Source organism: Denticeps clupeoides, chromosome 2 (genome assembly GCF_900700375.1).
Source record: "Denticeps clupeoides chromosome 2, fDenClu1.1, whole genome shotgun sequence".
NCBI classification, from domain to species: domain Eukaryota; kingdom Metazoa; phylum Chordata; class Actinopteri; order Clupeiformes; family Denticipitidae; genus Denticeps; species Denticeps clupeoides.
The window spans coordinates 30,570,170-30,822,797 of NC_041708.1; the positions used below are offsets into that span (position 1 = coordinate 30,570,170).

The 252,628-nt window shown below is 43.6% G+C and overlaps 2 protein-coding genes across 4 annotated transcripts; one reads left to right on the forward strand and one right to left on the reverse strand.

Moving 5' to 3' along the window:
* The first annotated feature begins 20,882 nt into the window (after positions 1-20,882).
* On the forward strand, positions 20,883-160,099 carry LOC114784261 (dihydropyrimidine dehydrogenase [NADP(+)]-like). Its single transcript, XM_028969524.1, has 22 exons — positions 20,883-20,993; positions 32,267-32,349; positions 41,857-41,944; positions 47,080-47,241; positions 54,699-54,895; positions 55,384-55,465; positions 56,874-56,961; positions 63,352-63,459; positions 64,387-64,556; positions 66,293-66,503; positions 73,248-73,432; positions 77,614-77,829; positions 104,019-104,183; positions 109,980-110,048; positions 114,334-114,417; positions 125,344-125,464; positions 125,798-125,917; positions 139,566-139,708; positions 145,234-145,413; positions 158,093-158,239; positions 158,851-158,991; positions 159,839-160,099. Exons 4-22 carry the CDS (start codon positions 47,140-47,142, stop codon positions 160,007-160,009), a joined length of 2,700 nt encoding a protein of 899 aa, XP_028825357.1. The 5' UTR covers positions 20,883-20,993; positions 32,267-32,349; positions 41,857-41,944; positions 47,080-47,139; the 3' UTR covers positions 160,010-160,099.
* Positions 160,100-190,438: 30,339 nt separating this feature from the next.
* ptbp2a (polypyrimidine tract binding protein 2a) lies at positions 190,439-201,828 on the reverse strand. 3 transcript variants are annotated; one of them, XM_028968591.1, is made up of 14 exons: positions 201,709-201,828; positions 200,398-200,425; positions 198,553-198,622; positions 197,909-198,090; positions 197,598-197,741; positions 196,311-196,475; positions 196,066-196,176; positions 195,748-195,946; positions 194,936-195,051; positions 193,368-193,401; positions 192,789-192,881; positions 192,318-192,534; positions 192,140-192,217; positions 190,439-191,990 (listed from the first exon to the last, which is right to left on the reverse strand). In XM_028968591.1, the coding sequence occupies exons 1-14, from the start codon at positions 201,714-201,716 to the stop codon at positions 191,861-191,863; spliced, it is 1,575 nt and encodes a 524-aa protein (XP_028824424.1). In that variant the 5' UTR covers positions 201,717-201,828; the 3' UTR covers positions 190,439-191,860. The 3 variants fall into 3 exon arrangements, with proteins under 3 accessions (XP_028824424.1, XP_028824415.1, XP_028824433.1); XM_028968582.1 differs by having other exon boundaries at positions 195,736-195,946; XM_028968600.1 differs by lacking the exon at positions 190,439-191,990 and having other exon boundaries at positions 192,136-192,217; positions 195,736-195,946.
* Between the last annotated feature and the right edge of the window lie 50,800 nt (positions 201,829-252,628).

Below are 252,628 nucleotides of genomic sequence, written 5' to 3' on the forward strand. Positions count from 1 at the left end.
GTGACATGGGTACATAAATAAATAGACTATCCTTTTTTCAGAAGTAAGAGTAAAACATGACTGACCCAGAGGTAACAAATGTTTTTTTTTTTTTAAGACCCAGTGACGCCCCTGACAAGATGCCACCCTGGGCAGAGGTCCATGTCACCAATACCTAAATTCACCACATAATACCCTTTGGCATATACCCATCACAGACCTTTAGAGACACCTCAGGATGCAGTTCAAGCATTGTAATTGGTGACATTCAGAAACATTCCCCATTCGGGATGAATATATAAGAATTTAATTATGGACAATAATGTGATTGTTTATTATAGACGATCTTGAATTGTATCTTGAAACGTATACTAGGTCTTAGCACTTTGAATAGTTGTTGTATTTGCCTTCACTTACTTACTAAAGAGAATACTGAATCCATGATTTAGATGTGTTATAGTGTTAACTGAAATAAGAAATTAGCCTTTAAAAACTTAGGGTGTCTTAATGAGTGTGTTTGGTAGGTCTGTCTTTCATGACAACGACACAAGGTCATGGTCCTCTGAATGTCAAATTTGTATTTGTATTGTGCGTCATTACAGCCCTTGTGTGTGTGTGTGTGTGTGTGTGTGTTGTAGAATGAGGGAATGGTGTACATGCAACAGAAACTCCTCTATAACAACGTATACTGCCACCACCAGTAGGAATGGAGCAGGAGGTGGTTGGTGGATGGGGGGGGGTAAGTGCACGCTCTCCTGATCACATGTGACCCCCATCCTTCTGGTACAAGCCCCCCCCGGCACTTCAGCTTGCTTACGCACCCGTAGAGCATGTGGCATATTGAACGCCCGCCCACCCTCCAACCCCCTCCCCTTCCTTCGCTGTGATCTGGATAAGGCCTCGGTCGTCAGGCCCCTGATTTCTTTACAGTTCATTTACCTTCGGCTTCTGTGCTAATTGTTTTTCAAGGCCCAACATGGCCAGGGACAGTTTCAAAGGCCACGTAATGAGGCTTTGGCACATATTGCCCATTACCGAATTAAAGTCGCTTACGGAGAGCACAGACTGTCTCGGGCAGCCGCCCTCCTCCCTCTGTCCAACCCAATGGTGGAATGGCTGGAGAGTTGGAGTGCCAGACTGGCTGTGCACGAACCTGGCTGCTTGTTTTGGTGTTTTGGTGCATACTCTGGGACTCAACTTTCTCGCTTGAGAGGAGTGAAGTGCAGATGGCTCGGAAGGTTCCATTTAAACTCCGAAAAATTCTGCATGTGCAATTAGGGAGCGAGAAAGATGCAACAAAAACAATGAAGAGGTAGGACACGTCGGCCATAAGATGTGTTTATATTGCTCTTCTGTCGAGGCTTTACCCATAATGAATATGGTTGATTTTCACAAATGCACTCTTCCAGCGTCTTGCCAAATATTCGTTCAGGCGGAGCTGCAGCCAACTCGCGAGCCAAAGGACTAAATGATTGGAACAATCCTGGTGTAGAAGGGAGCAGCTTGGTGCTTAAATGTTTCATGGGCCTTCTCTGATTGGCCAATGGGCAGACCAGGGTGTTGATCTCTCCTTAGGCCTGTTTTTTGAGTTTATGACATGCAACATTATGCATTCTGTAATTAAAGTGAGAGGTTAGAGGTTGTGATGTAACGTCCCTGCCTGCAATGCAGCATGTAGAGTAGAGGCATTCGGGGAATATTGGATGGTATGGAGACATGAAATGGTGGTGTTGGTTAGGGGTATCTCATATGTTTTGTGCTTAAAGAGAATTATTCTTCCTGTGTTTTATCTGAAGTGCCACGGTAAGTTTGTTCAAAAGCAAATGTGAATGGCGTGTTATTTTTCAGCCTTCAGTTGTGAGATTTACTTTAGTTGATTTATATGCCACACTGGGACTGGACAGTTACAGTAAGGAAGGTGTGACCTCTATATTGTTTCATGTCTAAATATATAGATTCATTCAACCTGGCATAGTAAGGTTAAATACCAGGTAATAAAGGTAATAAATGGTGAGTAAGATGGATATTCCAGCATCTGCGTGAGACTTTTTCTCTCCATGTCACTTCCAGCTCAGCTCCAGTTACAACCGTGTGAGAGAGGGGGTGAGTTGGTGAAAGCACAACAGTGATTGGACATTAACTCATGGGGAGGACTTTTGCCCATTGGCGCTTACAGTTTAACAGGCTCTGGTGCATCCGCTGTTCTGGGATCGCAGATGAAGATGCCATAAGCAACAGAGCCTGTTAAACTGTAAGCACCAAATGGGCAAAAGCCCCTCCCTGTTAGTTAATGTCCAATCACTGGACATTTCTGGGCCAATTTCAGAATTTTTATATCAAACCATATTGCTGCATATTTTTCTTGCATAATTAAGAGCTGTTTTAACCTTTTTATAAGCAAATTCTGTGAGAATATAAGGCAGTAGTTAGAATTTTGAATTGAAACTCTGTCACGACCACGAGCTGACGGGGGAGAGAAGCGCAGCGGCGGGACACAAACAGTAAAAACAGGGGAAACACAAACTTGCCCGCAGGCGTGTGGCGATTGCCAGAACTTAAAGTTCACAAAAATTCCATCCCTGCAGAGGGGCGGAAATCACTGGCTTTTTAAAAGCAGTACTGATTGGGTACACCTGGCAACATCAGCTGTGGCCAATCCTGACAGAGCCCCCCCCCCCCCCCCCCCCCCCCCCCTCTAAGGGCTTCGTCCTCGGAGCCCCAGCAGTACCATCAGTGGAGGCGGCGGGGCGGACGGCGGCAACCACGGGGCTCCTGCCCTGCTGTGTCTGCCCCTTGGAGGACCCGGTCCCTCGGTCTGGCTCCCCGTCGTGGTCCCGCATGGCAGCCCCGGACCCTGGGGCCGGCTCCCTGGTGTGGTCCCGCATGGCGGCCCCGGACCCTCCAACCGGCACACAAAAATCAGGGCCGAGAACCCGGAGCCTCCGGCGACCATTCAAGGCACCCCAGGCTGGTGCCTTCTGGGATCATGCAGCCCCTCTCGCTGCACGTCCCTGCTGGCAGAGCGGCCAGCTTCCCTCCCTGCACTGCCCACTGAGGTGGAAATTATAGGCAATTAGCAAGACATTCCCAATAAAGGCGTGGTTCTGCAGGTGGTGACCACAAACCACTTCTTAGTTCCTATGCTTCCTGGCTGATGTTTTGGTTGCTTTTGAATTGCTGGCGGTGCTTTCATCTCTAGTGGTAGCATGAGACGGAGTCTATAACCCACAGGTTGGGCTCAGGTAGTGCAGCGCATCCAGGATGGCACAGTCAATGCGAGCTGTGGCAGAAGGGTTTGCTGTGTTTGTCAGTGTAGTGTCCAGAGCATGGAGGTACTACCATGAGACAGGCCAGTACACCAGGAGATTTGGAGGAGACGGTAGGAGGGCAAACACCCCAGCAGCAGGACTCATACCTCCATCTTTGTGTAAAGAGCAACAGGAGGAGCACTACCAGAGCACTGCAAAATGTACTGACTTCACGAGGGTGGTATGAGGTCCCTACGTCCACAGGTGAGGGGATTTACAAGCATTTATCAGACGCCCTTATCAAGAGCGACTTACAATCAGTAGTTACAGGGACAGTCCCCCCCTGGAGAAACTCAGGGTTAAGTGTCTTGCTCAGGGACACAATGGGTAATAAGCGAGATTTGAACCTGGTCTTCTGGTTCATAGGCGAGTGTGTTACCCCACTAGGCTACTACCACGCTTGTCTGCATGGGTGGCCATGCAGCATGCTCAGCATTTGCCAGAGAACACCAAAAAAGGCAAATTCGCCACTGGTGCCTTGTGCTCTTCACAGATGAAAGCAGATTCACACTGAGCACATTACAGATGTGACAAGTCTGGAGACGCTGTAGAGAATGTTTGCTGACCGCAACATCCTCCAACATCCTCCGGTTTGGCAGTGGGTCAGTGATGGTGTGCGGTAACATTTCTTGGGGGGGGCCGCACAACCCTCCATGTGCTCGCCAGAGCACCCTGACTACCATTAGGTACCGAGATGAGATCCTCAGACCCCTTGTGAGACCATGCTGGTGCGGTTGGCCCTGGGTTCCTCCTAATGCAAGACAATGCTAGACCTCATGTGGCTGGAGTGTGTCAGCAGTTCCTGCAAGAATAAGACATTGATGCTATGGGTGGTAGTAGCCTAGGGGGTACACACTCGCCTATGAACCAGAAGACCCAGGTTCAAACCCCCGCTTAATACCATTGTGTCCCTGAGCAAAGACACTTAACCCTAAGTTGCTCCAGGGCGACTGTCCCCTGTAACTACTGATAAATGCTGTAAATGTAATCTATGGACTGGCCTGCCCGTTCCCCAGACATGAATTCAATTGAACACATCTGTAGAGAGGTCATACAGGCACGTGGAGGCCACACACACTACTGAGTTTGGACATTACATCAAAGTTGGAATAGCCTGTAGTGTGTTTTACATTTTATTTTTGAGTGTGACTCCAAATCTTTGATTAATTTGATTTCCATCAATAATTTTGTGTGATTTTGTTGTTACGTATGAGAACATGTAGAGAACAAAGGATTTAATAAGAATATTTCATTCATTCAGATCTAGGATGTCTTTGTTTGTTTATATATGTCACTCACTTTATCTCACTCACACGTAGTGCATGTTTTTAATTTTTTATTAATTTTTTTCCTCAGAATTCTACAGGCAACACCCCATCATGACAACGTGAAAAAGGTTTCCCTGAGGTTTTGGCAAATTTATTGAAATTAAAAAAAAATCACGTGTACATGTAAGCACGTTGTAAGTCGCTCTGGATAAGGCCGTCTGCCAAATGCCATAAATGTAAATGCAAAAGTATTCACAGAATTTGCTCAATACTTTGTTGATTGCATCTTTGGCAGCAATTACAGCCTCAGGTATTTTTGAATATGATGCCACAATCTTGTCACACCTTTCTTTGGACATTTTTGATGGCAGGGATGATCGGGGGAAACAGGATGCGCCCGAGCTCAAGCTTCCATGGCCAAAGCTGTGAATACTTATTTACCTGTGCTTTCTCAGGTTTGAATTTTTAATACATTTTCCAAAACCTCAAGTAAGCAGTGGTGGCCTAGTGGTTAAGGAAGCGCCCCTGTAATCAGAAGGTTGCCGGTTCAAATCCCGATCTGCCAAGGTACCACTGAGGTGCCACTGAGCAAAGCACCGTCCCCACACACTGCTCCCCGGGCGCTTGTCATGGCTGCCCACTGCCTCACTCAGGGTGATGGGTTAAATGCAGATCACGCATTTCACTGTGTGCCCCGTGTGCTGTGCTGCTGTGTATCACATGTGACAATTTAAAAAAAAAAAAATTTTTAAGCTTTTTTATCACATTGTCATTATGGGTTGTTTCGTGTAGGATACTGAGGAAAAATTAATCCATTTTGGAATGTAACATAACAAAATGTGAAAAAAGTGATGCGCAGTGAATATTGTTCCAGATTCACTGTATATATTTAGACTTTACTTTAAATTCTTTTAAATTTTGCCTTCATTTCCTCAAGTAGTTTTAGTGATTTGCAGCCTCTCACTCTCTGGGTGACAGTCGGTGGGAGTCCTGCCTCTTGTACCCGTATCTAATCATATTACCGCTGGAGCGACATTCAGGTCCCGGGCTTAATATTGCTGACCTACCCACTGTTGCCTTATTTCAGTAATGGCAGATCAATATGTGGAAATTCCTTTATTGATTGACGCAGAAGACGGGGGCACGTGCCGGAGGATTGCCGGCTCATGGTTAACTGCCCCTCATCAGTGACAAAACCCCCCCCCCAAAAAAAACAGTAAATAATTTCCTCTTCAGAATAGGCGACCAGATGTTAGAAAGAGTTAAGTTGCCCCAGCGTCTGCTTTCATGCATGCTAACTCTGGCATGGCTGCACGCATGCCAAGTTTTGGCAGGTCTGGCTTTCTTCTTTCTCTTCTTCCCCAAGCGATGAGGAAGGTCAAGGTAATTTATCGCACAATATGGTGCTTCTATTGATTGGACAGGGAAAGGGCAAGCCCAAATGCTTCTTTAATGGCCATGTGAATATTTTAAGCATGCGTTCCCACCTTAGAATGAGTACAGTAAGTCAGATATTAGGCCAGGCCAATCGCTTAACATCACCATAACAGTAATTAAAAATGGAGGGTTATGGTTATTGAAATGGTGTATGAAATTGGCCTGCGCTGTAAATGTTTCGGAGCTCTTTGGTGTTCTTTTTTTGTGTGTGTGCATTTTTTTTTTCTTATTCTCACACACACACACACACACACACACTTGAACTTCCCTCTGACTCAAACCCTGGCCTCGCACTAATTACTGCTTGGAGCTGAATTTGATTTGCCATTTCCCAATGTCTATCATACATACCCCCCCCATCTGATTTCCTGTGCAGGGCCAGAGTTTGCATACTCCGGCTGCGCAGAGGCGAGTATTGATCTCCCATCTGCTTGGGCCCCGTTTGATCAGTGGAGAGTGATGGAGGCAGACGCCGTTGCTCCCAGTGGAGGCAGGCCAACACACACAGATGGGCCCGGAGCAGCACGGGAGAGGAGGGGGGGCCAGCTTTCGCAGGATCCAGAACCGCCTCTTACTGATGGGGGGAACGAGAAAAAGGTCACGCAAACAGGAGGACGTTTCGGCCCGACTTCCGTTTTTAAAATATTGTTTGATGACACACACCCATCACTCACGTTCCAAAATGGTATCGGGGGTGGCGGCCGGCACCCTTGAGGAGGGACTGCTACCCGGGTGCCTACGTGACATTTATCTTGTGGAATTCACAAAGCCGTTGATGCAGTGTGCAGAGGGAGAGAAGACTGCATGGAGGGAAAGGGGGGGGTTCAGAGGAAACCAGCAGGCCTGTTCTTGTGCTGTGTTTAACATCTGCGTAATTAAGCCGCCATCAGACTGCAGCACAGCAGAGGGAGGCTGCTTTAAAATCACAGCTTGCTTTTGCGGTACGCGCGATTATCGAGCGAATGTATGCATGAATGCCTGGACTTGTGCTCAGTATCGATCCCGTCGGTCTGGCTGCACTGTGTTTAATGTCTGAGGGAGAGGAGAAGTCCTTGGCATTCTGATAGTGTGAAATACAGCTTTGTCATATTATCTCACCGTTGCAGAGCTAGCAAAAGTACCTAAGTTGAACTACGGGTGCCTGCAAATCATTCTTCCTACATCACACTGTGAATAAGATGAGCAGGGAGCGTGTCCTTGTCACAACACCAAGGAAGGGGAGGACCCAGGTGCAGGTGCTTGAGCAATTTACAGGACGAACCAACATATAGGGCCCTACTTTGGGTTAGAGGAGGTGGAAACGGGGAAAGGAAAGGATCACTCACACGGGGACACTCCGCATCTGAAAAATACAATACAACACCACAGTTTACACACACAAGACAATCAGCATGGTGGTTGTAGCCTAGTGGGTAAAACACTCGCCTATGAACCAGAAGACCCAGGTTCATATCCCACTCACTACCATTGTGTTCCTGAGCAAGACACTTAACCCTGAGTTTCTCCAGGCGGAGACTGTCCCTGTAACTACTGATTGTAAGTCTCTCTGGATAAGGGTGTCTGATAAATACGCTAAATCTAAATGTTGGTTTGGACGACACCGGGACTTTCCTGTGACCACACGGCAGGAATTCACAGGGTAGTTCGCAGCCGCACCAACACACAGGTAATCCTTTAAAACTGCTGGCATGGATCGCACTGGGTCTGGACGCCGGGGATGAATGTTACAGTCTTACACGTCCTATTCAAATAGACCCACTACCAATCAAACTTTTGGACACACCTACACATTTATGAGTTTTAATTGTTTACATTATAGAACAAAACTGAAGACACAGGACCATGAAATAACACATGAGAGGGGATGTAATGAACAAAAACAAGCCAACAAGGCAAAAAGTTCAATATTTCTGCCTCTCCAATGCAGGGAGCTTTCGCTTTTTCTCCTGCTACAAAAAAATACGAAATATGTTTCTAGCATTGGATTCTTCAAAATGACCCCCATCTAAGTCTCCATAAACACAGAGTAGGTCCCCCAAACTTCTCACTGGTAGTGTATTTGCTAATGCGTTGGGGCTTGTCCAGGTTTCAGAAGTGTATTTAAAAAAAAAAAAAAAAAAAAAGCACTCCCCACACCTCTAGACATTGGCCATCCACTCAGTGGACTGCGCTCTGATGGACACATGGGACAAAGGGTGCTCAGGGCAGAGTGAATTGAACGTAATGTACTATTGAGAAAAGGGGAGCAAACCACATTCAGGCATTGAGTGTCAAGGTGTCATATGTAATTATGTCACAAATTCACGAAACCACCTGCACATCCCAGCATGCTATTGGTTAAGGTTGAATTTTTTTAACCGAGTGATTAAATTTAAGGAACGTGATCAAAAATGCAGATATCTCAGTTCAAATGGAGTCTGAGGCTTTTTTTGGTGTGAGAATGTAAAGAGCAGAAGAGGGACCAACAAAAGATTTATATTTTTATAACAAGGGCGAAAGGATAGAAAGACAATAAAAAGATATTTGCATGACAATTAATAGTCAGCTAAAATATACAGGGCTATCACAATAATTTTTTTTTTCTACGAATCGTAGAATCGGATAAAAAAACAAACAAGAAAAGCATTCATTTCCAACCCTTTATTCAAAAACAGAACCAAAATCTTTAGAAAGTGCACAAACACGTTGCTCCTTGAGCTGTTATAATAATAATAAAATAAAATACAAAAAAGACTAACACAAAAAACATACACATATATGCTTTACATCTGCCAAATATAGACTTTTAAAAAAAATAAAGTGCCACCTGAGCTGCCAGAACGATAATTTATAAAAAAAATAAAGAACAATACAAATCAGAAAATTTAACAGGATTAGTTTGAATGTCAGAACTTGAATGTCAGAACTTTGAATCTCACACTGACACACACACACACACACAGATAGCAAAAAGTGCTTTTCTAACTTAGTAGTTTTGTACTGATTTCAGTCCAAATCTCAAAGAAAAATCTTAAATCAAGATACATTTACTAGACACATGAAATAGCATAAGAAATTATGTCTTGTTTTCTGATAAAACATCTCAAAATTAAGTGATTGTTTAAAACAAGCATAATTATCTGCCAATGGGGTAAGAAAACTAATCTTAATGAGATATAATCTCAAACAGACGTTTTAAGCATCACTTAATTTTCTCATGCCATTTTTCTTGTCTAGTAATCTTGATTTAAGATTTTTTAGATATTTGGACGGGAAACGAGACAAAATTACTAGGTAAGAAAAGCTTTTTTTTGCAGTGTAGCTATACATGACAACAGATTGAAAAATGAATGGTCCAAAAAAGGCTAGTGAATAAAAACATGTCTTTAGTCTTTTAATGCAAAGTAACTATAGCACCCCTGCTTTACTACTGTTATATCCTCTTTCTGAATGAGCTTAACGACTTTTATGCCCGCTTTGAAAGAGACAACAAGCAACCTGCTGTCAAGATCCCCTCATCTACCGACCACTCGCCCATCATACTCACCTCCTCAGATGTTTGCACTGCACTGAGTCGGATCAACGCGCGCAGGGCTGCCGAACCAGACGGCATCCCGGGGCGCGTACTTAGAGCATGTGCAGAGCAGCTCGCTGCCGTATTCACTGACATTTTTAACATGTCCCTCGCCCAAGCAGCTGTTCCAACATGCCTCAAATCTACCTCCATTGTACCAGTGCCGAAACATTCTAGCCCAACATGCCTGAATGACTACCGCCCTGAAACACTCACACCCATAATCATGAAGTGCTTCGAGCAGTTAGTCCTGGCACATCTGAGGGACTTTCTCCCACCAACTCTGGACCCACACCAGTTTGCGTACCGTAGCAATAGGAGCACAGAGGATGCAGTCTCCATAGCGCTGCACTCTGTACTCACACACCTGGACAAGCAAAACACATATGCACGGATGCTGTTTGTTGATTTCAGCTCAGCATTTAACGCTGTCATCCCCTCTAAGTTAATCTCTAAACTTAGAGCCCTGGACATCAACACCTCACTTTGCAACTGGATTATGGACTTTCTGACCAGCAGACCACAGCATGTAAGGTCAGGCCACATCCGCTCCACTACTGTCACGCTCAACACTGGTGTACCACAGGGCTGTGTGCTGAGCCCCTTCCTCTACTCCCTCTTCACCCATGACTGCCGACCTATGTATGTGTCAAACTCCGTTATTAAGTTTGCAGATGACACCACGGTGATAGGTCTCATCGACAACAACGATGAGACTGCCTACAGGGAGGAGGTCCAGCATCTGGCCACTTGGTGCACAGAAAATAACCTTCTCCTAAACACCACCAAGACCAAGGAGCTCATTGTGGAGTTCAGGAGGGAGAGAAGAGGTTCGCATGATCCCATCCACATCAATGGGATGACTGTGCAGCCTGTTACATCCTTCAAGTTCCTGGGGACCCACATCTCAGAGGACCTGTCCTGGAGGATTAACACCTCCAGCCTGGTCAAGAAGGCTCACCAGCGCCTCTTCTTCTTGAGAACATTAAAAAAGAACAAGCTACCCACTACCATCCTGTTGAACTTTTACCGCTCTACAATAGAAAGCATCCTTACCAGCTGTCTCACAGTGTGGTATGGAAGCTGCACTGTTGCTGAGCGTAAGGCGATGCAGCGGGTGGTGAAAACTGCCTAGCGCATCACAAGGACTCCACTTCCATCCATTGAGGAAATCTAGAGGAAGCACTGTCTGCGTCGAGCTCACAGTATTCTTAAGGACTCCTCCCACCCGGCCCACGAACTGTTCTCTCTCCTGCCTTCGGGCAGACGGTTCAGGCTACCACGGACAAGAACCAGCAGACTTAGGAACAGCTTTTTTCCCAGAGCTGTTTCCTTGCTGAACTCCTCTGCCCCCCCCATACACTCCTGATAATCACTGCACTGTACTATCACTTTGTACTGCACATATCACTTTGTCCTGCACATATCACTCTATGTATATATAATATAACTTATTTGAACTGTATCCTGCACTTGCTGCTTATTGCACTTCTGGTTAGACCTAAACTACATTTCGTTGCCCTGTACTTGTACATGTGTAATGACAATAAAGTTGAATCTAATCTAATCTAATCTAATCTTATTAACGAGCTAACGCTAACTTGTCATGCTTGTCAAGCTGGATGACGGGTAAACATTTACATTTACAGCATTTATCAGACACCCTTATCCAGAGCGACTTACAATCAGTAGTTACAGGGACAGTCCCCCTGGAGCAACTTAGGGTTAAGTGTCTTGCTCAGGGACACAATAGGCGAGTCGTCCACGCGGAGACACAGAGAATAGTCCGAATGCTGTTTCATCCCACCTCCACACCTGTAGGTGGCGCTGTAAGTCCCCGTCTAGTTCTCCTCCGCGGCGAGTTAAACACCAGCACCAGGGACATTACGTTCCTCACTTCAAAACGGAACAAAAGTAGGATTCTATAGCGACTTACCCTGCTGCTGAACTCCCTTCTTCCTCCTCAAACACTCCAACGTGTTTGCGTTTCAGGTGCAGGATCATTGCCGTGGTGCTCCCGTGCCGTGCCGTGCCATGTCGCTTTTGCATATTTTCGCGCAGATTTCTCTGCCTCCGCCATGTATCTGTCCTCTACCTCCGCTCATTTTTTTTTAAATTTTTGCTCCGCGCTGTCTATGAGGCGCCAAACTCTGCTAATATCTGTGCGCGAGAGAGACCGAGTGTGTTCACTCCGCGCTCAAATAATTTTTTATTTTTTTTTATAATCAAACGTCTCCGCGTCGCGCGACATAACGAATCGATTAGGAAATTCTTTGCCAACTCTTTTAGTAATCGATTTTTATCGATTCAATCGATTCGTTGTTGCAGCCCTAAATAACACTATCAGATTTCGTTCTCCAGCACCAAGGAGAGTTCCCAAGTGGGTAAACTTCTGGCTAAAAGACTAGCATCTACTTGCCTTCATAAGGTTACAAGGGTGACACCGGCAACCAGCACTGGCAGCTAAGTACACCTCCAAAAACTACATTCTTAACACCTCTCCGGACACCCTCTGGCCTCAGAAGATTGGCAGAAGGAATCTTACCAAAGGAACCCCACCAAGAGGCATCCATCGGTATCCCGTCACCTTGTGGTGGTGCCTCCGCTCCTCAGGGCCCAGCGGGTCGGAACTCGGATGTGATGCATGTTGAGGACGCAACCGATCTTTGCTCACCAGCAACAGTCTGTGGGCCAGATGGTTCGGCCCCCACTGGTAATTTCGCACTGAATACTTTTGTCTTTGCACACTAGGACATGCTAGACCCCGGAGATGTGGGCAAATGCGTCACAGAGCTACCAGGGCAGCCTGGGGTTTGAGGTAATTGAACTCTCCCGAGGTAAGGGAGTGCATCTGGAGCTGAATACATGCATGTTTGAAATGAAGCGTCGCCGGACCCGAATAAAGAGGGTTTTCTGTCATCAGTGTGAATGAGTAATGCCCGAGATGCCTTCATCGTCATGGTGTCACTGGGATGTGGAACTGTGTGACCCTCAAACAGGGTTTTAAGTACTGGAGCCCTGGGAGAGTCTGCAGGGAAGGGGTTAGTGTCTCTAGTCAAACCAGTTTAAAGTTGTCTAGAACTGTTGATGAGATTGGTGAAAAGTGCATGTGGTAGGCCAAAAACAGTTGCCGAAAACCTTCCAGATGCATCTATGTGTTTGGCTGCCAGCTTTTCCCTCAGACGTTTACAGTATTGTCGTATGGTCACAGCATTACTATGTTGGTTTCATTTTTTATTTTTAATCCTCCAGAAGGGCCAACCAGTCAAACAGGAGGGACGTCAGGGTGAAGACAGTCAGGCGAGGCAGTGGTTCAAACTGCCCAGCAGTTGCCTTTAATCTGGATATGTATTTATGTAAGTGTCAGCGTATTATTTACAAAATTGGCTGAATGACTGGAACGCATCATAACACCATGTGCGATTCGGCAAAAAAAATTATTTTGCACCCAACGACATAGTTGTACGCTACACAAGTACTGCATTACATAAGACACAGGTAACTGCTACTTTCGTTGCATTTATCTGATGAAATGCTGCTTGTTTGTAGTAGTCGTCGATTTCTCATTGAAATGAGGAAATACGTTTGCATCGTTTCAGGAAGGCTCGAGGAAGGGAGAAGGATTAGAGGATGCCCACCCATGGCTAGCTGGGGTTAAAACGCTGACATTCTCCACCTAATTCAAACATGTCACAGCTCCACAGAATCCCCCACAGGGGCTCCTCTGTAAGGGAGTTTGACACAAACAAATTGCCAAAATTTGCCGGTGTTGTGACAATGTGTGGAACTTTATTAAAAGTAATAATCTGATGGATATTATTATTATTATTATTATTATTATAATTACTTGTGCATAGATAATAAAAATCTGCTTCTGAATATGTTTGTAAATGAAGAATTAATTAAGATTTGTATTGGGTAGAAGTAACAAGTATGTTTTACAGTCTGTTACTTGTATTGATGAGCATGTGGTAGTAGCATGTTTTTTTTTTTTTTTTTTTGCAACCATATGGTAAAACGGTGTATGTTCCAGTGTTATTTTTTCTAAAGAATTCTTGTAGCAAAAGCAGATTAGACGCTGTCAAACATCATTAGCATTTTCCCCGGGCCTGGCCGCAAGGATAGATCTATTTCTCTTGTACATTTTCCGCTCGAGGAGAGATGGTCAATACAAGGCCGAACACGGAGCGTTTCTCTGTGCCAGAGAGGGGAAAGGACGGGGAAATTTTGCAAGGGCGAAAAGAAACACATCAAATCATCCCCGTGTTAGTTATTCCTGCTCTACATTTGCTCACTAATAGGCAATTGGTGATGTTAATGAACAATGATGATTGATTCCATGCAACTGTTGATGGGCACAGTAAAATCCCAAACACCTAACTTGTGCCGACAAGTTACACGTTTCTTTTTTTCTCCCCTTTTATAATTTATCTTGTTGACCCTATATTGCAAAACCCCTGGAATTGTTGGTTTTAATTCAATGTTTAATCCTTTTTTTCCCCTTTTCGTTGTTTATTCAATAGTGCTTCAGGTCAATCTGATTACCATTGTGTTTCAGGTTGCGAGCATGCATACATCGATTAATAATGTAGCTGCTCCTCTCTCTCGGTTCTCCTCTCTTTCAATTCTCTTGTTTGTCCTTCTCCTTTGGGGAGTCGTCAGGTAATTACGGCCACTTCTAATCGGTTTGGGATTAGCTTTAACCGAGACTCACCTCCACTAGTAGCCAGGCCACCGACTTCTGGTCAGATGAACCGGTGCCTAGTGATGGAAGGACACAAAGGGGACGAAGGGTGTAGGGGGTTTAGAGGATTTTCTTCTCATGGATGGATTCCAGCAGTTCTTATTAATGGACAACCGCAGGCTTCCAAGGATGCTGTGTTCACTTGTGAAATGCCATTAACCTCTCAAAGTTTACCTAAAGGATCTGCTGAGGATAGAATGCGTCGGCTTGTCCTCCTCACATGCTTTATATCCATGTAAAAAAAAAAAAAAAAAAAAAGAATGAGATTCCTTACAACAAAGAAAAGGGGAGCAGCGTATATATGGATTTTTTTTTTTTTGTTTCAATATGTATCTCATGCGGCGGATTTAACTACACTTTATTAGGTGTGAAATTAAAGAATTAATAGGATGATGTCTGCCGCTGCATAAAGAGGAGACGTTCCATTAAGTGTGAGACACCGGCGCCTGATACACAACAGGGGAGAAACAGGTTCCCCGGTGCAGAGCTTGGCCTTTTAACACTGCGTAGCTCCGTACGAAATGGACTTTCATCCCACACACTGCGACTGTGCATTAGAATTGACGTGACTTCACAGAGCTGGTGGGGCACAAGCCGAGATGGGACAATGACAGTTACGAAAGGAAATGTTTAAAAGCAGCGATATTCCCAGATTTTCTTCTGACATTTGAGTGCAAATGGTTTTATCAATATGTATCCAAAACGGGTAGATTTACGCGGCTGTTATATAGACATTAAATGGCAGAGGGTCATTCGGGTTGAACTCTGCTAATGGTCTGTGCTCAACCATGTGGGAATCGTGTTTTTCTCAAACATACATTTGTACCCAAAGTAGGACATTATCTTACACAAATAAAGTGACCAGGGGATTGCTGTCGTGGGTTACTATGCTGGATATTGACGTTTAGTGATCACATTATGAATGAAACCCTTAAAAAAAGAGAAATATTTATACAGTGTAAATTGTAACTTAATGTAATGTCAATGCCACTTGAAAGTGATTTTTTTTGCTTTCTATCCCCTGAGATTCTGTAAATGACCATATTTATAGAGATGATATTTGTTGACCTGTACTTTTTTCATCTCTTGATAGGTTAGAGGAGGATCACAAGTGCACTTGTATGGTATTGAGTAATTAATAAATGACAAAGTTTGGTGACCATAATTATTGTACTGACAGAGATATGGCCTTTGGAGAGACCATTCAAAATGGAACAGGCACACATGTTTAGAATTATTATTTTATGTTGGATACAAGTTAAATACATACATTATTGAAATGATGTTTAAAATTTCTAACCAGTTTAACTCCTGAACTGTATGAGTTAAGCCCAGTGTTGATATCATTCAGGTGCCATGTCGGTTCTTCGGGGGGGGATAAATAAATAAATAAAAACCAGGCTCGCCCACTGATCTGACACTAGATCTAGGAGGCAGAGCTTTCACTCTCAACCACACCAACAATAGGCCTAGTAGCCAATAAGCCAGTCAGAAAAGGGAAGGGGCGGGCCTTTGGCCAAACAGATCAATACAGATCCAGCAGTTGTTCTTCGTGCAAATGTGTTTCGTGTTTCCCATTCTCACATCGCAAATCGTAAGTCATGGACTGCACATTTATGAAGCCAGGGCAAGATACCAAAGATGTCGATAAAGGCATAAGGACTAAATTGCCCCTTGGAAGCTGGTCTCAAAAGCTCCAGTAACCAGGAGCATGCTTCTGCACTTTGCTGTAAAATAGAACTAACTGTCACAGCATGAATTAGACCGTTTAACATGTATTATTGTTGACTAATAAAAAGGAGACTAAATATGGTTTACAAAATAAAAACTATACTGAAATGTCTCCTCATTATTTTATTCAGTATTTTACTTTCCTGTGTCTCCCATCCGGTCGAACAGATGACATCACTGTCCATCTCGAGGCAGCATGTGAGCTATCTCGCTAGAGTTTAAAAAACCTCTGTCTGAGAAACTAAAGAATGTCATGTTGTCACTCATTATTGATGAAAAGAAAAAGTGAAGTGATTGTCATATGTGATACACAGCAGCACAGCACACAGGGCACACAGTGAAATTTGTCCTCTGTATTTAACCCATCACCCTGAGTGAGCAGTGGGCAGCCATGACAGGCACCCGGGGAGCAGTGTGTGGGGACGGTGCTTTGCTCAGTGGCACCTCAGTGGCACCTTGGCAGATTGGGATTCGAACCGGCAACCTTCTGATTACGGGACCTTCTTACTCAGGAATTTTTCACTATCAGCTCTGATTAAGACAGATACATTTATGAATTATGTGTTTTATCAGTGATGTACAACCTAAAGATATTAAAATATCAGTTTCATTTCTGTTCCAGAACATAACACATTTTCTCCTTTTCTCTCACTGCCCTTCTTTTTTCTTGGTCTGAATGTATACCCATTATCACAATCTATTGTTTTTTTCCATATCTTTCTCACTTGCTCAGTCTTGTGCTTTCCATTTCAATACAGTTCATTCTGATGCCCGTTCCTTTATCAGGGTTTGTCACAAAATTCATCACAGACAGAATTTCACCATTGCACAATTTAAACTATTTATATTTTCCCCCAGGAAAACTGTGACGCTGCACAGAAGGAACGGGTGTAAATACAAGTGAACAGATTTATTTTTACAGCAACAAAGAAAAACTGAAGAAGCCAGGTCGAGACCCCCAAAAAAGCAGAAAGCCAGGATCTGAATTTAACAAGGGTTTATACTCCAAACACATGTTTACAACCATGTTGAGATGCAAGGAAGATGGCACAGAGGGACAACGAGACACCGGTGGAACTAATAAGTGCACATCCCAGAGTCCCTGATGAGTGGCAGCGTCCAGCGACTGTGCCACCATGACCTAAACATGACACAAACTAGATTCTGGCTCATTAATATTATATATGGTAAAGTCGTAAACAAGCAAGGACAAATTATATATCACAGTTTAAAATGATGTGAATTTGATCCTGGAAATACCTGTTCACTAATGCAAGTCTGTCACTGACACAAGGTTCATTGATTATTAGAAAACAATGATCTTGGTTCATCTGCAAATGATTACACTCATTAAAGAAAGAATTAAACTGACCTTCACGCATCAAAAGGTTGCCAGTTCAAATCCCGAATCGTCAAGGTGCCACTGAGCAAAGCACCGTCCCCACACACTGCTCCCCGGGCGCCTGTCTGGTTGCCCACTTTTCAGGTGATGGGTTAAAAGAAGAGGACATTTTCGTGTCCTCATGTGCTGTGCTGCAGTGTATCACAATGACAATTACTTCACGTTCACTTATTCTCTTTTTTTGGTATTAGATTACACATGACGTTTGTAAGTGACCACAAACATTTGAATGGTTTTCTAATTTTCTTTTTGCGACTTACAGAAGCATTGATTTGGAGGCAGTTTTTTTTTTTTTTTTTGCACCAGCCGTGATTTAGGGTGCCATTGTAAAGTGCAACATGCTAAGCCCCTTATGCGTTTGGTGTTTCAGTCTCTCTGAGCCGTACTATGGCAGTGGCCTGTGGGGGTGTGGGGTGCCTTGAAGAGTGACATGATTACAGATTCATTCAAATATCACCCCACCCGGGCACTTGGGTCTGAGCCGAGGAAAGGGGGCAGCACTGATTGTAATGGAAGGTTACGTCGTTTGTTGTCAGGGTGAGAGACGACAGGGATGATAAACCCACTGAACGACAAAAAAAAATAAAAATCCCAGCAAATGGGAAATGCTTCCCGTCTGATTAGGTACGAAACTTTCCTCAGGTACCTCCTTGTACCTACAGAGAGAGAGAACCGTGCTTGGGGACAGTCTGAGTGATAAAAAAAAACTAAAAAAACAGAGTAAGCGGCCTAATTCAGACGCGCTTTTAAATTTTAATTTATTCATAGGTTTAAGCCGCTTATCGTCTTGTGGGGTGTCAAGGATTGGTAATAACACTGTAGTTTCTCATTGAGTGCCGATCGAGTTTTTTTTTATCCTTACTCCCATCCGCCCTGCATTTGCTGTTGCAGGCAGTACGCAACAGCCCGGCTCTCTGTGGGGACGTGGCAGCGACGGGGCGGGTGTCGCTGCGCGCGAAGGTGGACCTACGTGCGCGGGGATTTGCTACGGGCCTAACAACGAGGCAGGAGAATGAATTTGAAGTTCTTTTTTTTTATTTATTTGTAATAAAAAGGTCCTGGACTCCCCCCCCCAGTGCCCAAATGTGCACACGCTCCACTCCCAGGCAAGGCGTACCCCCTTCACCTCCGCTGCGGGTTTCAATTCTTTTGTTTGCATGCGTCTGTTCACCAGAGCAAGTTTGGGCATACAAAGTACGGACTTTAGCCCGAGATGCATCTTGCGGCCTCGTTGGCTTCAAAATTGCGCGAGTCTTAGGTCAAGGCGGCACCAGAAACAAACAGCTGAAAGAAACAAAAGCCTTCAGAGACGAGTGAGACTGCATCTTTTTTTTTTTTTTTGTCCTTCAATCATGAAAAGGTTTTAATGACTTAATTTTTTTCCAAGTCAGTCCTTTCTATCAGTCTCTTTTGAGTAAAAAGAGATGCCAGAGCACTGAGTCACAGTGCACACGCTGAGGAATGCTGGTTTGTCTTTAATTGAAGATGACTTAAAAGTGCAGTGTGAGCGGTTGACTGGGATGTGGCAGTAACCCTGACCGAGCCAAAACATGATGGGCGATGCTGATCTCAGCTTGCCGCCTGTTGGAAACTGTGCCACTAATACATAATACAGAAGTAAAACTGATAGTAGTTCTCTCATGGCACGCTGAGAAATCTTCCATTATTGCAACTGTACCACAGTCCAATATTAGGGCTTGGGTATATGTCCCGGGGCAGTGAATGGCATAGCAGGTATGGAAGTGGACCCATAATCGGAAGGTTACTGGGTTTGTATCTCGGCAACCCCAGGCATCTTTCATGGCTGCCCACTGCTTAGCAATGGTGATGGTTAAATGCAGAGGACATATTTCGTTGTGTGCACCATGTGCTGTGCTGCAGTGTTTCACAATGACAATCTGTTCACTTTCACGTTTACATTTACATTTACGGCATTTGGCAGACGCTGGCCTAGTGGTTAAGGAAGTGGCCCCGTAATCAGAAGGTTGCTGGTTCGAATCCCAATCCGCCAAGGTACCACTGAGGTGCCACTGAGCAAAGCACCGTCCCCACACACTGCTCCCCGGGCACCTGTCATGGCTGTCCACTGCTCACTCAGGGTGATGGGTTAAATGCAGAGGACAAATTTCACTGTGTGTACTGTGTGCTGTGCTGCTGTGTATCACGTGTGACAATCACTTCACTTCACTTTCACTTCACTTATCCAGAGCAACTTACAACGTGCTTTCAAGTTACCATCGATGAAGAGATCAATTCCGGTTCACTAGGACCCCAACTATGAATACAACCTTTTTATTCACTCTGTTGTAGATTCTGTACACAAGTTCAACAATAAGAAAGAAAGTTACGTTTCACTGCCATATTCTAAAATATCCATGATTTAAATGCTTATCCTCTACAATTCTTAGTGTTAAAACTTCAACTTCCAAGTGAGTTTGTGGAAACTTTCCAGTTAAGAATCTGGGGAGAATTTTGTGATAATATTAAGGGATTTTTATTTTCCAGTTAATTAATGGAAATATGAATGATTTGATTTACATCCTGAACAATGTCTGGACTGGTGTTTGGACCCAGTTGATATCTTAATTGACCAAAACTTTTGCTTCTTATCAAAAACATGGACACTGTACATTCAACGGTACTGTACATTCGTGTATTTATTTTTCGGGTGGGTCCAGAGTTGGGCCTAAAGGCCTGGCTTGTATTGGTTGCTCCAAGGATGCCACAGCAAAAGCCAATGAAAATGTCACGAAAGTATGATTTATTGTCATTTTAATGTTATCACGCTGATCAAATAGAAAATTATAAAATTGTGCCCATCCCTGCCCAGAGAGCGGTTATTTAACAGTGACTGTGTGGAAAAATCGGACACAATAGATTCAGTGCTGCAAGTGTGGGTGGCAGAATTATTCATCTAACACCTTTTATTTATTTACTGTTGGTGTATGTGTGTTTTTGCACTGCATAATTACCGATGCATATGTCTCTCTCTCTCTCTCTCTCTCTCTCTCTCTCTGTGTATATATATATATATATACATAAGAGAGAGAGAGAGAGAGATGCAGAGTGGAAGACAATCCTTTCTTTTTCTCCTGGCTTTTGTAACTTGATAGATCAGTTGCTGCTTTGTACAGATGGGATCAGCATTTGCAAGAGTTCCTCTGCCTTTCTGGCAAGAACATTTTGGCAACTGTTCCACGCTGCCCTTAGCCTTGACCTGTGAAACTTTCACTTGTTTACCCTGGGCTTTACACAAGCGCTGTTCTAGTTTTGTCATAATCATGAAGACGTTCGCGCACGTACACACAAACTCACTCACACACACACTGTGTTTTGGCAAGGCCGAGTGCAGGAATCATTTAAGGCGAGTTCTGTTCACTTCCACCCTCACCAACGCTCTCTGTCCTCCTCACCCCTCGTCCTTGCTCCTTCCTCATTGCTCTTCTTTCTCTCTCTACAGAGTATCCTGGCCCTGAACCCTCGGGTGAAGAGCCACACTGCGCTCCACTCCACTGCAGCCAAGCAAGCTGAGAAGAAGCACTGGAAGAGGAACCCTGAGAAGGGCTGTGATGTGAGTTTTGTCCCCTTCACGAGCGCGCACACACACACACACACACACACACACACACGCATGCAAATGCATATTTTCTGTTATTCAAACTAACTATACAGCTCTACAAATAAAATAATTTCTGTTTCATTCCATGTCCATTATATTTGATTAACTTGCTCCTCTTGCTTATAACCCATCACCCTTGGTGAGCAGTGGGCAGCCATGACAGGCGCCCGGGGAGCAGTGTGTGGGGACGGTGCTTTACTCAGTGGTGGATTGGATTTCGAACCGGCAACCTTCTGATTCCGGGGCTGCTTCCTTAACCGCTAGGCCACCACACCAATATAGCTTTATTGTATTTTTACATTTTACACAGAAGGTTGATGAATGTTTTAATCAATCCAGAAAAAAAAAATACAGTAAAACTTGTACAAAGCATGCTGGTATTTTCTAAATCAGCTCATTGTCCTTTTTTATTACCCTATAATAAATGGACTAATTAAAAAAAAAAATCCCTGCATGGGATGCTACAGGGGATCCCAACCTCGTGGGGAATCAGACAGGAGCTGCTAGCAGCAGGGACTTTGGCCCGAGTCCCAAATTAGCCTCTGCTGTGGTTTAGTGAGGTGCAGGATGAGCTGGTCGGGGTGGTCGGGTGTTTGAGGGGCTTGTTGTCTAACCTTTGGAAGCCTCCACTGTGAAGTCCACAGCTGGGCTCTGGAGCTCAGATGTGCGGTGCTCGTATAAACCGCAACACACACACACACACACACACACACACACACACACACACACGGCACAACATATCTACAGGTCTGCAGACGAAAAAAAACTTTTAGTGTATATCAGGTCATGAAGACACGCACACCCACATCAACCACTTTTATAAAGATCTTTTCACACAGACGCAGATGTGCGCTCCGACGTGTAACACTGACAGTCCATCTGAAACACACCACTAAACAGCAGCAGATTCACACAGACACACTTCCAAACACAATTATCTTAGGATTCCAGGCACATGCTGTCAAAGTCTCAGCAATATCTCCCAAGACCAGCGAGTGAGCGGCGTGTTTGTGTTTTTGGCAGGTGCGGACGGTGCCTCGTCTGCCCTCTAAAGGCTACTGAGAGTTGGGATTTATTTGATGTAGACACGAAACAAGATGGAGGTATTTTGTAGGGGAGATTATGCCCTCCCCGCTGACTGCACCGCTGCTACGTACGACTGGCTAATTCATCACTGCGGCTGCCGGCGATGGACTGGGGACCTCATTTAACTCGTCGCGCAAAGCCTGTAGACAGAGCCCCATCCGTCGACGTGGATTCAGATCTTCCCGTAAAAAACCTGGCTTTTGTAACCGGATAGCCTAATTAACCAATGGGACGGTTCAGATAGGCCAGATGAGTATTTCCAGACATGTCATGCATATGTACTGTATATAAATACATGTTTGCACTGGCAGACACTTTCACATTTACATTAGACCTCTGTTCCGTCAGATCTTTACTTTATCAGTGGAATTGGTTTCCGTAGGTTACAATACACATTCATGGTTTTCTTTTTGGCCTGCTGCACAGCATGCAGTGGTGCTTTGTTTTTTTTTTGCGCAAGTTATTATTTGTCATATGTGGTTGTCACGTCCCCATCTAGGGGTTGGGAAAGAAGAGGGGACAACGAAGGAGAGGGATGTGTGAGGCGAGAATACACACCTACCAGGCCGAAGTGAAATATTGTGCATTTATTTACAGTGGGAAGTGAACAACCAACCAAAACCTAGAGTGCTGTACATAACAACAACAATAGCCGACAGGGGGAACCACACCACACACAAGCAGAGAGTATATACAGTTTACACGGAAAAAAAACCCCACCGCACAACCACAACTACCACAGCACTGACCACACTAACATGCAACACAGGCTTTTCTCTAGCTCCCAAACTCTCCTCTCCACCCTCCTCCGGCTCCATAACAAAGGCCCCGTCTGATGGCTGGAGTTGTGACCACACTAACACGAAACACAGGCTTTTCTCTAGCTCCCAAACTCTCCTCTCCACCCTCCTCTGGCTCCATAACAAAGGCCCCGTCTGATGGCTGGAGTTGTCCTTAAATGCTCCTGTCTGATGAGTTGTTAGGTATGATGAGGCAATAAGTAGGTGGAACCATCAATTCCCCAAACTATACCCAGCAAACAACCTGAAACACACACACCAATCACAGAACACCCCAAACCACTCTACTGCCCAAAGGACGTAACAGTGATACACAAATAAGCACTCAGTGTACACAATGAAATGTGCCCTCTGCATTTAACTCATCACCATTTGTGAGCAGTGGGCAGCCATGAAATGTGCCCAGGGAACAGAGTGTGGGGACTGTACCTCAGTGGCACCCTGAGGGTTGGTGGATTCAAACCTGTGATTACAAGTCTGCTAGGCCACCACTGCCCTGCTAGAGTTGAAATGCACTGGCTTGGAACACAAATATGAACTAATACATCTTAAAAATGAGAAGATGGAGCTTTTCTGTAGGGAGGAGTGGGTTAAAGTTCCTACAAATTGATGTGTAGGACTGATTGGGTCACACAGTGATATTTACTGCTGGATAAAGAGGATAACTATATCTATAGCCTCTGGATTGGGTTCTCTTTATTGGATCTTGGATGCTCCATCTTGGATGTTTCTGGGTTTAGTCACAATAATTAGTTCACATTTGTGTTCCAAGCCAATGCAGTGCAACTCTAGCGGGGCAGTGGTGGCCTAGCAGTTAAAGAAGCGGCCCCGTAATCAGAAGGTTGCTGGTTCAAATCCCAAGCTGAGCAAAACACCGTCCCCACACACTGCTCCTCGGGTGCCATTCATGCTGCCTTAGCGGATGGGATAAATGCAGAGATGCAGAAATGCAGAGATAAATGCTGTGCTGTGGTGTCACTAATCACTTTCACTTCACTTAACCTAAAAGACATTAAATGAATAACAGAAGGTGATTGGAATTCACAAGACTTTGCACCAATATCGATTGCATCCCACCAGCATTGTCTTTAAAAGTTTGATTCTATGGTCATTTACATTTAAGGCATTTGGCAGACACCCTTATCCAGAGCGACTTACAATGTGCTTTCAATTTACTATCGATGAAGTGATCAGTTCCGGTTCATTAGGACCCCAACTATGAATACAATCTTTATTTACTCTTGTTGTAGATTCTGTACACAAGTTCGACAATAAGAAGGTTACAAGTTAATCTAAATATTCTCTAAAGAGGAAGGTCTTGAGCTGCCGTTTGAAAATACTCAGTGACTGAGCTGTTCTGACCTCGCGGGAACGTTCATTCCATCACCGAGGGGCCAAGACAGAGAAGAGTCTAGATTAATGTCTTCCTTTTACCTTCAGAGATGGAGGGACCAGGCGAGCAGTATTGGAGGCTCGGAGTATACGAGGTGCTGTGTGAGGTGTAATAAGGGCTGTGAGGTAGGATGGTGCTACTCCATGTTTGGCTTTGTAGGCCAGCATCAGTATTTTGAACCTGATGCGTGCAGCTACTGGGAGCCAGTGGAGGGAATGTAGCAGAGGGGCGGTGTTAAAGATCAGTCGTGCTGCTGCATTTTGTATGAGTTGTAGAGGTCGGATGGTACATAGTGGTAGACCAGCTAGAAGGGAGCTACAGTAATCCAGTCGTGAGATTACTAAGGACTGAACCAGTAGTTGGGTGGCCTGGGTTGACAGATAAGGGCGGATTTGTCTGATATTGTAGAGAAGGAATCTACATGAGCGGGAAAGATTGCTGATGTGAGTCGAGAAGGAGAGTTGGTTGCGGGCTCCAAGGTTGCGGGCTGTTGTAGAAGGTTAGAGGTCCAGTCTGAAAACCATCTTCAGTCAATAATTTTAATTTCAGTGCAGCTGTAGTCAGTTAGTGGGATACTCTAATAAGCGACCAGCCTGCTGGGTTTCATGCTGAGTAAATATCAAGTACCGCTTTTTTGGGGATACTTACTTTGGTCTGAACCAGTTTTTATTTCTGCCGACATAACGCCAGATGGGGGTGAGAGTAGAGTAGAGGAGAAACGTATTTCTCACAGATCATGAAGGCCAGGATCATCACTTTTGAACTCTTTTCAGATGTGTTCTTCACTGTCACTTCACCGTTGCACCCTTTAGGTCTTTTTTTTCTCTCCTTACTGCTGGTGGGAATAACACAGTTCGATCGTACATAACAGATTTATCCTCTTCGTAAAGAAAAGGCAATGACCATTTTAGTGATCCTTAAAATAAGTTTTGCGAGGCCCTGTGGCTTAGTCATAATTGTTTGGTGGAATGGGTTTGGTGGCTGCGCAGGCTGTAAAGTTGGTTTTATAGGGAATCCATGAAGAGCAAATGTCCATTTCAAATGAGGTTACAGACCTATACAATACTATACTATAACTGTAGTTACATGTAAAGTGAAACCAGTGAGTTTTTTAGTTTGGTCCCAAATAAATCTCATGCCAAAGCATGCCAAAATTGGTTGGAAAGTCCATCTACATATGTCTCTACTAATATCTCAATATACTTTTTTTTAGCAATATTTTTGTGCAGGTTGTGATCAAGATTTTGTACTATTTATTGCTTGAAGTTTGCTTCTACCACAACTCATTTAAGATTGATAGTGTAAAGGTGTACAATTCTCTTCACATGTATGATGGTTCCCACACCTTTGTAATAAAATAATTTATAATGATACAAAAAATGAACTAACCAAATAGACTCAACGAGTTACTGATGCAGACATGGCAAGTAAGGCTCATGTTACGTATTGGTGCTTACTGATGCTCTGATCCTTCAGGACACCCATCCTTCGTCTCATCAGGAGCCTACTCAGATGCTGGTGTCGGTCTGCCTTAGCTGTCCTCTGACCCGATCACCAAAGACTAGCTCCGACACCCAGCGTAAACAGGCGCTCAGACACTGCAGTCATTAATTAGGTTGCGTTCTTGGTTGTTCTGTATTCATCTCCGCGGGTATGTGTGTCTGCGTCTGAGTTAATCCTTCAAAAAACACATAAACAGACAGACAGTTGCAGCTGTGAGCTGAAGCCTTGTGGCGGGGATGGATGTTTGGGGTGTGTGTGGGGGGTGGAGAGGGGGCGATTGGTTCGGCGAGAGAACGGGCACCGCCGAGGTGCCCTTGTTCTTGTCTTTCAATAACACCTCTGTTTACCGATGGCGCGTGTTTTAATAATGTTCCCGTGGTTTCTAATCCAGTCTAATGAGCTTCCAGACTGCCTTATGTTCTCATGGATTTGTGACGTGGGTCCTCAGGATGTGGAGGCTGCATTATTATTATTTTTTCCACACTTGTGTTTGTCGGGTGAGAGCTCAGGACGGAGCGACTCTGACATTCTCAACAGGGTGGCCTAAATCCCCCTCTGACGTCTTCCCTGAGTTTTGCAGAGAAAGGATCTCAGACACACACCGTCTGGTCCTGAGGATGAGTGTGTCTGCACCGCCGTGACAGTGACTTAGAGTTGCCTCCCATCCTGTCTTCTCACTGAGCTCTGTATGTGCTCCAATGTCCTCAAGAAGATAAGAACACATGTGGATTTTTTATTTCTGATAGACACATGACTGGCCTTTGGTTACTGAGATTAAAGTTTGATGTGGGATGCATCTTAGATCTTAGCCTTATGACATAGAGGTACTTAATCATTTATAATACATTTATTACACATTTGTTACCCTAGGTCCTTGCATAGCAGTAAAAAAAAGTGTGTGTACGCTGTTTTGATACAAGAGTGTTTTTCTGCAAAGTTTATTATCCACCAGAGGTAATTGCCCTAATGAGGCACAAAGGAAAATGTGGAGGGCGAATATGAAAAGGAAGCAGTGTCCTTTGCTGAGTTTGTCCCAGAAGGGATTGTTTGGTAATTGTCTCTCAGCACCAGGTCAAAGTCAAGGCCTAATAAGAGAATGAAATTGCCAACCCATGTGAGCAAACCTAAATATTTTCTGCAGCACCAAATGTCTTGTTTAACCTCCCAAAATTGTAATCCGGTTCGTTAGTTACGTAAATGATGGGTAAATTACCGCTGTTTGGGGTGTTAAACATTTCGTAATTGGGTTAAAGGCTCTCGGGCTTCGGAATAACATTTTACTGTCCGGCTGGAACTGCCGACCTAATGTTTTTTTTTTTTTTTATTGAGTTTTTCTAAATCAGGCTTAAGCCACTGTGACAATGTGCAACTTGAAGCAGGCAAAGAGTGGTCCTTGAAGATGATTTATAAACCATCAATAGATTATGGGCAATATTTTCCTGGTGCTGTATGAGACATGTCACATTTAGGTTTTCTGGATTTACAGAAATTGCAATTGGCAGAAAAGGACTGCTTACTAGTTATCTATTTCTTGGGGCAATAGTGGCCTAGTAAGGTACCATCCCCACACACTGCTCGCCCGGGCGCCTGCATTGGCTGCCCACTGCTCACCAAGGGTGATGGGTTAAAAGCAGAGGACACATTTCGTTGTGTGCACCGTGTGCTGTGCTGCAGTGTTCCACTAAGATAATCAGTTGACTTTCACTTTTGAAGAGGAGAAACAAACTCCTCATCCAGCCCTTTATTTGTGTGTGTGTGTGTGTGTGTGTGTGTAATTATTTCTAACACCCAAAAGTTTAATCACAAACCAATTTGGGGTAAACCACTATCTTCCCAAAAGTGAATCTGACCATCCTTGATCGTTCCTGTGTTGAGAACCTCACGTCCAGTCCGAAGTGGCGGTCATAATGTGACTCCGTATCATATCTCCCTACGTGTCATGTAGTGCCTGGAAAATAGTGTTTCTAATAAAGTGGCCAGCATTCAAATGTTAGATTGAGTATGACGCCATTAGAAACCAGAAGAAAAAATAAAAATCTCCCCTGATTATGGATGTCACCACATTATCAGTTTTGCCAGGTTTATGTGTCAGTATTGAAGGGAAATAAATTGGGCAAAATGAGGAACGCGCTCCACTCCATCACTTCCAGATAAAAGTAAATGGATCATGTCACTAATAGTCATGCAGTGTTAAGACAGATTGCTCATTAGTCCATTTGCCTGTTTCAGAAGTGAGGAGATTAATTTTTATTTAGGGAATATTAGGATATCAAAACAAAGTGGCCTCAGCGCCTTGCCACAGTGTTTCAACTTTTTTTTTTCATCGATCAATCGCGCTAAGTGACAGTGCCGTGACATGGTGCATCTGACATGCCGGGGTTTCTTAATTTTTAATTAAGGCATAAGTGGTCTTAATCGAGTTTGATCATGCCGGCATTGCATGGAATGGGCGGCTCCCAGCAGCGGGCGCCGCGTCCCGATTCGGGCCGTTGCTCGTTTTGGGGTTGGCGCAAAGTGGCACAGCAAAGTGCGCTCCTGCCTGCCTGGTCTCTGACTTCCTGGCAGAGTTGCAAGCCGCCAATCTACCCCCCGCCTTTGCCTCCCTCTGGCTGGCCAGGCATCAGACCGGTGGTTGGCGCTGAGAGCGGGTAGGGGGGAGAGGCGGTGGGGCTGCGGTGAGGTCGGCCGGGTCGGGGTGGAGTGTGATCGATGGGTTTTATCAGCTGGAACACACAAGCGCCCCCCCCCCTCCAACCCCTCATACGCCCTCTGCAAATGTAACTCTAACCCTCTTCCCTCCCCTCTCGGAGGATTAAGTCGGGGATGTGTGGATTACAACACCAGCCCTTGCCGTCTGTCAGCGTTCCTTCTTTTTTTTTTTTTTGGTGGGGCCTGGAGAGATTATGTTTAAAGGTTTGATGTTAATAGAAAACCTTAATAAGACTTTTCCTCCAAGCAGATTTCCATGCCGCTTAACACACAATAGGATGTACAAAGGGCCCTTTTTTATGCCTACTCAGCTTACTGTATACATTTCCCGGCGCCGAGCAATAATCTGAAGGGCTTCCCCCCCCCCCGCCCATAACAGGCGCTTTCATTTTGTCATGGGCTTTGCATAAAGTAGATTTTCCTAAGTCAGTTATGTGTGTCTGCTCCGGCTTTGTGCGTTTTACGGGTGGCCTTGTGCATCTAATGTTGTTTTAACGTTGTTCGGCGACATGGTCGGGCCCAATATGTGTCTTTTTTTTTTTTTTTTTTTTTTTAAAAACCGTGTCTCGGAAGGGAGGGAGGTAGACGGGGGCAGAGGGAGAGCGAGTGGGAGACCAACCTGTCACATCACTATGCTTAATGGCTCATATTAATCATACTTATTTGAAATGAAAATTCATAACGTGCTCGGGGAACGTTAATCTTGGCTGTTCTAGCCAAGCTGCCATGAATATTTAAGGCGCTGAGGCATCAGATCTGCACCTTGTGCAAACGGCCATGGCGGTACTTACCTCCGCGAAGAAAAATGTGAGAGGTGTCCTGCGGCGGGGAGCCAACACCACCTTAGTCACTACAAGGCAGGTAGTCATGTTGGAGCGATACTACATAGTAGGCAGGCTGACTGACTGGTATGAGTGATTTTATTTAAAGAAATATCGAGTGCAGCTTGTCTATTTATGCCAAATCTCCGCAGAAAACCTGTGTGGAATTAGTTTAACAAATTGTATCGTATTTATCAGACGTCCTTATCCAGAGCGACTTACAATCAGTAGTTACAGGGACAGTCCCCACCCTGGAGCAACTCAGGGTTAAGTGTAGTAAGTGGGATTTGAACCTGGGTTTTCTGGTTCATAGGCGAGTGTGTTACCCACTGGGCTACTACCACCCTACCTTGCTAGAAGAAGGCCTTTTGAGAAAAGAAAAACTGACAGAATTGTTAGAGATGTACAGAACCAGCAAATTTCCATGCCCACGCAATCTTAGAACCCACATCACAGTTTGAGCAACGGCGAAAAAAACATTGTAAGTTAATGCTGTTCAATTAAACTCAGGGCATTTTGATGAAAACCAATTTGCTAATCGCTGAGTCGCCTTCCATGCGCTTTTATGGAAGTGAAGTAAGCATTGGCAAGCGTTTCTGTAGCGTAAAAAGCAGCCTGCCTCTGCCTTTTTCTTACATCAACAACGTGACCTCAGACAAACGGGTTTGAAGAAGAAGTTTGCAAATCCCGACGTTTTTCCACCGGAGACGTCATGTTGTTTATGTCGCAAAGTTATTTGGTCGATTGCCCTGTAGTATTGTGAGAAGAATTTGGCATCTGAAATCAAGTCCAAGGGTTTCATCGTTCCACATTCAACAGACAAAGCTCAGGAATACTTATACTTGTTCGGTGAGCACAGAAGTTATGGTTGAGCAATATATACTTTAGAATAATAGAATCAAGGTTGTACTATGGTTCCAGTGTCTCACGTTGAATGCTGAAAATCACATTTTATCATTTATAGCTGCTGCTATAAATATAGATACTGTACTGTCACCCTTGGCCAATTAAAATACCAGTATGAAACTGTGGGGTTCGTGGGAAGAGGAAAGTTGAGAAATATTATTTGTTGACCCTTGGTCTGGACAAAGTTAAAGCCCCATTGACTTCTTGTAGAAGGCTAAGCATGGGCGCTTTTTGCTCTAAATTGCTAAATGCCGGGGCAATCATCAGAGCTGTCGGGGTTGAGGGCCTTCGGAGAGTTTACAGTTTTGTTGAATGGAATGGAATTGTGCTTCATTTAAACTGGTGTTTTTTCACCTCTCATCAAGCACTTTGTAATGTCAAGGATTTTGCTTTGCGCAGTGTTACAAAAAAAATGCATTTTCAAGGAAAAACAAAACCACAAAGACTAAAAAAAAGGTAAAATATAGAATTGCAACTTGCTGTGCCTCAGTACCGAGTTTACTGGCAAGAAGAGTTGTGGTAAAGCAGGCCACCAAGAGGCCTATGGTAAAAAGAGTTATAGTCTTTCATGACAGAGATGGGATAAACCGTGTGTGAGGCAATAAAACGCACATGAATCAGGCTTTTACAGTAAGGTGGTGAGGAGAGAAACAGCTCATTATCTCAGCTGGAGTTTTGACTAAAGGCATGTGTTGTAAGACCGAACCGTTCGGAAAAGAAGATTCTACAGACTGACGAGTTAAAAGCGGAACTTTTTTTTGCTTCGTTGCCAGGCATTCGGCGAATACACTGAAATCCACGTTCCAGCAGCGCGGCGCTGCGGTGGCCCCATGATGTTTTTCTGGGGCAGGGACCGGACATATCGCGAAGATATCGGGAATTTTGGGGCGTAACTAGTCCAGGAGAAAAACATGGCTGCAGCCCACATGAGCAGTGATACCTGCACCGGCTGTCAGATTTGTGGCAGAAAAGGAAACGGACGCACGACTCAAACAAGAATGGCAATTTAATGAGAATCAGTGCGTAAATAGACCATGGAAGTGAGACTAGTTCTGAAAATTAGACGATTGAACTATATGGAGTGCGTCTGGCGGACTGGACATGGCTCAGAGTCAATATCAGTGGGCAGTTATATTAATTGCAAATTTTGTGCAACTGTCTCTCTGTTAAACTTAAAACCCAATTCATGACAAAGTTGGGGTGTAACTCTGCTACATGCTGTGGGGTGACATTGTCACATATTGTCACGTTTCCCTCCTGGATTGGTAGATTCTACGTAAATTATATATAAGGAAATAAGTGCCTTTAGCGTGATATCAATTGCCATACTGTAAAAATGTCTGTAAATTTCTATATGTATGTTTCCAGATGTGTTTTTCTTCTGTAATAATTTTGATCAAGGAGATCATCAACAGCCCTTAAAGAGAACAGGGAGGAGTAGTCTAAAAGTAGACTACCAAATTTACAATAATTTGTATAACTATGATATGTGTGTGTGTGTGTTTCTTGAGTGTTTATCTGGCAACCATTGGGCAGTGAGCCCGTCAGTGCTAATCGCCTGCGTGTCAATAATAGCGAGCCTCTCTTTCTCCTCCTGGGGTCAGTAGTGATGGAGAGGGCCATTGTCATGACAACAGCACGCCAGCCACCCAGAGATAAATAAATAAATAAGTAAGTGAAATAATAAAGGAAATGAAAGGGGGTCTGACATTTTGTTCTGCCGCCGCGGAGTTCAGCGTGTCAGGAGCGAGGAATCAAGTCGGCTCTTTGGCTGCTGGGCCAGGGCCCATTTGCATGAAGATGAAGGGTGATGGGGAAAAAAAAACCCTCAGTGGTGACAGTGGGGTGGACCAAGTTCAGAGCGTTTGTAAACCCCCCCCAAATCGATACCGCTCATCAAAGGTGGACACGTACCCTGATAAACAAATAAACAACAGACCAACCAACCATGAACCCTCTCCCTCTCTCTTTCTCTCCCTCTTTCTCCCTGTCTTTATCCTGCTGCAGACCTGTGTGAAGCTGGAGAACAATTTTGATGACATTAAACACACAACGCTGAGCGAGCGCGGAGCACTTCGCGAAGCACTGAGGTAAGGACCGGGTCACCATGGCAACAGTCACAGACGTGGCAAAGCGTAAGGGAGGGAGGCAGGAACGGAGGGATCGTTGGGGGAAGGGGGGTTCAGAAGTGGAGGGGGAGTCATTCTTCATTATTGGAAGAACAAATAAGTTTATTGCTACCATTCAGCGCTCCTCTTGGAGGTATTAATTTGTCAGATGAGGATCCCCACACCCGCCGCTGCCACCCGTCCCCAGGGCGCGACTGCAGCTTCATGAGTATCTCAGGCCTGCTGAGCTACTCCGGCATGTCAATGTTTAATTTGTCCATCCCAAGTGCTTATGGGTGCCTTGAGATGATATTAAAAATGGCCGTCAAGCCTTTTGTTATTTTTTTTGTGTCAATGTATGCCAATAATTATGGATGCTTTGTTTCATGCAAGATTTATTGCACATTGCTCTGGGTAAAAATTGCTTACGGAAAGTATTATTAAATGAAAAATGTACATACATTTCAGTCTGATCATGTGTCAAATTTCACTTTTTTTTTTTCCTCCACTGATGTGGAGCAGCACCCAGAATGTGGCACTCTATGTTGAGAGGATAGCAAACCGGAAGCCTGCTGTGGCCGTGCCACGAAATCTTCCTTAATCTCCTTAGCTTCATTAAAAAAGATAGAGTAGGATTACAGTGAACTACATGTAAATGAACGTAATTCCTAGTGAAATTTAAACAGCGCACAGATAAATACATCATCAGGGAGTCACAAACATCAACAAAATAGCAATTAATTGAAATCCCTTTAATGAAGAATTGTCTGTTATTTGCCAGAATTACGACTGCATGAAAAGTGGTAATTGGCTGAGGCCGTGGTGGGGATTACAAACACTGCGATAGGGCAAAATAAGCAGTGTACTGAGAAAGCACAGAACAAAAAAGATAAGTAAGACATGGCCATAAGCAAAAAAAAAAACTAAAAAAATCTCCCTTTGGTAATGTCCACATCCAACTGCAGTAACCCCCCCCCCCCCCCCCCCCCCCCCCCCGCTGATCCGAACAACAAAAATTTGATGAAAGATTCAGGTTCCCTAAATGCTAATAATGTTGAACATCAAAGCCATGAGTGGGTGCCTTTATCATCAAATGATCACAAGAACGCACAGGCGGCAAGTCACAGGCCGCCTGAGCCCGCAGGAAGTTGAATCTTTGACATTTGGCTTCATTAGGCTGGAGGAGGAGGAGCGCAGGGACCTAACGGTTCCGAATGAGCCGCTGATTAGGTGCAGGGTTCTGTTGGTGGTGGTCGCTGCGGTTAGCATTTTGTACGGTAGTGGATTCTTGTGAGGGTATTCAGCCAGGTTGGATAAATTCACAGTGAAATCACACTGGTATTCGGTTGCACCAAAACCTACCATGCAAGATACGATTATCAGTCATCACAGACAAAAGATTGATTCAAAATGTGTTTAATCTTGACCTGGTTACGCATGCTAGTAATGTTTACCATTAGCATATGCAGATGACGTCTTGTTGTTACACACAGCTCCAAAAAATGAAGGGAACACTTGTAACACAATGTAATTCCAAGTCAGTCACACTTCTGTCCACTCAGGAAGCAACACGGACAATCAATTTAATATGCAAAAGTGCAAATGGAATAGACAACTGGTGGGAAAAAAAAGACATTCCCAATAAAGGCGTGGTTCTGCAGGTGGTGACCACAGACCACTTCTCAGTTCCTATGCTTTCTTGCTTTCTGGCTGATGTTTTGGTCACTTTTGTACGCTGGCGGTGCTTTCACTCTAGCGGTATGATGAGACGGAGTCTACAACCCACAGGTGGCTCAGGTAGTGCAGCTCATCCAGGATGGCACATCAATGCGAGCTGTGGCAAGAAGGTTTGCTGTGTCTGTCAGCATAGGGTCCAGAGCATGGAGGTACTACCAGGAGACAGGCCAGTACATCAGGAGATGTGGAGGGGGCCAAAGGAGGGCAACAACCCAGCAGAAGGACTGATACCGCCATCTTTGTGCAAGGAGGAACATTAGGAGCACTACCAGAGCCCTGCAAAATGACCTCCAGCAGGCCACAAACGTGCATGTGTCTGCTCAAACGGTCAGAAACTGACTCCATGAGGAGGGTATGAGGGCTCGACGTCCACGTGTGTGCTTACAGCCCAACACTGCGAAGCACATTTGTCATTTCCCGGAGAACACTAGGAATCGCCACTGGCAAATCACAGATGAAAGCAGGTTCACACTGAGCACATGTGACAGACGTGACATAGTCTGGAGACGCTGCCAGCAACATCCTCCATCATTTGGCAGTAGGTCAGTAATGGTGTGCGGTGGCATTTCTTTGGGGGGGTGGGGGGGTGGGGGGGCGCACAACCCTCCATGTGCTTGCCATTAGGTACCCAGATGAGATCCTCAGACCCCTTGTGAGACCATATGCTGGTGCGGTTGGCTCTGGGTTCCTCCTAATGCAAGACAATGCTAGACCTCATATGACTGGAGTGTCTAAGCAGTTCCGAATGCTTTAGTCAAGGTCTGGGAGGAGATCCCTCAGGAGAACCTCAGGAGCATGCCCAGGTGCTGTAGGGAGGTCATACAGGCACGTGGAGGCCACAAACACTACTGAGCCTCATTTTGACTTGCCAGTCACTAGAAAAAGTCTGTTTTTATGTGGGCTGATACTAATATAATTGTTGAGTTATTAACTGGCCATTTTGACTGTCTTCATTCAGCCTGAGATATTCTCAGGAGAAAGCAGTCGCGTTTGGAGGAAGGTTCCTCCTCTCATTTGGGTTTTGTTCCAGGTCCCGCTCGTAATGACTGCGGCACGAGTCTGTGACATGACTTTAATTGCTTGAGTTAACAGGGTTAGCAACACTTCCCCAATTTCACGCTGCGCAAATCATTTCCTGGACATTCAAAATGAATATCTATAAACCTTTCCGCAGCGAGAAGACCATGTGAGAGAATAAAGCGGGGCAATAACATCAATAATGCACAGATTTAAATGGCATTTTTAAAAAATAATCACCTCCCATTTTTCTGTGTGATTTTCATTGGAGAAGCATAACAGGAGCTGTTAATACTGCGCAAATTCCATCTCACGTGACTTATTTGCGCTTAAAAATGTATAACACTCAACAGGAGCCGTGAACTAGCACCACTACAGTCTCAAGCCAGGAGTACTAATGGAGCGTTTTGGAGACATTTAGGCTTCAGCGTGATTTAGGATGTTTACTCTCCCATGTTCCCGGTGAGAGGGCCCCGTGTTCTGCGGGGAAGCGGGAGCACATGCCCCATATCCGGCGCCGCGGTCGGTGCTGATTGCTCAGAGGCAGGTGGCGCCGAGTGGCGTTGGAGGCGGGGCCGCCTCACTGAGCCCAGAGTGGCCCCCTGAAGTCCGCTATTTCGCGTGTTTTACCGCCCGTAGCAAGAGGAGATCTTGGTCCGAGAGTGGGTAGCTGTTCATCATCATGTCCTGTAGATGTGACACCCAGCATCTCCTTTGCTTGAGATTAAACATGTCCCTCAAAAACACAAAAACACTGCAGCAGCAATATTATCATGTAAGATGTGCAATTAAGGTTTGTAGAATGTACATGATATATACCGTAATATTATCATATTGAAGTTATGTATGGGAATATTTTAGATGTGCTTTGGAAGCTTTAGCCCATTGGTTGTGTAAGACTCAAATTTGGTGAATTTGAACGGCGGATAATCTATCTGCATGTTTGGACTGGTACAGGACGTGGTGCCGAGGGGAACTAAGCAGCGTTTATGAAGTATGCTGACGGCACCATAAACAAGTTTTATTAGGAGGACAGAAACTGGAGGTAATCAGGAGGAGGCAGGATCTTGCAGCCAGTGTTGCCAGATTGGGCCGGTTTTACATTTTAAGAAGAAAAAAAAATCTTGCTGAGAATGTGTGTTGAGGAACCCAGTTCCTATTTTAAACATTGACACATGGGGCAGTGGTGGCCTAGCGGTTAAGGAAGCGGCCCCGTTATCGGAGGGTTGCCGGTTCGAATCCCGATCCACCAAGGTGCCACTGAGGTGCCACTGAGCAAAGCACCGTCCCCACACACTGCTCCCCGGGCGCCTGTCATGGCTGCCCACTGCTCACTCAGGGTGATGGGTTAAATGCAGAGGACAAATTTCACTGTGTGCATTGTGTGCTGTACTCCTGTGTATCACATGTGACAATCACTTCACTTTAAGCTAAATACTTTTCAGGTAGTTTTGCAAGTTTGCTGCGTGTTTTGGCACAAAACCAAAAATGCCAATTAGACTCAAGCAAAACGGGTAGATAATTTGTCCTCTTCAAGATTAATGGCTTGTATCACCCAGCCCTTCATTTCCTTTTTTTCCTGTGTTGGGGGTTGTATCCAGTCTTGTGAAGGTGTGGAGGGGGAAGTGCTCCTCTTCCGGCACGGTTGGAGGCAGGGCCCCCTCAGTCTGAGGGGTAAGACAGGCTTTGCCTTGGTGCAGCCATTAGCAGCATAGCCACCAGTGTCAGGCCTGCTAATGAATGTCAAGACGGGGTCTCCTCATCCTGGGCCAGCCAGCATACACCCAACCACCAACCAGCCACCAACCAACCGCACATCTGACCTAATGAGCCTTGCCCTTAAAATATATATGCGCCCTCACACTCCCGGCTGAGGTACGGCCGCCAGGCTCTGTAAACGGAGGCGTAAATGACTCGTGCACCGTGGCTGGCCATCAGTCTCATCTGCTTTATTTCCTCTGATTGTGTGGCAGTGTTGCCGTGGTGGCAGTGGCCACTGTTACCCTGGGCCTTGGATGCCGGTGACTGATGGAGTTGCCGGGGAGAAGCGCTGGCCTGGAAGCATCCTGGGCCGTACAGAACTGCTATATGAATTTCAATTGGATTTAAAAAAAAAAAAAAAAAAAAGACACAGAGACCTTGGGGAGGACTTTGAATGACCTTTTCCAATGTGGCATAGTTGAGAAATGATAGTTGTTTTTATTTATTTATTTATTTATTTATAATAACACCCCCCCCCCCCCCCCCCCCCCCCCCCCCTATCCCAACCCCCCACAAGATGAACATCAAGGATAGAATCTTGCCTTTGAAATAGAAAGGGGACCGTTGTCCAGTTTTTCATTTCCTTTAATGGGATATAATAAAATGGTTTATTCTGTTTAGGATATCTTATCATGTGAGATCTATTACTTTGGCCTGTACCCAGACCTGCCCTAGAACTAGAGCCTTCGTGATGTTAGAAATACTACAGAAAAGGTACGAGATTCCTCCGGCACAATTTGAAAATGTGCAAATTGTAATCATGGATCACAGTTAAAAGTCTCTTTGTGCAAACATCTGAGTACATTTGAAAATGCACAAACACACACAAAAAAAAAAAACTAACCCCGCTGACACTGGACGAAGAATTCAGAACTTATTATGGCACAAAATAAAGAAACAGCCAGAGATGAAGGAAATCTCAGCTTGTATCTCTTCCTTCTCTGTTTTGCTTTCCATCCCTTTCTCGGAACGAGGTGTCCCTGCTGGGCCACCAGTGGGTTGGCTGTGGCCTGTTTGTCACTGCGCTGTGATCCGGCCCCCACATCTGTCCTGCCGTTTAGCCCAGCTCATTAACACTATGCGGAGCTGTCCGAAACCGATCCCAGGACAGAGCGGCGTCTCTAATTGTGGGACTTGTGTGGGATTTGTATTTGGGCAGTGGGGTGGGGGTGGGGTTGTGCGATTGGTTAAAACTTTTTTCTGAACCCAATTAAAGTGAGGGTTTAGCCGATATGGAGAACGTGTTCATTTAGCCCACCTGTCTGCACTGTCAAACCCCTACATCCTTTCCACGCATATTGTTACCATGGCAGCTCTACCTATGGGCTCAGTTACCTCAGGCCCAGGAGCATTGTGGGAGGCTGGGTCCTTTGTTGGTCTGTCTGACTGCTCGTGCTCTTTCTGTTTTTGCCAGACCACCCGTGTGTAATGTGTGTAGTATGTAGGTGAGGGGTTGAATATGATGAGCCCTGGTTGGGGGTGTTGCCTGGCGTGCGTGCAGACCTCCACCCACTGGTGACACGTGCATCTGCAGCATCTCTGTGTATGTAATGCATACATTAGAAACTCAGTCCCACCATGCGGACATCATTAAAACTCCCTGAATTTACTGTACCTTACTGTACCTGTTATTCACATTTCGTACAGATACGCTCCTATTCATGTCTGTACGCAAATGTGCCAAAATTGATTTACATATATTTGGGCTAAAGGTAGCTCATAATAACATTTATGGCATTTAGAAGACACCCATATCCAGTAGTTGCAGGGACAGTCCTCCTGGAGCAACTCAGGATTAAGTGTCTTGCTCAGGGACACAATGGTTGTAAATGGGGTTTGAACGTGTGACTTTGTGGTCTTCTGGTTCATAGGCGAGTGTGTTTCCACCACCACAGTTAGACACTGATGTATTGCATGTGTGTGTGTGTGGGGGGGTAGGTGTACATCTGTTTACTGCCACAAAGCAGCTTTTCGGAAACCCAGCGCATTAAGGACCAGCGCAAGGTCATAGTTTCAGGTAAATACGCATCCAATTGAAGACCCGTGTGCCTCTTATCAGTTTGGGAACGATGAGGCCGAGACAGAGGACGATCCGACCTGAAATACAGTAATGAAGAACGTCTAGGGGTTGCTGATTGGTTGGGGTAGGTGGTGATGATCCAGTGTGTAAAAAGTTTGCCAAAACTCAATTTATACTTTATCATTATTTTGACAAAAGCTTCTTCACTGCACAAAGGAATAATTCCCTTGAGATTGAACTAACAAAAAGAAAAAAAAACTTCTAAATGCATTAGATTAGATTGATGTCATGAGAGAGGACAAAGTGCCTTTTCTTTTTTTCTTTGCAGTGTTGGGGACAAAAAGGAAGCTCAATTGATGTTTAGAGCCCCAGAGAATTACATGACATGTAGCTATTAAGCTTATTTCCATTCTTGTGTTGTCTGGTGTGCTGGAAGTGTGTTATTCCGTGGCGAATGTAAGAACTAAACCTCAGCTATTTTTTTTGTGTGTGTGTTTTTTTTTTTTAAATGAGTCGAAATAACAATCCTTTACTTAAGGTTTCAAACATACTTAAATAAAGAATCTATCCATATCTGGTGAGTTATTAGTTATTATTTGCTAAACCGAGTTAGCAGCAAGCTGAGCCCCCATGTACCCTAAATTTACTTACGTTTAGGGCTGATTCACTTTCTAAAGATGAAAAAACAAATGCGGAAAACTGTTTGTGGTAGTCCTGGTTGTGGAGAAGCGTTTTTCTCGTAGTGACATCACATAGCCAACAGATATGTGAAAGCAGAAAAGAATTAGCAGAAAATTTGCTGCATGCAGTTCATAAGGCAGCTGGACAACCCTCGCTGTGCACGGCTATTTAATGGCTTCCTGATTAGCGGAAAGAGCGAAGGACGAGTTGATCTTGAGATGATTTGGTTCTGTTGGGTCAATCGGGAACATGGTTTGGGGTGGTAGAAAGAATAATAATAAAAAAAAAAAAAGCCAGCAGAGCAACACTGCGGTGATTTGATTGTAATACGCTCGGCGAATCTACTGTACCTGGAGCAGTGTGCCTGGAGACGAGACGTCTTTGTGAGGCCGGCGAAGGCTACACCTGCCTGAATTGCCGTGACCTAGAGCAACTCTTGAACAAATAAGATTGCCTTTGTGTGTGCATTATTTTTCTGTTGACATTCGCTAAGCACTTGGGCTTCTGGCCACGGGAGATAGATGAGGGTCTAAAAATCTGTCTGTATCATCCGTTGTCTTTGTGTCTTTAATGTTACCTTGAGAAGAGCGGGTTTAAAAAAAAACAAAAAAACAATGGGATTCCTGTCTATAGAAATTCAGCAGGGCCTGCTGTGACAGTGTGGGGAATGGGTTATTTTATCCTCTCCTTCCATTACTCCAGGAAAAAAGGAAAAGAAATGAACACAAAAAAAAAACGGTACAGTGCAGACACTCTCATGGAGAATCTCATGTATATCTCAAAACATCTCATTTCTGTGAGAACGCCGTCGCGCACTGAAATGGCTTTTATTGTAATTTCCCCCCCCTCCCGTACCGGGTGGAGACGTAAACAGCTGAAATTTGAATAACGCTTCTGTGTGGTGTGTAAAGGTACTTTAGTGGCGCTGCACACGACACTGTTTGTAGCATTAGAGACGGGAGCGGGAAGACTTGCTGGGTCATGATCGGTCTGCTTATTTTAATGTGCACGTGTAATAATCATGTTGCAAAGATACAATACAATGCACTGTAGAGTTTATTTGTATATTTAATGTTTGTCTGGGGCAAAGCCCCCATATCCATTATTCTCCGGGCAAGAAAATAATGTATTGTCAAGGCGAGGAAAAAAAAAAAAAAAAAAAGGTCAAGAGTGATGTCACTTGATGATCAACCACCCGGGATTAATAAAACATTTGGTGGGTGCGTTCCGCCCGGCATTCCTGCCAGTCTACCTGGCCACAGCTCTGCAGTAATTACCTCTGCTGTCGGGGTGATAAGTGGTATTAATGGCAGGCCGGTGCACTTTAGTCTGCGCTGAGCTTAGAGAATTGCAAGATGGGATTATTACACACTTCCAGCTGTAGTGTGCCCCGTGTGCGTGTGTGTGTGTGTGTGTGAGAGAGAGCGAGAGAGAGAGAGAGAGCGGGAGGTAAGTCTACATCTTCCCTCACTAGATCTCTTTTCTTTATGTGTAGCTAGCAAAGCATCTTCTCTCTCTCACATCCCCCCCCCCTCGCTCTCTCTTCCTTTCAGTCTTTTCATTCCACTTTTATCTTTTATGCTCTATACCCCCCCCACCCCCCTCCTCCTTCCCCCCCGTTCCTCATGTGTTGAAGAATATCACTCCTCCCATTCAGACGTGTATCATCTGAGACGATCAGCACCCGGCGTTTACAACAGCTGTGTGTTTTTTTTTTTTCTTTCTTCCCTCTCTCTCTCTCTCTCTCTTTTTTTAATAATGTATAATAATGACAGTGAACTAGAACACAGAACAAGGACCCGTCCCCTTTGCTTAAACGCCACGTGCCAATCACGTGCAGTGCTCGGGCAAATAAATAAATAAATGAATAACAACCACAAGACATCCATTTTGATGAATATTTAATTTTCCTTCCCCTAAATGATCCTATTTATCATTTAAAATTGGTATGTCATTGTCACCAATATGGTGTTTTCCTGCTGCTCTCCTGTCAAGCGTTCATGGTGAAGAGACCCCTCTGCATGACCAGGGGCTGGAGATATGTCTCCGGGGAGGGACAAACATTATTTGTGAGTGTTTTTTTTTTCTTTCTCCCTCTTCTGCGGATATGGCCTTGCATTAGCGAAAGGGCAACCCGGTGCGTTAACCAGATGCCTCTCCGTTTTTTTTTTTTCATGGAGCTCTTTTTGGATACAGCGACTGTCGCTCAGGGTTTTTATTAAAAAAAAAATTTACCCACCGTAGATATAATTTTTTGTTTCTTTCCATTGCAGATGCCTCAAATGTGCAGACGCCCCGTGTCAAAAAAGCTGCCCGACAAACCTGGACATCAAGGCCTTCATTACGAGCATCGCAAACAAGGTGTGGTCCTCCCAGACACAAAAAATGCACAATAAAGTCAGAAAAGCCTTCAGGTTCATTTCTGCTTGTCCTTCATTTGAATGCAACGAATGCTTTTTGTCAGACACAACGGCGGGATTCAGCCTTGTGGAGGTGGGGGGTGGGGGGGTGGGGGGGGGGGGGGTCTCCCGCTGCAGGTCAGAACCGTCGGACTGCGGGAGAGAATTAGCCCCTTTGTGCATGCGCATGGCCCGCCTGGTGCATCTTAACAGGAGTCCCCGGGCCGGCTTATTCACACTCAGGCCAGGCAGAATCAATATCCACATGTGGAGCATGTCGCCCTTAAAGGTTTGACCCGTGTCACTCCGGTTAGTGGGCGCCTGTATGAATCAGATGCAAATGAAGGCGTGTTCACAGCGAGGAATAATAATTACCACCAGCCCGTGTCTAAACATAGAACAGATAATCAGGACAGGCCGATGTGCGCAGTTACTTGTCATTTATTACACCACAGTTAGTTCCAGCCCGGCATCTTGATTGGCTGGGGAGACACTGTTATCGCACAATAATGTCACTCTGACTCGTCTCTTTAAATATCATTCCGCCTTATTGCTTTGTTTACAGTCGCAGAATCACATGACTGTTCGCATGTGCTTAGGAAGACATGGCTGCTCCTGAACAGTCATGAATACTTTTTAGCGGTTTGGACTATAGACACGTTATGGCAATTTTTAAACAAAGCCAACAATGGAACGGGGAGGTCCAAATATAATTGCCGCATAAAATTAGGAGTTAAACATTTCTATGAAAGTATAAAAATGAATATAATTATAATAGTTGAGAAAATATTACTCTGTGATTAATCAGAGTTCAGTGTGCTGGAAAAAAATCTACCCAATTGCAGCTCTTCCGATTTGATCATTTGGCCATCTGAATAGTCCACGCAGTTCTTTAAATAGATAGCCCACAACCGCCACCCCCACCCCCCCAGTCAGTAACATGATTTGACGGAACGTTACTAATGGACTCAGCCATTGCAATATTTGACTGTGAATATTCGGTGCAGCCCCAGGCCACAGTAATATGCAGCACCTGACCTGAAAAGAGTTGCACGTATGTTTTAACTCAGACATTCTTTCATTTTGATTCCACGGTAACAATTTTAAAAGCAACATTTGCCTGGCATATGCGGTATAGTAAAGTGTAAATATCCATCCTTTTATTAATATTTGCATTTCATTTCTTCTTCCCCCCTCCCCTTTAATTTGATTTCACTTCTCTTTTGCTGGAATTCAGTGTTGAGTGAGAAGATTAAAGGAGAGACATGAGGGATTTGGGCAGGATATATAAGTTTTTGCATAGCTGATATTCAACGCTGTGCTCATCCTACCATGTTCCTGACTATAAATCCATCTAGTTTTTTTTTTTTTTAAACATTGAGATATTTCTTATATATCAGAAACAGAAGCGTGATATTCAGACTGTAAATAAAATGAAAGGAAATAAAGGAAATTCCGTGCTCCTTGACAGGATGGACACTAAATTTCTTCAAGAGATTGACCTTCTATTGGTGGTGATTTTGGAGATGCTGTCCAAGATGCTGCACAAAAGTTCCCAAAATGTGCTTAACTGAGTCGAGATCTGGTGACCAAAGGTCATGTCATACGATTTATATCACTTTACATGTCATGTGGATGGGCACAAGGCTCAGGATAAAAATGTTTCATTATAGTATATTCAGAAATAGATTTTGGAATATGAAGTATGAAGTCTCTAATTAATATTAAGCAATATACACATTAACAGGAATGACATCAACAGGAATGTTACATAATCAACAATAATGTGCATTCTATACTGACATTGACATTTAGGGCTTTATGCAATATTCATAGCGTAATAACCATGGCATTGCTGATACTTGTCACCTATTCATGGGGGGGGTTGATAGGATGTGAAAAAACATCTCCTGTGTTTTGACACACATGGCTGGAGGGTAGGAGTTGAAAAAGATTATGTCTCGCGTGAAGGATTTGTTGCTCGTGTCCTGGTTCTTGAGGAGTGCTGGGGGGTTGTTTTGGGTTTTTTTTTTTTTTCCTCGGTGCTTTTTATAAGGGTTATCATTTACAGTAACTCTGGGACCTGTGTCAACAATCTGGCACAAGCCCCATCGAGCAGGGGGGGGGGTGTCACTGTTACACCGAAAAATGACAGTGAACTGTACATGTAAGTGTCACGGTCAGAATCTGGGGGAAGGGGGACATTCCGGTTCCGCGGTTGGGTCTGGAGTTGTCGCGTTCCTGATTGTTTGCACCTGTGTGTGATTAAAAATGTGTCATGTCCTCGTCGGGTCGTGGATTGTTGTCCTGTCCCGGCGCGTGCACGTTCCATGTCGTGCCAGTTCGTCCATCCGTCCACCCAGTCGCCCGCGACAGAATGACCCGACCGTTCTGTGAACCGCCGGCTCGCTGGTCTCTGGCCGTGGTTTTGTACGTGTTCAGCGCGGTCCAGGTGCGCGTGTTATTGTTCCATAATGCGGCCACGGACTGTCCGGTGGTGTGCGATGTGAGGCGGGGTAGCTTGTCCGTTCACGGTTCCCGGGCGAGGAAGAAAGTGGCCAGACGGAGAAGGACTGACGTTGTGCCTGTGGTGCCTATTGTGGAGGGGGCCAGGAGTCATTGTCATGGTCGGACTCCAGCGATGGGCACTCCTGTTCCATAGGTTGTATGTTGATGTAGTGTTCCTGATTACCCCGATATGTTCTGTCTGTGTGTGATTATAAATCGTTTGTCATGTTGTGGATTGTCGTGGATTGTCATCTTGTACTGGTGTGTGACCAGGTTGTATGTGTTAGACCCTGTTTGTTCCTAGTGATGCGTAAATCCATTCACACCATCGCCTGTGACAGTAAGTAACGTACAACTTCCAGGTGTGTTGTGCTTATAAATGTTCTAAATGTCAATGTTTCTAAAATGTGCCACTCACTTTAAAACCTATCCCGGTTAAAGAAAAAAGAAGAAGATAATTTGCCCCAGACATCTGAAACATTTACATTTACAGCATTTATCAGACGCCCTTATCCAGAGCGACTTACAATCAGTAGTGACAGGGACAGTCTCCCCCCGGGGGGCAACTTAGGGTTAAGTGTCTTGCTCAGGGACACAATGGTAGTAAGCAGGATTTGAACCTGGGTCTTCTGGTTCACAGGCGAGTGTGTTACCCACTAGGCTACTACCACCCCACGAGAAACAGAGTCCCGTGTGCTGAAGGTTGGCCTGTCTTTATAACGTTTACTGTGTGTGGATTATACGGTGTTCATGTGGAGTTTTTATTGGTGGACCCTTTACCCAGGGCCTCGGTTGGCATTACAGTAGTGCTTGCCTGACGTTCATGGCAACTGGAAACAAGTCACTAAAAAATTATACTAGCACTACTGCATATGCTTGTAACGCATCGAACTGCTAGTGCGGGATCATAAAGCACTCGTGAAACGAGGAAGAAATGAAACTTTGAAGAGGAATTTTGTCGCACAATTCCGGAGCTATATATCACAAGCTTTAAATGGCCGTTTGCAGCAAAGTCACCTCATCAGGTTCCCTCCTTCTTAATACATGTGCAAAAGGATTTGTTATTGACATAAAACAGAAATGAAACCAGACGTCTCTGCAAATGAGACCCCCGGACTCTGTCCATGTACCTTCGTATCTGTCAATCTGTTCAGTCAGCGTTCAGTTGAAACACAATCAACACGCAGCAGATTTGGCAAGAATGTTCCTGCTTTTGTGTCGTCCTTCATCAAGGCTGTCATCATTCCAAACAGTTTCACTTTTTCTTTTGTCGATGGAGAATTCAGACCTCTTCAGAGCTGGGATTCAAGGCTCTGTGTGTGTGTGTGTGTGTGTGTGTGTGTGTGTGTGTGTGTTGCCTCCTTCTTTGTACTTCCCTCACGTTTGACATCGGATGCACGGCGCGGCAATCATCCTTGTTGTCAATCCCTGATTGTCCCTTTCAATCAAGTAAAGGAGCGTCAGAAGTCATATTGACCCCCGCTCCTCCCCACCCTGCACAATAAATGATAAATTACTTTAATTTTATGTAAATGCCTGTATTTGCTGACAGTTCCTGACTGAAGTGACAGTGGCACATGACAGCAGCATGGAACAGTAACTAGCGGGGTCTTTTGGCAGCTACTCTCATTTTTTAAAATGCGTATTGCAGCACAAAGGTCACAATGTGGTTCCTTACAACATATGCAATTATATTAATAGTAATAATGCTGTGAAAGGCACAGTAAATAGTATAAACAATATATGGATTTATACCTCAGGCTGTTCCAACCTGACATTCTGATTAGTTGAGAATGTGTCTCCCATTATCAGAACACAGTTCTTTAAATATCTATTCAGTTACATGCATAACCACTGTCTGGTCAAGGTTGCTTAGTAACACAACTATAAGAAATGTATTTTTGATATTATTGCTGCTACAGTTAAATGGTAATAAAGGCAACACGTCCATTTAAAGGATTTGGGCCATATAGAAATGGGCTTGATTTCAAATGTCAAAATATGAATAAGAAACAGTAATTGACATAATGGAAATGACGGTCTGCTGACACCCATATATGCCGATGCACCAGATTCTCTGATGGTGTTTCAAGATGTAGAAAAGAAGATAATTGCAAATGGTGCTTTTCTGATAATCAGTGGAGCTTCTCATTCCATTGGAACTCAAGGCTGCTGATAAACATGTATGCAGATATTCCATCATGTCAGGACTTAATTTCTCATGAATTGTATGTTATAAAATGATCATGAACGAGGGCATTTCTTGAGGACATTGTCACTGATGTGACTTACATAGCTACACTAATTAGAATATCAAACACTGGTTTTAGTAAATGAATACATTTAATCTTTGTTGCATTATAACAAATTAGTATACCAGTACAGCAGGAGAGACTTTATCATTTTTATCAGGGCTTTAGATTTTTATATTACATTGAGTTGCTGAGAACAAGCTCATATATTTCGACTGAACATTTTTACCGTCTGTTTATGGTAAACCCCTGGTATTTATTCAGCCTTGGTTTCTCAATGGGGTTGTTAGTATCTGACACTGACCTGAAGCCACCCCACTGCATGTGTTTCCTGCAGAACTACTACGGGGCGGCGCGGGCCATCTTCTCAGATAACCCCCTGGGGCTGACCTGTGGGATGGTGTGCCCCACCTCAGACCTCTGCGTGGGAGGCTGCAACCTCTACGCCTCCGAGGAGGGTCCCATCAACATCGGAGGGCTGCAGCAGTTTGCTACCGAGGTACGTCTGCGGTAAAACTACAAGCACGCTACGCGGCATGACCATCGTCTGCCTTCTGAAAGGAAGAATCCGCACAGCGATGCTTGATTTCTCTCCCGAAAACCCGAATAACTGAATCCATAATGCTCACCTCCCACCTGAACAGAGATTTGCAAGCGTCGCCGCTGGTGTTTAAGTCATTCAGGGCTAACGCAGGGCCTGGCGGGGGTCTCTGGCAGGGGGTACGGGTGATCTCTGAGCAGAGGCGGATGGGATGCAGCGTTTTCCGGCACAGACCTGGGAACAGCTGCCGGATCATTCTCACCGAGTGCCCATGAAAACAGATTTTCTACGCCTGGATGCGTAATTCATTACTTCCCTCTGCTGTTTTCTTGTTAATTACAGCGCACAGGCAGGTATTTGTGTTGAAGGTGTGAACCACTCTCTCCTTCTCCCGCACACACACAGGGTGACGCACACCAGCAGCGTGCCGCGTGCGGCCCGTAACGTCACCTCGGCGACACACTAAGGAGGAACTTGCTCAACAAGATTTCAATTAAAACGGGAAAGCGGTATGGCTGGTTGTGTGGGCCGCCTCGCGCTACATACCCTGTTACCACACCTGGTTTTAGAAGATCTTTAGGTGTAAATGCTAGCGCTGCGGTGGTCAGAGAGAAAAATTCGCTTTTTTTTTTTTTTTTCTCTACTGTAAATGTTAATGTTATAAAGCGTCAGAATGCAGGAATTCTGCAGAATTGGCACTCGAAGTCTTACAATAAAAACACCAATCATCTACATTTACATTTACATTTACAGCATTTATCAGACGCCCTTATCCAGAGCGACTTACAATCAGTATTTACAGGGGACAGTCTCCCTGGAGCAACTTAAGGTTAAGTGTCTTGCTCAGGGACACAATGGTAGTAAGCGGGATTCAAACCCGGGTCTTCTGGTTCATAGGCAGGTGTGTTACCCACTAGGCCACTACCACCCACATGTTTCGTGCGACAGCGTCCATTGAAGTTCTAGGTTATCTATTCCTCCCCTCCAAGACACCGATTACTAGCACTCAGTCATTTCCTGTGTGTGTCGGGGTATTTCTCCACACGATATTTGAACTAAGCACAGCTCTACACACAAGTCGGTTTGATACTGACAACCACCAAACGGTTCGTTCTTATCTGTTCATTTATATCCTCAGGACACGTTTGACCTTACACTAGTCAACACGAACCATGCTTAGTGCTTCGCTTAACACCAGTTTGAAGATTTTGGCCTTAACTTTTTTTTTTTTTTTTTTTACATGCCGCAAGTTCCATGTCAATTAGAGCAGAGGGGAAATTAGTCCGTTATGTTTTCCTAATCTAACAGGAAAATAGTGATGAAGGACGTTCGCTGGAGCTCTTGTAGCTCGGACAGGGGTATTAGTTTTAGCTAGCATGTGATGATCAAACCTGTGTGTAAGGAAATCTATTGACACACGATTGACATTGTGTACGTTGCGATTAGGGCTGATGGTCAACTGGTCACCGAATATTAAAACGACTAGTCGGATGATAAATTGCATAATTATTAAATGACTCCTATTTAGCTGCCAGGTTTTACACTTAGCATGAGGTTATTTAAACAATGTGGCAAATAATAAAGACAAAAAGGAAACTTCACTCAAAAACATATTGTAATGCAGTTTGCTGCTGGTAATATAAATACCAATAACTGACTTCTTTGTTTATAGCTTTTTCTGCACAGGAAGGACAGGAACAAAGCAGCAATGAAACGGTGCAAAACATTCTGTAACAAGTTACAATCGCAATTATTTACACTTACTAATAACTCAAATAAATTTCACTGACCAAAGTGTAGTGGGATCAGCGTGTGCAGGACTCACTGGGCCATGGGATCAGCGTGCTTTTGGAAAGACCGCCGCCCATCAGCAGGGTGTTGGACATGCATGCTCCACAAACTTCGCAGTGTGCTGTTAGCACCCTGATAATCTCATAAAACCACATAAACTTGTTCTACAGCGTAAAAACCCTGTACGGCCGATGCATCCTACCATCTTTTTTGTTGGCCACGTCATGTCACTTTCAAGGTAAAAGTGTGTACGATTGGCTGAGAGAGCTGTCACTCAGTTTGACAAGCTTAAGAAAAAAATTAACGGAATATAAGAGAGGGTATTTTTGGCTTCAGGAAAATAGTGCGAGCTGGGGAGAACTTGTGTTAAGTGTCAATGTGAGAAGTGTATTATTTCATATAATACACTGAGAACAATACTTCAAACTACACTAGTGAGTGAACAGTCTTTTAAAGTCCTTTATTTTCATATTCTCACCCCATCAATGGATTCAAATTGTTGTTTAGACCCTTTTTATCCAGATTTTGATATTGTAAAATGTTTAAAAGCCCGCTCTTGCTGACAAGCTGTGAGAGGTGTGGAGAATTGAATGATTTGGAGGACGAAATTCGTTTGTGCTTTTCTAGCCAGTTCCATGCACCTAGTTAGAATTGTTCTATAAAATAGTGCAAACACTTAAGTGTTCAAATTTGAATTCTGAACTGGCCTTGGGGGTTTACATATCTGGGAAAGGCAGCATCTGTCTTACAGTGGATAAGGTAAGTATTTAGGCCCCCTTAAATGTTGCACTCTTTGTTATATTGCAGCCATTTGCTAAAATCATTTACGTTATTTCTTAGCACACAGCACACCATATTGACAGAAAAACACAGAATTGTTGACATTTTTTAACAAAGAAAAACTGAATTATCACATGGTCCTAAGTATTCAGACCCTTTGCTGTGACACTCATATATTTTACTCAGGTTCTGTCCATTTCTTCTTATCATCCTTGAGATGGTTCTATACCTTCCTTTGTGTTTGAGTATACTGATTGGACTTGATAAGTAAAGCCACACCCCTGTCTATATAAGACCTTACAGCTCACAATGAATGTCAGAGCAAATGAGAATCATGAGGTCAAAGGAACTGCCTGAAGAGCTCATTGTGGCAAGGCACAGAGTTACAAAACATTTCTGCTGCACTTAAGGCTCCTAAGAGCACAGTGGCCTCCATAATCCTTTAATGGTAGACGTTTGGGATGACCAGAACCCTCCCTAGAGCTGGTCATCTGGCCAAATTGAACTATCGGGGAGAAGAGCCTTGGTTAGAGAGGTAAATTATAACCCAAAGATCACTGTGGCTGAGCTCCAGAGATGCAGTCGGGAGATGCATCTCACTGCTCATCACCTGTCTAATACAGTCCCAACTGTGAAGCATGGTTGTGGCATCATCATGCTGCGGGGGTCTTTGGCAGCTTTAGGGACAGGACGACTGGTTGCAATTGAGGAAAAGATTAATGTGGACAAGTATATGAATATCCTGGACTAAAAACTCCAGAGTGCTCAGGACCTCAGACTGGGCCGAAGGTTTACCTTCCAGCAAGACATTGACCCTAAGCACACAGCCTAAACTCTGTGACTGTTCTTGAATGGCCCAGCCAGAGCCATGACTTAAACCCAATTGAGCATCTCTAGCTGCAGTAGGGTCTGAATACCATGTGACATTTCAGTGACAAATCTTCAAAAATGTCCAGAATTCAGTGTTTTTCTGTTGATATGGGGTGCTGTGTGTACATTAATGAGGGAAAAATGATTTTAGCAAATGGCTGCAATTTAACCAAGAGTGAAAAATTTAAGGCGGTCTGAATACTTTATCCACTGTTCATTCCTTATTTAAGCAAATAACTTCTAGACGACACATCAACACACAACAGAAAGCAAGTTATTGAGCCATCATTTACTTGAATGCGTTTGAACTGTGTCTGACACAGGTTGTTGTGTCGTGTTGGATTTATTGTTATTTTTTATTTTTTTTAAAACCTTATTCCTGTGGAGCTTCCCATAAACCCCTGGCACTCGCTCGTTCACCTCAGCCCATTGGCCCATAGCTCTTTTTCCTGTTTCAAGCAACGGTCTCTTGGTGCTTTCACCTCATAAGGCGGAGTGATGGAGTGCCGCCATGCCTGTGTAGTCATACCGGTGCAGTATTAATGGGTTCTCGGCTCTCTTTGTTACAGCAGTGGTTGGCACCGAGGCACGTGGCATCTGTCATATGGCCATATTACAGTCATAATTCCCCTCTTGTTTATTGTACAAGGCTCAGCCTTCCGCTGTGATGAACGTCAGGTTCACCATTAAAACAGTAAAGAGGCTTGTATTAAATTAAAGGATTGGAAAAAAAAAACACACATACACAAACAGAGGAAAGAGACAGAGAAGAAACATTGCCGTTCCATCACTGTAAAGTCAACACAGATGACTTTGTTAAGATGGCAGTGCCAAGATGCCAAGAGAACATGGGGGAATCTTTCATGTCAGAAACAGGAGAAAAACACACATACACACACAAGAGGCTTAATGTCAAATAACATTCATTTCATGTTCAAAGAGAGACTAAACGAACAGGAACAACGTCGACAGAGCCAGCAGCCGCACATTTGAAATGTGAATCACAAAAAAACAGTCCTTTAGTGGAACACCGTTCAGATGCCTTTGTTGTAAATGGATTTCAGAGGAGATTTACCCTCTGTCAGTCAGGGTTCTTCATGCGCCATGACTCTTATCACACATGACAGCTTTCTTGGGGGGTATAAACCAGTGTGTTTTTGAACCACACTATAGGTTGTAGTCATTTGATCATCTCTGTTATTTGCTTTATATATATATTGTGTGGGTGTGGGTGGGTGTGTCACTGTCATAGCAGACCTTTTAAAGTTCCATGGTAACTGCTAATTAAATGAACATGTCAGAGATGTGTGTGGGCTGGAATGGATATCTTTGACCCACGGCCTTGAGTGTGTGTGGCTGCATTTTTTTTGCTCCTAATGAAGCTTTGGTGATCTAATGTGCAAAGTGGACAAGTAGGTGGACAATACTATGCAGGTGGAGGTGGACAAATATGGAAAAAAAAAGTTTATAGCAAAGTGTGAACTTTTTTAAATAAGTGAGACATATGACACAGTAGTGTAGTGTATATACGAACATATATATTAACTCAACTCAATAAGGCCAGACTGAACTAACTTTATAAATCAAGCACAGGAAAGGTGAGTAATGTTAATGATTGACAACAAGAACAAGAACACAACTAAACCAGGAAGGGGCAGCTGCTTGCAGTGTATTAGGCATCGCAAAAGGCATCTGTTACCTATAGCCAAATTATTCTTAAATGTTTCTTTTAATAATAACAGCGTTGAGGAATCATGATCTTGATTAAAATCCCAAAATTTCTCTGTTGTGAAAATATATAAGAATTTGCAGTAAGAGGCTGAAATGCGAAAAAAAAAGGCATTTTTCCTTGAGTCTGCTCACATATTTTGTCTATTGTTAGAGCTTCGAGAGAGGGCAACACTGCTGACATCATACACGTTTAGGGCTTTGAATGCCTTACAGTGGCTCCTAACAGTGCGCCTTTACTCACAGCAGAGCCGTGTGCTCACTATTCTAACCAGTCAAGGAAATGATCAGGAGAAAACCCGGCCATTCCTCCCCACCTACTTGCTCCACTGTGGCTTATTTCACATCTCTATCCAGGTGGCAGCTACTCTCTCCTTAAATGTGAAAGGTCAGGGTGGTTATCGGGCCGATAATTAGATAACCTCAGGAAGAAGGGCCATCATGCCCCAGCTCCATTCAACCAGCACTCCAGCAGCCTCGACTACAGCTGCTGATAAAGTCAATACCTCTTCTCAATTATACAGGAGACACGTAGGGCATGTTCTCTCCTTTCCTTTTTTAACAAACTTTCAGTGGGCTGAACATGGGATCTGACAGGGCCATGAAAATGACAGGGATGCATCCCAAGGGACGTTCTACACTACTTTAGCTCAGTACACCTATTCAACAGTATTCCTTTTATAATGATACTAATAGCTTCATCAGAATATTTTATTCAGGACGTCAAACTCAGTCCAACTCAGGCCAATTCTCAATGAATTGTGTTAAGATATAAACCTGAAATAATGTTTCTTCACACTCACTTTCCATACCCTTTTATTCTTCCCAAGGAGCAGTGGTGGCCTAGTGGGTAAGGAAGGGTTGAGGGTTCAAATCTGACAAAGGTCCCCTTGAGCAACGTACCGTCCCCACAAACTGCTCCCCAGGCACCTTTCACAGCTGCCCACTGCTCACTAAGGGTGATGGGTTAAATGCAGAGGACACATTTCGTTGTGTGCACCATGTGCTGTACCATGCTGTATATCACAATGACAAAAACAATCACTTTCACTTAATGGCTGTCTGAGCCCATCCCAGGACTCACCCAGGACAAACCCTAGGGTACACATACCATGAAGCATAATAACTACAAATCACTGTTGAACTGCATGTTCAATAAAAATGTTACTGAACATTTTTATTGTAAGTCACTTATTGTAAGTCACTTTGGATAAGGGCGTCTGATAAATGCCATAAATGTAAACGTAAAATGACTCGAAGGTTCCTGCATGATGCATCTTTGGTTTCCCCGGCATTCAGTCCCTGTGCAGGATAATAACGCAGCAAATGCTCTATTTTGCTGACGTATGTTTCTCTGTGCTCGGACCAGAGCAGGTGACTCCGCACCACCCAATCTCCAAATCCTTCTTCCAAGCCAGTTCCCAGAGAGACGACTCAAAGCACCTGTTAGTTTGCAGTTTCATGGCTTCAATTAAGAGAGAAGGGAAGAGATTGCATTTCGAATTTGCATTGTTTGTTTCATAGCTGCAGCAGGAGCAGAATAATAGCTAGAGCCTCTAAACTGCTCTTAGGGATTATTAAAAATGCATTGTCATGCGGCAATTTTTGGCTTCACAGTTCATGAAACTCATGAATACCAAAAACAATATCACATATAATGTAGCCCGTTCAGGCATAATATTGTACCAACAATGCAAACCTTTATGTATGGATTTCCATAATCTTATTAAGAGCGCCGTACGCCAGCCCCCTAATTTTTCTGGTGATGTACTGCTGAAGGATGCTTGTTAAAATGTGGTAACATACCAGGAATATCTTTAATGCGCTTGAACGCTTTATTGTTTTTTTTTGTTCTCCAGATTAGAATTTAAATTGGATTTAAGGTCATCAAGGTCGAGGGGTAGATGGTGGTACATGTGGGCTCTGTTAGGGACTCCAGCGGTGGGTGTTTTTTTTTTTTTTTTGAGGTTGAGTCTTATTAAAGCTGAAACTTAAAATTGTCAAGTTCCACCCTCTCTAAGAGTTGAAGTACCTGGAGGAGATGAGGAATCCAGTCAGTCGGTTTTTCGAGGGCCCCGGGGGGAATGGACTTCATTTTCTATCACAGTTGGATTAAACGTGGCATTGATATGATAAGCCGGCGACAGAAGGAGTGTGTAATACCGCGCTCTTCGTTATCTCGCCTTTGCAGAATCGGTGGTGAATTTCTATTTATTTTTTTTTGGTTTTGTTTTTTTTTTTTTCAGGTTTTTAGCAAGATGGGGATTCCGCAGGTACGGAACCCGGCCCTTCCTTGCCAGGACCAGATGCCTGAGAGCTACCACTCCAAAATCGCGCTGATTGGCTGCGGCCCGGCCAGCGTCAGCTGCGCCTCCTTCCTGGCCCGTCTTGGCTACGACGACATCACCATCTTCGAGAAGCAGAAATACATCGGTGGACTGAGGTCAGCCTTCATTTAATTGTGCGCTCAAAATCCACCGAAAGAGAGGGTATTGTTGATCACGCATGACTGGATCGATACCAGGCACGTTGCATAAGGTCAGAATAACTAATGAACGTTGGGTGTAATTGGGAATATTCATCTCTCAAATGCCGGCTGTGGGACGGGTCTTATCAATTATGCCTTCCTCCGACCCACCTCAGGAAGCCCTGGCAGCTCTTCGGAGGCTCATGAATGTCCAAGTCTGGGTTCATACCCAGCAGCCGGTGGGGGTGGAGCGGAGCAGTCAGCAGTCAGGGGAAATGATAACTACTGTAAACCCCAAACATCACAGAGAATAAGGGAGAGGAACCACCAAGTTTTCTCTCTTTCGTTACGAACTTCCAGAACTTTTTTTTTTTTATTCCCATGGTGACTTTCTTGTTGCCCCCACCCCTCTCCATCTCTTCATCTTTCTTCATCTTCTCCACCCTACACTTTTTTTTTTGCAGTTCTGCGGAGATCCCTCAGTTCCGCCTGCCATACGAGGTGGTGCAGTTCGAGGTGGACCTGATGAAGGACCTGGGAGTGAAGGTAATGGGTGGAATCTCACCTCCTTCTCTCTCTTCTCATCCACCCCCCCCCCCCCCCTGCCCCCCTCTCCGGTTCCACTCTCTCTCTCTATCTCTCTCTCTTTTTTTGTCCATTTTAAGCTCTCATCAGAGGGTGCAGGAGGTGACAGGTCTCTGAGAGGATCACCAGCCCAAATGTCAGTCGCATTAATAAAGAGCAATTAAAAGCTGCATTAGGAAGGCAGGTGGGTGCGGCTGGTCCGCGGGCAGAGGCTGCTTGTCTGTCTGTTGTCTGAATGCCACAGTGGTGAGAAAGGGCAATCGATAGTCCTCATCCAGACACACCTGCTCAGGATTCATTTCGCACAGGAAACAAATTCTCCTTTGAGTTGCTGGTTTTAGAATTGACAAATTTCCATGTTCTGCTACATGTGTATTTATGTATATTTTAGGGTGGTCAATTGATTAAAAGTAATTAATTGCACACCTTATGCAATAAATTATTTTGGCTAATGGCCCTATTTTGTCTGTGCATGCAAAATGCGCCCAGTCAGGAACATGCAAAGCTCATACCAGTGCAAAGTTGTGTGTGTTTGCACATATAGTGTATATTACTGATTAATTGCTGATGTTGTGATTAAATTGTTACCATTTGTTTAATCGATTGGCAGCCCTAAAAATATGACATATAAACAGACTTTAAGGTGGTAGTAGCCTAGTGAGTAAGACATTTGCTTATGGACCAGAAGACCCAAGTTTAAATCCCATCTCACACATTTTAATATATATACAGTACAGGCCAAAAGTTTGGACACACCTTCTCATTCAATGTGTTTTCTTTATTTTCATGACCATTTACTTTGGAAGATTCTCACTGAAGGCATCAAAACTATGAATGAACACATGTGGAGTTAAAAAAAAATAACTGAAAACATGTTTTATATTCTAGTTTCTTCAAAATAGCCGCCCTTTGCTCTGATTGCTGCTTTGCACACTCTTGGCATTCTCTCGATGAGCTTCAAGAGGTCGTCACCTGAAATGCTTTTCCAACAGTCTTGAAGGAGTTCCCAGAGGTGTTTAGCACTTGTTGGCCCCTTTGCCTTCACTCTGCGGTCCAACTCACCCCAAACCATCTTGATTGGGTTCAGGTCCGGTGACTGTGGAGGCCAGGTCTCCACTTTTTGTTAAGTACATAACTCCACATGTGTTCATTCATAGTTTTGATGCCTTCAGTGAGAATCTATGTACATGGTTATGAAAATAAAGAAAACACATTGAGTGAGAAGGTGTGTCCAAACGTTTGGCCTGTACTGTATATAATATCTCCAACCACATAAACTGCTGACCCATCTGCTCCCGTTCTCTATTTCTGTGTGAATGTTTTCTTCTGTGCCACTGCCATTGTAAAGCGTGTGTGTGTTCCCTTTCAGACTGTGTGTGAAAAGGGACTGGGCCAGGACGGCATGACACTGCTCTCGCTGAAAGAGGAAGGATACAAAGCCGTCTTCGTCGGCATAGGTTTGTTTCTCAAAGCGCCTTGGCCTCCTTGAACACTTTATCTTGTACTTTTCATACCCTTTTATTTCTTTTGTCCCCATACCTCCACTGTCCTTTTTAATAGGAACTATTGTAACTAAAGATTACATAAGAAGAGCCTGACCTCCGCCCATCCTGCGTCTATCGCTCTTATCTACTTTTAACTCTCGCTTTTTCATCTGTGTTGGTCTTTCGCAGCATCCGAACTACCCTAGTAGCGATTGCAAGTGTTCCCCACTGAGATCCCTGCACAGATCTCCGTGTTGCTCTCTTCCTCCCTTCACCTTTCTTTATTCTGCACTGGAAAAGACAGTGTTAATGTTAGTATTCATAGCAGCTGTTAGCTCCTGGCTATGCACCACCCTAAAGGTTCTTTACCTCATTAAAATCAATCTTTACATACTGGTGCATTTCAAATTGTGTCTCTTGTGCCTAGAAACATATATTTGCCGAAATGAAAGAAAGTTATTAAGACAGCCATTTAGGTTTTTATGGTGGAAAAATAAGCCCTGCCATTGTAAATCGATCTGAGGAACTCAAACATTCCTTGAAGCCTTCTGTCTGTCTGTTTTATTGTACTGAGCAGCAAAAAAATAAATATAATAAAATAAAACGTACAATTCATTGTTTCAAAATGCTTCAAGTCCTTTTTGATACCAGCGCCCTAATTATGGCGAGTCGTTTACTTGAAAAAAAATTTTTGGACGTCGCTTAACAAAGGGACGTAAAAGAATTTCAATTCCCCGGGAAAATGAAAGCACCGCGTGTTTTGCAATTAATTTCTGTGATTTCATACTAGTCCTTTTTACAGGCTTTTTAAATGTCACCCTGCACCATGATTGACATGCAAATTTCATCCCTGGCGCCGGGCTAAATGGAAGGCAGGTTGAGGGAGGCAGATAAGGCTATTGTTTTCTGGGCTATAAGCTTATGGGCGGCAGCTCAGGGGGCTTGGTGACTTTAAAAGAGTGTGTTAACTCCTTCACCGCTGCGCCCTGCCACGTCATCTGTGGACCTGTTTCGAGGGGGTCTCTTTGCTTTTTGATTTTGGGGTGGTTAAAAGGAACACCGTGAAAAGTAGTCAAAATTTGTCGTCCTCACGGCCTTGCCAAAAAAAAAAAAAATCTTGGAACAAAAGCCGAATGAAAAGATCAGGGGATGAAGAGAAGAAGAAAATTGATTTTTATTGAGTGTTTGAAAGGCTCTGATATTTTTCCGAGAAGGTCTCCTAAGATTTTAAGAGATGGGCGATCGATGGCGCCGCTGCACGCCCCCCCCCAAACCAAATATGACTTCTGCACAATTAGTCAATATGATGATGTATCAATCATCCCACATCAAAGGCTGGAGATGTAAGGCAAACATCCTCCTGTGTTGCTTTTGAAGTTCCACCTTTATGGCATGTGTCACAATGGGGCCTTTCTGTATCCGTCACAAAGCTCAGGTCTGGGGACATCGATTAGACGAAAAAGAAAAAGGACATTTTTTTTACCCCTCCAACACCCTCTTTGGGATTATCCCCCCTCCTTCTTCTTTTATTAAAATTCTTTCATCACGGCAAGGTTAATGAATACTTTAAGGCAGAGGGCATTTATTGCTTCCGAGGTCTTTATTTATGTTAAATCTTAATGTACTGAGTGTGTCTCTGCATTATTTAACTCGCCGCCCTTTCTTCTTGTTCATCTTTGCGCAAATCATAAGGGTGAGAGGGGTCGGGGGTGTTGGGGGGGGGCTCCACGCCGAGTAAAAGTCACCCTCTCAGGAGGGAGAGGCCGGTCGGCGGCACTCTCGGCGTGGCGCTTTGATGGCGACTGATAACGTGTGATTAACGAGCGTCCAGGGCCAAAGCCTGCAAATGAAAACATCTGCAAAAAAAAAAAAAAAAAAAAAAAGATGATTTATTATTATTTTTTTATCCACTGTCAAGAGAGTGGGGGGTGGTGGAGTGTTCGTACTGTACCGCCGGCCGCCATGGGGAATCAGAATCGGAGACAAATGAGATGCAGCGCCTGACAAATGGAGACACATTACTTACAAAGGCAGTTGTCAGCGGTCGCCAGGGCTACTGTTAAAATCCGCTCTGTCATAAGCGCTCGCTGTGTCCCCCTCCCCCCACCCCGGACCACCGCCTCCGACTCGCTTTGATATGCGGCGGAATGCTAATGACAGCCGAGGTCTGTTAAACTAACAGTATGAGGTGTCTTATCCATCAGGATCGGCCCAGTCGAGTGGAAAACCTAATGTCCCATAACTTCAGCTCTGAACACACACACACACACACACACACACATACATACAAACGCACACAAACACGTACAGCTAACCTCTCAGTCAGAGGAAGCTGGCCGGTGAGGAGCGAGCAGGTGTTTATATATTCAGCTCATTTATTCTCTCATGCGACATAGATTATTTTACGTCTGAGGAATATATTTTAAAAAGTTTGAACTCACCCTGGTGAATGTAAAAAGTTCAGAACTACTGTTATTACAAGAATGAAAACACTGTTGTAGTAATCATAAAATGGTATGTGTTTTCTGCATAATTTACAGATCTTCAGATTTTACCCCAATTTGAAAAAAAGAAAGGGGGTTGTTGACATAACTTGCCCCATTGCTCAAACATATAGTGCTTGCCACTATAAATTGCATTTCATTCATATTTTTGTCATTTGAATATTAATAACTGTAAAAAAGTGCTGAGTATTGGAAGTTTCTGTTCGTGTTTTTCTACGTTTCTTTATGACCGGACTGTTGAATGCATCACATCAGGGCTAGTAGCGATGGTCACTATAAATCACTTTCAGTACCTTCCTGCCTTGTAGCCATTACATCTCATATAATCCTGCATTTTTAAACACTGATATTTACAGTCCTGCTACACACCGGATAAAGAAATATCCCACCTATCAGATTTTACCCCGCCACCTCCCCCATTATTTAGCAATTTGGATTCATATTTTATGAGTTCTCAGCCATGATAGGATTTTTCCATCCACGGCAAGTGCTAGTTACTATTTAACAGGCCGGCGTAGTGCCAGGAAGATGACCCAGAGCAAGGGATTATGCCAGCCGAATATGGCGCTATATATAACACCGCAATATAACAATTTACGTTGCTTGCGCGCTAATATGGCGCGTGGAAGATTCAGGGCACCGCGTGGCAGACTGCCGCAAGGAGGCCGCACGTGGGTTTTAATATGGCTGCCATCCAGAGCCCGACTGGCACTCGAGCTCAAATGACGGGCTACTCACGAGCTGGAAATCGATGCTGTGAACTTTTGCTCCCTTTTTCGGCAGGGACACTTTCTGTTTTATATATATATATATATATACACACACACACACACCACACACACACACACACACATACATACACACACACCACACACACACTTCCGAGAAATCGTGTTCGTGCAGGGGGGATTTAAATAAAAACAAAATAATTACGGTGTAATTGGCAAATGTAAAAGGTGAGATGGCGTGTGATTACAACGTGGGCGTCTAATTATTGTGTGAAATAATGACCGCCTCCTTTTAGTAAGTAATAAGTTTAACTTCCCAAATCTGCGTGCACTTTTTTTTTTTTTCTGCTGAGTTGACAGGGATAATGACACCTCCGTTAGTAGAAACGAGGATCTTGGATGTTAGTTCGTTAATTATAAATTTGGCTGGATGATTGTTTGCTATTTTGGACCTTTGGATTTTTGCTTGCAGAATGCCAAATCTCGTCATGTCCGTTTTAGAGCCGACTGCGCAAAAACTGGGTTGCAAGTACTGCGTTTTACATGTTGTGCCAAAATGAATATACTGCACATCAGGACTCATCGACACTTTACTTGGGCATGACATGCTAGAGTTCACAGCCAGTAAGCAGCTTTGTAATTTGTACATTTTTTTCAATCAGTGCAACCTTTCCATGATTTTGACCAGTAAGTATAATTTATTGCACTGCTCTGCCAAAAACATGTACCGATATTCACATTCACATTGCAGTCATATTGCCTAATTGCCAGGAATGTGTGGTGGGAAAAAATATAAAACACAGGTTTAATGAACAAAACATGACACAAGGACACATACAACGACAAGTAAAAACCAGTTGTGCACACACAGCCCAACATGGTGATGATGGAGGACGGAACAAGGACGGGACACGGCAAGGATGCAGTTATACAAATCACAACAGACGAAAACAATCAAGGCAATCAGGGAATCGCAAGACAAAAACAAAACTCCGCCGTGGGAGACATGGGACCGGAGCACCAGGAAAATGTCATTTACACATTTAATTTAAACGTATGTGTGATATGTCTTATTATGTGTGTTAATTCTGGACATGGTCCATGTCAGTATGCAACCCGCACACACAGTGCCGTACAGAACTGTACACGTGTGCAGATTGGGCAGTTATCACACATCATTCGGCAACACGTGTGACCATTTCTTGCATTTTTATCGAAAATCTGCTGCGTAACATCCTGTTTTTTCGTCCTGTTGGAGTGACCAAAAGGACTGACCGTTGCTTTATCTAAATTTACATTTATAGTATTTAGCAGACACCCATATCCAGAGTGACAGGGTAGTTACAGGGACAGTCCCCCTGGAGCAACTCAGGTTTAAGTGCTCAGGGACACAATGGTAGTAAGTGGGGTTATAAAAATGTGACTTTGTGGTCTTCTAGATCTTCATTAAACTGTATTAAACAACATCACCTACTTGTGCTCTACCACAGGCTTTTTAATCGTGTCATTGTATAAAAATAATTACTGAACATTTGAGCACCATTGTTTAATGTCATCTTTTTGTTAGGGTTTGACTTCTCCTGAGCTTTTTGTTAAAAATACCAACACAAATGTAAACACATCCAACTTTGTGGAGAGTAGCAACAGGTAGCTTCAGGCTATTTTGAGCTGCCGCTCTCTTAATAACAATGTACACGTAACCTTTGTCCACATTAAAGTGCCATTAATTGCCTCGAATTGCACAGATTTCTTGCAGATATAAGAATAGGACAAGGCTGTGATGACGGTTTGACATGCAGTATTCTTAACTTGAAGGTGTAATATGCAGAAACCTGTACATAGACACTGGATACTGGAAAACGTATATAAAATAGCGGCCAGTAATTCAGCTTCAAAATTGTCCACCTCTGCCGTGTGGCAATGCATTGATTGCTCCTTATGAACGCCTAATAAAATTTTACCGAATTAACATTTTCCTTTGAACATTGCACCTTTAAACATATTGAACCTGTGTTTTTCTTTACATTTCGTGTATAAGCGGAACATCTAGTGGTTTTGTACTCCGTTATGGTGATTTCTGCCGTGCAAATGGCCCTGGTAACATTAGAACGCTCTGGAAGCGCACCACGGGGTGAGGTAAAAAGGCTAAGGTGAAACTGGCTCGGGTGGAGATGCAGAGACAGTGGAGTCCATTAATGCATTTTGCAGCCCAGGACTTGGCCAGAGCAGTTTCCCTGAAATTAGATTAACGTTGACAAGTGTGCAGCAGAGTTAATTGATTTTGACTTTGGATGCGTCCGCCTTCCTGTACTCAGTCTCTCCCGGCAGCCTGGAAATGCAAGCCTTCCTGTCAGGCTGCGATTTTGCCGAGACGGGTTTTAGCGTGAGCACAAACCATTACTTGGACCAAATTGGCCGACTGAGGCCATCTGTGGAGGGGAAAAAAGATATCTGAGCTAAAAGCCTTATTAAATTCGTCTCACAGCTAAATTGGGGCTCGTGTTACGTTTTTTGAACCTTTTTTTTTTTTATTTACTCCAATATATTTTTGTCAATATTTTGGTCACCCATACCATTCAACTGTCTCAGATTTGCATGATCAAACTCAAATCTTATTTTTTTTTTCCCGAAAAAAGGATAATGGCAGGTTTTGACAAATTATAGCTTTGTTATACTACACCAAAAAAAAACAAAAAAAAAAAGTGTGAGAGAGAGAAAGACATGGAGACAATAATAAAGTAGAACACAGAGGTTAATGACTGCATACAAAACTAAGATAGAGACCATAAAGGGAAGAGACAGGTGAAAGGATGTCTTCTGAAGGATGTGTTTTTCCGGTTCAGAACCGGACAAAAATGGCTGCATGGACAGTACCATGTGGGGGAAGGGGCATCCGGGGTTGCATTCTTTCTGAAATTTGTAGGAATGGGGGTGGGAAGGGGCGTAGAACAACCGTATTCTTAGTGGGGTGGAAATAGTTGTCCATTAAATTTGCAGTGGCAGAGATTTAACCCGCTTCCTCATTAAGAGGTGTTTTTATTTTATCTATATGAAGCATGATAAAAAAAAAAATTCATTATGTGTAATATGTTTTTATTTTTTTCTCATTTATTCCCCTTTTTCTTTAACAGGTCTGCCGCAAGCCAACAAACACAAAATGTTTGAAGGCTTCTCCATGGACCAAGGTTTCTACACATCAAAGGACTTTTTACCCCTGGTTGCCAAGGCCAGCAAAATAGGTATCAACCAATTCTGAGAATCTCTGATAAAATAAAAAAAGAAATGCATAAATAAGTCAGAAATAAAAGTATAGGTGGTGTCCCGTACTTAACATAAGGGTATTTTATTTTGCATTATCTATATATTATGCTGAAGTTTGCTGCTTAACCTTTCATGAAGGCAAACTCTGAAATCAGGTTGTTGCACATTTTCACGTGTTGCATAAGCTGCAGAATTTTAAAGCAAGGCAATATTCTTTTTCTTTTGCAGTAAAATAACTAAATAAATAAACAGGTGAACTCTCACATACAGACACTTTCTCATGCCAGAGAGAAACTGAAGAGCCTAAACTCCGGTGAACTTTCCAGAACGCTGATGCACGGAGCAAAGCGTTGCTGCAGGAACTTGTCGCAAACGTTGGTCCAATTACGCTAGGACCTTCATTCGCCCTCTACTTCCAGTGCGCCACGTCACCTCTCGTTGCTTCGTGGGTTTTAGCCTTTCACATCCCGTCATGCAGCACATCCAGAGGCATCAGACGGGATGCCGATGCTGATTTATTGGCTTATTGAGATCAGCGGCGTTCTGTGTCATCTGCAGTCCTGCACATTAGCAATAAAAATAAAAAAGTGGCGAAGGGTGTTGGGAGAGTACAAAATTACCTAGAAGAAGACATTTCAAGAGAACCAGGCACAGGAGAGTAGGGGACTAGGAGACAGGAGGGGGGAGAAAAAGAAAAAGATTGGGTAAAAACCGCTTCTCATTGAAGCAGAATAATTTGATCGTGACATGCTGGGTCGGCAGTCACCACGATGCAATTTTACACTGCCTTAAGTACCAGTGTCTGCTGAGCCGTTAACTAGGAATGGTTTTTCCTTTTCTCACCCTTCCTCTTCCTCTCTTTCTCTGTCTGTCTGTCTGTCTGTCTGTCATCCCTCGCGTCTCAGGCATGTGCAGCCGCTGCTCCCCTCTGCCCGAGCTGCGCGGCACGATCATCGTCTTGGGCGCGGGCGACACGGCCTTCGACTGCGCCACCTCCGCCCTGCGTTGCGGCGCCCGCCGCGTCTACGTCGTTTTCCGGAAGGGCTTCACGAACATCCGGGCCGTACCTGAGGAGGTGAGACCAGGACAGAGGACGAGGGTCAATTAAAGTTAGGCCTGGTAGGGGTGGTCCTCGCACCGGATTGGTTAATTAAAGGTGGTGCGCCCTGTCCTACAACAGCTCAGAATCTGGACTTTTTTTCGTCTTTTAAGTCTTCTAAAAAGTCTGAAGGCCGTGTTTGACTCAGAGGGCAAAGCCCACAGTCTGGCTGGTACCGGCCCATGTCTGGTGATGGAGCAGGAGAGATAAGAGAATACAGGCCTGTCATTTAAATTCACATCTGAAGGGTGAACTGGGCCCTGAGATGCCTTTGGTTTGGTGTCTTTGACATTGTACACTTCCATGCGCCTACTGCATCGTAGGAAAAGTACAGAACAGAACATGTTGATAAAGCCAACCGTATTTTATAAAAGAACATAGTATTTTATCAGTCTGAGTCCTGGCTTGAACTTGAAAGTGAAGTGATTGTCATTGTGAAACACTGCAGCACAGCACACGGTGCATCAACAAAATGTGTCCTCTGCTTTTAACCCATGACCTTAATGAGCAGTGAGTGAAAGCCCGAGGAGCAGTGTGTGGGTACTCTGCTCAGATGCACCTAAGTGGAACCTTGGCAGTTCAGGAATCAAACCCACAACCTTCCGATTACGGTTCCACTTCCTTACCCGCTAAGCCACTACTGCTCGTGTGTGTGGCACTTGCTTGTTCTCTGGTTTCCTCCCACCATCCAAAGCCGTGCACACTAGGTGAATTGTTGACCAATTTATTATTTTACTTGCCATTTGAAATCACCAAATAATTTATACTTTAGCCCCCAGGGGTTGAAAGTCAGTTTGTCAGCTTTTTTAGTCCTTAACAATTTAACTTCAGCTCTTTCACAAGTGGGGGGCAGCCTTCTTGGGTGGGTGTTACACAGAAATGCTGAGGTAGCCCCACTAGTATTGGATGATCTCACCAGTTTTTCTTCTGACCCCAGACACTATCAAAGGTGATATGAAGTATCAGATCTCATCGTACCACACAGACAGACACACACGCACACACACACACACACACACACACACACACACACAGACATATATGTAGGCTGGAACGGTTAAGCAGTTGAGTTAATAAGCAGAATGCTCTGTTTGTTCAGTTTACTGTGGACTGTGCTGAGCAACTGAAGAAATGGACTAAGAGGTATATGTGCTTGTCTTGTCTTGTCTTGTCTTGTGTGTGTATACACACACTGAGCCTAGTCTCTTTTCTTATCTGTATTGGTGGAAGAAATGTCATGAAATCAGAAAAGATTCATGTGTTCCACCACCACCACCACTCTGCTTTTGTTCCAGAACTCCACTGCCTATTCTTAGTCCAACCTCCCAGTACCTCGCCCACAGCTCACCGCGTTTAAAAAAAAAAAGAAATGTAATTATTCACATCTGTTTACTTTCTCCACTGGAGGAACTCCGTTAAGCCGATGCCACCACCTCACACTAATTAAGTTTGTTTATAAGGTATATTAAGTTTTGGACCCTCGTAGGCATAAGTAACCATCACATTATAGAGATAATTTTGCACAATATCGCACAAGGTGAGTGCATTTAGGTGAATTTAGGGAGAATGCTTTGTGCATTACTCAGGTTTGTTAATGTAATTTACATTTTGGGGGTGTACTGACTTTATCTCATAAAAAATGGAAAGTAAAATGTTCTCTGTTGTTTAGTCAAGCGGAACTGAGATAAAAAAAACGTATTTCACAATTTCAGATGGAACTTGCAAAAGAGGAGAAGTGCGAGTTTCTGCCTTTCCTAACGCCGCGCAAGGTCCTGGTCAAGGCCGGACGCGTGGCAGGCATGGAGTTCTGCCGGACGGAGCAGACAGAGTCGGGGGACTGGGTGGAGGATGAGGACCAGATCATCCGCCTTAAAGCTGACTACATCATAAGCGCCTTCGGTTCAGGTCTAAACGACCCTAAAGGTACAGTACCGCCCTGTCCAAACATCAATATTAACATCGCTATTATCTAATAGTTTAATTAAGAACGGTAACGTTGACACGTTGATTCATACTCATTATAAATGCTTGATAGACAGATAGACAGATAGATCTATATATTGTGGGTCTTGCAGAGAATTTGGAGGGGGGAAAAAAAAACACTTAACCAAAAGAAAAATTAATCATTTGTGAATATTGGCATTTTTTTTTTAATATGCTGAGCTTCACACAGACATTTCCAAAGTGCAGAAGTCCGGAGTCCTGGCGTTGTCGCCCTGCCTGGTTGTTTTCTATTAGGCAGAATGGTTTTGGCTGCCTGGCTCTGGCAGTGGATCCTGGTTAAGTGGGGAAGTGGGCGGCGGTGAATTTGAACAGGTGTCCCGCCGTCAGCGGCAATTGGCTTGCCTGTTTTCATGGCAACTAGTTAACACGGGAGATTTCTTTTACACTGACCAGCATCTCGGTGCTGATTTAGCTGATGGACACAGACGCTTAACTCTGACTCGCTTCCACTTCTTTGGAGTTGGCCCACGTTTTCAAAAGACATTCGTGGGGACGTTCAATTTGAATTTTTTTTTGTCGTTTGTTTGTTTGGCATTTTCTACTTAATTTTCCTCAGCACATGGCAATTTCTGTGACAAATGGCCTGGAATGAGCTCCGTGTGCTTGATAAATGATTTTTGTGCTTAAAACCAGTGTGAAAGGATTATCACTGAAGCTCCGCAGACAGAGCCCCCCCAGGAAAAAAAGCACAAATCCATTATGCAGATGTTACACCTGCTATTATTCTTGGCGAATTTCTACTTTAAGCGGCGTAGGAAAGCAGCGCTCCTGTCAGCGGTGGGCTTTTGTGCAACACCTATCATTTAGACTCATCTATGGACATCATAACATTATTTGCTGCTCCTTTTTTTCCTCTTTTTCTCAGAACGGGGCATGCAACAATTATGTGCCTTAAGTACCAGTGTCTGCTGAGCCGTTAACTCGGAATGGTCAGGAAAGTTAGAAATCATACTTTCTTTCTGTCTGTGTCTTGAGGTTGCGTACTTGTTGTAGACCAGTGACATCAGTGACATCTTCTTTGACACCTCCGTGGAGACAGGTAATTAGATTATACCCGGAAAAAGGGGTCACGTTGAATAAACAGGGCGTAATGTCAAACTGGGGGAGGGGCGGAGCCGGCCGCAGTTCACCAGGGTGATGCGAAATTGCGTCTGTGGGATTTTCCGCCAAGAGACACGGGGCGGTGGAGGCGGGACTTTTACAACTGGTTACCCACCAAAGCCATTAACCAACTCCATCAGGCTTCACAGATGAGCTTGTTCCCATTTCGGCTACTTAAGCAAGCAGAAACGGAATATGTTCTACATGGTTTCATAATTAGCCATGACTGTAAAATACATATTTATTCAACCAAATGATTGTAACTGGATGCGCGTCTGTGCAAATATTAGGCGGTTGTGTTGCATTTGTTTTGTCAGACCTCTTTCTCTCATCACTGGGCTGTGGAGGAAGGTCTCCATCAACTGGGTTTTGGTGGTTTTCCACACCAAATTTGTTCTGTATCCCAGCTCCAAAAAAACGGATGAGCTGAATGGCCGGTGTATAAAAATCGGCCCGTGACAGTGTTCTGCACTGTTAGAGCCAGTTGTTTGGTTTACTGACCTGTCACCGGTGCGTGCGTGGGGGGGGATTTGAGCTAAATTAGCAGTGGTGTTGTCGTGTCTGGGGGACAGTATTTCTATTGTTGCCAATTAGCATGCAAGGTTAATTAAAACATGTCAAAGTTCTGATAAGATCAGAAAATTAATGGTCTTCATGACTGGAAGCAAAGCCCCTTAATTTAATACAGAGTTTATTTTCCGGTAGGAACATTTTGCTGCTTTGTGTCTTGTGCGTGTATGTTTGCCCCCTTGCATACAAAACTAAACCTGATTTTTTATATATATATATATATATATATATATATATATATATATATATATATATATATATATATATATATATATATATATATATATATGAGAGAGAGAGGAGCGAGAGAGGAGAGAGAGAGAGAGAGAGAGAGAGAGAGAGAGAGAGAGAGAGAGAAAATCAGGTTTAGTTTTGTTACACATATAATTAAAAATAATAAAAATGACGAAGCGCACACCAATCAGCCATGACATTTTGACCACTGAAGACGGCGGGGCATTTTATTCACAAGGCGCAGACGTTTTGGAGGCCTTAAAAGGGCATATTGTTTTGTCAAAAAGCCTGACTTAACTCACAGGACCAGTCATGTAGTGAGAATTTTCCTTTTTTCCCCCCTCTCCACCGCACCCTTGCCAAGGAGTTTTTTTTTTTAGGCAATTCGTTAAAGCTTTGGCTAATCAATATGCATACCTGAACAATGGATCAATAACATATTTGCACATTTTCTCCACACAGACAGGTCGTCTAGCATTTCTGACATCTGAATACGTTTGCATAGACTAATGAGCACATTATCCATTCAGGTCACATTCAACAAGTTCACTTGTTTGTTTTAATTGAGACCTGCCTGCTTGTTGTAAGTTAATGGTGGCATGCTGCCTTATGTTTGTTACATATCGAGATGGGCCTTTTTTTCCGCATTTTAATTTCACAGCAGTGACAAACAAGGACAAGGGATTAGGCCAAAACACTGTTTCTGTCTGTCTCACCTGTGTCTCACATTTCTGTACGTACATGCGTATATATGTCAGTGGCTACCAAATGTTCTCACAAAGATGGTGGTCCTCATAAATCCAAAATGTTCACTGTGTTGGTTTACTAATGTTTCCTGAAAACCTGGGTTTGTTGCAGGATTAGTTTTGTTACACATGAAACACATGGCTTTCAACCATCACCCTTGGTGAGCAGTGGGCAGTCATGACAGGCGCCCGGGGAGCAGTGTGTGGGGATGGTGCTTTGCTCAGTGGCACCTCGGCAGATCGGGATTCGAACCGGCAACCTTCTGATTACAGGGCCCCTCCCTTAACCACTAGGCCACCACTGCCTCTATGTGATAACATATATTAGGTGGTGACACATGCATAATTCATATAGTAGTTTTGATACTGGGTCCCCGTAAAGATGAAAGTGTTTGTGTACGCGTGTTTTGTGTGTCAGTTGCCGTGACGTGGTTGTGTTTTATAAAGGGTTTCGCCAGGCCAGTGTGTTTACTGTTGGCTTTCTATTCCACGGCTATTAACTGACCCGAGACTTTCAGAGGCGCCCCGTCCTCGCACTCACTCTGTCACTATGAAAGAGTGCCTGACAAATTTCATCAAGTGTCAAGAAACTGCTGAGTGACTGTTTTTGTTCTTCCATGGCTGCTTGTATTCTTTCATTTCGGAAATAAAAGATTACTCGCCCGCTTGAGTATCCGGTCCAATCCGGAGAATGGAGCTGACTTGGGGGGAGCACAGTGAGGCGGGAAATGCTGACAGGGCTGAAAGAGCAGGCTGGGTAATCTGGAGGGCCCGGCCCACTGGAGTGCGGCCATGATTAGATCTGTGGGTCGGCGGCGGGCTGGAGTTGCTCTTTGGGCAGAAGGAGTGGCGACGGGACGACCGCACCACATGATGGAGCGGCTCGTGTCCCGGTTCTGCCACTCTGCGGTGTAGTCCCGACACGTCTGCGTTAAAATTTCACACCTCAGCTATACATTAATCACCGCACATCCGTGGGTAAAGGACTGTATTCACAGGACCGTGTGAGTTCATTAATCAAAGACCCCGATTCCTTTTCTGCACATTTTATTACAAGATCCAAAACTGCACAAGACTAAGAATAAGCAAAACTGTTTCCTAAAGAATGTACAAATACAATGTACAGTTAATGTACAATTGTGTCTATCTGGATGCCTATAAATCAGTGTAAGATTCTGTGTACCATTTATTAATATGGTTCAATGGGCCATTTTGGAAAATTTTCAAATTTGCCCTTTTCAAAGATTCCTATTCCTGTCATATTTTCATATTCTGTTTCCTTTCCCTTTTCATATTTTTTAATCTAGACAAGACACAACTTAAGTAGTTTTTCCATTAAACTTAAAAGTCATTGCAATTGTGTTTTATCAACAATTTATAACTTTTTGCAGACTAGCATTCTAAGGTGCATTGTTCTGCATTCTGCACTGTTTGTGACCCCTTATATTGCAAAACAAAGCACCTTGAAGTGATATTTTTCACCATACCTGATATTTAGAGTCTGACTGTGTAACTGCAGTTTTTTTTTTTTTTTCAACAAAAAAGTTAAAAAGTTCTCCTGTTCTTACTGTAATGGAATGTCCTTCTCTGTTGTTCATCATTGGGCCAGTGGTGGCCTAGCGGTTAAGGAAGCGGCCCCGTAATCAGCCGGTTCGAAACCTGAAACACTGAGCAAAGCACCATCCCCACACACTGCTCCCCGGGTGCCTGTCATGGCTGCCCACAGCTCACTCAGGGTGATGGGTTAAATGCAGTGGACAAATTTCACTGTGTGCACCGTGTGCTGTGCTGCTGTGTATCACAAGTGACAATCACTTCACTTAAAAAAGAAAAAAATAAATAAATAGTGGCCTCGGTCTCTCCACCTAAGCGGCAAGCTGTTTCATGGCCACTACACTACCTACCGCTTTGTCTACACCTCTAATGTAAAGGTTTGGTCTTTGTTTTCCCGCCACTGCTGAAAGACCAGAAAACAAACGCAAGATTTAGTTGGAGTGGCTGAACAGTCCTTACCCCATGTGAGCAGAGAGATGGGCTCCGAACCCCCCCCACCACCACCACAGTTTGCCGTATGCGGTGTGGATCTCTTTGGTTAATGGGGCCTGGCAGTCTGCATCTGCCAGCATGGAGCTGTTGTTGGAGAATGCCCATGGGTAGTGTGTGTGTGTGTGTGTGTGTACAAAAGCTATTTTACTTAACACTGATCTCTTAGGAGTATGAGAGGGCCTGTCACACTCCACAGCCTCTTCAAAGCTGGGAAGGGAGGTGTAGAAAAGACTAGTGAAAAACACAGTTTTCCCGAGGTGTTTGTGTGTGTGTGTGTGTGTGTGTGTGTGTATGTGTGTGTGCGCTGCGCGCGTTAAGTACCAAAATAGGCAGTATTCATCTCTCCACTCTCGCTGATGTAGCAGGGGTCACCGACGCTGTACTTGGAGTGACTCTAGAAAGCTCCAGAAATGGGAGGAGGGTATTCTGGTGTAAACAGCCGTCTAATGAGGAGTTCTGTTCCTCCCAGGCACATCTGTCCTATCCGTAGGTAAACGGTTCTTGCAGTAATAATTAAGGAACTGCCGCTGATGTGTGATGTGGACTGAATAGAATTTTTGTGACTACTGCTAAGAACAATGGAGTTCCGCTACTCCTTTTTTACGTTAACAAATACAACCAAATATGCAACTATTTTCCCCCTCAAAAAATACTACCTTTGCAGAGTTTAGGGTCATTTAAAAATGTCCTCTTTTTTTTTGCCCATTAAAATCACATCAAAATGTATGATTGCTACCATAAAGGACTATGGTAGCTGTCAACGAATGGAGTGTCTGCATAAATGTAGAGAGGCCCATTATCAGCAAGAGTTCCAATGGAATGCTGTTCACTAATAAATGCCTGTTACTTTAAAAGCTTCATTCATTATTAGACAAGCCTTTTGTAGTGATCCTCGTACATGTGAAACCAGTTGCACTGATTGAAGAAGCAATGAAATAGGCCTTCTTCAAACTAGTTGAGTGTCTTGTACAACAGCAAATGTGGGTTTAACTACATCGATATTTCAAACTTTGTCAATGAATAATTGAATAATGGTAATATTTGGTAATAGTTTATATTTAATTATTTGAAATTTTTCAGGTTTATTCAATGGAATTTCTCAGTGACCCTAAACCCTGACCCTGAGTCTTGAACCTCTGAAATATTCTAGACATTTAGGTATCTATTTACCAATAAATGGCGGCAAATGGGATATTTTGTCAAATTTTGCAGAGTTTAATTGCATCTTGTACACTGTGCTCTGAACTATGTTACAAATGTTTTAATTAGTCTTGAAAAATGGGGGTTTGTTGTATTTGGGCCTATATGGTGTTTACTGTTTATTTTGATTGTTAATGCAGTATTCCTCAGTAGCTGGTCTCAGCATTCTTATATGAAGGCTGAATGTGTATGAATGCACACATGACAAATGAGGCGGCCCTGCATGTTTCCTCCGTCATTTGTAGATTTCATTGTGCAGCCAACCAGTCGGCGTCAAATAAAACCTTCTCCAGTCGAGGTGGACCGAAAAAGGTGAAGTTTTTGCCGGTAATTCTAATAGAGAGCGATCAATCTCCCCCACAAACTCGTATAGGTCTGTATTTAAAAATGTCCCCGGCTGATAGATGTAGGCCATCGCCGGTGCTGTGGCACGCAGCCTCGCTAAGATGAATAGTGTGGATATACAGAGGGGAGGGAGGACATTTTCTAATGTAGATCAGTTTGACGGAGTATCTGGCGGCTGATGGCGCTAACAGTGAATGAAATGCACCAGGAGATGTTACATTAACCCAGCCGGGAGAGAGAGGCGGGGAAAAAAAAATCCCACCTCTTTGTCATTTGTCTTGTCAGATACTTCATATTGCTCTCGCTATGGTTTCCAGTCTATCAGGTGCCCCCCTTTGCTCTCTCTCTCTCTCTCTCTCTCTGTTCTCTTTTCACTTTTTCTTTTTCACTCTCTTTTTAACCCTCTCTTCTCTCTTTGCAGTGAAAGAGGCCATGGCTCCCATCAGGTTAAACAGATGGGGTCTCCCCGACATCAACCCGGACACCATGCAGACCAGCGAGCCATGGGTGTTCGCCGGAGGGGACGTGGCTGGATTGGCCAACACCACGGTGGAGTCGGTCAACGACGGCAAGCAGGCGTCCTGGCACATCCACAAATACGTGCAGGTGTGTGTTTTCTGCATCAGCTGTGTGGCATTCTGCACATCCCATAGCCTTCTCCAAGGCCGGGGGTTCAGCGCTGCCAGGTGTGGTGTGAATAGTCATTTTTTTCTTAACGTGCTTAAAACCCATCCATTTATCAATCAGACGTATATACACAGATCTCCGTGTTTTTCAGGTGTTCTCTCCTTTCGTCACCTCTTCCCCTGTTCTACACTACTTCTTATTGTCACACACCACACTCACAGGGACGCATTCACTCGCTCACCAACCTGGCGATGCTTTTGTGCTGTTGAGACTCCAGCAGATGTTTAGAATTAAGTCCTGTGTTAGGACTCCAAAACCCAGCGGAAGAGGCAGGATTTGAAGAGCTGATTAATTATGAAGATGAAAGCTTTGCATGTGTAACGTCTCTGCCATGGATGTTTTTATTTTAATATTGCGTCAATACAAAACGCTCTCCAACATAAGGCCGCTTATTAGTAATCATGGCACTGCGCCGAGTGCAGCGACCAACGTTGTGTGCTGCTGCGTAACCCGCAATAAAGAGAGACTGCAACTCCCAACAACACTCTTAATACCTCTGCAGCCAAACATACAGTTTAATATTGCTGTACAGAGCATCAAATGATCAAGTTGTTAAATAAAGTTATTTCTTTGTTTGTTTATTTTTACTTTTATCGGTTTATGGTCTGTTTATTAGTAACATCTCCCCTGTTTTTGCTGCGCATGGCTACCTTTTGGTGCATCCAGCTTATAAAAGCATGCACTCTTACAGGCTGTTGCCCATCTGCTGCTCTGCACCGTCAGCCGCCCACTACCTCATTCATCAGTGGTCTGTTTCAGACCAGAGGACCACTGCTGACCAGATATTATGTAGGTATGGGGCCATTCTCAAAACAGCAGTGTTGGTAGGCGTGGTTAAGGTTGCAGCATTGCATGTCATTTACATTTACAGCATTTATCAGATGCCCTTATCCAGAGCGACTTACAATCAGTAGTTACAGGGACAGTCCCCCTGGATCAACTTAGGGTTAAGTGTCTTGCTCAGGGACGCAATGGTAGTAAGTGGGATTTGAACCTGGGTCTTCTGGTTCATAGGCGAGTGTGTTACCCACTAGGCTACTACCACCTATGCTACTACCACGTCAGTGTAACTCCTGGCAAAATCCATCCTGGTGTGAAAAACTGATCACTGATGAAGTGATGGGGGTCGAACACAAACTGTGCATTGGAACCACCACCTACAACACAGGTGAAGTGAAGTGATTGTCATTGTGATACACTGCAGCGGAGCACGCGGTGCACACAAGGAAATGTGTCCTCTGCATTTGGTGAGCAGTGGGCAGCCATGACAGGCGCACGGGCAGCAGTGAGTGGGGACGGCGCTTTGCTCAGTGGCACCTCGGTAGGTACAGGGAGACCCACAATTACGAGAAGTAAACCTAAGTGAACCTATTTTATGGTTACTGTTCATGACATTAAAGCAAGCTTTTGCTTTTGATCAAATCTTCTGACTGGCCATTATAGAGTGAATATCTGACTGAGCGAAGCCCCTTTTGAATCCCCGAGAGACAGATCTTCCACCATGAGCCTGTGCCATACCAGCACCATCTCCAAGCTGAAGGCTGATCCTGTAGAAGTTGTCTGTTTTTTTGCTGTTATCTGTCACTCTTATGTCACCCCGGGACATGCAAGGGGGAGCCTCTGCTGTAATATTAATCGTCTCTTTTCGTCTCAGCCCTGTTTCTGAAGCCGCTGGCCAGGGGTCTCCCATTACTCCTGATATTTATGATGTTAAACGTGAGTCAGTGACTTTTAAATGCAATGCAAATGCGGCAAGGTTGGCCTCCTGGCTGATATTAAGACGCTGAGGGGACAGCTTAATGTCGCTCCGTTAGTAATCTCAGGCCTGGAGGGGGTAGCTGACGCCCATCTCCCTGGCTCATCCTCTCAGGGTCCCTGACCCCATAGCCGGCCCCTCGTCTCCTGAAATCGCTCAGTAAAGTGCAGCACTTGTCTGCTGGCCAGCGGTTCATTCGGGGGTTAATTGTGGGAATGAAGTCGTGGTCAGTGGAAGGCAGAGATAAGTGTTTATTTGCAGATTAAATTGCCACTTGTAGCGAGAATGGAAGGACAGCGGATTACTTTGCTGTTTTTTTTACAGTAATGGACTTGGGAAGAGGAAATGAATTGAACAATTTGTGGGAAGGTCAACAGATTTATATCAGAAGTGTGCGGGGGTCATGCGAGGTGAACACGCACATCTTTGGGAAAAACTGGCTCCTGGTTTCTGAAAGTGTTAATTTGCTGCTGATGTCATATTTATCTATTCAATTTGTTGGCAGGAAAATGCTTATTGAAAGATTCATATTGCTTGTTTTATAGATGTTAGATGTGTGTTACGACATTGAAGGAAAGGCAAATAAATTGTTAGAATGTCTTTAAGAGACCCCTCACAGTAGATTATCTTACTTTAGACTGCAGTCTCATCTTTTATTTGTTGACAGTGGTAAAGTAAAATTGGCTGTTACCATGGTTACATTGATTACGGTGCTGGCCTATGGCTCGCACATGAATTCAGAACTGTGATTAAGGACATGACTGGAGCCCAATCAAGATTGAATAGTCATTATTTATACCAGTGCTGTATAACCCATCTTATACAGTGGTAAAGCTGTAATGGAGGTGAAGTGTTAACGTTTTTTTTTAACGTTCTGGAGTTTTCTGGCCACGTGGTTATCTTTCAGCCTCTGTAATTTGACGGTACATGTTTGTGTCACGTTACGATAGATCACCGTTCACCAGCGAATTTAGAGCTCTTCAGAATTTGCTCAGTAGCATCAGGGCATTTTTCCCGCCGCCGTCAGGAGAAATTAATAAAAAATAAATAAATCGGCACGCTAATCACAAGTGTGTTTACAGTACAGCGTGTTGATAGCGCGATGTGATACGATAACATTTACCCCCGAATGACATCCGCTCACCTATGTAGCAGCACCATGGCAGGGCTTCCTGATGGGAACATTCAACATGATGAGAAAGAATACAGAAAAATTTGCAGAATTAGACAGTTTCTGAATGCCATAAATGTTTCCATAAAACAAACAACAAGGGTTAATCTTCATCTTCACACCTTCCCTAAGGTGGCACAGCACCACTCCCAAATGAAATACATAAATGGGTCTTCACTGTAAATATATATTAACATTTACAGTATTTATCAGACACCCTTATCTGGAGCATCTTAGGGTTAAGTGTCTTTCTCAGGGACACAATGGTAGTAAGTGGGGTTTGAATCTGGGTCTTCTGGTTCATAGGCGAGTGTGTTACCCGCTAGGCTACTACCACCGTGAAAAAATGATATAAATATATAATTACAGTGGTTATACAGCACTGGTATAAATAATAACTATTTAATCTTGATTTACATTTATTTACATATTTCCTTTGCTTTACTGTAGCAAAATCAATATTACAGTAAGAATGATTTGGCTACCCTCTGATTTAATGAAGAATAATTGATATGCTGCTCTGGCAAAGATTTTATTACAGGAAAACCTCAGAAATAATTCAAACAAATTCAAGTGACTGGTTTTAAAGTGTAATAGTGGTGTATATATATATATATTTGTGTTTGAAAGTTCCTATAAATATGACCCAAAACATAATCAGAAAATCATCAAAGCAAAGTGGATGGACAGTGGTGGCGTAGTGGGTAAGGAAGCGAACTCCTAACTGAAGGGTTGCGGGTTCAGATCCCAAATTGCCATGGTTCTATAGATGTTGAGCAAGGTACCGTCCCCATACACTGCTCCTTGCGCGCTTTTCATAGCAGTGTAAGTAAGTAAAGAGACAATAAATATTATACTTGATCAAATTGATGTAGTGATTCAATATTAAATATCTGTGTGTGGCAAAAGTGTGTTTCTAAATATAGAAAACTCACAAAGCATTACTGTATAACCCATCTTATGTAGTGGTAAAGCTGTAATGGAGGGATCATAAAGCATTACTGTACACTGTAAGTGTAAAGTGTTTCATCCAAATAACCACCACCTGTCTTTATCACTGCAGCATAGATTCACTGCATCCTTTCCAGCAATTATTGGAAACAACTTGTGATCCTTTTTCAAGCATGCAATGTGAATGTCAGTCCACTAAAGGTGTTAAAATGACCCCCACAGGCTCTCCACGGCCACGTGGTCAGCAGCGAGCCCGAGCTCCCTCTGTTCTACACGGCCATAGACATGGTGGACATCAGTGTGGATATGGCCGGCATCCGCTTCCCAAACCCCTTTGGCCTGGCCAGCGCCCCCCCGACCACCAGCGCCAGCATGATCCGCCGGGCCTTCGAAGAGGGCTGGGGTTTTGCCCTGACCAAGACGTTTTCTCTGGACAAGGTATGCTTTTGACTCTCTCTAAACAAGACCCACTCCACAGAATGGTGTACTTTTCAGCATGTCTCGATAGGCCATTTTCTCAGAAGGACGCCGCACTCGTCTGTTCCTGACCTCTCCGGGAACGCTTATGTGGTGAGCTCCTTTTAGCAAGCCTCTTTTCAAAAGAGACTTTTCCACATGGCCTAATGCAGGTCACAGCAATCAAGTGGACCCATGGAAGAATACTACCAAAAATGTGTATTTCACATATTAGCAATCTTTTGCTTATAGTGAAGTGGGTAGTTAGGAGGTCTTGAAATATTGAGAAGCTCTGAAGAAAAATACATTTTTATGCTACACAAGGTTGTGAAAGAATGAGATTATGACTATGAATAGAAAGAAAAAAAGACATGCTTGTTTTTATTCTAAGGAAAAAAGTACACATCTATTCTCTATAAAAGTTATTCATGGGAGCTTTGAGTGACATTTACACGCTGTATCTCAGGTGTGCATAAGTGTAAATATACCTTGTGAGTTTAACCTGCTGTATATTTTTCTATATTTTTTCTTCAATTAGTTCAAAAACTCCTGAAATATCAGGAACATTGAAACTAATGAAATCGTGAAACAAGTGAAGATATTCTGAACTCTAGTTGTGACGTTGCCAGTTTTAGTGATTTTATTACAACATCATTGAAATAAAGGCTCTGCGCTATATGGCTGTGTAAAGCATGGGTCCTTTTGACAGTAATTCTTGTTTCTGACTGCGTATCAGCTTCAGTGTGTTTACCACGCTACATGTGTGTTGTTACCAAGTGAAACCACTTCCTTGCCACAGACTGGAAATTAAATATTTGCAGTTGTATGGAAGTCACAAACACGTTTTTTTTTCTCCTCCCTTCTGTTCTTATCCCAGTTGATGATGAATATTAATTAGCGACATATGTTTGCTCTGTGCTGGCAGCTATTCTTCAATTACTGAAGCTAGAAGTGAATGTTAATAATAAAAGACAAAAAATGGGAGGATAAGAGGAAAATGATCCCCTGAACGATGACATGTACACCAGAGAGAGAGAGAGAGAGAGAGAGAGAGAGAGATCACGAGAGAGAGAGTTCACACACTCGCCGCTGTAGGGAATTCAGAAATCATGGATCGGATGGCTTGTTTGTCTCGATCTCCTAGCAGCCTCCTCTCCAAGTAGCTAATTTCTCACAATGAATTAAGAGTCGGCGTCCCGCCACATCACTTTTCCATGTCCGTCTCTGCCCCCTTGTTATTCTGTAAAACTGAACGTGTTTAGTTTTTTTAATCTGTCGTTTTGTTTTTGAGGGCCGATATTACAGTACTGTGTGAAATATTACGGCCGCTCTTGAATATGAATGATTTGCCCAAATGCCGGCTTTACCGGGGGAGTTCAACATGAAGCCGGCGGAAGCGGCGGGGGCCTGGACATCTGCTGGAGATTGCATTATCCCCGTTCCCAGCATGCCTCACTCTCGGGCGGAGCATTAAGATTGACGGGGCAAATATTATGCCTACCCAGACCTCAAATATGCTTATGTGAACTTCTTTCCATGGTGTAAAAAAAAACCGAAACAAAAAAACCCCGTAACGTCACGCTTTACTCTTGACATTTGTAGATGCCAGATCGGGGCCTAATATAATGTTGCAGCCATTGGCTGTCGCCGCACGCAGAAATACCAGCTGATATCTGGGTAAACTGAAATCATATTATTCTTTATTGTGTGCTCACGGGGGAAGATTGTAAAGGGGCTTTCTTGGGGGAGTGAGATAAAGAAGTTCTTAATGTCAATATGAATGAGTCGGCAGCAGGGTGCTATCGTTCCTCTTAAACACGAGGGGATTTTTTTTTTTTTTTTTTTTAATATCCTGTTTTTTTTTGTTTTTTTTTGCTTTGGCTGTCCTATCAAAACATTACCAGGCTGAGGTATTGATAGTGTTTGAGATGCTCGGTGGCTTGTCAATGGATATGAGGGTCTTCACGCTTCTGGGGTCTCATCTGAGGACAGTCGTGCGGCGAATCGCTAATTAGCTCGCCGGCGCCGACAGAGGGGCGCATAACAAAGCAGGAGCACCGCGAGCTGGGCGACCATTAATTAGAATTAATGAACTGGATTTCGTCAAGGAGGAGTGCGAGAGCGGGAGGGGAGGGGAGGGGGGGGGGGGGGGGGGGAAAGGGAAGAAAGACAGTGCCGTTTGTGCCCTCCCCCGGTTGTGATCTGTGTTTGAGACCCCCCGGTTACGAAGGGAGAAGTAAGTTGAGAGTAGAGAGAGGGTCTCGTGTCTGATCTGGCGCCCCGGCTCCTGCTCTCGCTGTTTTCCACGGAGAACGGCACCCACCTTTATCCTCATCTTTTTTTTTTTTTTTTCCCCCCCTTCTCGTCTTTCTTGATGGCTTCACACCCGTCACGGGACAGCGAGATATCCGATTGATGCATGGTGATGCGTGACTAATTACAGAACGCAAAGACCCCGGCTGCGGCGGCGGAGGACGGGAACTTGGTCCAATTAACCCGTCCGCTGGTCAAATCTGACTAAATCACACCTGTAATTGGCTGTGACCTGCATGGGTCGGCGATGACCCCGCAGACCCCATTTCTGGGAAGCCGGGGCTGTGTGCTGCTATGCCTCGCCCTTTGTTGGAGTTGCGCTACCCTCTAGCATACGGTGACCCTGCAGGACCTGGATGTGGAATGTGTTGCATTATTGTCTGTTTTTTCCTTTGGCAAACATTGGGAAATAAAGTTTTTAAAGTTGCGCTCTTGAACCTGTCACTGTGCAGAATCTCGTAGGAGGGGAAAAGTTGCGAGAGCGAATTGGAACCTTTTTTTTTTTTTTTTTAACACAAGCTCTCCGACTGTAATGAAGAGAGATGTGGTTTGGTGACATACACATCTGTACATTTCAAATGTAATTAAAACAAAAGCAGACCACACACACACACACACAGTAACCCAGAAAGGTGGATAAATGAGACTTGAACAGATCTCCATAGTAACACGGAAAGATGTGACGCAAGTCGCTTCTTCCAACATCTGCTTAGCCTTGTTCCATATCAAGAGCCATCCATGGCCTGTTCAGAACATAGCATAGGCATCACTGGGAGGTCAGAGGTCACAATTTCTTGCAGTGTTGTCAAAGAATCACTAATAAACAGTCAATACAACAAAATATTGTGATTTTTTTATTGTTTTGTCCTGTGGATGATTCATTATCAACATGCCGATGTCCTGTATCAAAGTTGACACCAAGCAACTTACCATAAAACTTGTGGGTGATTTATCAAGTCATTTACATTACATTACGCCACATTAATTTGTTTACTATTGGCAATTATTAATGTAAAGGTTGCTGTTGCTCAAAATTCAGATGAATTCAAAGCGCGCAAATTTTAAAAGTGAGTGCAATTGTCTGAACGAATGATAAAGTCATGTTTTTGACACATTGTGGAAAGTGCCAGCATTACCCAGCATGCACTGGGCCCAGGCTCCTCTCTATTTCATTATGAGTTGCAGTGAATTGTGGGAAGCAGTCACATCCTTATTGACTGTGAACGCAGCAAAGTGACAGCGGCGTTTCATCAACCCGGTTCAGTGTGACACAGCAAAGGGCGGAGATTGACAGAGTCTGAGGGCTGTGTGTGGCCACAGCAGGTTTCCCCCTAATAAACCTTACAGTGTATATACACACACACACACACACACACACACACACCGACATCTTTACCCACAACTTTCTGTCCCTCACCAAAACACACAAAAGCGGACACGCGTTCACGTATGGACATTGACGTGAACGTTGACGTGAGCCTTTATTTGTAACCCATCCCCAGCCTCCAGTTCCGCTCCGGTTTCTATTGAGACCGCAGCTGTCACCACCGCTGCCCTGTCACCAAACACACCAGCCGTCAAACTCGAGCCGAACATTTTACGTTATTATTATTTCTCCCACATAACTTACTCATGTATGGATTGTACAAATGTGTCATTAATTGACTCGCGCCCACCCCTTTCATCGTTGCACCCGTTCTCTTCTCTTCAATAACGCAGAAGAGAAGTAAATGATTAGGCCTACAGTGGGTCTAAAAGATGTCATCCTCACAACACACCTTCTGCTCAGTGAATGCTTCTGCCGCCAGACCTCCTCCGTCACTTCTGCGATGCCGGTCGCACATGAAGGCGACGGCGGGAGAATCTGCATAGGTGGCGGCTGTGACTCTCGTGCCAGCCCAGCAAAAAATGAAGAGAGAGAGAAAAGGGCAGGCCTGTCAAAGCAGTCACCAAGATCTGAGAGGTGTTGACTAATTGTCTGCTAATTACACAGTAAATTGTCTAATTAAGCTGATGGTTAATTAGGGTAAGCTTGCACAGCAGTCTTGTGCAAGTGTGTGTGTCTCTCTCTCTCTCTCTCTCTCTCTCTCTCTCTCTCTCCCCCTTTGGTTGAAACCGCGGTGCCCGAATAGCAGGTTGTGTAATTGGCACACACTGGCAGTGACTGGCGGCTAACATGACACCGGCGAACGGAAGGGGCCAAGAGTGACAGAAGCGAGATGTGTGGCAAACAGCAGCGCTTGTCTTGTGTGTGTGTGTGTGTGGTGGGGGGGCGTGCGGCCCTTCCACTCTTGTGCCCAGCAGTGTGGTGACAGGAGCCAGCAGCCTGAACAGGGGTCTGAATAAGCAGCTCATCATTTCCCAGGATGCTCGGGGCTCCCTCCGGCCCGCCTCTCTACCTGTTATCACTCGAATAGTCAGGCGCTTCTCAACACCCTGTCACCTTCAAGCGCCGGCACATCGGTGATTAATTGGGAGTTGGAGGGAGGTGTTTTTTTTTTTTTTTTTCGGTTGCCCCCACTGTTTTTGATAAGGTTCGCGTATCAAACTAACAAATTCCGTTCCGAACAGTGCAGGGCGGTCCCTTCCAGTTGCGCTGCCTTACGGATCGTCGAAATAAGAGTTTTCCCAGCGCTGTGGAGGATGTGCAGAATGGGGACCCCAGTCCCCCTGCCACTAGAACCTGACGTCTGTTGCTTCGCACTTTTGAATCTTTGATTTTTCTGCAATGTGAAAATAGTCTGAAAAAGAAAGAGCCATTAAATAGTCAAAGCTTGTGTTTTTGCAGTGCAGGAACTAACTGGCCTCCCAGCCCCTGTTTATTGTCATGTAATTACAGTACAGGCGAAAAGTTTGAACACACCTTTCATTCAATGTGTTTTCTTTATTTTCATTTACGTTGGTAGATTCTCACTGAAGGCCTCAAAACTATGAATGAACGCATGTGGAGTTATGTACTTAACAAAAAAGGTGAAATAACTGAAAACAAGTTTTATATTCTTTGCTCTGATTTCTGCTTTGAACACTCTTGGCATTCTCTCGATGAGCTTCAAGAGGTCGTCACCTGAAATGCTCTTCCAACAGTCTTGAAGGAGTTCCCAGAGGTGTTTAGCACTTGTTGGCCCCTTTACCTTCACTCTACGGTCCAGCTCACCCCAAACCATCTGGATTGGGTTCAGGTCCGGTGACTGTGGAGGCCAGGTCTCCACTTTTTGTTAAGTACATAACTCCACATGTGTTCATTCATAGTTCTGATGCCTTCAGTGAGAATCTACCAATGTAAATGGTCAAATAATGAAAACACATTGAATGAGAAGGTGTGACCTGTACTGTATATCTGAGGCCCAGAAGATGATCTTTTTTTTAAACAAGGTTTTTGTAAATGGACAGAGAAGCATGTGAGCATGATTGACAGGCCTTGCTTCCAATTTCTAGATTGGAAGCGATTTCCCTCCTGTCAATACATCACAGGTGTAGCACAGCATCACGGCTCCTCCCTTTCTTCTTCATTTCTCCCAGTTCTCTTCATTCTTAATACTCTCAAGGTGGGATATGTCTATTATAGTCGTCTCAGGACCACGCACGCTACCACACCCATGCCCTGCGTTCTATTTAGCACTAGGGAAATACAGCCCAGCGTCTTTTAAGATGTTTTTTTTTTTTATACAGTAGCTACCTGGGACCGTAGACGTGAGACAGCGAGCCCCTGTCAGCCCATCAGAAGGAAGATAGCAGCGCAGTCACCGTTCAGCCGTTCACTGTTCTGCTCACCAAGTCAATGAGGTGGTAGCGAGAGAAAGTAATCTCAGCGGAATCGATGCGGGAAGAGGTTGAAGTTAGGAGGCACACACTCGGCTTTCCTGGGTGATTAACGCGCCGCGGAATCACCTCTTCACTCTACTGCTGGAACTGAGATTGTGAGGTTGGCACAGACCCGTGATTAATCAGATAAAAATGTAATTTCAATCTGAATCCGGAATAAGCGTGTACATTCCGCTGTGAGAGAGGACGTCTACCGAGTTGAAGCGGTGAAACAGTATTTTGGGGCAGTTGAGAGTGAATCATCTGACATGAAGAGGAACCAATGAGGTTTAAAGACCATGATGAGAGTCAAATAAACGTTCAACAAATCTGAAAACATCCCAAAAAAACAGCCCAACCCTTAAACCCCATGGAATCTGCACCAAAGTGTCAAAGGGGCATATTTATTATTCACTTAATTTTATGAATGCTGTAAGAACCTGGCTTTATTCCATGTAGTTACTGCATTAATAAAATTTATTGTATTGTATGGTATGGGTGTCGGGACCCGCAGGCGGATTTAATTTATAAGGCTATTACCTTGAAATTATCACATTTATGAATTAAACATTAAATATTGTCTCTGTTGAGGATTGTGATCTCAATTGTATTGACAAAAATAATAATTTGATTTCACAAATTACAGAACTGTTTTGATGAAAGATTAAATCTTGAGTAGAAATATTTTGTACTGACTAAGCAGGTATCTGTACAATAATTAGTGGCCGGTGGTCAACCAAAAGGCGGGGGAACAAAGCAAAACACAGGGCGAGATCTCTAGCAGACCTTTTAGCAGTGGTCTCCTTAAAAAACAATAATAATAGTAATAATAAATATGTTGTGGTGGCCAATCAGCCCACACTAGGTATAGCCAGTAGGCGTGTAACTCCTCCCACCAAGGCAGCCTAAAGGAGACAGACATGCAGATAACAGAAGACACAGATAAACATCATTATCTACATGAATACATCTGAATAAGGGGATATATTTTAAAACCAAAATTCCCCACACTTTATTATGTTCATTTATTCACATATTTATTGTAATTATTTAATTCATTATAGTTTTATGATTATTATTTATGTATATTTATATGTTATGATATATGTTATTTATATTTATATGATTACTATTTATTTATATTTATATGTAATTTACTGAAATGATCCATAAATATGTAACATGAGTCACAGTGAAGTAGTACGCATTTAACTGTATGAAACATACTGTGTAAGTAAACAAGCAAACAAATAAAAGGCGCTAAATACTCCGGGCTCATTAGCTCCAGTTGCAAATTGACGCTTTTGTAAATACCCCCCCGTTAATTGGGAGATCAAAGCTACGGTGGCTGCCTCTTTGCATGGCTGAGAGGTCAGTGGAGACATAACTCAGAGATCCTAATTTGATGGAAACCCCTCCTGCCTTCATCTCCTTCGACTCGCGGGGTGCTCACAGGGGTTGGGCTGGGAGATATTACCTGCTGTTGCGCCATGTCTCAGATCGCGAGCTGGTGAGTGGTTTATTATTAAAAGAAAAATAAATGAAGGCGAGGTGTGCGGTGCAAAGACCTTGGACGTTGTGTCTGAAGCAGTGGAACATAGAATTGGCATTGTGCAATCTTATAAGTTGAAAAAAAAAAACATTTTTTTGGTCATGCGTGAGTCTACATAGACTCACTTACCTCTAATTGGCACCAGAAAGTGGATTTCTTACACGGATACTGTCAGGAGTCCAAAAGAGTAATTGTAGCCTCATTTTTGATGCTGCCATATCTTAAAAGTACAGCCTTTTGCTCTAGTTCTGGAGTGAGGTTCATATCTAGACTACTCACCAATGAAAGGAAATACATCATACAGTGAGTCAGTAAGGTGCTGTGGGACTCCAGAATCTTAAATGATCCTATGTTTTTTTTGTTTTTACTCTTTTGGAGGACTGGACACCATTCTTCCCCAAGATAATCGGTCATGCCGGCATGTTCTGTTTGGAGACATTGTGCCGAAATCTCCTTGTTCATACTACTATGTAATTTCTGTGTTCTGTGAATGGGATGTTTTCATTATCCTGGAAGACACCATACCGATTTGGGTAAAAAATATTTCACCATCGAAGAGAGGCGATCACTCACAGTCACTTTGTATTGATCTGCACTTAAACCTTCAAGACAATTCAAACCATGTCAGCGAAATCCTCAAAAGTAATTCCTGAAATTCATTATTCACGTTTTTTTACTTTGTCATCTGTATCTAAATGTCTCAGCTTTGCTTTAATTATGAAAGTTTCTGGCGACACATCGTGTGGTTTTTCTGGAGGTGGCCAGTTCTATTCGTGCCATTTTTCGGCTGCACCACCCGGATAATAAGGAGCCCTTTTTCCTCTGTTGAGGGAAAGTAAATGGTGAAAAGGACTAATGACCACACTGACAGACAATATCCCTCTTCATTTATCATGGGGGGGTTAATATCCTTTGCTTTGACATTAATTTATTAAGTCTCTTTCTGGCCCTGGCCATCTTACACCTTGTTTAGGATTACTGTCACGTCTTGAAACTCTTACAAGCGTCTCCTTTTCCAGGGGCCATGTTGTGAAAAATGAAAAATTTTAATCCACCTTGTAGTGTGTATGATCTGTTAAAAAAGACCATAGATATTTGTATGAACTGCACAGTGTTAAGAACCACCACTGAAACTGCATATTCTGCAAATGTGGTAGTCAGTGGGCTGGGTTCCTCAGCAGTGTTCTGCCCCAACCTTCACAGGCCACAGTAACTAGCAAAGTTCACCATTACTGGTTTGCAGTGTAAACCGGGCTGTGTTTTTTCAAAGTATTGATTTTCAAATTAAATTAAACAAAATGCACGGTTTAGCAGGTCTGCACAGTTACTTTAATACATATCCCAACAACAGAGAGAAAATAACAGTATTACTTTTCAGTAAAAAATAAAAATTATTTACTGAATAAACGAATCATCTACAGTGACAAAACAAAAATAACAATACATTAATTAATAAATATAAAAAATGTAAACAACAAAAACTTATGGAATATTTATGAATATGGTTTATCAAGGGGTTCTTGTAGCGTCATAGTAGTTGAAAAAAGGCCTCCAAGTCTTATTAAAGGTCTGAAGAGACTCTTTGGGACTGTGTTTTTTCAACATTATTTCGTACTTTTTGACTGTACCATGTTTTCTTTGTGCTGGAGAATCATGAGAAACCACAGAACCACTGTGTGCACATTTTTGGTTCAAGCCAAATGAGAAAGGAGAATCTAATGACTTGAAATAAGCCATCTGTCGAATTTGTGTGAAGAAATGTGTCGATGGTAAATTTTAATGCGAAAAGTCGTATGCTGAATGTGGAAGGACAATGGCAGTTGCCTGTTGCTGAAGCGTTTCAGAGAAACTAAAGAGAAGGCTCATGAATGGTGGACAATTTGGCTTCTTGGTGCCTGGAAATTTTGAACAATTTGTCAGGAATTGTTTTTACAAGAAGAGAGTGAGCAACATAACACAATGCGATTGGATATGGTTATAATAAATCCATGCTAATTTCTATTCTGTTTTTATTCAGATGTCCCAGAGTTCAATGAAAATAAATAAGTCTTCCTGATTAGGTGTATGTTTAAGGTGTAAGACATATATTTATATAAATGAATATTACTGTATGTGTATATATGAAAGGAGCACACAAAAACGAAGGCACCCTCTATGAAGAATGCAAGGTCACTGAGTGATTATTATGCCCATTTTTTTTTGGGGGGGGGGGGGTAACTGTATACAATTTTTATCACAAAACAAATCAAACTGTGAAGGTTTCCTTTATTATTGCAGCTTCAGTCATTACTCTGAGAAGTGGCTGCCTACAGCCTGGCTGTTCCTCTTGTTGAACCTGACAATGAAGACCTCAAGGCCTGCCAGATACAGGGAACTCTATAAGCGATTCTTCTCAGATTCGGGAATTAAAGGACTTTCACTCTCATTGTGTTACAGACCCCTCTCGCTGAGCCGGAGAGAGTTGTCACATGGTTTATCAAGGCTTTGAGTGCAGATGTATTGCATAGATCTTGTCAGGGTTTTCACGTTGTTGGGTTCTTAAGTGACAGCTATTGAGAGGGGATTAGAGCGGGTGAGGCGATCTCTGTCAGAAATCTTCATAGACGTCAACGAGGATAATTCTGCCTCTCTTGTGCACACACACTCGGAGCAGTTGGCTAGTTGATGTGTAATTACCTCTGATGTTTGTGGAAGTTCTCTGGACTATGAGCAACAAGGAACCTCAGGCTTTGTCCAGCAGCGACTAATTAAAAGCTGTTCGGTTCATTTCAACTTTATTTGTTACGTAGGTTCACACTGGCTCAACATTACAATATTTAGGTTCTATGAATAATCATAATGATAATAGTGCAAGGTGGAATGTTTGATGTTTAGCAACTGGTTATTTTTAATGATCATGTCTTTTCAAATGAGCCATAATGGAACGTTACGTTGATTTGTGTGCATTGAAATGGCGGCCATTTGCCATACAGGCATGCTGGTGCTTATCACGGGGCCCTGCGGAACCTCTTCTTCGAGTGGAGACACTTCATCGTGATGAGCGGAGAAAACGGCAGGATTAAATGATGGCTTTTGGAGTGGTAGAGCTGCATTTTGGGAGGACGAAGATGAATGATTCCCACAAATCTGCAGAAAGTGCAGCTTCACCATTTTTACTCTTTTTCATTTTTCTTTTTTTAAATTCGTATTTATTTATTTACTTGTCGAGTTGTGGCATGTTGGATGACCCCAGCGCTGAGGGAGGTCCAGGCAGCCGGCTTTGATTTTTCTGTCATGACTGCTTATCATGATTAATGCCCTGACTTGGGGCTACTTGGAGTAATTATGGCTTCTATTTTGCGTCGACTCACCAACATTCTCGTGGTGTGGCGTACAGTCGAATGGACTCAAAGTGCGTACTTTTATCGATGTGTTATAACACACTATATAACACCCTGTGTGTGTATGTCCACCTTCCTGACAGTCAGGGGGAAAAAATAATCTAACAGCATGAAGCGGTTCTACCGTACTGAAGAACATCCAGATTAACCATCATCTTGTGACTATGAGGGACTGCACTGCTTTCATTGAGGGGCTGGGTGTTAAATAATGCATCACCTGCGGGCGTGGCCTACAGTTCTGGCACACGCTGCCCCCCACAGTCAGCCTTCCCTTTCTTTAGAAATCAATGTGCTATTTTCGGATCGTCTGATGGCGTTTGTCATTTAAATGCAGTCGAGGAGAGAGAGAGAGAGAACATGACCTTTTTACTGAACGGGGAGAGGTGCTAATTATGTTTTTAAGTGTCAACACGCACAATAAGCAATTATTGCACTGCTGTATGTTCGGTCAATACTGGTGCTGTAGTTTTGTTTGACTTAGACGTGAGCTGCCTTTTACTCCGCTGTGTCTCGGAAGGCCACTAGAACAGCGTCCGTACACGTTGTCATGGATTCTTTCATCTCTGACACTCTGCTTGAGGGACGGACCCTCAGTGTAGGCACACATTTATGAACTCATTAATGTACGATGTTTACCAAACATTTACAAAAAACTGTGCAGAATTAGCAAAATATAGTAAACATGCAGACCAGATTAAGGTGCATTACACTACTAGCATGGTGATTCCCAAAGGGCATACACACACCTACACACCATTCATTCTCAGCTATGGACCGGTTAGAGTCGCCAGTCCACATGACTTTGGAAAGCAGGTGGAAACCAGAGAACCCGGGGGTACACATGCACCAACATGGGGAGAGCATGCAATCTCTACACACAGGCGGCTCAAGCCTGGATTCAAATTCACAACCTTGGAGGTGTGAGGCTATGGTCAATGACACATGTAAAGTATAGATCTGACTGATATATTTTTGGCCAGTTCAAACACACAACATTTACAGGGAGTGCAGAATTATTAGGCAAGTTGTATTTTTGAGGAATAATTTTATTATTGAACAACAACTATGTTCTCAATGAACCCAAAAACTCATTAATATCAAAGCTGAATGTTTTTGGAAGTAGTTTTTAGTTTGTTTTTATTTTTAGCTATTTTAGGGGGATATCTGTGTGTGCAGGTGTCTATTACTGTCCATAATTATTAGGCAACTTAACAAAAAACAAATATATACCCATTTTAATTATTTATTTTTACCAGTGAAACCAATATAACTTCTCCACATTCACAAATATACATTTCTGACATTCAAAAACAAAACAAAAACAAATCAGCGACCAATATATAGCCACCTTTCTTTGCAAGGGCACTCAAAAGCCTGCCATCCATGGATTCTGTCAGTGTTTTGATCTGTTCACCATCAACATTGCGTGCAGCAGCAACCACATCCTCCCAGACACTGCTCAGAGAGGTGTACTGTTTTCCCTCCTTGTAAATCTCACATTTGATGATGGACCACAGGTTCTCAATGGGGTTCAGATCAGGTGAACAAGGAGGCCATGTCATTAGTTTTTCTTCTTTTATACCATTTCTTGCCAGCCACGCTGTGGAGTACTTGGACGCTTGTGATGGAGCATTGTCCTGCATGGAAATCATGTTTTTCTTGAAGGATGCAGACTTCTTCCTGTACCACTGCTTGAAGAAGGTGTCTTCCAGAAACTGGCAGTAGGACTGGGAGTTGAGCTTGACTCCATCCTCAACCCGAAAAGGCCCCACAAGCTCATCTTTGATGATACCAGCCCAAACCAGTACTCCACCTCCACCTTGCTGGCGTCTGAGTCGGACTGGAGCTCTCTGCCCTTTACCAATCCAGCCACGGGACCATCCATCTGACCCATCAAGACTCACTCTCATTTCATCTGTCCATAAAACCAGAAAAATCAGTCTTGAGATATTTCTTGGCCCAGTCTTGACGTTTCAGCTTGTGTGTCTTGTTCAGTGGTGGTCGTCTTTCAGCCTTTCTTACCTTGGCCATGTCTCTGAGTATTGCACACCTTGTGCTTTTGGGCACTCCAGTGATGTTGCAGCTCTGAAATATGGCCAAACTGGTGACAAGTGGCATCTTGGCAGCTGCACGCTTGACTTTTCTCAGTTCATGGGCAGTTATTTTGCCCTTGGTTTTTCCACACGCTTCTTGCGACCCTGTTGACTATTTTGAATGAAACGCTTGATTGTTCGATGATCACGCTTCAGAAGCTTTGCAATTTTAAGAGTGCTGCATCCCTCTGCAAGATATCTCACTATTTTTTACTGGCGGCGCGTGCACACGCAGCGGCTTCTCTCTCTCCCGACCAAACAGCGTTTTCGTGTTTTTCGTCCTGTAAGTCGCAGTGTTTTTGTACGTCTTCGTCGCGTTTATCTGCCCTCAAGCGTTCATATAGCCGAACATTTTTGCTCGACGTCGGAAGAAACAAAGTTTTTAAGTTGAACTCTGTGGACACTGAAGAGCTGAATGGACTGGGTCTGCTCCGGAGGCCTACTCAATCACCGACCCCCACTCCTGCACCTCGCCCACAATGGAGGCGCCTCAAGCGGTGTGAGAGGAAGCAGAAGAGGGGTAAGCGCGGAGGTGTCCGAGCTAGGCTAGCGGCTAGCCCACACAAACCTGCTATCCCTTCCATCGTTCTGGCCAACGTTCGCTCATTGGAAAACAAACTGGACTACATCCGACTACTACGTTCATCCCAAAGGAACGTAAAGGACTGTTGTGTTTTTGTGTTCACGGAAACATGGCTCAGCGACAGTGTCCCGGACCGCGCCATTCAGCTCGACCAGCTGACATGCTATCGTGCCGACAGGGTCGTCGTCACGGGGGGTAAGACCCGCGGTGGCGGACTTTGTGTTTATACCAGTGACGCTTGGTGCCGCGATGCTGTTGTAGTCTGTAAATACTGCTCACCAGTGCTGGAAGTTATGGTTATTAAGTGCCGACCGTTCTACCTACCGAGGGAATTTACAGCTGTACTGCTGTGTGCGGTGTACATCCCTCCCACCTCCAACAACAACAGGAGCGAGGCACTACATGAACTATACCAGCACATCAGTGAGCAGCAAACAGCCCACCCTGATGCTTTTCTCATTGTGGCGGGGGATTTCAATCATGCAGACTTAAAGAGCGTGTTTCCAAAAATACAGCAACACATTGACTTTCCAACACGGGGAAATAACACACTGGACCTTGTTTACACCACCCAGAGAGGAGCCTACAAAGCTTTTCCCCTCCCCCACCTCGGCGCCTCTGATCACATCTCTGTCATGCTAATGCCCTCTTACAGACCGCTGGTAAAAGTCAACAAACCGGTTCGTAAGCAGATAAAAGTGTGGCCAGAAGGGTCTTCAGAGGTGTTACAGGACTGCTTTAACACCACAGACTGGAATATGTTCAAACAGGCTGCCACTTACAACAACACCATTGACCTCCAGGAGTACACAGAGACTGTTACAGCCTACATTAACAAATGCACTGAGGATGTAACAGTCACCAAAACCATCACTGTCCGTGCCAACCAAAAGCCATGGATGACAGGGGAGGTCTACAGACTGCTGAAAGCTCGGAACGCTGCCTTCAGAGTTGGAGACGAGGCGAGCCTGAAGACAGCCAGGACCAACCTTTCCCGTGGCATCAGAGAGGCAAAGAGACAGTACTCCAGAGAAATATCTAGTCGCTTCAAAGACAGCAGAGACACACGGAGCCTGTGGCGGGGCATACAAACCATCACGGATTACAAGCCCCCTCCACAGACCTGTGATAGCACCATCTCCCTGCTGAACGAGCTGAACACCTTTTTCGCTCGCTTTGAAGGGAAAAACAGCACCACAGCACAGAAGACCACACCCCCTCCTGGTGACCAGGTGTTGACTCTGTCCCCGGACAGTGTGAGGAGATCCCTCAGCAGGATCAACGCTCGCAAAGCTCCGGGCCCTGACAACATTCCTGGTCGTGTACTGAGGGACTGTGCAGTGGAACTCACTGATGTCTTCACAGACATCTTTAACATCTCACTCTCCCAGGCTGTCGTCCCCACCTGCTTCAAAGACACAACAATCATTCCGGTGCCAAAAAAGTCATCTCCTTCCTGCTTTAATGACTACCGTCCAATTGCACTTACCCCCATCCTCATGAAGTGCTTTGAACGGCTAGTCATGAAGCACATCAAGTCTGCCCTCCCCCCCTCACTGGACCCCTTCCAGTTTGCATATCGGCCCAACCGCTCAACCGATGATGCCATCTCCACTGCACTCCACTCAGCACTCACACATCTGGACAAAAAAGACTCATATGTCCGAATGCTGTTCATAGACTTCAGTTCAGCATTTAACACAATAATCCCACAACAGCTCACACAAAAACTGATCCAGCTGGGGCTCAACACCTCACTGTGTAACTGGCTGTTGGACTTCCTCACAGGAAGACCACAAGCAGTACGGGTTGGCAGTAGCACATCCAGCACCATCGTCCTTAACACGGGGGCTCCTCAGGGATGTGTGCTGAGCCCCCTTCTCTTCACTCTGCTGACCCACGACTGCACTCCGTCACACTGCTCCAACCTCTTCATCAAGTTTGCGGATGACACGACTGTGGTGGGACTCATCAATAACAGGGATGAGTCTAACTACAGAAGCGAGGTGAGCCGCCTGGCCAAGTGGTGCGGAGACAACAATCTCTCCCTGAATGTGGAGAAGACGAAAGAGATTGTTGTTGACTTCAGGAGAGGAAACACTCAGCATGCTCCTCTGACCATCAACGGTGCATCTGTGGAGAGAGTGAGCAGCACCAAGTTCCTGGGTGTGCACATTACCGAGGATCTCTCCTGGACAAAAAACACCACTGCACTGGCCAAGAAAGCACAGCAGCGTCTTTACTTCCTCCGCAAACTAAGAAGAGCAAGAGCACCAGCCCCCATCATGCACACATTCTACCGAGGAACCATCGAGAGCATCCTGTCCAGCTGCATCACTGTGTGGTTTGGAGCCTGCAATGCGTCCTGTCAAAAAACTCTCCAACGCACAGTCAGAGCAGCTGAGAGAATCATCGGTGTCCCTCTCCCCTCCCTCCAAGACATCTACAGTACACGCCTCACCAAGAAAGCCCTCTGCATAGCAGCTGATCCCACCCACCCAATGCAAACCTTCTTCAGCCTGCTGCCATCAGGGAGGAGACTGCGGAGTCTCCAGGCCAGGACCAGCAGACTGAAGGACAGCTTCACCCATCAGGCGGTCAGGAAACTCAACTCCCTCCCGGCTCTGCCCCCACTCCCCTCACTCCCCTCTTCTGCTCCACAAACCTTCTGAACTCTAAATCACACAAACTGACCATGCACCAGTCACTCTGTGCAGCTCTGGTCTGCCATCTACCTCACTTTCACTTCGTCACTTTAAACTAAAAACTCTGTTGCACTATTGGTTTTTGCACTCTCCTGATGTTGCACTCTCCACCATGTGCCCTTATTTGTACATGGTGTTTTTAAAATTGTATATTGTGCCTTTCTTTTTAAATTGTATTTATACTCTGTATTCGTTACTGTTACTGTTTTTGTATTTAATGTTATTCTTATGGGTCAGAGAGTAACGTAATTTCAATTCTCTGCATGTCCTGTACATGTGGCAGAATTGACAATAAAGTTGACTTGACTTGACTTGACTTGACTTGACTTCTGAGCCTGTCAAGTCCTTCTTTTGACCCATTTTGCCAAAGGAAAGGAAGTTGCCTAATAATTATGCACACCTGATATAGGGTGTTGATGTCATTAGACCACACCCTTCTCATTACAGAGATGCACATAACCTAATATGCTTAATTGGTAGTAGGCTTCTGAGCCTATACAGCTTGGAGTAAGACAACATGCATGAAGAGGATGATGTGGACAAAATACTCATTTGCCTAATAATTCTGCACTCCCTGTATAGTCATGATTGTGAGTGTGGAGATCACAGGGGTTCAGAACATGTGGCAGCATTGGAGCTAAACCGTTTAATGAACAAAGTGAAGGCAGCAGGTCTATTGCATAGAATGTGGATGGCAGAAGAAAAAGCTGACCGTGGGTGTTGAGTTGACATTTCAGGCACGTTTGAATCATGTGGATAATCATCCTTGCAGACACTAAGGCCATCAGAATGGACATATTTCATTAAACCTGATCAGTCACAATCATTTTGTACAGTAGGTACGGAAAGTATTCAGACCCCCTTAAATATAAATATATTGCAGCCATTTGCTAAAATCATTTAAGTTCATTTTTTCTCTCATTAATGTACACACAGGACCCCATGTTGACAGAAAAACAGTTTTGACATTTTGCTGATTTATTAACAACTGAAATATCACATGGTCCTAAGTATTCAGACCCTTTGCTCAGTATTTAGTAGAAGCACCCTTTTGATCTAGAACAGTCACAGAGGCGTTTTGAAGCCATTTCTTTACTATTTTAGTTGTGTGCTTAGGGTAATTGTCTTGCTGGAAGGCGCACTCTGGAGTTTTTAGTCCAGGATATTCATATACTTGTCCACATTAATCTTTTCCTCAATTGCAACCAGTCATCCTGTCCCTAAAGCTGCCAAAGACCCCCACAGCATGATGATGCCACAACCATGCGTCACAGTTGGGACTGTATTAGACAGGTGATGAGCAGTGAGATGCATCTCCCGACTGCATCTCTGGAGCCCGATAGTTCAATTTGGCCAGATGGCCAGCTCTAGGGAGGGTTCTACCTCCAAATGTCTACCATTAAAGGATTATGGAGGCCACTGTGCTCATAGGAACCTTAAGTGCAGCAGAAATGTTTTGTAACCTTGGCCAGATCTGTGCCTTGCCACAATGAGCTCTTGAGGCAGTTCCTTTGACCTCATGATTCTCATTTGCTCTGACATGCATTGTGAGCTGTAAGGTCTTATATAGACAGCGGTGTGGCTTTACTAATCAAGTCCAATCCGTATAATCAAACACAAATGAAGGTATAGAACCATCTCAAGGACGATAAGAAGAAATGGACAGAACCTGAGTTAAATATATGAGTGTCACAGCAAAGGGTCTGAATACTTGGGACCATGTGATATTTCAGTTTTTCTTTGATAATAAATATGCAAAAATGTCAACAATTTTGTCAATATAGAGTGCTGTGTGTGCAGAGTAAAAATTTAAGGGGATCTAAATACTTTCCATACCCACTTTAGTGAACTACAGTGACCCTCAAAAGGGAGAAATGCTTTACTTTACTTTACTTAGAAAATGCTCTGAAAACATGCCAGCAAAAACATAATATATAAGAAATATAATTTCTTTTCATTTTTCACCCATCTTTATATGGAAGGCTTATTAAATTTTCATGTTTATGCATGAAACAGGAGACACTATAAATGGCTTATGCACAGTTATGAATGGGCCCCGTCACTGTTATTTACAGCGTAACAGGCAGCAACACGTCTCTACTTGCCAAACGTATGTTTGTCAAACCAAGAATAGCAGCTCATCTCCTTTATTTTTAATACTGCTAATCAGTTAATATGGTGTATGCATATTACAGCCACCATTATTAGAGGTTAAGCCTGATTCTCAGTCGTGCTTGTAAAAAGTGGGAGGATTAGCCTCCAGCCACCAATTTCACACAAGGTTATGGAAATGCATCCTTTATCTAATGCAATTCTCAAAATCTCATGTAAGTGATTTAAAAGATGGACACACTTATAATCGATTTCACCCTCACGTGTTGTAAGATGAGATGTGCTGTGGTGAAGATTTTATTAATTTTGAATATGCCATTATCTTTAATGCAGAATAAAAAAAATGGGAATAGAATTTTTCTTTTCACCCACAAGCCAGTGCTGATCCCCGGTGCCCACAGAACAGAGCAGAAGGAAAATGTAGCAGTCTGAATGGTAAAATATTTGATATGGTATTAGTTCTAGCCTGTGGTTTAATGTGTGGGATTATCTCTCCTGCGTCTGTATGTTCTGCTCTTGACCTCTCCTGCTCTGCTGAGACAAGGGAAGAACGAGAGAGGGAGAGAGCAATACTCAGCTCTGTGGTTCTTCCTCCTCCAGGCAGAGTAGCGTATGCATAAAATGAAACAATCGCTTCATCTACAAATGGGATGGAGGAATGAGAGGAAAAGGGAAAATGTGAGCACTTAACATTCATGGCCATTAAACCCAGCCTCCCACAGCCGCCGTGAATCTGAGTCGCCGCAGTAATTGTGACTCACTTTTTGTTTTTACCACCTTTGCTTTGTCGTGGACAGCAGAATACCTGGAGGAGTCTTGCAGTAGTCATAACTGTAGCAGGACTGTCTGTGACGAGGACAGGGAACTGATGGCTGTGTGAGGTGAACCCAGTCTGAATGGATGACAGTATGTGCCCAGCGTGTGATGTGTGTGTACATACATTATGTGTATATCAGTGTCAGTGCATGTGTGTGTCGTGGTGGGTGTCTGTATAACTGTGTTTGAGCCTGTATATGTAACTTGATGTGTGTGTGTCACAGTGTGGTTCAGTGCATTTGATTAGTATTTCTTGCCTGTGTTCCTTCCTGAAAAGGCGGTTTTCTGTAAGGAAGGATTAGGGTCCTGTGGCAGAGTGATAAACTCTGGTTAGCTGAAAAACACACACAGCTCTTAACAAATCAGAGCGGCCCTGAATGGGAGAGAGCACAGCCATTTTACTCCCTGACAGGTTAGAGCTTGTTAATGGACAGCAGGGGTCTGTAATGTTGTTTGAAGGGAAAAAAGAAGAAATATATTTCTAAAAAAGAAGTCACTCCAAGGTGCTAAGCTTTTGGGAAGGGCTGGTTCTGTCAGTCAAAGGAATGAATGAATTATCCAGTGTCTCCTAGGGTTGGGCAGTATGCATTAAATATGATATACAGTGGATAAAAAAGTATGCACATACCAGTTGAAATGGCATTTGTTATGTAAAAACAACAACAATCAGAGTCTTGGTTTAAAGTTATACACTGCAACCAGATTTTGTATTTATTTCTTAACAGATTTAATAGATTTTTTTATGGAGTTATACAGGTCTAGGCCTTATTTAAGACAGTTTTGAAACGATTGATTATGGTCTTGTATTTTTATATCAAGAAATTATAAGAAGTAGTGTTTACTCTTGGCCTGTCAATTGATATAAAAATTATATAAATTAATAATGGATTTTTATAATCATGATAAAACACTGTGAATCACGTGTAACATGGTTGCACCTGAAAAATGTGTAGTGTAATGTAATGTGAAATGGATTGTCATTGTGAAACTATATAACTATATAATAACTATAATGAAATATATCATGTAATAAAAACAAGACTAAATATGGTTTATAAGATAAAAATTATACTAAAACGTCTCTTCATTTTCGTTGACTAAAACAAGACAAGACGTTATTTCCTTGAACAGATGACGTTACTTTAGCAAAATGCAATGGCAGAATTAATTTGATTTTAGGATTCTTCTGATGGGTGAGCAGATGGCTGGGAGAAAATGACGAAGCGACCTTTGGATCTTTTCACTTTCCTCACAATGAAGTGGAAAAGAAAAGAGAATGTGTGGTCAAAAAACAAGGAAGAAATCTGTGTCTGGAATTAATGTAGAGTATACTTGAATCTTTAAGGTAATAATAATAAGATAACCTTGTTTTAATTATGAAATAGTTTTGACTAAAATAAACTAGTTTTGTCTGTTCTACTAGGTACTTATGCTACATTGACAGGGTTAAATAGAATTACATTAAAAGAGATTCAAATACAATTTTCATTGACTAAAAGTAGTCTAAAATGTCATCAGTTTTTGTTGACTAAAACTAGACTAAAATATTTATGGATAATTCTGACTAAAATATGACTAAAATACTCTACACTAAACTAGATTAACATTACGTGACTAAGACTAATAACGTGACGTGACTAATTACATTTACATTTACATTATTTATCAGACGCCCTTATCCAGAGCGACTTACAATCAGTAGTTACAGGGACAGTCTCCCTGGAGCAACTTAGGGTTAAGTGTCTTGCTCAGGGACACAATGGTAGTAAGTGGGATTCGAACCCGAGTCTTCTGGTTCATAGGCGAGTGTGTTACCCACTAGGCTACTACCACCCTAATGACTGCTTTGTGCAAAGACAAAAACTAAAATTTAAACAGGCTGCCAAAAACAACTATACTTCATACACTCTTGTGTTTGAGAGCAAATAATATAGATGTGCATGTAATAATGCTTCTGTGAATACTCCTTCACTGTCAGTCTCCTTTTCTATATAGGACTTGTCTCCGGCTAGGATGAATTTCGCATCCGTTTCAATGAACAGATTGAACACAGGAAGTGTTCTACTGATTGTAAGTCGCTCTGGATAAGGGCATCTGATAAATGCTGATAAAAAGGAAGTAAACAAAATGCAGCTTTGTTCATTTTTGTCAATAATTGTCAAATGTTTATAAATTCATTAACACATTAATTTTGACAGCCATAGTTTAGGCCATGTTATAATACTTGTGTTGTGGCAGAACATGACATGATTCAGCACTCTATCATGTTAACATTGGGGTCTGAGCACCACATGTTGAGCCAGACACACCTTCACCAATCCAATTTCCCAGGGTGCATGTTATGAGCCGGACAACTGCATGCAACTCAGTGCATGTGTGTGTGGTTCTTATCTCCTGACACAGTGTGAGGCACCTGTGTCTCTGTGGCATGCCATCTTTTTCCCTTTGGGCAATTTTCATGCTTTCCAGTCGCTTAATATTACAACTCTTGTTCAGCCCCGGACCGATAATAACAGGATGCCGGCAGGCAAATGTTCCCTGGTCACGGCTTCATTAAATACAGACTTGCAGATTCTGCCCTGAGCCTTCAAGGTGGCTGTCTCAATTCTCCACAGAGCTGTCAATGAAGGGTGCCACACTTCCATTAAAACGTGTTACATCTTCTGTCAGCGTTCACCTTAAAGTCCACAATCTTCAAACAGTTCGCATGTCCTATAATACATCTGTACATTGTCTACCTGTTATTCATACAGTTCTGAATTTGAACCAAGGTGTATCTAAAACAAGGTGTCCCTTTAAAATATTTTTTAAAAAATCAGTTCTGAAGTGGTTTGTTAAGCAGTTTAAGCATTTAGATTTTAGCTGCTGTAATGATATATTGGGTTTTTCAAAAAATAATTGTGATGGCCATGAGCGTTCTGCCTGTGTTCACATGGTTTGGTCCCATGCCCTTCAGTTACTTCAGTCCTGAAGACATGCACCTTAGGGGAATTGGGATTGGTGGTTTCCTACCTTGTGCCCATAGCCTGCCAGTATGAAAGCTCCCCTTTCTCTGCAGCCATGACACGGAAAGGAAGGTTGTTGCATCATTATTAATTAATCTTTTCAAAAAAGATCGCTAATGTTTTAGATCAAATGTAGGTAATTAATTGGTTACAGAATAACGAGCCTGTGCTGGCGGTGTGTCTGACACTGTCTTGCTGTGCATGGTCAGGGTAGAAAAGTGATTGTAATCTGGAAGTTGAATGGACAAGTGTGCTTTGTGGACAAAGGGAATTTCACTTTAAGTGTCAAAACACTTTTTACCCAACAGAAGCATTTGGCAGATAAAAAAGGGGATAAAAAATGCATCGCATTGCAGTTGCTTATCAAACTTATGCAAATTATCTATAATTAGTGCTAATTAAGTTTTTTTGTCTGTGCTTTGGGAAGGGGAAAAAAAAGCCCAAATGTTATGAAATTAGGTTAGTGCACTATTATCTTAATGAGTTTGTGAGGGGTAGGTCCTAATTAGGCTATGCAAATTTGTCATGTAAATGGCAGAATTATGATAGGTGGTTTATCACAGTGCAGTGGACTGATTTTTAGGTGTCAGATAGATGATTAGGAGAAACTTAGCAAGTGATGCATACAATGGGTGATGCTTTCCGTCTACCATGCTGAAACAGAGATAAATGTAAACCAGCTTTACTAAAATGACTTGTAAAAACATACATGTAGAGCAGCATGATTAATTGCACAATGTTTGCAAAGTAGAATTTTAAGAGCAAAGAATACAGAACTGTGTAAACCCTGTTCCGCTTTTCATAACTAATCATAACAATAGGTTTAAATCTGCATTCTCACAATAATTCAATTAGAATCTGATTATTAAATGATTCGATGCAAGTAGTTTGTTGCATTTTAAACATTTACTGAATAAAAAAAAACATGTAGGAACTGTTTGCACAATGACATTAAAAAATGTAAAAAAAAAAAGTTTTCAAGAAACTTCACACAACTTTCATATCAGTGCAGAATTATGCCTTCTTACAACAATAATCGAAATGTTGCATTGACACTTAGAAATACTCATCTCATTGAGAAACTTTAGCCTTTACTTCAGCAATGACAATTTCATCTCTGATCTCATTGTGGCTAAGCAACTTCATTTAGAAGTAGTGTCACATGACTTTATGACCAAAAATAATCTTTTAGGACAAAATTAAATATTATATTAAAGCGATGTGCCCTTGTTGTGAGATACACTCTCAGGATTAATCTCAGCCAATTAAAAAGCCAAGCTGGCACTAATCGTATAATGACCATGAACAGTAATAAGCAGAACTAAACATTCATACAGTCATAAAATGAGTCATAAAATCAAATTTCTAACACATTTTCCACATTAATTGAACATGTTAATTCATAGTTTTGGACATATATATTCAACCTACCTCATTGTTATTGTTTTTGCTGTCCTATTATACTTATTATTGTCTCACCATTCCATCTGTGTAAAGACGTTGAAATTAATAATTACATAATATCAACCAGTGCATTTCAGAATGCTGTATGTTTTATTTCAGAATCAATATGAATGAAGTTCTTTATTAGACAGGTATGTTGAAAAAATATGTGAGCTTGATTCTGAGTAAAAAACATGAATCCCATCAATCAAGAAGCCCTAATACATAAATGCTCACTTATGCCGGTATTGACCAAAACAGCCCCTGTTGGCCTTGTGCAAGCCCGGTACAAGTGGGATGTTGTTTAGAATTCCAGGGGGCAGCGGCATTTTTCTGCTGTTTGTTCTGCACAAAGTGACCTTGCGTTTGTAGTGCTGGTTGTCAGTGTTTTGTGATCTACCACAGCCATTAGTGCCTTGGTCAAAGCATTAGCCCCTGTGTTGTCTGCCAGCCCCCCTCTCTAGTGCTCCATTGAGTGGGGTGATGGCTGTCTAGCTAGAGAGAAGGACTTCGTGTGGAGGCAAAAAAAATTGTATACAAATAAATAACTAAAATACAACAAATAATTAAATAAATACCCCGCCTCACAGGAATCCAATCAGTGATGATGGACAGTATGACCATTTGGCTGAATTTCTGTTCCAGGTAGACTTTGCCAGTAGTTGGGGTTTTGATGTATGTTTCCATCAAATGAGGATCATCTACCTCCCTACACACACACACACACACACACACACACACACACACACACACACACACACACACACACATATATACACACAAATACAGCCAGAGAGGAGCAGAGAAGGCAGCTGATCTGTGAGGTGTAAGAATGCACATGAGGGGCCCGTTAAAAAAATAAGTGCATAAAATTACAACAAAGTTGACTCCGTGTAATGTAGGATAAGGGAAGAACAGAAGAAAAGATGAGCGGGGAAAAATATTTATTAAATTTGCTCTGATGGATGAGTACCTTTATTTTGTAGCGCAAGCGCTTTGTTTCACGGAGACTTCATTTTCTCTTCCACTGGGTAGCATTTCAAACAGCGTGGCTTCTGCCTGTGATTAAATATGAACTTAGTTCAGCTTGAAAGCCCATAAGGAGGTGGAAGGGAGGAACATGTTTGAAAGTGTGTCATCTTCTTGTGAAAGTTACCTGGAATCGTCTTTTTTAAGGTCGCTTTACAGAAAAATCATTCAAGTGACCCCTGTGCTGACACTTATATTTTAAGACCAGTCATGACTGAGTGTATGTGTACCAGTGTACTAAATCTCGGTGAAGGTTCTCAGTCGTCCAGGTCATGGTTATCTTTTTTTGAGATAGCAGTGTACAGTGCATCACTGCACTGTACTATCTGTATCTGGTGTCACCAACCCTGGTCCTGGAGGGCTCATCCTGCACATGTCTGGGGAAACCCTTGTTTTAACACACCCCGATTCAACCTCCCTCCATGTTACCACCTTGTTCCTGAGCTGGATCAGATCTAAGATGTGCCGGCCTGGTGCCCTCCAGGACCAGAGTTTGCATTGATATATAGAATTGTTATACAATATAGATATACTGATTATCGATTGATCTATTTTGTTGATATGACGTTGTCATTTTTACCTTAAAATACTGTCTTCAACATCACTTTGGTTGTAGACTAACTTACAGTTTACTTGGCACTTGTAAACAGGTGCATAATATGCACAGGGATTATGGGGGTCATGACTGCGGCAAAAATTATATCCAGCCAATATTACACCCCCACCAATGTAATCACATCATTCCGATTAATAAATATATGAATTTTCTTGCATGAATAACTTGTTCACTATTTGCTAAATGTTCGTAGCAGTTGCTAACCAAAAGGATTAAGTACCTATATTGTTAAGATAGAGCTGTCCGGGTTTTTGAGGTGCTTATTATTTTCTTTATTTGACCTATTATACAATAGGCCACTGGACACTTTTACATCTCTGTACGTTTCATATATGCTGTATACTTTACTTATTTTGCAAATGAGATGCATGTTACCCCCAACTACCATTATCACATTATCACATGACTTTGAGTTCCATTTTGTGCAATTTCAGTAAAACCCCCAAAAAGTTTGGTTTTATTCAGACTAACACCGTGATTTGATTTCCAAACGTCATGTAAACATAGTGAATGCAACTCTAATCCTGGGACTGGTTTATGTATGATTACATATGATTAGTGTTCAGTTGTGCAAAGTTCACAGCTTCAGCTGAGTCACACAATGCTCGTGTTGAAGAAGCTCAAACTGAGGCTGTGGTTACCGCGGAAACCTGTGAACGTGGCAGTCTAAAGCACTGTGATTACATACTAATATGCTTTTTCCATTTTTTAAAATATTTTTAGGATTTGGTGACCAACGTGTCTCCTCGAATCGTACGTGGGACAACCTCAGGCCCTGTGTTTGGTCCAGCCCAAGGCTCCTTCCTCAACATTGAGCTGATAAGCGAGAAGACAGCAGCGTACTGGTGCCAAACTGTGTCCGAACTCAAAGCAGACTTCCCCAGCAATGTAAGTATTCCATTTAGGATAGATGGTTTCCAAACTAAGAGCTTGTGACTACATTTTAATGACTATATATCTCCTGCTCATATATGTGATGTCTTGACTTATTAAAAGGGTAGTTTGTGGTCTTCCTCGAGTCTCCTCTCACAGAGGATCTCTCTCCAACGTTTGAGCCGGCGTGTCTTTGTGCTTGCTAATTAGCACCCGTTTCCTCCTCTGTGGCTTTCCTCGCTTGTCATGGAATTTGAAAATGAATTTAATATTAACGCCACAATGCAGCCTTTATTATTCATTGTAATTTGATGCTCATGTTTGTTAATGGAAGCAAAATATTTATGAAGTGTGTGCAAGAATCCATTTTTAAACGGTTCATTCATCAGAGGTGGCATATGTTGGAGAGAAATAATGAAATTATGTGTTATTTGTTCTTTTCATGACATCTTCCCCCCTCTCCCCTGTGCGTATCGGCTCCTTTCGTTGATTGTTTGGAGTGGCGATGGTGTAGATGGCCAGTGAGCTAAAAAAACGCCTGAAGTGTTTGTTGATTTTTTTTGGACGGGTGAGAGAGAGCGTTTGATGCGCTGCCACTCATTTCCTGTGGCCAAAGATCTCATCAGTAGTGCCTGAGTGGGTGTTGGGCAGCATGATATGCTTAGAATTCAGATCTCAGGATTCTCTGACAAATGTTTCTATCTTATGTACTCTGTAGCCTTATGCATGGTACTTTATGCAATTCATTGGGAACCACAGTGACCCACAATATAATACTGTCATGATAACAATGATAAAAAGAGAATGTTTCTTTTTCTGGTATAAAACAAAGATTCTCACAAAATTTTAAATCTTCAAACCTTGACATATCAACCCTACAAACGAGAGTTTCAATAATGTGTGCCCAGGGAAAGTATCTCATATGGATTTATTGTCCCACACCTAAGTAGTATTAGTATTGTCTAATCTCACCGCAAAAGCAAGCCAGAGGAGGAATTAAATGTGGTGTGCCATAGTTGGGGTGCTGTTCTAGAATAAAGTAGTTTTAACACCATGTATTCAATGACATCAAGCTTTGAGTGTAAGGAATGGTAGACCTACTATATTTTGATGGTGGTACTCTTTTTGGAGATGGTACTCATTCTGATGTTTGAGCAGTCACCCAGCAATAGGCAAGAACGAGCAGGCAAAAAACTCATGTTGTGAAATAAAATCCTACATTCAGTCCTGTTAATTATTATGATGCTTTGGACAGCGTCTAATTTATTTTTAACATGATTTTAACATACCATTGACATTAACATTGTTTTTGTCAAAAGCAACATGCATTTGCATGAACAAATTCAGCACAATTATATGTAGTAAATTACAACTATGTTGAGCATCCCAGAATGCAAATTAATGCATCGTCTTTGTAAAATCTAGTGGAGGGAATGACGTTCTTCTGTTCACAGCAACTTCTGATAGAAATTTCCAATGTCATTGAGTGATTTTCATGTAAGCTTCATTTGCCAAAAAATATATTTTTTTTATTCTTCTGTGGCCATTTCTATGTATTCTATCTATTTAAATAGATAAAGCTAAATATAAAATGAACCATTAAAGAAAAATTAAAAATTAAATGTTCACGTGCTAATAGACAAAACTTCGTACAAGACATTGAAACATTGAACTTTAGTATTTTTTCAGCAACTTTCATTCTCATGTATGAAGTCCAGTGGGAACTCATGCATAGGGAACTCATGCATTATTCTTGGAAGTCCAATTTGGAAAAAAGAAAAGTTTGGTATTGGTATTCACCTGTTAACATGTTGATTAACACATCTTTTATTAGTTATAAACATATTTTATGAGTTATAAACAGTAAAGCAATTGGACTGATTGCTCTGTTGTATTGCCACACTGCAGATAGCCACACCACTAGCACACAACAAAAGATTTGCTAAAGAGATTAATTAAATAAATTATAAAAACTTTGACCTATGAAAACAAGGTTTATTTCATGTTCAACGTTTGCATAAAGATTTTAGTAAGTGTATTACAGTGTATTAATATTGCTTTTATCTGCACATACCATTGACCACTCCTCCCCTTTTTTCATCTCTCCATCCTCCCTTTCATACACATGTATTTTATAGAGCAACTATGGTGGCAGTTTCAGCCTTTCAACCACCACATACTTCACAAATTCAAAGAATTTAACCAATTCAACCACATTTAAATTCCTTCTCCTTTTCATCTGTCCATCCTCCCATTGAAACACATTCATTTTACAGAGTAACAATAGTCACATGTTCAGCCTTCCAACAGCCACATATTTCAACTATTGCACGACTGTAACTAATTAAACCACATTTAATCTCCTTCCACTTATTACCCTACCTCCGCTCCTCCTTTTCATCCCTCCATCATCTCAATGAAGCCCATTCACTTTATAGTGCATCAATGGTCACATTGTCAGTCTTCCAAATAAGATAATTTACATGTACCAAATGTCACTAAATTTAACATGATGCATCATGGCCATGCCCCATTAGCATTTTTGACATTATCATTCTAGTATTAGCGTGCTACAATGTAAATTTTTGAACATGCTCCAAATGTCACCAAATTTCAGGAATCATACTGACTACGCCCCTGACAACGTATTGTGTTAATATGCAAGTTAAAGCCTAAATTATTGTCATTTTTGGCCAATTTCACAAAATTAACTAATTTACAATGGTTTCACCCTTCTGCTTCATTCTTTCATCCTCTCATCATTTAACCCTTCACTGCTTTCCAAGACAAATCCCTTTTTTAGTTATTATGTGAACTTTTTTTTACAATGTGCATCTTCTCCTACAGCTTTCAACATACATCCACGAAACTTTACAGGTTTATCTGGCCCATTCTGCAGCCCACATGACACAACTGTTTTTCTGAAACGTTTTCAATTTTCAACTAGACGCAGACTTCTATAACTCAATACACCGCATGTCTATGACCCATTTGTCACTTTTTCCCCCACATGACCCTTCTCAACCCCATGTTTTACATTATTTTTTTCCCCATTGACTTATAATGAGATCTTTTAACCCATCCCCAGTTCCTCATGATTCAACATATTGACATGAAACTTGGATATCCTATGGTCAACTTTGGTCAACTTAATTTTATCTTCCATTTCACCCATTCACCTGACCTCGTGTCTGTCATGGCTGCCCACAGCTCACTTAGGGTGATGGTTAAAAGCAGAGGACACATTTCATTGTGCACGCTGTGTGCTGTGCTGCAGTGTTTCACAATGACAATGTATTCACTTTCACAATTCAACACCAAATTGCACAGGACACATTAGCATAGTTGACATTAACATGCTAGCTTAAAATGCATTTTTTTTACATGTCTCATCAATTCAACAAAGCTTTACTTTATTCTAGAACATATTTTCTTTTAAGTGTAAAAATAAATTTGGAATAATGTTTTGTGCATGAGAGTTCCACTTTTGTTATATGAATGTTAATATCTTAACATCAGTGCCAAAGTCACACAAATTTGGTTTTCTGTAGACTCAAATGCCTCAGGAGAGTCGCGTAAAGACATTTATTGTGCACCTCCACCTGAGCAATAAGCATGCGGGGAACACTGGAGGGGAAAAAATGTGACAGCGCTCTGCAGCAGATTCACACTGTTAACTCTTGTCAGCAGCAGGGAGATGAGGGGGTCACCCCGACCCGTTCCACCGCCTCCCCGGATTCCCCCTTCGTAGTCACTCTTTAACACTGCTACACCGGGGACGATCACTCGCACACCTCCAGATCTGAGAAATTGTCACCATTTCCCTACCCCGCTCAGTCAAATGTTCCCTCGATTGTCATCGCCCTGCAGTCCTTTCCCATTCAATTATACTGTCTGTGCAGGAACGTCTGTGCTGCGGGAAGGAACAGGAATGTGTACTCTGTTTAAGGAAAAAAGCATGTGGGAGTGCCATGTTTCTAGGTGACCGATCTCCATGGAGAAGCATTGTTACAGTCAGGGCTGGTTGGTGCAGGGTGTCATCCCTTCCAGTCGCTCCGAGTTGCGTTATTGAGCTGATAACAAGGTAATCCCAGTCTCTCCAAGAGACACCGTGGGGTTTTCACCGGTTAACTCCACCACCTCAACCGGGGGGTTTGATGTGTGGATTGGCTTTAATATACCAAATGCAGCTTAGAACCCCCCCCATCAAATACACACACCCCCGCAGACAGACACACACACCCTTTTGAAAAGGGGAGGTCCTATGGGTAATCCACTGCAAAACGATTGAACGTTGAGGGATGGCGAAAATCAAAATTGGAACTATCCACCGCCGCCTCCACCAGTTCAATTAAGTACATCATCAAAGACGGACCTCCTACACACCGCCCGCAACGGATCTCTACTCCACGCTCACTAATTTTTTTCTGCAGTATTTCTGTGTTGTTCTGCAAATCTCTGCAAATGTCACAAAGTTCAGACCCACTTAACTTTTATTTGCACTGTAAAGAAAAATCCTATTTCACAGAGATGCACACTTATAGACTCATTTGAACCTAAAACCTCAGAACCGTGTTCAGTATACAGAGAAAAGACCTCCACACCACTGTATTTAGAAAATGCTAATTGTTGCTAAATAATTGTTCTAATTCTGTTGTGTCGGGATATAACCTGTGGTTTGGCCCGTAATGCGGATCTTTGCTCCGCTAGCTGTTTTTACGGACGTCTTATTGTCAGTCTGGGGAATGGAGGACTGAAAATGGCAGCTCCTAATCCCCCTCTGCCACGAGGGCTTGTCACTAATACCCCCTGCTTTCTGGTGTTTTTATTGTTTTAATAACACAGCCACTCCAGCGGATGCGTCCTGATCTTGCAAATTATAAACATGGATTTTGTGACATTGAAAGAGGGATGGACAAGGAGGCTGATTGTTTTTTAAAAGAGCGGACTGCGGGTCCCTTAGATCTAAGATCCAAGTGCTGAAACAAGTCCTTGAGGGTGGGATGCTTGTGCATGCTTAGGATGGAACCCCATTTGAAGGCTAAGATCCACTCAGAAAGTGTGACGTAACAATATTGCAAAATATTTCATATCACATTTTAATCAAAGAATTCCTACATCTAACATCTAGGTCACATTCAAAAAGTTTTTGTAAAGTCTGTCAAAACGTTTCCCAATACATTCATTCCTCAGAAGTTATTACACAGCTAAGTATTAATAAAAAAGAGGTGCATCACGTACTTAGGACCTACTGTAAAAGTGACTGCTTTGATATGTAAAAGTAGCATATACAACAACCACAGACCACTCATGGTGGGCAAGAAACTCCACAAAGCCAACATAATCACAACACAGTGCTGCACACATTAACTGTCCACAACAACATTCAACCCCAAAACCCTTGTCCATTTGACCATCGTGCAGGGCATTATGGGTAGTGATGAAAGACTGACCTCCACCAATCCATCTTTGGCTAATATGTAGTGGTGGTGGCCTAGCGGTTAAGGAAGCGGCCCCGTAATCAGAAGGTTGCAGGTTCGAATCCCACACACTGCTCCCCGGGCGCTGGTCATGGCTGCCCACTGCTCACTCAGGGTGATGGGATAAATGCAGAGGACAAATTTCACTGTGTGCACCGTGTGCTGTGCTGCTGTGTATCACATGTGACAATCACTTCACTTCACTACTTAAATAATTGCAGTACAATCAAGGATGCATGGCTTGAGTCTGTTTTAACTATAAGGTTGTAATAAAATGTACATTTGTTTACCAGTCTTTCTCTCACACTCTCATCCTTCCTTTCATTTACAGATCATCATATCCAGCATAATGTGCAGCTTCAACAAGGCCGATTGGATGGAGCTCTCCAAAATGGCAGAAGTAAGTCCCTTTCCACCAACACAAGGCACATTATTGCTGGTCCCTCAGCCACAGTAATGGACTCGACGGTTTGGAAATTGTCTTAATGCATGGCTTCCTTTTACTGCGGCCGCGGTGACCGCATCTCTGGGCACTGTGGAAGCGCTGCAGTCGCCCGCTCGTGCTTAAATACCCCAAATATTGGATCGCTGGGACGTAATCGGGATTTGGACTGAACGCAACATTTAGTTAAATGTTTGTCAGGCCCGCTGGTGGGGCGCTGCCAAGAGGCTGTAAGCGATGAGACAGAGGACACTGTGGGAGTGAAACACTGATGGAGAGAGAGAAAGATGAGGGGAAGGAGGTGTGTGTGTGTGTTTTAACAATCTGTGAGCTTGAATGCTAACTCTAACCCCTTCAAACAGGATTTCCAATGGAATCGATGGAATTTGCTCACCACACCGTCTCACATTCATGAAGTCCACCCACCTCCACATGCCCATCGGTTCTAATAGCAGGGCAGATATTTTCAGCCGAAATAAAAGCAGGCAGTCCGGTGACCCGTGAGTTAATCGCAGTTGACTTGCATATCTCCCTCGCTTAATTGCACACAGAAAATGACGGAAAGTAAACAGGCCCACATGTCAATGTGTTAATTCTGCTATTGATTTCATCGACGCGAGCACTCGCTCCCCCTTCCTCATTAAAAACCATCCTGTCAGGCCCCCCGTCCCCACTAACAGCCACTTCGCGCTCCGACTGGGTGAAATGCGGCAGGTTGCGCGGACGTGTTGGGGTTCTTGTCGTGGGCTTCGTTGTCGTGCATACCGAGGGCAGTGTACAAAGTACAATGAAATTATTCACTGATGCTTAGCCAATTAACATTTAACAGTGCAACATCATAAAAAATAAATATTGTACGTACTATGCAAATGCTATTCTACGTATGCAATATATGAAAAATCAATGCCAGTTAAAGTTTTGTAGAGATAGAAATGGAATATGGAGAGCAGCTGCAATGTTGTTCAAAATAGCAATGAACAGGTAAAGTGACTGTGCAAAAGGTTGAAGGGGAGGTCAGAGCAAGAGTGCACTAATGTTATTTTGTAACGGAAATCCTTTTTTTATTTGTGCTCCCCTCCTTTCCTCCCAAACGCGACAGCAGGTACATCTGGAATATTGTATATTCATAAAGTCCTGATGTAAGCTGGGGTAAGTGCGACGCTTAAGGGTACGACATCAGTGTCACACCACGGAAAATCCAGTCTCCACCAGGTAGTAGAAACCCCTTTCGTACCGTGAACATGGCTAGATACTTGGGGAGGGGGAGTTTCTTCCGCATTCACTTCCGCTGTGAATAATTAATTTTCTTTTTTCAAGCCCTTCATCAGAGGACTCTGTGTGGTATTGGCGCAGGGGCGCGGGGGGTGGACGCAGGGGTCGTGCCGGGAGAGGGATTGACCGCTAAGCGACCGGTCCCCTGCGATGACGGATGTCACATGGAAGGACCAGTCCGCCGCCGGGGCTCATCCACGACGTGCACTGTTTAGTTACCTGAGAAAAGGAGGAAAAAAAAAAAAACTAAAAGAAAAGGGAAAAAAATACCTCGGTTGCCATAGCAACTCCATTTCCAAGGAGAATCAACCATTCATTTCCACTTTGAAATCTGTAAGGGAACACTTAACACTTTTCCTTGCCTAAGGATACTACTTAAAAGTTATTTTTTTTCTTTCCCCCCTTTCCCCTCTCCCCTCGCTGAAGTGTCAGTCTGAAGTAAACCATTTTCTGCTTTCAGCCACCACCCCCCCACCTAGAAAATCCCAGCCTTAGAGAGAAATATTACATCATAACTGTGTGCTGTGGGCTATAATTCATAAATGTCAAAGTCTCTCCATGAGCTATTCATATTTTATTCAATTTAAAGTTAGCAGAACAAAATAAAAGAACATTGGATAGGAGATGAATGCGAAGGCAAATGGCCAAGAGCTGAGAGCGACAATCGCATCTGAAATCCGTTAAATTATTGTCAGAAAAGTCGCTCTAATGACAGACGTGCACGCCAAGTATTTGTTTAATTCACCAAAATCTCACTTTCCATGACCACGTTTGGCCAACTCACACCTCGGCCAATTCAGAGTCACCAACATGGGGAGAGCATGCTATCTCCCCGCACCCAGCACCTGGATTCTAACACATGGCCTAGGAGACGTGAGGTCGGGGTACCTCTGTGGCAGTTATGTCCCCTTGTCCTCTGCTCCAGTGGTCTAGCATTCGTGTCAACTTTTAATAACCTTTGTTCATGATACTAATTATTACATTTATTCTTAGTGTGTCTAAGAATATTCAAATATTCATCAAATATTCATATTCGTTACATAGAAAGTTGAATGTTGAATTTAGGTACATGATATGGCCGATATGTCGTTTAATTTCAGATTATTAGAATATTGCAATGCAGACATTGTACAGTTAGTGCTTGGTTGGTTATGAAAACAGCCTTGTTTCTCAATGTTGTACGTTTTTTTTAGATACTCCAGCAGATTATAGCATTTGAGCACCCAGGACGTTATGTCCCATGGCCTTTTTCACCCGCCGTCCGTCTTAGCGACTGTAACTCGGCGTATCTCCCCTGAAGGCTCTTCCCACACGGCGATATCAACCCTTTAATACCCCCCGAGATCAAACCCGGCCTTGATGCTCAAGAAGTGTGTGACAGGGATGGCCAGTGTTTTCCTTATCAAGTTGCGGCTTGATAATCCATGTCAAAGTCGGTGTCAGGCCTGATATATATCTGCTCCGGGCCCGCGGCTCTTTTGTAGAGCGCACCGCGAAGACTCGTTCCTCACTTTCGCCACTGAGGGCGAGAGGAGCGCGCTTGGCCCCTGTCCATCTGCCATATTCCCCACGGAAGTAATAATGTTTAGGAACAACCTGCATCAATATTAATGCTACGCCAGCCTTTATTTCCCTTGCTTATGGGGCCGGCTTCATAAATTGTACATTTACAATTCATGCAGGTGGGGCACTGTGTATTTCATCAGCCGCCGGATGTACCTGCATTTTCTTTCTCTCTCCCTCTCTCTCTTTCTCTCTTCTTTTTTTAATCTGCTGTGTCCATCTCCTGGGCTGGGATAGTGTTGGAGGTTGTGATCCCCCCCCCCCAAGTGTTCCTTTTTCTCTCGGAATCTAAGCTCACTGTATCAAACAGGCTCCCCCCCCCCCCCCCCCCTCCCCCCATTCTTGTCTTCCCTCCCAGAGTAGCACAAAGCAGCTTATTGTGATGTGTGATGATAGCGCTTAATTCTTTGCCTGTGTGGCCCTTTGTGGTGACAGGGAGAGCGAAGAACACACATACACACACACACAAGAAGAAAAGAAAGAAACTAGTCTTCCTCCTCCCCCCTCCTCCTCGCCATAAAAGGCTTAGGGGAAAGAGGGTGAAATTAAACATTATTGATAATTGGCTTTGGGATGCCAATGCATTGTGTCCATTTTGTACCTGCGTTTGGCCCCTAATTGACCATGAAATCTGGTTCCTAATCCACGGCTGCCACAGCCTCCTCTCCTCCTCGGCCCTGACGCTGATAAATGGCTTTATCCTGCCATTTGCTCCTCTGCACTTTGTAAAGCTAAAACGCTTATTATTCTTCTTCTTTTTTTTTCTTTTCTTTTTTTGACTTCTGTCTCTCCAATGACTGTCAGTCTGAAGCAAAATCATAAATCTGCGTTGGGAGTCGCGCTGGCAGGTTGGTGGAGCTTTTTGTAATTGTTTAAATCCCCCCTTGTGATGTGTTTTAAAGCCCACACGGATATGTAATTGCCTGTCAAACTCCTTTTCCGGCTCAGGCGTTCCTCGACGCCCCACTCCACTGGTCTATATACTGGGACGTCTCTAGTGCATCCATGTGGAACAGTCATCATTTGTCCCATCTATTTTGGGCATAATGTTTCAGTCACTCTTGTTTCTATCTTTTTTTTTTATTTTGTTCCCCTATTTTTCTGTGTGCATCCTCCGCCCTTTCCTCTGTGCATGTTCAATCACAATCGGATTTGCTTTATTATTCTTTCATTATTTTTTCATATTAAAGGTTGCGCCCATAATAGTTTTTGCGGGTGTTGCGCGGTGAATATGTTGGAGTTGTTGAGTCGTAAAAGCCATATCTAAATAGAATCCATTGCCACGAATTCGATTAAAATCCTGCAGCTCCCCAAAATTTGGGGCGTGAAGGAAAAGGGGTTGTGGAGTCGGGGAATACATTGAAATAATTTTCTTTTTTTTTGGCGCTTCTTCCCCGCTGTCGAGCAGGACTCCGGAGCAGATGCCCTGGAGCTGAATCTCTCCTGCCCTCACGGAATGGGAGAGAGGGGCATGGGACTCGCCTGCGGCCAGGTAAGAGCTGCCCAGTGCGGCTTATTCAACAGCTAACCCTGCTGCCATCAGCGCTGACATGAAAACTCGGAAAAGCCACACGGCTACTCTGAAGCTCACAACACAGACAGCAGCTAACGTAACGCAATAAAACCAGTTCCTACTCATACACAACATGAAGCACTAAAACTGCGGGCTACTTTCAAAATGAATACTCTGTTGACCTGGCTAGAAGAGGTCCCGCCTCTTTTCAAGACATTTTCTTGTTTTTGTACAGGAACTGGGGAGAAAGTTCACTGTTGTGCTTTAAATTAAATCGAGAAATCAAATGAATCTTTTGCATGAATTTGTCACATGTTAATTGAGGGAACAAGGTCCTTTCGCATTTGGTTGATAAAAAGTGCACATACCCATTTCCTCCAATCTTGCAACACCGATGGCCACTACGCAATCCTTTACCCCTGCCTTAAAACCCTTCATAATATTCTATTTGAATCTGTTCCTTTTTTGTTTAAGCCCTGAAAGCTGAACAGTACTGTTACTACAGTTTTATACCTCAGGCTCATACACCTGGCTTTGCTATTCAACCCATGCGAACTACAGTCATAGAGTAAAGAATCCCTATGAAAGACCATATAATGCTGTATATGGCTGTTGCTTCAGCAAAAACCTGTTTAGAGTTTCTTTAAAAAGAGTTTTCTTTCTCCATGTTTTTTAAAAAGCACTACTGCCTCGGGAACACTGACATACACTTAATGGCACTCATAACCTTTTGGGTGTTTGAATCGCCTCTGGGCTTAAAGATTTTCAATATGCGCTTGTAACAACAGAAAAGTCTAATCATTATTTAGGCAAAAAAAACCTACTCTTTAGTGAAGACCCTTTGACAAAGCTGTTTACCATTTTACTTTTAAATAGCTGTTTTGTGTTCACAGAACTTAGTCCACACACCACATGACAGCTTGGTAGCAAAACCCCAAAACAAAACAGTGTACCTCCTCTTGTACACCGATCTCTTGCAACATTGCAACCACTGACAAGTCAGGTGAATAACGTTGATAATCTTGTTTCAATGGCACTTCACAATGGGTGTATGTCTGTGTGTGTGTGTGTGTGTGTGTGTATGTGTGTGTATATACACTGCTCAAAAAAATAAAAGGAACACAAAATAAGACATCCTAGATGTGAATTAATGAATATTCTTATTAAATACTTTATATCATTGAAAAACACACACACAGACAAAAATTATCGATGGAAATCAAATTAATCAACCCGTGGCCTTCATGAGTTGAAGTCACACTCAAATTTACAATGGAAAAGCACACCACAGGTGGATCCAACTTTGATGTAATGTCCTTAAAACAGTAAAAATGAGGCTCAGTAGTGTGTGTGTGTGGCCTCCATGTGCCTGTATGACCACTCTACCATGCCTGGGGATGCTCCTGATGAGGTGGCAGATGGTCTCCTGAGGGATCTCCTCCCAGACCTGCCAACTGCTAGACAGTCTGTGGTTGGTGGATGGAGCGAGACATGATGTCCCAGATGTGCTCAATTGGATTCAGGTCTGGGGAATGGACGGGCAAGTCCATAGCATCAATGCCTTCGTCTTGCAGGTACTGCTATGACACATGAGGTCTAGCATTGTCTTGCATTAGGTAGATCACTGGACCAACCACACCAGCATATGGTCTCACAAGGGGTCTGAGGATCTCATCTTGCTACCTAATGGCAGTCAGGCTACCTCTGGCGAGCACATGGAGTGCCTTTCGGCCCACCAAAGAAATGCCACCCCACACCATTACTGAACCACTGCCAAAACGGTCATGCTGGAGGATGTTGCAGGCAGCAGAACGTTCTCCATGATGTCTCTGTCACGTCTGTCACATCTGAGAAGTGGTCTTTGGTCACCACCTGCAGAACCGCGCCTTCATTGGGGATGTCTTGCTAATTGCATATAATTTCCACCTGTTGTCTATTCCATTTGCACAACAGTCTGCGACATTTTATTGTCAATCAATGTGGACAGTTTGATTTCATAGAATTGTGATTGACTTGGAGTTACAATCTTCCCTTTATTTTTATGAGCAGTGTATATATGAGAGACAGATCACAGCATTTGAACAGTGGCTTCTTGAGGCTGATGTCAGTGCATCTCCATAACGTGGGAATGTTGCCAGTATGCGAAGGTTAGTACCTTCCAAAAGTGCTCCAAAGCACCATGGGAGTGATGTTATTGTATCACATACAACAAGGTTCTATCAGACCACACACATCCCTTCATGGCAGTGGTATCCTGTGATGGCCTTTTTTCGATGGGTAAATTCTGCAGAAAAAAAAAACGTGCCAAAGAGTTTCAAATCTGAATCGACCATCTGTGGGATGTGCTGGAAAAAAAAACACACCATGTAGGCGGCACTCTATAGTTGAATCTGTAAGTTAAATTTCAGGTTATCGTAATTTTATATTTTTACTATGTATGTTGTCCATAAAGCCCACATTAGCACAAATGTTTGTACTCTTTTGCTGTGCACAGTGCTTGATTGTTTTCATATGTTCTAACCTTGCTTCGCGTATCTCGCCCTTGTAAAAACACTGACATGTAATACAGATATAAGAGCTTTCCAACCTCCATCTCACAGACACGGCAGAATACTGATGATGTGAGATGTAAACGTACCTGTCTCTGTCTGTAAGATTTCTTACCTGAGGTAAAAGGGTCTCTAAAAATAGCTTTTTAATTCTAAGTGTCCTCCTCCTCTGCACTGGAGCGCTATATTCATCAGGTACCATCAGAGTTTAATGTTATCCTCAGTGATAAAAGTGTTATTGTGCATGAACGGGCAGTGAGACCGCCTTCCACGATTGGCTCGACTACCAAAAGCTCAAACAAATGTGCTCGCACTTCAACAGGGCATTGATTTTTCTATGAGCATCTTAATACACCTTTTTTCCATAACACCACATCCAATTGAGGCATTAACAGAATTTAATAATCCATAAATAATTCCCTTTGCAGTTTGTAAACAATTTTCTTTCGTACGAGATGCTACATTCTCCGGGTTTAATGTAGCGTTTGATCTGCTCCCATAGAGGATTAGGAATAGCACCCCCCCACCCCCACCCCCACTTGTGAAGCATATCAGATAAAAAACAGATCATCCCAACACTGTTTAGGGGACTGGAAACTAATTTCATCAGCGATTAAAAGTGGTGCCATTACTTCATTTAACTTTGGGTACAGAGCGGTCGAATCTCCCCTCTACTTCGTGGGGGCACGTTCCCATCTGAATGATATCATGACACCCGGGCCTCTGAATGCTTTCCCCGCATTAATGATTGCTTGTCTTCATTTAAATGTGACACAGGCTTTCACCGCGCTGTAAGTGGTCAGGTAAGTGACGCGAGAATTGGCGGTGTCCTCCGTCCGCCCTGTCACATTTGCAGCAACAACAATGTCAAAGCCGTAGCAAAATGAGATGAAAAGTGTCTTCAACAAGTGTTGTTCTCCTTTTACAGGCCTGTCAAAACCACTTTTTAAAGATTATAATTATAAAATACAATGTCATGTGCTTTAGTTCACTTTCCAGTGTTTCCATAGAGCATGGGTTATTGAATGTAGTAGTGTGTGTGCGCTTTAAACAGTCCTTCCACACACGTTCCAGGCATAAATTCACGGCAACATTACTAAAATATTGCAATCTATGTTGCAATGCCGTAAATGCCGATTTTTTTTTAAGAAGTGAAAATTGCAGTATTGCAGCAGTGGGAAAAAAAAATTTGCAGTGAAATTGCAAGAGACAATGGTACATTGCACACGCGCTGTGTTCAGTTTATTCAAACATGCAGTACACATCTTTTCCTTCCAGTCTGTGTGCATGCATAGTAACATAATTCACATTTCTGATGGGAGTGTCCGCTGAATTGTTAATATCCCAAATTTTATTCTATTTATTTAAATGATTTATTTCGTTGTCGTGACGATGTTAATTTCCCACTTGTGGGACTAATAAAGGTCATCTTATCTTATCTTATCTTATCTTATCTTATCTGTATTTTACACCACTTTCTCACTTTTTTGGGCCTGAAATTGTCTTCTAGGGTGGTAGTAGCCTAGTGGGTAACACACTCTCCGATGAACCAGAAAACCCAGGTTCAAATCCCACTTACTACCATTGTGTCCCTGAGCAAAACACTTAACCCTAAATTGCTCCAGGGGAGGACTGTCCCTGTCACTACTGATTGTAAGTCGCTCAGGATAAGGGCATCTGATAAATGCCGTAAATGTAAATTCCTCAAACTTAGGTGAATGAGTGATGCTAGTTTGGATTAGTGTTCTGCACCCACCATGTGCCATGTGTATGAATTAAAATGAATGGATGAAGGCTGAACATGGCTCTTCTTGTAAAAACAGTAAGAGATAACAGCCAGCAGTAGACAAAGAGACACCCAGTTCAACACATGAACGCGCCCATGGTGCCCCGGCAGGCATGAATGGATGCTGAAGAAAGGCCCGCCTTCCGTCTTAGAGCCCTGAGTCTGCATTACACGACAGAGGGAATAAAAAGCATTTCCATCCAAAACAGAAAGACAAAGCTATTTTCTCCCGCGGTGCCCATAAATTCACAGAGTTATATCCGTTCTGTAGATTTTCTGCTCCAAGACAAAAAGCTAATCAGAGGCAGAGGGCCTCAGGCAGGTAACCTCTGTGTGAACTGAAGAGAGGCAATATCATTTAATCACACCGTTTGGCACCTCCTCTCTACACCACAGAGGGGAAAAAAAATATTATTTCAGACTCTGCAGAAGGGAGGGGGGGGGAGGGGGGTTAATGGTGTATTAATATGCAATTTCACCCACTCGTTCTCAGCTGATTTTTTTTTTTATAACAAAAGCAACATCACTTTTGTTCCTTTTCTTTGCCTCAACCCAAAGCTATTTAACATTTAGCTTGAGCCGAATTAGAAGCCGTTTTGTTTGCCTGATTTAAATGTAAATATGTGTAATGATTTAATTATCTCATTTAGCGTAAGATCAATGGACAGGGTCTCTTTAGAACGTTGGACGTGGGTTCTCGAGCGGAGAGTCTTTTGGCAGGACTGATGCAGACGGAGGGCGGGAGCTCTGTTTTTTTAAAAAAATTTTTTATGTTAACGTTTATGACAGCTTTCACTGCTCTTATTCAGCTGTGACTCAGCATCCGTCGGGATCTCGTCCCCACCCCCCAGCCCCCCCGCACAGTGCCATGCCTCTGATTCTCAAATTAAAACCAAAAAACGTCTCCCAGCGCCATTTTCAGCGGTGCAAACAGGTTCCCAGTGACAAGCCGCTTCCATCATCCGTCCTGTGAGAGTTTTTCACCCGGGCGCTTAACAAGGGCGCCGACCTCCTGCGACCTTGCGCTGTAAAATTAAAATTTCAGGTGTAACGCCACGGCTCGTGCCCCTCCCACCGCTCCGCCTCTACGGCCCTAACCCCCTCGCTGCCCCCCTGCCGTGCTGAAATGAATTCTGCTCCGCACACCGCCTGCCCTCCAGTGACAAGCACTCTGCTACAAGGAAAATATGTAAAAAAAAGAAAGGAAGGTAAAAAAAAAACATAGTGTACCTGCAGATCTACCGCCTCTTATAAATGTCTTCTCGTATTCTTTTTGTTCTCATTTTTACTATATGCATTCATGCGTTGTCCAGGACAGGACCATCATTTCCCAGTGTTATGTAACACAGAGAGTGTTCGCTCATGTCTTTCTCACTAGTTTGTTCACCAGAATGCATATTAAAGCTATATTCTGGTATTGGTTGTGGGTGCATTGTCCATTGCAAAGATCACGTTTGGGACCAAAGTGTTGAGAACAGACCCAAATGTTAGAGAAAGGGAGGAGATGGACACACGTGATGGGGTTGGAATCACACAGACTGGAGAAGTAGGGTGTATGACATGCTGCCTCACTGGCTCCGCCCATTCAAAGCTATGTTCATAATAGTGATGTGTCGGTCGCGAACAAAGAGGCTCTTGTGAGCCGGAGTCGGGAAGAGGCGCTTTTTCCTTTTCAAACCGCACCGATTGGTCAACTATATGAGGTGTGTCTATACTGAGCAGGACGGGGAGGGGCAGTGCGTTTGACTTAAATTGTCTTTCTCTCGCAAGCTTTTTGTACCATGCGACATGGTGACGGGCGATGACGTTTTGCAGGGCTGGCTGAAGTTGGACAAAAAAAAAAACCTACTCCAAATTCCAAAAGTTGGAGTACATTTGAATTACATTGATAATACTAAGGCAGAGTGTAGAGCATGCAAGGTTAAAATCTCAATTCGAACAGGCTCTACAAATAACCTGATAAAGGCCCCCATCTGGCCCATAATAAGCTGTCATGGGCACGCCTCAGAGGGAGCACTAACCCTCGGCAAGAACAAGGGTTCTTACAAGCAGCAGCTGTTTCTGGCTGTGGGCTATGACCCCAACTCTCCTGCGCCAGCCAGTAATGCAATATTCCATGACCCCCTCTGGGCCGACGGGCAGCCGTTCTTCCGGTGCGGCTGTGTCCTCCGTCCCCTCCTCCCCTCCTCCTCTCCGAGGCGTCATGGAGGCCCGGGGATTCCATGTAACGGGCAGGGCTACTGTTCCCTCAGCTAACCTTGGCCAACAGTTATTACAACCACACACGAACGGCCTCTACCGCGGCTCTGTCACCTCGGAACAGCCCTCGCGACATCATAACCCCTTCCAGCGTAGCTTTATCCAGTTAATATCTCGTAAACATTAGATATGAATATTGTTATTCTGAAGAAGAAAAAAAAAGAAACCCTGCTATTGTCCTTTGAGGCGCTGCCACCCTCACATTCACTAAAAGCAACGGGAGTTGCCTGGAGTGGAGGATCTGCAACATCAACCAATGAATCTCCCTCAGGAAGTTGGCGGCACTATCAAACATCTCTCGGGGGCCTAAGATATTACAGCTCCCGCTCCGCCAGACGACGAGGCTGGACCGGCTGAACCCTGCGCTCAGCAGCCTTGTTTATGCGCTGTTTAAGTCTTGAATAAATCAGGGCCAATTGCTATGGATGGCACTCGGTGGAGATGCAAGTGCATAAATCCAATATCGTCTCCCCACCCCCACCCTCCAAAAAAAAAAAAAAATTAAATAAACGGAGTGAATTTTATCAGCTCCTTTGGAGCAACACACTTATTTTCCTTTGCCGTGCGTTTAGTAACTGGTACACAATACTTGTGTCTAACAAAGAACTCACGACCTTGAGATGCCTATACTGATTGTTCGAAATTACTAGTGTGTTTCATATGTCTATATTAATGGTAGTTTGTTTTTATAATTCAATTGTAAAAAGGTAAACCTACATATACACTCTTTTCCCATGAGGTGAATGTATATGAATAAAAAAAATATATTGATCAGAAAACAAGTACCTACATATTGTATTAGAAATTAAGTCAGGTCAACACAAACGTTACATTGACATAACTAATTTGGGACTGGCAATATAATAATACATCTTATATACACGGGGATTCTGACATGTTTTAACCCCTGTAGATCAAGGTGACAGTGAGTGATCGCGTTTGTCTTATGATGACACAGTTCTATCTTTATGGAAGTGTTGTCTTCAAGAACATGGCAATGCTCACCTCCGCTGGACAATATGATCATGATGAGAATTGTATGATCTGACGTTCAGTCACCAGACCTCAACCCAACTCAAATCCTATGCAAGACGCTTGCATGAAGGCCAGATGGGGGCCTTTATCAGGTTATTTGTAGAGCAACTCAATATTAACTCTCACGTCACTGTCAGCCTTTTCATCAACAGCAGACCAGGGTAGGCAAATTATGACAACTAATCATTATCATGCAAGATCATTGATTAATACATCAATGATGCTGGTTTGCTGGAGCACCAGTGCCACCAGTGGAAGAGTCTGGAACCCTGATAATGCCAATCACCCATAACCACAGTGGACAGGAGCAATACAGCGTAGATATTATGTTCAATATTTCTCCAACCTGTTTTGCTTTCATAAATAAATCTTTAGCCCAAGAGGCTTGTTGACCTCATCGCTGTATTTTTCTTTTTTCTTTTCCACACAGCAATTGCAACTCACACTTCTTTATACAGGAGAGCAAACCCCATTGCTTAGGGGGACATATGCCAACAGTTCCTACATGTCAAAACAGAAGTCCATTTCCTGTGAAAGAAAGGAGAGACGGCGCAGAAGGGAGGGGGCTGAATTGTGTCTATATGTGTTAGTCCAGGTGGAAGCCGTGTGCCGCGAGTGGTCTGTACGGGTTCTGTGGCAGAAGGAGTGAAGGGGCAGGGGGACGATGAAAGATCGAGAGAGGGATGTAAGGCCGCAAGCGAGAAAGGTATCTTAATTCCCGAGCGCCGTGGCAACGGGGAGACCGGATGACCCCATGAATTGACATGGACCAGAAGAAGAACGCAACTGGATTTTTGGGATTTCTCTGGCTTGTTGAGAACGCTTTCAGGAAGGGACACAAACCAAAATCCCAGTGGAGTTGAGGTGTTATAAAAAAAAAAAAAAAAAAAAAAAGAAAGGAAGAAAGAAAGAAAGGCAATGTGATAAGTCCAGAAAGCACAGACGAAGGGGACGACGCCCGCCATGGCCGGGGGAAATGGATGTCTGCTGAAAGCACACAAAATTGACGGTTTGGTTTGAAGCGGTTGAAGTGGCATCCTAGCCCTGCCCCCCCTTCTTCCTGCACCCTGACGCTTTTACCGGCTGGTTCACCATGCACGTAAAAACAAGACAGCAGTCAGTTTGAGGTGTTTCCAGGTGTGTCCCCCTCCACTCTGGTTAACTCTGAAATAGTCTGCTATTGAAAATGCACAAAAATGGCTTTGGTTTGGCTGCAGCATTATGCTGCTGTCTGATCCCAGCGTCTGTGAAGGAGACCCACTGTGCGGTAAATGCACGGGGGCTCCAGAGCCAAGGCACAAAGCCGGCCTTCCCGCTTTAAACCGGCCCCAAACTGACAGCCGGCGTGGAGCACAAAGCTCCACTTTTTCACATGATCCCCTCACTGCCGGGGACGACGAGTAGGGCTGCACAACTCTACATTAAATTTGAATGGTAATTACATGGCGGTGAGATTCTCCTCCGCGATATTAAGCGTGCAGATACGTAGGATATTTTAAATAAAACCGCATCACCCTGTAAAGGGTTTTTACCTCTGCCGACTGCTGAGGCCTTGTGTTTTTAGGGTAATGATATTATCCGAACCTTCAAAACCTCCCTTTTCATGACAATTCATCAACAATTGACAATGACAATTCACTGTCAAATTTTCTTACGTCTGTAGATCCCCCCCATCACAGTGTTGCATAGCACAATAGCTATGGCACAATTGCTGGGGTCAAAGGTTCAGTTCAAAGGGAACAGTAAAGCACCTTGCCCAAGTGCCTAAGAAATCAAATTAGTGAAGGTGATTGTATCATTGTGATACTCTGCAGCAGGAGCTGTGTGCGTGGGACGGTACGTTTCACGGGACGTTGGTGGTTTGGGATTTGAACCTGCAACCCTTCAGTTACAAGTCAGATTCCTTGCCCGCTAGGCCACCACTGGCGCTCGCAAATGAGTTTGCACATGTTTGTAATTACTGTTGGTTGTTACACCATTCATACACCATGCATTCATTTCCACAGTAGCTGCAGCAGGCATCTGAGTTGTTAACATTACCCGGGTTACGTGACAAGAGTCATGCTTGTATGTTGCAGGGTGTTGCGACAGGATCAGTCTTCTTTAGACATCCCAAGAACAGGGAGCTTGTGTACACTGTAGAACAGCTCTGTAGCTCTTTGTGTACTGGACCACACAGCACGTTCTAAGTAAGGTTCCAAACCATCAGGAGTAAAAAAAAAAAAATAAAAAAATTGCCCGGTTTAAATCTTATAATTGTCCTCAATGCTGATAAGCAGCATGACCCATGAGGCGTGGTTAGGGACAGGTATATTTCTTTGTCAATACTGATATTGATACTAATAGTGCTTATTGATACACTTCTCAATACAACTCTTTCTGGTGCAAACTATATAGACACGACTGTGAAGTTTCAGATATTTTCGGATACGTGCTTGTTAATAAAATAATAATGAATTTGTTTACTCCTGAGCAGGGGTACAGTGGGTAGTGCACCCCCCAACTTGTTCCAGCATAATAAACAAATGTGTAATAACAAAATAATAAACTAGATATGTAATTATTGCAGGTTCTTGTTTTAAATATTTGCATTAATCATAGCACTTCATTATCTGTACTGTAGCAGCCGCAGGTATGTGAGCTGTTTACATTGCCTGGGTAACAAACAGAGAAATTATGTTTTGTGCTGGTGGTGGCGATGCTGCCGATGTTCCGATTGGAATAATTTTGTTGAGGAGGTTATCTGACATTCCCTGAACTGTTTGTGTACACTGGGGAATGGAGCACAGACTGAAGTGTAAATATAGCCAGTGTAAATCACGTCTCCTGTTAAATCAGAATGAAGTCAAAATTGAGAACCAGAAGTAGGATCTAATATATATATTTGTCTGTGTAGCTTTAAGGAGAAGTTTAAGATTTATTGTCATGTCAGCTACATACATGTTAGACAGAACATAGTGAAACGAACAACATTTCTCTGGAACCTGGAGCTAGATGTAACATTTAAACTAAATTAAATATGATATAAAGTGCATATAAAGTGTGACATCAACCAACCAGGCTACATAAAGTGCAAACATGTCAGTACACAAATCCAGTACAGAATTGCACCATTTTGGATCCGGAGGCTCTGCCATCTTGGCCGGATCTTGCCGACTGCTATCTCCTCCTTGCTCATTTCTTTGCGCAGTAAAAATAGTTTCAATCAACAGCGTCTGTCCAAAATCCTTCTTCTTGGGTGTTTATTTGTTGGTTTCTCCATCCACACTTGAACAGGATCCAGAGCTGGTGCGCAACATCTGCCGCTGGGTCCGGCAAGCTGTCAAGATCCCCTTCTTTGCCAAGCTGACCCCCAACGTCACCAACATCGTGGACATTGCCAGAGCTGCGCAAGAAGGTACTTATGCTATATTACCTGTACAGTGATAATCAAAATCATTTATTGAGGTCATTTTAATGAATAGTTTTAATTAGTTAAACCGACTGGTTTATGACAAGCGTGTTAGTGTCCGTATGATTTGAGTGTCTCATTAAGATTCTGAAGAGGATTAGTGGAACAATCAGACAGCACTTCAGTCTACCTGAATGACTTGGCAGCATCAGAGCCCACAGTCATGGCCCTGGACAGCTTGTTGGAGGGCGATGGTGTTTTCAGGGGTCCAGACTTTGGCTTTGCTTTGGTCCTCTCCCTCTCCCCTGCCTTGGCAAATGCTGGTGCCTGTGTGTGCAGGTGGTGCAGATGGCGTCACCGCCACCAACACGGTGTCTGGTCTGATGGGACTGAAGGCGGACGGCTCTCCCTGGCCTGGCGTTGGCCGCGACAGGCGCACCACATATGGCGGCGTGTCTGGTCAGTGTCACCCAATTGACTGCCTCCACTGCCTGTCCCTAAGGGGATGGCAGGCACAGCCTGTGTGTGTGTGTGTGTGTGTGTGTGTGTGTGTGTGTGTGTGTGTGTATATGTATGATCCATGTATGATGTGCATATTTGCTTCTGCACATTTTGTGTGTGTGTGTGTGTGTGTGGAGTGTGTTCTCTGCCTTATCACTTGTGTATGACATGCATTTTTGTTTGCCTGGAGAGTATATTTTTGGGTGGTGTGTGATGTATACATACACTAGTGTGTATGGCATGCATTTTTATGCAGGTTTCTGTGTCTGATTTCAGTTATGTGTGTGTGTTTTTGAAGAATTTGTGTATGTGTGTTTTTTATTATGTTAATATGTTTTTCTGTTTTATGGTGTTTTAGTTTGTGTCCTCAACCAAAATTTGGGACAATTTTTTTTTTTCATTTACATTGGAATACATTGGAATATTTTAGTGTTTGGTGTAGGCTTTTTAAGAATTACGTTATTATCAGTCCAGTGCTATCTTTGAAAGCTAACATTGCATTCCTCTATAATGGCAACATGAATTTAAGGCGAGCCAACCAGCCCGTCTCAGCTGCATCAGAAGAAAGCCGAATATCCAGTTTAATAATTTTCCTTCTGCATGAAGCAGCACTGATTGAGCTCAATGAGAGCTTCACATTATGCTTCACTCTGGATCATCTCTGTCGTTTAAATATTATGGCTTAGTTGTAATGATCTGAGTACAGGTTTCACCTTTTGCCAATATCACCTTAATTAAAGACCATACGACTGTGTTGATGGAAATTAACTGGCTGTGTTGTCAGTTGTAGTTTCTTATTTCCTCCCCTACCAGTTACTTTTCTTATGCATTGGTGGCTAATGGAACCACCCTGAAAACCATCCCAAAAACGTAATTTTATAGGCCAGATTTAATCATATTTTTAAAAATACTTGACAGTCATGATACAAACTTCACAAACATGATTCAAAAAAGACACACAGACCAAAGCAAAAACCATAGCCAGACAGATAGATACTGTATATAGGTTTGCATCTTGTGTCTTGTCTCTGATCCTGGTAAATTTCTTCCTTGAGGGCAGCCTATATAAGGAAACCATGTACTAACATGGAAATGTAGATGGGGTGAGGGGGTGGACTTGGCAAGAATGCTGAAAGGGCTTCCAGAAGTTGTAATTTCTTCTGTATTAATATTTAATAATGTTCTTGAGAATGTTCTTGAGATGCAGTTGATTATCTGGTTGGTGACATTCAGCTGAGAGGTTATCGACTATTTAAATATGGCTGTATGACTGAAGTGTCAATACAGCTTGGAACCATTTTAAAATTATCTATTGTGCAAAAAATATATATTTTATAGTTCATGAAAAAAAAATCCCCACCCTTAAAATGTATCATGCAATTGAGGTAGTAGCCTGGCCATCGGTCAGGGATATTGGATTGTTGAAAAAGCTCCAAAGAATTCCAAACCTGTTCCAAAAAAAAAAGTTTGGCACTCACAGAGTGGTACAATTAGTCTGTTTTGTGTTGGATTTCAGAAAATTTGTGGGTACTGTTCTTTAAAGGCCTCCTGTGGTAATTACATGCATTATACTGTAAAGAAAGGAACAGCGAAGCCAGGTAGGTATGTCGAATCTCTCAGGGATTGTTGCTCTTGAAGACATTACCTGATAATATCAGTGTCTCCTTTGGCGTGGTTGTTTGAAGATCGCCTCTCATGTAAGCATTGTCTGACGGAGACATTTTAATTTTTTTTTTCCTCGTTCCGCTCTCTCCCCTTCCCCCATCCCCCATATCAATTCTGACTGATGTGCCTTGGTGGTAGGACTTGAAAGGAGTGGAACGGGTTGCCATGGGATATTGACATTGTCTGAAAAAGTTGGACTCTTTAAAAGAGACATTATACAGATGTGTTTTGAGAAGAGTACAATTGCTCTGCCTCTCATGAGGGGCTATGGGCTGCCATCTTTCATACTATATGCCTCAGTGTGAATATAATTTTTTTGTCTCATGGTAATTCCAGTCATACATTTGCACGGGGTGGACTAAATAACACACACCATGTTGGTACACCTTTTCTGTGTAGCAATAGATGCTATAGCCCCACCACCATAAATGTGGTCATTTTCACACCCCAAAACATGCAAATCCCCCACAGTAAAGGACATGACATCATGATGATTCTATGATGCTTCATATGTTGCAGGACAGTTGAGTATGATATGATAAAAAAAAACAAAGCACAATTTCATGTTTTTAATCTGTTTTCTTCTTAACCTAAGACATCAGTTTATTGATAATGCATTATCAAAGGAATTATCACAAAATATTTACATTTACGCCATTTAACTTAACATACAGTGGGTACGAAAAGTATTCAGACTCCCTTCAATTTATATTGCAAGCATTTGCTAAAATCATTTAAGTTTCCTCATGAATGTACACACATCACCCCATATTGACAGAATTGTTGCAGACAAAAGTAAAACAAAAAGTATGTGAAATATCACATGGTCCTAAGTATTCAGACCCTTTGCAGTGACACCCATATATTTAACTCAGGTTCTGTCCATTTCTTCTGATCATCCTTGAGATGGTTCTGCACCTTCATTTGAGTCCAGCTATATTTGATTAAACTGATTGGACTTGATCAGGAAAGCCACACACCTGTCTATATAAGACCTTACAGCTTACAATGCATGCACATGAGAATCGTGAGGTCAAAGGAACTGCCCGAAGAGCTCAGAGACAGAATTGTGGCAAGGCACTGATCTGGCCAAGGGTTAGAAAAAAATTCTTCTGCAGTGTCCTCCATGATCCTTAAATGGAAGACACCCTTCGTAGAGCTGGCCGACTGGCCAAACTGAGCTATTGAGTGGAGCAGAACCTTGGTGCTAGAGGTAAAGAAGAACCCAAAGGTCACTGTGGCTGAGCTCCAGAGATGCAGTCTGCAGATGGGAGAAAGTTGTAGAAAGTCAACCATCATCGTATCCCTTCACCAGTTGAGGCTTTATGGCTTTATGGCATCTCCTCAGTGCACACATGAAAGCCTGCATGGAGTTTGCTGATGGACTTCAAGATGGTGAGAATAAGCTTCTCTGGTCTGAGACCAAGATAGAACTTTTTTTTAACCTCAATTCAAAGTGGTATGTGTGGTGAAAACCAGACTCTGCTCATCACCTGCCCAATACAGTCCCAACAGTCCCAAGCATCGTGGTGGAAGCATTGTGGGGGTGTTTTACAGCTGCAGGGACAAGACAACTGGCTGCAAGCGAGAGAAAGATGAATGAGGCCAAGTACAGGGATGTACCAGACCAAAACCTTCTCCAAAGTGCTCAGGACATCAGACAAAAAAAAGTGAATGATTGTCATTTTGTTTGTCATATCAGTATTCGAACCTTCTGATTACCCACTAGGCCCCCACAGCCCCAACAGGTTTACCTTCCAACAAAACAATGACTCAAAACACAGCTAAAATAATGAAGGAGTGTCTTCACAACAACTCTGTGACTGTTCTTGAATGGCCCAGCCAAAGCCCCGACTTAAACCCAATTGAGCTTCTCTGGAGAGACCTAAAAATGGCTGCGCACCAATGTTTACCATCCATCTTGCTGGAACTGGAGAGGATCTGCAAGGAGGAATGGCAGAGGATCCCCAAGTCCAGGTGTGAAAAACTTTCCCAAAAAGATTCTAATACTGAGCAAAGGGTCTGAATACTTAGGTCCATGTGATACTTCAGTTTTTCTTTGTTAATAAATCTGCAAAAAAAAAATTTGATTTTAGCAAATGTCTGCAATATAACAAAGAGTGAAAAAATTTAAGGGGGTTCTGAATACTTTCTGTACTCATCTGTATAAGCTTTATTGTCCTACACAGAGACAAAAATAGTATCCAGTGATCACTGGTCCTTTGGTTAGAAACCTTGATGAATGGGAAGTGTGTCTGTGTGGTAGGTAAAATGGGTGTGAATTGGGTAAGAAAAAGTGTTTCTAATAAAGAATAAATAGCTAATAAAAAGCTGGAGTCTCTGTATTTCCCTTGGGTGCAGCGACTGTGCTTTAGTATATTTTTACATGTGGCTTCTAATAAATAGTTTGCTTTGCCTGCCCTTGCAGATGATACATCTCCCTGTCCCATTCTTATTTATCTTCCAGGCTAGCCAAATCTCAGCCTCCCGGAGCCCCCCACACCGCTGTCCACTCACAAATCCAGTTCAATAATTCATAGCGAAGCCGCTGCTCTGTGCCTTCCACCACTGTATCAGTGTGCCATTGTTCCGTCGACGCATAAATAATGCCATTCATGAGCTGCGTTACAGTAGATTGATGTAAGCTTGTGGCGCAGTGTCTCCATGCGGGTTGTGACAGTTAGACTGTGATGTGGTTGGACGGGCGGGTGCTCTGTAGCGCCCCTACCCCTCTCCTGTTCCCTGTCTTTTCCGCCTGCTGGCATCAGTTGCTGGAGAGAATATAAAAAAGGAGGAAAGAAGACTGGAGGAAGGGGAAGAAACAGGGTTAGGGTGGCAGTAGGCATTAAAAATTAATCGAGACACTATTGCGGCAGTATTTTATGTAAGCAAAACTACTCAATGTCATCTTTTTTCCCATTTAAGCTGTGGCTGGCGGCTTCGGTGACATCCCGTAGGAGTTAGCCCCGGCCGAGCAGCCGCCAGGCCTTTCCCTGCCCAGCCTCTCCCAGACATCCATCAGCCCACTGCTGCGTAGGAGCCGGCCCACAAGTCTCTAACGCCACCCTCCACCATCCCTCCATCAGAAGTACAATAGAACCAAGACTGCAAACAAATGCCATAATAGCACCGTGCGCACCATCAGAGCGCCGACAAGGAGGTCACTACCGACTCCACGGACACTTATTTAGAGGGCGTTCTCCCACAATGGACATGCTTGGTCCATTATTTACTTTCCACGGGACACAGGTCTCGATGGATGTGGAAGAGTAAACAGGCACTCATGACAGGTGACACGAGACGGAATCACAGAGAGATTGAAAGGAAATTTCGTCCTGTGAGTAAACAAAATCAGAATTTCCTCGCTCTCCTGAATTTGCGTTACTAGCTTCATTCCTTATATTTCGGACTTCCTGACATATATTTCTGAACTTACCTTTGTCCTTAGTTGTTTAAGAAGTCAATTCTCTTCCAAGTGACTGGACATTATTCTACTGAACATCATCCCTTTCTTCCTGGTTTTCTCAGCATTACTCCTTTGTTACAAACCTCCAAACTAACAATCTTACAAACCTCTTCTGAAACCTTATTTAAGAGGTTCTTCATTCTGTTCCTCCCTTCCAAATGAAACCGACTTTAACTTATGCCCTGACACTCCTCCAATCTTCAGGTTTTCTGAATAGCAGGACATCCACATTGACGTCTGGTGCTCTTTACTCTCCCTGTCGTCTAGACGGCTTGTGGCCTGTTTGGGGGGGGGCTAAGGCTGCTGTAAAATGGACCCACGCCAGCTTCCTGTCTGCGCCTCGGTTCCTGGCCGCGTGCGCCTGTGCCCGGCGTGCTCCCCTCCCTCCCCGGGGCACAAACCGCTTCTCCGCACTCCTATATATGCGTGGGCGCGCGTGTTTATTTGCCTCGCCGCGTGTACGGTACCGGCATGACAGGTGCTAGTTTGCAGCTGGTAGGGACGGCTCGCCGCGGAGATCAGAGCCGGAGCGAGCAGTGATCTGACAGCCGTCTCTCCGCGGCGCCGTCTCCTCCACAAACATCCCCATTGAACGATCCCCGCGCTTCCCGGTGCAGCCAAACGCGTGGAAATGTCAAGTGCTTTATTCTGTGGGTTTTGAAGCTCGGTCCCTTATACTGACTGACATTTCACAAGCAACACTTGCTTTTTACGACAAGAATGTCATAACATGTTTTAGTTTTAGTTCTTCGATATGGATTTTGTAGTCCGCCAAAGACGTCGGCAGATCCCGACTTTGATCCCGACTTTGAGCAGGAAGCACTTTCGAAGGAAGCTATTGTGCATTTTAGGGGACTCAATTTATATAGAGGCGGTGTCTTTGTTGTTGTTTTGTTCCCAGTGCATATAAAGTCCATTTCAGTTTATGCATTTGTCCCTTGCTCTGTGTGACAGTGCATGGATCAAATGGATTTATAGTGCCATTGTGCAGGCTGCTGGGACTTCTGAGGGTCAGGAGGCCTGGCTGGCCCACTGTGTGATGAGTTTTTTTTTTCTTCTTCTTCTTCTCTGGCAAATTTTGTAGCGGTCGAAATTTTCTGGTAACCCCAAACCACGATGAAAGATTGAACGATAAGCATTGCTGGCCAGAAGTGTCTATCGTTCTGTCTGTCTGTCTTTCTCCTGGGTGAGTCAATCGGTGTTGGTATGTCTATGTGTGTAAGGTGGGTGGGTGCGTATTCTCCTTCATTAATGTGCATTAGCATTAAGTGCATTTGAGTGCCTTGTCAGAACTCTCCTTGGAACTTGGTAGGACGTGGGCAGGATTGCTGTTCCAGGAGTGTGTGTGTGTGTGTGTGTGTGTGTGTGTGTGCAGTGTTTCCAATGAGCAACCCGCAAATGGCATGTGCTATTTCCTCACAGCACATCAACACACCTCCTCACCACATCGCTCTCTCCCCCTCTCTATCATTCGCCTGCCTGCTCTGTTTTCCTCGCTCTGATCTCACAGGCTTTGGCAACAACAACGCACGTTCCAGAACAGATGTTCCTGTTAGACGTTCTAGGCCCGGTCCATGTTTTACGGAGAGACCAGTCGTGTCACTGAGTTGAGACTGAGATTGTCCGCCAGCGCTTATTGTGCCCGATGGAACGTCTCCTCCTCCAATCCACACGTTTCCTGCCTTTGTGGCAGATTATTCACGACTGAGTCCACCTGGAAGGCTGCAACGTTGGGGTGTCTCGCGAGGAGAAAGTCAGTTGGACGCAACCCCTGTTCTTTTGGACACAAATGCAAACCGTGTATCGATGATGAACAGGGATTTCATTCCCACCAGCAGGTCCACCCCTTCAGTGCGGGACAGCAGCGCCCCGGCTGTTTAATTTAGTGCTGCGTGTTTCGGTAATCCACACAACAGTCGTCCGTGTTAGGCAGAGCATGCCGCAGCAGCTCCGATTAATTAAAAGCGCCTTCACCGCGGCGTCTCGGCTCTGTCAAGATTTCAGTTTTATGTTAAATATTTTCTAAAGGCCAGAGCTTTAAATCTTATGGGCCAGTACCAGCCAGCGAGCCGTGAATGTAACCATAGGCTAACTGCTTATGATAAGGACACGGGCAGCGATGAAGCACCGCTAATACAGTCATTGGATTAGGCTATCAATCACTCTGCTCTCCGGGGAGCAGCGGCAGAGGAGTCGGAATGTGTGGGAGGAGCTAGCATGGGCCCTGCCCACCAGCACCAGTGCACACACGCCGTACACGTCTTCGGTTGTTCGAAGTTTCCCTTCTCCTTATGGCTTCCTCGTGTATACTTTCCGCACTCTTCTTACTAACGTACACTCTACTGGTGTTGATTAACCAGTAAATATAGTCTTCCTCCCTTCCTTTCTTCCTCATCTGCCTTTATATACCCTTTTTTAATCTCTCTGCTCTCTATATTTTAAAGTGAAAGTGAAGTGATTGTCACATGTGATACACAGCAGCACAGCACACGGTGCACACAGTGAAATTTGTCCTCTGCATTTAACCCATCACCCTGAGTGAGCAGTGGGCAGCCGTGACAGGCGCCCGGGGAGCAGTGTGTGGGGACGGTGCTTTGCGCAGTGGCACCTCAGTGGCACCTTGGCAGATCGGGATTCGAACCGGCAACCTTCTGATTACGGGGCCGCTTCCTTCCTTCACCACTCCCCATTTTGACCCAGCATTACTCTTTTGTTTCATTTTTGCCTCTATCTTTTTTTTCTCTCCCTTCTTTGGTATTTCACCCTGCATTTATTTCTGTCTCTCTTGTTATTCCTTCTCTCTCTCTTCTCTTCTTTTTTACCCTGTATCTCTCTCTCATCTTCTTTATTCCCTTCTCTCCTTTTTATTTCACTCTTCTTCAATTTCTTCACCCTGCATCAGCCTATTTCCCTTCTTCCACCTTTCTGCCCCTCTTCACTTTTTCACCTTGCATCAGTCCTTTGCTTGATGTTTTCTCTTTCTCAGTCAGTCTCTCTTCTTCACTTTTTCACCCTTCATTCTTTACTTTTTCACCCTTCTCTCTCTTCCTCTCTTTCTCTTTTTTTCCCCTGATGTCCTGGTCAGGGCTGATTTTCCCTCAGGCTCTGGCCTCTTGAAAAGCGCTGGATGGGAGTGCAGGCCTGTGTCGGGCCGTGGAGCTCACTGGATTCTCTCTCTATAATTTGATTGCGTGGCGTTAGAGACTCGCCTGTGGCTCTTAAGGAAAAGGCGCTTTAAATGACTTTTTGCCACCCAGGCAGAATCCTGTGGGCTCGCTACAATATAACACACAATTGCCTTATTTTATTTGCCAAAGTACTGTGGGTGCACAATTATTTATTTTTCCCTCCCAGTACTAAGGTCTTCAGAAAAGAAAAACACCTTTAGGCCCCATCAATATGGAAATGGTACAGCTTCCTTAAAAGGAGCCTGAAGGTGAGAGAGAGAGAAAAAAATATCCACAAACGCATTATTGACATGCCGTTTTGGACGTAATATTTAAATGGTCATGGTCCAAGAACCTTTTTACAAACATCCAAGGCATTGGGCATGCACACACACACACACACACACACACACACACACACATACACACACTCACACACACAGGCAGACACAAACAGGACAACTTAATGTCCAAGCTTTCAGCAAAAACCCTTTGTTGTCTGAACCGCTTGCCATGCCTATCTCTGCCAGCCATGGTTTGTGTTCCTATGCAGTGTGAATATATTTAGCCTTTAGCAGAAAGAACTTTCTACTGCTGCACCATGCATGAATCATAATTAGATTAATGTGCAACAGGAAGGGAATTCGAAACAATTTAGCAGATATTGTGATTACATAGAAAATAATTGAGCCGTACAAATATTAATCATGTGGGGGGGGGGCAAGATCATTAGTCCTCATTATAACTTTTCTTCTTGCATTGTGATCAAAAGCTTTATTAGCTTTAGTAGCTACCCTGGTCCGGACAATAGTTTTATTAGTGCTGCATCAGTATTAATATTTCCCCTTTTGCAATTGACTCATCCATCAGGCGTTGCTTATAGTTTTTTAGCTTCTGATGAAGATGGATGATCATAAGGGCAGCTGGAATGAAATGTGACCTACATCAAACAATAAAAACCCAATTGTTTACATCAGAAAGGGAAAAAAGTAATGATGCCACAAATGGATAGTTTTTTTATGAATTATCCTTGCATTTGTGGCAACTTCAAAGGCATGGGAATAACAAGTAGAAAAGCTACACGTGCTTTCAGTATTTAACATGCTTGTGGGTGTTAAGGTACAAGCAGTTATTGCTTGGAGATTTTGTATGTGACACATTGTCCTCGCTGTTTTCGCCTGTATTGTTACGTTTTACAATGCATTGCACACAGCAATAAGCACACAGCACATAACTTATTGATGCAATGCAGTCCCTCTCTGTGTGTGTGAGTGTGTGTACGTGGGCAGTGGCTACAGCTCATATACAGCTCAGGCCTATTGTACGCACCTTGTGAAAGAGAAATCAACGGGCGCTTTTCAGCAAGAGGACGCCTGTCGCACAGGGTAATGCGAGGTAATCAAGCATGCTTTATCATTACGAAGCCGCCTCTCACCCTGCAGCGTTACAGCGCTGGTACGGTGCAGCGGCTGAGGGAAACACAGATGCATTTACATGGGGACAATGGTAGCAGAAGGCCGCACACGTGTAAACGGAGGGAGACAGGAGGGTCCCTGATCCTCTGGAAGCACTTTTCTGTGTTCCAGGCCTCGCTGACCCAACCCCCCCCCGCCTGCAGCGGTGTGAGAATAAAGCCGGGCGGTGACTGTAGGAGAGAGACACTGGCAGCCAAACCGCCTCTGTCCTCCCACCTCACTGCCCTGACTGGTCTATGCTGTGCTGAGTGTGAATCCGAGAGCCAGTGGCCTTTCAGGACCCCGAATACCGAAAGGCGAGAATCAGAATTCTGCATAATGCATCTTCACAGCAGTGCGCCCGACAGCAATTGCTTCTGGAAACAGAGATTCTATTTTTATTTATTTATTTAGTTTTGTTGTTCTTTTCAAATTCATACTCTGTCTTTTTCTCTTTTTTTAAATTGCTTTGAGATTAAGTGAAATGAGGTTTTCATTTATGTGTACATTTTATTTTAAGATGATATAAGTTTAAAATCTGCATTTAAAACCATTTAAAATACTGTTCAGTTTTTTACAATAAAACATGAACCACGAGTATACCACAACATTCCATTTTTAAATATGAATTAAAACACTACTGGTATTGTGTTTTTGTCTAGACCACAAATGTATGTTGTGAAGTCATTACTTGTATAGTATGGTAGAATAGTAACTTAAGCACCTTGTAAGTCGCTCTGGATAAGGGCGTCTGCCAAATGCCGTAAATGTAAATGTAAATGTAGTATGGTCAGCCTGTGCACATCAAAACCAAGTACAAGGCCAAGGGTTGCTGTGACAGTTCTATCTAATACTACAATAAGAATGTTGTTTCTTGGTTAATCACATTCTGAAATTTTACCTTTATGGTAGAACTCGGTAGACTTTGGTAGACTTTGATATGGTAGAATTTGATGCACTTGAATGTGAAACATTCAAATTTCACAGGTTTCTAAACTGTTTTAGATTCGTTTACCATCATGACATCACAACCTAAGGTCAGAATGTATGTTATGAAAACTATGTAATTTCATAAAGAAATGGACAATTATTTTGTACGATATCATATTGGCCACAATGTAACACAGTTTAGTTTTTGCCCTACGTAAAGTATGAGACAAAAAGCGGAATAACCAATTATATTATATTATATTATATTATATTGTATTGTATTATAGTATATATGCAGGCTAATAGTCTATGTATAATATATAAGTTCCCCATTTACTATACAACATTTATTAAATTGTTTGGAGGTTATGTGGTTGTTTGCTACTGTTTGATTGGCCACCTTTAAAATTATTGGAAAATGTTAGAAAAGGAAAGACTATAAATTGAAATGTAAAAGACACAGATGCTAAGTTTTTTCAGGTGGCAAGAATACAGTAAGCCTCTTTCCTATTCATAGCATCTCATATAATGCCATGTGGACAGCTATGGCACATTTGTGTGTGTATCCACCATTAAGGGCATATGATAATGATGGGCGTGCATGTTTGACTTCCCCTCCGTGCCCTGTAGCTCATCCTTTCATCCAAGTTTCTTTCAACGCTCCCTCTCTCTTTTTTAACTACCATTTATCATTCATCGCACACATTAGGCCACATCTGTAGATGCCACATAATCAGACCCCAGACGTCTGTGTTAAGGCAATGAGCTGCTCTGGCCGTGGCTGTCAGCTCTACATGTGTTGGTAAATGAGCGACTGTTGTGTATCTTGCTCCTTGCATTACCGTTCCCACCACTCAAACAAGCTTTGGGGTCTTATTACCATACTGGGGGTCAGTGCTGCATGTATTTTGCTCTAATTGCCCTCATGTATTTTTGTGTTTCTCCTTGGCTCCGTAATAGAAACCCAAATTCCCGGGCAGTTGACGGCCGGGCTGATACCTCCACGGTGCATGGCTCTGTGCGTGGAATTATTCATCAGAGTAGCGGGTGTTACGTGTTGAGCTTGCCTAAGTGGACTGGCTTCTGGTTTGGGCAGGTTTCTTCTGAGGTTACCTGAGGAGCACTGCATTGCTTCAGACCACGTCCAATGATAAAGCGGCACCACGTACAGTAGCTGTGTTTGTGAGAGGTACAGGAGCTCAATAAGCTCTGTTTTCTGCGTGTGCTGATGTGGCCAAGATGAAAATGCAGAATGAAAATGCAACTGTGTGTGTGTGAATGTTGGTTTCTGTGCTTTACAAAGATTTTTAACTGGAATACACACTGCATTACAGGGATATTTGAGATTATGAAGAGAAGTTCAGTGTCCCCATAATGTATGTCAATAAAACGTTTCTGCCTTTAGTCTAGAAGCCTTTTTTGTTTAGATATATGGGTGGTGGGTAATAGAAGCCTAGTGGGTAACACACTTGCCTATGAGCCAGAAGACCCAGGTTCAAAACCCACTTACTACCATTGTGTCCCTAAGCACAACACTTAACCCTAAGGGGGGACTGTCCCTGTAACTGCTGAGTGTAAGTCGCTCTGCATAAGGGCATCTGATAAATGCTGTAAATGTAAATATATAGATTTTTTTTTATATTAATGTGAGACATTTGAAGTACCTATACAGGGTATGTGATGTGTGTTATGTAGTTACATTACTAATCTCTGTAACCTGTGTTTTACTTGTAAAAATATTTGTTTGTTTTAATTAAAGGTCAAGATACATTTAAATAAAATATTAAAACCTATTATTTTCTCCCTCATTCAAGTGTTCATTGTTTTACATGCTTACAGAGAACATTTTTGTACTCTGCAACAGCATCTTTTCTCCACACTGCCTGCATTGGCCGTGTGTGTTCAGTGTCTGAACGTCCCTGTCTCCTATATACGTGTGTCAGCTGGGATCTCGTGACTAAGTTGACTGTAATTCACATCAGTAGGATACATGTCTGTCGGTGTCAAAGATGGCATTTTTATTGGGTCTCTGCTCTGAGTAGGGTTAGGCGAGATAAGCCTGTCATTTGACAGAATCCAAATCTGGCGCATGTCACCAAAATCCATAATGCTTGTGTGACCTGCAGAAACCGGTGGGATTAAATGTCTTAAACTCGGTCTGGCCACACTTGCCGCAAGACCTGTCATGTTTGAGCATTGGCCTGCTCTGTTTCTGCCATGTTTCGAATGGTCTGCATCAGGGATGTGAAGTTGAATAGGGCAGAGTTGTTGAAGCTTGTGTGTTGCTCATGAGTTTACACTTGTACCACAAAAAGTGGTAAATGTAATTTTCATACTGTTTGTGTTTGTCTGTACTGAGCAAGAAACTTGAGAGCAACTGACACCCAATGATTTCTGGAGGACCAGCCCTCCATCCCATTCCTAATCACCAAAATTGTCCACTTTTAGGTTTATAGTGTCACCAGTATATAACACTGAAGAGGCATCCATGGTGTGAGTGTGTGTATGTCTGCATGCAAGCCTTTAGAGGCAGTGGTGCTAAATGAGGGAGGACAATGTCTGGGGCTGATCAATGCAAGAGAATCCTGGCACCTAAATGAGGTTCAATCTAATGTGATAAACTGCTCCATCTGTCAGGGTGATTGGAATGGAGGTTTTAATTCATTCAGGACACAGAGACCCTGGTAAATAAATGAAGGGGCGTAACATTAGTGGCTCATGAGTGGAGGAGCAGAATCCCAAGTCATTTATGGCCACCTCAAACACCTTTCTAAAATGCTAACATGATTTTGGATCCAGACATCAACTAAGCTCCTGCTTTGGTTTATCCATCAAGGCTCTTTTCAGCAGAATGTGAGGATTAAATTGAGGAAATTTAAAGGGAATGAACATTAAGCTGTTTGTAATCTCTTTTGTCTATCTAGGAAATGCTATCCGGCCCATAGCGCTGCGTGCCGTGTCAGCCATAGCAAGAGCCCTCCCTGGCTTTCCCATCTTGGCCACTGGGGGCATTGAGTCTGCTGAAAGTGGCCTGCAGTTCCTCCACGCCGGTGCATCGGTCCTACAGGTAACGTCTGACCCGGTTCCATAAATGGGGGGATTGGGTGCTTTCTTGTATTTGTTTCATCAGACCGGGCCATCAACAGAACTTACTGATTGTATATTGATTGGCTGCTGTTGGCTGAGACCCTTATTCTTGATGATATTCAGATCATTTGAGGATGTGGGTGTGGAACAGGATGGTCTTGGGTGCAAGATTTAAAACTCCTTCCTACGCAAACCTCTAATTAACTACGCACTTGTTTGGAATATTGTAAAGAAAAGTTCTTTTGCTGATATCTTCTTTTATTCTTCAACCGAGAAAGTTTAACTTGAAAAACCTTTGAACAATTTAAACATTGCCAAGCTCAATATCCTTTTATTGAAAAAAGAGTTTTTACCGTCACATGCCCACAATGGTTTATGACATGAGGGTAATCAGCCTGAAAATCAGCATGCAGATTGAATCACTATTGGTGAATAAATGCATCATCCACACTTTTAAAACATGATTTAATGTTTTGGTAAATCAGCCCCTTCAGCCCTCTGGAAGCCTTAACTCCTGGGATCTGACTTTTTATTCCGCTGTATCCTGAGATTCAGTTGTTGAATTAATGGGAGAATATGAATTACAGAATAAATAATGGTGACCTGATTGAATCATAATTCAATTTTGTCGTCTGCTCTCCCAAGTAGATCCTTCATTATTTTTTTGTTTGTTTGTTTGTTTGTTTAATTGTGTTGAATATTATTGATGTCCTTAATGATCTGCTGTTGTTTTGTTAATACAGTATACAGTTAAGAGTATAATAGTGCTTATTGTTTTAACTGAACCGCAATACTATGCACTAATGATTATTATGTTATGCTTTCTTATTGGATTGCGATCTGTTTTTTCTTTTTTACTTTACAGTATGGTTTGGTTTATGACGCGCTATGAAAAAGAAGCTGCAGATTTCCTAAAAATCTGCATAACAGGTCTGAAAAGCCCTTAACTATTGTTAACATCTTTAAGCATCTTTATCACGTGGCTGGACCCATTCAGCCGTGGCCATTGAGAAAGTAGTTTATTATAACAACATAATGGATGGACTTGATTGCTAGAACTTCATTTTTAGCCAGACCACATGCTTAAAAACAGTAAGATGAAAAGAGCAATGACTTGATCCAGAAGAATTGGAAATAATCCATATTGTAGAAATCAGTGCTTTTTGTGGACAGGGATGAAAGGAAACGATTTAGATTCATTGAATGTGAAATCCAGTCTGGTACTAAAATTGCCTCTGTTGTCTCAAAGCACTCTTACCGATAGCATCAAACACATGGAACAAACAATATGATTGGTCCATTCACACAGTCATTGTTTTTTCCCCACATAGAAAGATTGACTCTTTTGAGTCATGTGTTTAGTGGGAACCTACCTCCTTTAAGAGCCATGGGAGATCATCAACATACAAAAAGGTCAAAAAAGTTTTTTTTTTTTATTGTAGAAGGTTCTATCGTCTCTTGCTCGTTTCTTTTTCCTTTTCTTTTTCCTTTTTTATTGCAATTTTAATTATGTTTTATGTTAATTGTCATGCTCTCTCAAAGGGACCTAAATTGTTTTCCACCATGACAAAAAGCAGTAGTTTTCTTGAAAAAACAAAAGTTCCAGACTTGTTTGGTATCGCGATTTCACGTGAGATCAACACCTCAGATATTCCGCCGAGTGCACAGCTGCAGGAGCAGATGTAACTCCCTGAGCCGCCTCCTCACGGGACATGTCTATCGCTGACAGTCAATGTCTGTCGCTCTTTCTGCTCATGTAGACTCTTGATAACAATAAAACAGAATGCATTGATCCATGATACTGCGTATAGCAACAGGGAAAATTTCTTCAGACAAATTAATATTTTAAATCGACAGAAATAACAGCCTCAGTATCCATCTCGGCTACTGACGATCTCGAGAATAATGACTTGTGACCTTGAGAAAACAGCGATGTTTGCGTTGGGATCCCGAGGAAATGATGATGTAGAGGGGAAAAAAGTGAAAGTGAAGTGATTGTCACACGTGATACACAGCAGCACAGCACACAGTGAAATTTGTCCTCTGCATTTAACCCATCACCCTGAGTGAGCAGTGGGCAGCCATGACAGGCGCCCGGGGAGCAGTGTGTGGGGACGGTGCTTTGCTCAGTGGCACCTCAGTGGTACCTTGGCAGATCAGGACTCGAACCAGCAACCTTCTGATTACGGGGTCGCTTCCTTAACCACTAGGCCACCACTTTTTTTTTTTTTTTTTTTTTTACAAAAAAAGTATGTTGTTTTGTTATTTCGAGTGCTTATGCTCCGCAGACGCCCGTATTTTATCCTTAACCAGCGTTGGCCTATTTTCGGAGAGTGGCATTCGACTCTCGCTGTGCCTCTTTGTGCTATTTGGCTTCCTTAAGCTGCCGGTGATGAAAGCTAATCTTGGCGGACATGGACGATCAGCCGCACGCCTAAAAATATTCCCTCAACACGACAAAACCGCGTGCAGCGGACGCCGAGGCCATCCACTTGTCGATCAATAGCCTGTAGTTCATTAATTACCAAAAAACATTCGTTTGCCGTTAGCCTGGAGGGGATTTTCTTCTTTCTTCGGCTGGTTATCGACGTCTCCCCTCGCCCCGCCATTCCTGAGCGGATCTGTCCTGCTTTTTAGTGCCTGTCACTGTTCAAATGAAGGCACAGAAAAAAGAAACATGAATGCAGTGCCATCTTATTTCAAATGTCTGCTTTCTTTCTTTTCTTTCTTTTTTTTTTAATGTCAGGTTTTCATTAGAAGATGACACCCCCTCAAAAAAAAAAGAATTCCTTGTCTCTTTTTTTTTTTGTTTGGTTATAGCCAGATTTTAAAACTTGGCACATTCTGGGGGATTGGAGAGGGGGCTTTCAATAACAGGTCTTGCACTAACGACAGAGTCAGTTCAATCTTAATGATCCAGGGTGCAATTCCTGACCCCCCTGGTGCATGTAAACAGTTGTGAGGTGTAATAAGAGGCCTGTCGTCAGGTAGCCCGTAATGATTTGTGTGCCCAGAAAACATCAGGAATTTGTAATTTGGTTTCTGAGCTCCTAAAACTCTCTGAAGATAAATGAGGTACGGCACAAAAAAAAAAGGCAGAAAGAAAGAAAGAAAGAAAGACTCAAGCATTGAAATCAGATTTTTAACAAGCAGCCTATTTCTGCGCTCTGCGTATTGATTGGAGAGCCGCTGCATATTTCTCTAGATGAAGACAAAGGGAAAAGGGCCGCTCTCATTTAGCCATCTTAACCGGAGTCTATCGACGGTGGAAATTGTCCATATTCATTGACTTGTAAAACGTGTTTGCTTCCGCTCCGGTTCTTCTTGCTGTTTTTTTTTTTTTTTTGTTAACTCACCTGAACTTCAAGATAAAATATCAGTGGTTCGTATCCCTCCGGCACAATGGTCATATTGTTCGACTGGAAAGGACACCAGGGTTCATACATAGTCATCGCAGCATTTGGACGCCACAACCAAATTAATCTTTTGCTCTGTTTGAGGAGCACGGCGCGCAGCTAAATGCCAGAATTTTATCACTGGAAATAAAAGCGCCGACAAAGCCAGGAGGGGAGCGGGAGAAGGAGCGAGGGAGTGACTGTGAGAGATGGACGAAGAGGGAGGGCAGGGAACCTAAACTCATTTGAGATCTCGGAAGGAGCTGCAAATCAATGCGCAGACACAGTCTTCAGCGCACATGAAAAGGACCTGCTGCCTGGAAACTACTTAAAAATTCTCACTCTGGTCGGTTTTCACGAGTTGGCTGCATTAGCTCTAAATGCCCCGTGCCAGGACATCGCATCTTTGATGTTCGGAGGCAAATGAACAGACAGCGCTAATGGACCTTCTCCTGCGCCGCCGCACAACAAGCTGGGGATTTTACAGTTCGCGCCTGGAACAAAAGCCCCGTTTCATGTTTTCGCTCATCGCCATTAATGCGATCCTGCCGTCCACTTCCTACCCCGTGCGCATTCATCATTTCGGGGCGGCCATGAAGGACTCCCCTGCTTTTATTTTTCTGCGTTTGTGGGAGAGACGGGTTGATTTCTGAGCTGCACGTAAACTCATTTCAATTCATGAGGGCGCGGTGCTTCTCTCGTTCACTCATGTTTTTCACTCACATGCCTCATTAGCAACAATATGAAATATGTTTTATAGAAAAATGTACACTTTTGATGTTATCGACATTAAGGGGCCTATCAGAGCCTGACTGGATTTTAACAGTGCAAATAATGATCTAGATGGACAGACAGACCGATAGATAGCTTGGTTGATCGATCGGTAATCCTAACGGCCACGCCCAGTTGGACCCGTGTGGTCACCTGTGCTAAGGGTGGTAGTAGCCTAGTGGGTAGCATACTCACCTTTGAACCAGAAGACCCAGGTTCAAATCCCACTTACTACCATTGTGTCCCTGAGCAAGACACTTAACCCTAAGGAGGGACTGTCCCTGTAACTCTGGATAGTCGCTCTGGATAAATGCTGTAAATGTAAATGTTACACTGATTCCCTGATTGCGTCCACCACTTTTAATGTGTATGGAAGCCTGTGTCTCGTCTTTGCCCTTGTACGTGTATACTAGCTCTGGTTTTGTTTTGGCCCAACACGTGTAAAATAAGATGGCCGTGCAGTTGCGCCTTTTTTTTTTTTAGGGTGCATTGGTTCAGCTACTAAGTCTTTATATTGTTCCCCCAGCATAAATTTTAGTTTTCTTGGCCCGCTTGTGGGCATCACCAAGGTGAATTGACACCTAAGTGAATCCCCCGCTCCTGTTTGTATTCGGAACCGGGTGCACAGACAGCGTTCCTCCCACAGTAGTGCAGCGTAACAAGTTTTATGCAAATCAGAATCCTAATGAAAACATATCTGGAAGCCAGAGCTGGGTAGAATAAATGCCTCCATTTTCTCAGCATGGGGTATTCTGCCTGCAATTTAATTTTTAAATACACAAGTGACACGGCGCAACCAAAAAAAAAAAAAACCTTTGTTGTGAGTATGTGTGCGTTTTTTTTTTCCTTCTATTGATTGATAAAAGCATAAGTAATTCAGATTTTAAAAGATAAATAGATACATTACTTTGCTTTTGATAACTTTATGAACCAGTGACTGCTGGGAACGCTAAGCGCTAGCGCTAATCCTCAGCTCTCAGTCAGGCGCTGGGTGGTGTTGGCTCAGAGATGGAGGTGCCCGATAAGTGGGTTTTATCTCACGGCGGTGGGACTGCAGCTGAGGGGGCACGTCGGTGGAGGTTCCTGGTGTGACGTTCAGATCAGATACCTGTTTGTGGCGCACTGGAACGAACGGTAGAAGGCCTTTGATGGAGTCTCTTCGTAACGCACAGTACAACGGCTTGATCGCTGCTAGGTGTACTGAATGTTGCTGATTTCAGGGATTTTGTTGTTGTCCTTCATTTAAATGTGTTCATTTATTATACATGAAAGGCATAATACATTGCATAATGGATAATAATGGGCACGGTATTGCATTGCTTTGCTCCGTCTGCTCCAGGTGTGCAGTGCTGTGCAGAACCAGGACTTCACCGTCATCGAGGACTACTGCATCGGCCTGAAAGCCCTGCTCTACCTCAAGAGCATCGAGGAGCTCTCGGACTGGGACGGCCAGTCCCCGCCCACCACACGCCACCAGAGAGGGAAGCCGATTCCAAGGCTTCAGGACCTTGTAGGGAAGGTGAGGGACGGCTGGCATGGAGCCTCTACCTAGCCATTAGACCGGCACTGCCCCCATCACACCTACACCGCTTCCATCCACTCTGCATTATGCCGCTTTATTATAGGCCTGCGCCCATCCATTAAAGTCACCGCCACTGTAATTCTACCATGGACAGCCCAAGGTATTCATTAGTTACGCATTAGCATCATTGCCACGGACTTGCATCTATCCTTTTACATCAGATTGTTATTATCAGTCTCCGAAATGCTTCATAATTACTGCACCCTCCTAAATGTAAAGTGCTGAGGAGGGTAGGGTGTTGCAATCTTTTTTTTTTTTTTTTTTTTTTAAAGCTGCAGAGAACTTCCATTTGCATCAACAAGTGGCTGAAATCAGCCACTGCGGTTGGTTTATATTTGCTACTGTACACCGGAAGCCGATGTCTGGTCATTTTTCCGCCGTTGCTTTTGGTCGCCATTAAAAGGGGCAGAGTCAAGTACAGGTTTCCTTGTCTCGCATGTACGGAGCATTTGGCCTAGTATTCACCACTCAAGTAGCATTTATAAAGCATCACGAGCTACTGAAAGCTCCTATCTTTTAACCAATTCAATACAAGGCAGGGGGTCATTTTTATTGATGCAGGCTAATAATAGGCACCATTTTTGTTCAGTGTTATGTGTAATGTGTAGGGTTTGTTAAGGTGTCCTCAGGATTTATCAAAGTAATAATGAAAGCAAGAAATAACCTAATTATGAAACCTTTAATTATGTTTTCATGAGCAGAGTTTTAAATGGGAGGAACCTGATGATTTACAACTCGCATGCAGCCTCATTCCAGATGATTTAAACCTACGCCTGTCAGTAACATCATTATGGGCTGTGTTTCTTCCTTGTTTCATGTAATTATTTGTATACATCCTTTGATCTAACACTAGCAAACAAGTGTCACACCGTGCTTAGTGGCAGTTCAAAAAATACTACTCATTACAATAAATACATTACATTTACGGCATTTATCAGATGCACTTATCCTCAGTGACTTACAATCAGTAGTTCCTGGGACAGTCCCCCTGGAGACACTCAGGGTGTCTTGCTGAGGGACACAATGGTAGTAAGTGGGGTTTAAACCTGGGTCATCTGGTTCATAGGCGAGTGAAAGCAGGGCTTCACATATTTAATACAGCATAACTTAATAATGACTTGTAAAGTCACATTATTCTGTAAAGTAATTTAAGGGCCAATTTGACATTCATCATTCAGTGTGTATTAACAGTTCATGTGACTCCGCCCCATGAGCCAGTAAACGGCTCTGAGTTGTGGATTTCATACAGAACAATACACTTCAGGCCAATAGAACGCAATATCCTGAGAAATGATATAAAAAATTCTAATTTCAGTGTAGTGCAAGCCAGAATTTGGCATCTGCATCCCCCATTTCTCTCTCATTTATGTTCAAGGCGTCTTAAGCCAAGTGCAAATGAACGGCAACAGCAGTAAACCCCTTTTTCAAAGTACAGAATGAGACGCTTTTATCAGATCACAGCCTGTCTGCTAATATAGCAGCCGAAGGAGGGCTTTGAAGCCTGTGTTGTGCTTTCAAACGCACCAGCCGCAGTCCCCCCGCCCGCCACGGCAGGACATCGCGCCGCGCCACAACGCAACAGTTTAATCGCTAATGCCAAAACAAGTGGGGGAGAGAGAAAGGTGACAAGAATGTAAATAAATGAAAGAATAAGTACACTTATGTAAATGGCGTGTAAATGTTATTTACACGCCGATGCCTTGGACTTATTGGCCGGCTCGTCTGCGACGAGAACGTGGGGCTTTGGAGAGCAGCAGCACTAGCCGTGTGGCGTCATGTAGAAACATTGCGGCGTTCGCAGAGGCCCGGGCCCAGACGTCCCCAGGCGTCTTGATGCTAGATACACTGACATGCACTAAGCACTGCTTATACACTGGAGAGAAAAGTCACTCAGCACATGGGTCAAGGAGAGGTTTCTGACCGGAGGCGCTCCGACGCCCCTACGAACCAGGGAAGGGCGTGCACACGCCGGCTCTGCTCATGTGTCTGATAGCCTCGCCGCATTGTAAAGATTCGTCAGCGTGCAGCGTGACTTAGTAATTAAACGCACGAAGGGAAATGGCAGCGCCGTGTATTTAGCAGCAGGTGAAGTGAAGGCAAACAGGAGGGAATTGGAATTCGGACTGAAGATAATGGCCACCGTGTGATGAGGCTGGTGATTAGTTTGGTCCTCAGGCAGGGCTTAGTGACCTGTAAGTAAGTCGGGCGAGCGAGCGGGCGAGCGAGGCAGTGGAAAAACAAGACTGCACACCTGTGCGTGTGGGTGTACTGCGACGGAAACGTCACAGACAGTCCGCACCGGGAACTGAAGTGAATTAGAAACGATGGAGAGAAGGTGGATAGTGCAAAGAATCTAATGACAGACAGAGAGAGAGAGAGAGAGAGAGAGAGAGAGAGAGACAGTAGGAATGGGGGGGTCAGAAAATGAGGCAGAAGAGAGAGAGTGTCTAAAAGAAAGCAGATTGTCGCTGCAATTCAGATGAATAGCATCCGATATCATGAGGGTTTAAAGCGGGACACAACTGAAGACGTTTTTCTCTTAGTTTAATCTCCGCGCTCCCAGCTCCCTTTCAAACAGGACTCATCTGAGGCGGGCCGCCCTATCTCACGGGACAAGAAGCACTTATTTGACCATTTGAAGTGTGCCGTGCCATTACTGTTCAAAATGCCTCACCGCTGTGTTCTCCCACCGAAACTTTGAGTAAAAGCATTTTTTTTTCCTGAATGAGGCTGGAGAGGAGATTTCTTTAAATGCTGCTGTCTCCTTGATGTTTTACATTTACCGCTTAAAGGTGCAACGTGTATGACTTTACCACCTGGCAATTTTAGATTCGATGAAATAGGGGGCGGTATTAAAACATATTTTTAACCTTTAAGGATTGTCAACTGGCACATAGCTGGCAAACCGTCTCTCCATTAATTGGACTAATGTTGTGCAGGCATTTTCTTTTTATCACATTTACCTCGGAACACTATGGAACATGTAGCTGGAACACTGTATCTATTGGTGACTTTAAAAGTGGAAGAGCTGATTGCAACGATTGATAGCTAATAATAATAATAATAATAAGCTATTAAAAAATAGATGACATTTTAAACAGTGCCTTCATCATTACTGACAGGTTAGTAATATTGCCTTGACGTTGCATCCTGTCTACTCTCCGGTGAGCCTGACACTATAGTGACTATAGTGACATTAGCATCCTCTGCAACACAATACACAGATGTGTCAAATTTTGTTACTTCGTCATTCTTTTTAATATTTTGTAATGTTTTGAACCATGTTCTTATTTTAGGTTTGAATAGATTGTTTCGGTCGAAATGAAAGTGTAGAGATGCATGCCACGTTGTTTTAGGACACGTTTCCGTAATGTAGTGTAGTGGAGGGTTGTCTTTTTTTTTTTTTTTTGCTTCAGAACAATTTTAACAAAGCATCACGTTTTGTGTTACACTCTAGCCTTAACTGGCCCGGCTGAACAGCAGAGACACCATTCTCACTCTGACGTCATGATTCTGCCCAAAGGTGCAGAAGCATTTTTCCTTGTTTACCACAGAAAGCACATGCTCTTGTTTCCCACTGCCATTTAAATGCGCTAGTTGGGGGCACGGGCTCAGCCGCATTTCCACGAACAACCGGCTTGGATGCAAGCTTGGCTGCATGCAAATCAGTTGTGTTGGTTTACTGGGGGTACTGGGTCTTGTTTCTGCACTTCCATTATGTGCAATCTTCCAATTTCTGCTCACTCGACTAACTGTGCCAGCCGCTTTATACGCTCAGAAGGTTATAGGCACCACCAAAACAAAACATCAGACCATTTCTGTGCAGGTCTGTATGCCCGCTCTCGCTCTGTTCTCCCTCAGGCTCTGGTCATACTCGAAATGGCTGTGGTTCTGACAGTGTTGTCTTTTGTTTACCTCTGCTGTTATGTTCCACACACCGCTGGTCATTTAAGCGGAACTGGGCTCCTCATAGCAAAATTGCCAAATACACCATTCTGCCGGCGTCAGATCTCTCAATCGCCTCCCCCCCCCCTTAGTTTCTGTCTCCCAGCCTACAGAGATGTGCATTATCCTAGACTGTTGACCGCGGAGACCTTGTGAAGCTTTGCAAACGACTTCTTGGCCTTCCTTCTGTGGGATATTTAAGATCCACCATCCCCTCACTTCACCGAGCCCACAGGTCATCTGAATTTCCTCATTCTGGTCGAAAGAAAAAAAAAAATGAAACTTTAGAGGCATTGGTGTAATGTAATGTCAGTGTCATCTGGTACATTCTAAGTGACGGATACCAACGCGAGGCAGTCTGGAAGCTTTAGCATCTATGATAATGGCATGTCTACCATCTGCGGAGTCCTACCAGCCCACTCAGCAGCTGGTACGCAACTGCCTGCACTCATGACAGGGCTTGACACAAACTGTCCAAACACACGTCAACCAAGCCTGTCCAGCAGTAACGGATACTGAACATAAATTTAGTTTCAGAAAAGCAGAATGAGTGAAGGGGGAAAAAAATGTCAGTGGCCATAAAAACTGAATGCATTAGACATTATTTTAGGACCATCTTGCATCTTGAAAACAATCACTTTTATAAGCTCTACTTTGCATATTAAACCACAGTGGCAAGTTAATGTTAGCAATAGATTATTGCTTGATTATGGTTTTTAAATGCGTATATTAATTTCATTCATTTATATATATATATATATATATATATATATATATATATATATATATATATATATATATATATATATATATATATATATATATATATATATATATATATATATATATATATATATATGTAATGTGTATTCAGTAGGGGCGTTGAAATTAATCTTATAATCAATGCATTGCGTAGATGGTTCTGCATTGATACTGTGCAGAACATAATTGATAATATCATAATGACGTTGCTTGGCGATTTTCTGGTGGCAGTATGAAAATTCTAGTTAAAAAGTAGTGCCGGTAGTGACTGTGTCTGCCTGATCTGAGTACCTCGCTGCTCTAGGTAGGAACGGCCGCACCTCAGTCAAAGTCGTCAAACTTTGTCAAACTTTGACCACTGCGCGCTGTGATGCGTTTTTGTGCGACCAATAGGATGAAAGCGGGCTAGTGTTCGGTCTGTCCCTTCGAAACACACACGCAGAGCAGGAATTGAAGAGAAACTGATGGTCGGAGTTTAGAAAACCACGCCTATTTTATGCACTGAGCCCCGTGGCAAGTGCGTCATGAACCTCGGTCTGAAAGCAGCTTTAGATTTGTTTAATGAGCAGAAAAACGGTCGGTGTTCAGTCAGTGTTCTCCTGACGCCTGAACCAGGCGTTTTTATGGTGTTCGTGGCGTCGGATGAGCAGCTATCGTTTTTCTGCTCATTGGAGCGAATCAAAGACCTTTAACGAGACTCTTTAAGACAGATTCAGACAAACTATTTAGAAGTGCATTGCAAGGTAAATTTTTACTTCCATTCTATTATCAGATCACTCCCTCTCTTAGACTCTATCCCTCACTTGTTTCTGACATAGTTTTAAATATGCATCCCAGCAAGCTTTAGGCTTAGCAATTAAATCATAGCAAAAAGTGCAGGGCATGGCGATCTGAATTTTTCATCCGCAGATCCCATGGTCTGCACGTATGTCCATATGTGCCATGTTTTCATGACACATTTACAATGGTTTTATTCTACCTTGTCTCACCCAACGCATCGTCACACAGCAACTGAGCCCATTTTGCGCCTACTGGAAAATGCGGAGATCGATACCAGTGGACAGGACTGCTCATTTATTTTTAATAACTTCATTTGTACGTCTCCTAATGGGCCCACATTAGCTGTTAGTGCAGTTATGGGCCATCTTGTTGGAGATGGAATATGGCAGGCCTCCAGATTTCATATTACAACAGGAGTTAGTTACAGATCGGATACAATGGCACGGACGCCCTCTGCACATTTCCCTTTTTAATGTCAACAATTCTCCCGTCTTTAATTACAGAAACATCTTTTTTCCATCAAATGCCTGGTGGAGATATGCTCCTTTTGTACATTTCTAAATGTGCTAAATATGCGCAGGATTGGTACATATAAAAATGGTGGTAATTTCTGTGCCTAAGACAGATATCAAAGTCCATTTGTAGAGTCTATGCACACCACAGATGGGGTTGGTAGCCCCCAACCAGGTGTGTGTTTGGTTGGAAAGGCAACTGTGAGAAGACACAGGGGAAGCACCATGCTAAAACCCCCCCACCCACCCCCTGAGCCAATGTTCCTCACTCCCACTTAGTCTCCTCCTCCTATCAGGCCAAACTAGAAGTGAGAGAGCTGGCTTCCCCTGAGGTGGGCAGTCGGGGTTTGCTGGGAGCTCTTAAATAGCGCTTTGGCCGACCGCGAGGCTTGGTGCAGCTTGGCAGGCCTGGGGAGCTAATGAAGCCTGCAGACATGGCCCTCTCCGTATGGGAGCTAGGAAACTAAGCATTCACCCTGTGTGTGTGCGTGTGTGTGTGTCTGTGTGTGTGTGTGTGTGTGTGTGTGTGTGTGTGCGATTATATCACAGGGCTTGAGGGGGTTTTCAAAAATTGGAGGTAAATTCGATTGCATCCAGTGAAATCCTCACATTTTTTGTCAGATGCGTAGGCCCCTGTTAACATCGCTGTAATTGTTAGTATTGTTAGTCTCTGATTGTGATTGTGCCAAGTTGCTACCCTGCTGTATGCTGGACACTATAAATACACGGATCACTCACATACTAAAAGCTCAACACGTCTCGTCTTCTCTCGTTTACCAGTGAATTAATGAAACCAAATTACTGCGGAACTCGTTTATTCCTGTTCTCTATAATATGACAAAATGCTTAATATCTCTATTTTAGCAATATATAACAATATAACTTATAATACTGTTTCAAAAACACAAATGAAAATGCTCAGACAAGCTTAGTTTGTCCTCATGCAGAATAAATGATTTCACAACCCATATATGGTCAAGCGTAACTTATTTTCTCACAAAAACGAACTGCATTCTGTTTGTCAGGCCACAACACCCACTTCTTCTTCTTTTCTTTTTTTTTTTTTTTACCGCAATCAAGACGGCCGGACCTCCTCCCCAGCTTAATGCAGCACTCCAATTAAAATCATGTTTATTTCCTGTAACATATGGAATCATTTGCAGCGGCGCTCCGAGAGCCGGAGAGCACTTGTGGCATTAGCGTCACTGTGGCAGGAGCGAGCCATCCTCTAGCCCATTAGCCTGACCACACTGAAGATATACTGTTATTGCCGCTTCTGTCTGCCTTCTCTATGGGATCTTTCATTAGCCGCTGTCGTATTTTGCCCCTGAGACGGAAGGGCATTCGTGACTCGGAGAACTGTCCATGTTTCTTAGCCGGACTAGTGCCGGGAATGCTCGCTCTTCGGCATGCTGAATGCTGAAGGAGACATGAAGAGTGGATTTGTGCTAAGGAATACATAGTTGAACATTGTTGTGTCAGTTGAAGGAGGAGCTTGTCACTTTGAGCCCAGTAACCCACAAGTTTGGCTCCCCGATTTTGCCACCGTGCCCCTGAATAACATTAGATTCACAGATTCACTAATGATAATGATGATGAAATCACTATAATGTCAGTTCTGTGATACTCAATATATTGTAGTACAGTTGTCTACAATATGATTAATATGAAATATGTACAATATACAATGTATTGTTCCTCCCTTTACTATAAATGTAAATTTGGCTCTATTAATGTGGAGTTTGTATGTAAAGTGTAGATTTACTGAAATAAATAGATACAAACAAAAAAGACAGCTAGATTTGGGAAGAGCACAAGGTCCCATCTCCTCCATTTCTCTGCACTTGTAGTATCCATATAGGCAGTTACTCATTTTGGAACCTGTGGACCAAACCAAACATGATCAGATTAGTGTCCTAATTCCAATGTTCTGATTTGTGAACCAGTGAATGTGATATTTCCCAACACTCCTTATATAGTCAGCATATATTGATAACAAATACTAGTGTATCAATAATGTACCACTAGAAGAAATATCATGTAATACCGTATTGATCAATTTATCCCACCCCAGCGTAAGACCTGTGCAGGGAAGGTGCAATTAGCAAAATTGTAGATAAATCAGATAAACAAATAACTGTAATATTACGTTGACTGGATTCAATAATTCCATAGGTTATGCACAGCATAGTTTGTGTGACATGGCACACTGATGTAATTAGGAGTAACACTTTACCTCGTTTAATAAAAGCATGTTGAAAGTGTGATAGGATTTTAAGACGATAATTTGACGTCTGTAGAAGTTCAGTTTCTGACAGTATCTCACATTGCGCAAAAACACTCTGCATCAATGCATTATTTATGAAGTCACAGATGTACTGACGGCTTATTTGTTGCCTCGGAAACAACGCACGCACTTGATTTACAACTGAAGTAGAGGAACATAACAACTAAAACACACAAGCAAATCAAACCGATGACAAGTTTTTTTTGTTTTTTTTTGGTTTGTTTCCGTTGTTTTCTTTGATGTGTGCATGTGTGTGCGTTTATGTGCATCAAGCAAGGGTTAAAAAAAACATTGCATCCAATTAGGAGAGTTTCATGTGATTGCTGAAGACACGGGTTTGGCAACCCGCGTGTGCCGTGCCACCCAGCACCTTTCATTAAAGCCGACACAGCTCACCGGCTCTGGCAACTTTTCAACAGAGCGCCGCTGAGTTATTACACAACAAATAGGCCGCTATCATGCAGAACACAGGGCTGCACGGGAGAAGGCTGCTTCGCTTTAATGAGGCTAAGCGAGCAGCTCCCTGCCTTTGTGCTGCCGCGGTCGCCGCCGAGCCTCCCTGGGTGTTCCTCCTCTCCCGGCGGTTCATGGTGGCGTGGCACGGAGCCAGCATACGTTTTAATGCTTCAGGGTGCAGTGGCGGCGAACCCCTAAACCCCCCACACCATGTAGATGTGCTATGTGTATTTTAGGTATTAGTAAAATGCACCGAGGGAATAATAGAGGGGGAACTGTCTGTGGTGCTGATTCCGCGCAGAACAGAACAGGAATGCAGGGAAGCATTTTTTTATGCTGCCATATGCATTCACAATTTGTATGCCCCTTGTTGCTTGGTCTTGAGTTTTGATAGAAGCGAATGAAGCACCCCTCGTTGTACCTGTCAGAGTGAGACTGTGATGGTGTCTTTGATCATCGTTTACAGCCATATGAATGTTGACACCAAGTGAATACTTTATTCTGTACACAGGACTTACCCATGTAGAAAGACATTAAAACCCACCGTGCGTCATGTTCAGCTTCGAGGGATCATAACTGTACACTGCGTTATTATTTTAGGGGGAATAGAATACATGCTGCATGAGTAAAAATAACTATATCTCTCACTGGGAACTGCGAGACGTGAGGTATTTTATTTAATGGAAATTGTTGCTGGGCTAAACCTAAGATTATTAACATTCATTTAGTCTAAAGAAGAACCCATTAGTTGAAGCCGTTCCCCCTAGAGTTTCTCTCACTGTTAGGCCCAGGGACTACTCATACCTCAATATACTTCATAAGTGAAAGCCGCAGCTCGCCTTATAGAACATTTATATATCGTTAAATATTCATTTTCTCTGCATTAAGCGCAGCACTTGGCTAATTTGAACGGTGCAGAGTGTAAACACTTTGGATTGTCTGTTGCACGTCAGCTGCCCAGTGGTGGCATTCCCACTCTGCTTGTGCTGAGAATTCTGAGGTTTAAAGGAAGCATGGCTGCAGTGCCATGCAGGTATGATAAATCCGGAGGTAACGTTGATACGTTTTTTCTTGTTGTTTTTGAGTATTTCCCAGCGTGGTTGTAAATAAATCTCTCGGCTCCTCCGGCCCATGTTGAAAGGGAGGAAATGAATTAGGCCCATCCAGGGCGTGTAAGTGTTTTTTTTTTTTTTTTTTTTTTTATGCACAGAGCTGTGTACTGACGCATCCTGTCGGCACCCTGCTCAGCTGGCACAGCCACTATTTACATAAAGCAGTGGCGAGCGGCAGCCTGGCATGGCCCCGCCCGCACCTAAGACAAACTGTCTGCCAGGCGAAGCTCAACGCCTCTCGTGCGTCCGGGGCAACGGCTTAAGCAGCGCTGCTCACTTCACAAGGTCATGAATATGGTAATCTGGGGAAATCGCCACAAGCAGGTACCTCTCCACTTAAGTACCTGCCGGGAGAAACAATTCTTAAAAAAAAAAAAAGAGAGAGAGAGACAGAACGAGAGAGAAAAAGAAAAAAGCGCTCGCTGGAGCCGGTGGTTCCCCGCCTCATTCTCGGGGCCCGAAAGACAACATCATTCTGGCCAACCACGCCTCCACAAACGTACAAATCACAGTAACACAGCTGTGTGTGCCGATGGGCTGACTGGGCACATCCAGTTGTCAAATTAGCTTCCCGTGAATCACATGAGACATAGCGAGAGAGAGAGATTGGGATGGAAGAGAGGATGTGATTGCAGGAGAAGGCATTAATTTCACATTTGCTTGGATCCCATTATAATGGATTTTTATCACCTGTGTTGCCATTGAGGCGAACCGCGGCGTAACAGGGCGCCAAGCGTTTCGGAGCCCGGGAGAGAAAGAGCTCAGAGCACGGCACTAGTGGCTGCAGCTCCCTCAGCAAAGCATGATGCACCATTTACATTTTTCTTTTTGTTCCTTTGTTTCTGTCTCTCTCTCTCTCTTCCCCCACTCACCTTTGCTTTTTCCTTTTTACTCTCATTGTTCAGTTTCCATTGCAATATTTTTCAAATCAAAAGATCCAGCAACGTCTCGAATTGGTGAACAAATGAGAATGTCTCAGTATCAAACATTGGCCAGTTTATTCCCAGTGTGGGGATTGGCTCCTAACATAGAGAATTTTTGAATTACAACGGGGTCTTAACAATTTTTGGGGGGGTTCTTTTGCCAATACCAAGTGCATTGTTTAGAATCGGAATCAGAAAACTTTATTAATCCCAAAGGAAATGGCTTTACAGTGCTCATGCACTAATGACTCTGTCAAGAAGCACATCTTTCAATGCTGAATAACGACTACTACTACACAGACGTGCACACGGCGAAGCGTTCAACTCTGAATGCGTTCAAGGCTTCTCCATTATATAGATGGTTAGAGCATGCAGTGTAATGCCACCAGCACTGAAAAGCATCAGTGGAATAGCTTGCAGCCACCATTCTGGGTTAGGGAGCAATTCCTGGTCCTGTTCATCGCCACGGTAATGTCTTAAGCATGAGTGGCGAATGAATATTTTTGCAAATATATTGCATGATTTTACACTACAAGGCCCACCAAGGGTAGAAACATAGTAAAGCCGGAGCAATAATCTAAAAATCCCAGGAATCACCCACCATAACCAGCGCTTTTGATTTTGATTTTCACATTTATCCACAAACAATTCCTCTAACGCATTCAGAGCACGGCTGGGAATAAGATGTCATTTGGATCAAGGTGAAAAATGCATAATTCTTTATTGTTCCCTGTCTTTCTTCAACCATTCAAATGACACTTGCCCATGTTACTCTGAGCAAAAAAAAAAAAAACCAAAAAAATGAAATGAGAGATGCAGTCTTGTCTTCAGACACAACTGTATTGCCCTCGTTCTCACTGAAACTGTAAAATGTTGACTGAAAGGATCTCATTAATTTTTCAAGGATGAAAAGCACTGGCCGCCATGGCAAAGCAAATTTGGTCAGTCAGCCGGCGTCTGAGGCTTTCTTCCGCCCTGCTCCTCTGTTTGTTCTTTTCTAATGCTTTAATGAGGGACACGCCACTGATGCTTAGCTACACTCGGCTTCTGAGGCCCAATGAGTCAATAATCACTGGTAAGCATAAACACCAACCTGCCTGCCAAAGACGGGAGTGGGCACGCCGCTGTCTGGAAACCAATACGAAGGGCTATGGATATAAACAAGTCATTTATTACAGCGTGTCTTCGGAGATAATTGGGTTGTTGTGGATAAGTAAAACTGATACAGTGGAATTTTTTTAATTATATGATTTATTATGTGATGGGCATTTATTGATTTGTTCATTCCTTTTACTTGTATGGTTCTGGGTTCTGCCTGTTAATTGTTGGACCATATTTGGTTGTGATGGACTGGAATTCCCTTAAAATATCTGCAATCTACGCGAATGTTGGCCTAATGACATTTCTTATCAGCTTCACTAATCTCTGGGGCAGTGGTGCCACTGAGCAAAGCACCGTCCCACACCGTCACACACTGCTCCCTGGGCGCCTGTCATGGCTGCCCACTGCTCACTCAGGGTGATGGGTTAAATGCAGAGGACAAATTTCACTGTGTGCATCGTGTGCTGTGCTTCTGTGTATCACATGTGACAATAACTTCACTTCAGAAATGTTTTCAAGGTGGAAGATCGGTGTTTCACCATATGCCGAACACATCAACACAGCACTGGGGCTTGTTCACTAGTCCTCAGGACACACATAAATAGATAAAACAAGTGTCTGTATATTTTAAAGAAGACCAACAAACAAACCCTCTGTGTTTGTGTGTGATTATTTCTCATAATCTTTAATAATTTTTTATAAACAGTTTAAAAAATCATCCCTATGTTCCTCATTCAGGGATTGCCTAGTTTTGGGCCCTACCTTGAGCAGAAGAAAAGAGCTCTGGCCATCTACAATCAGAAGATGAGGGACCGAGAAGAGCGTGTCACAGTGGATCCTAGCAGATCAACCTTCACCCCGAAGAAACCAGTGGCGACTGTTAAAGTAAGAGCCAAATCTGACTGGGCACTTCTGTGACTCGTTCCTTCTAATGGAGCACTGCCCGGTAGCGCAGATTTCATTTTCCACATACGGGCCGTAACGGAGAAAAATGTGGGCCAGAATCATCTTCCAAGTTAGGACCAGCTCTGGCCCGAAACCTTTTTTGGCCAATAGTGATCTGGCATCAGCTGAAATTGGTCAGTGCAAGGAATACTAGGATTTGACCAGATGTGATTGAATTGTTTTGCCATTGCCAGAACAAAAGCCAAATATGCTTCAATTCAGCCCACGTTCGCTTACTATGTAGGAAGAGGGTTTGCAGAGGTGGAGAGTAGAGTCTCAGGTGAAGCAGGGGACACCATCATTTTCAACAATGAGCTCCATTTATGAACCACTGACTATCAAGATTCTCGGGTGAAAAGATCAGCTGACAGGAGGACTGATACAGAAAGAGCCCAAGTTTTTCATTTCTGGATGGATAATCTTGTAATTTAATGTATGTGTTATATAAATGAGATTTTATTGTTTTTTTATATATATATGTGTATATTTAATTAAATATCTAATATTTAATATAATGAAGCAATCATTTTATATTGTCCTTCAATGGATAGGATTTGATAGGGAGGGCTCTGAAGCACATCGGGGCCTACCAGGAGCTCAACAACGAGGAGCAGGTCCAGGCCTTTATAGACGAGGACATGTGCATCAACTGTGGCAAGTGCTACATGACCTGCAACGACTCTGGATACCAGGTGCTCTTTCTCCATCCACCAACACAGCCCCTGTACTCCATGACCGCTCAAACCCATCAGCCCCACCCCATTAACCCCATCATCCTGTAGCTAGCAGTCCCGATGCCCCACGACATCATCAGTTTCATCCATTTAAATGCATGTGGCATTGATAAATCCCACGTTGTGGGAAAAGCTGTACTGTACAGCTGTGATATTATGTTGATGTTCCTGTGCCAACCCACCCACCCCCTCTCAACCCGCAACAGCCCCCCATCATTTAGTATGGAGGCGCCTGGGTTGGAAGTGGGATTGCTCTGACAGTTTTATTAAAGTATTCCCCTCAGCTTCTCCCGCTTTAAAAAGATGTCGACCATGATTCATCATAAGCATATTGATGAAGTAGCGAGGCTGGTTTTATCAAAGCAGTAATTGTTCACTGTGAAGCTCATTGTCTGTGAGAGGATCTCTGAGAGGAATCACATATTATTAATGGTTTCTAATAAAGAGGGGCATTCATCAACATTACGTGTCAACCAGCACATAGGTGCCTTTGCCCACTATGCAAAACAGCAGACATTAAAATGCCTAGGTGCAAAGATAAAGCCTTTATTCGGGCTGTTCTGTAGTCCTAATCTTAATCACTATTATTTGTGAGCTTTATGCAAGTAGCTACGATTATTTTCTCAAGTGTAAATGCAGTTGCTCATAAACTCATGCGTATATTTGAATGAAGTCTACCATGTGCAGGGCTATTCATTGCTAATGCATTTTGTCTCTCTCTCTGTCTCTCTCTCTCTCCACCCCCCCCCCCCCCCTTTCTTTCTCTCTCTTGTTCTTGCTCTTTTTTTATATATATAAACCCCAGGCTATTACGTTTGACCCAGAGACCCATCTCCCTGTCGTCAGGGACAGCTGCACCGGCTGCACTCTCTGTCTGAGCGTGTGCCCCATCATCGACTGCATCAAAATGGTTGCCAGGACAACGCCTTACGTGCCAAAGCGAGGCGTCCCTCAAGCCGTTATGCCCGTGTGCTAAACGAGTGAGGGGGAAGAGGGAAGCAAAATAGAAAAAAAAAACGTGACCAAACATCTACTTCAAAACAGTGATTCCTCTGCATAATTGCAACATGAAAAATTACCTTTATTATATATTGTAGGAAGAAAAAGCTAAATAATTAGTTTGCAGAAATAATTGCCTTATATTCCCCAACCAATTATCCAGAAATAATCGTGCAGGCACAAATAGTTGCATTATTTCATAACAATAGCAGGGCGATATGTCGTCTGTCCATGAGCTCCCGCTCTTTCTCCCTCCCCTGTCGGGGTGATTATAATGAGATGGGGGGAAGGAGGGGTGAACATAATGGATGTTTATGCTGATGTTGGTGAGAAGCCCAGCCCCAGCGCCAAAAACGCTACATCTCCTAACAAGTGCAGCGATGACAGTTAAAACTGCAATAAAACGAGACGTTATGTTGCCTGGGAAATAATCAGAGGGACAAGAAGTCGTAATGAAGAGAGATGAATAGGTGCTCCCACCGCGGCCCTGAAACATCCCACTCGTGATTGTCCCGGCAGCCGCCACTCCCAGAGCAGCTGGAGTGCGTGTGTGTTCACTATTTGCACCTCTGGACCCTGCGGACTGGCTGCCATTTTCATTAAGCCGACTCAAGGTGCCTGGGATGCTGTGGCTATTAATTAGTCACTCTGTTTAATTGATTAGAATATTAATTGTAATTGTGCTTGAAGCTTTTGTAATGATTTTGGTTAATTCGGAGGTGCTGACCGACACGATCTAATTTTGCATAGGGACTGAGAAAAGGTCATCTTTGAGTGCTTCCAGATCATTAGATATGAAGACTAGCTGTGATTCATCCTGGACCCTAAAGGTCAGTTCTGACCACCTCTACCTCAATAAATATTCTCTCTTCACGCCACAGATGGCATTAACTCTGTATAATTCATGAATCAGGCCAGAGTGTAGCCTACTGTAATACTCCAATATTCACATACTCTCTCGTGTTAATGTTCAATATCTATGCATTCAGGGCTGCAGAGGGGACATGTTTAATTCTTATTATGAAAGCTGTTACATTAAATCAATGTGAAAACAATAGTATTAATGTTACTTTACTTGTGTATATGAGGCTGACTACACTTAAAAAATATGATTGTATGCATATGGATTAAAGATGCTGAAAATAAAATTGTTGAACAGCAGTTCTTGTCTTGTGCCGCTGTTGAAAATATGTTTCCCTGTAATTCTGTACTATTTGGCCAGAACTCTTTTGCCTTAATAACTGTGTCCATCCAAGCTGCCTGGACCCCATTCTGCAAAACCTGATGATTCCATGTTATCCCACCATGATGGGAGTTGTGGTGCTACCAGGCACCTGGCAATCTGACTTTTACAAGGAATCTACGCTCTTTCCATCTGCTTAAAAATGATTCGTGACATAGACTTGATTTCCACCGTTTGGCTTAACAATTAGGGGTTTGAAAATACAGTACGGGCCAAAAGGTTGGACACACCTTCTCATTGAATGTGTTTTCTTTGTTTTTAGGACCATTTACATTGGTAGATTCTCACTGAAGGCATCAAAACGATGAATGAACACATGTGGAGTTATGTACTTAACAAAAAGTGGAGAACTGGCCTCCACAGTCACCGGACCTGAACCCAATCAAGATGGTTTGGGGTGAGCTGGACCGCAGAGTGAAGGCAAAGGGGTCAACAAGTGCTAAACACCTCTGGGAACTCCTTCAAGACTGTTGGAAAACCATTTCAGGTGACGACCTCTTGAAGCTCATCGAGAGAATGCCAAGAGTGTGCAAAGCAGCAATCAGAGCAAAGAAACATGTTTTCAGTAATTTCACCCTTTTTTGTTAAGTACAAAACTCCACATGCATTCGTTCATAGTTTTGATGCCTTCAGTGAGAATCTACCAATGTTAATGCTCATGAAAAAAAAGAAAACACATTGAATGAGAAGGTGTGTCCAAACTTTTGGCCTGTACTGTATGCACTTTGGTACGTCTACCAGCATTTCCAGCACGAAGCGCGGACTCCCGGGTAACGGGCCTGATGTTTGAGCCCGGGCTGCGGGGCCGCGGGGCCACGGGGCCACGGGTTAGTGTAAATGTTTACTCGCTCGTTGGCTGGATGGCGGGATAATTAGAATGGCATTTAGCGCGTCGCGCGCAGTCGCCGAGCCTGGCTCCGATCCGGCGCACATCATTAAAAACCAACACGGCATCAATCTCGGGAGCGCAGGCGTGAACCCGGGGCCGCGGGAACCGGTCGCCGCTCGCGCGCTAAGTGGCAAGCGCGCGGCGTGGGGGCGTGGCGCGGCGCGCGCGGCGCGGCGACAGTTCGGCGCCCCGGTGTTGCCAAGACGCGCGCGTTTTTTTACGCACAATTATGGAGACTCACAAACTGCAGAGTTTGTCCGAAACTTTGCTCTAATGAGTGGGTGTCTATTTACTAATTATATCATCAAACTACTGTTTTAGAGCGCCGAGGGGCATGGCAAACCAAATAACAACTATATAATGTACTATTTATATAACATCTTATTAAATATTGTTAACAGCTGTACAAATTGCTGTATGATGAATTGCCAATGCCAATGATAACGCTTTCAGATCAGAACACTTTCAATGTCTGTAGGATTCCATAAATAAATTGATAACGTAGAGGAGAAAGGAGTTTTTGCTGGTTATCGCTATCCAGGAGAAGCAAGTGTAATTATTTCAGTCACAAATAAGCTGATCTTCCAGGTTTTTTTATAAACGGGAGGAGCCCATTGCAAAGACTGACTGCTCTCATGCAGGGATGGATTATGGGTCGTGTGGGCCCCTGGGCAAAACGTTCGCGAGCCCCCCCCTCCTCAAAAACAAAAAAAAACACAAAAAATGCCAGTTGCTACGTCACCATGCCACTTGTGGGTCCAAACTAGTGCGGTGTACCGTGTTGTAAAAGCAGAATGATGTTGACAAAATCTTTTGCCGCTTTTTACCTCGGAAAAAGTGAAAAGAAGGTGGCTTAAGTTGATACAGTAAATTGGATTATAATCAGTACAGCCTAATGCCATTACCTCATGTTAATGTTAGCACCAGGTTACCCATCTCTGTTTCTAGAGACAGGTAGCAACGTAGCACAACCAGATCGTACCATAACAAACATTATTTGAATGTCATACAATTCATGCTCTAAATCAAAGCACTTTTGCTAATCATCCCATTTCTATTCAGCAGCCTGGTTATTACCATGGGAAAAGATAGGTGTCACCCCATGATTTACGCATTGCAAGTTCTCCAATGTGAAAAAAACTGTTTGCGTTGCAAATTGTTTTGGGCTAGGGGCCCCACGGTCCCCCTGCACCCCAAGGGCCCCTGGGCAGCGGCTACTCTCATGCGCCCTATATCCTAATTCTGAATAATTTAAACCCCCTTCTGTCAATGTCACATATTTGTCAAATACTTGATGGTTTGAGCACAAATCATGTAGAAATGCACAAAACAACACGACAAATCAATTTAAAGGGGCAGTGGTGGCCTAGCGGTTAAGGAAGCGGCCCCGTAATCAGAAGGTTGCCGGTTCGAATCCCGATCCGCCAAGGTACCACTGAGGTGCCACTGAGCAAAGCACCGTCCCCACACACTGCTCCCCGGGCGCCGGTCATGGCTGCCAACTGCTCACTCAGGGTGATGGGTTAAACGCAGAGGACAAATTTCACTGTGTGCACCGTGTGCTGTGCTGCTGTGTATCACATGTGACCTTCACTTCACTGTAATCCATATTTAATATATAATTAATACTTTAAAGCACACTTTAACACAAAATGGGTCCATGCCCACTAACGTACCACACATGCAGGCACATTATCAGCACTTGAACTTCTGATTAGCGAACATTCCGACATTCAACAAGCTCATCCAAAAGTCTCCCCAGCAAATCGTACTTCAAACCGTCGGAGGACATTCCTCCGAAACGAATCACTACCACATGCACCGCGCGAGATAATGGCACACACAGCAAAAACACGAAGGACTACGTAAAGTTGCACTTTTAGGTGATGGAGGGGACTTGACAGTAAAGTGACTCACTCTCGCCCCTAGAGGAAGACGGTGATATTACGAGGAAGGACGGGCCACTGCTGGTTTGCACGTTAACATCAGATACTCGTGCACCCTTGGCATGTATTCCGACTTCCCCGCGTTTCGCTAACGCTGTAAGCTAAAACATTTTCGACTATTATCCTCACACATTGCACCTTTAAAGAGGGACACTGTGCACACACTGCTTTGCCACATTTACCTGTGCACACTGTGCTGCGCTAGCTCATGCGCCACGCGAGTCTGCTGGGAATAAATGAAAAGTAACCTTGTCGCACTGAATGCTCTCCTTCAAAGGACCCATTTCCTTCCAACGTGCGGTGGGAACAGCGATGCGGAGCTCCACGGCGCTGGAAGCCGAGCGCTAGTCCTGTTTCCACTTTGCAGAATTTGTACACATTTGGATCCAATTATAACGAACAGCGCCCATAACTGATAATGGGCCCTTTAGTCTCCTGAAGAAATGGATTTGCCCTTATCTTGTGAAGTCACTTATTATCGGGGCTTGTGTACCTTAGCAATGATGAGGTTGAGTTAATAGCGTCGGTTTCAAACGAGCTAATAAGGAAGCACTTCATAATATGCAGCTTGGTCTCGCTTTGGAGAGAGAGCGGGCAGTGCTAATCTAAAGCATTAGGAGGGCCGCTATCGCTGTGGATTAATGTCTTAGCTCGGCGACACGGGCCACCCACCGCAGCGGCGTGCTGGAATATTTGAGCGGGTGGTGTGTGGGCGGGGGGGTGCTGGTGGTCCAGCGATGTGACACCTTGAGCTACTCCAAGCTTCATGCGGGTTCACAGGATGAGCAGGGGCTAATGATGCAGATCCTGTCTATCGTCATTCTTATGTAGCAGACCTTCATCTTCTTCTTCTTTTTTTTTTTTTTTCCTCTGTTGCTGCAACTTCATTGTTGCCATAGCAACAAACCTTTTTTTATTCCCCCCCCCCCTTCTGTTTGGCTCCTCCAAGCTGGCTGTATCAACATTTGGTCAGGAGTGATGGCCGGCGGTACGGCTGTGTCCTGTGCGAGCCCCTGAAACTTTTGCAGGGAGGATCATTCATCAGAGGGGGGGGGGCTATGAACGGGGGCGTCGGCTCAGAGGTGCGTATTTGTTCCCCAGCACCTGTTCCATGCAATCCTCGCTGAGAGATCGGCGCGCCCGTCGCTGGGAACTCGCAGGCCGGAGTGATGGATAGGCATAGGAGGGATGACGAGTGCGTTCGTATCCACTGCGTCTAATGGCCTGCGCTGGAGGAAACCATGTTTGCTTTGTGTGTCTCCCGCTCTGTCCGTCTCATTTGTGTTTGAGATGCAACTGATGTTTTGAAGACTGTCACCATTGTCTTCATCTTGCCAAACATGGACGCAAAAAAAGAAAAGAAAAAGGATCTTACTGACAGCACAATGCACATGCATCCTAGTCCCCTTGCCAGTATTTCTATTTTTTTTTTTTGGAGGAGGAGAGCGAAGGCAGTGAAGTTTAGCAGAACAGGTTGTATGTTGTGTTATTGTTAGAGCCACTCTCTCACTCCTAGACACTATTTTTCTATTGCTGAGTCTGAATGAGAATTGACATGCATTGTCACCCCACCCCTTTCTTTTTATTCCTTCTTCTTGGTGCCACTGTACTCATTTACGCGTTTCAGCAGTGTCGGAGGGGGCGGTCGGCGCAGGGGGAGAACGTATTTCTAGCGACGCTTCAAAGGGGACATGCTCCCTGGAACATGTATAGTAATAGAAGATCCACTCTACTGTGTAATAATCAATTAGATTTTCTAGTGTGTGTGGCTGTGTGGAGAGAAGCCATCTCCTCTCACTGTCAAAAGCGAGAGAGAGAGAGAGAGAGAGACGGGTAGCGCTGGGTAAATCATCTATTTGAAAGTTTGGCTGCTTCCACTCTTCTGCCCTCCCTCTTTCTTTTTGGCATGAAAAGGTGACATGTTCAGGAGGAGGAAAAAAAAAAACCATAACATAAAATGCCTTCTGTTCCTAAAAATGGTATTTTTGTACATTCAGGGTGATTGTAGTGCAATCGTATAGCGTTTAAAATAATAAGTACTGCGTTTCACCTCTCTGGTGGATCTTTAGAGCACGGTATATTTTTAAATTGGTGCAGAGGTTGAGGCTTCGTGCCTTCTTGTAAGAATGCAGCGTTCAACCAACATTCAAAATTCCAGTCTTCAAATACTAATTCCGGCACCACCTCTTGAATGGTGCCCTTACTGTGCATTTTAAATAATTACAAAAGCAACAAATTACCACAATCTTTTATTATCATCTATGTCATCTATGTCTTTAAGAAGCAAATGCACCATAGAACAGCCAACAGCAGTGGTTCCAGTGATGGCCTCTAATAATAGCTTCAGCCCAACAGTCATTTCAATAAATATGAGATTATGTTGCAAGACCCCCATGACTAGAAGACCCCCATCCCCCCTCACTAACAAGGACTGTCACTAGGTGGCCAAAAGGGCAACAAATTGGCTGAGGTGCCATGTAGGGGGTGGATGACCACTGTATTCCAGTATCAGGGGTTCTGTTTGGACAAGGCAGAAACATCAAACGTCTGGTCTGTGGCAACCTTTTTGAGCGCCAAATGTCCAGTATATAAAGGACCTCATTCACGAGGCTCTTTTCCCCTCAGCTGCTGGGGGTTCTTGTCCCACCCACCCCTTGTTTCTCTAAGCTTCAGGCTCCCTCTCTGGATATTGCTCCTTGCTCTTTCTCTCTCCTTCTCTCTCAATCTTCTTTTCTCCTTTTTCTTTTCTCATTGGGGGTCTTCTGTAGCAATTTTTCCATGTAACTGCTATAGTAATCTACCTGTGTTAATAAATTAGAAACTGATCATTCCTGTAATTTTTATTGTGTCATGCCTCCATATGTCCAGGTGACATCGTATGACTTTGAATGCATTGCCATTCAGATTTTGGAGCAAATTGACATTGTTCGATTACATTTTACATTTCTACAATAAAGGTCTTGCATTGTCACGAAGACAGCAGAGCATTGATGATCTAAGCACATAAATACTATCATCAATGATGTATTATGTCATCAATGATCATAAAGACAGTAGTGCTCAGATGAGTGTGTAATTCCTGCACAAGGGCTCTACATTTTAATCAGACCCTGATCAGGTGAGTAGTGGAGCCGGCTCTGGCAGCTTAGTCCGGGGTCTTACCGACAGGCTGAGCTTCACAGAGTCTGACCAGAGACCCACTTAAATCGAATGTGTTCCTGCTCCACGTCTATGATGACAAGCAGATTATAGCAGGTCACAGTTCTGTGCTGATGGAGTGAACGTGCTGAGAGCGCAGAGCACCTGCCGTCAGCAGACCAGCCTTCGCAGCGGCAGCCGCTCCCCGGCGTCTGGGTTTCCTGCAGCACCGTGGGCCGCCTCCTCTCACTCTAAGTCAATTTTACACTTGGACTTTAGCCAGACATGCAGGATTAAATTATTCATAGGTGTTAATTGTGACTCCCAAATCCCCCCGACTCTCTTCCGTGTGGCATTGCAGGCTTTCTGTTGAAGCACGGATTTAAACATTTTTTAGAAAACTAAGTTGCAAAAGCTGCAATAGAAAAATAAAATAAACATTGATTGACAATCAGGTGAATATATAGAGTCTATTGCATGGAGAACAATGGGTTTTTACTACCAATTATTAATTTTAACCATGCCTCTTGTCATTATTACGGTTATTTTTATCATGGCTTAAGGTCAGCCGAAGAAACCTACAAAAGCAGGAGCTCATCCGGTCTCTCAGGGGGGTGTTTGTCTCTCCTGTTTCCAGAACACTGGTTTTTCTCTGGTCTATCACAGGCAAAGGTCAGCGAGGGGAAGTGCCATTGAGCCCAAACTGGCACCCGGAGCTTGAGAGGTAAGGACAGGCTGATATTTTGCCCATGCTGGGCCAGAACTGGGTCACCGCCGATTCCACATCAGTTGCCGTGTCCATCGCGAGGAGCCCGAGGCTCGAGGCGGAGGCCGTCTGCGACAACAATCAGTTTCCCTTTCACTTCATGCCCGGCCACTGAGAGCAAAATCCCTCGCTGATCCTGGGTCTGTGGTCGGGGACGCTTTCCGCTTTTTGTGTCCAACAGAGGGCGTCTCATCTTGTGAGTCAATATGACAAAAAAGGGTTTGATATTAAACCGATGGTAGCGCCTTGTCATCAAGAAGGGGTGGGTGGGTGGGTGGGGGGAGCTCAGCGTTCCCCCACTGTGATTCACAAATTGCTGCGAGTCATTTAGTATTCAATGTAAACTGTAACCTTGATTTCCAGGCCTCGGCAGCGAACAAAGAGAAAATCAAATTTGTAATTTCATTGTGGCGAATAGAAGTGTTTTCACACGTTTTGATAATGAGCGAAGTTGTGGCTGTCTGGAGAGGGTGCTAAGTATGTGCCTCTCAATACGCGGACATGAATATTTTTTAATTTCTTTCCACCTCCCATTCAATTCAGTTGTTTCGTGTGTATGTGTGTGTGTATATATATACTTTTTTTCTGGCCTTTCTTTCCTTCTATCTGTCATAATGCCAAACGTTGGCCTGCTTGCTATTTTCCATTTGGCACAATTGATAGGAATCATATGGATTTTTATCGCCATCAATAAATCTGCAGAAGGGGTTGAATGAGTAATGTTTGTCCTTTATGAGCCAATTAACTACAGTGAAAACATGGAGGTTCCTCCCTGTACTCTTGACACCCTGGCTGTGTTTTGTATGGTTATTTTGACATTTAAAAACGGTTACGAATATATAAAGGCCTGGCATGAAAAAAATAAAAAAGGATAGGCCACTGCTCGCATGAAGCCAGACCGTGTCTACAGGCAGAGTGTGACATTTTGATTGAGATACCGGGTGTCTGATAACATGCAAATTCTAACCGAGAACCCAGGGCTGGCCAGGCTCCATTCTCCTCTTTAATTCGGTTCTTCTCTCTCTCCGTCGGCTGATCTCTTTCTTTCCGTCCATCCTGGGCTCTCTTGCTCGACAGCTTGTGATGCTATCTGTTACGTTACTGTATGTGTTTTGCATTTCCTGTCTGGGTGGGTAGCTTTAATAATGTCACCAAAACGTGGAGCCCTGAAGGGAAGGCCTTACCGTATTTGACTGAACATAAGCCTTGTTTTATTCAAAAAAACACATCCATCTTGCCGTTAGTCGAGAAACAAGGGCCGTTGTTGTACATTCAGGGTGGCATAATTTGGCACTGACACACCACAGATCTGTTAGCTCTGTTTGGCATCATCCTGATGCCCTTCATTACCTGGAGCCACTAAGGTCCACACTGAAGTCCTCTGCTGCAGACCACAGTCCAGTCCATTACTGCGCGTGTTGGAGTGATGGACCTCCTTTTATAGCAATCCTGACGTGGTATTCTACTGTAATGGCAAATGAGAATTGGTGGGTCGGTGGCAATCTGAGGATGCAGTGCTGACCCCTTGACTCTTGAGTCATTATCGCTGAACACCACAATGTCAGGGCTTGTTTGTTCAAGGCGTTCCTCCGTGTGTCATAATTCATTGTGGGAAGAAAAAAAAATGTATGCAAAGTAGATGATATAATGCAAGATCAAAATTGGACAGAACACCAGATCCTGTATCTGCTAAGCAGAACCAGCAAAAACACTCAATATGATCAAGGTGATGTCTTTTTGAGAATATGGAAAAGTAGAAAAATTCTAAATAAATACTTTATGATATGTATAATGGCGAATAAAATAATAAATGAAACATAACCTGCAGTGTTTCCATTTAGGAATATACTGCTCGACATAACCTTGGAAGGTGGCAATACCAATAAATATTTTTTTATATTATTTTTTTTTTTCCTTTTTTAATTAACTTAGCATGAAAATTAGCTCCGGGTCAATCCTCCTTTTTTCCTCTCTCGATCGTGGGAAGAGAAGTGTGTGTTTATTCTCTGGTCGCACTCCACTCAGGAGACGAGGAGCTCTGGAGAGTGAGGTGAAGGTGGGAGGTGGAGGTGGCAGTGTTCCGTCCATCAGTATAATTGTCTCGAGCCATGGAAGTTATTTTCAGTCGAGAAAAAGGTTGGTGGCTTTTGTTGTCTCACAAAGGCCCCGACACCCTTGCACAGGACCGACTCTCCCCTTTGAAGAAACAGAGGCCAGAGAGAATTACCTCAGTCCTACGTCTTTGGTATTCCGGGTAAGAGGACGGCTTTGATCACGTCGCCCCGTGCTCCCGATGTGTCTTTAAGGAAGCGTTGTGTCGGGCACCAGGTGTGTCGTAGACGTCTCTGGACCAGCGTCGCAGTTGTCTTGTCTGGGAGGTTGTAATTGCCTCTTGTTCCCTGAAAGAAAGAAAAAAGTGGTGAAAAAAAAACGCTCTGCACCCGTCTGTTTGTTGTTTTCGCGTCCAACATGTTAATCCCTCTGACAAAGTCGATATCTCACAGATTAAAACCAAGCACACCATTGTGAAATTACCAATAAATTTGATGTGTCATATGACCCTCTTCCTATTGAAAAAACAAAAGTTGGATCCAAGATGGCCGACTTCAAAAGGGCCAATATGGTCACCACCCATCTTGAAAAGTTTGCCCCCTCACATATACTAATGTGCCACAAACATGATGTTAATATCACCAACCATTCCCATTTTATTAAGGTGTATCCATATAAATGGCCCAGCCTGTACAGTTATAACGCAGCACTGCCCTGATTTCATTTAATAACCACTAACGCAAAGTCGATGTAAGTACTGAACAAGATTTCATATGCCCTGGCATAATTTAAATATTTTCTTTTTAATGACATTTAAAAATCATACACAAACACTCAAAGGTTTGGACACACGTGAGGTCGCATGACTGGAAGGAAGGAGAGCGCAAAACGCTTGACTCACAAACATGGGGATTGTCACGTGGGTCCTCACAAATGGACACAAGCGAAACAAGGTAAAGGGACGAGTGACAGAACACGGACAAGACACAGCACTCATGCATTTAAAGCAGGGAGCATACTCTTGGCTTCTCAACAGGAATTTACATTTTCATTTACGACATTTATCAGAGCGACTTACAATCACTCGTTACAGGGACAGTCCCCCCCCTGGAGACACTCAGGGTTAAGTGAGCCTGGGTCTTCTGGTTCATAAGCGAGTGTCTTACCCACTAGGTTACTAGCACCCTACCAACCCTACAAACGGGTAGTTTCCAGCGGTCCTGAAGGCTTATGCTCAGGGGCGAAAATCACTCATCATTGTTGGGGGGGACATTTCTTAAATGTCTCATATTATGTTAAATAACTTAATATTAAATATATTAAAGCTAACAATAAATGTTGTCTATGTGAAACATGCCAAGTGTAGTGATCAATACCAGTTTTAATCCATTTAAAACACGACTGAAAACATGAAACTATATACAAGCCGCTTCGCTCTGATCTGCACCTTGCAGCGCACTCTTGGTGCGAGCAGCAGCATATGCCCCTCCCATCGGAGTTGTTATAGCTCTCAAACAGTGTGTTTTTATGTCTGATGACTTGTATTGTGCGTTCAACAAACATGAATATATTGTTCAAATAAAAATATTTCGTGTTTTATGGGGTTTTGGGGGGGCAACACATTTATCCCGGGATTTTCACATATGCTTATCCTGAATACTTAATCATTGACTAATGTTAATGAGAATCTCATGAAGCAGCTTCTGATGATGACACTAGTGAAAAAAGCAGTCATGATGGTAAAAAGGAAGGAGAACGCCAACGACCGATTGTGTGGGCCCTCACAAATAAACACACACAAAACAAGGTCAAATGACAGAACAAGGACAAGACGCAGCGCTGGTACATTCACACATTACTAATAATCACACATGAAAACAAGCAAGGGAATAAGGAGAGCAGGCGAACACAAAACCCCCGCCTCCGGTCTGGGAAACCCGGAAATGTCCGTAACGGGACTATTTGTAAATGCTGAGTAACAGTTTAAATTAAACAGTTTGTACATTTGTAAGTACAAATTGATTTATATAGTCCCAGAGCCTTGGGTGCTCTGGTGAAAGAATCATAGCCTGGCAATATTCCCTTTGTAGATATCTGCATCTTGAAAAAGAGAAACTAACTTCCTTTTTGTCTTGGTTTGTCCTGGAGTGTAAATCCCTTTGCTCTTACATTAGCGAACGAGCCCCACACTTACACTGTGTGGCGAGTGTTCATGCTGACCCATCCAATTGGGTCTTGCATGTATATGATGTTACTTTAACATGAAAAACCTACTTAAAGGCCACATGCACAAGATCAATTTTATAAAAAATAAGCTGATATTACATTTAACAGTACAGTTTATAGGATAGTAGACTGCTTGTTGAAAAAGCCTTAAGCATGTTAATGCGGTGCATGCCCTGGACGTCTTTGACTCTAATATCTGCCTGGGGGTGATGACAGCTAACACACTGTGCAGCGTTCACGAGAGTATGTATATTCAATAGGGTATTGATCCAGCTCACCGTTCCTCTCCCTGCGGTTTCTGCTGCAAAATACCCACCCACCCCCCACTTCAATTTCACTAGTGGCAGGGAATCCAAAATGTTTGGAGTGTTTCATTTAAAGATGAACTCAACTCCCTCCAGCTGTCCATAATGATGACTGAAAATCTCTGCAACAACATGGGATTCTGGGAATCATGTTTTTATCAGTGCCTTTTCACTCAGTAACCGTGAGTTAATGCCGTGATTTTTTTTCACATTCTCTCCAATTCACTTTCTCCAGGAATGGCTACAGGAAGGCACTTTCGCTGCCATACAGGAGTCAGATGTCAGGCAGAGAGGAGATGCATGCAAGCCTGGTGTGTTCAGCAGTTTCAGCCCTTCCCAGAGCTCCACAGGGGCCCTGGCTCGGATCCCTGCCCAGCCTCGGCCCGCTGCCGCAAGGCCACGGCTGTGCTGGCGACAGCCTGCACTGTCAAGGATTTGGCAGGAGCCATGGCACCATGCATCATTTAGAAACCTGCTGGAATTCCCTTGTTTTTTGGATGAGATTTGTTTTGTACTAAGGGAATGGGGTGAGTTTGGGGGGGGGGGGGGGTGTTTGAATAGAGGATGACACATATCCTGCTGCTCCACAAAGGGCAGACCTGCATTTACTGATGTGGTTTTTAAAAAAAAGGGGTGGGGAGGAGGGGGTCATTGTTTTTTAGGAGATTGGCAGAAACCCTTTTAGTGGCTAATACCCCAGCTTGTCCCAAAAGCCATCAATTAGTGATACAGTAAAGCCATGATGCACTCCGACCAGCGGCTCCGCACTAACAGGAGCTGGTTGGAGGGAGAGCCTCTGCCTTTTAGAGAGTCGAGCATAAAGCAGATGTTCCCAAAGTGGTCCCTGGGCAGGCGTGCTGATAAATGCTAATGGAAGTGATTACCACACAAGGCAAATGGACCTTGCTCTTGCTTTCTCTTTCTCTCCCTCTCTGTGCTGTGGGGAACTGGAGTGGCCCGCAAACACATCCGGCAACTGCAGGTTTATTGACAAAATCAGGCCACGCACTTACAGTTTACCTTAGTCAGATTTGGTCAGGCATGCACCCAGGAGTGTGCAAAAAGTGAATGAAGTCGATGAGACACCTACTTTGGTAGGTTTTGTAAATGTACTCATGCCACACCCTGTTCATTTTATTAAATATAGCTTGGATATGTCAGTATACATTGGATGCATGCATATCCATCAGTTTCATTCAAGGAAGCACCACTAGATGGTGCTGCATGATTGTGAACATGAAGTGAGCAAGATGTCATGGGTCTATGAGTATTCAATAACCCACAAAAATAAACTGGTAAAAACAATTGATGATGTCAATTTTATATATAAACTACACAAAAACAACACACTTCTGTGAAATCAAATTGTCCACTTAGGAAGAAACACTGATTGATGATCAATTTCACATTCTGTATTGCAATAGAATACACAACAGGTTCTTGTGCTTTCTGGCTGAGGTTTTGTCACTTTTGAATGCTGGTGGTGCTTTCACTCTAGTGGTAAGACTGACTCTACAACCCACACAAGTGGCTTAGGTACTGCAGCTCATCCAGGATGGCACATCAACGCGAGTTGTGACAAGAAGGTTTGCTGTGAGCGTAGTGTCCGGAGCATTAAGGCGTTACCAGAAGACAGGCCAGTACATCAGGAGACGTGGAGGAGGCCGTAGGAGGGCAACAACCCAGCAGCAGGACCACTACCTCTGCCTTTGTGCAAAGAGGGAACAGGAGGAGCACTGCCAGAACCCTGCAAAATGACCTCCAGCAGGCCACAAATGCATGTGTCTACTCATGTGTCCACTCTGTGAGGGTGGTATGAGGGCCCAATGTCTACAGGTGGGGGTTGTGTTTACAGCTCAACACTGTACAGCACGTTTTGCATTTACCAGAGAACTCCAAGATTGGCAAATTTGCCACTGGTGCCATGTGCTCTTCACAAAGCAGGTTTACACTGGCCCCTTCATTCCCCAGACCTTAATCCTTCCTTGGGACATCATGTTTTGCTCCATTCACCAACACCATGTTGCACGACAGACTGTCCAGAAGTTCCTGGATGTAGTCCAGGTCTAAGAGGAGATCCCTCAGGAGACCATCCGCCAGCTCATCGGGAGCATTCCCATGCATTGTAGGGAGGTCAGACACACTACTGAGCCATTTTGACTTTTTTGAGGACATAACATCACAGTTGGATCAGCCTGTACCCACATTTAATTTTGAGCATGACTCCAAATCCAGACCTCACTGGGTTGATAAATTTGATTTCCATCGATAATGTTTGTTATTTTTTTTTGTCAGCAAATTCAATTTAATAAGAATATTTAATTCATTCAGCTCTAAGATGTCTTATTTTTGAGCATAGGTTTTACTTACCTGGCAGGGGTTCAGGTATAATGGGCTCAGCCATTATACCCTGACTATATGAAAAAAAGTATGGTTAGTCTCACAAATGAAGTGTCCTTAGTGAACACCATCAATATTCTAAAATGTAAAAAATGTAAATAGTTACAGGCCATTAAACATCACATAAACACAGCAAACAAGCTATGTATGTTTGTATGTGTGTGTAATTGTATTTCTTATTCTTAGATGGTACTGAAAGCACTGGTCTAATTGACCAAAATGAATAATTGATTGTGAAAGAACAAACTAATTGAAGGCTTCAGAGAAAGAAGAGGACAGCAGCCAAAGACTGGAGAAGAGGTAGAAAGCTCTTGGAGCATAAAGCCCTGCGAGAGGTTTGCGGGGAAGCAGCAGGCCATTAGAGGTGCTGCAAGGAGCGGAGGATGCGGCGCGCTGAGGAATGATGTGGAGGCAGGCAGGCCTCCGCTGTGCATTCAATGACCCCGAGCCGGCACAGTCCGGACTAGACTCACCCCACTAGCTCTCCTCCCTGCAGGGCCGGAGTCCCGGGAAACAGAGAGGATAGGATGGAGTGAGGGAGAGTGTGTGATCTCCACGCTGAGCGATGCATCCTTCCCCTCCTCAGCAGGGATGAGACATACCCCTGGGATTATTGCCCCTCCTGTTTGGCAAACAGCTCTCTGATCCACGGCCACCGGGGTTGAAGCTCCTGGCAGCACTGGGGGGGGGGGCAAGGATCTGTCCTCCGTGGATCACAAATCCTCACTGCTGGTGCAACACTGCAGCAAAATGTGTTGCTGTTGTGATTCCACAGTGTCTTGATATCCGCGCGACTACGAGATAATCACTGTAGACTTGCTGTTAAGCCTGGTCTTATCTTCAGATAAAATGCACGATTCCAGATGTCCCAAATCCAGTCCGCTCCCAGTACGACTTCTAGGCACGGTACAGACAGCGGATATTAACCCATGCTTGCTCAAAACCTTTTCTAATGAATTGGTCATTATGCAGCACCTATGCAACCACTACAGCACATCACAACACAGACAAGAGCAAACACTCCAAAAAAATGGACTATCAACACAGATCGGTGGTGCGCTGCGGCTCTAACCACTCTGCACAGAGCATTGCGCTGATGGACATGAAGGGCTGCTTTTCATCTGCCCTCATAAGTATTAGCACCACGAGCACAGTTCTCACTGCAAGACGACTCGGACAATCTTATCCAGCAGGCATTTGGACTTCCTAGTAAGCTTCCTGAGGGGATTAGTTGGCTGAACGGTCCTCTGCTCTGTCTGCTTTGCGTTTGAATGGTTTTGTGATTCCCTGATCTAATTGTTATCCCCAAAGCCTGTGGACAGACTGATCCTTTGTGGATAACATTGCACGCCCCATCTGCAGTCCTTCAGCGGTGCTGGAAACTGATGCAGGAGAAGTAACTAACAGGTAGAGCTAACCAGCTGTCAAATAGAGCAGCACCTTCTGGACATAAACGGCTGCTTTCATTTAATTTTCATTTCATACTTAAGCCATTTACAGTTATAGCTGACCAGCAGCCGCTCATTTTTTAACTCTATGCTGAATTTTGGAACAAATGGAACAGATATGCCATTCTGCAAACCAGCCTTTAACGCTTTGGCACATCTTGGAGTTTTTCTTTTCAACTTTGCCATCATTGCCATCAGGCACAAAAAAATAAAAATTAAAATAAAGGCAAATAAAGGGATCTGAATGACACTACCGAGTCAAAATGAGGCTCAGTAGTGTGTGTGGCCTCCACGTGCCTGTATGACCTCCCTACAATGCCTGGACATGCACCTCTCCAGACTCTGTCACATGTGTCACATGTCATCAGTGTGGACCTGCTTTCATCTGTGAAGAGCACAGGGTGCCAGTAACGAATTTGTCAAACTTGGCGTTCTCTGGCAAATGGCAAACATTCTGCATGGTGTTGGGCTGTAAGCACATTCCTCCCCTCCTACGGCCTCCTCCACGTCATCTGATGTACTGGTCTGTCTTCTGGTAGCACCGCCATGCTTAGCTGACAGACACAGCAAACCTTCTTGCCACAGCTTGCATTGATGTGCCATCCTGGATGAGCTGCACTACCTGAGCCTCTGGTGTGGGTTGTAGACGCTGTCTCATGATGCACCTGCAGCATTCAAAAGTGACCAAAACATCAGCCAGAAAGCATAGGAACTGAGAAGTGGTCAGTGGTCACCACCTCCAGAACCACGCCTTTATTGGGGATGTCTTGCTATTTCCAACTTTTTGAAGTGAAAGTGAAGTGATTGTCATTGTGATACATTGCAGCACAGCACAAGGTGCACAACAAAATGTGTCCTCCGCTTTTAACCATCACCCTTGGTGAGCAGTGGCCAGCCATGAAAGCCGCCCGGGGAGCAGTGTGTGGGGACGGTGCTTTGCTCAGTGACACCTCGGTGACAGCCCCGAACCGCCAGCCTTCTGATTACAGGTCCGTTTCCTTACCCGCTAGGCCAACCACTTTTGTCTACTCCATTTGCACAACAGCATGTGAAATTGATTGTCAATCAGTGTTGCTTCCTAAGTGGACAGTTTGATGTCAAAGAAGTGTGATTGACTTGGAGTTAAATTGTGTTGTTTAAGTGTTCCCTTTATTTTTTTGAACAGTGTGTATTTTGTGAAAACAGGCCATATGAACAGGAGAGAGCAATGTGGTTATTTCACAAACGTGACATTTGAAGATTTTAGCTTGCTTTTACCTTGTTTTTCTTTAATTAGCCAAGTTTACTTTCTTAATGGTGTGTCAAAGTTTATTAGGTTGGTTAATTGGTTTTTCTCATTTAAGAGCCATGGTAGAAATGTTACTTCACAAAAATATGTGATGCAAATTTGGGAAGCAGTCGGTGGAAAAACGCTTTTAAATGCCAGTTAATTGTGAACCTAGCTCATTTGGCTGAACTCCACCACCAAGGGCTTTTCAGGAGCACCTTGTCTCTGGTGAGCACACAACAGCAAATTATGCTTAATAATGAGGAGCTTCAAATGTGGGCAGTCAGAGTAGAATCAAAGACTATACGCTTGTTAGATTTCACAACTATGCACCCCATGAGCTGAAAGACCTTTCCTATCTTAAATTAAAATTGTATTTTCTCAAGGGGGTTTCATGCTGTGCTTCCCAAAACCCCTTAACCAAGTCATCTCCTAGGTAGGCAGGTAGGTAGGTACGTAGATGGATTAAAGGTTATATAGTAGTGCAGTAATGACTTCAGATTTTTCAGAGGGACTTATCCATAAATAAAGTCAAGCCATCGACTTTGCATGGAGCTCTCCATCTCCAACTTACGTAATATAATTATATAACACATTAAAAACAATAATACTCTAGCCTACACATTGATAGTAGGTTGATTTTATATCAGTTTTAATATATAGAGTTCACTATTGTGAAAATCCAGGGAAGACTCCCAAACGCTTCCAGTTTACCCCAGAAGATCAATTCCCAAAAGACAGTTGTGCTTCCTGAAACACATTACTAAACTATAAAAAAAACAAAAAAACACCAGCGTGTCTTGTTTGGTACCGCATAAGGCCGGGTTCAGGTGTGCACGCCCCTGGGACTGGTCGCTCACATCACTACATCTTTAGGTGTTCAGTAAGATGTCTGATCATCTTCCGAGTGAGTTATTTGCAGCACAAAAAAAAAGAAGTGAAAACAGAGAGAAGAACCAAGCATGATGGTGTCACCTGTGTGGATGTGGAGAAACGCCTCCTTTCTGTGTCTCAGGCACTTATTTTTCTTTTACTGTTATATGTGTTTTACAGCAATTTATGTACCTTAGACATTGAGAGCGGTCAAGCAGTAAAATATAATACAGTAGTGTTAGATGCGTTTTTTTTTTTTTTTCAGTTTTGTTATTAGAATATTACTAAATATACAGACGCTATATTTTTACAGCTTGAAAAGTACGCTTTTAACCTGTATCAATTAACCTTATATCAATACACTACTAGCTAGCTACACTCCTGCACACCCTCTCAGATCTGCAAATGAAATAAGACTGAAAATTCCCTCTTCACGGGGTCTCCGATCCCAATCGACCCTATTCTCCTTTGTTGTCCCTGGCTGGTGGAACAACTTGGCCTGCTCCATTCGACTAGCCGAGACTACCACCAGCTTTAAGAAGCAGTTGAAATCACTTGTTTAAAAAGTATTTTGGACGAATCTAACACTTACACACACACATGCACACACACTGCACAAAACAAAACAAAAAAAATATTTCGTCGAGCACTTAACAATCTCCGAGCATGTTCTTTTTCTGACAAGTTAGGCCTTATCAGGGATCTTAGTTTTGTAAACTCAAAATCTATAGAAATCGAACGAGAATTGCTGGTGTCTTCCTCTTGTAAGTCGCTTTGGATAAAAGCGTCTGCCAAGTAAAGTAAAGTAAAGTAAAGTATTAAGCAGTAAATCAGCTTGGTTTAAGTTCTGATAAGGGTGTGCTTTGTAAACCTGGCGTGAGGTTGTCAGAGGGCACAATTCTCAAACTAGCACTAATTTTTCAAACAAGTATGAGGCTTGTTTGCTAGTGTAAGATCAAACGCGTCCTCAGAATTTACATAAATAAATACATAAAACATGAAAGAAACACAGTTTTAATGATGTTGGCACATGTGACGTACAGATGGGCTTGGGTTTAAATCATCCAGAATGAGGAAGTTCATGAAACCCTCCTGCCATTTTAAACACAATAATTGCACTGCAATAAAAAATTTAGTACGTTTCTCATCATCAAGAGTCCTTAGGACTCATTTGTACTTAAACTAGCAAATGGGCCCCAGTTCAAAAGCAGTGCCAGTAAACAAATGTTAATATATAGCTCTGTAACTTCTTGTTTTGTGTAGAGTTTTCGGTAAGAGTTCATTCGAGTCAAATGCCATTGTATTTCACTGGCATAAACCACCAAGGCACACATTTTCATCTGTCCAACTGTTTCCGATCTATAGCAGGTTTCCCTATTCAACCTCTGTCAATTAGATGAAGCAAATGTACATTCCTCACACAGAGCGCTCTCAGCAGGGGTTTTGGTTAAATTAATTACCACAGCACTGCAAACCAACGGCTATATTTGGCAGGAACATCTCGCTTTTTCCTATATGTGATCTAGGCAATTACAGGGATCCGAGGCTTATAAATGCAATTTCTTATCAACATCCAGGACACACCGAGCTTCTGCATCATTTTGCATGAAAGGGGTTTAAAATGTTAATTGGCCACAAAAACAGTTGCCATAGCAGTTGATGTCAGACACTGAAGTTTGACAGTGAAAGGGGGCATATGCGCCTTTGAAGGTGTGCTGGAACGGCAAGAAAGCCAAAGACACCCTTTATCGTGTCATTTCAAAGAGCGTCCACCAAAAAAAAAAAAGGAAGAAAAATACAAATATTGCTTCAGCCTCATTTGCTTTTTGCCCAAACACTTTTTAGCAGAATCTGCCATCCTGTCGGATTTGTGTGCTCCTGCATGATTGTGACTGACAGGAGGGATATTGTAAAGCTTTTCATTTTACGGTTGTTACGTTACACCTCTACTGGACATGAAAAATACAGTTATGATGTTGATGCCTGCCATGTGTTCCAGTACAGAGATATCTGTATGAAAAAAAGGACGAGTACTGTTATTATCTTTGGCTTTGCTATTTACACTATGGAGGAATTCTCTAGTGAGCGCCCAGTGTGATTGGCTGGTCACTTTTGCATGGCCTTTGCTGGTTGTAGACCTGCAGAAAATAGCTAAAAGCATAAAATTGCATAAACATTTATTTTTCATGTATGTCAGCAATTTCTGTCTCTCTTTTCACCAGTAACCACCTTAAGGTGGTTGACCAGCTTTCACAAATTTTCCGGCTAAGGTCAGCAATCTGCATGCGCTGTTTTTCTTTAAGTCAAGCACACTTTAGATGTTAAAATCATAGTCTGTATTTCAACAGCTGACTAGTGACTGTATCTGAGAGAAGAAAAGCTTTTCAGCTAATGTAATGTAATGTTTTGTGCACTCTGCTAGGTGTAACATATGCTATAATGAGGCCAGCTGAGTGTTCCATAGCTTCTGAAACAAGAATTAATTATGAGTATTGCAGCAAAATGGCTTGGAACTAAGTATGAGTAACAAACCTATAGAACAAAATGGACCAAAATGATATGTGATTGGGCATAAATGCAGCTCCGCTGATGGCAAAATCTGGACATCTGCTGACAAGTTTCCTTTCCAGATCATTAATTTCTTTAAAGTGTGATTTTAAAAAAAAGGAATCTTTTATTTTCATATGCCACAGTGAGCAGGTTCATATGAGAATTCCACGGTCCCCTGACACTGAGAATTCATATTTATTTATTGAGGACCCATTACCTGACAACTGTCATGCTGGGGATTTTTATCCCCTCATCGGTCCTTGGAGAAAGAGCTTTCTTCATGACCAGCAGAGGTTAACTGGCTTCATGTTCTCCAACAGGCCTGAAAAGATTTTCATAATGAGAGCACTGACAGTGTTCCTTGGTGATGAAATGCACTTTCTAAATACGTCCCTTTGACACGTTTTTGAAAGGCGTAACAAGATCCGCACCTCAGATGCTAAACATTTCTTCCTCAGTTGCCATGCCATTTGTCTCCGCCACTGTAGGTGCCACAATGGACAAGCCCTCATGGGAATCAAACTCTTCCGATCATCCCTGTGTGACTAAAGCCACAGTGATGTTAAAAGGAGCACGTGCACACAAGTTCTTGAAATAAACTCATTAAAGGAGACCAATTATGCCTTGAATTTGTTTTGGCAAACCGTCGTCATGGGGAGTGTGTGTCGGGGCAACAGTATGTCGAATCCCATGATGAAGCAAATCATTTGTCTTTGCTTTCTCTTTCAAATCATAAGGCCAGGGAATGATGATCCAGCTGGCAAGATTATATATATATATATATATTCATAGATACATATACAATTGTCTCATTCCAACCTGCTAATGATAAATTTTCTTTGTTCCACCAGGAAAGGTAAGGAAGGGTAATTTGAAATGTTGTATTAGTCGGAATGTTTAAACTGAAATTGAACTAAAGCCATTCTTCTCATAGTCAAATGAGCACAGAGGTGTCGTTATCAGATAACATTTGCAAAATGTACAGAGCTGTAAAAATATCCATGGCACCACTGATCATGGTACCAATTGGCCGTTAAGTACCATAGTTTTTTGGCAAATTTTGTGGTCTGTGACATAATATTTTAAATCATAGTGGAGCTGGACACACATTGCCAATAAATTCCCTTCCAGACAGTCGCCTGATGAAATGGCCAAGTTGAGCTTTAACCAACTAAACTGTGCATGGAAGCACAGTTGCATAAAAGCATGAAAAAAAAACAACTGGATGCAGTTTAATAAAGATGGAATTTAGAGTTTGTTCAATGTCATTTGGGAGATTGTGAAATAGTCATCATAACTTTGTAAAACAGAATTTTTCATTTATTTCATTTGGGAAAAATGTCACTTAATAAAATTATGTAAAGTGTTTGAGGCATGTTTCATGCTGTCTCTTATGCTGTGTCATGCTGTGTCATATGTGTGATTTGTTTCTTTGCCACCGGGTAGAAATTTGGGGTGAAAATATTCTAAGTGGGGCATTTGCACAAAGGTTGCAGATGGATGTAGTAATAACGATCCCAGGATCTGTACTTCACAAATGCTCCCATGTCTGCTCCTTGGATTTGTTCTCCGCAGACGCTGGTGCTCCATGTACAGATGAGGTATGGATATAAAAAAAAAAACAAATACACATCGAGCAAGATGTGATAACAATCAGTAATGTGCTTCTGGAGGACGTTTGTGCTCTTTCCATCTCCACCAGAAGGACTGCTCAGAGCAGGATATTGTTTTTTGTTCCATAATGCGCCCTTCGGGGAGATTAGATCACTAATGGTGACCTCACCTCGCGGATTGATGTCACTCCTCGTGCCAGTCAACGGTCCCTGTGAGAGGAGCTGGGGCATCGGCCATATGTCATTGTGCAATAATCCTCTCGTCAAGTGAATCACTAGCCAAAAAAAAGCATGAACAAAATCGCCAATTAGCCACCACTTTAGAGATGCGCCCTCAGCCAACCTTTAGACTCGGCTGCATATAGATTACACCATCAAGGTAACGTGGGCGTGTATTAAGATGGAGCATTAACAGCTTTAGAAAATGACTGGAATACATTATAAAGAGGGTAAATTGTGTCATTCAGGACCTTCCGCTTGTGAACCATTATGTTAAAAGACCGAAACGCGCGCGTCATGCGCCGGATCGTGCCAAATCGGCGTGGAAAGTGATTTAATTGCGAACGATTCTCCCCTTGAATATGCATTGATCTGCGTCAGCATAGCTTGTGACATTTCGCTCCCATCGATGCATTCGAATGATCAAGCCGAGCAGAAGTGCTCAATGCGGCTCTCGACCCCGAAGAGCACGCGTTTGTGTTGCCGCGCTGGCCTTTGTCTGCTCCCGATGAAGCGCTCTGCACGTGCCGCGCTCGCTCCCGACACCTCCCGCGGTATCACAGAGCGGCGCATTGGCCTAACGGTTGCGTTTGATGGCGCTTATTTTAGGTACGGTGGGTTGCATGCCGCTCTCCCCGGCATCTAAGTGTGTGCCTCTGAAGTACAACAAATGATTAAGTAAAGAAGAGCTCGCCTACCCAATTGACCTTTAACAGCCATGCAGATGCAGCAGTTCAATTATAGTGTTTTCGCTCGCTGCTTCAGTAACTCGAGTGGATTGGAAATCTGCTCGCATCGTCCCCTCGTTTGAAACGGCTCGTCTCGGCGTCTTGCGGCACATCTTAATGTTGTCCTTTTCTCGTAGAAGTAAACATGGCGGAGAGGAGACTCAAAGTTTTTACTGAGTTTTCTTTTTTTCTCCTTTCTTTAAGTTCCAGCTTTGTTCTGTTTAGGGTTTTTTTTTTTTTTTTTTTTTATGAAAGAACATTACAAAACAGCAGGGCGCAGCACAAAAGAGATCAAAGATAAAAATCCAAATCCCTTTCAAAGAAGAAAAGCCAAGATTATTCATCCACCCTAATACCTCATAACCGAGTAAATAAGTGAGTAATTTTATACCTTCTGTTCATGTTTTAGCAGTAAAACATCTACAAACCTTGTGAAGCCATGCAAGCACAAGGAGAAAATGCAAATTTTCCAGTTCCATGGATTTACTGGTGGGGGCAATAGGCAAGGGTGTGGTCTTGGCTGGGATTTCTGGGAGGACATCGCCCTTCTATGAAGGTGGTTTATGGATGAATTTTGACAATTTGACTGATTTTTGTGGAACTGAGATGAGGTTCCTGACTGACTGGAAGTCTGATTGTTCAGTTGCTCAGTGGTAAACCTCCTCAGAAGCACCAGGTTATATTACCAAGACAATTGAATATGTGTCTCAGTGAGCGCAGGATGGGCATTACAGAGTGTCAGTGTCACTCAGGTGTCACCATGGGCTGTTCTGCAAAGTTCTCAATGCAACATCATGTTTAACTTATAAAGTCTGAACTTCTTGGCACAGTCAACTGGTGATCCCACGACATACATTTTTCATCATTGTATGGCTTGTTCCGTCCCTGGACATACGCTCCCACGTGTTCTGTGTGTCTGGCTGTGTTTATGTGTCCTGTCGATTTTAGGTGGACTTCACGGGAGGAATAGAATCCTACCAGCTCCACCTACCATCTGCCTATTGGTCACCACCACCTATATAAAGAGGTTTCGGATGGTGTTCGGCAGGTCCACGGAGATCTGCAAGGAGCTCCGTTGGGGATCTCATTCGTGTGTCTTGTTGCTGTGTGTGATAGACCCCTTTGTTGTTAGCCTGTTAGCTTTATGTGCCCTTTTTGTTAACGGTTGTGCGTGTTTGAGTTGTCCCCGCTTCCTTTAATCTGTACTGATGTTGGTTATCTGTCCTGAGTCCGCTGTTTCATTGTACCTGTTGGCTCACTGTAAATAAATGCACTGTTTGTATGCTTTGTTTGGTTGTGTGTGTAACAGTGGGACCTCCTCCTCTCCACACCCTTGTCACGTTTCTTAGACCTCTAGACGTAGGAACTTGACAGGCTGGACGGGAGAGATTCAGGCTTGTATTATAATAATGTGACATTTGTTGCAATCAGAAAAATAGCAATCCCACATACGTCATTTTCCTTTAAGCAGAAATGGGATCGGGTTAGATGAAGGATTCCTCCTTGCTAATGAAAAGCATCATGACGCCATCGCTGTGATTGACCAGGGTGTTTTTTTTTTGTACCTCATACAGCAGTTTGGCATGCATAACACATGCAGACATTTCAAGTTGCTTGAAGTTTGTGGTTAGAGGGACATTCTTTTGGAATGATGATTTGTTTTCAGTGGAGGTGCGGACAGAACGGTGTCAGTCTGTAGACAGTGCCACCGAAAAGTCACGTGTGCCAAAGCAAAGCCTTTATGGATCCTTAGCCCTGAAAAGAGAGTCACCGACTGGGCCGTCTGCGTGTGCTTGAGGACGATGATTCAGAGAACGTTTCAGCGCCCCCACCCCAGGTCTCCTCCGTCACGTCCTCCATGTCAGGGCAGAGCAGAGCCAGGGGCACAGTGTGGAGCGGAGCAGTCATATCTGGTAAAAGGCGGCGCAGGGCAGCAAACACCTCCACTCCAAATGAAATTATCTGTGTCAGGGAGGCTTCATAACATGTGACAAGAGGCTCGGAGACTTCAGGAATGATTGTCGGCCCTGATATTGACATTATTCGGAGGGAACCCGCGGGCGAAATATTCACAGCGAAACAGTGCAATAACCCTCGTGTTGGATACCACGGCTCGGCTCGGGTGGAAAGTGATTGCTGTAATTGAAATAAATACACTCCTGGGGGGAGGGGCCATGCCTCTTCAGAATGCAATACATACACACACAAACATCTCACACCTTCGTGTAAATTATTTAAATAAGCATGGGCGGGGGGGAGTCATTTGCATGTAGATAAAAGTCAGTTTAATATCCTAAATTAACTTTTTATACAGCAATCTCCAGGATTTTGCTTTAATCTACGAATAAATGTCTCTTTGTGTTGTTTTTTTTTTTTTTTTTCTGTTCTCCTGGAGCTCAGGATGGGAAGAGGTGGTGAGAGGGACAAAAGGAGGGAAGGAATAAAGATATCACAGGAAAGAAAAAAAACATGGTTTCCTATTCATCCTGCGCCTCCCTGTAATTAATAGATTATTTACACATGCACACTCCTGTCATTCTGTCCCCGGCACCTCATTACCACTCTGACCCCTCTGCCCGGCAACACCGCCATCACCAGGAAGGGGGAGCGGCGCGGGGAGGCGATGGAATGATGTCATTTAAGCACCTTGTCCAGGGCGGACCTTGATTCCCTGTCCTCCCACTTCTGCGTGACGCGGGGCCTGGAGAACCCCACAGATGGGGACAAAAGGGAAAAGGTCCATGTGATTAAGTGGGGATCTAATTGTGTTATTTTTTTTTTTTTTTGACTCCCCCTGCACGGAAAGGCTTCCATTAAAATCTACGCCGGCATTGCAGGGCCTTTGTGTGGGGCCCTCTTTTCATGAAGAGGAGAAGAATAAGAATTTTAAAAAGCGGATCAAAAGTCGATTGTGCGATGTGATAATCCTTCGGTTTAAAATAAAAAGGGGGAGAAATCAATCGAACTTCAGCCCCACTTTGATTTATGCGCGGAGAGAAAAGTAACCTTCAGAGGAACGCACCGCAGCGCCACTGACCGTGTAATCCAGGCCTAATTCTCTGAAGTACATGGTGCTCCGATAACATTCACCAATAAGCTGTATGGAATCAGAGGGCAGAGGGATACATGTTCACTTTAGGAGCGATTTGGTGGGATGTGTTAAGCTAATCGTTACAGAAATAGTTCAGAAATAGTTCACGTCATCGCTCCACGTGATAGAGAATTTGGAGGGGAGACCATTCAAACCATAATGTGAATATACGTGGCTGCTGGAGGACACCATGGGACACTGGCTTCATGGTAGGACGGCAGCTCACCACAAGCTCACTCACTCACATTAACTCACCTAGTGTACGTGCCTTTGGACTGCAGGAGGAAACCGGAGAACCTGGATCAACCCGTGCCATCCAATCTCCTTACACACGAGGTCTGAGATTAGAATTCACGACCTTGAAGGTGAGTTCAGGTGGGGCCACGTTGCCGTCTGTCTAACATTTATATATATATATATATATATATATATATATATATATATATATATATATATATATATATATATATAAAAATAGTCCTGATTCGATTTTTACATGGTTATAGTGATTTGTTATATCCCATAATACAAGGACTGAAATGGGTAAGAGCCACAAAACATTGCCTGCAGGTGATGTGAACCTCATGGAAATGGGCTGATGTCTTCAAATTTTGGCTGGAGTGTAACCACTTCTCTGAGAATCTTCCATTTGCTGCATATCCACAGTTCACCCCAGACAGATTTTATTTTATTTTTTTTTATTGATGGATAAGGTAGGATTCCTTTAAAACAAAATTCGCTTGAGGAGATTGCTTTGTGTTCCAACCCCACACACATTTGTGAGAAACCGTGCTCAAGCCTTCCTCTTGACTATATACAACGCCGGCTAGTGAGTTACCCCTCAACCCTGCACTCTGCCCCCTCTGCCAAAAAATGAGCTCAAACAAGCAAGGGAGGGGGAGAGGGAAGGTGGGGATCAGAGGGGGCCGAGGTTAGGAAGATTGTGGCCATGGCCGAGGCCATCAAGTCTCCTCTGCCTAAAAGCGAAGGAGTTAAAAAAAAAAAAAAAAAAAAAAAAAAAAAGGACACACCTGCACCACTACCAACCAACCCCCCCCCCGTCCGCAAAGAAAACCACAAGCCAGATCAATAGTGTCATTATCAACGCGCCCGGCTGAATTAGATGTCTCAGCGCCAGGGGCAGCGACCGGCCGACGCACGTGAAGATTAGGCGAGGGCTGATGGATTGGGACGGCGTGGCCCCTTTAAAAGGACAGAATTGCTTCGCCGCTGTGGGTATGGATTAGCAGTTAGGGTCCCCCCCTCCGCAGACAGATGATCAAGTGGCGAACTTACTAAATGGAATACAATAATCAAAAGAGCTGCCGGAGAGTAGGAGCACGAATGGAGGTAGGATCTGATCAGGAGAAAAATGAATAGGGGGCACCCTATAGTTATTCATAAGTCACGTATGAAACCGTAATCAACAAATTTGTTGAGTGTCAATGTTTTCATTGAACTTTAAAAGTTGTTTTAATCTACTTTTATGGGAAATATTGAACAAATCCAATTAAGATTCCCTGCTGACTGGTCAAAATACACCTACACTACACTCATTTTCTTCAGATGCTCAAAGCACAACCTGCACACGTCTGTCTGTCTGTCTTCACGGACAGTGTCTCTAATAAAGTGCCATATTCCAAAGATATCAGTTTTACTGCTATTCCACAAAAATACATTCCTGTGCAAATAAATATGCTGCTAGTATAAAGAATCCCCGCAGACATTTTGGGCTCTGACTGAGAATGGATACAGATGTCGGTGGCCCTTGATTCATGAACCAGACGTGGTATTGATCCGGACCAGGGCCCATGTCCTGATTTATCGCCACCTATTTGGGAAGGGGGTTTAGAAAAGGTAGATCCAGAACATAAGCGTTTAAATGTACAGAATAAAAGTAGCTTGGGGGGGGCAATGGTGCCGTCTGGCCTCTGATGGATTGCAGCGGCCAGGGCAGAAATCTGAAGAACCCTCGGAGAATAGTCTTCAAGAGCCAGAGGCCAACGGGGAGTCATGGCTCAGCTAAGAGATGAACGCATCCGACAGATGTGATGAAGCGATGCAATGCTGGAGAGCAATCTCAGATTAACCAACAGGTCATAAAAGAGGAAAATAACGCCAGAAACAAATAATAAAAATGCACAATAAAACGAAAAAACAACACATGCAGACAGTTTCTTCCAAATACATTTGTCATTTTAATTCCCCACTCTTCTCCTCACGTTCTAACAGAAGAATTATTTTTTTATTTTTTTTTACAGACGTGGAAAAAGGGCACTTGCTTTTACGAGTCTTTTTTTAAATTTGCCTATAGGTCGCAACTTCATATAAAACACACAGTATACTGACTTAATGATGCATTGAAATAAAATCTTACAGAGGGCCTTTTGTAGAGTTCAGACTGGTTGTAAGGCACTGATTGAATTAAGGCAAAACCACCCGCCACTATTGTTCTTGGTCTTTTGATCAAAACGATAACACATTTCACAACTCGCGGGGCAGTCAGAAGACACGGGGATCCTGACAACCGTTTGTTGGGGAATTATGCACCGCCAGACTTGTAACAATTCTAAGCTGTGGAAAACACCACATGCACTGACGTTAACAGACCATTAAAAGGCGGAGAAGCTGCAAAGCACATGATCATCGCTGAGAGAGCAATGATTGTAGTAAAATCTGTAATTGCACTGGGTGACTAACTGGCATATTAAAATTACACATGCACTCATACTACGGAAAGGTTCCACGAAACCCTGAAAATATGCATCTCAGTTTTGCTGAAGTTTCTACAAAACCAAAACCATAATGGATTGAAGGAAAAAAGAAAATCAAACAAATAAGTAAATGTGTTATCTGTATTGAATTTCTGAATATTCAGTTGCTGCTGAAAGACCTTGCAACTTGTGTGGGACCACATTAATATTTATATTGTAGCAACTTGTCTGGTTGAATTACTGTCTCTTTTTGTGTGTGTGTGTGTGTGTGTATTTATATATTAAGTTATTCAAATGAACCCTGTCTCTTGCTAAGACTGGCAAAACTCAGAGAGAACGGCTTTAGAGACCTGCTCAGAAATGCCCGCTCTGCCCAGTTATGCAGAAAACGAGGCTCAGAAAGTAGACTTATCATCAGGACTCTTAAGGAAGACGTCGCAGTGCTAATAAACTGGAATGTTTGTACAGGTACACTCAACTAGCTCTTCACAACGCTACCACAGGTTGATCTCTGTGGCACGTCAACAGGAATATTTACATATTGGATACAAGGTGGACGGGTCTCTAGAGCAGACCGAGAGATAAATTGGGCTCCAACAGAAAAGGGGGGGGGGTCTAAGAAACAAACAAACAAAAAAAAAAAAACTAAAGAAGAGAAACAGATTAAAGAAGAAAAAAATTGATCTGTCAGAAGCAAGTGGTTACAGGGTGGGAAATCCTTGACAAGTGTATTCTGGACAACTTAATAGTATTTTTTAATTAAAAAAAAAAAGATTTATATATTATTTGAGGGAGAGAGAATAGCATTTGGGTGACAAATTGAGCTTATAGTAGAGCGAGGCGTCTTTCCCACCCTGAGAGAGAGATGGTCTCAGAAGCGTGGTGAGGTGAGACTGGATAGAGGGAGAGCAACAGGCAGAGAGACAGAGAAAGGTGGATACAGAGCAGCTGAAGTGTTTATTGAGCATGCTACAGAGGTTAAAAAAAAGCAGAGTACAAGAGAAGAGAGAGAAAAAGAGAGAGAGAGAGAAAAAAACCCCACTAAAACCACAAACCTGCAGAGAGACGGAAGAGAGGGGATGGGGAAGAACAAAAATAAACTTCACTTTGTAAGAAAGTTTTTCTTTTTAATCATGGCGCTCTCAAACTATGCTGAATCGTACATTTCTAAAGATGTAAAGTGTAACAAATATAGAAAATACTGACTTTCCCTAAAAACGTACAACTATTTTTGAATGATGGGAAAGAAAAAAAAAAAAAAAAAACTCGTCTTTGAAATTCCAACGCAAGCATAGAATGCCTCCAACCAATCAAAGCCATGTTTACTAGCTGGCATTTTTTTTCCAGAAACTTTTCTTTATCCTGTCTTCACGATGTAACTCTGAACTAAAAAGGCACATAGACTTTGGTCCCTCCCAGTAATCTCTCTCCAGAAAACTGCCACACAAGAAAGAAAACTGCAGGCGGACATGTTAGCTCCATCTAAACACATGCAGAAGTCTACCGCCTTTCACTCCCCCAGAACTAACTACAAGAGGCAGTACATGCAGGAGAAAAAAAAAATGAAGTAAAAACATCTATTTTAAACCCACAAGTACAACTAAAAAAAGCAATATAAATGTCTAAAAGGTAAAAAAACTGCACATCAAGAAGCATCCTGGGCAGCAAAGTTACTTATGGTATAACTCTGAAGCACAGGGTATGTGGTAGTCCTAAAACAAATTAGAATGGTCTTGGTTCAATACGGAATTAAAGCTTTGGTTAGACAGATTAAGCCCTATTGAAAAGTTGTGAATCTAGACTAAATTGGAATCTGATTAGCATGTAAGCATTTCAAAATGAGAAAGAAAAAAAAAAAAAAAAAAAGAGGAGAGCCCATACACTTCAGAGTGGCAGAACTTTACAAACGCTCTCTTCTATTTCAACAAAACACGCTTGTTATTCATCAGAACCAATGTGCCTTCAGAACAGACTGTTAGGAGGGGGACTGTGTGTTTATGGATGCAGAAGAGCTGATACTATTTTAGTTGAGTAAGGCACACTGTTTGTCAATCACAGAATAAAAAAAAAACAGGAGCTAGCATACTCTTCATCCTTCCTTCACATGAAGAAATGGGAAAAGGTAACAGGCTTCCCTATTGTACAAAACAACGTACGGGGAACGATAAAACATATTTAGCCAACAGTACACTAGAAAGTTAATTCTCCCCCAAAATTATTTTTGATAAATCCATTTTCCACAAGGAATGACTGATTTAAAAAAAAAAAAAAAAGCGGTGGTCCCCAGCGTCCAAAAACAGTCAACAAGTAAAGCAAGAGCAATGCTTTGATGGGCCTGCATAGCGGAAGTTGAGGTCACTTTAAATGGTGGATTTGGAAAAGGAGACTCGGAGGTGATGATTGTTGCCCATGTTGTAGTTGTGGAGGTCAATCAGAGCCTGGATGGCCTCCTCCACTGTGGACATCTGCAGGAGTGCCATTTTACGATCCCTGCGGGTGGAGACAACAGGAGTTTTTTTTTTTTTTTTTTAATGGCGACGCTGACAGGGCGAGGCCCTCTCGACTCAGCCATTAACACCGATAATGCAGAAATGGCACACAGACAGCCAAACAATCAATCAGCCACTGCAGACGCTTACTGGAAAAACTTGAAGGCTTTCACAGTGCCACCGGAGTTGGAGAACAGTACTCGGAGGTCATCTTCTGTGACGTCTTGTCTGAAAATTGACAGGGCAGCATCTTAGAATCTTGACATTTGACACAATGCTTGACAGAAACAAGATGGATGGCTTTTCCCCTCCATGTGTAGAAACTCACGGGATGTTGGAGAGATGCAGCGTGGCAGAAGGAGGAAAGATGTTCTGGAAGTTCTTGGAGCCAGGCTTTTTAAACCGGTGCAGGGGTGAGCTGGTGAAGTCCTTCGTTAGCCCTTGGTCGTCCAGGCCCTCTCTGGGTAACTGAACTGTCTGGTGTTTGGACAGTGTAACTCGGATGATCTTACTGTACATCTTCTGTCCATTTAGATGACTCATAGCTAAAAACAGGAACAAATGGAACACATTAATATAAAAAAAATAAATAAAAATACTGCTGGTTAAAAACTTAAACAAAAGAGAAGAAAAAAAAATTAAAAAAAAAAATCACAGTATAAACAGGAAACAGAAGTGGAAAAAAAAAATGCTTATTTTGATTGGCACTAAAAGCTGTCCCACCGGCTATTTTCAACAGTGAGCAGAAGGTGAATATGTGGAGGAGTAAAGCAAAAAAAAGAAAAAAAGGGAACATTACCGAGCTGAGCCTGATTAGCGTCTGCCATCTGTATCAAGGCGCTGTCCTTCTTATTATACAGGATCTTCACACGCTGCACATCACCATAAACCCCTGCATCAGAGCAACAAGCCACAGGAAGAGCAGGAGGAGGACAAGGAGGAGGAGGAGGAGGAAGAGCGAGAAGAGTGAGGTGGAGGGAAAAGTGAGGAACAGTTAGCACTTGACAGATCGAGACTTGAAAGTGTGAAAGAGACAGAACACTTATCGCAATCAGGAAACTAAAATTTCACGGTCTAAAACAGAAGAGAACAGATCCTGATACACCCTCAAATGGAAAAAAGAAATTAATAAAAACAAGTGAATAAAATTCAATAGCTCAGAGGATAAATAAAACTACATGCAAAATAGGTTGATCCATGCATTAACATATCTACGACAACTCTGATAGAGACAGCAAATAAACTGAACAAAACAAAGCTAACACCAATACTGCAAAATTAAGAAAGAATTCTAAGCATGAAAATCAACAAAAGTAAACCAAAATATAATCAGAGAAAAAGAGAGAGAAAAAAATAGAGAGAGCTAACGATAACATACCGAAGAGGGTAAACAGACTTTGGGGCGTAACCATCTTTAGAAGGAGAGAAGAGCAAGCAGCGTGAGACAGGTAGAGAGAAGAGTCGAGGAAGAGCGGAGATGAACAGATCGTCCATAACGGAGGGTGGTTTCCCGCAGAATGGTGAGGTGGTCATGGAGCATGGTTCAAGGCAGTTAATTGAGGGGCAAGTTGGTCCAGGGAACATTTTTTTTTTTGTTCAGCAAAAAGCATGAACAGTGACAATGGGTGGGGGGAAGAGGAGGATCGTGGGAAAGGTTTAGGGTTTGGGTGGGGGAACATTGAGGAGAGGGTATGAACAAGAGGGACAGAGAGAGACAGAAGGCCGAATGATGGGGGGGGAGGGGACAAATGCAGAATTAAAACAAAAAAAGGGGAGGGAACAAAAAAATAAAATACAGGTCAGTACATAGGAGATGCAGGAGTCTGGTCAGAGAATGGCTGATTTATGTAGTTCCTCTACAGAAATATAATAGAGCAAATTATTGTGCCAAATGTAATCACCCAAGAAGCACGTGGGTAGGGTACATTCATATAAAATAATAAAGAGCAACAACTAACAATAAGAGTCAGAGGAATGAGGAAGAACAGAAGCATGCAGTAGACTGCAGTCCGCGATTAGGAGTTCAGCAGTTGAGGCAGAAGTATGAAATGTTGCCGTTTCGGCCTGAACCGCGCACAGGACTCCCAGATCACCCTGCTCAGGCATGCAAGTGCGAACATGAAAACCACCTTAGAGAGTTATGGCCTGGAGGAGAGCCGCTCATGTCTGCCAGGTCTGAGGGGGAGACATGAGCGGCAATGCAGTAATTTGGACTTCTCCAAATGAGAGAAGCGTTGCAGGATCTCGTGAATTTCATACAAGCTTTCACAGCCGGAGAGAGAGAAAAATAGATAGAGAGAGCTCACACAGATCCAGAGTGAATGAACAGCAATTCACCACAGCACAAAAGTGTTTCACAGTTCGAAAAAGGAGTATTATAGACAGAGAAAGATGTGAGAGGGAGGAGGTTTTAAAAAAAAAAAAAAAAAAAAAAAAAAAAAAAGAGGGGATGGGGTACAGAAAAAGAGAACATTGGGGGGGGAAAAAACAAAAAAACAAACAAACATAAAACAGAGCATTTAGAGGGCAATGACCATGATCAGCGAAAATAAGGTAGAGTGGAGAGAGTGGACGGGCCTTTAGCTATACTCTGGGAGAACCTTGAGAAGAAAATGGATTTCAGAAGAACAGACTTAACAGAGAACATACAGACATGGAATATGCAAAATGAGACGCAGTGAGGGCGAAAAAAAAAAACAAAAAAAACAACAACTGTCGAACAACGTCTGCAGTAATCATTATTAATTTTATAGAAATATTTGGCTGAATATGAATAAAAAAAATATTTCAACAGTTTTATCCCAAATGCTGGATATAACTGATGAAAAAAAGACATTAAAACAATGACGGAAATTTTGCAATGACTGAGGGCTGAATGAACAAACTGTGGTCTTAGGTTTGGGCCATGATGAGAACAGGGAGAATGGAGACTGTTGGGATACTGACCTCTTCATTGAGGTTGCTGACCAACAGCACTCCGCTGGAGCCGCCATGGCCAGACAGTGCCACTCTTCCAGCTGCGGCCGCGGCGGCAGCCGCTGCACTCAGGGGACTCAGGGCACCTGTAGGACCAGAAGGAGGGCAGCAGAAAAATCTGAAACCACCGTCACGGTAAACAAAATCTAAAAATCCAGACACAAAACACATAACGGACTCCGTTCAGCATGCATAGTCCATCCCATTTATAGTTTGTTCAGTTCCTATCGGATCTTGTCCAAATAGGTACAATGACACCTTGACTTTAGCTATTGATCATTTTCTTCTCCTCCCGATCACTTTTATTTGCTGCTGAATGCAGCTGCAGGATTCCTAACATTGCAAAATAAAGGATTATGTACAGTTTGCAATCTAGTCTCCATGCACTGGTAATGTCTTGAGATGCTTAAATGCTTTATGTTTGTCTTAAAACTATATATTTTCCATGCTTTCATGATCAGTTTTCATGCTTCTGAATATCCCCTCTATACATCACTTGGGACAGCATCTGATTTCCGAATAAAACTGCCTAGCCAGTGTCCACATCAGCGAATTCTGCTGGCACTGCGGCTACAGCGCCATGACAGCAGACAGATTTCTTTTAATGAGCACTGTCACGTACAAAGGAAAGGAAAATAATACATGCTAAAGGGAAAGGAAATATTAAAAGCATACCTCAGTAGCACAATCCCTTGTTAATGCAGAACCAAAACCATCAGCCACATCACAATGCATAAAAGAATAGAGAAGTAAGAAAAGGATTTATCTACCTGGTATCTTACCAAGCAGCGACGATGAGTCTTTACTGAACGCCGCTGCAACAGAAGGGTCGACGGCGGCCTGGCCGTCGCCAGCCGGAAGCTCTGGTCGCGTGTAGTCGCGGCTCTTGTCGTTATTGTATTTCACATTCAAGTTGACCAGCTTGGAGAAGTCGATGCGTAGTGTGCAACAGGCGTTGTATATATTCTGACCATCAAGAGCCTAAGCAGAGACAGAGAGAGAGAGAGAGAGAGGGAAAGACAACAGAGGCACGGAGCGAGATGCTCAGGTCAGGGCACCATCACCACACGCTGCAAGATTTGGTTTTCGCTCACACCCACCAGTTTGGCTTGCTGTGCATTCACAGGGTCATTAAACTGCAGCAGGGCTTGAAACTGATTGTTCTTGGTGAACGTGATTATCTTCATGACTGTGCCAAACTTGGAAAAGATCTACCATCAGAACAAAAATAAATAAATACATACGATTTATCAAAGGAACTTATATTTTTCTTCCCGACTTTATACTTTACAAAACCTGCACATGATGGTGCCAGTTTTATAACATCATCTAGTGGACCACTCACTTGCTGAAGCACATCCAGGGTGACCGGGTAGAACATGTTGTCAATGATTATGCGCAGCACTGGACTGGGCGCTGGCGTGAGGGCACTTTCACTGGCCGTGCTTCCTGACGTGGGGGTGCCACCTGACTGCACGGCTGAGACCGCCTGGAGGACTGCCTGTGCGCGCTTACCATGGAAAAACGGATGTAAAACCAGTGAGGATCCACAAAACTTAAGTTATATTGATAGCATCTGTACAGCACTAGGGGGGCAATGGTACTCGGTAAAACCCATTTGGTCCACCATGCATGGTCCAATAAGTCCTTATGGAACGTGGGATTTGGGTTCTGCAATTCCTTTTGGTCCAAAAATGTCCAGTGATTGGACATTAACTTGTGGCCCATTGGCGCTTACAGTTTAACAGAATCTGTAAACTCTCTGTAACTGTAAACAGATGCTGGGATTTCAATCTTACTCGCATTTTAAATTCTGGTATTTGAAACCTACTATGCGCGTTTCAATTAGTATATATTCAGATGTGAAACAATCTATGTCACACATTCCTTACTGATCTGTTCAAAAGTAAAGAAAAAGTGGATAACGTTACAAGCTGGTCAGTCCAAGTGTGGCGTATAACTAAACTAAAAAAACACCACTGCAGGCTGATACCGTGGCACTTCAGATAAAACAAGAAAATAATCTGCACATTGTTCTCTTTACACATAAAACAGGTGCAGAAAACGAACCCAAACACTGTAAAAATGCAAACCATGAACACGCCTTACTTGTTAACAGTGGTGGATTAATAAGTATTACGTTAAAATAATAAAAAGGTTGTAAAAGAGACCTACTGCTAACCCCTCACACAAGGATTCTACTCATTGGTAGAAATCCTAATGAATTCCCTTATTGATTCCTAATCAATTTTATGTGTAGGTCAACTAAATCTTTAATATAGTCATTAGCGTAAACCTTTTCCCCATCTGCACATTAAACTGAGAGGGTCACATTCAGAGAAGTGAATTAGATAAATTGTGTCTATATAGTTCATGTGTATATATAATAATTCCCTCCAAGCCTTATTCAGCAATGGAAAAATACAGCCAAAGCTTAAATATTATCTACTAATATTGCTTGAGGAAAGTGCAGATTTTCCACATGACTGCCCAGTTTGACAAAAAAAAAAAAAAAAGGTTGCAAAAATAAGGTTGCTGACCAGGAGCACTCCACTGGAGCTGGCATGGCCAGACAGTGCCACTCTTCCAGCTGCGGCATTCAGAATGCGCAGAGAGTCTGAACACTGCATACCTGGTTTCCTGCGTTGTCCGTTTTGAGCTCCTTATGGTTGGAGTACTGAATGAAGACAGGTACGTTGCGGACGTGAGGTGTAACCGCAGTGTAGTAGTTGACCATTGTAATGGCTGCTTCCTCTGTTCCCAGTTCGAGAAAGGCCTGAAAGTAGCCAGAAATATTTGCTAAAATGCCCAATAATAGCCACAACCATCCAATTAAGGTAATGACTATTATAGAAAGGAGGAAAAGAAAAATGTAATACTTAAAACACTTAAACATGGCATTATCACAATTAGGACAATTATGACCATCTTCAAAGTTCTCACCTGGTTTTTCCCTTTCAGTGAAAGGATATTAGTGACCTTTCCAAAAGGCAGCCCCAATGCTATGATCTCTGTTTCTGTGACCTCATTGGGAAGTTTTCTGATATGAATAACTCGAGACGGAGGGGCATCCATCCTGTCTTCCACTCGCAGCTTCTTGCTGTCACTTCCGTTCGACGTGCCATCTAAAATAGCGATGGCACCAATTTAAAAGAAATTGCTGCATACTAAGAAGTATAATTAAAGTGCCATACATTAAATTTTTTAGGAAATGCTAAGGGAAAATCTGAAGTGCTTTTATTTTCCCACCATATGATTTTCATATGTTTCTGCAGCATACTGGGTTCGTTATGTGAACGCAGTCAGAAAACAAAAGAGCTCAGTCAATTCAATGGGTTTCCTTTAGTACAATCGTCATAGGCACAGATAATGAAAACCCCAAGCATGTGTGGGTGGCCCACCTACGGAAAGAGCACGAGGTTATTCACGGCCTAAATTCCCTCCCTTGAAGAGGGAAGCCACTGGCACGACATGTTCCATTTGAAACATTCATTATCCTATGATTTCTTGTCATAACGCCCAGTGACAAAACAGATGACTCCATTCAACTTTAACTGGACGAGAAATAAACAAGAAAACCAACTTACCGCTTATGCTGCTCATGCCAGAGTTAGGACTGTTGTACAGGCTGCCGGACAGAAGTTCATCTGAACCTCTCTGGAAAAAAAAAAAAAAAAAAAAAAACTTAGCTCCGGATAAATAATAGGTGGAAAAAAGAACCCTATCTCCCTCAATAAAAAGAGACATCTTCCAGCCCTTCTAAACAATGAAATACAGCTCTCTTAGGAGCGCTGGTCGAATTGAGACCCATAAAACTCAGCCCCCAGTCACATACTCTTCCTCCTCTCTTTTCAGGTGCTTTAAAATTGCCCAGCCTAAGATGTCATACCCTGTCATTCCATCTCCATCTCACCAAAAGCCCGCCGAGCCGCCCTCTGCCACAGCGGTCAGGGCAGCTAAAAGTGACATATGGGACAGTGGGCAAATGTGAAGCCATTACAAATCGAACAGCCTAATGGCCCATCGCCACTCTTTGTCTGTGAGTGAAATCCACAGGATTGTTCTTTATCGCCAGCACTTTTACAGCTACTATGGATTAGACGTTGAGCCAACCTTACGGCCTAAGACCAGAGATAAATTGGACATAATAAAGTTGTCGACAACTGAATCCCTACACCCTATGCCACAGCTAAGAAATATAGTTGTTAAAAAAAAAAAAAAAAAGCCATGTGTGCATGCATCAGTTCCCCCAAGAAGGAATTCATGGAATAAAGGTCATATTAAAGAGGACCTGTTTTTCTACAGACAGGTTAACATTGTTCTGCAGGCAGCAAATGTTGTTGTTGGGCCACAAACCACGTTAGGAGAACCGAGATCAAAATGCATTGCAGAAGGGGGAGGCTTTTTACCCTAACTGGCCTGGACATAAACCGGTCCCATTCAATTACTGCCAAAGTAATATTATGAAAACTGCAGATGAAAAACTTGGAATTCAATTAGGATCCATGGGACAACACGAACTCTTCACAGAACATGGTATTTCTTTCACGATTTAATGGGTAACTGGATATTGAATAAGACCATTAGGTTATTAAACTAGGGGAAGAAAAAGTCTGTCTCAAATTAGACCATAACGACATTTGGTCTGAATTATGTCAAAGCAACATTAAAGAGAAGGGACACTGGGGTGTGACACTGCTGACATTTACGAATAAAATACGACAATTACTGATTATACCTAATAATCCAAGCGCTACCTTGGCAAACGCTATACAGACTTCAGGTTCTAATGTCACATTATGGCATGTGGCAAACAAACCATGTGGTCTGGAATATAAGGACCAACACATCAATGGTGTTATAAGACCACAAAGCAGGTCAAAAGCTCACTCTGTAAAGCTGTGTCAGTAATTAAGTGCTATTATATACAGTGATCCTTCCTCTAGTAATGCATTATCAATACGATGGTTGAGAGTATCACTTTGTATAGCAAAACTGGAGACAATCAAGCAGCAAATTGCATTTCTTTAAAATAATAATAACAGATTGATTTCTCACAATTCAGCTTTTTCCAATGTATGCGATTTCCTCTTCAGTTACACATATCGAGACTATCGGAGTACACCCTGTTTACATTTTGCAGGCTTGACGGCTCCTGTGTACACAGCATCAAGGTCTGCGGCGCTACCCTGGCCAGCATGCAGCTAGAACAGCAGACTACTGCATGCATTAACCAATTAAATTAAATTCATGTAGACCAATGGCGTTCACATGTATTCTACACTGGCGAGGCAGGACAGGGCACAGCACCCACATGTGTCTTTCAGCAGCACATCACAATGTATGCCACATCACCGCAATCGCATGGTGCTTGACGGGTGGGCAAACCAGTGAACACCAGTGTAATTATATAGTATGGACAAAAAGCTTACCTTCACCCCGACTGCAACATCGCTTATGCTGGAAGAAAACGAAGAAGAGTTTGAGTGAGCCTGTACACATGGGAGCATTGACGTATTGGGGAGTTAATGGTGCACAATCCAGTGGAAAACAAGCTCGTATTGATACCACAAAGGGTTTGACTTTATAGAGACCCCGTAGCCAATTCTAAATGAACCGCAATCCAAACTGTTACTAAATTCACAGCCCGATGAACAAATGGCCTACAAGGCCGAGGCTGGTCCTAAACTCACAGAGCTCCCAGATTTCATTCTGAATATGATGGACAACGTTGCAGCAAAATACTGACTAAGTCAAATTCTTAATGCAGAATGATAAAAAAAAAAAAAAACAGCGTTTAGGGATTTAATGCTGACCTGTACTATGGATGACTAGAAAAATAACGCAAAACCATTTCAAAGGGATGATGGCACAGCCACCACTTCTTTGTATAGACGTATATTAAAGTGAAGTGTTTGTCACATGTGATACACAGCAGCACAGTGCACACAATGACATTTGTCCTCTGCATTTAATCCATCACCCTGAGTGAGCAGTGGGCAGCCATGACAGGCGCCCGGGGAGCAGTGTGTGGGGACGATGCTTTGTTCAGTGGCACCTTGGTGGATCGGGATTCGAACCGGCAACCTTCTGATTACGGGGCCGCTTCCTTAACCGCTAGGCCACCACTGCCCAACGTGTTTATCTCGCCGTAATTTATTTATTGTCCTGCAACGTCACTGTTCATACTGCTGATCTTTACGAGTGAAATGACTGTCTTTGTAACACACAGCACACGGTGCACACAACGAAATGTGTCCTCTGCATTTAACCCATCACCCTTAGTGAGCAGTGGGCAGTCATGACAGGCGCCCGGGGAACGGTGTGTGGGGACGGTGCTTCCACCCACAAACCAACCCCGGCAAGACAAGCGGCCAGGTCACGTATTTAATTGATTAAAAAAAAAGAATTACAGACCTAGTTTATAACACGTATGCAACTACCCGGGTAACAAAGGAGAGCCGTGCCGTGGCGAGCTCGCCACACCCCACGGACAAGGCAACCGAAGACCGTGGGCTGAGCACGTCTCTCGGCAATAGTTAGCCGCACAACTGCGGAGGAGACTTGGCGGCAGCGGGGAGCGCGCTTGCGGTGCAGCGACATCGGCGGCTAGCCGGCTAGCAACCAGGCTACAACCCCAGCAGCGCCGCCGCACGGCTAGCCAGCTAGCTCGAGGCACGTTCCGGAACCTTCCAACTCCGGAGCACTGCAGGGCGGCGAACGGGTCGCGAAACGCCACTCACCCGTCCATCGTTGGCGAATCTGTGCGTAGGTGCCAGCTTCGTGCGAATTTTACTCGGCTGTCGTGTCCCCGGCGGCGGACACTTTTCCACACGCAACAAAATGGAGGCGGAAGCTGGCGAGTCTGCGCTGACGCATGCGCAGTAGCCAGGGGAGCGATGACGTCATGTGTTTTTTACTTGCAGTTTCTTTTTTTTCATTGGGTAGGATTAAAGAAAACAACACATAATAACATTATAATGTACAACGGTGGCTGAAGCCACGTGTAGCCGTGCAAATCACTGTTTCAGAAATTCAAGTTACATTTCTTAACATCGACAATCTTATCAAAACCTTTACATGTCTACATATTGAATAGTTATTTTGTCTTCACATGCATCCAAGAGTGAGAAGGATGTTGGGCTAAAATAATAAGTAACAGCACAGAATATGAAAGCAGTCATGTTAGACTAAAATTAGACAGGAGCAAATCATTATATTTCAAAGAAATAACTTGATATACTCCAGAGTACAAATCCAACAACAGCCTGGAGGCCCTTTTTGTTTTACTACTGAGGGAGGGGAAATGCAGCAGGGTTTATGCATATCATTAGTCTTGACAGACATACGTCATGCTACTCTGGCTCCTTGCAGCTTCACGCCCCAGGTGAAATTAATGCCTAACTGCTTATCTTAAAGGACCTGGGATTTAATTAAAAATGACATTTCCCCAAACACTTAGTTGTGCTTCTGAGACTGCCATGTAGAAATTAGCTGACGAGAACCCGCTGAGCAACAGGGAAATAAGCAAACTGTCAGCTGCTCCACGTATCGGCTCCATCCAGTCAGGGCTGAAAATAAATAAGTGAATAACAGCCCACTGACATACAGTTATGTTTATCATGGGATGACTGGTATTCCAACTGCTTGGAACAGATGTGGAGTAATACGCAGACCTCTGTTGTACCATTACTGACACCTCTGGTAAAGATGAGTGAAAAGCAAATCTGGAAAAAAATGACCTTTTGGTGAAGTAGCTTAATGTCACACTGGGGGGGAAATGAAAATCCAGTCTTTAATTGCAGTAAATTTATTCAGGGAAAAATGAAACCCTCATCACAACACAATTATCTTCCACAAAAACTAAAAACTAAAAAAAAAAAAGCATTTTAAACTCTTTTATTCATATCTAGCAAATGTTAGAATATTTGTGAAAGGAAATGTTCAGTGTCGCATTTGCTCAGCTAGTTAGAATTCACATTTATCAACAATTTGAGGTGTCGTGCCCTTCTCCAGCATTGTCTGTCAAGCTTAATTTTTGACATTTTCAACAGCTGATAGCTTTATTGGTATTTCAAACACATTCTCATTATCACATTATGCCCTCCATACTGCTCGCTCTATAATTAATTGCATAATTAATTAGGCGTCTGCCATCCCACTGCCTATAGGGAGCCCTCAAGAACTGCAACTATAATAACAGATGAAATCCCTCTGGTTTTACGCGATGAGGAATGTACCATGGGTTCAGAAATTGTCAGTACTCACAGTCATTTTTAGGAATGCCCTGTTTTACATGTACAGCAATGTTTAATGCATCCTACAAAGGCTGAACTGGAGATGTCTGGGTCAGATCACAATACATTAAATCTGCCTACGGTACAACAGCACCCCGTTCTAGAAGATGCCTCAGATGTGGTCAATATGCTCAGGAGGGCCAGTCACGGGCGGCACACTGTCAAGAGTGATGTCATTCTGCTGACATCACAGGGGAATTCTGACTGACACCAGCGCAAAAAATGTCACCGTAATGTAATCCCACAGCACTCTGATTTGGCCAGAAGTTTCTGCCCCAGGAAGTGCACGCCATCTGTCTCATAGTATCTGGCATCTTGTGTGGCATCACCTTCCACCAACATGACCGTGGACATTTTTTTTTTTTCAGAGGTTCTTGGGCTTTTTTACTTGTTGCTTTTAAAGTGGCTGAAATAAAATTCATGTTACACCATAATCGAAGAGAAAAGAAGTTTACACCAGTGTGAATAAATCAGCACGCCGCCTGGCATTTTAAAATGTGCGGTAGAGACCCTCTCCATTACCCTGAGAGGCGCTTGGTCTGTGGTTGTAAACAGACAGCTGTGCACGTCGGCCGCTCACACCGATACATTCACCTTTAATGGCAGTGCGATGCCTGCCATTTCTCCCCATCACTAAAATAGCGTTGCTTCGCCAGTGATTATAAACTTGCATCGATTTCCAATCTTCTGCGTGCATGTTCCTGAGTCCCGGGGGTCTCCTGCAACACTGCACAGCCATCACTGCCCAGTGGTGCTGAATCAATGTGTTGATGGCCATGCCTGGTTTCCAATACTCTCTCCCACTATATTTCCAATTTGGAGTCATATTGAGAATAACTCCCCTGCACTCTCCTTTTAGAATGTGTCAATGAATACGGTGGTGTCCACTCCATTGCCTGATGCAGCAGACTGCGTCTGTGTTCCTACCACATGAATTTTTATATGAGGCTCTGGGACATTGGCAGCAGGCGCTCCGTTGCTGGAGAAAATGGAAATTTGTTTGAATGCACAATGCAGAACTCGTATCTTATTCGTTACATCAATCACCAAATAACTATACGTGCATTTGTAATCTCAATTGTGCATCACTTGACAGATTTTTCTGCCTCATTTGCACCAGTTGACATGCTTCGTACTCTCCGATTCCGATGAGTGACGTGATACGTATTTAGTAGATTGATTCATTTTATATCAAATACACACTTCAATATATAAAGAAACCAAACAGAGGAAATGAGAAAGGGATTAAGCCTCCTTCCATGTGTCATAAATTTTTATTTGCTTTTATTACCATTTGGTGTGGTGATGACAAGCGGTTGTCAGGATGAATTTTGTATCAATCGAACTTAATGAACAGTCATACCACGGGCAATAGCACAAGGTCATTCATGATAAAATATTCATGCGCCTCCCGAAAATGAAGGACACCCATCCCTGCACGACTAATGCCTCTATCTGTGTGTCCCAACAGGTGTCAATGACCAAATTTGGCAAAAAGGTAACACGGTAATATCACATCGTGGGTGTCCCAAGGACCTACAGAAAGAAAAGGACAAAAAAAATACCGCAGTCTTGAGACAACATCCAGCCAAGATGCATTATTAGACTTTAACTGTGATTTGCAAACTAGTAAATTATACATTCGCTGTTTTTTCCCCAACACAGTCCGTTTTATATGGCAGAGCAAACATTTCCCACACAAAACAACTCTGTTGGCCACAATGTGTTTCTCTCACTGACGTTCCCTTTTATTTTTATTTTATTGCAGCCCTATCTATTGTTATCTTTGTAGCTGGATGCTAAATAGATGAGGGTAAGGGGAAAGGAAATGGAACCGGCTCCATTTTTCTACATTTGATCCAATTTCTATAATTCTCAAGCCTCCCTTTTAGGGGCCCATTCCGTGCCAGTCTGCGCCCGGCCCCGGACACTTACGTGGTAATATAATCATGTTTTCTCCCGATGTGGCCCACGCAATATTGGCACAGCTGCAGCTCCAGGATGCTTTATGATTATGAAAATGAGATGAAACAGAGAGCTGCAAGCTGTCTCCAGCCTCCCGTGGCCCATCACCTCCAAAGCACAGAGACAGGGAGTGGATACGGGCTGCTAAATTCGGCCCGAGAGTTTCCGCGCTTTGTCATGCCCGTGTGTGCACGAAACAACCCCCCCCCCGGTCTACCTTTTATTGCCCATGGAACCCATTTTTTATTTTTTTTTGGCTAGGGTACTAGGAAAGATAACTGAAGATGAGAAACATAAATGCAGAGGCTGCGCAGCCTGGCATATGCACGGAAACATCATGGAAGCCTCGCACCGCCGCAGGACACAGCGTCAGCTGGTGCACAGCGACTCTGGCAAGGGCGAATAGGTTAAAATGCGGGGATCGGTGCCATAATCTAATGCAACCCAAAGACACCTTCCCGACAGGAGAGGCGATAACGTGGCAGTCGGGGCTGGGGGGAAATTGGATCTACTCTGTATTGGGAGGGCGAAGCCTGGTGCGGCGGCGCACCGGCCGCGTCGGCAGAGTGCAGGCTGGGAGAGGACCTATTACAGGCCCGGGGAGGGGAGATTGGGCCAGTGACCTCTCAAAGCCACACTAAACACTGCAATCAGAGCAAAGCCCCGCCAAAAAAAAAAAAAAAAAAAAAAACCTCCCTCCCTTTGCCCATGGTTGGTCGGGATCTGTCATATGGACCACACGCTGGACCCTCAATGAACTGCATTCTCATTAAAAAAACACACAGACACACTAAAGCACCGTTTCATGTACAAGACTCGGGCTATATTTAAAGACTTACGAGTGGCATAAGAGTGAGTTTTTTTTTTTCCTCAGATTCTCCTCATAACATTCAGCAGTGTTTAGAGCCGATTTGCATAGATGCTGTGGGGCGTGAAGTTCACGTCCCCCCTTCTCGGGCCCATCCTGACAGTTCCCGCGAGCGCCACAGGCTGCGGCTGATGCTCATCGTTCGGAGTATAATGTGGGCATACTGACGACTAGTGATCTTCGACCTCCTACCTGCATGCCCAGGGCTGTACAGATGCGGGGTCACGGCGAGGTCATGTTCTGGGCTGCGGTGTAGCGGTTAGCTCATCGCATTCTTACAAAAGAGGCAAAAAAATAAATAAAAAATTGAAAGAATGAGTTGAAAACAAAAAAAAATATGCTCTTACTTTGCCTCACATGAATGTTGCACACACTTAACCCAACAAAAAAAAAAAAGTTAGAGAGTTGTTTAAAACCCTCTAATAGACCACATGCGCAGAGTGTAGGAGGTGAAAATAAACTTAAACTACCACTAATCGCTAAAATGGAAAGCTGCAAAGGCAAGGCAACATAATACGCTGCAAATTTAATTTGATAGTTTTATTTTTCTCTCCCTTGGCGACGCGCGGCCCTCTCTGCGAGCCGAACTCGCCGCTTTATAATCAGATTAGCGGAATTCTTAACTGCATCAGGGCCACAGCAATGGGGGCCGTGTGGCCACCTGCACGCCTCGCTCGCATTACATTAATAAAAATCAGGGCTATTTCCATGTCTTTAATATGCAGGTGTGTCAGGATGCCAACGGAGGACTCGTCGGTGCACCTGCTAATTGCCGTAGCTGCTAAGTTTTAATTCCTTAATGTTCAACCTGTTACCAAGACTCCTGAATAGAAGTCGATCTGGATAATTGAAAGTGTCATGAGCCACCACAGCCCAGAGGTAAAGAGACAGAAACTTCATGCATAATCATGTTTCGCTGTTTGGAACAACACAGTTTTTTTTTCCTTCACCTTTTGCTATTAAGTTCACGATACAATGGAATCATGCAGGGCAGAGAGCTTAACATCAGAGATTTAAAAGGGTTTTTCTAATATCGCTTTGTTCTTAATAGAATTATTTTTTTTTCATAACTGGTAGTAGCAAAAGAATGGTTCACAATGAATTAGGGATTAAAAAAAGTTTCTAATGAAAATCCGCTTGGAAGAAAGATTTGAACTGAACATCACAAAATTTGATTTAAAAGTATCTACGTGTAGCCCACTGTCTAAACAAATGTCAATATGCCAGTATTCATTTATCTTGCAGTCAGGATAATGCAAAACTTTTGTTGGAGGCTAAAAAAATATTTTAATATTATATAATAATAAATAAACAGTTGCTAGCTGTATAACATTAAATGCAAAAGTAAAAACGATATTGCATATTCAAGACATAATTTCATTAACATGAATTTTATTAACACATAATTCTGATAACATGAAATCAGCACAATCTATTTAGCAAAAGAACGTATTTATTTGCTCTTTATAAGAAATTGAAAATGTTTGCATGTAACCCGCGATGGTGCAGAGCCCGTCTCCCATTCACAAGCTCTGTTTGAACTTGTGATTTATAATGTTTATACTCTGCCACACTCCTCATTAGCTCATCATGTACTCCAGCAAACAGCAGTTGTGCACATGCCTTGCCGGAGCACACGTCAGATTTGCAATAAGGACACTCTCGTTCTTTCATTATGGCTGAGACGTGATATATATATATACGCATCCCAATAATTGCAAATCATCGCTCAGGTGACAAGCGCCACATTTGTGGCATAAATTACTTACTGCTTCATGTACATTGATCCCAAACCAAGACACAGAAAGGCGGCCTCTTTTATTTCTGCTCGTGACCTTTGTGCATTGACAATTACAGGACTGAAACACCACATTTCTATTAATTAAGATATATTGTTGGATCACAGGAAATCGTACTGCCTTGAATTAGGCATATTAGTTCCAATCATTACATTTGTCCAAATTATGCTAACTAAATCATGGACATAATTCTTTTTGAGCAAAGTGAGCATTTTTTGAAAAGCCATAACATCATGTGAAATGTGCATTGATGATGTCACTTCCTGTGGGGACAGGCTATACGTGATGCTCCTTTCTCAGATATGCTGGGGCGGCAGTGTTATTATTGTCTTTATCTTGGTTAAATAAGCACCGAACCCGACCACTAAGGCGGTGTGAAGTGAAATTCTCTACAGGCGTTTTAAGTGATTCATAAAACATTATAATAAACCGGAGAGGGGAAGAGTGGGCGAGGATGTCCCATTGATTAATGCACTGAAATGACTAAATATAGTGATGAAATGTGCAAGACCCCATGGGAGATTTACATTGCTAATGATTCACACCAGGCAACTCTGGAATAAGATAAAGAAACCTTAAGTGGAAGTGTGATATTAACATATTTAAAGGCTTAATTGAGCTGCATCAGTTTTAAGGAAGATTCATTTGAGAACTCTCATGTTGTATTTGTTTGTTTTAGACCCAGTCTGCTGGGGTTTCACATTGCAAAATATATATGAGATGTTGAATGACAAAAAAAAAAATGAAAGTACGGACACACTTCAAGCTTTTGACCACGACAGCCATGTGGCTTAATGAAAAAAGAATGTAAATGTGCATGCAAAAAACACTGTCCATGCTCATCTGTTCTTATCGTCTTTGACTGGGATGAATTTTGCATTTGTGTATGAAATCATACAGTGCTTAGTCAAGTTTTCAAATGTAATCATATCGCAGGGTGAGCCCCGCCATGACTTGCCGCAAATTTACCTGCAGACTAGCATTTTTATGAAGTCAGTATGGAAGTCGGTGTTCAGCATTTTGCTTTTCTGTCCAGTTCTACTGCACAAAGGGGGCAATTAATCATATCTCCATCTCCACTTGGAAGACCCCGGACAGTTTAATCATTCTGCACACTTATGTGTTTAGCTGTAGTAATTTGGCTCTATCATGCCGAGGCAGCCATGACTATGATTTATGTGTGTGCCAGCTCTGAAGCCAGGAAGCACAGAGAGCGAGAGAGAGGTGAGGGCAATATAGAGGTGTTTCTTTGCTTGTCTTTCTTTTAAAAGCAATTGTATTATTATTCCTATTATTGTGATTATTGTAGGTTTTGGCTTTGCACATAATCACAAATTAACTGAGAAATGCTTGCATGATGGAGATCAGCAGCTGAATTGAAGGCTTTTCCATCACTCAGTCCAGATACAGTGGTTCACAGTGACAAGACCAGAGGAGCAGTGCAATTACTGGGTAAAAAGGCAAGAAATATGACTGCGAGAGCAGAGAGGTCTCCTTCACACGGACACCACACTCTGTCTGAGCGTTCATGCAGAATACGGATGACAGCGGCAGCTGTGGTTTCGTAAACACGCTATTGGACGGTTTCAGGACTTCTGCCTTCTCTATAAAACAGATTAGAGGACAGTAGCCTGGGGCTCAACAAACTCTGCTATCAACCAACTGACCCACAAATTCAGAAGTTCAAGGCCCCCTCATAATCCTATGTTGCTCCAGGGAGCCTTTCCTGGGAATTAGTGAATTAGTAAGTTGCCCCGGATAAAAGCATCAGACAAATGAATGCATGGAACATAATGATAACACTAGGAAGTGAATTATGTCACAACTGTGTCATTGGAAATTGATTAATAATTAAGCATTTCCATTGAAGCATGTCTATGTGCAGCTTCCTGTGTGATAATTGTATGTTCTTCTGAGCAGAAGAAATATTTTGAGCCTTTCTAGCAATTACGAGAAGGAAATAAAATCTATAATGTAGCGATTAGCATGGATAAATAAGGAGTTCACTCATCTGTCATAAAGCCTGACCTCTTTCTTTCTGTCTTTCATTCTAAGTCGTAATTACATCTGCCCCAGTACAAGACCCATTTCAATAATTTCCCTCTGCAAGCAAAAAAGGCTCCATTCCAAATAATGAGATTGTCTTGTTCCAATCTGATTAAAATCGATTAATTAATTACTCAGCTCAGAGTGTGTGTTGTTTGTGATTAATGAAGCCTAAAGCCCACTTGGCCCCCCGTGCTATGCATACCCAGACCGGCTTGTCGTTTCACCTGAACGTCGCACGAACAGCCACCGTCACTTATCTTACGCAGACAGAGATTATTCTAGATGATGTATTTTTCAGAAAATCTTCTCTGAAATGGTCTGCATCAAAAATTCAATGGAGTGCCAGAAGTTGGCTGAGAGCGTCCTGCTGGCACCCATCCTTGGTGGTTCTAATACAGCGCGAGGCAGCATAGCTCAGGAATGACCATTTATTATTATTTTCCTTTCGATCAAGATGAAGTATTTAAAAAAAAAAAACTGGAGAGAGAATAGCAAAAAAGACCTCGATAGGGAAAAAACGTCACGCAGCCCAGAGCCCTGGAAACTGAATGGCCTTTTCAAATTCCTCCAATACCAAATCACGGTAATGCTGCGAGGCAAGGGAGATAATGGAGAGGCCTGAAAACCTCACCTCCCGCTCCCGTCTGCGCGATCTCCAGAGCAGAGAGGCGGTTCACAAATTATGCACACAAAGCTAAACGAAACAAATGTTTAGTTTAACCTAGCGGCTTTTTCTTCTTTTTTAACACACAACGCCCTCTCGGTTTTATCGTTTCTCTTTTTGTAAATGTCAAGGAGAAGTGTTGCCCAAGCGGCTGTTTATCTAACCATCTCGGGCCCGTCTGAACCGCGGCAGGCCAGCCGCCACGCGGTTTATTGGCCGGTTACAAGGAGCTGGCCTTTTGGGTTTGAGCAATGTTCCTCGGCCGCCGCATCGTTTCTCGCGCAGTGACTTTTAAAGGCACATGACGGATGGCCTCGCGCGACGGCTCCAAATTAAACTGGAAATGGTACCACTCAAAGTTTCCTCTATTACACAAATAACTGGGAGCCATTTAAAAAGGGATTGCCAAGGCACCAGAGACCTCAGGGTGAACCCGACCCCTGCTGTTACATATTTAGATTATGGCTCTCATAAATGTATATGGGCTTCTGTTCAAGCACAGCTGTTCCTGTGGCATTATGAAGGGTCTGGGCGTTGTAGATCACGTTTGGAGTCTTTAACATGTTTTCATACCATTAACATTTGAAAGTATATGATTAATAAATTATACGTAAAAATCCTAAGAATTGCTTATAGTTGCATCATTATCTCCTTTAGCAACAATGAAGAGTCCCCAAGATTAGTTTATTGATGACCTATGGGCTTTGCTGCATATAACTTCACAGGCTAACTAAGGGGAGTGGAAAGATAGAGTAAGTAGAGAAAGGTAAGGACGAATAATGAACGAATTTTGAACAGGTGGGAAAAAAAAATCACACCCACCGTCTGACTTAAGCTCATAAACCTGTAGGTCTGACTGACAGCTTCCTTATTCTCCCAACTACCTTGTAATCCAGGCGAAAAACAAAACTGCCTAATCCTTGCCTATTCCCGCCTAGACATGATTTAGAAGGTATGCACACGCATTCTCTCTCGCTCTTCCTCTCTCTTTATATGTAGGAGGGAGTAGCTGGTGATCCAGCATGGTTAGATAAGGCTCACTGGTCCCTGACCAGCAGAAGACAGGGCACCAAGATGCACTACGGAAAGAAGGCATGTTGTGCTGGGAAACCTTGGGTTTTGCATTCATGTTAATTTGACAACATTATTGCTGAGCAGGTACAGCCATCCATGGCAGTGTCCTCTTTCACTTTAAACGTGGTTCAGGAACATTTTGAAGGAGCACAACAAGCACAACAAGGTGTTTGAGGTGTTCACTTGGCCTCAAAATTCTCCTGAATTCTCAATCCAAGTATCTTCCAGGACTTAAATGATCTACAACTGACATACCTTCATTGGTGTTGGGGGGTCCATGGCTCAACAGCACAAAGCAGGTTTGAGGGCAAACGGGGGAACTTTCTCAACATCCTAATGTTATGGCTCACTCGTCTATGCCACATAAAGCTGTTATTTTGTCACCATAACGTATTCATCCTCTTACACAGGCAGATGTAATGCTAAAGTATTAGTCAGGATAAAATAAATCTCTTATTAAAACATGAAAACAAGGATCTTAACGCAATAACAGTGGAGCGCGTTTGAAGTGAAACATGTCAGCTAGCAACAGGCCTCCATGATTAATTTGCACGGGAGTGGAAAAAAAGGAAATGGGCATTGTCCATCTCATTTGTTGCGCATTGATTCGGCTCAAGGCAATCGTTCTCGGACTGAATATGGCCCGCAGTCACGGCCCATTCATTAAGGTGAGCGCATGTGGAATAATGGCCAAGCTTGACGCCGACAATTCTCCCCTCGCCGCAATCTGTGTTTACACTTTGCATTCAAAAATCATTTCCCGTCCTCGTCGGCGTAGCGTAATATACAGCGAATGGGGTGTGCGCAGCATACACAATTCACCCGGTGCGTTGTTTTAGCGATTATGATCACAAAAAGACAAATTATTCAGTCATCAGCTTAATGGAAGCGACATTAAAATGTGGCGCGGTTGTGTACAGCCGCGCCGGCCCACAATTCACTGCAATCAGGGCTGTTGGGAGCGAGTGGCATTAGCACTTCCCCTCACGCTGTTTCGCATTTTCTCCGCGTCTTAATTCCTCCTGACTTCTACAGGGAGTGCCATATAACCAGGTCCTTAGTGGAACATCTCAGTCTGGAAAGCAGTTTCTCTCTTTCACACACACACACACACACACACACACACACCCATGCAATCTCTGTAAAGCTCCCCTGTAGAACACCCAAAGCAATATTTTGTGACAGAATTTCTCAGGCTATTAGCCGCAGCGGCTCCAGAAGGCACGAGGGCAGGCGCCACTCTCTCTCTCTCAGCGGCCCAGCTGTTATCTCTGAGCCAGGGGGAGGCGGTGGAAGACGCACACGCACACGCACACACACACACACACACACGCTGGCAACAGTAAACTCGCCTTCTCTTCATGAAATGCTGCATCTGGTTTGAGAAGCTGCGGAGATGGCTCAGGGGAGAAGTCGGGAGACGAGCTGGCGACCGCCACCACAGCTTTGACGCACAACCTTTCACTGTAGGAGAAATAAATGAAGCGCCAGACCGCGCCACATCGTACAGGAAGAGGGACGGAGGACAAAAGGATGGCGTTCGGGTTGGCGGCGGAACGGGGGAAAAAAGGGGCGAGATGTTGTGCAGGTGCGCTGAGGCAAGGGCTTGGCGATTTGCTGCGCCAGCAGATGGGACGCTGGAGAGCTGAATTATGAAGAGTCTATAAAGCGCTCGCCGCGGCCCCAGTGACTGGAGCTGCCGAGGAAGATGTGTGTCGAAGATGCCAGATGACTGCCCATTTAGGCCCTTAGGCTTCAGCGAGAGAAACGAATGAATCTCTAGCGGCTGCTACAGTTCATTCCTTCCTTTCTTTTTTTTTCTGGTCACGCTGCTTCATGTTCACTGATTCATATTTGGGGCCCTTTAAGAAAATCACACACACACACACATGCTATTTAATGCATACACTCCATAGTTAGTTCGCAAAGGTACGTATTTTGTCACCCACCCACCATCTCGTCCCATCAGTGCACAGTTTAAGGTGGGCCCTTATCAACACAACAGTGATGTTGGGTTGGGGTGTTGGTGAGATTTTTTTTCGATATGATGTTAAAGTGAGTTGATCTGTCACAGAGGCTCAGAGGCTCTAAGGTGTGCGGCTGCAACGTGAACACAGCCTGAATAAAAGGCCCCAAAAAATATTTGTCCTTGAGGCAAGAACACAAATGTTCTTCTGATGGAGCCTACACCGAGCTATGTAGAATTAGTTAGGAAGGCGCTTGGTCCTGCATGAAGCCTTCATGCAGCAGTAGACTGTAGCAGTCGTGAGTCTCTAACCCAAAATATCAGATGGCTCGTTGTTATTTAAGAGCATCTCGAGCCCACACATGTCAGTCTCTCTAACTCCTCTCGTTCTCCCCGGTCATCTGTTAACACCTCTATCCGAGCTCCCGAGGCCTCGCTGTGGCGCAGTCACCATCAGCCCGCGCCGTGACAATGGACGTGTGTGTGTGTGTGTGCGGGAGGCCACCAGTCACCATGAGGGATCGGCTCTGTGTGCCAGCAGCCTGGCTGGGCCGTGGGTGAAGCCTGCTGCCCTGGCTGGTGAGTGGGCCGGATCAGCTGCTCAGCCCCGTGATCGAATTCTTTTTCCTCCTCTTCCTCCTCTTCCTCCTCCACTGTCTCAGGCGACTCTTTTGCCCGAGCCTTATCAACGTCCTGCCTGTCCCCGTGCCACTCTACATTAGAGAGGAGTAACTGAGGTACAGAAAAGAACACCCAAGACGGTGCCAACATGGACAAGGGATTTGTGTGTAGATACTTCAAGGCTGCAACACAAACTTTACCACTTTTTGCAACACAAACTGTAACACTTAAAGTCCTGGATTTATTTAAGCATTATGATAAAATAATTGATCTTGTTGTATTTTATGTACGGATTCATGCGGATATTTGGACAAAGTCTAAATTGTCTGTAGGTGTGAGTGTCAAGTCAAGTCAACTTTATTGTCAATTCTGCCACATGTAAAGGACATGCAGAGAATTGAAATTACGTTACTCTCTGACCCATACAAGTAACATTAAATACAAAAACAGTAACAGTAACATTGAATACAAAGTATAAATACAATTAAAAAAAAAAAAAAAAAAATGTTGTGAATGTTGTGTGTGGTGCCCAAAGTCCCAGGATGGGCTCCGGGAGCCGAAACCTCAAGAATAAGCAGTGATCTTTCTCCGTATCTAATCTAAAATGGCTCCTTGATTCACTTTCCATTATAAATCAGTGATTCTAATAATGGTGACAATAAGGGAGCGAAACTTGGCGGCCTCATCTGCATCATGGGGCGGCGCTAACAGATGAATAGATGTATTGGGTGTAGGTGTTTGTAACCTAGTGGGCAACAAAGTCACAGGTTCAAACCCCGCTTCACACCATTGCAACACAAGGGTGTCTCCTGTGCCTACTTACTGTAAGTCACTCTGGATAAGGACATGTGCCAAACGCTGTTGGAGGGACTTTGGCTATGGATGGCAGCCTGTTCACATTTGTTTGAGTGATTCAGCTTAATTACTTGGCCCTGCCACTGACCTCAACCTTACCTTTAGCAACCTTTCACAGGGTTTTTCTTAACAAATAAATTGAGCCTTTTTGTACAACCTTGGCTGTTGTTTGTCATTTCTAACCTCGCATCTTTGCAAGTTTTACACAAGCACACACACACTAACACTCACAAAATCAGTGTCACTGACCTCAAATCACTTTTCCGTCTCTCCCGAGAGAAGCCTTTATAAACTAATGGATGAATTGCTCCATTTTTTTCATTGCAGCACAATTAAGTTGCCTGAAGCGCAGTGCAGCATATTTTTTTTTCTTCTTTCAGCCAGCTTTGCTTTATGGCTCTGAATATGAGAGGGAGTTGATTTATTCAATGGAAAATGTGCAGTATATGAAACACTAAGTTGCTGACAGAGAGAGAATAAATATTAATTGTCGTTCATTAAAACGGCTGTGTCAGAAACGGTCGCCGGCAAGGCAGCTGCAATAATCGGCGCCTTTGTGAGCCCGAGGACTGCGGGCGCGCGCTCGGATGGCGAATCGTACGGCGGAAGGTTAATGACAACCGTGGCTGCGAAGGCTACGAAGGCGCTGTTTGATCGGGCCCATAAGCAGATTGTGCTGATGAAACCCTGTTGATCAGAAGTGTGCTTAAAGGTGTCAGGCTGTTGCTGTAGCAGATTATTAAGCGCAGTCGCAGTGTTGGAGAACAGTGTGTTCTGTCTTATTGCACTTATCAAGCGCTGCGATGTTCTTGTGGCCTTTTTTTTTTCTCCTCCAAATTTACTTACAACCCCTCATTTTGCAAACTGCTTGAACCACCACAGAATAGCACAGAGAGGCAAAACTCCACAAACAGTCACTACACAGTAGTACAGCAGTCGTTACACAGAACTAATTAACATTTAAGATGCATGGTGGTGCATTGGTTAGTGACGTAGCCTCACACCTCCAAAGTTGTGAGTTCAAATCCTGTCTTGGACCTTTTTCCCATGCTGATTTCCTCCGGGCTCTCCAGATTCCTCCCGCTATCCAAAGGTACGTACACTAGGTGACTTGAGGACTCTAAATTGACCATAGGTGTGAATAGTGTGTGTATGTGTGTGTGTGTGTGTGTGTGTGCACCCTGTGGTGAGCTGAGTGAGACTACGCCCTGCGTCCAGCGTCCTGCTCCAGCAGCAGTGACCCTGACTAACAGGACTAAGTGATTAAGGATAGTGAGTGAGTGATTGAGTAATTCATGGGATGTGGTCTTGGACTAGGGTGAAGGGTTGAATGTACTGCGAACGAATGAAAGAAATAAAGAACAATCACCCAATTGTATACAGCCAGTGGGTCTGGTCTGGTTTGTTGGACTTTTTCCAATTGATGTTGATGGAACCCATACGTAGATGTAGATTCGAACTGGGTTCTTATGGAGCTCGCATGTTGTCACCTCGTGTACTTTTCTGTCTTCTGCATGCTCTTGTTTAGTCAGCTTGGTAAATTGCGTTAACTGCTGATGAACGTGCGCCCTGTCCAGGGGCAGCACCAGTATTGCACAAGGGAGTTGCTGCCCTCAAACCCAAACTGGATAAGCGGGCTGACAATATTGATGGACTAATCAAGAATTAAGAATCACTTTATTAGTCAATGTCACAACAAATGTCATGCTTTTTCCTGCATTACAAGGAGGAGGCTGGGGTCAGAGAGCAGGGACAACGTCTCACGGAGCCCCTGGAGAAATGAGGTATTAAGGACATTGCTCACAGGCCCTAATAAGCCATCGATTAGCCATATAATGCCCCAACCACTGAGCCAAATTCACCCAAAAATTACATATGTGCAAGTCTTTAAAGGCTTAAAATTAACTCAGAGGTATATAAAAGCACAAAGCACACAAATAATAATTATCACAAAAGTGAAATTAGCATTAGAAGCAAATGTAGCAAATGTTTGCAGATCAGAAGAGAAGAGCTGGGGAGGCTTACATATTGTCTCTTTCTCTGTATATATTTTTAATGAGAAATTTCTGCTATAAACTTGTTTGGTGAATCAATACTTGACATACGATACAGAACAAACGAACACACCACAGGTTTTATTGTTACATTAACAAAATTGCTTGCAACTATATCGGTCAATATTGGTGCTATGTAGGTCTTCTGTACTGTATAAATCTTACAAGCTCTCACAGACACACATTGCTCACCGGTGCAGTAAACTCCTGCTTTGCTTTGACACAGTCAACACTCCACATACCCATTAAAATAAAATAACATTTTATTCTCCCCGGTGTTTTTTTTTTTTTGTCTTTCATTTTACAAATGCACCATTGCATATAAGCCAAACTAGAAACAAGTGCTCCACTTCACACTAGTGGCGTTTTCATGCTAGTGCAATGGAATCTATGAATCATATGACCAAAACAAAAAAACAAAAAACACATGAGCCGCACATAAAAAAACAAAATAAAAAGAATAATAAAAAAAAACAGACAGACAGACACAAGAAAACAGACTATTCCCCGTTGCTGCGTAAACATGGACTTCAACAGATGATTTAATATTCTGCACAAATAACAGCATCTGGTTGGAGAAAGCGCTATTTGAAGAGGCAGATTCAAGAAGCGACTGGGGGCTTTGAGGGAGGGGATGTTCGGCGTGTCAGAAATAATAGTAAATAACAACAGGAGTCGCACTCCACTCCAAATATTTAATGAACTATAAATAGTGATATAAATGGAGTGCCATGTCTCCTTCTCTCTGGTGACTTATGGGGCGTAATGGCTGCGGAAAAGGCGCTCCAGATTTCCCTGCCCCTCCACTTTACCAGGCTCTGGAGGCCAACAATTCTCTCCGCCCGCGCCGCAGCCATATTAAACAACAGCTTGTCTCCAGAAAGAAGATCAAGTGCTGTTGTTTCTTTTCCTCCGTCTCTTTACTCTGCTATGGATGTAGATAAGACCTTTCTTTCTTTCTTTCTTTCTTTCTTTCTTTCAAGATACATCACACTGTGATTTTTGTGAAAGTTTGATGTTGCTGTTTTATGCCTTATTTTGCCATAGACCCATTTTGATAACAGGGAGGTGGGGTTCTGTAAACTCCAGCAGGCCTGGCAGGATGGGTGCATGCTGGCCAGTTTGCACAATGAACATGTATTATTTTATGTCTGTGGTATACATCACACATGGAAAACCATTGATTTTATTTACCCTTCTTGCAGGTATATTTAGCTATTGGTCAGGTGTAATGACAACTAGAAAAAAGACTGGAAAAAAAGTTTTTTTTTTAACCTCAATTCAAATGGAGAAGTTTAATTAACCCATTTGCTTTAAGTCAGATATAATCGGTAATTGAACTGCATTCAAATCAACAGCTGTGAGAATGGGGGATCGAAAATAACAAAGTAATATAACAACATAGTAATGAAACTAATTATATTTGATGCAAAATAATAAGTATGATCATATAATTATTAAATACAATGCTAACATCAATGCTAAAAATGCTAACATCAATGGTGTAAATTTGGTGTATTTGTTTTGTGGGATAATTAGGACTGCTTTTTGTAGTATTTCAAATTAAAAGTGTCTTATTTGTCTTTCTTCCTTTCTTTGAGATAACAAAAGGTTTTTATGTTGCTATTGAGGGCCATGCAAAATGTGTCCCCCTTTTTTTCTGTCTCAACTGATCCCTGGAAGATAGCGAGCAACATTTCCATGAATTAATATGTCCCCCAGGATGCATCATCACTCGGCGCGTTCTAGGCCTTCATCGGAGAAGCCAGAGCCTAACTAATGGTCTTATTATTGTTTACAGCTCCCAGTTCCTCCCTGTCTCTCCCCCACCAACCCATCCACCCGCCCCAGTCTTCCCAGAAGTACTCTGACAACATGTGTACACCGTAATGGGGGCCCTGCCTCTCTCCCTGCATGGTGGCGGTGTCAAATCAAACACGGCCCCACGGCGAGAGCCGGAGCCGACGCCTGGCGGCGCGTCTCTCGTGTGGTTTCCTGCCTGCCGCGCCAGCTGTGGTTTACAGTGCGTGCGCCGCTAACCGCGCGAGGATAATGGCGGCAGGTCAGTGAAGAATTCAAACCCGTTCGCTCTTTAAGCCACATCAAATACGGATTAATCAGCCGTATTCTCTCCTCTTGTCCCCCGACCCTCTCTTTTTTTTTTATTTGAAAAGTGGCAGGAGAATGGACAAACTTCAGAAGAAAGACGGGGAAGATGAAGGCAACGAGGGATGCGAAAAGGGAAGGCGCCGGTGCTGCCTCCGGCATCTCCAGCTTCCTCTGGGCCCGCCGATATGGCATCGTTCCTCCACAACATACAGTAAGTCCCATGTGCCACACTATTGATTCGAAAATTACTGGCCTGCATATTCACACCATCTGTTCTGCAAACGGCAAACGCCAAATAGCGGAGCTGGGGCGCTTCTCCTTCAGATCGGCGCGGTTTCTTACTTATTCTCTACTCCACGTCGTCTAATCATGTCACAGGCTGCTTATGTGCTCACTTTCTGAGTAAATTTTTAAAAAATTATTTTTAAGTAAAAAGCAGAAATGCCTGTAACTGTGCAAATGCGACCTACTGGCTTGAAACATCATACAACAAACACCTTGGGAAAGGGGCAAGTGCCTCCAAATGCCCCCCACTGGTTCGGGGGTAGGTCCATTCTGAGCGACTGACACACACACACACACACACACACACGGAAAATCAGGCGACAGCAGTAGAGAGAGTCTATGAGATTGTAGAGAAGGGATGAGCTCTCTGTGTTTTTCAGTGGACACATAAAGACTCACACACACACACACACACACACACACACACACACACACACACGGCAGACACTCCTCCTCCCTCAACTCAGCATCCTGCTTGTTATCCGGCGGCGTGAGGCGGAGTGTGACAGTGTGATAATCCGTGTGGATGTATGCTGCTGACCCCTTGATGTTCCTGTTCCCACTGCGCCGCGCTCCGCCCGAGCTGACAAAACGCCGCCTCCCCTTCCCGACTCTCCTGTTCCTACACGCTCATCCGACGCTTCCCCACGCCACCCCGCCTTTCCCGAAAAATCGGAAGCGGCAGCCGGCATATGCTCCCCAAATCAGCTCGCCGCGTCAAGAGTTTTTGGTAGAACCTTTCGGATTGGGCGAAAGCATGTGACGCACAGAATGGGCTCCATCGCACCAGCTGACCTTTTCGTCGTGGGTCAGTTTTGGGGTGCGTTGGGATGGCTGATTTGGTTTGGTGGATCAGCTTGGTCACATGCCGCAACCGCGGCCTGTGTCCCCAAAAATACAGACGAAACCTTTACACACGCAATGACACAAAGACACGCCGCTTTTACGCTCAAGGCCATTTCACGAGGCGTGTTCCCGTTCTGTGGCGAGCGGAGTGGCTGTATACCGCCGTTCCGAGCTCTGACTCCTGTCACATGAGGACATTGTTCAGACCTGTGCCATATTATGACTGCCCTTTTCAATCTTTCGGCCTCTTTTGTGTCACTTTTCGACACGCACGAGATCAGATGGAGCAACCGGGCCCCACGGCAAAGCCGTGTGTGACAGAAGCTAGCGAGGAGAGATGGCCCCAACCGATGGCAGCACCGCAGTGCCAGCGAGCAGCAGACTGCGTCTGGAGCGGAACACTTAGAGCAAACGTACAGGAATAGAAATCTGGTTATGCCCATTATCGTCATGGAAACCGCGGAGACGGTGGCATAAAGCCTCCCTCTTGTCTTTCCCCTCTCCTTCACTCGCTCTCCTCCCTGTGGCAGTACAAATCCAGGGTTACGGTGGGGTTATTTTCACGGGAGCAGTGCAGTGGTGTGCTTACCACACACGCGCATATACAGTACGAATTTTCGCTCGCCCGCTCTCTTTTTTCTCCGCCGACAGAAAAGAGCGGCTCATCGAATTGGCAGAACGTGAAAGAATTATTGGCTTGGACATCTTCCAAGCAAGTAGAACCAATCCCCACAATCTGACAACACACATGCACACACACGCACACACACACACACACACACACACACATACACACTGTCCACCGTGGACATATAGTCATAGCTCCCTCTGCTGGACAGAGCGGATGTGACAATTGTTTACTCCTGTGCCATCCCCACAATGAGTGGGGAACAACAAAATAAAAAAACATAAAACTCTCCTCCCACACGCTATTGGACACCTTTAAAAATCCTTTACTCAGAGCGAGAGAGAGAGAGAGAGAGAGAGACACCTGAGATCCCCCCCGCCCCTCGCCAACGCTTTTTCAGGATGGCTCGTTGGCATCTGGGCACTAATCACCAGCAGATGACGGGAATGTTAATTAAAGTTAATGTAATCAAACTCGATCCATATGGCCTTGCAGTGATTAGCACAAAGTACTGTTCTTATCCCACCAAACTTGTGAGATCAGCCTCACACACAGACACACTCAATTCTTACATGAGCCACACACATACACACACATAAACACACACAGAGCTTAAGTAAGGGTACAAAACCTTTCGAAAAAGCGCTAGAAGCAGCAGGTGATGAATAAATCAAAACCTGCGTATCAATTGTTAATATAACCATCAATCTGCAATCACTCACAGATCTGCATCGGTCCGGCTTTATTTCTTCTTTTCTTAATTTATTGAGTTTGTCTGTTTAGCTTCCTTTCTTTCATCCCTTCGTTCTTCTTTCCTTTTTATTTTTGTGTGTATTCATCAAATCCGTGACATATTGCGGGCCTGAATTACCCGCGTTAGGAGCCTCTGGGGCCGGCCCTGTCTGCCAGTATTACCGACATTATTTCACATTCTGTCTGCCAAGCGGTACAGGAAAAAGTTCAGAGGAACGCGTCCAGGGCGGCTGCGGTGAAGGTCCGATTGAATCATATCTCTTTCGCGCCGAGCGTCAGACGGGCTTTGCTGTGACACGGCGCCGCAATACGCTGATTACAAATGGCCTCCGGGTTACAAACCACTGACTCCGCTTTCGCAGGCACATTCATTTCCGACCAGGTTCCTTTATTTCTATATTTTGTTTGACTAGAAAGACGCAGATGTTTGGAAAGGACAGCCTGTCTCGGAAACAAGCCGAAAATATGCTGGTGCAAACTCACCGGGCTGTGTGGGGCACGTGGGTGGGGGACATATATGGCAGGGGGGCGTGTTGGCTGAAAGCAACAAATGGGCAAATTCACATCCAGAGCAAAAGCACTTCCATTGATTTCAATGCACTGATTGCACAAGCAGATAAAAGTATTTACTATGTAACAAGAAGCAAGATTATTGACATGACACGTATTAAACTCCATCGTACAGGCAGAAGTATTTTTGCCTGAAAGCAGCATATCATGCCCACTTCACACTTCTAAGAGAGGTATTTTTAAGGTATTTGTCATTTTAAGAGCTATTTTTTCCTTTTAAACTTCACTTCACCCTGGGTCAAAGGCATGAAATGTATATTAATGGAAGGTGTAGAGAACACAGAACCAGAGGTTTCTGTTGTGCAAGAAAGAGAACGTTCTGCTTTTACTGTTGCGTTCCCTAACTACCTCTTAATAAGTAATAAGTTCTTCTTTTCATGTGGAATTTCACGTGGGTTTGAGGCAAGTCGTGAGGTTCCAGTTAACTCACTATTTCCTCTTGAGGTACAACATTTTATTGTGGGCTACAGATGGCCACAGATTGCAAGATAGCATACTAACTTGTGTACATATTTCAGCAAGACAATGCATTGATGTAACATCAAAATAGTCTTTTATAGTCTTCCTATAAAAGTTAGATTTGAATCTTCTAATGCAATTTAGCCATTTTCCAATATGCGTCGGACCAAAAAGGACATGATTGGGAAAAAAGAGGACATCTGGTCACCCTACATAAATAAAGGCCAATTAGCTGAAATGATCAAATAATTATCAGCATCAATGCATAAAGCAGAGAGGACACACCCAGTGGTTTGTGCAGCTCTGTGAATGAGGATAAGTAGCGGTGTGTGTGTGTGTGTGTGTGTGTGTGTTAGGGGGGGGGTTATGGTGAGACAGATTAATGGCACTGGGAGGTGAAACGGATGAGGGCCTGGCTGCTGGGCTGTTGAATTGACCCCCCTGTTTATGAGCGGAGGAGAATATGACCACTGGCTCCTCTGTGGACTGTCTGGAGATTTAGGGTCTCAGCGGGCTTATAAATGACTGTGTCGCTTGTCATGGTGTCATTACGCCATTATGGCCCCATCCTGCATCCTGTATTATGGGTTTACACCTCTGTGATTAAAGGCCCTTTTCTCCTTTTTTTATTTTTTTTAGCTATTAGCTCCCTGCTAAAAGTTAAAAGCAGATTATGACCTTTTAGTGGCCAATTGTAATGTGATTAAATTTTTTTTTTAAAGAGAAAGAAAACGATCTGTTAAATCAGTCTTATTTGTGCTGGCATTGAGATGTCCCAGTCTCCAGTCCAGTGCTGTCATTTGTGCCTTCGCTGACAAGGAATGGGTCTCTGCCTTTTCCACTCATTACCACAGAGAGCCGGGCGCTATTTCAAGTGCTTTTTTTAATCAGCTCGATTTCCCCTCATTGGAGATGAAGACAGACAGGGAAAGACAAGCGGGAGAGGTGTAAGCTTTTACTTTTTTTTCTCTCTCTGTCATGTCATTGCGGTCAGGTTTTTCACAGGAATAGGTGTTGCGACAAGCATGTTGAGACACAGCCTGTTCCATGTGTTTCGTTCATGGAGGAAACGATACTCCTGTTCTGTCACCTTTGATCGGTAACAGACATTGCTTCTCTGTATAGAAATGAAAGGAAGAGAAGATGCAAAATAAGCTTACAGTTTTTAAAAAACCATTGACCTAGAGGCCTTCCAGTTTCTCCATCAGGCCATAAATCAGGGACAGGGCTGTTAAAGGACCCGCATAAAAGAGGATGGGGGGGGTTGGAGGATATGTGTGACACTTTGATTGACACTGCGCCTTTATTACGATGAGTAATATCAATATCGCCTTATCAATATCTGAACAGTATAGAGGTCTGAGATGAGTGGAAGACTTTACGACAAGTAAATGCATAATTTTTTTTTTTTAATGATTCATATACTACCAGCCAGTCGTAATGCTGAGAGGTTTAGATGCAGACTAAAATGCTGTAGCATTTAGCTCTGGGCCACAAACTCGCCCGAAAAGGAATCAAGCAAATCGGCATGATGTTGGTGATTCCCGCTTCACGTTACCGGTTAAGGTCTGTTGGCACATGTTAAGTTGTGTCAGGTCACATTATAACCTGGTCACCCTGCACATACAGATGGGAATACATGCAATATAAAATGGTCTGGTGAAAGACACTCATAGCAGGCAGCTGCACTTGAACACTTTTTATCGGGTTGTAAGGATTTTGGGTGTTAACCTGTTCAGAGAATTCGAGATTGTATTCTTGTATACAGGGTTTGTCCAGAAGCCCGTCTGTGTTGACATGTGACACCACTTGAGATGAGGGACCGGGGAAACTTTCATTGAAGTTGAGCTGGAACACAATTACTACCACAACAGAGGTCACTTGAGCAGTTAAGGAAGAGGCTCCGTAATCAGAAGGTTGCCGGTTCGAATCCAGATCCGCCAAGGTGCCACTGAGCAAAGCACCGTCCCCACACACTGCTCTCCAGGCGCCTGTCATGGCTGCCCACTGCTCACTCAGGGTGATGGGTTAAATGCAAATTTCATCGTGTGCTGTGCTGTTGTGTATCACTTCACTTTGACTTTGAACAAAACACTGGAGGATTTGCATTAGATTTATGACCTTTGTCCTGATTCATTTTATGAAACTTATTTTTGCATGACAATGCGTGAAAGTAGCATTACATTAAATCAAAGTCTGTTGATGTGATTGGCTGTAAACTCTGGAGACATTTGATTGACTACCTTGACAAAAAAATCGAGCACAGTCAGGGAAGTTTCAAAAATCCTCAAATATATGTAAATGTATTCACAAATATATATATGGTGGTTTGTAAATGCGGGTTTATCGGTTTGTGAATAAATGTAACTGCACTGACTTTTGTGCGTCACGTTAATTCTTTTTGGAGTAGAGAGATGCATTTGTGAACGGTGTTACCTTTTATTTGTCAAGTCAAGAAATTATATTTGTGAATCTTGTTACATTTGTTTCTGAGTCAAAAAATCTATTTGTGAATGGTGTGGTATTTATTCCAGAGTTTTGAAACTAAACTATCTCCATACCCACAGCAAAAAAAAAAAAAGAACCCCTTTCACGTTTTCTTCTGTAAAAATGAACCTTTGTTGCAATGTCTTGAAAGAGGAGACACACACACGCAAAAAAAAAGCTGAATTCCTATTCCTGTTTCCTTTATGGGGTAACGTGATGAGCGTGCTGATGAAACAATAAAGTGGAATCAAAGTTTTGGGCTGTGAAACCGAAGATGAGTCCGCGGCCGCCGCTGCAGGTGGAGCCGCGCCCGTGCTCCACCGGTGGGTGTGTGACATCAGTGTTCCCCTGCTCATTAGGGGGCCGCTCCTTCATCTGCTCGCCATCCTCCCCACCGTCCTCAAGCTCATTCCCTTCCGAGACCCCAAGCGGAACGGGGGGGGGGGGGGGGGACGACACCACGCTCGCGTCTTCTCCACCCCTCTGTCCCCCAAACCCCCGTCCTCCCCAGGAGACTGGGCTTTTGTTTCTTAATGTTCCAAGTCGATTAAGAGATGATCAGGGCTGCGGCGCTAATTAAAAAGGACCAGGTGCCAGAGAGTAAATAGCAACGGCGCCAGGAGGGGGACGCCGGAGCCGGCAATTACTCATCCCCCGTGCTCAGCGCTCATAAAACCAGAAAAAGCACAGAGACATTCACCTAATGGAGATTTACTCAGCTACAACCCTGAGCGCTGTCTGACCACATCATCCTCACTCATGGAACGAAGGAGAGACGCGGAGAGAGAGAGAGAGAGAGAGAGAGAGAGAGACATTATTTTAAGTGATGTGACTGGGCCGAGGGTGAAGCCTTCCCAGGATGGCTTCTGGTCTCTGGAATGTCCGCATTCCCAGTCAAAAACGTGACCAAAAGCCCCAAAGGGAAAATGTAAAAAATAAACGTACGTCCCTCACCCTCCAAAATAAATCTTTCATGGAAGGTGGAATATTAATGCTATCCAGAATAGAAAAGAAAACAGGGGCACGGGGCTAGAATATCTCCGCTGCCATCCTCCCTATTGACAGACAGGGGGGTGGTACATGAAATTTCATTAAAGTGTAACTCTGCAGAACATAAATCACTGCCTTGAATACACACTGGAGAGTGACAGACAAGGAAATAACTCTCCCTGACATCTGAGCTCCGCGGCACAATACCGAGAATTTCTGTTCGCCATCAAAGAGAGCCAGATTTCTGATTTATGCATTTTAATGGTTCCCTATGGCACCGTTTCACCGGGCTAGCCTTTAGCTTTAAGCTCACCGTATTGCCCACATCTCTTGCTGATATGAGAGTAAATTATATCCAGAAGTCAGGGTCCTATTGTGGACAAACCGCAAGTCCATTCAAAGGGTCTGGAAGGTCATGTGACTGTTTGGGTGCAGTCCAACGGTACATGAATACAAGTGAAAGTGATTGTCATTGTGATATGCAGCGAAGCACAGCACACCGTGCGCACAAACGTGTCCGCTGCATTTAACCCATCGCCCTTTAGTGGGCAGCCTGGACAGGCGCCCGGGGAGCAGTATGTGGGGACGGTGCTTTGATCAAGGGGACCTCAGTGGCACCTTGGCGGTTTGGGAGTTGAACCCGCAACCTTCCTGTTACAAGTTCGCTTCCTTAACTGATAGGCCACCACAAAAAAATTACTACAGGGTTAGAGAGTGAACAAACATAGAACTAGATCGACAAGATTTCACATGAATGTACTGTATTTTCACAAATAGCTCAATCTAAAGGACCACACTGTTGCATTTACATTTACAGCATTTATCAGACGCCCTTATCCAGAGCGACTTACAAACAGTAGTTACAGGGACAGTCCCCCCCTGGAGACACTCAGGGTTAAGTGTCTTGCTCTGGGACACAATGGTAGTAAGCGGAATTTGAACCTGGATCTTCTGGTTCATAGGCGAGTGTGTTACCCACTAGGTTACTACCACCCTATCTGCATTCTATTGTTTCAAGTGACCCTCCATTTAATGCTTCATAACTCAGTGTAAAAGTTCATTTAATTGACTACACCTGGTTAATTCTATCTACAGAAATGCTGATATTTACATACAATCATTCGAAGCCCCATCTGAGTGGAAGTAGACCAGAAATAGAACTATGAGGTGATGGAAAGTGAGTGAGTGAGCGAGTGAAGTCAACAAAAGAAAAAAAAAAACAGTCCACCTGTACTGAATCAAGAGGAAAACCAAATGACCACATGTGCACAGAACATGCGCACAATCAAATCGATACGAGACATCAGCAGTAATCACTGCACCACCATGCCACGCAGCCTACGAGCAGATATGCACCGGTGACATATGAAATTTGTTTTATGAACTGCAGACGGACGTGGTCGACGATATTATCTATCGACCAGGCAGGTTTACAAACCCTGCCACTACACCACACGTTTCGGCCCTTCGCCCTCTGTCGCTCCCGGGTGCTTCAACCTGTAATTAGGGAATGTAAGTTGCTCTGGGTAAGTGTGTCAGCGTGTCCTCTACATTTTAAATGAATAAGTGTACTATGAATGTAACGAAATTGTCTGCATGGGTGCAATCTAGTGAAACTGGGGCCATTGTGGGTGAATAGCTCCTCATTAGAAGTGCACCGTTTCTAAAGGTTTTCACAGGGCAGCGTTCTTTATGATCAACTCAGTGCACCTACAGGCACTCTAAGGCTCCGGTGGTGGTAGGGGGAGGTGGAGGGAAGTCAATGGGCGTGGGGGAAAGTGAAATGGAGGGAACGTTCCGGGGAAGTGAAGGCCATTGCGCGTCGAGTGGAGCACAGCTGAAGGACAAGTAATGGGTTACGAAAGCTTCAGTGGAGGAAATGGAACAATATGAACTATTACGCACATACAGACAGACACACCTACACACACTCACACACACACACACACACACTCACAGCTCTTTCATTGCCCCAAGGACAGTGTTGTTGCAGTAAAGTTGTTTTGAATTGCCTTGAATGCCATAGACCCATTGTGACAACCACTGCTTTTATGTCTGTCATCCTTGCTGTTTCGCACTGTGGGCAATTTGAATGGTTTTAATACATTTTAAATAGGTTTTCTGGGCAATTTAGTTCTTCTTTATTTCATGGAGGTGGTTGGCGGCTTATAGAGCCATTTACTAATATGACACCATAGTTTATGAAACTATTGCGAGGCACATCTGTGTCAACTGGTAAAGGATTTTATATTCCATTCCAAAACATTTTTCAGTTCTACACCTTAGAATTTTTAATGCTAGGATATCGAACTGTTCTATGACACACACATACACACAGAAATGGTTATATCGTCCCGTGTGACACTCAAGGAGCGACATATGTTCCTCCATGGACTGCACCGTGACCCAATCAATAGTCTGAATGAACACCCCGATCTTCCATAGATCAGTAAAGCATATTCACTAATGTGGCGATCCATCATTATGAAGACATCATTTGTTACGGGCAAACGCTGAATAATATTTCATCTGCACAGAATAACACTTTTGTGGCCCATCGACCGTGCTCCATCGGCTTGGGGAAGCGAAGGGCAGCTTTAGCATTCACAGCAGCTGAGCTACGGAAACCCAATTTATTTTATTAAGACACTGTCCATCTGAGCCCAATCAATCCCGTTAGGAGTGATTTGGCGTTATGGATTGTAAAATCGCCCACATTCGGGGTCTGGTCCCGGCATCCAAAATTGCCACTCAATCAGGTCACGTGATGCATATCGGCGGTTGGTGTAAATCTGACCTTTAAAGCTGCGACAATTAAAAAGGCATCACTGGCCAACGCCTCATCTGCGATGCTCCCACGCAGGGTTGCAGAGTAAAATCTAACCAAAAAATAAATGTTTTTCTTTTTAACGCGCTTTTTTTAACGCGTGTGGTAAATCATGTACCCTCTACCTGGCGCAGGCAGCAGGCAGTGGAGATCTGTCTGGTACCATCCAGCTGACTACACGAGTGCTCATTGAGAGCAATACAGAGAGTGAAAATGATGAGCTGGAGAGAGATAGCGGGTGAGAGGATGCAGTGTGTGAGGAAAGGCGATGCGCCTGGTGTGGCGCGCTGGGAGGGTGTTGCTCGATGTGCTCTGTGTACGGCTGGTGGGTGATGACAGGAACTTGCTCAGGATCAAGTATAAGCGCAGAATTTTGTGATTCTGCACAGAGCGAGAAGGCGTGGGGAGGAAGGGGGAGAGGGGAGGGAGAGCGATGCACACAAACAGAGCTGCCAAAGACGCTTCACGTGCATCAAGGAGCAATGCCAATCGTGCACTGAGCGCAAAGTCAGATCTGTATGGTAACTGACCTTGCAAATCGCTTCATCGGCAAGGGACTCTATCTCCGCACAGCTGAGCGCATACAGTCCTACTTTGACAGCTCTTCATTCCCATACACACATGTCTTTGTACCTCACATCTCTGTAACACATTCAACGAACACTTAGAAATCACCAAGCATGCAAATACAGATGGTCAGTGTGTCCGTGTACATATACATACATGCATTATATGGCACTGTGTGATTATTATATATATATATATATACATATGTTTAGATAGCATCAATTTTGCATCAGTGTCATAGTTCAGAACCTACACATTAATGAATTAAAAAACAACTGTACATGTATTTAAACTTTTTAAAATACATTGAAATACCGTTGTATGTCTCATTGTATATCATTGTATGTCTTGCTTAATCTTAATTTTCGCATGAAGCATGTGTCACCTGTTGTTGTTGTTGGCCTTGTGAGAACATCAATAAAAAGTGTAAGTGTGAAACACTGCAGCACAACACACAATAACACAACTAAATGTGTCCTCTGCATTTAACCCATCACCTTGGTGATCAGTGGGCAGCCATTACAGGCGCCCGGGGAACAGTGTGTGGTACCTTGCTCACTGGCACCTCAGTGGCACCATGGCAGTTCAGCATTTGAACTGCTAACCTTTCGCATCCGTAACCGCTTGGCCAATGTGCCCACAATTCAGCTCAGCCTCATTTTCCCTTACCTCAAATGGAAGAATAAAGAATATTAACCATGACAGAAACAATAACACAACCTGATACAAAAAGCGCTACACTATACTTAAATAGAGTAATTACGCCTTCAAGATGCGCATAATTTGTAGCTGTAATTGGCAGCATGGGTGCAGGTAGTTTGCACGTGTAACAATGATTTAGACAATGAAATGAACACATAAACATTATATACACACTATGTCACTTCCCTATGCCCATCTTATAGCCCCCCCCCACACACACACACACATGCCACCTCGCCAAAACACAAATGATCTCCCCTAAGATCTCCGTGTCCGACACTTACAGAGATCGCAGACGTTTTCTATCAAAGAGCGACATGCGGCGTCTTACGCCAAGCACGATCTGAGGCCGGCGCCGAGGCTGTGATTAGAGATTAGAAGAGCTGACAGAGTGAGCGAGTGAGTGAGAGAGTGGAAGTGCAGAGTAGACGAGAGGAGTCTGTTGGAGGGCACACGGAGTAGCGGCTTATTACTTCATTATTTTGTGTTGTTTGGAGGAGACACTAATTAGGATGTTGAGGGAACACTTCAATCTGACAGAACTGTTTTGGCCGCGGCTTTAAGGAGCAGCGCGATCCTCTCTCTGAAGACGGAAAAATAAAAGATTGATTAAATAAAGAAATAAATCGATAGATAAATGTCACACACCCCCCCCCCCCCCTCCCGCTTTTCCAAACCTCTATTATTAATATCATTTTTTTTTAGGGGGCAAGGTAAAAGAAAATGCAAATTGCAAAACTATGCTTATGAGAAAATATAATCAGTGACATGGGAAAGCGACTGCACGCTCAGTCAGAGTCTACATTGCCTCAAACAAATGGATGAATTTCTTTCTATCGTTTCCACTTTGCAGGAAATGCAACATTCCATGAGCGGGGTGATTATCACACACACTCTGTGCCGGGGAGCTGAGTGATAATAAGCTCGTGTCACTGACCCCCTGCGTACTTTCGCATGTGGATACCCCATTGTTACCACCCTCCCTGGGGCAGCAGATTCGTAATGAGCGCGCCAGCGTGTACGTGTTTATGGTCTGGCCATCCAATTATTCGACGGCGTTAAATAGTCATTGAGCAAACAAGGCCTGTTCGCATGACCCTTTGTGACCCAGCAGAAGCACACACAAGTACGCCCCTCCGGCCACACACATTCGAAGACCAAGAGTGGACATGGCCTCTCCATTGCGGCTAACGCTATTGGCGGCGGGAGCCATCGCCCAGTTCGATATGCAAAAGTTATTGTGTTTGCGGGAGAAGAAGAACAAGCGCACATCAATGTCATCAAGAACCGTTTTTTTATGTGGGGGTGGGGGGGCACTTCTATTTGCGCCCGAGTTCAAATTGTCAGTCTTCAAACTCAAGCGTTGCGCTTTGTAAACATTTGCACCTGGCAAAGGGCCTGGTGTAAAGCCTGCGCTTTATTTCTTCGGAGCCGCCGTGGCAAGACGAAGTGTGTGACGTTGAATAACGTCGCGTCGTCTTCAGCTCACTTGTTTTAAAGGCCAGAGAAATGGCCGCCGATGGCAGGAGATTGATCTGACAAACTGCACGAGCATTTTCGCTCTTACCAAAACAGATAGCGGGGGCCACTAAGCCGCGCGACATGGTTAATGTCGCTCGGCGGAGATGAGGCCAGCGAAGTGATGGCCAAAAATAGATAAAAATATGGAACCGGCGGCTGGAAGAAGAACGACCTTTGTCATATCACTTCGGTGAATGATGTAGCCCTGTGCTAAAGTGTCCAATAAAGACCCCTTGATCTCTGGTGAGTTGAGGGCCATTACGCAGTCTGGCATCGCGGTGTTTAATAGCGTGGCGCTAATGGCGGCCTCAGGATGAATGGCAGTCGGCGGGCCCGGCCGTCACCGGCCTCGGTTAACCTTTAGCTCCGACGGCAACTCCAAACAATTAAAATGGCCGGGCTAGCGCAACGGCTTACATGCACTGTTAAAAAAAAAACGCTACGTAGCGTTGGTCAACGACAGAAAGAGGCGGCGGCTCGGCGCTCCGCGGCAGGCGCCAGATGCGGAGACAAATAAATATTACGCTGTCAGTCAGCGAAATTACAAGGACCCTCTTAATATTGCTGCTGGTGCAGTGATGGAGGCCCAACAGGTAATGGGCTCTCTAGATGGGCTCACTCCCGGTGATGAGTAACGGTCGGCCGGGAACCCCGTCCCCCCATGTGGCTGACCCGCTTCACCAGCTGATGGCCGGCCATCTCACACTGTCACACCCCGGCACCGGCCACCGAGGTTCGCTCCGCGGGGACAGCGCTGACTAAATCCCTCCAAAGATGGGGTCGGCGGCTTTATCAAGACCGGGTGGCATCCTCCCGAAAGTGTTTTTGTCTCAAAAATACACACACACACACACACGCGCGCACGCACAGGCGCACACACAACCTCCGGCACTTGACGCCGCGCTGCCTCCAATCTGAGGCACTCAGTGGCAGAGGGCAATGCTAAAGAAAATTGTCAAGAATGGGAGCAGACAAAATAACTCCCCTGGAATAAATGTAGAGGAGGCGAAGCGAAGGCCGCAGCGGAGTAGAGCAGGAGCCAGGCGCTTTCTCAGATAATCGGATCAACGGCGCTTTTCAAAAACCCAGTTCAAGCCCCCCCACGAAAGCCAATTACAAGCACAGAAATGACAAAAAGCGTGCTTTTTGAACTATCCACCCAACAAAATGCTTCTTTTTAATTTGTCCAAGTGTGTTTCCCAACTGTAATCAATTTCAACAAATTTATAAGCCTTTTTTTTATGTTTTGGGCATTCTATTAAAGGCCTATTCTATTCTATAAAAAAAAAGGCATCCTTTATTTAAAGCGAGCGCTGCTGGACACCCATCACACCATCTTCCGTATCAGCAACTGTGACATTAGAGCCATGTAAAAAAAAAAAAAAAAAAAAGAAAAATTCCTAGAGCCGGGACCCCGCTGATGAAGGCAGCAGTAACAGAGGAGGCAACCGCCGCTGAGCCCTCGCCAAAGACTTTCCAATCAAAAGAGTCACACCTTCACTCATTCCCCCTCCGCCCCCTCTAACAAGCTGTCTCTCTCCTGAGAGAGGGGCAATTTCCATCCCTCTCCTCTCCCTCCAGCCCTCGCCAGGCCCTGGCTGTGGGTTCAGACGAGATTTTTTATTTTTTTTCCACTGTATTTTCAGGGGTTTGGGGAGGGGGGGGGGGGGGGGGGGGGGGGGCACAGGCCCTCACCTGGCAAACGTCAGAGGACTCGGAAGGCCATCTGTCAGTGAGAGCCTTCATGCTGATCTGTCACAGACAAAGCCAAGAAAAGGGGTAAAGAGAAAAAATGTGACCGATTCTATGCCAATTTGTACACGCTACATGCATGCATACGTGGACACACACCACGGACATCGCTATGCAGATTACAAAAAACTTCAACCCACATTTTCGTTTGATCATTGATAATTTAGCACGATACAGGTCCAGGGATCAGGGCTGTTTTTTTTTTTTTTTTTTTTTTTTTTGTGAAGCTCTTTTACAGTCTATCACCAAATACATCTGAGATTAATTTCCAAGGCTAGCACCGCACAGTGAATGATTGGACCATAATCATCTGAAGCGAGGAGCCAGAGTCCTAGACCTCGCCAACCTCATGGCAATAACTTCGGTGGAATTACTCACTGAAGTGTTACATCACTGGCACCATTTGCGCTGTGAGTTCATATAGTAAATACAGGCAACACAAATTTGTCTCTCTTACATTTTAATTTAACCCTATTCTATTCTGCTGCAGGTCAATTTGACCTTCAATTTTTAATTTTGACTTTCACAAAATAGGGACTCCCTTCTCTTGTTTTGTGAGAAATTGCTTGACTATTTGCCTCATTTCTGGACCTGAACCTATACATTTGTCCAATCAGAAATAACTTAAACACCTTGCAATGGTACTGCAAAAGTGTACCAAAATGAAGTGCAAAACATTTTTGGTTTTAATTCATTGTGATGGATTAAAACTTTAATCTTTTGCAGCACAAGGTGAGTGAGACATTTTCTGCACTTTTAACTGATACACTTGATAGATCAGCACCCTTCCTGCTGCTGACCCCAAAAAATCGGGCTTGTTGGAAAGTCTGTACAGATTCTGCAACTATTGCAGCTCAATCTGACCCACACACAAAAGAGTGGTACAGACAACTTAATTACATGTCTAATGATGTCTGATGCTGTAATAACGTTTTCAGTGGCGTGAAAGAAGAGCCTTTTCACTTGGCCCAGCAAAATACTCAGAAAGAAGTAGATGCATGAAATAAAATAACAGGTGCACGCGTGTTGAAACTTACCGTATGAAGCATACGTCGCTATGCAAGTTCTAGGAAATTTCATCTTTCTAACAGTTGTTCTGATATTGTTCAGAAAGGCTAGTTAAATTAATGATGATTTTCATGTTGACACATAGAGATGTGATGCAAGGACTTGGTGTCTCTCGCAACTCTCCAAACTAATGAATAAACTACAAGCAAATATTTCTGCAATCAACAGTTTAGGTATTGGGTAAAAATGTAGGTAAAAAGGTTAACAAAATGGCTTGCAGCTTTGTTTTCACTGGTTTGTATTTGTGCCTAAGACTTATGCACAATACTACTTATAGGCCTATTTTCGGTATACTGATCTCATAATTTCATGACAACTATTGTCGGAATGGTGCAGTTAGAGACCATATTTCACTTTCTGATAAGCAAAAATGCTTTTGATTTTATTTGACCCATAACATTATACATATTTTTTTACGTAATAGGAGGTTTAAATAAAACACTTTCCTGGTCGGTGATACATTTCTGTTCACTGCTGTGGTTTATGCTGTCAGTCCCTCTGTGTTTGGAAGGTGGATATGACCGCTGATTTGGCCTGACTAATCCTGTATTTCTACCTCAAGAAACATCAGTGCACCATGACAGATTCTCTTACATTCCCATCAATAATTCACCCGTACCTGTGTGTGTGTGTGTGTGTGTGTGTTTATCCATACGTCTGAGTGCATTTAACAAGCTGCCATGGAGAAACCTCCTCAGGTGGAATAACTAGATGCCACAAAAAAAAAAAAAAAACTTACTGGCAATTATTCTACCCAAGGTATAATTTTTCCCCCGCTGAATTTTTGTATTTTTTTTTTGGTGACTCTCAGAAAAAGAAGGGGGGCGACCGAGTGATAATTGTGAACAGTGGCAGGTATTTAGCAACGGTCACAGGTAGGGGATATGCTAATATCCTCTCAGCGAGGTCGAGGAGGAGGCCACGGCGCGTGGCTAATACCCGGATTTGGGGGTCAGAGTCTCTCAGATGGTGCAATTAAGAGAGCCAGACTGGTAGACCGCTGAGCCCTCCGCACTGGCCGCTCGGTCCGCTCCCCTCCGGAAGCCGGAGGTTATTATTTTCTCGTGGGGGACCTGGGGGGTGGGGGGCGTGGGGTTTTGGCAGATTCAGCCCAGCCGACCTTTGAACCGCTTTGTTTAATTTGAGGATTACAAGCAGGAGTGGTTTCTCAGAGCAGGGACGGTGGCGCGTGCTCGAGAAACAGGAAAACAAAGTCCATACACGCAACTTTTTTTGCTACAGTTGCTGCGCGCAACTTTTACTGTCGAGGGTGGGGAGCGTCGGGTTGTGTTGTGCTTCCATCTGTGGGAGGACGAGCAGCTTCTAAACTTAGCGCAGCGCAGTCGCTTTGGCTCACGACGCCGCTGGAAAAAAAAAAAAAAACAATTTAAATGTATGAAGCCTGACTAATTTAATAATATCAATTATATAGGAAACCGTTCCAATTTCCAGCCTGTTAATGTCAACGACCGGAGCTTTTTTCTTTTATCGTTGCTCATTAATCCCCCGCCAGAGATAACTTTTATTTTTCATTAAAAGGTGGAAGCTGAGTATGTCATTTGTCAACTCCAATTCACGGGTCTCGATAAAGCACTCGCTCAGGTATGACTGGCAGGTTGCGTCGATGGAAATGTGTTTGTGCGGAAGACGGTGACAGCAGCGGTGTCAGGGGAAGAGCAGGCCTCGCCGCGCATGCCCTGAAACTCCGGCGAGTTCAACTGGCATGACGGGGTTTTTCTTTCTCGCCAAATGCACCTTGGGACGGCCACAACTCGTCCAAAATGTTACTCCCGTGTTTGAGCAGTAGCCATGTGATTCCATTTCAAAACAACGTAAAAGATGCATCATCTGAATCGGCCATAAATGTAGGTAATATCTCTGGCTCTGGATGAAAAAATATGATTATTAATAAAGTAATTATAGAAATACAAATGAATCACAATGATCAGCCCACAAAAAAACAAATCAGTGCAGAGACTGTAATTCTTTTCTGTCTTCATTGTTGAAATCCAGGATTGTTTTAAATTGGTGGTCCTAAAACATGTTGCACTGAATTTTTAGATCACCATATTGACTCCAAAGTTCTACATGTTTAGACTTTTTTTTTTTTTTACTAAATTCACCCTGAACAGGTTCCTTCTATACTATCGCATTTGCCTTGATGATTTTCTCTCACAATCAATTGTCTATTTCATCTAGAGTCAGAGCCTTATTTTAACGGTGCTAAAACTGTCAAAAACAGAATATCACAGACCTAACCCAAGAACAAACCTGCTTCTTTAAAATACATGATGTGGTGTTAGCAATGTAAGTGGCTTTAAGGAGCAGCCTTTTTATGTCTGGTATTGTATATTGTTCAATATGTTAAAGGAAATACCTGTTATATGTGGTGAAATATGCTATAACAATTTAAGCCTGCCTTGCCAGCGTTAGCACCACATACTAAGCCTCCACATCAGACTTGCAGATGACCCTGAGTCTACAGTCTGGAGAAAAGACTCTAAATCAAATAAAATATTTCATGGTAATGGAATATTCCCCCCATGCTTGTGTAACTCTCTCACATCTTTCTTTTTTCTGGCCTCAGAGTGACATTTAGCATTTGGTGCTACGGTAAATGAAGTCAGTGATATTTTATGAGCGGAGTATGTCTTCTGAAGAGGAGTGTGGAGGTGGTTAAGGAAGCGGAGGGTTCTCAGCTCACTGTACGCACATGGAAGAACCCAGCGATGGTGCTGAGAAGAAAGGGGAAAAAACAAGGTCCTTGTCCCACCATATTTTGAAATAAAAGGCCGTTCGACTTTTTCAAAGGGATCTACCCTTAACCCAGGGCCTCCACAGACCTCGCTCCTGAAGCGAAGTCGATACAGCGGGCTGAACTGTGAGCTTAAACTTCGCCGGGTGCGTTTCACTTGGTCATGTCTCATACTTCTAAACCTCCTTTTGATGAATATTTAAAGCCGTGGAACAACGGTGTTAAAAGCAATTGGCTGCATCGATTTCCAGATGTGAAGACATCCATTGTGGATTTAGGTGTCGCGCTCAAAATGCCGATCTTTAAAGTGATATGTGGTGCAGGGTTGTTTTTTTTTTTTTTCTTCTTCCCTGAGTCCTCTGCAGCCGATTCACTTACTCTGGCATGGCATTTCACTATGATAAGGGAGGACAGTGGCACAGAGACAATGTGGCCAAAGTCACACTTTACCTGAGCTGCATTTCCAGATAAACCCTGTCATGCTAGACATTGCAATTATTGGCCAACATTATTACCATTGAATTTTTAGACACACACATACGTACACATACACAAATGAAGACAAGGTGATTTTCACTCATGCATCTTAACGTGCAGAATGGTGAACTTCGCAGCTAGATTCAGTACAGTTTTTTTTACTGATAACTTCTGATAATGACAACTAAATATTTATTGTTACTGTAAATCATTAACACGTCCTGGCCATAGTGGCCCCCTGCCATTGGTGGCTGCCACCTAAAAATGGGACATTTGGACTTCTGCAACAAAGGTTCCACAGTTTTTACTGTACAAGTGCACATGTGCAGAATTAATCAGACCAACTTTATGTATTTTATTATTGCTGAGCACCTTTATCAGTCTCTGTTGTTTCTTCAAATATTTGGTGCACTGTTATTATGCCTAAAATAAAATAAAATCTTGTGTTTGCAGTGTGAGAACTCCCGTTTGTGCTGAGAGGGATTTTACCAGGGACATTACCACATTAAACTAGCACTTTGACAAAACTCTTCTTTTGTCTGGTTACACATTATTGTTCTGATACATGTTGCTTAAGAATTGCACTTCTGTGACTTTCTTGATAGGTTGATAGGTTTGCCAATGTTGTAATAACTGTGGTTATAACACACTCAATATCATGCAATGGCAAAACGCCAGCACTGAAGTTAGCCTTCATGTTTCCACCCAGTCCAAGAGTCTGATGGTATAGCCCTCCCTCTCATGCCCTCTAGTGCTTAATTATAACCAGAAGAGTATCGTTGCATATTATTTCATTGTAATTTAAATGATGTACTCTCAAGAATCAAGGAATTAGTGAATATATGATAAACTAATGTTCATAGGAATGGACATAGTACCTTTTCAAAAAAGTAGAATTACTAGAGTAGAAAAAAAGTAGAATAACTTGTCTAAGCAGTATCTGAATTCTTGCACAGGTCTGCTGGTTCCTTGAGTGCTTTTGCTTTATTCAGCCGCACCGATGTATAAAAGCTTATTGCCGTTAGACACCTTTGCCGTTCATGAGAGTTCAGATCGACACCAGAGCTGATACATAAGCCAGGAAGAATTCATTTTAAAGCTTTTAACTTCACACTCAACTGGCGATCTGTAGGTGGCTAAACCTAAACAGTGAACACTGAAAAAAGCACAAGGTCTTCGCTTGCATGAAGGTTCAGACTACGTTTTTTCTTCCGGGGATTTTCTTTCATAGCACAGGGCAGTGAGAGAAGCAGAAGTTCAAAATGCTTGTAAGAGACTGTTCTGAATATGGGCACTTCCTGTTGCAAAAAAAAACTTTTAGGTCAGGTGTACAAGGCATTTGAACCTGTAATATGCATGTTCTTACAAAAAAAGAAAAAAACGCAAATCCGGAGATTACAGACCACTTTTTTTTTTTTTTTCCCCATAATTTTGGCTGCCATTATTTTCATTACCACATCAGTGTTTCAAATCGGGGAGGGGGGACCTTTGTATTTGCATCACCGTAACAATGAGCTGAATACCCAACGTGCTCAACAGTCAGGCAGATCCATCAGTAAACGGCAGGCTTCTCCACACACTCAGAAAACTCTCCCCTCGTTTTCCCCTCCCGTCGATGTATTAATTTATCTATAGAATTCAATTTTGGCCCGACCGTTTTTTGAGGGCCACCTCTTGCAGTCTGTATGATGACAGTAAGCGCGGCTATTGATGGTGCCCTTTTCTTCCCCCCTGGCCCCTTCAAACAGAGCAATTTTCTTGCTATTTACCACAAAGCTATGGGTACATTGATTTCAAACAGGTCAGGGTGTCTCATTTTTGATGCATGCAGCAGCAGACAGTGATCAGCATCGCCGAATGTCTTTTTTTGCTCTGAGTGTTTTGTTGTTGACATCACTGTGGTGGCATGATTCTCTCTGCAACAATGATGACGCCATTGATTCAAGTTTTTTTTTCTTTTCCATAAATATAAAATTCCAAATAAATCCAGTGATAGGCTTTTCTTCTGTCCCTGCTTGCAGCATATTGCAGTGACCCGTTCTGTCCTGTTTTGTTTACACATCCTATCATCCTCCTGGCAAGAAACGCCTTTTTTGTACAAAAATATAAAAACCATTTGCATGGAAATGGAAACATGCACATTATCTTAACTGCAATTTTATAAAGATCAACACATCTGAGGGATGCAGCCACAGTTTCGAACAACTTGTTCTTTGGCGTGGTGTCCAGCTGTGGCTTGTGCAGGCTGAGAGGCAAGCCTGGCCTCAACTCATCCAGCCCTCTTCATCTCCAAATCACGCTTTCCCTTTGAAACCTAATTGCTGTAATTAATTTGCATGACCTACAGTCAATCCAAGTTCTTGTTATGCCCTGGTCAGGTTATTAGTGAAGTGTGAAATCAATTTACGGCTCTGGAAGTGGAAGCGGGGGGCTTCGCGGAGGTGCGGTGGAACTGCTTGAATGCCCTTGTTTTCGATGCTTTTGTAGCAAACACGCATCCGCCGTGTGATTACCTGTGCAATGGCTATAAAGATCATTAAGTCAACCCATCCAGAGCAAACGCGCTTCCTGTCTGACCACACGTCAAATGCCGGCCTTATTTATTAACGGTTATTGTTGCTGGAAATTATTAAAAGGCTAAAATGGAACAGGAGTGTAACAAGAAGCGGGGTAATCAAATAAGTTGCCAAATTTGCTAAGTTTCTGCAGAATAAATGCTGTCTTTCGAAAGGGGCATGTCAACGAACCTTCTAAAGCAATCTGCATGAGAAAACAGACCAGTGAGCAATAATAACAACCACAAAACACTTGAGATCATGTCCGAGTAAAAATTCTAAATTATACACACCTCTTGTCTGAATCGAAATGCAGCCATAAAGACAGGATGTGGGCAGGCCCAATTAAAAGGCTTAAGGAATTAATGTGGAGGATCAAGTAAAAATCTGAAGGCGAAACAGACAAAAAGGTTAAGGTTTATCAAAATTTGCATTTAAGTGAGACCTGTGTCAACAAAGTGACAGAACCGGCATGTAAAAGTCACAGAAATAGCCCCTGGTCCCACGTGCCAGAAATTGTTTGCTTTTAAACCAACCATATTTTGGGATGCTTACAATAAGGGTCCAAGAGCCAAAAAAGGAAATTGCACCTTGACTACATCTTCCATCACTGCCCGTTATTTATTTATTTTTGCCCTCATTTTTGGTCATATTAAAGAAAAACAGAGTCGTGTTTGTTTTTTCCCCTTCCCTCTAAAAAGGCTTTTGATCTCGAGAGAGGATACCGGATACCATCTCTCCTGATGTGCCAAAATAGGCAGCAAGTGTTTACTTAGCGACAGCGGCAGATAGTAGGACATGGAAGAGTGTAGTGACAAGGGTTCCCGGCCATCAGTGGTGACCTTTTCTGTGTTGCCCCTGTGGAAGACCTTATCCTGCCCCCCCCTCCTCACCACATAACACCCACAATGACTGCGGGAATCCATGTATCCTACACTGTTCTGTCAAAAAATCCTTTGAAGGTCGACTGAAAGTTTCATGCTCTCCAACCTAGATTTTTATGGGCCTGACCATAGAAATATGAACATTCTTAGTATTGAGTTAGTGGTTATGTCAGACATTAAATTCCTTTGCATAAATACTGAAAGTAAGCATATGTCTAATTTATATAGTCACAAAATCCATCCAGAAAACAACTGATATAAAACAACATAAATAAAAAATTGTCATGTGCCTCATACATCAAAAGAAACCATTAATTTCTGTTCATTCATCCAGCTCCAGTATGGTGGCGCCATGGTGTAAACCAGAGACAAAGGAACAGAGAAGGAGGATCATAACATTTGAACAGTACCATCAGTAACATCAGAATCAAGCTATGAGGCCCATTTTAATAACACCTGTATATCTGTTGGGTAGCAACTGGTACAAAGAAACTGATTCAAGATTCATGGGATTCAATACAATATGTGTAGAATATGCAGTCAAACACATAATTAATTTAACAGTGATAAAAATAAATAACATAGAACAAAGGAGAAAATCGTATAGAAGAAGAATAAGGATAGTGGGTCCTGTCGGGTCCTGGATGTATGCTCCCACGTGTGTTTGTGGGTGGTGTTCTGTTTGTGTGTGTTTCCTTTCAGGCTGCCTTCGTGGGAGGAGCTCCACACCAACCTGCTCCGCCTACCGCTTCTAACTGGCTGCCACAAGATTTAAAAGGAAACCTCAGACTGTGTTCAGGAAGTCTGCTAGAGATAAGGTGTGTGGTTGTAGTTGTGTTCAGTGCATAGGTTGATTAGCGTGTTTCGCTTACGTGTGGTTTGGTGTTTTTGGTTCGCTTCCCCTCGTTCGTTAGTGTAAGTTCTGTTTATGGTTGTAAATAAAAGCACTGTTTCTACATTTCGGCCTTGTGAGTGTCTCGGCCCTCTCCCCTCTCCACACCATTGTCGCGTTCCTCAGCACCCCTAGACGAGGACGTGACACTCTGCAGATCAGAGGGCACACCTGCGGGCGATGAATGATGTTGGAGCTGGCGTGGCAGGACCGCACCGGTTGCGTCGCTGGGAGCGTAGGCAAGCAGCAGCTGGCGAGGGAGTGCCGACATTGGACTTGGGAGGGGCGGAGAGGCAGAAGGTGCAGGAGTCACCGCGGAGTAGGCGTATCAGAAAGCGGCTGACTGGAGAAGTCGGGGGCGGTGCGGGTCATTCACCTTGGCGGATCGCGTGTCAGCGGGCAAGAGGGCGTTGCGGAGGACTGGCAATATTTGGGTCAAAGAAGGCAGACGTGGGTAATCCCGGAAGAGAAGTCGCGGGGCAGGTGGTTGTCAACGTGCATGAAGGGAACAAGCAAAGGCAAGCTACATGATGGAAACCACTGATGGAAACCAAACAACGAGCAGGCAATGAAGCCAGGGCGCCGGGGGGTTATTTATACTGGCATCACAGAGTTGTCACAGCCTCTTCCGGATCGGCGTTCTCCTGTGGGAAAACCGTGCAAGCAAAGACATTTATGCTCAAGGAGAAAATACATTGACATTCTTGGGTATGGGCCATGGGTTCTGCTAAAGTGCATCATGCATAGATTGTGAAATGAAAAGTTTAGCAGTTACAGTCAACAACGGTGAACATTCAGGTGGTCGGGTTGGGAAGTGTGAGGTGTGGTGGCACGTCCTGGTTCAGCATTCTCATGGTCTGAGGATTAAAAACTCTTCCTGAGTCTATCGGTTCTGGCCATGATGAGTCTTTTGCCTGATTGTAGGTATTGAAAAAGACTCTTGTTTGGGTTTGATTTGTCCTTTATATCCTTGATGGCCCTGGTCCTACATGATGTAAATGACCTGCAGAGAGGGAGGAGGTGACCTGCAGCAGTGTTCTGCCACACGGATCATCCTTTACGACCCTGGACAGAGCTGTTACCAGAGGTTCTGTCTCAGGATGCTCTCCACAGTACCAGTGTTTTTATGATGTATGGAGACACCCTGAACCTTCTCAGCTGTCTCAGATGGTGTAGGAACTGCTTTGCCCTTTTTGTCTGAACCTGGATGTGTTCAGACCACGTCAGTTCCTCAAAGATGTGGACACCCAGGTACTCGAAAGTGCTCACCCACTGGAGTCCCACTGCTGTTGAGGGGCTTGTAGTTCACTTTCTGTCGCCTGCAAAGGTCCACCTCCATCTCCTTGTTCTTGCTGCCGTTCAGTCGAAGGTATATTCTCTACCTCTTTCATGTAGGCCATCTCATCGCTGTTTGAGATCACCACTGTGTGGAGCAATGAGTGGCCACACAGTCATGGGTGTGCTGTGGCCTGCCGGTGAGGAAGTCCAACAGCCATGCACACAATTGGCTGTTGAGTCTCCTTCAGCTTAGTAAACAGTCTGCTGGGAACTATCGTATTAAATGCTGAACTGTAGTCAACAAACAGAAATCTCGCATAGTCCCCCTGCTTTTTGTGCACAAAGGAGCAACGCATGACAAGAGCTGGGCTACAGTATTTAAGGTGCAACTACATGGCAGGCGTCCGTAATAAACCAGCCAGTGAATGTATGCAACACAGGGCACCATGCATTATAAATGACAGCCCTGGCCAAGCCAGCATCAGGACCTGAATTCCACTCTCTCTTTTTTTTTTACACTCAGTTCGGTTTTATACACAGAACAAGGCAAAATAAAAAATGCTCGCTGGGCGTTTGCAGACTCTCTGGTCGCAGCTGGAAACCCGAGCAATTCTGCAGCTACAAAGGAAACACTGGCACCTGCTGTCAGACACAAGATACTCGGCACCGTTTGTTGCGCTGCATGTTAATTTTGGTCTGTGGGACCAATTATTTCTGATATCTCTTAATTTGCTTCCATGTGTTTTCTGAAAAAAAAAATCATCCCGCAGTTCTGGTCTGAACCATTTCTGTTTCCTCTATAGAGTTATTACAGCAGCCAGACAACAGCGAGGGAGACGGCCCATTCTCATGCCTCTCGCGCATTCTCCTTCGCTTGCTTTTAACAAGTAGACTGTTTTTTTTGGGGTTTTTTTTTTTCAGGGGTCTGTTTGATATTTGAAGTCTGGCCCCTTCTGCGGTGCTGCTCGAGGCGGGATCGGTAGCCGGCTTGCAGCCAGCGCTCTGGGCAATGAGATCGGGTCGAGGCTTCCACAGCAGAGGCAGGAGTCACCATCCCCCCAACGGCCCCACTGCTCGACCAGGACATTTCATAAGGTGATTTAAGGATGTAGGCCCATTCTTCCAACGGCAGGGCAGCCATTCCCTACTGATCCCAGGACGCAGCGCTCTGGGATGACCAATAACAGCTTGGAAGGGGTGTGGTGCTCTGTTTTTGCGCTTTTGGATATACGCGTACGTGTCAAAATTCGATTACACAAAGGTACTCTATCAACAGGGTGGGTTGATTTTGAACTATGCGCGACATGTGAAAGGAAAGTTTGTATGTGCAAAATGCTAAAACATGACAAACGTTTCCCATGAGGCTGAGCTACTTTACTCCGAGATATGCAGCAGGTGACCAATCTAATGACCAATTATGCCAATTACAGACTCATATCACATTTGCATAAATATAGAGCAAATAACCACTAATTGTGAAAGGAAATTTGAATTTAGTGTCTCAGGACACGGACAATTTGTACTAATTTGGTATTTTAAATATAATGATATTTCATCAATATGTACCAAAAGTGATTCATCCAACAAATAATTACTGTAAAAACAAGTGGCGCTAACCAATTTTAATCGCCCTGTGAGCTCATTTACACTGAAAAAAGGGGACATATTATATTTTTGTTATATTCTTGACTGTTGAATACCACTCTATAGGCGGGGGGGTTACGACAATAAGCTTTGCAGTATGTTTAAAAGCTAACTCACTGAGTAATGTAATTAATGCACAATTAAATTTGAACTGTGGCTAAATTTACATTTACATGTACATTTAAGGCATTTGGCAGATGCCCTTTTCCAGAGCGACTTACAACGTGCTTTCAGGTTACCATCAATGAAGTGATCAGTTCCGGTTCATTAGGACCCCAACTATGAAAAAAACCTTTTTATTCACTCTGTTGTAGATTCTGTACACAAGTTCGACAATAAGAAAGTTACAAGTTAATCTAAATATTCTTTAAAGAGGAAGGTCTTGAGCTGTCGTTTGAAAATATTCAGTGACTGAGCTGTTCTGACCTCAAGGGGAAGTTCATTCCACCACCGAGGGGTCAAGATGGAGAAGAGTCTAGATGAATGTCTTCAGTACTGGAGGCTCGGAGTATACGAGGTGCAGTGCGAGGTGTAATAACGGCTGTGAGGTAGGATGGTGCTACTCCATGTGCAAGATCACACCACGTGCTACTCCATGGCCAAGATCACGGCACGTACCATTGTCGTTGGAAGCACTATATTGGAAACACACATGTGTACATTAAATTTAAGGTCAATTGGCATGCACTGTGTGGGGTGTACTTTAAAAAAAAAGTATAGCAGAGGCCTAGATGCCCATTACAAAAGCACTTCTTTTTTTGCCCCAGAAACATTTGTTATGGATATTAGGGTCATTATGTTGTTGTGGAAAATTTTAGATGAAGGGAGGCGGGCAGAGCAGAGACCTCCGAGGTATTAATATTCCTGCAGCATCAAAGAGATTTCCCTGAAGGCAGCTCTTTAGGCCACACTGTTATTACTGTGGCTCTCCATTATCTCTTGCTGTACTTGATATTAAGACAATAATGGTGGGAGCATTATTAGGGGCAGGCGACAGAAAAATGCAAAAGCAGACATTGAAGGAGAAGGAAAAAAAAAAGCACCGTGGGATCTACAAAAGACAGCAGCTGATTACCAAGAAGGAAAAAAAGATGCCAAATGAAATTCCCGGTGAGCATGGGGTTCCCTCTCACTCTCATTTCTATAAAATGAATGTTTTCATGTAATCCACCGAGTCAAACTTCCACAGCCTGAGGAATTGCCTGAAATGATCAGACCGAGGAAAACTGTGATGAGGGGATATCTGTTCACACTGAGAGAAGCTTATGGATGGCTGTGCCCAGAATAGCCCTGGCATTTTTAAACAAGGGACTCAAACAAGAGTATGTACAGATGCATCTGACAGTGAACTCACTCTACAAAAGCAAAAAATGAACAACACTTTGCGCATAATAATATAGACCCTTAGATTTTTGTTATGATATTTATAGCATCAACTAATTTTACCACACTGGTGATGCTTGTGTTTCATTAAAGATATTATTTAAAATTTTATCATGTAACACTAATATAATCCAGATGTGTTTCAGCTACCAGTTTCATATGACTTGTATATAAACCATATTAGTAGAACATTATCCCATAAACACTGGAAAATGAAAATACTATTAAATAGAGTACACAACATTAAACAATGCCTTCTTAGCCTGCAGAAACAGGCTGAGAAGCCTGGCTTTGTGGGTGTACATTGTGTGCATGAGTCTTTAAAATGGTATTATAAAATCCTAATGAAATATCAAAATGCCATTGCCTGTAGCATAACTTCTTGATCTTTCACTTACGCTTACACACTTCGCATTGCATGTATAATGTGTTCTATTGCAATGTAAAGCACATGCACTATTCACATATAAATATTCCTAGAAAATATTGTCTTAACAGTTGCAAACATGAAACGTGAATTGTCTCTCAGACATCTGTTGCCAAGAAGAACCTTAGTGAATTGCAGTAGTAGAAAAGCGCTACTGAGCATCCATAAAGGGTAGAAGTACCCGAATAGCACAGCCTGTGCCTGCGCCAGCAATTCCAACCCGTTTTTACGGCAAAATTGATTTCGACATAACCTTTTAATTAAATATGGTGGATTTACATGTGCAGCGTACGCAGTACGACTCCATCAGCTCTGTTCATTAGGCCCCTAACTCGCCTACGCTGTTCTCAGACCTCCTTCAGAAACATCTCCCCTGTACAACACAGGCCAGGGCTATCTTTATCACCGAGCTCTGCCTCAGCTTATCAGCGGCAAATAAGAGCGGCAGCAAACCCACAGATTTGATCCTAATGGCGGAGTGCGGGGCCGCAGAGTGGAGGTGTGCTCCGCAGCGAGGCCTGCCAATGTAGCCGTGTACGGAAGCGGACGCCGCCCGGCGCAGATGAGGTTAGCTCCGGGTTGAGCCATTCGCACAGGGAGTAAATCACTGCCTAATGAGTCCAAATGCCTCTGCTCAGGGTTGTTTTTCAAGCCAAATATGGCCGTTGGTGTTTTTTTCCCCTTTGAAGCAATTTGTCTTCTCTTTGCCTGACCCTCCCGGACCATTGCCTCAGTGAAAGTCATACACAAACACGTCAGCAAGAGTACCAGACAAATGTTCATAAAAAAAAGGTGGAGAAGGGAATTTGCATTCCAAACAAGCAAAGTTTGAAGACTATCCATACAATGCTATTGAATTTTCCACTGGTAGGACTAATAAAAGATCATCTTATCTTAATACTGAATGTATTTATTATCTAATGCATGTTAGGAGAGAATGTCAATTAGATTAGATTTGATTAAATGATTCAATTAGTGGTGTGTTTGGTGTTTAAATGTTAATTGTGTAAGCTAGTAAGGACACCAGGATAGCTGGATAGCTGATGACCATTTAGATAAGAAATTTTAAGTTATGTTTGCCAAGATGCCAATAAAACACAATTGTAAAATACTCCACTTCCCTTCAGTGATCTTATGCAACAAGTCTGGGCGGTGTCAGGAAGGGCATCCAGTGTAAAACCTTTCCCTGATAATTCTTGTAGAAAACCAGAACAGTTGATCTTCTGTGGTGACCCCTGAAGGGAGAAACCAAAGGACGACAACAAGAGATACTTAAGATACTTGTCACGTTGGTCTGGACATGGCAATGAAGGAGGACACATATGCACAACGTCACAGGAGAGGGGTTTAATACGTAATACAGGACAAGGGAACATCACCAGACAATGACCTGATGGCGACCAGGATAGCTTTATACAATTCTATGATTATACACAGTTGAACACGATCAGGGAACATTGCACAAGACTGACATGAAACTCCGGTCCGAACTCCGGACCCGGAGTCACCCCTGCTGGACCGGATCATGACATAAATAAAAAGTTGAAGTTTGGCTTTGATTTTGGTGAGTTTTTAATATTTGCAATTTCAATTTGAAATACTGTGTCATTAATCCCATGCATAAATGCAATGCATCACACATATATTTTATCTCGTTTTAACTGCTTCTAAATCGCGACCCTATCAAATTGACAGGGAATGGTGCAGCTGCCTCAGCTGCACTCACAACTTTATAGGCTCCCCATTGATAGTCTGGGTCATTGTGTAGATGTGAGGAGCAGTTTGCCCAAAAGACACTCCCAAGAAACGAGCCAATCATGTACCTAGAGGCGCCCTGCCAGACATGCCTAAGAGAAGCACAGCTGGGATTCAGGCTGCTGCTTTTGATGCTCCTTCCTGGTAAATAACATGAAATGATGGAAACCTGAAATGCTTACTACTCCTGAAACCATTTTCTTTTTCAAAAGTTTCCACAAACAAGGAAGAACACATCACAAAAAGGGTTCTAAAGGTTCTAATTACAGCTACTGATTGTCAGTCATGATGGCTTATAGCTAAATGTGACAACAAAAAGACAGAAGGTGATCAGACAATCAGTGTCAATGGGGAGACTATCTGCTTGGACAGGATTTCTCCAAGCACTGAGCTCTTCTGGGCAAGTCTGCTAAACACTGTGCTGATTGGACAGTCGCAGATCATGCAACACTTTCACTAACAACACCATTGGGATGAGTGAAAACATGGTCTTATAATTTTTTTCAATTCTGATGGAATTTCCCACTTGCGGGACTAATAAAATGGATCCAAATCTTATCTTAACATAAAAACTGCTAAATTGATGTTCTGATTTCTAAGTTCTCTAAACATCTAGTACTTTGTCTAGCACTCAGAACCAAAATGTTAATACATGTTGCCATGGTGATCTTAAAGGGCCGCCACGATGCCAAGATCTCTTGAAAAAGGAAATGAATTGGCGATAACAAAAGAATAGAATTAGGCATAGCATAACGGTTCTCAGAATTTCGAGTGTTTTCCTCATTCATAAAAAATGTTAATAAAATAAAGTGTGTAATCTATTTTCACTGGTGGCATGTTACATAAACAGATTTTGAACCTGTGCTTAAATTCCAGTCAAACAAGTTGCCTCAGCTCCTCAGGTCTGGCCCTCTATTCTGAATATGAACAAATACATCCGACAGGGTCTATTCAGGTCAATTGCCCTCCTTAAGTGCCTTGCTCCCCCCCTCCCTCTCAAATGTGCACATCACAGTCATAAAAAGAAAGTGAGGGAAGGAGAGAGGTAGAGAAAAGGGGAAAATCTTTAATCTTACAAGGGACAGAGAAAAGCAAAGGGGCGTTTCTAGCTTCCATTAAGAGTATTAGGTACCTGTCACCAACAAAATGCGCCTTAAAGCACCAACTGCTCTTTGGCAGCAGCTATGAAATTGCTGTGGAAATGCAATCCCTCTCCACAGCACTTTGGCTTGACACAGCAGGGTCTGCTGGGGGATTAAAAGGAGTCCATCACTCCATCTCTCCACATCCACAGGAGGGGGGAGGAAGGGATGGAGAGAGAGAGAGGAGAGCAGATGACATGTAGAGATGCTGGTGACAATGTGGTGAACATCTCAGGCCAGTAAATAATATTGTGCCATCCATCCATTTGCCAATCCTGCCAATTGGGAGTAACAGGCAACAGTTATGCATGTACACCGCAAAACGTGTACACTGTTTGCAACCTATAGATGTAACAAATAGAGGTACACAGCAGATTGCTTCATTGTCCAATCATTCAAATCCCACCAAATCAGCGAGAAACCTCTATCTGTTCATGATAACAGAGATGAAGTGGTCACACAGCCCGTTTATACAGGCAGGGCTCCTATTTCGTCCTATACTAATCCCATCATGCCTGGGTCTGCTGTCCTCCTTCTCCCCTTTCTCCTGTTGCACAGACTTCAGTGACACAGCCCCCCGAATGGAGCCTTCACCAGCACTCCTCTTATCTGGTTCCCTCAGACTCGCTGCCTCCTCACCAATTCAGCCCGAAATAGAAGCACCACCACCGGAGTGCCGTGTGTCGATTGCCCAGAAAATAGGAAATGACAGGACAAGCCAGGTCCGGCATGCGGAAATAGATCACTTTCCCCCCGCCGATGTCGGTTAATGTCATTATTACATCGCAAATGCTCTGTGCAAACGCATCACTTCGCTTGGAAATGCCAAAGGATTTTTCACAGGCGAGGCATTGCTTGGCTCACCATGATGATTCTGACAAGCCAAGCAAAGCGTACCGAGCTCTGAAGACACATGCGAAGCCTTGTATTTTGGGGCTTGTCTGGGTTTCCTGCTTACAGTTTGGAGCTTACCTTTCAGGAAAAAAACAAACACTGCTTGTCTGGTTTTCCAACCCTTTACTTAATAAGACATAAAGAAGACCCGAATGTTGGTGTTATATGAGAGAAGTGACAGCGAAAGGAAAGAAAAGAGGAGAAAAGACTTTCAAAAACAGGTGTGTGTTGCTCTGCTGTCCCCGTCCCCGTCCCCCCCCCCCCCCCCCCCCCCCCCCCCCCCCCCCCAAAAAAAAAAATAACCAACTGATGTTGGAGATTTGCCTCACTTTATAACCCTAATGAGCTCCACAGAGAGTAAGAGCATCACCAGTTTCTGTATGCCAGTAATTTGGAATAATTAGAACCACTTAGACTTTACGTGGCTGGAACGTCCATTTTGAATGAAATTCAATGAATTTCACATTCCGCCGTGTTTATTTATAAAGGTTGTTAATTGATATGAAAGAATAAAGAATGCTGTCTGGAGACAGAGAAAAGATCTGGTTAAGAACTACAGCTGATTTACATGAACCTCCCTCTTCTTTTCCAACCCTCACCATTTTTCATCAAGACATTACTGAAACGATGAGCATATACGAGGATCAAAAATATGTTTATGAGTTGCAAACATGCTTATACAACTGTGCCAATCACCACTTTGAATATAGGCCCGTCCTGGAAATTTTGGCCCAATAAGTTCATAATGTGATTATATGACTTTTAATAATATTACGAGTTTAACGAGAAGTCATCCATACGCTAGTATAACAGTACTTAATCATAGCTTTTGATCATGAATGCCTGATCACATGACTGTGGGCTACAAGTGGCCGTTTCTCTCACCGACCAAAGTAACACTCAGAGGTGTTGCAGCACGTAGCTAAATGTATTCGCCTGGCAGCAGGAGCATCTGCCGTGACCGGGGCAAATCTCGCCCCTCCTCCCGTGCTCTGTGGAAAGCGCCCTGCTGTGTGACATTAGTCCAGGAGCGGGTGGGCCACGGTGGGTCCTGGTAAGCCGCAGGCCAGAGCGGACGCTTGCTCTCGCAGTAATTAATTGTGAGCGGTTTACTCGCTCCTCCCCAGCAAACCGGGGGGTGCAGACCTTTTTGGGAGCGGCAGAGCTGTCACGCCGAGGCATTCACACCAGAACAGCAAATATCACGGGGTCCTGAATCAACACGGGTTGGTCGGAAGAGAAACAGTTTGCGTTTAACCTTCCCCAAAGCTTTTAGAATCCACCGGGGGACACCCGCAGGGAACGGCAATAACCAGAACAGCGGCACCGGGAGAGAATGGGGTGGCTGATCCCTTCTGATGGATGGGCCACAGCAAACAGATTCAGTGGGAAATTGGAATTAATAATGTAGACTCTAATGTGTTTATTCAGGTCAGATTATCGCCTTAATAAAATATGAGTCGTACAGTGAGCCATCAAGAGAGTCCACAGAGTGTCTTCTGCCACAAACATTGGAGGGAAGCGCAGAGGTCACTCCGTCAATGATGGCCATTTATGTCCACATATCATCTATGTCCTTCGTTGATGATGCAGTGGGAGATTGCCAATGCCAAATTTCCGCTTCTGGGTTGTCCTTTACTAATCTTGTCATGGTCAGGTCATGTCTAGCCTGGTTAATTATTTCAGGACAGCTTCGTATTTTTTGGTATTAACCCTTGTTTTTTTAATTAACTACATTCTGACTGTCTAGATCTAGATCCCGTATAGGTTTTCCATTTTATTTTCCAAACTTTTTCCTATT

What these genes read in the sequence shown, in the direction of transcription:
- LOC114784261 (XM_028969524.1), top strand. Translation starts at nt 47,140, where the DNA reads ATGGTGTGCCCCACCTCAGACCTCTGCGTGGGAGGCTGCAACCTCTAC. An exon ending in AAGCAGACTTCCCCAGCAAT is followed by an intron (nt 104,184 to 109,979) that starts GTAAGTATTCCA and finishes TTTCATTTACAG; the next exon opens with ATCATCATATCCAGCATAAT. An exon ending in AGCTCTCCAAAATGGCAGAA is followed by an intron (nt 110,049 to 114,333) that starts GTAAGTCCCTTT and finishes GCTGTCGAGCAG; the next exon opens with GACTCCGGAGCAGATGCCCT.
- ptbp2a (XM_028968582.1), bottom strand. An exon ending in TGGCATGAGCAGCATAAGCG is followed by an intron (nt 198,091 to 198,552) that starts GTAAGTTGGTTT and finishes TCGCTATTTTAG; the next exon opens with ATGGCACGTCGAACGGAAGT. An exon ending in CGGACAACGCAGGAAACCAG is followed by an intron (nt 196,476 to 197,597) that starts GTATGCAGTGTT and finishes TTCCATGGTAAG; the next exon opens with CGCGCACAGGCAGTCCTCCA.